Raw genomic sequence first — 288,358 nt, 5'->3', positions numbered from 1 at the left:
GACAGGGCGGAAACTGCTGGACTACGGTGGTAAATGTTGCGTGGCACTGAATGACAGGCGGAACTGCTGGGACTACGGTGGTAAATGTTGCGTGGCACTGAAATGACAGGGCGGAACTGCTGGGACTACGTGGTAAATGTTGCGTGGCACTGAATGACAGGGCGGAACTGCTGGGACTAACGGTGGTAAATGTTGCGTGGCACTGAATGACAGGGCGGAACTGCTGGGACTACGGTGGTAGAATGTTGCGTGGCACTGATGACAGGGCGGAAACTGCTGGGACTACGGTGTAAATGTTGCGTGGCACTGAATGACAGGGCGGAACTGCTGGGACTACGGTGGTAAATGTTGCGTGCACTGAATGACAGGGCGGAACTGCTGGGACTACGGTGGTAATGTTTGCGTGGCACTGAATGACAGGGCGGACACTGCTGTGACTACGGTGGTAAATGTTGCGTGGCCTGAATGACAGGGCGGAACTGCTGGGACTTACGGTGGTAAAATGTTGCGTGGCACTGAATGACAGGGCGGAACTGCTGGGACTACGGTGGGTAAATGTTGCGTGGCACTGAATGACAGGGCGGAACTTGCTGGGACTACGGTGGTAAATGTTTGCGTGCACTGAATGACAGGGCGGAACTGCTGGGACTAAACGGTGGTAAATGTTGCGTGGCACTGAATGACAGGGCGGAACTGCTGGGACTACGGTGGTAAATGTTGCGTGGCACTGAATGACAGGGGCGGAACTGCTGGGACTACGGTTGGAAAATGTTGCGTGCACTGAATGACAGGGCGGAACTGCTGGGACTACGGTGGTAAATGTTGCGTGGCAGCTGAATGACAGGGGCGGAACTGCTGGGACTACGGTGGTAAATGTTGCGTGGCACTGAATGACAGGGCGAACTGCTGGACTACGGTGGTAAATGTTGCGTGGGCACTGAATGACAGGGCGGGAACTGCTGGGACTACGGTGGTAAATGTTGCGTGGCACTGAATGACAGGGCGGAACTGCTGGGACTAACGGTGGTAATGTTGGCGGTGGCACTGAATGAACAGGGCCGTGAACTGCTGGGGACTTACGGTGGGTAAATGTTGCGTGGCACTGAATGAAAGGCGGAACGCTGGGACACGGTGGGTAAATGTTTGCGTGGCAACTGGATTGACGGGCGGAACTGCTGGACCTTTACGGTGTAAATGTTGCGTGGCACTGAATGAGACAGGGCGACTGCTGGGGACTAGTGGTAAATGTTGCGTGGCACTGATGACAATGGGCGAACTGCTTGGTACTATGTGGTAATGTTGCTGGCACTGAATGACAGGGCGGAAACTGCTTGGAGCCTACGTGGTAATTGTTGCGTGGCACTGAAAATGACAAGGGCTGAACTGCTGGACTACTGGTGGTAATGTTGCGTGCAACTGAATGACATGGCGGGAACTTTGGACCTACGGTGGTAATGTTTCGGTGGCACTGAATTGGAAAACAGGGCGAACTGCTGGGGAACTACGGTGGTAGAAATGTTTCGTGGCACTGAATGACAGGCGGAACGGCTGGGACTACGGTGGTAAACTGTTGGCGTGGCCACTGAAATGACAGGGCGGAACTGCTGGGTACTACGGTGGTAAATGTTGCGTGGGGCACTGAATGACGATGGCGGAACTGCTGGGACTACGGTGGTAAATGTTGGGTCGTGGCACTGAATGACAGGGCGGAACTTGCTGGGAACTTAAACGGTGGTAAATGTTGTGCGGGGCAGCTGAATGACAGGGCGGAACTGGCTGGGACTACGGTGGTAAATGTTGCGTGGCACTGAATAACAGGGCGGAACTCTGGGACTACTGTGTGTAAATGTTGCGTGGCAACTGAATGTTACAGGCGGAACTGCTGGGAATACGGTGGTAAATGTTGCGTGGACACTGAATGACAAGGGCGGAACTGCTTGGGACTGACTGGGTACGGTGGTAAATGTTGCGTGGGCACTGAATGACAGGGCGGAACTGCCTGGGACTACGGTGGGGTAAATGTTTGCGTGGCAACTGAATGACAGGGCGGAACTGCTTGGACTTACGGTGGTAAATGTTGCGTGGCACTGAATGACCAGGGCGGAACTGCTGGGATCTACGGTGGTAAATGTTTGCGTGGCACTGAATGACAGGCGGAACTGCTGGGACTACGGTGTTAAATGTTGCGTGGCACTGAATGACAGGGCGGAACTGCTGGGACTACGGTGGTAAATGTGGCGGGCACTGAATGACAAGGGCGGAACTGCTGGGACTACGGTGGTAAATGTTGCGTGGCACTGAATGACAGGGCGGAACTGCTGGGACTACGGTGGTAAATGTTTGCGTGGCACTGAATGACAGGGCGGAACTGCTGGACTACGGTGGTAAATGTTGCGTGGCACTGAATGACAGGGCGGAACTGCTGGGACTAACGGTGGTAAATGTTGCGTGGCACGTGAATGACAGGGCGGAACTGCTGGGACTACGGTGGTAAATGTTGCGTGGCACTGAATGACAGGGCGGAACTGCTGGGACTACGGTGGTAAATGTTGCGTGGCACTGAATGACAGGGTGGAACTGCTGGGACTACGGTGGTAAATGTTGCGTGGCACTGAATGACAGGGCGGAACTGCTGGGACTACGGTGGTAAATGTTGCGTGGCACTGAATGACAGGGCGGAACTGCTGGGTACTACGGTGGTAAAATGTTGCGTGGCACTGAATGACAGGGCGGAACTGCTGGGACTACGGTGGTAAATGTTGCGTGGCACTGAATGAGGCGGAACTTGCTGGCTAACGTGGTAAAATGTTGCGTGGCACTGAGACAGGGCGGAACTGCTGGGACTACGGTGGTAAATGTTGCGTGGCACTGAATGACAGGGCGGAACTGCTGGGACTTTACGGTGGTAAATGTTGCGTGGCACTGAATGACAGGGCGGAACTGCTGGGACTGACGGTGGTAAATTGTTGCGTGGCACTGAAATGACAGGGCGGAACTGCTGGGACTACGGTGGTAAATTTGCGTGGCACTGAATGAACAGGGCGGAACTGCTGGGACTACGGTGGTAAATGTTGCGTGGCACTGAAATGACAGGGCGGAACTGCTGGGACTACGGTGGTAAATGTTGCGTGGCACTGAATGACAGGGCGGAACTGCTGGGACTACGGTGGTAAATGTTGCGTGGCACTGAATGACAGGGCGGAACTGCTGGACTACGGTGGTAAATGTTGCGTGGCACTGAATGACAGGCGGAAACTGCTGGGACTACGGTGGTAAAATGTTGCGTGGCACTGAATGACAGGGCGGAAACTGCTGGGACTACGGTGGTAAATGTTGCGTGGCACTGAATGACAGGGGCGGAACTGCTGGGACTACGGTGTAAATGTTGCGTGGCACTGAATGACAGGGCGGAACTGCTGGGACTACGGTGGTAAATGTTGCGTGGCACTGAATGACAGGGCGGAACTGCTGGGACTTACGGTGGTAAATGTTGCGTGGCACTGAATGACAGGGCGGAACTGCTGGGGACTACGGTGGTAAATGTTGCGTGGCACTGAATGACAGGGCGGAACTGCTGGGACTACGGTGGGTAATGTTGCGTGGCACTGAATGACAGGGCGGAACTGCTGGGACTACGGTGGGTAAATGTTGCGTGGCACTGAATGACAGGGCGGAACTGCTGGGACTACTGTGGTAAATGTTGCGTGGCACTGAATGACAGGGCGGAACTGCTGGGACTACGGTGGTAAATGTTGCGTGGCACTGAAATGACAGGGCGGAACTGCTGGGACTACGGTGGTAAATGTTGCGTGGCACTGAATGACAGGGTGGAACTGCTGGGACTACGGTGGTAAGATGTTGCGTGGCACTGAATGACAGGGCGGAACTGCTGGGACTAACGGTGGGTAAATGTTGCGTGGCACTGATGACAGGGCGGAACTGCTGGGACTAACGGTGGTAAATGTTGCGTGGCACTGAATGACAGGGCGGAACTGCTGGGACTAACGGTGGTAAATGTTGCGTGGCAACTGAATGACAGGGGCGAACTGCTGGGACTAGAACGGTGGTAAATGTTGCGTGGCACTGAATGACAGGGCGGAACTGCTGGGACTACGGTGGTAAATGTTGCGTGGCACTGAATGACAGGGGCGGAACTGCTGGGATACGTGGTAAATTGCTGGCAACTGAATGAACAGGGCGGAACTGCTGGACACTAGGTGGTAAATGTGGGCCGTGGCACTGAAATGACAGGGCGGAACTGCTGGGACTACGGGTGTAAATGTTGCGTGGCACTGAATGACATGGCGGAACTGCTGGGACTACGGTGGTAAATGTTGCGTGGCACTGAATGACAGGGCGGAACTGCTGGGACTAACGGTGGTAAATGTGGCGTGGCACTGAATGACAGGGCGGGAACTGCTGGACTAACGGTGGTAAATGTTGCGTGCACTGAATGACAGGCGGAACTTGCTGGGACTACGGTGTAAATGTGGCGTGGCACTGAATGACAGGGCGGAACTTGCTGGGACTACGGTGGTAATGGTTGCGTGGCACTGAATGACAGGGCGGAACTGCTGGGGACTACGGTGGTAAATGTTTTGCGTGGCACTGAATGACAGGGCGGAACTGCTGGGACTTTACGGTGGTAAATGTTGCGTGGCACTGAATGACCAGGGCGGAACTGCCTGGGGACTACGGTGGTAATGTTGCGTGGCACTGATGACAGGGGCGGAACTGACCTGGGGACTACGGTGGTAAATGTTGCGTGGCACTGATGACAGGGGCGAACTGCTGGGACTACGGTGGTAAATGTTGCGTGGCACTGATGACAGGGCGGAACTGCTGGGACTACGGTGGTAAATGTTGCGTGCACTGAATGACAGGGCGGAACTGCTGGGACTGAACGGTGGTAAATGTTGCGTGGCACTGAATGACAGGGCGGAACTGCTGGGACTACGGTGTAATGTTGCGTGGCACTGAATGACAGGGCGGAACTGCTGGGACTACGGTGGTAATGTTGCGTGCACTGAATGACAGGGCGGAACTGCTGGGACTACGTGGTAAATGTTGCGTGGCACTTGAATGACAGGGCGGACTGCTGGGACTACGGTGGTAAATGTTGCGTGGCACTGAATGACAGGGCGGAACTGCTGGGACTACGGTGGTAAAATGTTGCGTGGCACTGAATGACAGGGCGGAACTGCTGGGACTTACGGTTTGGTAAATGTTGCGTGGCACTGAATGACAGGGCGGAACTGCTGGGACTACGGTGGTAAATGTTGCGTGGCACTGAATGACAGGCGGAACTGCTGGGACTACGGTGGTAAATGTTGCGTGGCACTGAATGACAGGGCGGAACTGCTGGGACTACGGTGGTAAATGTTGCGTGGCACTGAATGACAGGGCGGAACTGCTGGGACTACGGTGGTAAAATGTTGCGTGGCACTGAATGACAGGGGCGGAACTGCTGGGACTAACGGTGGTAAATGTTGCGTGGCACTGAATGACAGGGCGGAACTGCCTGGGACTACGGTGGTAAATGTTGCGTGGCACTGAATGACAGGGCGGAACTGCTGGGACTACGGTGGTAAATGTTGCGTGGCACTGAATGACAGGGCGGAACTGCTGGGACTACGGTGGTAAATGTTGCGTGGCACTGAATGACAGGCGGAACTGCTGGGACTACGGTGGTAAATGTTGCGTGGCACTGATGACAGGGGCGGAACTGCCTGGGACTACGGTGGTAAATGTTGCGTGGGCACTGAATGACAGGGCGGAACTGCTGGGACTACGGTGGTAAATGGGGCGTGGCACTGAATGACAGGGCGGAACTGCTGGGACTACGGTGGTAAATGGGGCGTGGCACTGAATGACAGGGCGGAACTGCTGGGACTACGGTGGTAAATGGGGCGTGGCACTGAATGACAGGGCGGAACTGCTGGGACTACGGTGGTAAATGTTGCGTGGCACTGGTAAATGTGCGTGGCACTTAATGACAGGCGGAAAACTGCTGGGACTACGGTGGTAAATGGTTGGCGTGGCACTGAATGACAGGGCGGAACTGCTGGGACTACGGTTGTAAATGTTGCGTGGCACTGAATGACAGGGCGGAACTGCTGGGGATACGGTGGTAAATGTTTCGTGGGCACTGAATGACAGGGCGGAACTGCTGTGACTACGGTGGTAAATGTTGCGTGGCACTGAATGACAGGGGCGGAACTGCTGGGACTACGGTGGTAAATGTTGCTGGCACTGAATGACAGGGCGGAACTGCTGCGGACTACGGTGGTAAATGTTGCGTGGCACTGAATGACAGGGCGGAACTGCTGGGGACTACGGTGGTAAATGTTGCGTGGCACTGAATGACAGGGCGGAACTGCTGGGACTAACGGTGGTAAATGTTGCGTTGCACTGAGGACAGGGCGGAACTGCTGGGACTACGGTGGTAAATGTGTGCGTGGCACTGAATGACAGGGCGGAACTGCTGGGACTACGGTGTAAATGGTTGCGTGGCACTGAATGACAGGGCGGAACTGCTGGGACTACGGTGGTAAATGTTGCGTGGCACTGAATGACAGGGCGGAACTGCCTGGACTACGGTGGGTAAATGTTGCGTGGCACTGAATGACAGGGCGGGAAACTCTGCTGGGACTACGGTGGTAAATGTTGCGTGGCACTGAATGACAGGGCGGAACTGCTGGGACTACGGTGGTAAATGTTGCGTGGCCTGAATGACAGTGGCGGAACTGCTGGACTACGGTGGTAAATGTTGCGTGGCAACTGAATGACAGGGCGGAACTGCTGGGACTACGGTGGTAAATGTTGCGTGGCACTGAATGACAGGGCGGAACTGCTGGGACTACGGTGGTAAATGTTGCGTGGCCACTGATGACAGGGGCGGAACTGCTGGGACTACGGTGGTAAATGGGGCGTGGCACTGAATGACAGGGCGGAACTGCTGGGACTACGGTGGTAAATGGGGCGTGGCACTGAATGACAGGGCGGAACTGCTGGACCTACGGTGGTAAATGGTGCGTGGCACTGAATGACAGGGTGGAACTGCTGGGACTACGGTGGTAAATGTTGCGTGGCACTGAATGACAGGGTGGAACTGCTGGGACTACGGTGGTAAATGTTGCGTGGCACTGAATGACAGGGTGGAACTGCTGGGACTACGGTGGTAAATGTTGCGTGGCACTGAATGACAGGGTGGAACTGCTGGGACTACGGTGGTAAATGTTGCGTGGCACTGAATGACAGGGCGGAACTGCTGGGGACTACGGTGGTAAATGTTGCGTGGCACTGAATGACAGGGCGGAACTGCTGGGACTACGGTGGTAAATGTTGCGTGGCACTGAATGACAGGGCGGAACTGCTGGGGACTACGGTGGTAAATGTTGCGTGGCACTGAATGGACAGGGCGGAACTGCTGGGACTACGGTGGTAAATGTTGCGTGGCACTGAATGACAGGGCGGGAACTGCTGGGACTACGGTGGTAAATGGGGCGTGGCACTGAATGACAGGGCGGAACTGCTGGGACTACGGTGGTAAATGGGGCGTGGCACTGAATGACAGGGCGGAACTGCTGGGACTACGGTGGTAAATGGGGCGTGGCACTGAATGACAGGGCGGAACTGCTGGGACTACGGTGGTAAATGGGGCGTGGCACTGAATGACAGGGCGGAACTGCTGGGACTACGGTGGTAAATGTTGCGTGGCACTGAATGACAGGGTGGAACTGCTGGGACTACGGTGGTAAATGTTGCGTGGCACTGAATGACAGGGCGGAACTGCTGGGACTACGGTGGTAAATGTTGCGTGGCACTGAATGACAGGGCGGAACCTGCTGGGACTACGGTGGTAAATGTTGCGTGGCACTGAATGACAGGGTGGAACTGCTGGGACTACGGTGGTAAAATGTTGCGTGGCACTGAATGACAGGGCGGAACTGCTGGGACTACGGTGGTAAATGGGGCGTGGCACTGAATGACAGGGCGGAACTGCTGGGGACTACGGTGGTAAATGGGGCGTGGCACTGAATGACAGGGCGGAAACTGCTGGGACTACGGTGGGTAAATGTTGCGTGGCACTGAATGACAGGGCGGAACTGCTGGGACTACGGTGGTAAATGTTGCGTGGCACTGAATGACAGGGCGGAACTGCTGGGACTACGGTGGTAAATGTTGCGTGGCACTGAATGACAGGGCGGAACTGCTGGGACTACGGTGGTAAATGGGGCGTGGCACTGAATGACAGGGCGGGAAACTGCTGGGACTACGGTGGTAAAATGTTGCGTGGCACTGAATGACAGGGCGGAACTGCTGGGACTTACGGTGTGGTAAATGTTGCGTGGCACTGAATGGACAGGGCGGACTGGCTGGACTACGGTGGGACTACGGTGGTTAATGTTGCGTGGCACGAATGACAGGGCTGGACTGGAACTGCTGGGACTACGGTGTAGGTAAATGTTGCGTGGCACTGAATGACAGGGTGGAACTGCTGGGACTACGGTGGTAAATGTTGCGTTGCACTGAATGACAGGGCTGGAACTGCTTGGGACTTACGGTGGTAACTGTTTGCGTGGGCACTGAATGACAGGCGTGTAGGAATCTGCTGGACTACGGTGGTAAATGTTGCGTGGGCACTAAGGACAGGGTGGGAAACTGCTGGGGACTACGTTGGTAGTAAATGTTGCGTGGCAACTGAATGACAGGATGAACTGCTGGGACTTACGGTGGTAAATGTTTGCGTTCGTTGGCACTGAATGACAGGGCTGGAAACTGCTGGGGACTACGGTGGTGGTAAATGTTTGCGTGGCACTGAATGACATGTGGCTGGAAATGCGGGACTACCGGTGGTGGGTAAATGTTGTGCGTTGGCACTTTGAATGACCGGGCTGGAATGGAACTGCTGGGACTACGGTGGTAAATGTTGCGTGGCACTGAATGACAGGGTGGAACTGCTGGGACTACGGTGGTAAATGTTGCGTGGCACTGAATGACAGGGCGGGGAACTGCTGGGACTACGGTGGTAAATGTTGCGTGGCACTGAATGACAGGGTGGAACTGCTGGGACTACGGTGGTAAATGTTGCGTGGCACTGAATGACAGGGTGGAACTGCTGGGACTACGGTGGTAAATGTTGCGTGGCACTGAATGACAGGGTGGAACTGCTGGGACTACGGTGGTAAATGTTGCGTGGCACTGAATGACAGGCGGAACTGCTGGGACTACGGTGGTAATATGTTGCGTGGCACTGAATGACAGGGCGGAACTGCTGGGACTACGGTGGTAAATGTTGCGTGGCACTGAATGAACAGGGCGGAACTGCTGGGACTACGGTGGTAAATGTTGCGTGGCACTGAATGACAGGCGACTGCTTGGACTAACGTGGTATGTTGCGTGGCACTGAATGACAGGGCGGAACCGGTGTAAATGTTGCGTGGCACTGAATGACAGGGCGGAACTGCTGGGACTAACGGTGGTAAAATGTTGCGTGGCACTGAATGACAGGGCGGAACTGCTGGGACTACGGTGGGTAAATGTTGCGTGGCACTGAATGACAGGGCGGAACTGCTGGGACTACGGTGGTAAATGTTGCGTGGCACTGAATGACAGGGCGGAACTGCTGGGACTTACGTGTGGTAAATGTTGCGTGGCACTGAATGACAGGGCGGAACTGCTGGGACTACGGTGGTAAATGTTGCGTGGCACTGAATGACAGGGCGGAACTGCTGGGACTACGGTGCGTAAATGTTGCGTGGCACTGAATGACAGGGCGGAACTGCTGGGACTACGGTGGTAAATGTTGCGTGGCACTGAATGACAGGGCGGGAACTGCTGGGACTACGGTGGTAAATGTTGCGTGGCACTGAATGACAGGCGGAACTGCTGGGACTACGGTGGTAATGTTGCGTGGCACTGAATGACAGGGGCGGAACTGCTGGGACTACGGTGGTAAATGTTGCGATGGCACTGAATGACAGGGCGGAACTGCTGGGACTACGGTGGTAAAGTTGCGTGGCACTGAATGGACAGGGCGGACCTGCTGGTGGACTACGGTGGGTAAATGTTCTGCGTTGGCACTGAATGGACAGGGCGGAACTGCTGGGACTACGGTGGTAAATGTTGCGTGGCAACTGAAATGACAGGCGGAACTGCTGGGACCTACGGGTGGTAAATGTTGCGTGGCACTGAATGACAGGGCGGAACTGCTGGGACTACGGTGGTAAATGTTGCGTGGCACTGAATGACAGGGCGGAACTGCTGGGACTACGGTGGTAAATGTTGCGTGGCACTGAATGACAGGGCGGAACTGCTGGGACTACGTAGTGGTAAATGTTGCCGTTGGCCACTGAATGACAGGCGCGGGGAACTGCTGGGATACGGTCGGTAATGTTGAGTGGCATGAATGACAGGGACGGAACTGCTGGGACTACGGTGGTAAATGTTGCGTGGCACTGAATGACAGGGCGGAACTGCTGGGACTACGGTGGTAAATGTTGCGTGGCACTGAATGGCAGGGCGGAACTGCTGGGACTACGGTGGTAAATGTTGCGTGGCACTGAATGACAGGGCGGAACTGCTGGGACTACGGTGGTAAATGTTGCGTGGCACTGAATGACAGGGCGGAACTGCTGGGACTACGGTGGTAAATGTTGCGTGGCACTGAATGACAGGGCGGAACTGCTGGGACTACGGTGGTAAATGTTGCGTGGCACTGAATGACAGGGCGGAACTGCTGGGACTACGGTGGTAAATGTTGCGTGGCACTGAATGACAGGGCGGAACTGCTGGGACTGCCGGTGGTAAATGTTGCGTGGCACTGAATGGACAGGGGCGGAACCTGCTTGGGACTAGCGTGGTAAATGTTGCGTTGGCACTGAATGGCAGGGGCGGAACTGCTGGGACCTGGCGGTGGTAAAATGTTGCGTGGCACTGGAAATGGCAGGGCGGAACTGCTGGGACTTAGCGGTGGTAACTGTTGCGTGCACTGAATGGCAGGGCGGAACTGCTTGGACTGCGGTGGTAAATGTTGCGTGGCAACTGAATGGCAGGGCGGGAACTGCGGGGACTGGCGGTGGTAAATGTTGGCGTGGCACTGAATGGCAGGGCGGAACTGCTGGGACTAGCGGTGGTAAATGTGGCGGTGGCACTGAATGGCAGGGCGGAACTGCTGGGACGGCGTTGGTAAATGTTGCGTGGCACTGAATGGTCAGGGCGGAACTGCTGGGAATGCGGTGGTAAATGGTGCGTGGCAATCTGAATGGGCAAGGGGCGGAACGTCTGGGACTAGCGGTGGGCAAATGTTGCGTGGCACTGAATGGCAGGGCGGAACTGCTTGGGACTGGCCGGTGGTAATGTTGCGTGGCACTGAATGGCAGGGCGGAAACTGCTGGGACTGCGGTGGTAAATGTGCGTGGCACTGAATGGGCAGGGCGGAACTGCTGGGACTGCGGTGGTAAATGTTGCGTGGCACTGAATGGCAGGGCGGAACTGCTGGGACTGCGGTGGTAAATGTTGCGTGGCACTGAATGGCAGGGCGGAACTGCTGGGACTGCGGTGGTAAATGTTGCGTGGCACTGAATGGCAGGGCGGAACTGCTGGGACTGCGGTGGTAAATGTTGCGTGGCACTGAAATGGCAAGGGCGGAACGGCTGGGACTGCGGTGGTAAATGTGCGTGGCACTGAATGGCAGGGCGGAACTGCTGGGACTGCGGTGGCAAATGTTGCGTGGCACTGAATGGCAGGGCGGAACTGCTGGGACTGCGGTGGTAAATGTTGCGTGGCACTGAATGGCAGGGCGGAACTGCTGGGACTGCGGTGGTAAATGTGCGTGGCACTGAATGGCAGGGCGGAACTGCTGGGACTGGCGGTGGCAAATGTGCGTGGCACTGAAGGGCAAGGGCGGAACTGCTGGGACTGCGGTGGCAATGTGCGTGGGCACGATGGAAGGGCGGAACTGCTGGGCTGCGGTGGGCAATGTGCGTGGCAACTGAATGGCAGGGGCGGAACTGCTGGGACTTACTGCGGTGGCAAATGTTCGTGGTCTACTGAATGGCAGGGCGGACTGCTGGGACTGCGGTGGCAAATGGTGCGTGGCACGGAATGGCAGGGGCGGAACTGCGGGGACTAGCGGTGGCAAAATGTGCGTGGCAACTGAATGGCAGGGCGGCAACTGCTGGGACTGCGGTGGCAAATGTGCGTGGCCACTGAAATGGCAGGGCGTAACTGCTGGGACTAGGCGGTGGGCAAATGTGCGTGGCACTGAATGGCAGGGCGGAACTGCTGGGACTGCGGTGGTGCAAATGTGCGTGGCACTGAATGGCAGGGCGGAAACTGCTGGGGACTGCGGTGGCAAATGTGCGTGCACTGAATGGCAGGGCGGAACTGCTGGGACTGCGGTGGCAATGTGCGTGGCACTGAATGGCAGGGCGGAACTGCTGGGACTGCGGTGGCCAAATGTGCGTGGCAACTGAATGGCAGGCGGAACTGCTTGGGACTGCGGTGGCAAATGTGCGTGGCACTGAATGGGCAGGGCGGAACTGCTGGGACTGCGGTAGGCAAATGTGCGTGGCACTGAATGGCAGGGCGGAACTGCTGGGACTGCGGTGGCAAATGTGCGTGGCACTGAATGGCAGGGCGGAACTGCTGGGACTGCGGTGGCAAATGTGCGTGGCACTGAATGTCAGGGCGACTGCTTGGGACTGCGGTGGCAAATGTGGCGTGGGCACTGAATGGCAGGGCGGAACTGCTGGGACTGCGGTGGCAAATGTGCGTGGCACTGAATGGCAGGGCGGAACTGCTGGGACTGCGGTGGCAAATTTGCGTGTGCACTGAATGGCAGGGACGGAACTGCTGGACCTGCGGTGGCAAAATGTGCGTGGCACTGAATGGCAGGGGCGGAACTGCTGGGACTGCGTGTGGCAAATGTGTCGTGGCACTGAATGGCAGGGCGAACTGCTGGGACTGCGGTGGCAAATGTGCGTGGCACTGAATGCAGGGGCGGAACTGCTTGGGACTGCGGGTGCAAATGTGCGTGGCACTGATGGCAGGGCGGAACTGCTGGGACTGCGGTGGCAAATGTGCGTGGCACTGAATGGCAGGGCGGAACTGCTGGGACTGCGGTGGCAAATGTGCGTGGCAACTGAATGGCAGGGCGGAACTGCTGGACTGCGGTGGCAAATGTGCGTGGCACTGAATGGCAGGGCGGAGGAACTGCTGGGACCTTGCCGGTGGCAAATGTGCGTGGGCACTGAATGGCAGGGCGGAACTGCTGGGACTGCGGTGGCAAATGTGCGTGGCACTGAATGGCAGGGCGGAACTGCTGGGACTGCGGTGTGCAAATGTGCGTGGGCACTGAATGGCAGGGCGGAACTGCTGGGACTGCGGTGGCAAATGTGCGTGGCACTGAATGGCAGGGCGGAACTGCTGGGACTGCGGTGGCAAATGTGCGTGGCACTGACTGGCAGGGCGGAACTGCTGGGACTTGCGTGGCAAATGTGCGTGGCACTGAATGGCAGGGCGGAAACTTGCTGGGACTGCGGTGGCCAAATGTGCGTGGCACTGAATGGCAGGGCGGAACTGCTGGGACTGCGGTGGCAAATGTGCGTGGCACTGAATGGCAGGGAGGAACTGCTGGGACTGCGGTGGCAAATGTGCGTGGCACTGAATGGCAGGGCGGAACTGCTGGGACTGCGGTGGCAAATGTGCGTGGCACTGAATGGCAGGGCGGAACCTGCTGGGACTGCGTGGGCAAATGTGCGTGGCACTGAATGGCAGGGCGGAAACTGCTGGGACTGCGGTGGCAAATGTGCGTGGCACTGAATGGCAGGGCGGAACTGCTGGGACTGCGGTGGCAAATGTGCGTGGCACTGAATGGCAGGGCGGAACTGCTGGGACTGCGGTGGCAAATGTGCGTGGCACTGAATGGCAGGGCGGAAGGAACTGCTGGGACTGCTGGTGGCAAATGTGCGTGGCACTGAATGGCAGGGCGGAACTGCTGGACTGCGGGTGGCAAAATGTGCGTGGCACTGAATGGCAGGGCGGAACTGCTGGGGACCTGCGGTGGCAAATGTGCGTGGCACTGAATGGCAGGGCGGAAACTGCTGGGACTGCGGTGGAAAATGTGCGTGGCACTGAATGGCAGGGCGGAACTGCTGGGACTGCGGTGGCAAATGTGCGTGGCACTGAATGGCAGGGCGGAACTGCTGGGACCTGCGGTGGCAAATGTGCGTGGCACTGAATGGCAGGGCGGAACTGCTGGGACCTGCGGTGGCAAATGTGCGTGGCAATGAATGGCAGGGCGGAACTGCTGGGACTGCGGGTGGCAAATGTGCGTGGCCATGAATGGCAGGGCGGAACTGCTTGGACTGCGGTGGCAAATGTGCGTGGCACTGAATGGCAGGGCGGAACTGCTGGGACTGCGGTGGCAAATGTGCGTGGCACTGAATGGCAGGGCGGAACTGCTGGGACTGCGGGTGGCAAATGGGCGTGGCACTGAATGGCAGGGCGGAACTGCTGGGACTGCGGTGGCAAATGTGCGTGGCACTGAATGGCAGGGCGGAACTGCTGGGACGCGGTGGCAAATGTGCGTGGCACTGAATGGCAGGGCGGAACTGCTGGGACTGCGGTGGCAAATGTGCGTGGCACTGAATGGCAGGGCGGAACTGCTGGGACTCGCGGTGGCAAATGTGCGTGGCACTGAATGGCAGGCGGAACTGCTGGGACTGCGGTGGCAAATGTGCGTGGCACTGAATGGCAGGGCGGAACTGCTGGGACTGCGGTGGCAAATGTGCGTGGCACTGAATGGCAGGGGGGGAACTGCTGGGACTGCGGTGGCAAATGTGCGTGGCACTGAATGGCAGGGCGGAACTGCTGGGACTGCGGTGGCAAATGTGCGTGGCACTGAATGCAGGGCGGAACTGCTGGGACTGCGGTGGCAACTGTGCGTGGCACTGAATGGCAGGGCGGACATGCTGGGACTGCGGTGGCAAATGTGCGTGGCACTGAATGGCAGGGCGGAACTGCTGGGACTGCGGTGGCAAATGTGCGTGGCACTGAATGGCAGGGCGGAACTGCTGGGACTGCGGTGGCAAATGTGCGTGGCACTGAATGGCAGGGCGGAACTGCTGGGACTGCGGTGGCAAATGTGCGTGGCACTGAATGGCAGGGCGGAACTGCTGGGACTGCGGTGGCAAATTGTGCGTGGCACTGAATGGCAGGGCGGGAACTGCTGGGACTGCGGTGCAAATGTGCGTGGCACTGAATGGCAGGGCGGAACTGCTGGGACTGCGGTGGCAAATGTGCGTGGCACTGAATGGCAGGGCGGAACTGCTGGGACTGCGGTGGCAAATGTGCGTGGCACTGAATGGCAGGGCGGAACTGCTGGGACTGCGGTGGCAAATGTGCGTGGCACTGAATGGCAGGGCGGAACTGCTGGGACTGCGGTGGCAAATGTGCGTGGCACTGAATGGCAGGGCGGAACTTGCTGGGACTGCGGTGGCAAATGTGCGTGGCACTGAATGGCAGGGCGGAACTGCTGGGACTGCGGTGGCAAATGTGCGTGGCACTGAATGGCAGGGCGGAACTGCTGGGACTGCGGTGGCAAATGTGCGTGGCACTGAATGGCAGGGCGGAACTGCTGGGACTGCGGTGGCAAATGTGCGTGGCACTGAATGGCCAGGGCGGAACTGCTGGGACTGCGGTGGCAAATGTGCGTGGCACTGAATGGCAGGGCGGAACTGCTGGGACTGCGGTGGCAAATGTGCGTGGCACTGAATGGCAGGGCGGAACTGCTGGGACTGCGGTGGCAAATGTGCGTGGCACTGAATGGCAGGGCGGAACTGCTGGGACTGCGGTGGTAAATGTGCGTGGCACTGAATAAAAATTTTGAAAATGCTGAGGTTATTGGAAAAATTAAACAGTCCTTTATTTTCCACATTGCATAATAAACATACCCTTTCATAAAGTCTTCATTTCCAATTCTTACCAATATCAATCAAAGTGAATACACCTTTCCACAAGGATTGCTTTTATTGTTGAAATCAAGACTGAAAGAACTCCATTAATTCTCCAGGTTTTTCCCAGTAAACAATCCATGTATTACCATAAAGCGGGCTGTATAAAACAAACTGGCTGATGAAATGGATGAAGCCAAAAACAGGACTATGAAAAACAATTTCTGCATGTAAGACTGTCAGGAAATTTAGAACCTCAAACCTGGCCTTTTTTTTCCAGCCTAAACGGCTCCACTAAGAGCTATGAAGGACATGCTGCAACAGTTAGTGATCAAAGTAGTTAATACTGGGAACTAAAACGGTTACATATTAAGTTATTTTTAAACAAGCTCAAATCATCTGCCGTATGTTTAAAGATTACATAAAAGTCTTGGTAGTCTTGTGATGGAAGTCGGCGTGTCTCAAAGCAGGTTGATGATCTGGTAGCCTTCCATCCAGCCCAGAACTTTGATGACTTTCACCTCATCAGTGGATGCTGGAAAACAGATATGTGTTATGGATATGTAAAGGATAATACTCCTCTTAAAGAAAAAAAAAATTACCAAGAGGAAAACAAACGTTTTAAGAAAATATCTGCCCATGTGGCCAATTCCAGCTGTGGTTTTTGCCATGGCCAAACCAATTTTATTAAGTGCACAACACATATTTGCAATTGGGCACAGATGACCTCATTTTTACTTTGAAGAAATTAAGGAGTTAGAAAGGTAGTGAGATATAATCTAGATCTGCTGCTATATGCTCATACCTCTCAACTTTTGACGACTGTTGAGAGTGAGATTGTTGACCGGGGGGGGGGGGGGGGGGGGGTGGGGGGGTGCTGTTGGTCGATTGAAGACGGTCCAACGGGGGGGGGGGGGGGGTGGGGGATTGGGGGGGGGGTGCTGTTGTTCGATTCAAGACTGTCACTATTTTAGACGGACTTTGCTTTCATGTTACAGTTTGTAATAACACATGCAGACTTACCATTTAATTCGCACGCAACACGGACCGTAGAAGTGTTTCACTTTGGATGAGGGAAACTTGTTTGCGCGGCGGCGGTCCTTGCAGCTGTGTTACCTCTACTACTGGACGTGTGGAAACCATTGTACCGCAAATTGGTTCCGCCATGACGCGAGGCGTCCGTACGCGTGCGTTTCAAGAGTGACATTTTCATTGTAAGATTGAGATTTTCAAAGTAATGCGTGTGAGCGTGTGCAATTGATGAAATGCGTGTGTCACACGGTCAATGCGTGAGAGTTGAGAGCTATGTATATGCTTTACTTGTAACATTCATATTTATGTTAGAAAACGCAATTTTTAATTAATTTCCTTACCAATTTTCAAATAATCAATATCCACTCGTTGCAATTATTTTAAATTGCTTAAGAATCCGTTTTGCACATAAGCATACATGCATTGGTTTAACAGTTTTAGGATAAATTATCATATCCAAACACCAATTTAGGTTTACACCAATAAGAACAACAGACAGTCAGTTGAAAACAACATAAAAACACATTATAATCTGTTAACAATGCATTTATCTGGGTATCCACTCAGGTACTATTTATTTGACAACAAAGTAAAGGGAGAAGCCAACCAGTGGGGTTACATTACAAAGCAAAAGTTGTTTTAGCATGGCGTTCAACCTAAGGCTAAGGCTAGCTTTCATGTAATTTGCTCTAAAACGTAACATGGTCCCTTACTGTAACACAGCAGTACCTTTAAAGGGGAAGTCCGGTCAACAAGGAAAAATCAGGGTATCATTAGCTATAACTAAAACTAATACGTTTGTGGTTATTTAATGAACTTATCTTTAATCAATAAGAAAATAAAAACATAAATTGTCGTCTGAATCACTGTGTATGGGGGCTGACATTACTGCCCATATTTGGGCAGTAAGGGGCGTTTGACATCACATCCTGGGGCGTGGAAAAGCGGAAGCAGCGACAGCATTTCTCTCCGCTTTCCATGCAAAGTCAATAGGAGCCGTTCTACATAGCTGCGATCATCAATAATTTTTTTCGGATTTCCAGAGGACTTCACTGCTGACATTCCCAAGAGCTTTTTGCTGAAGCAACAATGCCCACGTGCATGGCCATCGGATGTTCCAACACAACTGGTAAAAGTGGAAAAAACAATGCTTATTTCAACTTCCCAATTCATGAGCCACCGGGCTCGGTGCTGGATTACCAACTTGAACAGAACGGATTTGCCATCTAACTCCTGGCCAGAGAGAAAACACGTCATATGCAGCGACCATTTTGAAGAAGAATGTTTTGAACATGACATGAGAGCGAGGATTTTCGGTAAGTTATTTTTTATTTTAGAATTTTTTATTTAGAATTTGCGGGGATGGTCACCGAGCAGAGGGGCGGAGGGATACCGCATGTGATGTGGTATCCCTCCGCCCCAGCATGTGCTGGAACGCTCTTATATTTTAATATTTATACAATAATGACCACCTGCCCTATTTACTAGAGGGCAAATATATAACTTAAGTCACTTCAGCGATCTCTCCTCCGCTGTGTGTGTGTGTGTGTGTGTGTGTGTGTGTGTGTGTGTGTGTGTGTGTGTGTGTGCGCTCCGCTGCAGCGTGCAGCGCCGTGCTGCGGCGGAGCGCGCGCACACACACACACACACACACACGCGTGTATACATATATACTGTAGGACCCGACTGAGTTTGCACTGGAAATAGGTAGACTCAAAAGTCCGGTTTCTGTCAAGAAACTCTTCTAAAAAAATCCATATCGCTATCAGATGATGATAGCTCCACAGAACTCTCATCACTGTCACTAAGTACTTCATCACTCTCTGCTTCGTACAGAGCACCAGTCGTCGCCATGTTGGAAAATAGTGCGCTGTGACAAACAGAGCATTGAAACTTGCTCAACTGCGGGTCCGCCGAGTGACGTCAAATAATGGGAGGTGACAGTACTATTCTTGACCAAGATGGATTCCTCCACATAAACATGATTAAATGAAAATTATTCATAATTAAAAAAACGTATAATTTTTTGCACAGTATGTAGTAGTTTTGTATTTAAAGTACTTTCAGTGGTTTGAATTCTGATTTTGACCGGACTTCTCCTTTAACTGAAATCTTACATGTTCTATCTGCAAAGTGAGCTGTTACTTTTTCACCGGGAAAGCTTTGAAAGTTACCTGTGGGGTGCTGATGCTGTTAGCTGCACTGAGCTATGATATCACGTCTTTCTTCCTCAGCCAAACCGGCGCGTTTCAGTTTCTTTCGGGTGTGCCCCCTGCTGTCGGGAAGTCTGAACAACAACAACAACAACAACAACTCTTAATGCATCACGTGACTTTTGGCACAAATTTACCGCAGCGGTGGTGGGATTGTTTCGTACTCGAGCAGAGGCTGCTTTGTGCGAGCAGAGGCAGTTTTGTACGAGCACAGACCGTTTTGTACCCGAGGAAAACTTATAAATGATATTTTGAGTGCAAGGTTGGCGAACAGTTTGCAAAACAATTTTTTGTGTGTGAAACATATCTTTTTGTGTGCAAAACAAGTTTTATTTGTGTGCAACACATTTTTTTGCTTACAACGTTTTGTCAAGAAATTATCTCCATACACGTCGTACCACGACTGGATAAGGCTCCGGCGTCTTCCATCTGTCTGCGTCTTCCTTACGAAGCAAGTGATCTGAACTCTAAACGAGCCCCCCAGCGAACTAGAACCACCTGTGAAGCAGATTTAGCGCACCAACCAACAGAGAATCCTAACACTATCCGGACTAGAGACACCGAGGCGGTCTACAAAAAGGGCCAAAGCCGACTCTTCTTCCTGAGGAGGCTGAGGTCCTTTAACATCTGTGGGACGCTGCTGAGGATGTTTTATGAGTCTGTTGTTGCCAGCACGCTCTTCTTTGCTGTTACATGCTGGGGCAGCAGGCTGTGGGCTGCCAACAACAACAGACTAAACAAAGTGATCAGGAGGGCGGGGATGTTGTGGGAGAGGAGCTGGACACTCTGACAACCGTAGCAGAGAGGAGGATGCTGTCCAGGCTACAGTCCATCTTAGACAATGTCTCACACCCTCTCCATGACACACTGACCCAACAGATGAGTTCTTTTAGCAGAAGGCTCCTCTTACCCAGATGAACCACGGAACGCCACAGGAAATCATTCCTGCCTGTGGCCATCAATCTTTACAACGCCTCCCTCAGTTATTCTAACACCCCCCCCCCCTCTCTGTAACTGTCATCTATGCATTCTTTGCACTGTTCTTGCACCAGTCACAATTACTTCGCTTGGATCCTCAAGGTGAAGTGATATGACTATTGTGAGATGGTATTACCTGTGTGGAATGTTGTAAAAATGATATATATAACAATGTGTGTACTCTGGAGCATGTAACAAGAGGAATTTCCCCCTGGGATCATTAAAGTATGTCTGATTCTGATTCGACCCAAGGTCAAAAATTTATTCCAGTCAGACGGAGAGGATGAAGTGAGGCAGCGGAGAGTGGTTTCAAGTTGTTGATTTATTCTTTCTGTTTGGCCGTTAGTCTGTGGATGATAACCAGAAGTGAGTGTGTAGCGGGCACCGAGAGCAGAACAAAAGTGCCGCCAGACCTGGGAGACGAACCGAGGGCCCCGTTCAGAGAGGATGTCGCAAGGGGTTCCATGTAGTTTACCTTGAGACACCGGGAGACCCGTGACAAAGTCCAAAGCAATATGTGACCATGGGCGTCTGGGGACAGGTAAAGGGTTTAATAGTCCAGAGGGTGGCCGGTTAGAAGGCTTGTTCTGTGCACATACGGGACAAGCCAAAACGTACTCGCGGACGTCCTTAGTCCATGCAGGCCACCAGAAACGATGAGAAACCTGGGATCGTGTTCCGAAAAATGACTGGGTGGGCAGAAAACTTCGAGCCGTGGCTCCAGTGGAGGACGTCATGCCGCATAGCCTGGGGCACGTAAATTAGTCCCGCGGGACCGGTACCAGGGTCAGGATCTTTCTGTTTTTGGCCTTCCCCTTTGTTAATAAACCTTTTGAACGTTATTCCGTGTCTGGGTGAATATCGGGTTCAATCTAATCATTCATTACAGTTAGATTCTGTTCTCCTCCTGCCCCTGCCATTTCATTACCCTCACTCACCTTGCTCCACTTGCTGTTCTCCCAAACTCTTGCCAGCTCTATGGTCTATCAACAACCCTTACTCAACACTTGACAGTTTATTCCATGTGTCATGATATTTTTGTAGGATGAACCCGGACACAGCACGCACACACAGAGCTAGTTCTTAAGAGTGAGTTTATTGAATAGTGTGGAAGATGGATGATGATGGAACCCAGAGTTATTCAACAGACGGAGGTGTAGGGTGCAGAAGCTGGCCGGCAGGACGCTTGTTGATAGACTGACCAGGAGGAACTCTGGAGCCGAAGACTAGCGACCAGGACGGAGCATCTGAGCTGAGGACTTGGAGACCAGAACCTCAGAGCCGAGGACTTGAGACCAGAACCTCAGAGCCGAGGACTTGAGACCAGAACCTCAGAGCCGAGGACTTGAGACCAGAACCTCAGAGCCGAGGACTTGAGACCAAAACCTCAGAGCCGAGGACTTGAGACCAGAACCTCAGAGCCGAGGACTTGAGACCAGAACATCAGAGCCAAGGACTTGAGACTGGAACATCAGAGCCGAGGACTTGAGACCGGAACAGCTCACCAGGAGTTGAGAACAGGAGTAGGAACTTGAGAGCAGAACGGAACCCGGGAGTCGTGAACAGGAGTTGAGAACTTGAGTGGGAACAGAGCTGAGCTGGATCTAGGCAGAGACTGGAACAAAAACAAAGCTGACGGAAAGTCTATTGGCTGACTGGAACAAAAAACAAAGTTGAAGTAAGTCTTCTGGCTGACTGTAACAAAAACTGAGCTGACAAGGATTCTGGCAGAGACGGAGCGGGAGTGAACACTATAGACCGGCGACAAGAACACAACTGAGGTGAGTTTATAAAGGGAGCCTGACAGGTGACGGGAATAAAGACTAATTAGTGTCCAGACAGGTGTGACTAATAGCTGAGCGAAGGAGAGCTGTGTGAACTGTAAAATAACAAGAAAGAAACCAGACAAAACTTAAACCATGACACCATGCAGCTGTGATTCTTTCCCAGTAGCTCAGATAACTCTACCCCCTACACCTGTTCTTCTGCCTTTAAATATTATTGATTATTGAATGCCATAAAAGTGAGTAGATGACCAGAGTTCCTTGCCAAGTTTTTGATCTAGTTCTTGTTTTATGTATTTCCTCATGTCGCCTTGGTCTTGTCGGACACATCAGTGGCTCTCTGTTTTCTGGACACAAACCAGGACTGTTTTCACAACCACAATCCTTGAGAAGCTCCTAGAGCTCTGTCAGCCTTCATCTGCCTGTTTGCGTATGACCCAAAATATTAAGAATCTAATGTCTTAATGGTCGTTGGTTTAAATTTGGCAAATCATAGTGAGTGAACAAATATCAGTTGTTTTGAACTAGTTAAAACTAATTTGATCTGATCTCTCTCTCTCTCTCTCTCTCTCTCTCTCCCTTTCAGTTCCAAACCATCTATTTTCAACATATGCATTCAGCATGCCACCACATTTGTAAACAAACCGCTCGTTTGTAAATGCAATATAACAAGGACATGAGCAATACCTTTCCATCCGATGTTCATTACTTACGCTTTACATGTCATGCTGATCTTGCTGCCACATTTAGTTATTTATTTATCCATGCACATGTTGCCTGTTTACCCTTATTTGTTACTGTTCATAACTTTCTTACTAGTTCACTTTCTCACAACTTGTTTATAACTGTGCATTTAGTTCAGTTTGTTACCAATATTTGTACATTCACAAGCTCCATGAGAGTGTGCAGTATGCTATGCTCTTTAAGTTGAGACAAACTTTATCTAATGTTTAACCACTGATGGTTCAGTAATGGGAGCTTGCTCCCTTATATATTTTACAATTTTGTCTTCTAACTAAACTGTGCAAAATATTTATGCATTGTCCTTATAAACATGCTAATGTCATGCTTTTAGCTGAACCCGAACGAAACCACACACAGAGTTCAGTTTAGAGAGAGTTTATTGAAGAAGGCGAATAGTGGAGGATGATTACCAGAATCCAGACCAGGCTGGAGCAGGGGGCTGTTAATGGCTGGAGCTTACAGGCAGGATGGAGCAGGAGCATGGTGGTAGCAAGACCAGCAGCACGGCAGAGTGGAGACTTGGAGCCAGAACTTGCAGGACCGGAGTGAGAGCAGGACCAGTACCACAGCAGGCAGGCGGAGATGAAGGGAACTCGGGCTGGACGAGAACAGGTGAGGTGAGTAGCCACAGCAGAATGACCAGAATGACCAGAGATGAACCACAGTGAACTGAGACAAACAGAACTAAACAGACGAACCAATGAGGAAGGACTGAATGAAGGGAGCTTAAATAGGGAGGCTGACAGGTGTGCTGAGTGCTGGCTGATAAGTGGCTGACAGGTGTAAGTGATTACTGAACTGTGGGACCGGAGCTATATGGAAGATGAAAAATGTCCTGAATATGTCCATGGTGCAGAAGGTAAAGCTGCACCATGACAGCTAAATAATTTCATAATTTCCCCAGCCAGTGCTAAAGCTCCTATACTAAGACAGTAGCCACTGTTAGTCCAGCTATGTAAATACACAGCTTGTTGTGTATGCACAGCGATTGGCTGTAGCACACCGCCTATGCTCCCACACACAATTATATTTTAATTAATTATTTAAAAAGGTACATGTTGGATTTAAAGGGGTTGCTAAAAAAGCATCACTGCTAATATCTTTGTCATTTATTACGCCATCTGTCTATTCATTGGCCATCTTGTGCCCGTTAACTCCATTCAAAATAATTTACTGATGCTAATCAACACAACATCCAGAATCTGTTGTCCAAAAGGTTATTGATCTCTCATTCCGCTAATTTCTTTGATAATTGTCTTTACTACTTGTCAACAATTATTCATAGCCAAACCGAATATTGTTGCACAACAGACCTGGTTTTGTAAGGAAATTTGTTTAACTGGATTTTATATGGCCATATTCAATTAAGGCAGCTGAATATGGAACACATTTTAAAGAACATCCATTTGTTTTCACTCTATAATTGGGCAAATGTTATGTTGGTGTGTCACATATAATCTCAGTAAAACATAAATGTTGAAATGTTTAAAGGGTGTCGATTCTGTTGCAAAGCACTGTAAAACTAAAGCCTTAACCTAATCTGTTCCATGCTTTCTTTTGGCAAATGCTGTAACTAACGAGTAGTTTCACTTAATCAAAGCTAATCACTCACAAAATTAAACAACAATGATTCCCCAAGGCGAACAAGTGTCATTGAGCCCATTTAGCTCATTTTCCTTCCTATTTCACCTTTTCAAGCCAAATAGAGACATTTATTCCCTCTGTGGTAGTGGAAGGTTAATGGCACATTAGTGTCATTCAGTTTGAATCGAACCCCCATCTTTTTTGAGCCTCTGCTGCGGTGGCTGTGTTCTGTTTGAACAGCGGAGCGGCTGACGTTTAACGGTATTGCCGTGATGACTGTTGGAACACAATAATACTCCTTGTACAAACAAAAGCAATGAATGAGGGAGGGGAATGTTTGCTCAGACGTTGGGATATTCTGAGCGTCTGGTTGTGTGTGATATGTAGTGATCCAGGAGACTACCATATTTGTTTGTGAAGCCTCTAATTTGCATAGTGACTGGTGTGTTTTTCTCCCCAAAGAACATCCGAGGACATCTTTAGACCATGAAAGGCACAGCCATAAATAAAACAGTAGCAGTTCATGTTACTTCAGTTTGTATACTTTTGGAGAGATTTCTTATCATGGACTCATATCTTAATTACGCTCATGTACAAACCACACGGGTACATCTTTCTCTCTGAGGACTGAGTTTACGAAGACCTGGATGCAAATGTTTTGTCAGTACTCATTGCTTTCGGTACACAAGCTCCAAGGAACTAAAATAACATGTCATTAGATGGAAGAAAAAAAAGTTAGAGCTATAGAGTAGAGCTATATTAAATGTATTTATTTACATGAATGAAATAACTAAAAGTTACACTTTTATACCATCTTTCACCGTAACAAATTAGAAATAAGAATGTATGCTCTTTTCCAGAACATGCTATGAAAGATTTGCAACTGCTCTGTGTTCTTCACAGTGAGTGAACTGTGACTATCAATTAGCTGTCTTTACAAAATCTCAGCTAAAATAACTTCTGTAATTGTGATATTTTGAATTTATATCTCAACATGCAATATTCAGTCAGAAATTTGCACACACTCATCATGGACATGTACAATGTTGAAAAATAAAGTATTTGACCCCAACACGATTTTCTCTGTATTTGCTTTTTTGTCACACATAAGTGTTTCAGATCATACAATATTGTTTCAAGGAAAAGATGACCTGACTAAATACAAAACCATCCATCCATCCATCCATCCATTTTCCAAACCGCTTAATCCCTCATGGAGTCACGGGGTTGCTGGTGCCTATCTCCAGCATTCACTGGGCAAGAGGCTAAATACAAAACCAGTTTTCCAATTAAGATTTTATGTATCAGGGGGGAAAAAAAGCTATCTAAACTGACCAGACCCAATGTAAAAAAAAAAAAAAAAAAAAAGTTATTGCCCCCTAAACCTAGAAACTGGTCAGAGTCAAGGTGACAATAACTGCCATCATGTTTTTGTAATAACAAACATTTAGGTTTTTACATTGCTGTGGATGAATTTTCCCCTACTGATCTTTCCTGATTTGTATCAAACCAGCAACCCTGAAGTGTGTCTGAGGAGGAACATGCTCACAGCATACCAAATGGATTTACGTCTAAACTTTGAATAGTTCATTGCAATATGTTCTTTTTTAATTTTTTGAGGTGGTCAGAGGTGGGCTTGCAAGTGTCCTTTGGATTATTGTACTGCTGCATAACCCAAGAGTCTTTGAGTTTAAGGGCCCAAACTGATGGACATTGTCATGATTAGCAGTAGAGAGCAGAATTTACAATTTCATTAATAATGGCAAGTTATCCAGGTCATGAAGCAGCAAAGCTTCCCGAGACCATTGAACTACCACCATCATGTTCAACTATCATTAGCCCCTACTCCATCGTCACTCAAAAACCAGGGGCTTTTGAGCCGGGTAGCATTACCATACACATTTACCCAGCTAATTTTACATTCCTGGAGCTTTACTATCCTGGGCCTTTGGTCCCTCAAGCGACCCAGTACTTTGCTCTGCCTTCCCGGGGCTTAATGAGGGGGGCAGGGTTGTGTGCAGCAAGAAAAACTGTCCGCCACAAGGGGGGAGAAAGGAGCTGTACAGAGATGAGGAGTTTACAAATTATCAATTTTATAACCTTAATTTATCAGCAAAATTGGTTTCAATATGTTTTAGGCGAGAAAGTACACCTCTAAACTTCAACTGTACAGTCAGTTCATCAAGATTATGAGCCCATTTTAATTCTGCTAGGACTTGTTGGCAGCAGCAGAGACCTGCTGACAGGCTGGTCTCACCAGGGAGACTGCAGCGTTAAGCCCCACTGCTGCAGCGTTTAGTCGGCCGGACTAGAGCCACTGTCAGCGGCGGAGGAGCAAAGATCCAGGAGCCGAGAGTGACAGCCGCTGGGTCAAGGAGTGGAGCACGCTCCCCACGCAGTGGCTGCTAAGAGAGAAGCTGTCCTGCAGCAGCCCCCACACCGCCGGCACCGAGGCTTCATCCACACTGCCTCGCTCAAGTCTCTCTCCCGCAGAAGACTGCAGCAGCAGCTCTGCCCTCTTCCGCACACACACACACAACACTGGTTCCATCACCGGCCGTGAAGAACAACTTTTTGAACCACAAAGTCTTTATAGACAAAGCTTCACAGCTTTAACTGTATTGGACTCAGTGTCTCCCTCCCCATTTGTTTTTGTTTGTTCCCTTGCTCCACTGTCAGCAGAATGGCCCGCCACACCCATGGCCAATCACTGACAAGCTCACGTAAGAGCTCTACTCTACTTAACAGCCGTCATAATACCTGCTGAGTTGTTGTGTCTTTACTCCAACATAGTATAGAAAATAACGATTCAACTCGGAGGTGATAAAAGTACAGGACTTTACTTAGCTACGGTAGCGTTCAGAGTTACATATCAATGTGCTGGCAAACAACCAATGGGCAAAAATCAGTAGCTAGGGGAGTGCTTCCGCTGAAGTAAATAGAACCACCTTATATACTACATGAGTAGTGTTGAAAAAAATCCAGCCAGATAGAGTAAAAAAAATGCCTGTCCATACGGCCCAGATAAGATTTGTGGAAAAGTCCCATAAGACTAAGAAAGTAGAGAGCATCACCCCAGTTCTAAAGTCCTTCCACTGGCTCCCTGTATTTCAGAGAATAGACTTTAATATACTCCTGTTAGTCTATAAATCCCTAAATGGCTTAGCACTTAAATACATCACAGACTTGTTATCAGTAGATCAACCCCTGACTCTGCATACCCAGAAGCAATAACTATAGACGATAACTACAGTTTGTTTAAACATAACACGTGTTTTTCTTTCTCTCCTCTGTCGTCCAATAGTACCACGAGTGTTCGTATAGTATTATTAAAGAACATGAATGTTAATTAATGGTATTTTGTGTGATTTACGCAAATGCTTTCAAGCTTTAGCAAATCCCTCTTTAAAGATGTGACATGATCAGGGTTCAGACAACCATAAAAGACCCGTCTCATCCCCATCATGGACTCTGACAACTGGTCCAGCTGCTTCAAATGCAGAGCACCCAGATTTGATAACAGCTTCCTTCCACATAGTACGGAGCACAGTCACATGAGTGCTAAACTCCCCGTAATTCCCCCCTCCCGTCACTTTACATGGACACCGTGAACTCTATTGCACTAACTGTACTATCTGCATCATCACATGGTCTGTTTATTGTTGCAATACATCCTGCCTAACATACTGTCTAACATAACTTTGTGTACATATAAATGTATAAACACACATAGAAATGTATTTGTCTTGTTGCAAGAAATGTAGATGAATTGTTAAATGTAGTCCAATCATCCTGAGCTGGAATTTCTGTTCACATGCGCCAGAAGTCAGTAGCTGTTTCGTTTTAAATTATTTAGCTTTTTTTTTTTTCAGAAACTGAGTTTTGAACAGAGTGGTGTCATTGCTATCATATCTGCATAATGTTGTGACTGCAGTCTGAGAAGTATACTGAAGTGTATTTCTTAGATCGCAAATTATGAGCTAAAATAATAACAGAAAAAAAAAACCCTAGGGAGGTAACATTAACTCAGAGAAATTGAATTCCTTCTGGAAGCTCATTAGAATATAAATCAAAGGGAGGCAAGTTGATGTCTGACTCCTACGCATCATTTATTGTAGCTTGGCAGTCGTCCAACTAAATTTCAACAAGTCAATTTACTTTCTTAATGAGAATATATGGTCAAAGAGATAATGACCTTCGGCCCACAACTGCATGGATTTCTTAATCAGAACATTACGGGGAAGCCTTGAAAATGCAAACCAAATACACCTCCCACAAATGAGCTCTGCAGTTTCCTTTCTGAAAATGCCACTCAGGTTCAGTGTCAGCGACAGCTGAGATCGAGCCGAGGCAAAGACAGAGTGTGACAGTAACTCTGCAGCTCGCAGTGTTTCATTCACAGAGCTGTCCCGCCTATTAGCTGTGTGTCTGCTGCCATCCTGACGCTGTGAGGATTTGACAGGCTCGCTTCAAGACCTTAAAATAACTTAATTTGGCTTTGGATGTTATCCACCAAAAGCAGTTTCTTAGTCATAACCTCTGACTTTGACTCTTCTTGATGCCAGCTTTGTAAAGGAAGACTGCATTCCTTGAGCCACTCTGGACTTTTAATGAAGGAGACAACTGGCTCAGGCGATAGTTTAATTAACAGAAAGACAACGTGTCTCTCAGTAGTGTGATCCATTTCTGCAGACTAATTATTATTTACGGATGCTTTTGATCTTAAGCATGGTTGGTCATTACTGTTTGGATGACACAAATGACAGGGTGTGGTAATAGCATGAATTACCTGCAAAGGCTCAGGGAGTTATGCTGTGTTTGAGACAGCTGCTGCTGTCCTCCAATTTCCTCATATTTTGTAAAATGAAAGAAATGCCCTGTTTAATTTTATAACCCTAACTCATGACACCAAACATGACAAAAAGTAATTAATTCTACTAGGACTGTTTTTCAATCTGCAGTATATTTTTTGCCTTTTGTGGAAAAGTTTAAACTTGCATGTGTCAAAGGAACCTGTATCATGAAAGCTTGTTATTACACATTTACAAACCTGAGTTTGCCTATGCTTCTAATTCTGAAACTTGATACAAAAGTAGATCTGCTCCAAAACTGCTTTGGCCACATGAAAATCATGTATGCATAAAAGTAAAAACCCATATATGGTACTCATATTTTATATAAATCGCAACCAGAGCAAATAGTTCCTGATTCTTAAAGATCTAACAGTCATGATTTAGGTTTTTATTTTGGATGTTTCATTTTAAAGAAAATGTAACTCTGTGTCCAGCTGAATATTGGCTTCACCAGCATTATCCATTACAGTACGCTCTGGCTAAGATGAGTTGGCTGAAGCCGGTACATGAAGGCTGGTGAACAGGTGAGCAGAGTTGACAGTAATTATTGGCAGCAGGTGGAGTTGATGTGAGTTAATTGACTGGTGGCTGAGCTGATTGGACAGTGGCTGAGAGGTGACAGGCTGATAAGAAAAGTCCAGAAAAGTCCAAAGCAAAACAAAATCTTAAATCATGACACTAATTGTTTACATCATGCAGATTATTCCAAAGTAAAATAAGGGCGAGAGAAAGCTGGTGGTACTTTTGCTGCAACCAGAAAAAAAACAGAAAACCTGCACCACTGTCATTGCAAGAGAAAAAAATATAAGAGAAGTTATTTCTTTTAGTAAGCACTGCTTGCTACTTTTGCAAATACATGTCTGAACGCTTGTTTTATCTCCAAATGAAAAAATACTCTGAAAAATATAACATTTCAGCATCATTTTTTTTTTGTTTAATTTATTTCATTTAATAATTTAACTTCAGACCTAATCATACGGAACAATCCATCTGTTGTCTATACCTGCTTACCCTTCCATGGTCGAGGGTGGGCTTCTTCCGTATCTCCAGCCATCATTGGGCAAATAATATATATGAAAGATTTGCTGATCCCAGGGTATAATGGGTAATAAATGTGAAATGCATGCTGCTGGCAGCTCACTAACTGCTTTTAATGATCCAACAAAAATCAAACAGAAGCTCAAATTAAGTTGAAACAAACCACAGAAAACCTCTTTACAAGAGCAGAACATCTTCCTGGATCTGCGTTGGACCCTCATATTATGTCCTTTTAGTATTTATATTTCAGTCAATAATACTGTATAAATAAAATGTTATTTGTGTTTTATTTTGAATAAAACTGTGTCTTTGTTTTATTAGTTTATAAAAGGTTGTGTATTACACATATTGGTCAGAAAAATAAAGGAATTAATCAATGGTACATTTGTGATCAATTGCTATGGTTCATTTATTTTTATTACTGCTCCTTTAAAGAATCGTTACAGAAAATGTGGTAGAGAAGAGGGAGGTTCACTTTTGAATTTATTGTGTAGATACATTATATTTTCCCAGTTTATTGCACAAAACCTTTTTTCTGTCTGCAAAGAATTGGACCGACAACAGGAATGAAAACTTATTACGGTATTATGGTGATCTTACCTTAATAATTAATTATTTAATTAAATGTTGTTTAGCTAACCTCCAAATAATTTTTCCCATGGCGAGCGAATGTTCAGGCAACTGTGTGTGAACGTCATTCCTGAACATTAGACTTTCAGACGATGTTCGGTGAACGTCCTCTGAATTTTGTTTTGCTAGCAGGGAACTTCCTTTTACAATCAACCTCTGTCTGGTGTTAAAATCTGGTCCATTCAAGCTCTGAGATTTCAGACAAATTTTTATGTGCTCAGGTGTTCTTTATCTGATATTAAAATGTGTTTGATCTGCAACATGTGTCACCAACAGACATCTGCAAGCTGGTAAATGATTTTACTGTATTGTACATTTGTATCATACATGTTTCACAGGATGGGAAGTATGAAGAGTTTACCAAGCAAAGTGCATTTGATCTTGAAGTGATACTTCATGATCTGATCATGTTCTATGGCAATCTTTGGTGTGTTCGAAAATGAGACATCCCCAAGCCAAAATGCACTGGGTTGCTCACAGTAAGCATCCAAACCCATGGGAGCAAGCTCCTTTGAACATTTTTCATAATATATCTTATATTGATTTTGTTTTGAACTAGAAGGAAGCGTTTAAATTGGAAGCATTAATATTATACTCCCTTATTCTCAAGATGGAGAGACACACAAACAACCAGGACTAGGTCTTGTATGAGTGGAGAAGTTGAAAAAAGTACTTAGGAGGGAGAGAGGGAGAGAAAGTAAAAGAGCTCTCTTGGAGATAAGATGGTTTTATTGAATAGTGGAGTTATTCCTTGTCCTAAATTCTGGAAAAGTCTACCCGTGTTCTCTTGGCTGAGGCTGACAAGTGATCAATTGCTGCAGTAACAGTGATTTGTGGAGAAGACACTTCAACATATCACTTTTAATATAGTAAAAAATGACAGAGGGTTAGCAAACTTGATAATTTTTTTTTTTTTGTGAAGAGTGAATTATTCGACCTGTAACACACCGATTTGATTTGAAGTCATTTGGCTTTTTGTTCTTCATTTTATACCAGCAGCCTGAAACCGTGTCCTGCATTCAGAGTGAAAGGTATTCTTTTAAGAGCCACTCAGTCTGTAATGCATTCTGTTAGATTAGCCTGTCAGGTGTAATGTAATTGACTGTGGAGATTAAAAAGAAGATATCACAGAGCATTATTGATTCAAACATGTGGAAGGTCACATGTACCACAGTTTATCAGCATCTCAGCAGCCAGCTTGGGAAGGGAGACTTTTTACGAAAATCCTCTGGAAGTAAGGAGGGGGGGATTAAAAGGTTGCTTCTGGTGAATTGTGTTCAAGTTTTCAAGTTTGTGTCTCTACTTATTCTCCACCTCATTCTGATTCTAAACTGAACAAAGGGTGTCTTGAAAAATTCATGATCCACAATTCAGCTTAAAGTTCACTGATAAACTGCTAAAATCTATCCAATGAAATTGGTGTAAAAATGTGTTTGCATTTAATTAGAGTAGATATTTTTGTATTATTTCTGTACATGAAACCAGCTTATAGATGGTTAACACTTAAATCCCTAGGGATGAATTTATTTTTGCTTCATTCATTTTGCTTTTTGAAGCATTTGGATTTGTTACAAAATGAACAGTACTCTCTCAGCCTAATGCTATATTCTTGTGTAAAACCACCTTTGCTCAATTTGACTAATTATTTTGGAGCTCGATATGGGTTTGCTTAAGTGTTACCGATGCAGAAGTACTGGGAAATAAAATAAACAAAGCAGTAGATGAATGTAAATTAAAGGGAGAAAAAAGAACTTTAGTAACTCTGCTTACTGAGAAGATATTTGTCTTTTATTTTGCTGCCTCCAACATTGCATATGCAAATTATTCTCCATGTTTTCCTCTTTGGATAAATGTCCAAAAGGGTTGCCAAATTGTTTAGAATATTACCGCAGACCATTGAAGCGGGTATCTCCTCTTTTTAAGTTGCTTATGCCGCCTAACTTCTGTGATCCTCTTTTGAAATGCATGGTGAACAGGAGTCCTTCCACTGGAACAGTTTGAGTCTTCTACACATTAAAGTACAAAAGGCTACCACATAAGCAGACCTCTCAACTTTTATCAAAAGTTAAGAGTGAGATTATGCTAATTCTGGGGGCGGGGCTTGTTTGGGGGCGGGGCTAACTGGACCCTGGAACAGCCGGTGGAGTTATTCACCGAATCATTACACTGTTACACATTAATCTATGGGTTTGTTTATCATTGTAGATCTATAACCTGATTGGTGAATCAGGCTGAGTTTCATCAAGTCTTTATGGTCAACAATTTCCCCTCAGCAGCAACACTGAAGCACACAGAGGTTCCCGCTGCGTCTTTATGCACGATCCAGCTGCTGATGTCTCCCTCTTTTCAGCTCAATGCAATTCTAGACTGTTACAGTTTATAACCAGCCCGTTGCCAAAAAAACGCATCCCCTGCTGTTTCATAGAAATATACACTTGTAGTTGATGTAACATTTTCTACGTGTTTACAGATGTGTTCTGAACTACTAGTGTGAATTTCAGGTGTGTGGGACAATTTTTAGATTAAATACATAGGGGGATGCGTTTTTGGCAGCCCCATTGCCAAAAAACGCATCCCCTGCTATCTCAGAGGAGTTGACACTTGTATGACTGTATTCCTGTATATCCATCTGTAATTAAAGGACAAGGTTCAGCAAATGCAAATTCTGCCCTGGAAAACAATGCGCAATTGTCGCTCTATGATCTGAAGCCCCATTTGGAGCTTTTAAACAGGCTTTTGAAAAACTTTGATAATTTACTGCTGTAATATTATAGATTTTTCAGAATAAAAAGCTAGCAGATGTGCACAATCAAAACATAACAGAAATACAATTATAGAGCATTCAGTATTGTAAGAAAGCCCACACTGTTTCTGGGTAAATAGATTATTGTATGAGTTAAGTTCTATTCCATTTTATGCCTCTTTCCTTGTAAGTTTGAAATGTCCCATGCTCCTGAATGCACCATAGCTTTCTGACGCTCACAAATGCATCCCACTGGTCTATGAATGCTGTGTCTGCACGTTTGATCTTCCGCTTAAGAAAAAGCTTTTCAGTTTCAAAACTCACGTCGGCTCTCACGGTTTATTGTTGTGTGTGAATGACAGAGACCACAACAAATAAATCAGCCGTACCTCGGATAAAAACTTTGGATTTAATGTTGTTCATAACACCCGTACTTTTGTAAACGAATCTGCCAAATACACACAGTTTTTTTCACACTAGAAGTACATTTAAACGTTTTTATATAATTAATATAATAATAAGTCGCTCCATTGGTCGTATTTTAATTCGTTTTCCGTCGATATTCATTTGTACAGAGCGAGGCGCGCTCCCGCGACAGGGGACGCATATCTCGGCAGGCATGCACACCGGCTCACTTTCACCACTGGTTAAGACTAAAATTATTCATAACTCTGATTACTCTTCCTGCTGCTCTGTTAACACGAACTGCAGCAGGAATTACTGATGGCCATAAGTTGTGAAAGAAGCCGAAACAGCTCAGCAGAAGGCAAAGTTTTGTCGTCCACAGCCCAGATGGACTTTGTGATTTTTATGCGTGAGAAATGCCATGTTTGCGTGTGAAATGCCATGTGTTGCGTGTGAGCGTGTGAAGTTAGTGAAATGTGTGTGTCACACGGTCAATGCGTGAGAGTTGAGAGCTATGCACATAAGTCTTAAAGTCCCAGTGTGTAAAATTATCACACTGCCATACCATCTAGTGGTGTGCTAAATGAACAACAAATGACTTCACCTTAATAGCTACTACGGAAGCCTCTGAGTATAATAAGTTTGACAATGTAAACATGTCCTCCATGTACTAGCTACTGCTAATAGCTACGGCCTTGTTGTGAAATGGTTTGTGGCACCGTTGCAAAGTCCTCTTGTTTTTTTTTTTTTTCTAAAGTCACTTGTAAATTCCGTCAGTCGCAGTTGTTTGGGCTTGTTTCTAAATGTGCAGTCGCTTATTTAGAATCTAAAATAAGCGACTATAAACACCAGTAAAGAGACTTAGCCGGACTGCTGTACTACAGACAGTGAACAGGCCGGCCGATGTCCCTCCGCGTACTGTTCATATATACCCTTCATCCCTCTTTCGCTCTTTTTCCTCAGGTATTACTTTTTCTTGATTACTTTCACTTCCCTCTTGCTGGGCAAAGAGTATGGGTTGTCCTCCATTTCAACAGAAAACAGCAAATAGAATAATCTACGGTCGCCTTTCCTTATTTTATACATCTTCCACTGACAGAATGTATGGAAGTAAATATGTGCCATCAGAATTTGAATAAAAAATACCTCTGAAATTTGAATGTTGTATATTAGTGCTTACTTTTTCAGTATTAAAATAAATTCAGAATATATTTTTAACCTAAAAAAAAATTCAATGTCATTATTATTGCAGTAAAAAAAATTCGGTGTAATTTTTTTTACATGGTTGCAATTTTCAGTTATTAAAAAAAATTCACATTCCTATTTCAAAGTGATAAAATTTTCAATATACATATTTTTCAGAGTTTAAATTTTCAGTGTTAAAAATTTCAGCATATAAAAAAATTCAACTTTTCAAAATTCAAATGCAACATTTTCGTTGTCCTCCAATTCAACTTGCTCAAATTCGCCGTCTCAAATTCACCGTCTAAAAATTCGCTGTCTCAAATTCAGCGTCTAAAAATTCGCTGTAAAAATGGCCAAGGTTACTTCAGGTCACCTAATCACGTGACACAACCGTCACATTGAAGAAGTACCAGTATCACCCAGGCTGGCGACCATGGAGGCGAACTCAAACCCAACGGTGAGTTTAATACTTTCATATTTCTGTAGTATATTTTATTTTGCGCATGAAGTTTGATACATTATCTTAAAGCCTGATTTAAAATACTGGTTTGGGCCGTTGTTAATCTTACACCGTGTAGAACCGGCATATTACTTCTCGCTACCTCCTAGCACCCCCCCCCCCCCCCCCACCCAATTTCCCCCGTTTTATTTCAAAAAGAAATACCACTTGCGCCAAGTCTAGAATCTTTAAAGAGAACTGGGTGGTGACTTTCTGGGTTGTTTGTATGTTTTAGGTGAGACTGAGACAGGCAGTCTTAGTAAAGTCGTAATTTTTCAGGAGATGCTAACGCTAATGTAGTAAGCTAATATGGCTGCCTTGTGTGCTTCAAAGATACAGACGTGAGAAGGAAGACACACATCCCAGGCTGAACAGTGTCAGTGAGGATGAATGCTAGCATTTTTTTTTTAAATTAAGAGGGAAACTGAAGAAATTATACTGTCTCTTTATTCTTTAAAACTTATGTTGCTGTAGTTTTAGCTTATCTAGTGAAATAGAATGACACTTTCCATCTGCTAGATCAGGGATCTGCAACCTGTAGTTCTGGACTACAGGTTCCCACGGGGGCCATGGACTACTGGCCCCCGTGGTAAATTTGATCTGGAACCAGCATTCACATACATATTTGCACATAACTTTATTTCTTGCTGTCTGAGAAATTTTGAACATTATATCAGGTGTAATGATCAGTTAATCAGTATTTGAGTAGACTTTTTACCAAATACTTTCTATCACTACACCGGCCATCCCACCATTATGAAAGAAGGGTGACATGGGCCGTAGCATGCGTCCATATTTTAATTTCTGAAAGGTGGCAACCCAACCCACAGAGTTTTCCCAAGTAAAAGTGATCATTCTCATGAAGTGTAAATTTCTTTTTAACTAATCGTTTTTCAACTGCTACTTTGTCTTTCATATATTTTTCGTATATATTCTGCTTCTCTTATCTGACAAATGTTGATATACAATATTATTTTACATTCTTTTTACTTTGCGGTATAAAACCTCGTTCTGTTACCTAGCAACACTATAAACAAACCCCTTTGTTTATTTCAGTTGATTTTAACTTATTTTCAAGAAAATATATGCTTGTAAGTACATCTGTTAACTTATTTTAGATTAAATGTAATAATTGAATTTATATTACTGTGATTTCTCAATACTGACCAACTGATATCAAAATACTTTTTTATTTTACGGACATTTTTTTTTACATGTTTTTTTCTTTTTTCTCTATTCAAGGAACTTTTGCTGGATCATATTTTTGATAGGCTCCGTGATCGTTTGGAGCATGTTCTGGAACGGATGCCCCTGGATCTGGATTTCCTAGACTTTATCTGCACTCAAGAATTAGCATTTCAGGATATCTGAAACAGTTCATTGCAAATGGTAATGTTACCAGTGTCTGATTGGAGATTTTCAGATTACTTTTCAATGAAGCATCCCTGTAGAATTTTTTTCTTAGTTGCTTGCAGTGGTACCTCACAATTCAGTATTAATCTTAGCTCAAAATTCTAACAGTTGAATTGCATGCATGTTTGTGTGTTCTCTCTGTGTAGTCTAGCTCTATCCCAACATGTGGCTCCAGTTACTTTTGTCTTTGGAACATACAAAGTTATCCATATGTTGCAGATATATGGTAAATTGATTTGAAAGTGTGATTGTGGCTTTGCTCTCTTTCAAAGCCACACCACCTGAACTGAAAGAGTTGATGAAATTCTGGACCGGTTGGGAAAATCTTCCATCAAGTCTGTCGGTGGAGATTGTTCATGGGAACTACCCAACAGCTGCCACATGCTACGAAACACTAAAACTTCCCTGTCATTACAAGAATTACAAGTCATTCAGTGAGGACTTCTTAGCATGCATTTCCTCTACACAATCTGGATTTGGCTTGATCTGAGTGATCGACTTGTTAAAAAAAAAAAAAAAATCTACACTTAAGCTGTAGTAGTTCTTTGTGAAGCAGCTTTGTTTAAGCAGAACAGTTCTGTTGAAATATTTACTCAATTCAGTTTTCTGATTTTTGTCAGATCACAAGTTCAATACATATGTTTTAATGTAATAATTTAAACTCAGAGTGACAACATTGCTGTTACTCCACTTCCTGTAGTTATGTCAAGTTCAAATTCAAATGTTCAGAGTAGATATTTAATTTAAGTCTAAGTCAGTACTGTTTGTACAGGCAGTTTAAATATTAAAGTGAAATTGTTTTTTATGCAAAATTGAATGTCATTTATTGAATGTACTTAGTACTTGAATGTTCATATGCTTCAAGTATGAGAAAATAAATTATATAAGACAAACCTTTTTCTGATTCTTTTAATGCAAGAAATGTGAAGTCCTACAACAATGTACCTAATGGGTTTCTATAGAGTAACAAAAAAAAATACAAATTTAGAACATTTTAGTTCTTTAACATGTTTACCATAAGAGCACTAAAATTCACCTCTGTGGTAACATGATCAGCATTTTGCTTTACATTTCATAAATGGTGAATTTTTAAACTGGTATGGAAGCGATTAATAGCGTGCACACTCTGAGCAGGATCCTGCACAGAAGAAGACGTCAGTCTGATCCTGTAGCTGTGGCGGCGATCATAACTCTCTGGATCGAAGCTGAAGTTGGCTTACGATTGTAGCTTATGATTCGGGAAATGGCTAAAAGGCAATTATAACGGAGGCTCAGATGTATTTGCTGAACATTTTATTTTCAGATTTTTATTGAACAATACAATAGCTGAATAACGGCAAAGGGCTGTTTAGAACCGAGCAATCAAAATCAACAGAAGCCAAGATAGTGGCAAAAAGACAAAACTAGATCCTGTTAAGTATTCTTCAAAATAAATCATGCTTTGCATTTATTTTGTCATTTTTTGCAATTATGTACAAGTTAAACTTCAGTGAATAATAATAACCAAGTAAATTATGCTTACCATATTTAACATATGATTGTATATAAGTAACTAATCATAACCGTGATGTGTTTTTCCTGTAAGATAACTTTCACACAGTAAAAAACTGCTCACAAAACTGAACTGCAGCAATATAAATGTCACATCCAAAAGACAGTGATGTGGATTTTGGGTTTACTGCATTTCTTAAAGCTGCCATTTGTTCGTCAGTCAGTTGCAAATTAGAGTTTGGTACTGTGACATTTGACTCCTCGTGAAGAGGAAGCCCGCTGTCCTCCCATTCGATTTCGGGAATCTGTACACCCTGGAAAACACAAAGAAGGGATCAAGACAACTCAAAATTTACTTAAGATATTACAAATTAGGTGAATGGTAGTAGACATGCTACACATTAAATTGTCCAATTAAAACGTACCTCTGTCAAGGCACCATGAGGTTCAGGAATTGGATTATGTGTATGACCAAGAACCCAGAGCTGGTTAGGTGTCATGTTGCTTTCAGTCCGAAGTGGGTGATTGTCCCAGCCACTGCGGAAAGTATCCAAATCTTGCAGACGTGGCAGGAAGACATAGTGGCAACAGAAGAGTTGGGCTTCATTGGAAATGTCCAGGTATCCCTCTTCTTCTAGGTAGTGCAGCACATCATAATAGATGCACGTCACAGCCGTCCACAGATCTCTCCACAGTCGCTCAATCCTTCAATTATGGAGTAATAAACGGTTCAAATCTTGTCATATTGAAGACCACACAAAGCTAATGTTACTATAAACATTGCAAAGCATCACATTGAAACTTGTCATTTGTACAAACCTTTGATTGTGCACACTCTTCCCAGATATGAAACTGCTTCTTCCTGTTCCACGAATCATAAACACAAGTCGTGCCACGTCCACATTTTCCACCCCTTGATCGGCACGTACCCTAAAATAAGTGTGTAACGTATTTATAAGTTGCTTATAATTACAACATTTATGACAAATTTTGGCATAGCTCAAACAGTCTTTGTAACCAAAAATATACACAATAGCGGGGGATTTTCATTGTACCTGAGTTTTCAGAAGATGAACATTGAACCCAATATTGCATATAATAAAACAAAAACTTTGATCACTTTCCATGTAAATTTTGAAAATATTTCTCCTTACACAGGGACAATCTTTTTTTGTGTAGCACATTTCATTTTAATGTGCTTTGACAAAACAGATGCATTACAATGCAGTACCTAGTGGTAAGTTACTGAAATACAATACAACAGTACATAGGGTTTTAATTATTACTTAAAGTTTAAATTCATGGAATATATTCCACAGATTACAAGCATAATGAATGAAAGCTGTTCCCTTTTGGTTCTAACTCTTGATTACAGAGTCCTAGTGGATTCAGAAATGTATTTTTGCCCTATACATCTTAGAGATTTATAATCGAACAGCAACATTTCAAAATTGGCTCTATAACAGAAAGCAAGCCAGTGTACTAATCTTAAGTGTGAGAACCAACTGCAGCTACAGGGACTCTCACTGCAAAAAGTGAAAAATCTTAACGAGAATCTGGAATAGTTTTTTGCACAAATGTCTTAGGACATTTGACACAAGACAAAACTAACTTACAAGTAAATTTTCAGCAAGCTCCTTTTAAGTCTAAAAGTTCTTAATATTGATGAAAAAGTAATAGCTATAAGCGATATAATCTGACAGTGGAACTATATATTACTCCAAAATTCTAAGTTATAACATTGGAAAATGTCTTGTAGTCCATGGCCCCCGTGGGAACCTGTAGTCCAGAACTACAGGTTGCAGATCCCTGATCTAGCAGATGGAAAGTGTCATTCTATTTCACTAGATAAGCTAAAACTACAGCAACATAAGTTTTAAAGAATAAAGAGACAGTATAATTTCTTCAGTTTCCCTCTTAATTTAAAAAAAAAATGCTAGCATTCATCCTCACTGACACTGTTCAGCCTGGGATGTGTGTCTTCCTTCTCACGTCTGTATCTTTGAAGCACACAAGGCAGCCATATTAGCTTACTACATTAGCGTTAGCATCTCCTGAAAAATTACGACTTTACTAAGACTGCCTGTCTCAGTCTCACCTAAAACATACAAACAACCCAGAAAGTCACCACCCAGTTCTCTTTAAAGATTCTAGACTTGGCGCAAGTGGTATTTCTTTTGAAATAAAACGGGGGAAATTGGGTGGGGGAGGGGGGGGGGTGCTAGGAGGTAGCGAGAAGTAATATGCCGGTTCTACACGGTGTAAGATTAACAACGGCCCAAACCAGTATTTTAAATCAGGCTTTAAGATAATGTATCAAACTTCATGCGCAAAATAAAATATACTACAGAAATATGAAAGTATTAAACTCACCGTTGGGTTTGAGTTCGCCTCCATGGTCGCCAGCCTGGGTGATACTGGTACTTCTTCAATGTGACGGTTGTGTCACGTGATTAGGTGACCTGAAGTAACCTTGGCCATTTTTACAGCGAATTTTTAGACGCTGAATTTGAGACAGCGAATTTTTAGACGGTGAATTTGAGACGGCGAATTTGAGCAAGTTGAATTGGAGGACAACGAAAATGTTGCATTTGAATTTTGAAAAGTTGAATTTTTTTATATGCTGAATTTTTTAACACTGAAAATTTAAACTGTGAAAAATATGTATATTGAAAATTTGATCACTTTGAAATAGGAATGTGAATTTTTTTAATAACTGAAAATTGCAACCATGTAAAAAAAAATTACACCAATTTTTTTTTTACTGCAAAAATAATGACATTGAATTTTTTTTAGGTTAAAAATATATTCTGAATTTATTTTAATACTGAAAAAGTAAGCACTAATATACAACATTCAAATTTCAGAGGTATTTTTTATTCAAATTCTGATGGCACATATTTACTTCCATAAGAATGTCTTCATTTATAACACAGATAGGGAAATCGCATATGGCTGACAAGTTTGTCCCCTTTTGGCTTCTGAAATCAGAATAGTCACACAACATGGCGCCTCCCAGTAGGTGCACTGACACCTATGTATTTATAAACTACTATTTCTAAGTTATGAGAACGCTTTCATTTTTGATGTGTGTCATGGTTGGCCTATGTTTATACGTCATTGTGGGATTCCTTATACCTTCTTAGCGCCGGTAAGGGACATCACAAGGTTCCCATGCTAAATTAGCTGCGAGAGGAAGCATACAGGCTCCTTTTCCTACATCCTTCCTTACTGACTGCACTACTTGGACAGCACTTATCACAGTGATCCCTGGCACACTTCCAATTTGCCCAAAGAGTCCTTACCCAAAATAGGTATTCGGATGGAGCCAGATTTTTTTCTGACCCACATGCTCCCCTTTGACCTACAATTACTGCCAGAACCCTCAGATGAGTATTGTCTTTCAGCCTCCCTGTGAATGAAATTGCTGATTTCCTTTTTGGATATTGGTTAAAGGATCTGATTAAAAGAATTGTTTGTGTCTGGGTCACCATTGGCTTCGAGTTTCACAGACTAAAGAGGAGCACTTGTTGCATTCCCTGTCTAACTCTCACGCGTGACATGACCAGCTTGAGTTTGTGTGCTCCCTAGCCATCGCCTTCTGTGACATCACTGAAGCCAGCCACTGTAGACCAGCTCGTCTTCAAGTATTGCAGGTTGATTGCATTTGTCAAGAAACTCCAGTTACCATTCTGCTCTCTTCTCCCACAGAACCTCTAGTGATGAACCATTTCCTGAGTTTCTGTTTTGAAGGAGTTGCATTACGCGTATTTGCTTTCTTCAAATATTTGATGTGGCTAAATTTTTTGGCTCGTCCATGAAAATCCGTAAACAATTCTTAGAATTTTTATTTATGCAGTTGAGTATGCATAACATAAAAAAAGAAAAAAACTGGTTGTAATTTAAGTTCTTTATTTAATGCTATTATAGTTTGAAATAAAAAGTGTTTAATAATCAGAGGCATGAATGTATTTTAAATTTTTTATTCTTTGTTTTCTGTTTCCAAAAAACTGATGTGGTTTTTAAAATGGCTCATGAATTACAGGGAAGTAAAATATACATTAAGAGATTAATGGAGTTTTTAGCCCAGGAAGTCACTGCAAATATTTATTTTATGCATCAAACCTTGTTTTATACGGATTGTTCTTAAAAGCTAAGAAGCTAATCAGCTAACATCAAAGATCTGCAGGGAGGATCAATGCTTAAAAAATGAACAATGTGACCTTTTCCCTAGACGCAGTTATCACTCAGCGACAGCTACTGCTGGAGCTTGTATTTTCTGGTTTATCACTTGACGCAAGCATGTCTGCATCTACTGAAGAAATGTTGGATGAACCTAAACCCAGTTTTTCTTAATTTCCTTATGAATCCTGCTTGTTACAATTGAAACTATTAAAGCTGCAATTAGAAGCTGGACTGTGGCATAATAATTATGTTTGAGTTAAAATAATTTTGCCCTTCACCTTCTCGAGTTATCTGAAACCTTCAGGGAACAATTGGTAAAATATGAATGGATCTCTCCTTCGGTTTCCCCTTGAGATGTGTGCAAACTTTACACATATCGGAGCCTGTGTTTATCCAGGATATTCTGTTCTTGGCAAACAGGTGTTGTGCAATTATACACTGTTTAAAGTTATTTAATGTTTCATAAATAACTCTCTATCTGTTAAGTATTGTCTAGTGATAATCAGCTCTTAAGCTGATATCAGGGCAATGATTGAAAGGGATGAATTTGAGAATTTGAGCGATCTTTTAACATAAGACCCTGCACACACAGAAAAAAGGAGTGACGTCTTTCAAGTTCAAGAATTTAATAGCATGAATTGAACATCCAGAGAACATCACTATGTAATGCTGTTTATCTGAATTAACACTATATTTCGATCAATAAATCCTCTATACTAGGCTAGTGAAACTTGACTAAACTACTAAGCAAAATGAAGATAAAAAGATACTAAGCTAAGGAACTATTTACATGCAAAAGTAATCAAAAGACAAAACAAAAGTGGTTGATCGTAATCAGAATAATTCGGTGAATCCTGTTCACTGCAGATTTGATTCAAAAGCATGGAATGGTGTTAAATTAGCTTAACTAATTTAGAAAAACATTTGGCATGTATTTCAATCCACTCACCATACGAATCCTGAGTTAAACAAAACATTATTTGATGAAATAGTATTTTGTTTAAGTTAAAGAACCAAAGTTCAACTTAAAGAATGTGAATTGAGGTTAAATTAGCTTGACAAATTCAGAACAACATTTGACACGTGTTTCAACCCATTCACAATGCAAATCCTGAGTTACACAAAACATTATTTGAGGAAATAACATTTTGAGGAATGATTTGCTCAGTAAAACAATTACCTTTGGAGCGCTTGAATTTATCAATGCAATGATACCTCCGGAAGCTAGGGGGCGCTGTGGCGCTCGGTCACTAAAATCAGTTACTTTAAAGTTACCAAAATTGCCTTTAAACTAACATAAATATTGAATATTAATGCTGGAATAAGGCTCATAGCTCTATCTAACAACGGTGGAACGAAACAAACAAGCGTTATGTTTCAAAACAAGCTCCTTTTGAATGTCCGGAACCGGATGTTAACAGAAGCTACTAGCATTTTAGCTAGTGGACATTCGACGCTAACAAATAAAAGCTTCGGTTTTATTTTAGTCATAATGAATGGGCCGGATAACGTAAACATTAATGTCCCATCAATGTACGAAACCCTTGTGGAGATTAACTTTGTGATAACCATAAAAACACACTTGACAATGACATGGTACCGAATGCTTGCAATGAGCTATCTCCGTTAGCTCTTTCATTGTTTAAAATCCATGAAACGCATTACACAACATTTCCAAATGAACCATTTAACTTCTCCCTCTGGTTTCTCTGCCCAAACCTGTCGGTGCCTCATGTGAGATGTGAGTTCTGTCCACTTTGGTCATCCACGGAAGGCAGTAAAAAGCAGGAAAGTTGTTGGTTGTTCTTGGCAGGCTAACGCTTAGCTCTGCAGCAGCATGTGGTCGGGATTGGAGGCCTGGTCTCTGCCACATTCTCTGACCTGGATGCAGTCCGATTTAAGCAGGTTCTCCTCAGCATTCGAAAGCGGGCCCTTTGTTGGGTTTCCAGCTCCGTCTGGGGTTCGCTTTCCTGTAAAGGCTGACAAAAATAAACAAAGCGGTTTTTGGCATGGCAGGATTTCTTCCTCCTGCTCCTGACGCTGAGGTTAAGACAGCAGACTTAAGTCTGAGTTGCCCAGACATGTTCGAGAGATTTTCCCAGGTGCTGGATGGTGCGTCAGTCAGGCCTAGCCAGGGCCCATGGTTGTTCAGGCCTCTTCCTTTGTCTCAGCAGTGAGGAAGGTGTAGAAGGGGTGGCAGCCCTGGACTGCTCCAGGGAGAGGTGGTCTGAGAGTGAGAGTCTGGTCAGAAGAGAGATACCCCGTTTACACTACCCTTTTTTAACCAAGCCGAGCCGAGACCAGTCCGAGCTCAGTAACTGAGATAACTATCGAGTGTAAATGGAACGCAAACTGAACTGAACCGAGTCAGACACAACTGGACCGCACTAAATGCAGCCCAGTTACAGATGTATATTTCTGTAAACAGCAGATTATCTAATAAAATAAGAGGCATATGAGAATGAAGTATGAAGTTAAATTGACTTTTTTTGGTGTGTGTGTGTGTGTGTGTGTATGTGGGGGGGGGGGACAAAAAGACTGGGCAAAAAGACTGCGTTATACTGTGCCCTAGCAAAGCTGTCTGCTGGCCTGCCTGTGATAAAGAACAAACACGTGTTGAGCTGATGAGAACTTCACAAGAGGATTTATTCTTCCTTGGGTGGTGGGCAGCTCTACTCTTTATCAGTTCTGTATTTTGCGCCCTCTGGTGGCAAACATAGGTATAGCGGTTACCTATTTTGAGTTAATATGGTACCATATAAATATATATTTTATGTGAAGCAATTAGTAAAATAAAATTGTGTGGAGTGCCTGTTTTACATCTACAAAATACCAAGCCACTACACTAAGCTTTTTGTTTCTTTGTTATGTTCTACCACCCATGTGTTCAGTTTAGATCACTCTGCCCCTATTTAAGAAGCCTTTGTGCTTCGTCTGTAGGTCAGTTTTATTTGAGCTCAGTTAGTGTTCAGTTGACCTCGGTTCAGTTAGGCCCAAACTTCTGTTATTCATTATTTGATTTATTTTTGCATTGAGGTTTGAGCCTTTTGTTAACTATTTTTGACCTTAATAAATGTAAAATTTCTTTCTCATTTTTCAAACACTTGTTGTCCTGCCTATGTCTGGTCCATTACAATGGCTCCACAGAAGGCAACTGGAGGGACGGCTGTTGTTTGCGGCTCCTCATTTGCAGGTTCTCGCCAGGGCTTTTCCTCAGCTAAATGTCCCCTGGGACTGATTGGCAATTTCATTAGGATTGCCTAGATGTTGCACATAGCTGTGAAACAACTTGCCTTTACTGCTCACACTGTAGTACCGTTGGGGAACTGTGCGGCTGAGTGATGACTCCAGGGGTCCATCTCTAGTTGCCAGGATACAGTGCAATCCTGACTACGTTTTCAGGTTGTAGGTTCAAGCGGGGAGGACTTCCTCTTTTGTCGTAGTAGAACTTTTGGGTGTTTTTAGTCCTGTCCGGTAGGTACTTGACATTGAGGGGGTCAAAGGTCATGGGTCTAAATTGTGCACAAGCTGTAGGCAGTCTGTTGCGGGGTCTCCTGCCCATAAGCAGTTGGATGGTGACAGGCCAACTGATTCAAGAGGAGTTGTCCTGTAGAGCCAGATGTTTATTGGTTGCTTTGATCAAATGTCTCTTGACAGATTACTGCCCACTCTCCTTCAACATTGGAGTGTGACTGACTGATCTCTTTTCTGAAATGTTTTCAGAAATCTTTCCTGACCTTTTAACTAGTTCCACTTCTATATATTTTGAATACTAGTAGGAGTTATTGTTACACACTTAGAACAACTTCTGATCATGTTTTCAATTTCAGTGCTCCTACCTGGCCAGTGTCAATGCAGCACTTAATGTAATTGGTGAACTGAATTAGTATTTTCGATAATGGATAACTTACTTAGTTTAGTGTTTGTACGACTGTGAATGTATGCAGTGATGTATTGTATTGCCAGAAAGAGTGACAGGAATTTAAAAATACGTATTTCTATCCGGCGTCTCAGGAGGGGGAAGCAGTGCAGTACCAACACTGTTTACAGTGGGGGTGGTGTGCTGCTGACCTCGACTCGGGACGATGTGTTTCGGTGGGCGGAATACTTCGAAGACCTCCTTAATACCACCAACACGTCTTCTGTTGCGGAAGCAGAGCCTGAGGACTCTGGGTCGGGTTCTCCCATCTCTGGTGCTGAGGTTGCCGAGGTTGTTAAAAAGCTCCTCGGTGGCAAGGCCCCGGGGGTGGATGAGATTCACCCGGAGTACCTTAAGGCTCTGGATGTTGTGGGGCTGTGTTGGTTAACGCGGCTCTACAACATTGCGTGGACATCGGGGGCAGTTCCCCTGAACTGCCCCCGATGTCCACCACCCCCAGACTGGGGTGGTGGTCCCCCTATTTAAAAAGGGGGACCGGAGAGTGTGTTCCAACTACAGGGGAATCACACTCTTAAGCCTCCCTGGTCAGGTCTATTCAGGGGTTCTGGAAAGGAGGGTCCGTCGGATAGTCGAATCTCGGATTCAGGAAGAGCAGTGTGGTTTTCGTCCTGGCCGTGGAACACTGGACCAGCTCTATACCCTCAGCAGGATTATGGAGGGGGCATGGGAGTTTGCCCAACCAGTCTACATGTGCTTTGTGGACCTGGAGAAGGCATTTGACCGTGTCCCCCGAGGGATCCTGTGGTGGGTACTCCGGGAGTATGGAGTACCGGGCCCTTTAATAAGGGCTGTCAGGTCTCTGTACGACCGGTGTCAGAGTCTGGTCCGCATTGCCGGCAGTAAGTCGGACTCGTTTCCGGTGAGAGTTGGACTCCGCCAAGGTTGCCCTTTGTCACCGATTCTGTTCATAACTTTTATGGACAGAATTTCTAGGCGCAGCCAAGGTGTTGAGGGGATCCGTTTTGGTGGCCTTAGGATTGCGTCGCGGATGACGTGGTCCTATTGGCTTCATCAGGGCGTGATCTACAGCTCTCACTGGAGCGGTTCGCAGCCGAGTGCGAAGCGGCCGGGAGGAAAATCAGTGCCTCCAAATCCGAGACCATGGTCTTGAACCGGAAAAGGGTAGAGTGCCTTCTCCGGGTTGGGGAGGATGTCCTGCTCCTAGTGGAGGAGTTCAAGTATCTTGGGGTCTTGTTCACAAATGAGGGGAGGATGGAGCGGGAGATCGACAGGCGGATTGGTGCAGCGTCTGCTGTGAAGCGGGCGCTGTACCGATCCGTTGTGGTGAAGAGAGAGCTGAGCCAAAAGGCGAAGCTCTCGATTTACCGGTCGATCTACGTTCCTACCCTCATCTATGGTCACGAGCTTTGGGTCGTGACCGAAAGAAGTAGATCCCGGATACAAGCGGCTGAAATGAGTTTTCTCCGTAGTGTGTCTGGGCTCTCCCTTAGAGATAGGGTGAGGAGCTCAGTCATCCGGGGAGGACTCAGAGTAGAGCCGCTGCTCCTCCACGTCGAGAGGAGCCAATTGAGGTGGCTCGGGCATCTGGTCAGGATGCCTCCTGGACGCCTCCCTGGTGAGGTGTTCCGGGCACGTCCCACCGGGTGGAGGCCCAGGGGAAGACCCAGGACACGCTGGAGGGACTATGTCTCCCGGCTGGCCTGGGAACGCCTTGGGATTCCTCCTAAGGAGCTGGACCAAGTGGCCGGGGAGAGGGACGTCTGGGCCTCCCTACTGAAGCTGCTACCCCCGCGACCCGACCCCGGATAAGCGGAAGAAGGCGGACGGACGGACGGACGGTATTTCTATCATAACTTTCAATAAAAGGTATAGTGGACAATTTTCCCAGAAATGTAGTTAAGAAATTCCCAAGTCACTTTATGATTAACTGTGAATGTGTGAAAGACTATCCCAAATACAATCTGGTGTTATTTATTTTTCCTTACAACCTCCTCTTATTCTCATAAACTTGTAAGACAGTTTGCTTCTTTTGACTGTCTTCCATTTTACGTGAGCACGTCACCATGATTGACATGTGGAACAACCAATAGATAAGGTGATATAACCCGGAACTCGAAGCTGAAAGAAGAATGTCCACTATACCTTTAATATTGAAGTGCTACAGAGAAAGACTTAATTTTGCTCTACATTTTTTCAGAACTAGCTAATACCCAATTATTAATTTATAAAAACTGTTACTGTCTTTGTCTTTTGTCATATTTGGCTCATGTGGTTTTCCTACATCAAGATAATCAAGTTTTCCTGTTTGTTCTTGTCATTTTGTCGTGACATACAATTAGAAAAAAAAATGATTCAGTGTTTTACGGTGACAAAAATGTTTTTTTATAGGCTATACTAAATGCAGGTTGTTCTGAAGTAAACCCTCATCTTTTTTGCTTTGCGCTGCTTTGTAATCAATCATTGCTCAAGGGCTAACCAACACCTGTGGAAATGCTGAAGACATTTTAGTAACGTCTAGGATTTGATATGTGCCTGAAACATATAGCTGTCAGAGTTCTTATAGTTTGCATACTAAAATCTGTAGTCTCACTTTTCCTACACACCTGAGGTTTGTTAAAGAATATTTGTATGGAAAGGGAAACAGAGCAGAAAGGAAGAGGAGCTGACATCATTTCATTCAAGCGTGACCCGTAACACCCCAGGACATTGCTAATAAAGGACATACAACAGTGGAAGATTTCAAGGTATGTGGGAATAAAGCCGCTTTGATCATCTAGGTTATCCGGGGTGAAATATTTCACCAACCATTAATCCTCAAGGCTAACAGAAATCTGAAGGCCTCTGCAAGGTTTCTATTTGTTTCTAAATCAGGTTAAAGCCCACCCTTTTAGGCAAGTTACCACTTTGCTCTCTTTGATATCGCAGATATCTTCCAACCAAAAATGCTTAGATTAAAACCAGCCAGAATGTGTTGGAAAAGCCCCTTGCTAATGAACATCAGAAGGAGAATCTAATTATGGCCACTAGACGAATGCTATTATGCTTATGATGAAAGTGTTTCACCGGCCCTGCTAAAATCAACAAGGCTATGTTTTCTTCCCTTCTGCTTTCTCTTTCTTGTTTACTGACATTTAAATAGAATATTTTCAGCCCCGCAATCTTTCATTTGCATGTGATGAGACATCCACTGCTGGAACATTCGCAACTGTCTTTAATGTCTTTAATGTTTTCTAGTTGTGAAAAAAAAAGTTATGACTGTGGGACATGGGCTTCAAATTGGGGATTGTGTTTAAACATAAATGTAATCTCGAGACCAGCAAACAGCCAAAACTCCCAGAGGTGGGCATGCTTTCCGATGTTCAGTTAATCACATGCAAGTACGTTCCCTCAAACAGTCACCGTAAAAAGAAAGGAAGTGTCAGGTTTTATGCATTTCATATGAATTCAAGTGTTTTCTGTAATACTTAATTTTGCACAAAATATCCACTTTGGGCTTTATCCGTGTCTAATATGTCCTGAAGTAGGGGAATCTGTGGGTGTGAGGTTGTGCTTTTTAATATAGATTTAAATTATTTTAAAACCTGATGAAGACTTGATTATTTACAAAATACTTTATTTTTACCATGACTGTAAATTCTGTGGAAACACAAAAATAATCTTTATATTCTTTGTGAAATGTGTTGTGTAGGTTTCGATTGTGATTAATTCAGAAACTGGTAAAGAGGAGAACATTTTAATCCTTTTTTGTAGTGATTGTAGCTTTCAGGCGAGTTCTGGACTGGACTGCATTGTGAACAGAGGCTGAGGCAGGCCCATGATTCCCAAGCAAAGGCTCATTCTGCCCTCTAGTGGTAAACCAAATGAATAGATTACAATGACTTGCCTCATGCAAGATGCACTCGCTTACAGTTTGAAGCTGTTTTCAGTTTTATTACTTTGAATGACTGACCGATGTATTGTCATTGCAATTTTTGCACAATGAAAGTCCTTCAGTTGATACATTATCAATACAAATCAGATAAAAATCATAATAAATCACTGTCAATTAGAGGAAATACATAAAATGTTATCTTTCTTAACACGTTATGGTTCCCAAAACAGTAACACAAGATTTCCTTTTTGTTCATCAGACAAAATATATTTGTCCTGTTTTGGGGTTCTTTGGAGTTGGTTTTATTTTAGAAATTTTATTTACAGATCACAAAATATGAACCCTTCATACATCACATGGGTTAATAGGCTTGTCCTCGCTCCTGTTTAGTGTCAGAATTTGAAGCAGTTGTGGCTTGCTATGGGGGAACCCTACAGTACTACCCACATCAATATTGCAGGATAAATGGACAGAGCAAATATAAATTACAAAATAAAAAAGTAATTATCACATCTGTTCACTCATGAAATGTGTCTGACTTTAGGGTTTTTCAGTATTCCCGTTGCATTTTAGATTTATTTTAGTGTATGCCAAGTGGTAAATGGCTTATACTTGTACAGTGTATCATTCACCCATTCACACACACATTCACACCCTGACAGGTGAGCTATGTTTGTAGCCATAGATGCCCTGGGGCAGACTGAAAGAAGTGAGGCTGCCATACATCGGCTCCCAAGGACACCACAACTCACCGGTTACAGGACGAACTCCCTAACTTCTGCAAATTACATGTATTTAATTGACAGATATCGTTAATTGATCTGAATCAAATTGATCTGATTGGATGGCGAATTCCACAAATTGCTGATTGGCAATGGGCGCACAGAGCTGCGCCCAGAGGAGATCCTTTAAGTAACCACTTACAGACCAGTATGGAGTCAAATGGAAGCCAAAAAGTTCAAAACATTTACACACACTCATCAGCTTGGCACCTCTTACCATTGCAATGATGCATTGTAATGATGCAAATGAAAAGAGTCTCACAACAACAGTGGCAAGAGAGCATGGCAGCAAAAAAAAGAAAAGAAAAAATATATAATTTATTTACACAATGTCTATTTCACAAATCTTTTGCTGGAGGAAAAAAGTGGCTTAAGTACTTAGACCAGACCAGCCAGACCTAAACATTCAGTGGCATTAGAGTGACCTGTACTATACCAAACACAGTTGACTGCTGAGTGTAACATTAGAAAGGCTTTTCATTGTTTATCCTGCTCGCTTTTTCAAAATGTTGGCACTAAAGCTTTGTGGCCAACAGAGGGGGTCAGAGACCTCAAACATCTCTCCAAACTTGGTCAAGCTGCTGGAACACTGTAACTTTATGTTCTTTCTGGAACCTTTTCACCACATCATGACACATGTGGACTTCTTCTATGCCAAGCTCCGGAAGAAGAATCTAGACTCAGTCTACATCAAAGGGAGCATCCAGTAAGTCAAACAGTGCATACCAAACAGCCTGATCATTATGACTTCTCTTTATCCTTTCCCCGCACAAAGGTGTCAGTTCAGAGTATAGTCAAATTGTTGCAGAAGAGGTGAGTTTATTTTGTAGCAACTTGTTATTGTCATGTTTCATTGGACTTGTGATATTCTTAGAGATCTGTTTTGAAATACCATTTTAAATATCCTAGACGAGATGTTCCAATACAGCCTATCTCCTAATCACCATCATTTTTGTGGGGTTTTTAGTGACAGCGTGGCACTCCCGTGTTCAGTGGATACCTGGAGTAGTGCATGCGTTTATTTTTAGTCTAATTGATTACTGCAACAGTGTTTTCACAGGTCTGCCAAAAAAGTGGATCAGACAGCTGCAGTTGATCCAGAACGCTGCTGCCCGCGTCCTCACTAAGACTAAAAAAGTAGAGCACATCACCCCAGTTCTAAAGTCCTTACACTGGCTCCCTGTATCTCAGAGAAGAGAATTTAAAATACTTATTTTAGTCCATAGATCAATGAATGGCTTAGCACCCAAATACATTGCAGACTTTTTATCATCAACCCTCCAGACCACTCAGGTCTTCTAGTGCAAATTTCCTCTGCATACCCAGAACCAGAACCAAACACGGAGAAGCAGCATTTAAGTTGAGCGAGGAGTCTGGAAACAACCAGTCCAAGTTTGAGGAATCTGGGTCTTTGGTAGTGATGTTACGTGATGTGCCGAGGCTTCGAGGCGTGTGTCGAGTAATGGTGGGGGCGTTTCCGCAATGCGGGTATTGAGGCTTGCTTCATTTAGGGGAGGAGCCGAAAACGATGACGTCCAAAGCCTCGCTGCCCGGCTGTACCACGTGACTGCTTCGGGAAGTGGTTCAGATTTCGCTGCAGGGTTGTTGTAGGCGAGTTGCGGTCAGTTGAGAGAGTGGATAGAGTTTTGATAGTTTTGATAGCAGAGTTTGGATAGTGGTTATTTAGTTTGAGACAGTTAGTTTGGTGTTTGGAGAGTTTAGGAGAGAGATAGATAGATCAGTGCTCTCAACTATCACGCATTGACCGTGTGACACACGCCTTTCACTGACTTCACACGGTCACACGCAACACATGACATTTCTCACACATAAAAATCTCAACGCCCATCTGGGCAACGACGATAAAAACTCCGCCTTCTGCTGAGATGTTTCAGCTTCTTTCACAGCTTGTGGCCATCAGTAATTCTTGCTGCAGTTCATGTTAACAGAGCAGCAGGAAGAGCGATCAGAGTTATGAATAATTTTAGTCTTAACCAGTGGTGAAAGTGAGCCGGTAAGGTCCTGTACCGCGTATACAGGAGGGGGGGGGGGGGGGGGGGGGGGGGGAAGAGAGCTGCTGCCAGATAAAGCCTTCATTCAGAACCAGTCATGGCTGCACTCTGGATCATAAAACAGTTCTGCTCACCAGATGCAGTTTAAAACGCTACGTCTGGTTATAAGTTGTTTATTAATTCTGCATTTTTTAACTACATGCACCGTATTTCTGTGCCTCAGCGCTTGCTCCTCTCCCCCCTCCTTTCCCTCGAACCCAGGGGCTTTTATCACCGTTCACCATTCAAAACGTGAATCACTACGTTTAATGTTCTCACACCCGTAGCAAAGTGTGCCAATTAAAGTCACTAGGAGAGTTATGGCTGTGTTTCATGATCTTTTGTTTTAAACTAAACAGAACCGTGGCGCTTCGGTGCGCTGCTGCCTTGCGCTTTAATTCAGGTGCGCAAAATTACGTTACTTGTAATTTGGGTGGGCGCTTTCATTTTAAAGAACTTGTAACATCAGGAGGCTGATCTCAGACCGGTCAGCTCCTATGATCACTGTATAGGAGCCCTTTACCGTTTTTATTTATGCATTTCCCCCCTGTTTATCCCTCGCACGCAGCGCACCATCGGGTAACATCCTCCCACCTCACCGCCCAGAGCGCACTGAGGAGAGCAATAGAGATTTGTCTGGTCGACTGAGATGAGAAACCTGTTGCTGTGAAAGGTGATATAGGTTATAAACTGTTACTGTCTAGAATTGCATTGAGCTGAAAAGAGAGGACACATCAGCAGCTGGATCATGCGTAAAGACGCAGCGGGAACCTCTGTGTGCTTCAGTGTTGCTGCTGAGGGTAAAATGTGGGACCGTATAGTACTGGGCCCATGCCATTTTTCATTGGTCACAGTACCCCAATCTGTACATACTTGCACTTATTTATTTATGCACCCCGGCATCATCTGTGCCATGTGAGCGTGTCTTTTCAAAGGCTGGAGAAGTATTATCAAAAAAGAGAAATCATTTGAAAACAAAAACTGTGGGGAAATTGTTGTTTCTTAATAAAAATGCATGAAATCATCCAAGTTACACAAGCATTAGCCTATTCACTACCCCTTCCCTAGTTCCACAAGCACTTTCATTGTCCTCTGCCTGATTAAGCCCATGCCATTTTTCTAGAGTCACAGAAAAACATTATTACACACCATGCCATATCACATGTCACTACTATTTTGGGAATAATTACACACAGAGAACACATTCAAACAATATTTTATTATACACATGTGTATACAAAATTCATGTAGACAAATTATTTCGTCCTACACCTTTTGTGAAGTCATTCCCAAGAGCCAGAATAGACAAAAATTCAATGCATCACACGTGTTAAGATACAGCTGGCTGTGATTTTACACCTGGCCAGTAGGTGGTGTCGTGTGCACATGAAGCATCAAGAAATGAACCCTTTCTCGAACCAGTTGGCTCAAGTGGTTCAATGCCTCATGAGGCTTCATCTCACCATCACTAGTCTTTGGTCACAACAGTTGCAGGTGATTGAATCGACAGGAGATAGGACTGGAACGGGATCCGGTATGAGACAGGAAGTTACCTTGAAGCAAGGAAAAAAGAACACAGTGAGCCCAGGTTTAAAGGAGAGCGAAAAAAACATGAACTCCTGAACTTGGGGGGGGGGGGGGGGGGGCTAGACGTTACCACTAAAGGCAAACACTTTGGCATTGAAGGACAGGCTGCATGCTCCTTTTAAGATCCACTGATGATGGTCGGATGATTTGCAGGTGTGTGTAAACAGGGCTGCCAACCATGCTCTCTGCCGCCATCTAGTGGAGAACTGAAAACACTGACAAGAGGTCAAAAACAGATCCCAACAGAAACTTGTAGTCCAGCTTGTGTTATACTGTATCTGACCTGTTGCTACTATTCCAATACAATGTGCTTGCCTCTGTAATGTTTTCCCTCTGTCTCTGCTTTCTTTCCAGTTTTTTTATTTATTTTTTTTTTAGTTCATGTGCAGCACTTTGAATCGTCTTGTTACTGAAAAATGCTTTATAGATAAACTTGCCTAGTCTTACAGCTGCCTTTGGGTTACTGTTCGTCTGACTGTTGAATAAAGATTAGAGTTTCTCCGGGGCCTCGTTTAGCGTTAGCATCAGGCTGAATGTATGCTGCAATAATAATCATAGAGCTGAACTCTGTAACTAGTTTAAATGGTCTCCACTTGACTGCCAGATATTCCAGGTCTGTGGAGCAGAAAGTTCTGATCGCTTTTGCGGATATTGCTAGGCCTCCGCCTCTGCTCCGCTTTGCTGCTTCAGTCCGGTCGGAGCGGCCTGCTTCCTCGACTGCGATGTCGGGAATGTTTACATCTAGTCGGGTCTCCGTGACTATCACTACACAGCTGTCCATCTTACATGTGGCGATCCTCAGCCGGATCTCGTCCAATTTATTGGGCCAGGAGGAGTCTAGGCAGAGCTGATCTTTGTGGGTTAGCTTTTAGCCTGGTGCGAAGGCCAGTTATTCATTAAGAGCAATCTAAAAGAGGTCTTTTCAGAAGCTGTCACTCCTTTTAAGATCATCATCTTGAAAAGAGGTGCTTCTCAACCTTGAAAAGAGTGAAAACCCTTCTCAGAAACACCATTAGTGGCTAAATGTACTTGCCATGCTCTCTGTGGAAAAGAGAGTAAAGAATGATAGATTTCAATAAGAAATTCATTGAAATCTTGCTGTCATGAAGAAGAGAAACATTTATGTTCAACTAGAATTTAGTGTTGTGAATCCTGACCTTTATTCAGCACCATGATCCCGAGACACATTTACCTTTTAACACTCTGTTGAGCTGGTTGAACAGAGGCGCTGCTCCTCTGTCCAGTTTTTTTTATGCCTTTACTTTCCATTTTTTGTTGGTTCTTTTGTCAAGTACAACTGCTTTATTCAAGGAGGCAATCACAGCAAAAATGCTTACAGGTGGGTGCACATTAAAACCAAGTAGATGAACCAGTGGAATTACCAGTGTGGCAAGTAAATGTGAAAATAAGCAAAAACAAAATAATTACAAGGATATAGATAAAGTTCACTGTTGCAACTCCAACTTGCTACGGAGGACAGTATGAGATGGAGTTGCTTTTATACTTCACAGCAGCAGAACTACTGCTGTCAGTTTTTCTGGGTGACGTTACAATAGATTTTCAAGCAATAGTAATACTGATTTGAAATTCAATGCAAGACACTAAGTGACCAATTTGATTCTTAATAAGCAAAAATCAAGTGTTGCTTTCATAATTACAGATACTGCCAAAGTCTAATAGCATGACATCAAAAATTAAAGCGTTTTCATAACTTTGAATTAGTAGTTTATAAATACATAGGTGTTGGTGCATCCTATGGGACGTGCCATGTTGCCTTACTATTTCTGATTACAGTAGCAGAAAGGGGATAAACTTTTCACTATCCGCTTCTATATGAAGATGTGCTGTCAATGGAGGTTATAAAACAAGCAAAGATGACCGTAGATCATTCTACTTGCTGCTTGCTTTTGAAATGGAGGAGCATACATACTCTTTGCCGCAGTTAGAGGGAGGAAAAGTAACCAAGAAAAGAAAAACAAGTAATATCCGGGAGAAAACTAAAGTCTACATCGGCATAGCTTTTACAAGGTGGAGACAATTCATGAGGGGGCAGGGATTTAAAACATATGTGGAGGATGCAGGCTTTCTGCTTTCTGCAGGTAAGACACACTACACTGTCTTCCCAGTGTAGAACTCTCTCCTTGAGGGTCCACATGCAAAGAGATGAGCGTGTTCTCCCCAATGCTGCCCAAGCAGCGGGCAAAAAAGGGCGTTTGTCCGTGGCCAGGGGGTTCTATAGACCAGTTCATTGTTATTGTTTTGATGCGGGTTTTCCGCGCATGCGCGCCGGACTGGTAGGCAAAAGGCGAACACAATGGCGGACGCAAATAGAGAAACCAACGAGTTCTCCGCGTATTTTTCTTCTTTAGATAACGTATCACAAGATCGTTTTAAGAGTAAGTTGATGGTTGATGGTATCAGATTGCCAGATCCACACAGCAAAAGCCTGAAGGGACGGAGCGAGTCTGTGAAATGCTGGCCAAGTGCTCCGTACCGCGACATATGCAGCTGCCTTATAAACATGCAGGCCAGTACAGACGAGAGAGCATGGATGCCCCTGAAACCACTGGACGGCTACAATTATTTTATATCGGGACATAGGCACCAGCAACACCCAGAACCCTATGAGGGATTAATCGGGTCAGAAAATGGATGGATGGATGGATGGATTTTCAGACATGTTTGTGTAACAGCAGAAAGCGGAGTCGGACACAGACCGCGCCTAAGCAGAGAAAAAGACCCGCCCGGTAGGATAAAAAAAAACATTGTTCACTACGGATTATTTTGGTGTTTTTGTCTTGTTAAAATGGGTGGGGGTGTCGGCAACGTTGCAGTGTAAACACAGACGTACTAGCGCGCGTGAACAGGGGCGTAATGCAGCCGCTGTCTGGTGAACATTATTGTACACTGAACAATAATAACTGTACAAGAAAACTAAAATGATGCGGCGTGCTGCTGCTGCAGCGCATCGACTCCGCTTCTCCCGGCCCGTGTAGCGATCGCCACCTCCCCTCCGCCGCTATTTAAGTAGAACAATGACTAGAGCAGAATTAAGTTGTATTTACCGGAGATGAAGTGTAGACTGCAAATTCTGTCTTAGTATGATGGGTCCCCCAGTCCATTGGGAGTGTCTGCCTGCGCTCTTTTCATTGAAAATATCCATTTCTTTCTTCGTCCTTCCTCCTTCGGTAAACGACAGAAATGTACATCCAACGATTTGGAATGCCTCTCTGTGCAACCGGGAGCACAACAAGTCGTAGGCATTGTTTAGATTCCAAAAATAAAGTAACTAAAAGTACGTTCTAAATCACCCATTTTGTCATGGTAGTAGACGAGAACAGTACTGTTTTTTGCCTACCAGCGGGACCCGGATGTAGCGCTGACGTCACCCGTGAACTGGTCTATACAGTGGCCCCCTGCTGTGAGAACAGTCCCCACAAGGAACTGTAAAAGTCTCACATTTCAGTAGCTTTAAACTTTAGTCTGATTTTATTCCTCGTATCTTGATTTCACAGCAGCGCTCAATGGCGAGGTTGTTTGTAATTCATTTAGCGCACCACAAGATGCTGCGCCAGTGTGTAAACCTCAACACACTGGGGCTTTAAGGTTTAACGATTGTGGACAACACTGCAAAGGTGCGTTCATATTGCCGCCACAATGTCGCCACTTTTGCTTGCTGCAGCTCATTTGACATTATTGCCGGTTCGCACAGCAGGCGACAAGCCAGAAATACAGTAGTACAATGGTGACACTTTCACTTCCCTGCTACTCCAACCTCACCACTTACTCTTCTCAAGGCTTGCTACTTTCTGGACTTGTCTCTTTAGTGATAATTGGTTGAGTCATACAACTTAGGCCGACCACAGACCGACACTATTATGGGGTTAAATCGTGGCCAAAAGTTTTGTTAACTTGGGAAAAAAATATTTTAATTGAAAAACTAAAACTTCAATTGAAATTTCTTTTTTTAAACCAACAAAACTTTTGACCCCAATTTAGCTCCATAGATTAACCGTTTTAAGCATTATGGTGTAACATTAAAACTTAAAAGACATCTGTGAGAAACGGTAAAGTAAATAAATCACTATAGATGAAAAGATAGATAAAACCAAAAAAAACACAAATAATATTGTTGGATATGTAAAATAATTAATTAATCCATTGGAATAAATATCTGGATCACAGATTTGCCTGAACAAATAAATAATGCAAGCTTCTCTGTGCCTGCACAGGTAGGGGTGTGTGACAGAAGCGGAGAGGGGAGACTCAACTTTCTGATCTGCTCCAAAGTTTACCTCACGGAGTAAAGATTAAGGGCTTTATGAGGAAGTATTTGCCTCAGCCATGGCAAGAATAACAATAAATTTAAAGAGCAGAAGCAGTTAAATATTTTTATAGGTTGGATATTAACACTGCACTGATTCGGCGTGTTCTTTGGGTTAGATCCAGAGAGGAGATGCTCGCTCTGCTGCACCTGTCTGCGGCAATCTGCAGCAGAGCGGACATCTCCTTTCTGCCTTCTCCCTTTTCACGCACACAATGGTTTGGTCAAGGGCCGTGACAAAATTTTTAAACAAAACACTTTTAGATACAACTTATAATAGCTTTCAATGAATGAAAAATAAGAGAAACCCCGTCTGAAAACCTCTGATCAACTGAGCCCATCTTTAACATATTTAACTAAAGTCTCTAGAACTATGGGAAGTTCCCACCTGCATAAAACTCTTCACCATCATCCCTATCCTCAAGAAACGGACCATCATAGGAATAAATGACTACAGACTTATTGCTCTGACATCTGTGGTCATGAAATCCTTTGAGCACCTGGTGCTGAGGGTCAGCTAGTCTGTAGGAAACAATAAGCATGTTTGCAATAACTCAACAGTTTTTTTTTACCCCCTGTATGTACAGACACACATTTAAAAAGCCCTTGCATTTACATACTTTTCTTACCTTTTCCCTGACCTTTTTATTTTATTTTATAGATTGTAGTTGCTGTTCTATATGTCTGTCTGTTTTTTTCATGATGTGACGTTGGAAATCTGAAGACAAATTCCTGGTTTGTATCCACAAACTTGGTGAAAAAAAGTTCTTTCTGAAGCTTTCCAGACAATTGGGCAGAAACAAACTGCCAAATCTTGTGCTATTTCAGAGATGATCACACCGGCTGACAATCAGGTAGTCCTCCTATGCATTTAATTAACAACACCTTGCTGATTAGTTTCCTCTTAAATATGATGGAAGCATTGATCATGTGCATAGTTTTCTCTAGGACTGTTTTTAATTTAGTTTTTCTGATTATATGTGGGAACTGCATGTTTCCAAAATGTTAATTTTTGTGGTATTTTGTACTAACTAGGACAAATAACACATTCAATCTGAAAGGTAAATGTTAAATCAGAGCCAGAAGAAGAACATCTGGCCACAAGTAGTTGAATCACACAGAATTGGTTGACAAATCCTCCATCAACGATATACAAATCAAAATCTTCAGTTTGATTGTCATGTTAACAACATGGTAAATAATTGCTGCTAACTTGTTACCTCTTACCGTTTATGGTAAGAGGTAACATTACTGGATGACCTTACTGACGCAAACAGGGTTAAAACCCACGTTTGCTTAGCCTGCTACACCACATTCTAATTTATTGACTGTCAATATAAATAAAATAACTGAATAAGATAATATGATTTATTGGTAAAGTAAAGGGATATGTTTATCAGTTGCAAAGGTGGGTAGTATATGGTTACATGTACTCAGTTACATTTACTTGAATAACTTTTAGAACAAAATACTTTTATGAGTAGTTGTAGTTCACTGTACTTTTTACTTTTACTTGAGTAATTTTCTTGTGAGAGTAATGCTACTCTTACTTGAGTAAAATTTCTGGTTCTTCTCCCCACCACGAGTAACTTGAGCTATTAGGAGATCAGGTGAAAATAGAGTAGATATTGTAGCTATATGCTTTTTATCCTTTCCTGACATATGCATTACCTAAAGGTTTGTAAATATTTGATTTTGTGAGTTGAATTTTTCTTTTTAAATCCTATTATTTGTTGCCCTTTTATTTTATATAATAGTTTGAAATACTAGAATTTGCACTTACCTTTCTGTCATATAATGTCATTTTCAACATTAAATCAGATGTTATGAGTTCAACTAGTTGCAATTTTACCAAGTACTTTTCTACTTTTACTCGAGTAATTCCTATGGATGACTACTTTTTACTTTTACTTTAGTAATTTTTGGGTACTCTACCCCACCTCTGATCAGTTATGAGTTATTCTAGGTGGCTGAAATGATCCCAGTTTTATTAATAACTATTTGTCTCCTGTTGTGTATACTGTTCCTCCTGTTTCAATGTCCATTTTATTCTCCATCATTTTGTTAGGAAATGTATCATTCTTAACTAATTTTACATATTTAATCAATTCTATTACTCGTTTTATTTTTTAAATGTATTTATTTGTGTGTGCTCATTGTCAATCAGCTAAAGCTTCCAGTTGTCTTTGTGTCAAAAATCTGAGGTAACGGTAACGCCCTAAACACAATTCTTTAATGTGATTGGTCAGCGCTTACATAGCAACAAAATAAGTGACCAATACGAGCTGTGGTCTGGCTACCCCCATAAGGCTGTGAGCTCGTTTCTATCTAGCCAGCTAACGCAAACAAACCAGGCAGAGGTGCAGGGTCGAGGTGTCTGTTTTTTGAGGATATCTTTCGACTTTTACGCTCTCCTGGCATTCGGCTTCAAAACTCGCTTTTCTTGTAGAAGGTCTCTAATTTCTTCTTGGGTACGCGAACAACAAAACAAAACTGAAGTTGCTTTGGTGAAGGTAAGTGCAGATTTATGCCCCTTTGCAAAACCGCACCGGCTTATCCAAAATGGCTTCTGCTAGCTTTCAGGCACGGAGCATCCGCTCGAGTTAAGCTAACTAGCGCATATTAGCTCGGGAGCCGGCTGGCAGCCTAGCTTAGCCACGGCTCGGCTGCTCTATATTCTAGTAGAAAATGGCGTCGTAGCCTAGTTACAGCGAGTTTTATTTACGTGCGGTCGTACGTGCATGCACGACTTTTAAGAATTTGCATATCATACGTTTAGAAAAACAAATGTGCCATTCATTTTTCCTCTACGTTAATTCGCATCCCAACGGGATGACATAAAGCACCGGTTGAGTGAAAAGCATCCGCGGCAGTCCATCCTGCCCAGCCCCGAGGCTCTGCACCAGAACACAACGCTAACGTGGGCTCTGCTGCTCATGTTTTGCACCCGTAATGGCGAGCCATTACAGTTCAGACCGAGGCGCTGGACATGCCAACATTTTTCCTTCTCTGCTGTCGGACAACGTGCTAGCACGGCCGCCCGTGCACCTTAACTTCACAATGTCGCCGCTAGAGTCGTGACGGAGCTAATTTCATGATTGCACAGCATAGAGAGCTAGCTAATTATTTATGTTAGCCGCTAGCATTAGCCGGTTAGCTGACGCAGCTTCTTCTTTGTTGTAGACAAAAAGCCCTATTCACGTTCCTGCATGCTGGCTCCCGTTATTCTTTGAGTCCGTGTTAGACCAGTGATGGAGACGCGTTGTCCTTGCATAACATCCTATATTCTATAATCCTACATGTAAATCCTTTTTGTTTTGATAACACAGCCTGCTCAATTTAATTTTCATTCATGACGGTACTGATGCATTATTTTTTTTCTTCCTCCCCACCCTTGTCTTCCTCAGCCCCGTTTTCCCCACCCCCTCCTATTATTCTTATTCTTTTGAGTATTCTTCATTGTCAAGCCGCCAAAGTGGAGAGTGTGATTGCAGAAGGGGGTGCTTCTCGTTTCAGGTAATAAATCCCAGAGGCTTTGCCCACTAACTGGGAAATAACTCATTTGTCCCAGGGTCGGCCCTATAATAGCTTTTAGGGCCGGGACTTCCGGCATTTAAAACAAAACAGGATGTGGGAATGCTCAAAATGGCTGTGGGCACTTCTCATTGAGAAAACCTTTTTAAAAGGGGGGTTGGGTATATAGAGTGGTCCTTGGGAGGGATCGAGGCCTTTATATTTAAGGGAGCAGAAGGTTGAGGACATTTGTGAAAAGCTCTGTCACAAGTTTGCGTCGTAGGAAACTTTATTTAGTTGGTGTCAGCGATCCTAACACTGGAAATGTTGGTGAAACAGGCTAGGAACACCCATGTAAGCTTTAAGTTAATGACTATTATTATGTTGTTAAATCCATACTGTCCAGTCTCTTACTCGTGTTTTTTGTTTTGATATTTTTTTTTCGTCTTTGTGTGCATCTGGATGCCTCGGTTTCCCTTTGACTTTTGTGCTCTAGAATGTCCCCAATGTTAGACAATAAAGGACAATTTTACTGCATCTCTAGGGGGTGCCGTACGTTAAAAGTCAGCTAATTGGCTTTTATTCAAACATGAGGACAGTCGTTTCAAGTAAAAAAAAAAAAAAAAAAATGGTCCCAGGTTTCAAAACTAAATTACCATGCCATGGTGGCATATGTTGTGGCCGAATTTTCTAAATGCAGCCAAATGCAGTTCAGTTTGGGAAAGCCCACCTGTTTATGGAAATTAAAAAACTAAAATGGAATTGCTTGAATTTTAGCAAGACTGATACTGAGGAAAATGTGAAGTTTGTTGTTGTTTGTTTTGACTTAAAGCTCCTCAGTTGTTGTTGTTGTAGTTCAATAGTTCTACTTCCATCCCATATAACCCCTGGATCCCTTTATTTATTTATTTATTTATTTATTTATTTATTAACGAATAGATTCGCCTCAGATTGTCGAGGACATTAATAATTCTATTAATGTCTAAGAGAAAAATGTCCCCGAATATTCACGATTAAATTTATCAAGTAAAATCCCAATTAGACCAACTTCTAAATGTCTCTGTGTAATTCTTTGCTGACATGACATTCATCAATCAGGAGCTTTTCTACTGGTTAATGACTTGTCAACGTTTAGCAGCCCATTTACATGTTTTCAGTTCAGTCTGCAATGACTTTCAGTCAGTGTAGAGACTTGTGATAATCGTACTTGTACTTGATTAATGTTATCATTTACAGAACTAATTAAGTGTTGAGCCAAAGACAGCAGTGATAAGGGATAAATGAGCAGTGGGAAAGGATCTTGCTAGACATTTATTTTCTGCAGTTAAACACATGGTGTTGTTTCCTTGACTGATGTCACTAATTCACAGCAGTATTCCTTCCAGTTTAGTGTTCAGAGTTATGTCTCTGATTGAGACGGCATTACAAGTGTCCGGTGTAAGAGATGAGTCGTTGCTTTGGTTGTATATGTTTAAATCAGCTAGCTGGCATTTACTGTCGAACCTTTCTAGAAATGTTGCACCTTGTAGTTGCCAAATGATGCCAGTTTGTGGCGTGAACTTTAACGCGTTCCTCTGCCAATATTTGCCTCTGCAGTGCTTCTTCGGGGGGAGGAGGTGGTAGGGGTGCACCTCAGCACTATCCCAAGACTGTCGGCAACAGGTAGGGAGATTTTGGTTGGGTTTAGTCTCAATTCTTATTAGTAAAGGTTGATTTGGCAACATGGGTTTTTATTGTTGGCACTCTAACGAAGAGCTAAAGAGCAGGGAACCTTTGTTTTAATAGAAGCTATAATTCCAGGAAACTTTGATTTGAATTGCCAGAAGTCCTGTGATGTAACTTATGTTGACTGCTGATAAACACGAGGGCCGTCTAGGTAGCTTTGACTCGGTGTGGTGAGAGATTTTCCATGATGTCCGGTAAAAGTCAAGGCAACGGGAAGATACGAGTTATTGGCATTGTGCAGTTGCTTCAGGTTTTGTCTCAGAACAATTACTCTTTGAAAGGTCTTTGTGTTCAGTTCTGCACAGCCCATGTTGTACGATTGTGTTGAACTGGGCCGCTTTGTGTGTCTGCAGCGAGTTCCTGGGGAAAACCCCAGGGCAAAGCGTTCAGAGATGGGTTCCTTCACGAAGCACTAGACGAGATGCCAACTCCAGCAACGAGAAAGAGCGACATGATGCAATCTTCAGGAAAGTGAGGGGGTAAGGATTTCTTTTTTTTGTTCCACTCATCACCATAATACAGAGGATTTAGGGTCTGGTTTACGCTGGAATACCATAGGAAATAAATTAAAATATGAACAAATTGGATGATTTAAAGGCAGCCTGACTTTGTGTGGACTTACATCGGCAGGATAAAAATATCAGCGTTATCTGAGCGAGTCTTAATTCTAGCTTTTCCTGAAGCCATTTCAAACCACATTGGAGGGCGGAGAAGTGTTCCTGGTACTCCTACGTTGTTTAGACCGCAGTCATTGGGATGACATGTGCTTTGCCAAAAGCACCCTGTCCCTGCCTGCATCAGCTGCTCTTTCTGAGTACAAAAGATGAGAAGATGACTATTCTAGTCAGGAATCTAAACTCACCACAGGATGCTGTGTGTGGCCCTGTCTGAGACGAAGGCTAACCTATACAGCATGTTTGGCTCAGAACTGTTTGTATCGGTATGAAAATTGCTTCTGCTTATGGTACAATAAGCAGTTTTAACAGATTAAAAAGCATTTCATGTTCTTCTTACCAGGTTTAACTGCTTTTCTAGTCTTGCTGCTGTAGTTTTACCCACTTGTTTTTGTTTTTCCAGCATACTCAACAAACTCACGCCTGAGAAGTTTGACAAGCTATGCCTTGAGCTCCTGAATGTGGGCGTAGATTCAAAACTCGTCCTTAAAGGAATCATCTTGCTGGTAAGTGAATATTTTTATTCCGTTTAGCTGTGCTAAATGGGGATGTGCTCGTTCAGAGTTGGCAGGCTGCTCTTAGTGACTCACAGCCACACGTTCTCACTCTGCTTTGTTTCATCAGATTGTAGACAAAGCCCTAGAAGAGCCGAAATATAGCTCGCTCTATGCTCAGCTATGTCTGCGCTTGGCAGAGGACGCACCAAACTTTGATGGCCCTTCATCTGAGATCCAAACATCCCAAAAGCAGAGCACAGTAAGTGACTGTGGCATTAAATGGGACTCACTCACAAAAACTGGAAAACTTTAGATTTAATTTAATGGTCGAAATATGTGAAGAATAAGAAAGTATAATATAGGAGGAAGATTCCAGTTCTGATCCCTTTGCGCTTGTCACCTTGGTACATGTTATATTAAATGGTAAAATGCAGCCATCTGACGGCTGGATGATATAGAAAAAAAGCACATCTATTAAATAGAAATCAAAAAACACGAGCTATTAATTGCTGCCCTGGCCATTTTCTGCTGTTGCTTAGAGACACATTTTTAAATAAATAACACACAAAGACTGAATTAAAACTAAACCCTTTTATTCAACAAACTTTTTACCAAAAATGCAAATAAAAAAATAAAACGTGCTCTATGAACTCTTTGAAGGGGGCGGAGCTTGGGTCTGCGTTTGTGATTGGTTGGGAGGATTTAATGACTAATATATCATGTAATAAGCCTACATGATAGGCTAGAATGCAGAAGGGAGGAAGGAAAACCTGTTTTTCCTATTGCTCCAGTCATCGAATGATCGATGCATATTGTTATTGAATCATCGTCCGGCACTACTCATCTATTCTTCTACCAAGCTGTCCATCCATCCTACCATCTTTCTCACTAAGTCAGACATCTGTCCATCTTTCCCTGCAGTCGGAGATTTTCCTAGATTTTCCATTTAAAGCTTGACCAGTGGGGAAACTACAAGTTCCTGAAACATTTTAATTAATGACTGAAAGCGCTTAAGAAATGTTATGGTACGCTCCCACTAAACGCAAATGTGGCATCCAGATTGCTTGCTTTACGTGTTATCCTTTATATAGAGTCGTGTTCAGGAGTGAAACAATGCAAATGGATGTATTACTAGAGATGCAAACGACACGATTATGGTGAGTAGAGTGAGACAGAACCCACCGGGACTTTTGCAGGAATTAAAAATCTGAACTTTTCTGTCAAGTAGCATCAACCAATCAGGGACTGGTTGTTATATATATCGACATGGGATGAAGTAAGGAATGCTCTTTAGAGGTCTGTGGGTGGCTTTGAGAAAAGCAGTAATTTAGCCCTTAAAAGGACCGTTTAATCATCCAATCGTCCTCCTCGTTTTCTCCAGAGCTGGTCCCGGCCTTCCAGCCGCCGCCTCTGCTCGGTGCTTTCTATACCCGGCCTCTAGCTCTGCTCTCCTGCTGCTCCTGTCTGAGCTCTGGAGATAGTCACGGCCGTCTTTGGAAGATCTGGTGGATCCGCAGGGACGACTTTCCACATTAAATGCAGCACCGTGACTCGCCCGGTGAAATCCCGGTCCGCCTTATTCAGTCCGACAGTCAATCGCATAGAAGTTCCTCCTATTTGATGACGCGGTTAAAGCAAAGGTTGGCCATGCGAGTTGCTGGTCAGATGTCAAAGTATGGAATCGCGTTCAATGTGAGCGCACCTTTAGAACGGGACGGTGTGACGTTTTGACCTTTGGGAGCCAGCTGATAATATCTTCACATGGCAGGTTATGGACTAATCCTTTTTTCCCGTCAGACCTTCAGAAGACTGCTGATATCCAAGCTTCAAGATGAATTTGAAAACCGCACAAGAAATGTTGAAAGTAAGTATACATGATGGATTTGCTAAAGGCCGCTGACAATGTAGAGGCGTGGAAATTTGTAATCCTGCAGACATGAAAATATTTTGTATTGCTGTGCACAGCCGGTCAGCTGGCTTATAGGAAGACTGCTACATTTTTCTTTTTAACAAAAAAAAAACAAAAACGGAAGGACTGGCTACCAGAGCTGATGCTCTGACGCGGTCATCTTTCTGCTTAAAAGAGCAGCAGAGCATAAACACAATGGTCTGCACACTTTGCTCTTAGAGACACCTAAAGTTAACGACCGTTTAGTCAAATAAAAGTTACGGAAAACATTGCTGTAATCGCTTTATTTGGTGGCAGCAGGAATGAGTGTCTTATATAAAAGCAGTCTGTCGATGTTGCACATTTTAGTTTCAAGTGTTTGTGTAAATCCAGTGAAACTGATATAATGACCTGAAGTCTTTGGTACCGTGACTTTCCTGGTGTGGTCCGTGCCTCGACTGTGACTGGTTGTTTTGTGTCAGAGCCATTGTTGTGCCGCCCGGCTGCTGCTAACCTGTTCTTCCTTTCAGTCTATGACAAACATGACAACCCTCTTACTTCTGAGGAGGAGGAGCAGCGTGCCATCGCCAAGATCAAGATGCTTGGCAACATTAAATTCATCGGGGAACTTGGCAAACTTGACCTCATCCATGAATCTATCCTTCATAAGTGCATCAAAACAGTGAGAGCAGTTTCTGTTTAAGGAAGTCACATTTCATGGGCCTGACTATAACAGAACCTAGCCATGAGGCTCACTGTGACCTCTTGCCTTTTTCTCATAATTGTTTCCAAAGCTTCTGGAAAAGAAGAAGAGAGTCCAGCTCAAGGATATGGGAGAGGATCTGGAATGCCTCTGTCAGATAATGAGAACAGTGGGGCCGAGACTCGACCATGAGAAGGCCAAGGTAAGAGGCCTTTAATGAGCCGCGTCCGCTGCCGGCATGATTGGGTTTAAGTTAATCTGAACGGACAGCATTTCTACCTCCTCATATTCCCACGTTTAATTGGCCTTCAGGCTAGAACCGTAGGAGTAAAGCCTAGAATATGGTTGTAAGTGCTGCTTCTGCTGCGTTCCCTTGTTGTGTGTCAGCTGTCACTTTGTGTCAGGGCTTAGGTCACCATCTGCTCCCAGCTATGCTCGGCACTCACCGCCTCTCCTTGTGCTTTAAACAGTCTTTAATGGATCAGTACTTTGGCCGTATGCGATCCTTAATGAACAACAAGGAGTTGCCTGCTAGGATCCGCTTCCTGCTGCAAGACACAGTGGAGCTTCGTGAAAACAACTGGATCCCCCGCAAGGCCTTCATCGACAACGGACCAAAGACGATTAACCAGATCCGTCAGGATGCAGTGAAAGTATGTCACGAGATGCAGCAAATTCAGTTATTTAGCTCAAACCACATAGTTTCATAGTTTCCTTTAAAGGTGCAATCATTTATCAGACGGTGTCATGATGTTCTTCCCCAGGATTTGGGTGTTTTCATCCCAGCACCCATGTCTCAGGGGATGAGGATGGACTTCTTCCTGGAAAGCCCTTTCATGCCCAACAGAATGAAACTGGACAGGGAGACACTTGGGGGATTGGCCGACATGTTTGGACAGATGCCAGGTGTGGCTTTTTGTTCTTGGCTCGCTTCATGTTCTTCTTCTATCCAATCACTTTGAATTGGAGTTGTGTTCTAAATGATCACTTTTCTCCCTCCAAAGCGTTTGTGTAATCCGAGCCAATATCTCCTCTGCTTCTGTTTCTAAGGCAGTGGGATTGGAACTGGGCCGGGTGTTATTCAGGATAGGTACTCGCCCACTATGGGACGCCATCGCACCAACCCACTCTTCAACGGCCACAGCGGCCACATCGCGCCTCCTCAGCAGTCGCAGTTTGACATGGTGCCCAAGTCTTTTGTTAAGTCCAACCAGGTAAATCAGCTCAGAGCGAAGCGTTTCATTCAGCTGTTTACTGGTCACATTGTTAAAAAAAAGCAAATGGCAGTAAATGTACGACTCATTAAGCTGTCTTTACTGTTTGGCAGGTTCAGAACCAACATTTCCTCAACCAGAGCCAGAACCACCTGAGCCAGCAGCAGGCTCCGTCCAAGGACATGCCTCCACGTTTCAGCAAGAAAGGACAGCTCAATGCCGATGAGGTTTGTAGAACTGGCTGCTTTAAGGTCTCGTTTACAAATTGTCTGAATTTAAAGGGACGGCGGCGGTCTTTTGGAGTGAGGTTCTGTTCAAAGGTTAAAGCAGTTGATATCTTTGTTGCCATGTCCAGAGGCTTGAGCTGACTGTAAATCTCAAGGCAGATGAGCGTTCACACTGAGCCTGGTTCTGGTTCTGCTGGAGGTTTTCCTCTCCACTGTCGCTTCATGCATGCTCAGTATGAGGGATTGCTGCAAAGCCATCAACAATGCAGACGACTGTCACTGTGGCTCTACATTCTTTCAGGAGGAGTGAATGCTGCTTGGAGAGACTTGATGCAACCTGCTGGGTTTCCTTAGAGAGGAAACTTTCTCACCAATCTGGATGATTTGATTGAATTTGACTTTGTAAAATGCCTTAAGATGACACGTGTTGTGAGTTAGCGCTATATCAATACAATTGAATTGAAATCTGATGGGATAAAGTCCAAAGAAAACTTCTACCGTCTAAAATAAAATAAACTTCTCTCAAAGGGTGGATTATGCAGACGTTATTCTAAGAAACCTTTAAAACCACCGTCATGTTTGCATTTAGGACATTTTGGAGACTGAAGTTTTTTGATAGTCCATCCACCGACTTCAGCCTCCAGGTTGTGAACTAGTCACGACGCCAAGCGGTTTCTACTGGAGCTGTTTTGAATCTGAACAGAACCTCACTTTAAAACAACCAAAGCAATCCCTGCTTAAGCACGAGGCTGCTGATGCACTGATGCAGACACGGCCGTATTAAAACGGCAGTAATTACTGCACACGCCTCTTAATGCCCGGTGATTATAAAAAGACGCGTTATTCTGAGGAACACAACCTGCTATCAGTCTCTCCTCTGCTCTCTGCTCTGTCTACATCTCCACGCTCTCCTGTCCCTCCTCTCCTCCTCTCCTTCAATCTGGTAGCAGGTCCGCTGACTGCGATTATGAGATATGAGGGCATCGCTTATCATAAAACACACATTTAGATCTTTGTTCCCACCAAGACTGAGTCCTTTGTATGCTCTCTGCTGCTTGGTTCCCTAGATCAGCCTCAGGCCTGCTCAGTCATTCCTCCTCAACAAGAACCAGGTGCCCAAGCTTCAGCCTCAGATCCCAAACATGATGCCTCCCAGTGCCCAGCCCCCACGCACCCAAACCCCTCCACTAGGACAGGTAGGGCATGAGGAGGATTCAGGATTTGATTTCTCACATGTTGGTCTGCAGATGGACACTATGCCTTTTTGCTTCAAATGATGCCAAAGTGCTTAAAATAATCCCCGGATCTCTTCCCTAAGCCTCCACAGCTTGGCCTGAAGACCAACCCTCCACCTATCCAGGAGAAACCCCAGAAGACCAACAAGAAGCCGCCTCCTGCCAAAGAGGAACTTCTAAAAACCACAGTAAGAAAACCAGAGACGTTTGACTGTTAAATCTAATGATAGAAACCCCGAAACATTTAAAGAAGCGTTTAACATGTGTAAAGCTGCCAAAGTACTGTTCTGTGTGAGGCCCAGCAGGTGGTAAGAAATGGTCTACTGAGTCTATAAACAGAGGAACCAACATTCCTGTTGTCCTTTACTACCAACAGCGTCTCATTTTGCTGTTCTTTCACGTTCTCCTCAGGAGGCGATCATGACCGAGTACCTAAACACCAAGAACCTGACTGAAGCCGTGAACGGCGTGCGCGAGATGAGAGCACCGAAGCATTTCCTGCCAGAGATGCTCAGTAAGATCATCGTGTGTTCCCTGGACCGACCCGACGAAGACAAGGAGCACGCCAGCACTCTGATCCACACCCTCCGCACCGAGGGGCTCATCACTGGAGAAAATTTCATGCAGGTACAGAACGCCACCATTCAGCAAGTCAGTCTGTTGGAACGCAATAAAGCTGAAATATCCGGCCAGCAGAAAGGTTTAGAACCAGCTTACAGCCACAAGCTACGATGCACGATGATGGGATTCTGGCAAAAATATTTTTGATTAAAAATGCACATTATTATTATTATTATTATTATTATTATTATTATTATTATTATTATTATTATTATTATTATTAATGATGTAAGGTAATTCCTGTACTGACAAATGGAAATCAGCCTCTGCTTTAATTGGGTACATTGAGTTGTGTCGCACTTCAGCTGCTAATATCATTGAAAATAAGTTTCTGCTTTAACTTGATTCCCCTAAATAAAGTCCATAAAATGAAAAATGATTGCAAAAAATGTGGAAAAGCTCAGGTGGTCCAGGCTCTACGGCACTGTAAACAGAGTTGGCCATCATGATGAAGCCGCTCATCCCTTCTGATTAGGGTTTTTTGTTTTTTAACTCGTCTATTCAGGCTTTCCTCAACGTTCTGGACCAGTGCCCCAAGATTGAGCTGGACGTGCCCCTGGTGAAGTCCTACCTGGCCCAGTTTGCGGCTCGGGCCATCATAGCAGAGCTGGTGAGCGTGGCGGAGCTGGCTCACCCCCTGGAGAACGGCACCCACTTCCCGCTCTTCCTGCTCTGCCTGCAGCAGACGGCCAAGCTGAAGGACCGCGAGTGGCTCACAGAGCTCTTCCAGCAGAGCAAGGTCAACATGCAGAAGATGCTCCCAGGTACAGAGCGCCCGTCCTCGCCCCGTAGGGTAGAACCCGCCTCATTTGGCCGAGGCTGCGGCACCGGCATGGTCCATCGCCCACAACACGCAGACAGACAGCTGGTGTATAGAAACACTGCATGGATGTAGTTCTGTATGTGGAGAAAGGACAAAAAGAGGTTGGTTCACAGCAGTGTAGTTGGTGATCAGCTCATTGTGTTAGAGAGGCAGCCTAGGGGAAGAAACTAGACTTGTAGCCTCAGGTTAGTCAGTCTGTCTGCAGAGATGTTGGCCCCAGACCCACATAAGTCGTTTGATGCTGTTCAAGGCTTAGCTGAACGGGATCCTGGCGTATGTTCCTGGCTGGTGGAGTCCCAATGCTCTAGTCATTGTTCTACTTAAATAGCGGTGGAGGGGAGGTGGCGATCGCTACACGGGCCGGAGAGCCGCCGCTGTCTGGAGCAGCACCCGCTTCCTGCAGCTCCAGACAGCGGCAGCTCTCCGGCCCGTGTAACGATCGCCACCTCCCCTCCGCCCGTTCACGGGCGATAGTACTTCTGTTTACGCTGCAATGTCGGCGACACCGCCACCCATTTTAACAAGACAAAAACACCAAAATAATCCGTAGTGAGTGATGTTTTTTTAACCTACCGGGCGGGTCTTCCTCTCTGCTTTGTGCTGTTGCACAAACATGTCTGAACATCCATCCATCCATCCATTTTCTGACCCTCTTAATCCCTCATGGCGTCGCGGGCATTTGCTGGAGCCTTTTTTCTGATATAAAATATTTGCAGCCGTCCAGTGGTTTCAGGGGCTTTCGTGCTCTCTTGTCCGTACTGACCTGCGTGTTTATAAGGCAGCTGTATGTCGCGGTACGGTTGACTGCATCATCAGTGACGCCATACTGCAGTCGATTCAGCAGGGGACCCGTGATCTTCTTCAGATGCTTCAACTCCAGTCACTTCCTGCCTGCAGACGTCAGGACAACCAGTCTGTAGTCATTTAAGCCGGTGGCGGCGTGTGTTTGTTGGGGAGCCTTCAGAGCATGAGGGAAGCTCACACAGCTCAGATACTTGTTGGAGATGTGAGGGGTGATGGCGTCCAGTTGGTCAGCTGATTGGTCGCCTTTAACGTTGTACCGGATTCTGTAGCCTCCTATGTTCTGCTCTGTGCACCCAGCAGGCATTACTATGTAATAAGCTGTCACAGCCTAGAAGGAAGTCCACTAGCAGTAGATGAAGATGGAGGCCACCTTCAGACCGCCCAGCAGTCACCTCCTTTCCCTCCTCTTCCTTTGGACAGAAATCGATCAGAACAAGGACCGCATGCTGGAGATTCTGGAGGGGAAGGGCCTGAGCTTCCTGTTCCCGCTGCTAAAGCTGGAGAAGGAGCTGCTGAAGCAGATAAAGGCAGACCCATCTCCACAGTCCATCTACAAGTGGATTAAAGACAACATCTCGCCCAGGCTTCACACTGACAAAGGCTTTGTCAACATCCTCATGACGAGGTAGGCTCAGACTGTGTGAGCAACTCCAGATGCTTACACAATCATTCATTTATTCCTTTAACGATGTAAACAAAACGTCCCAAAAACAACCATAAACGTTCAGCTGATGGAAAGGAATCAAAATGTGAACTACTACCACTGACCCAGTAGTTAATGTTGTTATTATCAGAAGGCCCTGAGTTTAAGCGCACCGTGTTGGGATGGTCTTCCAGTTTCCTCCAGTACATCTCCCAGGAGCTGTGCATGACGGAGGGCGACGATCAGCTGGCTGCCCCCCCCAAGGAGCAGCTGGAGCAGGAGAAGCAGCTGCTGCTGGCATTCAAACCCGTCATGCAGAAGTTCCTGCACGACCACACCGAGCTGCAGGTCAGCGCCCTCTACGCTCTGCAGGTGCAATGCAACGCCAGCGGCTTCCCTAAAGGTGCGCCAGCCCCAAACAAATCCAGTCAATGTTACACGTTTCTGTGTCTCTAAACGCTCCCTCTCCTACAAGGTATGCTGCTGCGCTACTTTGTCAACTTTTACGACATGGAGATCATCGAAGAAGAAGCCTTCCTTGCATGGAAAGAAGACATCACCCAAGAATTCCCTGGAAAAGGAAAAGCTTTATTCCAGGTACGTCTGTCTGAACTAGAGCTGCAGCCGCTCAACAGAATTACCGGATTTTTTTGGACTGTAGGTCGCATTAGTCAGAAAATGTGTCATAAAGAGGAATAAAACATGTATGTCGTACCGGACTATACACTTGTTTTTTTTATTCATTTCACACAATCCAAAGACTAAAAACTGCCATTTAATCTGGTAGCACAATTCAATTTTACTGCTGCATCCACAACCGGCTGAATAATTTGGAAGATCCCTGGGAGGAAGAATGGGGAAATCGGCACAACAAGCCTTCAACTCCAACCAGGAGCATTTCAGCGTACCGGCCGTTACGCTGAAAGTTGTCAAAATTACGCTGAAATTAGACTGAGCGTAACGGTGCTACGTGCTAAGCTAACAGGACAACACGCATGTTTCAGAGTATCATAAAGCTCACAAACATCAGCGAAGTTATAACCCGCCCACACAACAGAGCTGTAAGCTAGCGCTAGCTGTTATTAGCTTCACAGACAGCCCAATAACAGCATTCTGTCACAGCCTGGGCCTTTCAAGCTGCAACACAACGCTCTGCTGCGTGAATGCAAACAGTTAAACAACGTACAAACATGTGGTCAGTCTTTGTCGTCTTTAAGGTTAATGGTTCAATAAATTTAAGTGATTCAGGAGCAGCGTAGTTTTCACAAGCCTATTTTTCCTTTCTTTTCAACCAGGCAGTCCAGTGGGGAAACTGACAAATCCAATTTTCCCATATAGCAAACGCACCATATTAAAGCACTACAACGCTGCAGTGGCCACAGTAGTCTTTAATGTAGAACTTGTTAGACTTGGCGTCAGAGGAGTTTAGAGAGGAGTGAGAGGAGGTTCAGGCTGGTGGAGCTGATGCTTTCAGCAGGAAAGACTGCAGCAAAGCTGCTCTGTTTTAGTCTGTGGAGCCTTCGCCCCATCATGCTTGATACTGAAATGTTAGCAGTGTTTTAGAAAAGCTTTCTTTAGAGCAGGTTCTCATCTGTTTTACAGCAGCTTATCTCAGACATGATGTGCAGTCCCCTCTACTCTGACAAAAAAAATCCCAATCACAGCAGAAGGGGAAAAAATGGTTTTATTTCCTACTGCGGCTCTTAAGAATGTGAATTGGCTAAAACTGGATCAGCGGTTCAGAACTTTACCAGAGCTGGAAACCAGCCACTTGTGCATGTCTCCAGTTCAGTGCCACCTATAGGATTATACCAGAAAAGCGACCGACTCATCCTGTTTCCGTTTTCCTCCTATCAGGTAAACCAGTGGCTCACTTGGCTGGAGACGGCAGAGGAAGAGGAGTCTGAGGAAGAAGCCGACTGAGAAACCATCATGACTTAGCTCCACCGTTTGTTGTTCTTAGACACACTTTTTTTTTTTGTCTTGTTTTGTTTTAAACACCACGCTTGATTTAACCACTACCACATGGCACCGAGCTGCTTCTGTGTATCTAAACTGAGAGCTTAACGTGTGGCGCTGACCTGTTGCCTAATGTGGAGGTTTTGGATCCCCCCCCAAGTTTAAAGTGACTTTACCCTGTTTCTGTTCTTGTTTTTGGTTGCTTTACTTTCTCACTTTCCATGGTTGTTTTTCCACTTATTTGAAACTTCTCACCTTTTTACTTTCCTTGAAGCGATAAAATAAAAAGCTCAACAGATTTAACTCCAGCTATGAAACGGTCTTGATAGTGAGCTGCTTTGTGATCGTCCACCTTGGGGTGAAACCCTGAACGACAACAGTGATGATTGGATGATCCTCAGAGCGAGAGAAGCAGGGCAGGGTGGCCAGATGTGGCCGGCTAAACATTTGTTGGCGTGTTAAATCAACCATGCTCACAAAACCCATTTTTGTTCCCCTCTCTGTTTCAGTTGAACAGTCCTCTGCATGATCAGGAGCCCCCCCCCCCCCCTTTATCTCCTACGTGTTGTGTATGACGAGTGGTTGCAATACTCCAGATGTTACGACAGTTTAATAAAGCTGTAATCATCGTTGTCACGCCGAAACGTTTCAAACTTGCCTGTTTCTACCTCTTAGTTAGATGGGCTTCTTGGTTTTGTTCCGGGATGATTATGAGAATAAAATTGAAGTGATATTGAGTCAAAACAAAATGGTTAAGCATTTCATTTAGTCCTGGCCTAACTGCACGCTGTACTCTTTAAAGTATACATTTCCAAGGAGGCTTCACATGGTTTACAAGTATTAATTGTTTTCAAGAAGGCGAAGTCATTTCTGCAGCTTAGTAACCCACTAGAAACCTACCCATAAAAATGCAGTTTTGTTGCAGAGTTGGGAATGATGGTGAGAAAGTGGCTTATTTTTATTTGACTTCAATATAAAAGTGGCTTTTTTTTTTTTTTTTTTTTTGGTGGAAAATAAGACTGAAAGGTAATACCTTGTGTTTTCTTACGTGTAACAGCTAAACAATTAAAATGTACCCAACATGCCCAGGAATTGCGCTGACAAGCCATGTGTATGTGTAGGGTGATGGATTTGATCTTATTGTAAGGTATTCATAATTATTGTGCACCTCTGTTGCTTTAATGTCAATAAAGTCCAGTACATGAGAACCAGTACTTGTTCCCTTTTTTTTGTCACAACTTCTCTTTATACATTTGAAGTGAGATGAAACACATTGTTGAATATGTCCTTGGAGGAGTGGATCGTTACTCCTGGTCTGTGGGGATCCAGAAGTATTCCACCTTCCTGCCTCTGCGGGTCGGAGCAGAACCTGGACGGTCCCCTTCGAAGGCGGGCAGTTCATCAAAATGACTGGGACCCAGGTCCCTCCCTGTGTGCGGGGCCGAGATCCTCAACATGGTCCTATGGAGGGAAGATTTAAGATGGTTAAACTTTTTACAGTGTGAACAGATCCGCTTTCAGCTAAGGTTTTCCCACATCTGACGAAGTTATAGTTGGTGTGAGGCCCCCTAGTGGCCACAGCTTCCACAACACCAACAGTTTCACTTAACGTTTTTATAATGTTTTTTTTTATTACAAATTTAGCGATTTACTGAATACACAAATAATTGAAGGTTCAGTATAACCATGAACTGGCTCAATATTTAGTTGTACTGTGCAACTTGTCTCTTGATCCCTGGTTTGGGATAAATGGGCCTGAGTCCATGTTTTCTTGTTTTAAGGGTAATGTGGCTTCAGCTGAGTGTTCTGGGTCTGCCTGATGAACTCTGCAGCCACTTGACCTAAAAGGAGTAATCATGCTTTCATGAATCCATAAAATGTGTCAGCATTTCTGATCAGGCCAGTTCAAGTGTTTTTTAAAAGGGCTTGAGATCCTTTTAGGTCAGCATCATTAAGTAAATGGCTTGTTGGTTGAGCCCCTCCTTTATTCTACTGGTACTCCCCATGGATGTGATCACCCCACCCCTTATTTCTTTATACACATATGAGATTGTTTTATACACTTCTAGTTATAAGCAAGACTTGTCTGCAGGGTATTGTAAACATATGCAGTAAAATTGCTGGTATATAACCCTGAATTAACTTTGTGAGCTCTACAACACCAGGGATCTTATTCATAAATCATTGCGTAGGATCAATATGAAAACATGAAAGCTGAAAATGGTGCACGCCATAAAGATCCTGATTTCGCACACACACACCATCACGCACTTTTCCTTTACAGATTGCAGCTGCACCTGAACGTTTGCGTAACTGGTTCTGCTTCATGTTCTGCCCTCTACACGCCAAGATTTGACCGGTCAATGCAATGTTAATGTGGATTTATGTGAGTCAGCTGATCATTGTTATTTTATGGTTAACTATGGCAACCATGGAGAAAAGAACAAAGAAACTGTGAAAAAAAAATCTCCCAGAAAGGCTTTTATTAAAAGTGTAAATATGGGGTAAAAGCACAGACGGCCACAATAAAAGAACTTAAGTAAACTTGATTGCTGTTTTAAACATTGGATGACAGCCGGCATATATATATATATATATATATATATATATATATATATATATATATATATATATATATATATATATATATGTATTTTTTTTCCCACCAAAATCAGTAGCTGTTCTGGTTAGTGATGTTGGACTGCAGTTATTTTCCACATGCCTCTACCTGGATGAACTTCTCTCAGGCTCTTCAGGACTGTCCTGTGGAGTGCTGATGTATACAGGATCTCCTTCCTGCGCAGAAATAGCACACGTAAAAAGAAGGGAAGTCAACTGAAGTTTTTCCGTTGTGTAGCAGAAGAGACCATTTTAGAATAAGCTCACTGTGAAATTTCTGGGCGTCCCATCTGGGTTTTTCAGGATTTTCACTCGCTGATTGCTCTCGGTCATACACAAAAAGTAGCTCTTGATGTTGGCCTGACACTGTGTTGGAAAGACAAATTTCAGATGTACCTGAAGGACAATTCAGCAAGCTAACCAAGTCATAAAAGAGTCAAATTTCAAAAGCCCATCCCCAAATTTCGAGGGTTCAGTCAGTGAGATTTGGTCGTTTTTCATTCAAACCGCACATTCCCAAAAACTCCAACTAATCTGTCAATTTTAGGCGGTCTCAAACTAGTCAAGAAACTGCAGAAAAGCTGAACTTTTTCCTCCATATTCATAAAGCGTCGTTACAGCTGTGCCATTGAAAGGCTACTAAAGGAATGCTGCTCCGCTTTAGTTGATATTATCTCCAATTAAATGTCAAGACACTGTCCAAATTCTTCTCTGTTGCTTTTCTACTTTTCACCTGGTTTCATACAAAACACAAATTCTTATTATCTACAGCAAAAGTCAGCTATAAAGAAAATCCAAAGACAGAATGTATTCAACAATTTTACAGAACGTTGCAAACATATACAGTTCATAGCAAAAGTATTCACACACCCCTTCACTTTTTCACATTTCCCATTGTGGCCTCAATATGACTTCAATGTTTTTTATTAAGATATTATGTAACAGAGTAACACAAAGTGGCACATGAATGGAAAATCCTACATGGTTTATTTGCGTATGCTTTTTTACAACTAAAAATCAGAAAAGTGAAGCGGGGATTTATATTCACCTTCCCTGAGTCAATCCTTTACAGAAGCAGTTGTCGCTGCGATTGTTTTGGTCCTTTCCGTGTATTTTTGGTCTCGTGTCTAGCAGCTTTGCACATCTGCAGACTGAAACGGGGTCAGATTGGATTAACGATGTCTGGGAACATCACTTTTCGAACAACGCCACAGATTCTTGTTTGGATTCAGGCAACTTCAACGTGTGAATAATGTCCAGCTGTGGCTGTCTGTTTGGGGTTGTTATTCAGCTGGAGGATGGACCCCCACCCCGATCTCAAATCTGTCACAGCTTTGGTTCCAGGATTTCCTCGAATTTGACCTCAGTTCATCACCAAATGGGACCAGCTTCCCAGCTTCCTGCTGGAGAAAAACCTCCTCACAGCATGAGAATGCTACTGCCACGATCAGCCCGGAATCCTTGTTCCGCACGTTTACCGTGTTCCCCACGTAACGTCTGGCAGACGGCAACAATGGCTTCCTTCATGCCACTCCATCCAGATATGCTAACTGTGTTGAACACACAACTAATAGTTGACCTAATAGATTCTCCCACCTGAGCCGTGTTACTCTGGATGATCTCATCATCCAGAGTAACAGTCAGACTCACTGCTCAGTGCTCTCCTTGCCTGGCCTGGAAGTTTGGGCGAACAGCCTTGCCTTAGTAGGTTTGCAGTAGGATGATGCGCTGAATCCTGCTTTCAACTTTTCTGCATTTTCCACCTGGCCCACTGCATACATTGGTCCTCTGGAAGCTGTTTTTATTTATACTGATCAAGAGAACAGCTGGATTGATATTGAGATTAAAATACACACCGCTGGACTCTTGTTAGGAATGAAGTCATATATTAAGGTAATTGATTACCCTGGATTGGATAGGAGTTTCAGAGTTATGGGGTTGAGGGAAGTGAATCTAATGCATTTTGAATATTATTCTGTCCATCCATCCATTTTCCGAACCGCTTTATCCCTCATGGGGTCGCAGGGTTGCTGGTGCCTATCTCCAGCGTTCACTGGGCGAGAGGCGGGGTACACCCTGGACAGGTCGCCAGTCTGTTTCAGGGCAACACAGAGAGACAAACAGGACAAACAACCATTCACACCTAAGGACAATTTGGAGAGGCCAATTAACCTAACAGTCATGTTTTTGGACTGTGGGAGGAAGCCAGAGTATCAGGAGAGAACCCACGCATGCACAGGGAGAACATGCAAACTCCATGCAGAAAGACCCAGGGGTGTACTCGAACCCAGGACCTTCTTGCTGCAAGGCAACAGCGCTACCCACTGCATCACCGTGCAGCCCAATATTATATAATATTATTCTGTAAAAAACTGAAAACCATGCCTGTTGTTTCACCCACTTCACGCTTATCTGCCACTTTATGCGTGCCTGTCACATAGAATCTAGTGAAGTTTGCGGTCATCACAACACAAAATGTGACCAAGTTCAGGGGTTCAGAATACCTCTGCACTATTTTAGCCGATGCCGCTGATGAGCAGTCCTTACTGCTTTGCTCCGCCTCTGGGCCGTCAGGTCCTCGTGAGCTTGGAGGACCTTGGCCAGCTCGTGGTGCTTCTCCCTCCAGCTCAGGCACTCTGCTGTCTTCTCCTGCCTCTCCTTGTCGGCCTGATGCTTCTCAGCTTCGGCCTCTCGCTGAGCCTGCTTGGCTCTTTTCGTCCCCTCCTCTGCCAACGTCACTTTACGTCTCAAAGTCATCTCGCTGCAAGCAGAATGCATAAAACTAACATGCCGAGACCGTAGTAGTTTGTTTCCAGTTTCAAGGTATCCTAAATGCAGCTGTATATACCCTTGCTGGCAAAGTCTAACCACCAGAAGGAGTAGTTTATTTTCAACGATGGGTCGTGTCAGTGATGCAAGAAAGTGGCACTGCTAGAACGGTACGAGAGAGGATGTGATGCCTTCAGGTGGTTTCCAGCCCATCCGACAGTGGTTGAAAACAGCGAGTGAGGTTCACCAGGCATAAAATGCCTCACAGATGCATTAGACCGCCTTTCCAGCACTTGATGCCATTTATTAGGGATCACATTGTGGGTTTGTGAGATGCTTTGAGGTGTGACCGTGCACCTACCCGGGATGGCATTTTACCAGATGGTGGAATCTGTGGATACAACAGGGCACTCACATACGTTCTAAAAGTTCTGTTCCTCCAAGGCAGATTACACAAAAGGGAGGATGATCAAGTTTTGCACCAAGCATTAGAGCCTCCCCCCATCAGCACCTACTGTCTGCATACAGTGCATACTTCTTTAAGACGACCTAAATCATCATCTCAAGGACATCCCACATCAGCAGCTACGGTCACTGCCCCATGTATACGATGTTACTGACACCAGAGTAGAGATATCTGCATCTATGGTGGTGCTGAGACAGGGAAGTACAGACCGATGAAGGCAGCTATGATTTCATGTTCTGCAATGCCATGTTTAGCAGAGCAGACTGGTGTGGTGAGCTAACCTCTTAGCCATTACACCACATACAACAGGAAAAAGTCTGTAGTATTTTTTTGTAATATTACAAGTTTATTTTTGTATCCCTTTAGCTTCATTCTCCTGAATTTATTCTCCTAAAGAATAAAAATATTTAAAATAATCTAACCTGGCCCTATTACTCCAGGAGTGAAATAATTCTGCAAACTGTGATTATTCTGGAAATGTTCCCCCTTAATTCTCATAATATGATGTTTTTCTCATAACATTATCACTTTTGTGTTTGTTTGTTTATTTTTACTTTATTGACCTAGGACTTTTTTTCTCATATTATTAATTTTACCTCTTTAATACTCCCCCAAAAAGTCTGTTCCTAAAGGTTCACATGTGACACGGTTTTACGAAATAATGAAGACCACAATGTTTAGATTTAACAAATTGATCCTTATATTCATAACACATACACACACAAATATATATATATATATATATATATATATATATATATATATATATATATATATATATATATATATATATATATATATATATATATATATATATATATATATATATATATAGCCTGTGTTACCACTCTGCAGCTTTAGTGTGTCCAGTTTTGCAACATGGTGCAGCCTCAGTTTATAGAAGGCAGATACAAGTAGTGAAATCAGCCAGAATACATTTCCATGCAGCACAGGAATGAGGCATCTTTTCTGATTCACGTTCACAATAACAGAACTCAACTTTTTTCTGCCGCATACAATATGGCGGTGACGTTGGCGTGCGAACCTGCGCCCTATGACGCGTCTACGTATACGATGTCTGTGCTGATTCCGGTTAGCTAATTTCTTTGGGTACAAATACTTTACAGTAATCCAACCGAGCAGTTGAATTATGCACTTCATAAAGTTATCAGTGACTCCTGTATCTCTCAGCTTCAGAGGGTAGAGAATGCTGCTGCACGTCTTTTAACTGCCACACAAACGCTTGACCACTTTTCACCTGTTTTATCCTCCCTGCGCTGGCTGTCATTAACATTCATTTTTACATCCTTTTATATGTTTTTAAAGCTCTAAATGGCCTTTCCTCACTTTATCTCCCTCCCCCTCCTCCACGTTTCTTCAGGTCAGCTGGCCAGCTGCTCCTGCGTGTGCCAAAGATGAAGCATAAGCTCAGGGCTAAGGTTTTTATCAGTGACTGAACATTTTCAAATTTGCTGTCTCACTCCCTTTCCATTTTTTATGCCAGTCTACCTAAAACCTCCCCGACATTTTGATCCTGCTCCCCCTCAGTTCTCTAAAGAGGCTTTCCCAAGCTTAGGATAGATCATCCTTGCTATTGTAGACAGCAGTTTGCTGTCAGGTGTTGCCTCCTGGAAGTTTTAAGCACGCTGTGGTGCAGCCTCTCCTCCAGACGCCTGGCCATGACAAAAACGGATGTAGCAAATTTTAGGCTTCTCTCCAAGATGCCTTTTATTTCAAAAAGCTTTAGAGATGGTTATCCTTTCTCAGGTCAAGTCTTTTTTAGATTAGCAAAAGATGGTGGATTGTGACCTAACCACTGCTTTTGATACAGTGGACCACAATATTTTATTGTTTCGTTTACAGACCAAACCTGGTTTTAGTGGTACCACATTAAAATGGTTTAGGCCTTATTTGTCAGACAGAACCATGTCTTTAAACTTAGCTGATTTTGAATCCTCATCCACTCCTCTACATTATGGGGTTCCACGGGGCTCAATCCCTGGTCCCCTGCTTTTTTCTCTTTATTTGCTTCCTTTGGGATAAATACTAAGAAAACATGGGATCTCCTTTCATTTTTATGCTGACGACAATCAGATATACATGCCATTAAAAAAGGAAGCTTTTCGATCAAGCCCCTAATATTGTTTCTTTAAGACATTAGAGTGTGGATGGCTTTAAAGCTTTTAACCTTAAATGACAAGAAAACAGAGGTGATGGCATTTTGTCCCAGAAGCTCCTGTGAACCATCTCCTGTTGATTTGGGCCCCTTGGCGCCTTATTTAATGCAGACCGTGTCTAACTTTACTTAATTAGACAATGATTTTAAACTAGATCACCAGGTTGGAGCAGTGGCTAAATCCAGTTTTGATCACCTTAGGCAGCTGGCAAAGATAAAACCCATTCTTTTAAAACAACATTTTTAAACAGTAATACGTGCCTTCATTACAACTGAACTAAATTACTGTAAGGCTCTCAACGTTGGACTCTACCAGTCCTCCCTCAATGATCTCCAGGTGGTCCAGAACGCTGCTGCTCGTATTTTAACCAGAGTTGGGAAGATGAAGCACATCCCCCCTATCCTGGCTTCTGTCCACTGGCTCCCTGTGCATTTTAAAATTCATTTTAAGATTGTTATATTTGTTTTTAAAAGTTTACATGGTCCTATCTCATCTTACCTCTCTGAGCTGCTTCACCTATACTCTCCTGCTGACTGCCTCAGGTCAGATGACCAGCTACTCCTGGAGGTACCCAGGTCTAAACTTAAGCTCAGAGGAGAAAGAGCTTTTAGTGTTGTTCCCAAATTATGGAACGATTTGCCGCTCCATATTCGAACTGTCCCTTTATTGTCCAATTTAAAAAAAAAAAACTTAAGACACATTTTTATTCTTTGTCTTTTAACACATGTTGAGATTTCTGCTTTTATTCCTTTTCATGTTTTTATTGTAATCTTCTGTTCTTTCAGTTTATTGTCTGTACAGCACTTTGTCACAGCTCCTGTTGCTTTAAAGTGCTTTAGAAATAAAGTCGTAGTAGCAGACGTCCACTCATTTAAAATTGTTCTAATGATCTAATTTCAGGCAGTATTACCTTTGTATAAAAACCTTGAAGACCAAAAGTGTTGTCGAGGTGTAAGACCTAAAAATGTATCCTTTCTACATGATCCTGTCAGATGGAATAAATTAAGATGTGTCTAAGCTTACTGTCCTCATCTGGTATTTTCTCCTATAATTCTCTCAAGAGTTATGGAAGTGCACAGAGACCACCTCCATGCCTGTCCAAACACAGACAAGCTGTGTGAATATGAAGCCTTTTGAAGTCTCCTGTACGACCAAAGAAATTCTCGGACTTCCATCTTAATTTCTGCACCTTTCCCCCAAACATTCCACTGAACGTTTAGGGGGGAGGCCAAAAGGCTTTTGTGACTCAAGCATAGCAGCTGAGAAAAGGCTTTTATGAGAAAAAACGTCAAGTACAGTACCTCACACAAACGTTCCTTCAACTTTAAACATCTTATACATTTTGTTCAATGTGCTTCAGTGGGATTTTATGTACCATCACAAAGTAGAACAAAAAATTATCAGAAAGGAAAATTATTTCCTAATTACTGACAAATGTGGCGTGCATAATCAGCCCTCTTTATTTTGATACCCCTAAAAAAAAACTTGTGAAGTCAATTGCCTGCAGTTTTATATTTTATGTAACGAAATCCTCATGAGTTGTGTGAAGGCTTCAGAGGATTGTTAGGGGTCATTAGCAAACAAACAGCATCATAAAGACCAATGATCACAGTAGATGTAGAGAAGTTTAACACAGGGCTCAGTTTTAAAACAATATCTCAAGCTTTGACCATTTCACACGGGGCTGTTGTTCATTCCATCGTCCAAATGTGGCAGACATGGCGATCCACCTAAACTGACAGGCAAGGAGAGCCTCAAGCACAGAAACAGCCAAGAGATCCATAGAAACTTTAGAGGTGGGAGAATCTGTTGAAAGGACAACTTTCAGTTGTGCTCTCCACAAATCTGGTGTTTTTTATAGAGTCAAATCAAAGTTCATTAGGTGGAGGAAAGATGAATGCCCCATTCTCGAGGAGAAACATGGTGAGGGGAACATCATGCGAGCTTCGACTTCCACCAACCCAACAACCCCAAACCTACAGCCATAACTAAAAAGGAAGGTTTGGATCCGAAGGTATTTATATTTAAGAATGGCTAAGTCAGGTCCTGCCCCAAAGCAGTGGGTCTGAACGACTGAGAATCTGCAGCATCATGAAGAATTCACAGAAGTTGGTGGCTGGAAAGTGTCAGAGTGAGAAATAATTAAAAGGAGTGTAAAGACATCTTAAGATATGTCCAAAGAGATTTCAAATTCCTCACCTGTTTATTTGGCAGACAGCATATAGTATAAGGGCAAAAGTATTAGCTCATCTAACTTGTTGTAACATCTTACATATTGCATTGCTTTCTCACATCGCTTTCTCACATTGTTCTGTAAACAGGCTGTTGTCTCTCTTCTGTTTAACTTGAATAATTGCATTTGTATCTGTCTATGCCGTATTATCAATAATTGTGTAATTTTGGCTTCAGAATTTAACTTTAAATGAGCTTGTTATTCATACTAATCCAGTGTGTAACTCTGCGAACAAACAGAGTTTTTGCCACTGTCATGCCCGAATTTCCCTATTATGGGACAATTAAAGTATTTCACATCTTATCTTTATTCACATTCCTAATTCCTAGGGTCTATTATGATGTTTTAGCACCGTTTGCCATTATAAGAATTTAATTTCTTCTGAGAAGGCTTTACACAAGCTTTTGCAGCTTATTAATAGGAATTCTTGACTATTCCTCCAGAAACATGTTTGTGAGGTCAACTCTGAAGTTAGATAAGAAGACTTGCCATGCATTCTCTACTCTAAGGCTCCATCCGAATACCCTTAATAATAGCTTCTAGCTCCTGCTCCCAGCTCGTGTTCTTTGACCTTTCATGGGATCAACGGTAAGAACTCTATTGTGGGGAGGAAAAGAACTTCGGAATGCTGTGGCATTTTCAGACAGCCTGTAACTCAGACATCATTACGTGACGGAAACGGACATGGATGATTCGAGTCAAATTCAGGCCCACAGCTTTCTGAAGACGAACTACAAAGTGAGCGATCTCTTCTCTCCGGATAGTTCCGTTGATGTCTGTGAGGGGGCAATGCTGGTACGTCATGTCATGTCAATGAATTGTGGGATACCTGAAGGGTCCTTAGCACTGGTAAGGGATGCTGCAGGGCTCCTAGGCAAAACTAGCTGAAAGAAGGAGCATACAGGCTACTTTTTCTACTTCTTTCCTCACTGACTGCACTATTCGGACAACACTTATCATGGCGACTTCCGCTTTGGCTAAAGAGTCCTTGCTCTATTAGGGTATTCGGATTGAGCCTAATTCATCCCAAATGTATTTTATCAGGTTGAGGTAATCTGCTGGCCAGTCATGTTTTCCCACAACAATCTCCCACCTCCCCAGAGACACAGAGGCATAGAGAACATAACTCTACTGCTCTAGAGTCCAATAGTTGCATATTTTGTACCATTGCTTCTGAGACTTTATATTGCACTTGGTGATGCAAGGCTTGGATGCAGCTGCTTGACAACCTAATCGATGAACACATGGAGTTTGAAGATGTGTTGCTGTTGGCTGTACAAACTTGGGGATGTCTGCTCATTCTGGACTTCAGCATCGTCTAACACCACTTTATGATTGTATGTGGCCTGCAGCTTTGTTCTATGATTAATAACAGCTTAATGTGTATTCATTAGTAGGTAGGTAATTTCATGACTAGACTTATTGCACGGGTTCCATTGTATCAAGGCCCTGACTGGAATTCAGTACCATTGAAATGGTTCTTTACCATGCTTTTTATCATCCTTCAAATATCAACTATATGCATATATATATATATATATATATGATGAAATATTATTGTGTCCTGGTGCTATTTTTCCAATCTGGAAGAAAGATTCTTGCCTTCACTGCAACGCCGCCTCTCCCCATGTGGGGTCGCACTAAAGTTGCTGCAGCGGGGTATCAAAAAAGAGAAGTTGCTGTCGCTGTGCAGATTAGGTGCTAAAAGAGCCACTTTGTCTCAACTTTGAGCGGGAATGATTGCACTCTGCTGACATTACTGCTCCTGGGCGTGTTGTTTACTGGGCAGGGCGGGCATGGTCAAGGTAGATACTTCCTGGAGGGGGCGGGTGATATGTAGACCAGTGATGAGCCACCCTTTTTCCAGGACAGGGATTGGCTGCTACTCAGCAGAATTCATGAAGGATTCCTCGGAAATGCACGAATCAAACAAAATACCACGTTGGGCGTGATTTTGATGAAGGAATAGCATCATAACATAGTTAAAAACTCAAATATTCTGCCTAACAATGCTGAAAAATGTCCCCGTCTAGAGCTATATCAATTTTTGAGGAGATGAGGTACTGATAAGACCACTCAGCCAGTGCCAGGTACCTTTCTTTAATTTGGACATTTTCCTGGGTGATTTGCCTCAGCTTGAGGCGCAGCTCGTCTCTTTCTGTCCCCAGGCTCCTGTTCTCCTGCAGCAGAGTGCTTTTCTCCCCAGTAACCCGCTCCAGCTTCAGTTTGGCTTCAAAGTAGTTCTTCTCAGTTTGTGCCAGTGTGAGCTGCAGATCAGCGTGCTGCAAAAACAAAGGTCAAAGTCAGAAGACTCATATCTCTTTGTGGAAAATACAATTTCCCCCGCCTCGATTTTGTTTTCTCAGTTTTGCTTAACTCTAGGCTTTGGGATGGAACCACATTACGCACTGTACGGTCAAGCTGGTCCCACGACAGCTCAGTAGGGTTGAGATCTGGTGACTGTGCTGGCCCCTCCATCGTACACAGAATGCCACATTGACAATATGGTATTTGGTAATTAAAGAAAATGTAGCTTTTTATTATTTTTTTTTAATCTAAGGACATTTCTAAGTGATCTCAAATCTTTGAGAGGTAGTGTACATTTTTGAAGAGGATACATAAAAATAGAACTATTGTGACAAAACTAACAATGCAATGGTGACTATTTGTCTCGCATGATTCATACAAAATGTTGGGGGGAAATATTTTAAGAGTAGCCTATGGAGAATTTTTTAGTCGTGTTCAGCCATGGATTATTTGGAGTATCTAGTGGTGATTGCTCTGAGGTAACTCTGCCCAAACTCCTTGTTCATTTGGGTTCTCATCAGTGGAAAAATCGTAATTTGAGAAATATTTATTTTTTGCGAAAGATGAATTGGTCTTCAGGATGTACAATGACCAGCATATCTCCATTAGTTACAAAGTGAGTCAAGGACAACAATGTCAGCTTTGGAGTGGAAGTTATAGCAAACCGGTGTGAGATGCTTGTTTAAAGCTATAGTTGGTAATCCTGTTCAGAAACACTTTTTGTTATACTGGATAAAATGGTCCTTCCATCCTGAAAGTAGTAAATACATTATGTATTCACAAAAAGGAGGTTAAAATCGTTTTCTGTGGGAGCAGCAGGCCTGTAAAAACTCTAACCAATCCATGACCCTCTGTCCTAAGAGCATGGATTTGTCACAGTTTTGTTCCTGCTTTCATCCCCTCTGTTCCTCAAGTTCCTGGGGTATCTCCATATCTACTGGTTGTCCCACATTCCAATCATTCTGACGCTTACTTATGCCAGTGCCCGTGCTCGTTCCTTCTGAGTTTCTGCTTGCTGGCTGCGCATGCTCATTTCTAGTGTTTGTGTATCCAGTTAGCTAAGCGGTTAGCTTAGCGATTAGCTGTTCAATGTAGCTCCGCTGCTCTCACCGTATACTTTGAACATAGCTGAGAGTGACATGAAGTGAACCGTGTTCATGTTTATGAGAAGAAGAGGAAGGACTCAGTAGAAAGTAATAAGACCAGAGTGGATTTGGGAGATTTTTAAGACGTGATCCCCCTGAAGAGCAGAAGAGCAAGGTAGGCCGGTCTTGCGCATGCCCAGTTATTTAAAAAACGTCTGGAAAAATTGCAGAGCATAGCTTTAAGCAGATCTAAAATATTTTACCCAACTAATACAATTTATGGCCAAATACTATTAAAATGTAAGGCACGTAAAATAAGCATTAAATATGTCATTCTTTTTTTTTTTGCTTGAATATTTTTAATAGGGCCATTTACTCAATTTACTACTAAAATACCCAATAATTGCCCAGTATACGCATTCAAGAACACATCACCAGATTTTTGTTTAAAATGTCCTGATAGTTTAAAGAGTTCATGTTACTATGCAGAAAAATTAGGTTCCCAGGGCCTTTGGTAGCGAAACAGGCCCAAAGCATCACACATCCTTCATCATACCTAACAATGGGGAAGAGGGGCTTTTCTACATATACATCATTTCATTTACACCAGATCCGCCTGGGCTGTTTGGTCCAAACAGCTGACTCTGACTTTTATTGGACCAGAACAGTCCAGTTAAAGTCACAGTAGAGTTTAGAAAATGATGAAAGGAGACAAAAAAGGCTTTTATGCCCCTTAAACAGCTGGCTGCCATGTAAATAACATGCAATGGAGACTTGGTGAACTCAAGATGTCCATCCCAGATGTAGTTCTCTAACACTGAGTTTCAGAGATTTTCTTTTACCTGCCTTAAAATCCCCCCCCCCCCCCCCCCCCCCCCCATCACTGTGTGTGTGAGGAAATAGATAAACTTGGGTCCTCGTTCAGCCTCGTTTGTACTTGAATCACACCATGTTCTCTTCTTTTTCTCATTTTGAAAAATGTCTAAGAGAAGTAGCCCTGTATGTCAGTCAGGTTTCTCCTTTACAATAAAGTAATTAACCGTTCCTTATAACTCATCAATAAGAATAATTAAAATACAGACGAATGCTTCAGATGCCTTAATTGCTTAACAAAAAAATGTGACGAAAAAAAAAGGTTTCTTGTTTTTTGATTGTGGGATGAATGCACTCAATATAAAGTTTGGTTCATATCTCTGAAATGTTCTGTGTAATATTATGTGAGGTTCAGCACCAGGGGCTTACCTCCTTCTTGAGCAGCTGCAGCTCCTCACTCAGCCGCCTCCGGTCGGCCTCAGCCGTGTCCCTGTCCCGCTGACACCCGAGGGCCCGAGCCTCAGCTGAGGCCCGGCTCTTCTCAGCCTCCACCCTGGACTCCTGGGCCTCGTCTGCCGCCCGCGAGCAAAATGTCACCCTCTGCTGGCTCTGATGCAACTTCTGCTTCAGCTTAAAGAGAACATAAGCGAGGAGTTGGGTGTGTGCTGACTCGATCTGGAAATTGTAGAAGCCTGATTCTGTTCCTGGATGTAACCAGACTCTCAGCTTTGGGAGTGAACATGAAATTCCTTTGAACAGTTCCTCTTAGCTGATGGTGACTGCACTATGCGGCACTCAGATTAATCAGATTAGTGTGTGGTGAAGGATCTATTGTGAAGAAGATTTATTCCTGCTTTGTCAGACAGAGCGAAACTGCTGAGTGTTTCCTCCTGAATGATATCCTGTTGATAACCCCGCTCCTTGTTTTAAAGCCCACCTCCTTGACTTGCATCTGCAACTCCTGGTTCATGTTCCTGAGGTTCCTCATGGTGAGCTCGTTCTCCGTGCGCATCATGATCCGCTCCATGTGGATCTCGTTCGATAAGAACTTGTTTTCCCTCTTGAGGTCCTCACATTCCTGAGAGGGATTGTACATTATCAGTGACGTGCAATGAGGAGGAAAAGCTGCAGAGTTTGTTTTGGAAACATAAGGACTTGCTGAAGGAAAATGATTAATTGTGTTATTACAGTACATTAAATGAGATGTGCTTTGGAGGGTTATTTTTTTGATATCCCCCATCCTAACTAATCAAAGAGTCTTGCTGGTCTTAGTGCAGACCATCTCCATTACTCTTTACGGAGTGGGATGATTGATGTTGCTCTTTTAGGCCAATTTAAACTCATAATTAATCTGTGGTGCATTCCTGACTCTGGCAGGTTAAGTAGCTGCTCAGATGGCTCCACAAGTCATCAGAAAGGCCTGCAGATTCTCCAACACAAAGGTTCACATGTGTTTTCATTTCTTGCAGTCATCTGAGAAGCCAGCATGATATACAGGTCCTCGCAAAAGAAAGATAAAAATAAATAAAAATAAAACAAATACATCTAACCCCTTAATCCTTTTTCCCATTTTGTCAAGTTACGACCACAAACCTGAAAGTATTTCATTTGCGCAGGACTAACTTAAGGAAGCAAAGAGAAAGGCAAATGACACACGCTAAAAAAAAGAAGCTTTTTACAAATTTGAATTTGAAAAGTGCATCATGGACTTGTGTTTTTTTACTCTGTGCCACTAGATTGCCTGAGACGACTTTACATAGAGTCCACCTGCGTGCTCAGAAGCCTTGCTGGCCTTCACAGAACAGCAGGGTCCTTTGAAGGCCTCAGAGGATTCTTAGAAAAACAGTGGGGAACAAACGGCACCAAGAAGACCAAGAACAGATCTCAGAGAAAATGAGGGAGAAGTTCAAAAGAAATCAAATCATTTCCCAGCATTTTGAAGCCAACATCTGAAAATGGAAGGAGTCTGGCAATATTTCAAGCTTATCAAGAGATGGCCAACCATCTAAACTGACAGGACATGCATGAGAAGCGGCCAAGAGTCTCATTGTAACTCTGGAGGAGCAACAGAGATCCACAACTCAGGTGGATCAGGCCAAAGATTGTGTACTTCAACAAATCTTGTCTTTATGGAATGAATTAGGCCGTTGTTGAAAGAAAACCAAAAAGAAGTCTCGTTTTCATTTTGCCATGAGCCATTTAGAGGACATGAAAGCAGGTTCTGCTCAAATTAGACCAAGATGGAAGATTTTGGCCCAAAGTACAACCCTGTGTGTGGAAGAACTTAAAGAGTTAAAGGTACACACCATTGCTACAGTGAACCAGGGTGTTGGCAGCAGCATACTGTGGGAATCCTTTCCTGGAAGCTGAATAGAGTTGATTCAAAGATGGATGCAGCTAAATCCACAGCATTCCTGGAGGAAAACCTGTTAGGGGCTTAAAACGGCTCCAGACTGGGTCGGACGTTCACTTTTGTTCTGAACAATGCCTCAGAACACACAGCTAGAGATCACTGGATGTGTGGTTCTCAGATGTTTTAAAACTAGTACAGTCTCAGTGAATAGGGAGGTTTTCATGTACCACCATGGCTCATTTGTGTGCTCTCTGCTTGTCAGGTGAAAACTTCAGCAACACTTGAAGTACTTGGGACCAACTTTATCGACAGACCAACAAGTCTCATCTTGTGGCCTTCACAGGGGTCATGACCCCTCTTTGGAGCAAAGAGCAATGAGCTTTGAACAACTCAGATTTCCATCTGTTGGTGCTCACCAGCTCCACAGCTAAATTGTCCTTTATTTCACGCACAACTGATACGGGGTTTCCCTCTGAGGACCAGCCCAACTACTTGTACCACAGTGTGAGAACCATGGACTTAGATGCAAAGAATGATGAGTAAAACTGTCTGTGGATGGGCAAAGCCGGTAGAGACTGACCCCCAAAAACCTGCAGCTGCCATTTCAGTGAAAAGAGGTTCTACAAAGTACGGTACTCACCCAGGAAAGCTGCATTTCTTTTACCTTTATGATTGTGCCCTGCTTTGTGCAGATCCACCACATACAATCCCAAGAAATTACTTTTAACTTTGTTACTTTAAAATGACAAACTGTGAAAAAGGTTTAAAGGGTATGAAGGCACTATAAATCCATGTATTTTGTGCAAATTTCTCGTTTTTCCGCCTCTTGGCTCTCTTATCCTGTTGCTCCACCATTAAAGACAGAGTTGTTTCTCTGTTTGTGCGTGTTTCAACAACCTGTCAACCAAAAGCCATTCGTTAAAACCTTTTCTTAACGACGAGCTGTAAAAAAGGGGGATGATTTAGATGGAGTTGGCGAAACCTAGGTGATTTTTGGAACATTTACAAGCTGGCCCTGTCGGGATGTGTCCTGGCAGAGAGGCGCACCGGGGCCAGAGAAAACAAACAACAAACAGGGGATGCTCCAAAATCAATTCATATCTTTTCAGATGATTAAAACATATCTGCAAAAGTCAGTATTAGTCCTGACCGTGTTTGACAGATCATTTTCCACCCTCGCCTTGCGTGCCTACCTTCCTCTTGCGAACCAGTTCCCCCTGTAGGTGATTAATCTGGAGAAAGGAGCCGCTGGAGCTGACGGCGCTGACCGGCCTGACCGCGCGTACAGGCCTCCTGGGCGCTCTGGAGAGAACTTTCACCTCTTCCGTCACCCCATACCCAAAGGGCCCAGCTCTGTTAACGCCACTGCTGCTCATGGAGAAGGATTTGTGGAGGCTGTCCTCCATTGACGACTTGCCAGCTGTCTGTAGGTCTGTGTGGGACTTGGCTCGAACAGACATCTCAGTGGCAGATGGTCGCTGTTCCTCCAGAGGGTCTTCTTGTCTAAGGTCGTTGCGATGACGGCCAACGAGAAGACCAGGGCCAGCTGTTAGAAGATGGGACGGCCAACTGAATGAAGTTCTCGGGTTCATGTCCATTTCACGAGGTGTATCCTATCACCGGCTAACCGTCATTCAGTATTCATTAGGTAATGTGAGCGGACCTAAACCTGTAAGGGAGGGAGGTAAACACCCCGCATGCTGCTTGCACCAGGGAGAGGGTGCTTTTCAAAGGCAGGGGCAACACTTCCTTACACTGTATGATTACAATACCTCCAGGCAGAAAAAGCACATGGGTAAAAATGTCAGCAGATCAAGAAAATCTTGAGGAAAAGCTTCTTTTTTTTCTTTCTTTTTTTACTTTAGGAGAAGTTCTACTCTTGAATTCTGGCCTTTGTCATGCAGCCTGCTTCCTGTCTGTTAGTTTTTGGGCTGACTGGCTGGTTTCCACCTTTTACTCTGCTCTACCCGCCTGATTTGTTAAGCAGTGCCACCTGCGCTGAGCTCATTTACTCATGATGAGCTTCACCTGCCACGCTGGCTCTTTATACCCGCCTCCCACAGCCAGTTAGTGCCAGGCTGTCTTCAAGCCTTTGTGCGAGGTGCTGTCCAGCGTTCTTGTCTGCATCGCCTGTTTATGACCCTGGGCTTGTTTTGTTGTATTTTTTTTCCTGTCACGCCTTGCCCTCGCTGGATACCTCATCGGCTTCCTGAATCTGGCCACAATCTGGACTGTTTCTGGTGTTTGATTCCCGCCTGCCTCACGGTCTGTTCAGCCCGTCATCCCTGCTGTGAGCAGCCTTTCGTCTGTCTCCCTCTCCCCTGCTCAGCCTGGACTCTTGCCTGCCATCATCATTCTTTTGTTTATTTATTTTTGGTTTCAATAAACTTTTTAAGAGCAACACCTTGTCTGGTGCTTCACAGCCTGTTTTTTGTTTCTGCAGAATTTGTTATTCTCTCTTTTGGCATAAGAAGTGTTGGTGTACTTGTACCTGCAGCTGAGTGAGATCATACATATTTTTTGTATTTTATCACCAAAGTGAGGACTCTGATGTAAAGTAAGGACCCGTATTGGTGGGGGTTTAGGGTTAGGCCATAAGAGTTGAGAATAAAGGGAAGTCAATGAAAGTCAACACCCTCAGTAAGTATTTATAACAAGGGTGTGTGTGTGTGTGTGTGTGTGTGTGTGTGTGTGTGTGTGTGTGTATCTTCTACTTGCAGCCTGTCATCTCTAGGCACTTTCCAAAGTCAAATTCAATCAGATTATACAGATTGGTCAAAGAAACATCCTATCTAAGGGAACCCTGTAGATTGCATCTGCATATTGCATATGCCAGATACCTTTGTAGAATGACGTCATTTTGAACTTTTGCAACATCTGTCAGCTAATTTTTTTAGCAGGGTTAATCAGATTTTCCGCAATGGATGGAAATTGTGTAACCAGGAAGACAGAACGCTGAAATCAGCTTTAACAAAGCATCAGTTTGAGGATTCTCATACTTGTTGTATTCAACCAGGGTACGGCAGCGCTTTTCATTTTCAACATTTTCCCCCTCGACATAGTTTGTTTGTCAGCAAAGCTCTATGGGGTATACATCACATTACAAGGTGGAACATTGTTCTGAAATGGTTTAAACAAACTGCCTCTTTAACAAGGGCGGTTCTTCTATTTTATCAAGAAGGGATGTGTGCATCGACATTAAGGAGCGTACATTTGGATTGACTGATTATCCGTGTGACTTTTCGTTTAACCTGTTAGTCCACTTCTTCATAACAAATTGCACTGAGGTGACATTAAGCTTGTCATGAAGCTCAGAGACAGGAAGACCCAGAATTCAACCAGACAAAGAGGTTTCAGATAAAGCAGGATTTAATTATTAGTTATCGGCAAAACAGTGGTCAAAATCATAATCCAAAAATGATACAAAAATGGCAGTCCAAAAACTCATACCAGGAGAAGGCAAACTTAAATGATCCAGAGGTAGATATAACAGGCAAAAGGAAAAACGTGGAACTTAAACTCACCAGAGGCTTGACATGGAAATACACTATAGACATGACAAGAACTGACGATGAACTGGCAGGGAAGTGGCAGAGGAGGGAGGCTTAAAAAGGCAGGAGAACAAAGGAGAGAGAGTGAGCCAATTAACCATAAACAGGTGGATGTAATCAGAGGGGGGAAAGAGGCTGCAGGAGGAACCAAGCTGACAGAAAACACGTGGAAAGGAACAGACACTAGACCAACCCTAGAACATAAATAACCACGAAGAACGAACCTAAGATAGAAGATAAACTAAGACTACACAGAGCACCGAAGGGAGATCAGAACTAAATACAAAGACCGGGTAAATTAAAACAGTACAGAAGCTGAAGAATCTAAAACCAGACAGAACAGAAACAAAACCTGAGGTGGAAGACAAGACTAGCTGATCAAATGATAAACATAAACCAAAACAAAACCCAAATCATGACAAAGCTGTTATAAACGAGAGAGCAAAAAAGAGGCAGCAACATTGTAAAGGAAGCACTTTTTCTTACTCCACTACTCGGATAAAAATGCTGGCAAAGCAGGAAATATCCATACCAGAAAACTAGACACCCAACAGGGTAACACTCTTCTTTCATTCATGCTTATTGAAAGGACAGGAGTTTGATTGAGGGCCTATATAACTCAGTAGCTCACATTTTCATAGCGCAGGACTATTATTGTCTTACTTTTTATTTTATTTGGAATCCTAAACCCTTTGTATCTACTTTAATATTTCCCGGACATCCTGTATGGCCTAAAAAATGCCGTATATGTGCAATCTGATGAGCCAAAACAATGTTTGAATAAAAGCGAGTGAGAGCTACCGTCATGTGGCTGTTTGCTCTATCTGGCTGAGAGGCCGTCAGGCAGAGCTGACCTCAGTTTCCTGTTTCCTCCACTTTTGTTCTGGGATGCCCTTCTTCCCTCCGGACGCTTCTTCACATTCACCCACTTCAGCCTCGTAGAAAAAACATGGCCAGACGGGGCTGTTTTTTCTCTGTTTTTCTGCTGTTCTTCGCAGCAACGTGGCAGCTTTCTGCCTCCAGTCTGAGTAAAGGTAAGAGTTCTGCTTTACTCTGTCCACACAAGACAACTACTAACAAATCTGTCCTTTCAGTGTTTGGTACGTTCAGACGCTTTATTACATAATGTCAAGTAGATATTGGCTGACAACAATCTTTAAAATCTATCGAAGATATAATATGTCTGCTTTGTACCTTGGATTAAAGATTTAAGTCACTTTCTCCTTCGTTATTCAGACATCATCAGCTTAACTGACATTGATTTTTATACAATGATTAGAGTTATGTTTTGATTGGTATTTACTTCACATCATTTTTACATATTTTTTTAGTTGCTGTTGTGTCTGTGGTGTATTAGACCAGTGTTCATTTTATGGCCTACATGAAAGATTATTTAGTGACAAGTGTCTTTATTGGGGCTTTAAACTACAGCTCAGTGTGTGCCACTTATTGACTTGGATGCAAATAATAAACCTATTTCAAAGCAGGTACATTTCACATGTTTTAAATACTTTTAAATGGTGACAAAAACCTGCTTATACAATCTGCTCACATGGCCACATCTGATAACATGTTAAACTGTGGTATCAGTGCCTGTGTGCTTTTAGGAGTGCTCACAAGGTACTAATTTTGTGTGGAAATGTGCTAAATACAAACAAATTACAGTAGAGCTTTTAAATATTAAGACCTAAAAACATGAGTTCTTTGAGCAGGTAGATCTTTGCTTCTTCAGAAACATCTCAAAAGCGAAGTGCAGTGGTGAAGATGTTAGAGAACATGGAGGGAAATCGCTTTAAAAGTTTCTACAAAGTGATTGTTTGAGAACCATTAATGTTTGGAGCCGTTTGAAGGAGACCCAGCTACCATCAGGACATTTAGTTGTGGACAGGATTGCAAGTTGAGCCTTGGACCGACGGGAGTTGACTCTCCGTTACTCCTTTAAGATTTCTTTATTACTCTTAATATGTCTTTTTTGATCATTAGGAAAGTTTTTTTTTTCTTCTTTTTAATTTACCAGGTAACACTGCAGAACCATATTTTAAACTTTAACACAACAAGACTTGGCTGTTTTGTTGTTTCTTTTTTTTCTTCTGGCACTGCGTTTCAATCATATAGTGGGTGATATTCACCAGCTCAGCGTTCTGAGTTTAGGGGTTAATAAGCAGCCATTAGCGCTGCGGTATGCTTCAATTCATACTGAGAGCTTTTGTGATTTTCTCTACAGCAATTGACTTGTTAGTAGTTTCTGTTTAAAGCAAAGATAAATGTGCTTAAACAACTCATCCTTCTGGCTGTTTATTAGATGAATCTCGTAGATTGCTCAGTGGTGATCTGGGCCCTGCCCAAGAAAGCCACAGACCCATCATTGGCAGCCTATTTACGCAATAGTTGGAAACCTTGGCCTTAAGCAAGCTACCACCGAGACATTTAAAGGATTTAACATTGCCCAGTGTTGCTAGCTGTTTCTTTTTCTTGATTCTGATGTCAAAATCAACCCAATTTAATGTGAAACAACGTGGAAGTGTTAACTACACGCATTCATCTTACGGCATTCCAGTCATGGCTCAGACGGAAAACCTCACGGGAATCTTCATGCTGATTGATGGAGGAACGTACACCTTAAACTTCACTGAAGCGAGCGCTGCGTGCGTATTTCTGAACGTCACCATAGCAACCAAAGCTCAGATGGAGGACGCACTGCAGCACGGACTGGAGATATGCAAGTAGGACGATCAACGAATGCATGAAATCACATGTGCCCAGCAGTCAGAGGTGGTGTTTTGTTAAAAAAAAAAACACTTTTCAAACATGCAACTGACAGTTTAGTTAAAGTCTTTTATTAGAACTGTGTGGCATACGAACTGGTAATTACACTAAAAGTCTCAGATGAATTAACCCAGTGGCAGAAGCAACAGGGGGCGAAAGGCAACACAAGTTATTTGTGGATTTACTGTATTCAGTCATTGAATATTTCCACATTTTGTCACAGATACACACACACACACATACATATATACATACACACACACACACACACACACACACACACACACACATATATATATATATATATATATATATATATATATATATATACATACACACACACATACATATATATATATATATATATATATATATATATATATATATATATATATATATATATATATATATATATATATATATAGATAGATAGATGCAGGACAATCATTAAAATATATAGAGTGTGAGCAATTTGAAAAGTAAAATGTGGGAGTTATTGTTACAGTAACAATATTAACTTTAAAACAGTAGCAATTTAAGATTTGCAATGTAGGCACTTTTTGAAGATCTGGGAGAGAAACAGGACTTGTTTGTTTGTGTAATAGAAACCGAGCTTCACCCTTAATTTGGAGATCAAATGTTCAAGATGAACTTCAACAGAAAGCTCTGCATTAATAATTCATCCCGGGCTTTTAACTGGTGGCTAGCTCGGGAGTTTGACCCTTGGGCACGTCATTTGTTGTTTATCTCACTCTTCACACGTTATATATAATGATCCTGGAGGTCTATCCTAGCTTTTGGTTTTGCAGTGCCAGCCATGGTTATCGGTGGCCCCATTGTGTCGGCCCTTTCTGACAGCACTCATGTGTTCATCATCACCATCTTTACAGTACACGACTGTAAACATTTCTACGTTGTGTTACACTTTAATTGTTTCCTACAGATATGGCTGGGTGGCTGAAAAGATAGCAGTCGTCCCGCGAATAAAAGCTGACAATAACTGTGGAGCAGGAAAAACTGGGCTGGTAACGTGGAATGCATCAGCCGACAGACCGTTTGCAGCGTTCTGCTTTAACGCTTCAGGTACTGAACAGCCGGCCCGCTGATCATGAAGCCCATGTCGTTTATTGGTGTGGCTGAAGCTTTGTTTTGTCGGTGGCTCTCAGTGATTCAGCCTAATTTGTTTGAGCGTGTTCAGAGTTGTGTGTTTTCTGTTTTTAGCACTTACAGATCAGAACCAAGCTTCCAAACCAACCACAGCCAGTCCACAATCTTCCAGATCTTCTACTTCACTGGAAGCCCTGAGCCCAACCTCAACGTCTGCTGGTCCTACGTTTAGATCACCCACCCAGTCCCCACCTTCAGGGGAAAAGCCAGCAACACCTGGGCTGGCCAAACAGGCCCCTTCAGCTTCACCCCCCCTTACAGGGACAACAGACTCGTCTTCCTCCTCCTCCTCCTCCTCTTCCTCCCTGCCCTCACATATTCCTGTTTCCCCTCATCTCCTTATCACCTCCATACCCATCGCTGTCACTTCTGGCTTTTCAACATCCACTCAATCCCCCGTTTCCCTTGAGCCAGGGCAGCAACCATCTGTTAGCTCTTCTCACCTCCTGCTAGATGGTAAACACTACTTTGTTTCTCTCGACTTTACTGGATTTACTGTAACTGGTATGCAAATAATATGTTGCATAAAAAAAACGACCACAGAAATGAAAAGGAAGAATACGGAGCCCGGGAGAGCTCACTTTAAGTGATATTTTTTTTCAGGTTGTGATAATTTGTGACCACGTTTTCATTTAATTGAGCACTCGGAATAATAAAACGTGCACACAATTTATTCGAGCACACGTTTTAATTATTCGTCGGTGCGTTTTGGTAGATCGAGATCTCGAATATACTATAACGTGCTCATGTTTACATGCGTCAAGACAATATTGAGTGCACGTTTTACATATTGTGGCCACGTTTAAGTAGATTGTGCGCTCGTTTGAGTAAATAGTGCAGTCGTTTAATAAATTGTGCCCTCGTTTTACTATGCTTAAAATGAAAGCTCAATTTTGTAAAAGGAGCTCACACTATAGTTAAACGAGCGCACATTCTCTCAACATGCAAAACATTTTGCGTTGACCCCTCTAGGGCTCCGTACAAGAACGATAAAAACCTGTACATAAACTTCTACATCGATGAGCAGTCTAAATTTATAAATAATTGTTTTCTGTCACAGTAATTTGCATCTGATAGATTGCTATAATTTAAACAACAATATGATTTCCTACATATTAGAATTTGATCTCAGAGCTTCTCAAAGATTTTCTGGCCACTGGGGGCAGCAAAACATCAAATTAACTTAATTGTGCCTTAGATGTCAACTTTAACTGAATTCTAACAACTTAAACTAAACATCAGAATTTAGAAAATAATGAATTCAGAAACCTAAGTAAAAGTAAACTATATTAACGACTACATGGACCTGTCTGAGCATAGAAATATTGGACAACTGGCATGTTTTTTATATTTCTTTTGCTTCTCTTCTCTTTTTAAATGTCCAACTTGGATTTCAGTCGATACATTTAGTCAGAATTCTTAACATGGCTAGTGTTCAAACTCATTTTACAGTAGTTTTTTTTTCTTCCTCAGCTGCTCACATCACACTCATCAGTCTCAGCATCATTCTCCTGCTTCTTACAGCCGTGACCGCTTGGTGGTGCTACAAATCGTGAGTCGGGCTCCTGATCCCTTGGGGTGGCTTTAAATTCTTCAAAATGGACACTTTTGCTAAATTGTATGCTTGTGGGGGAAAAAGAACGGAAGTATACCTTCTTTCAGTGCTAGAGTTTTATATTTCAGAACAATATAAAGATAATCTGATCTTTACCAAGTTGTACAATCTTCTACATCCAACCAGTAGAAAAAAGCACACAATGGATTCCAAATTGTCCACATTTATCAATAAATAATGAAGCTAAACCACCTTTAGGAGAAATACGTCTTATTAAGCACCTTTATTAGTTTTTCCACATTGCTGTGGGGAAATCTTTACAACATGGAGTCAGTTAATTGAGGTTTGCAGACATTTGTTTCTGCACAGCTCTCTTATGGTCTCACCCCGGTATTCAACCAGTCAGGTTGAGGTCTGCAGGTGACTTCAGTCTTTTTCTAATCAGAAAGTTTTGTTACTGGACATACAGATCGAGAGCTTAGCTTTGGGGGTTTCTGCAGTTTCTCAGGGAATTGCACAGGTCCACTCTGGACTATCGTTGGCGCCACGTGCACTCCTGGGAAGACAGGAAACGGCCTCAGCTATTTTCCACTTCTGAATCCCTGAACTCTAGAATGATGGGATGTGTTGTGGCCGTCCCAGCTGGATGAATATCTACAGGGGCTTCTCCACGGTAGTGCTGGTGCTACGCTCTGTTTTCCTCCTGCGAAAGCCTGACCCCCTCCCTCTGCACTTCCTCTTTGACCTTGGCTGCATCCGGCTGACCGATCTAAGGGTTACTCTGACAGTATGGAATCTGTTGCATGTTCTCGTACAGCTTCGCTTTTACTGTTAGTGTAGAGTCAAACTAAAGAACCTCACCTCAGAGAGTGAGCCATTCATTCCAGGGATTCACATATTTCGTGTCTAATCATCTGCATTTCCCGTCTCTTACGGTGTAGGAATAACGTCCGTCGGTGTGTCCGGCGCCACAAGGACGAGATGCAGACAGAGATGTGGAGGAACGGCCACGATGAGACGGACCTACACAGTGACGATGGAGCAGAAATGGAACTTGAAGAACCAAGCGTGAAGTCCTCCAGTGATGTCACGCTGTGTGTGAACCCGTGCGTTGAAGCGCGCTCTCTAGAGTAGCTGATGTCTCGATCCCGACATGTTGGCTGAAACACTGCGGACTGAATCCACCTGCGAACTGCAGGCCGACGGGAGCGAAGCGGCTCTGAGGCTGGAAAGAGACACATGATGTACCGCTTGTGGCAGGCGCTGACTTGTTATCTGATCTAAGCCGCTTATCACCCATGAAGTAGACCAGCCACTGTTTGTTTCCTCTTCACCAACATGATTTAACATTCATGGTGTTTTAAAAACGATGTTGCCTGATTCTAGAAGCAGACATGTTTATATTACCCTTTAATATCAAGCACAATGGTTGGTTTGCATTTAAGAGAGAAAAAAAGAAGTTTAAATATGCAGTCGCAGAGTTGATACTTTAACTTGATGCATGGAAAGCTGTGCTGATGGAAATCAGAAGTACCTCCTGTTCCGATGCTATGCACCTCAGGAGGATTTTTAAACACCTGGTTCCTCACAAGGCTGTGATATCAGTGCCCATAACAGGCATAGCCCCGTCCCACAGAAAAACAAATTCATGTTTTTAGCATGATTTAGTGCATCATTGTGAAGTGGTTACCACCCAGCTGCAGGTCTTTTGTGGCATGACTGCATCTAGAGCCTTTTAGTTCGTTTAACTCATTGTTTAGCCTGTGTTTTGCCTTAGTACACATTTAGACCAAAACTGGGTTGGATTTAAGTCTGAGCTTTGACTAGGCCATCAGATGACTACGTTTTAATTTAGAGCATTTGATTGCATTTCTGGCTGTACAAAATGTCACAAACCATCACCAGTATCATACCCACTGTGTGTGCATTACCGATATAGCAAAGAAACACTTGGTTAGCAATAAGAATTAGCAAATGATATTAATGCAATCCAGTCATGCACTGTATTCTAATATATTTTTATGCTTGTTCTTTAAAGCAGCGGGAAATGTTTTGAGGTTGTAAAGAATAAATAAAAGCACATATTTCTACACAGTTATGTGTTTTACTGCCAATACAGCAGCTTTAGCCACATGGAAGTTTTTCAACAAATTTCTGCCTCAAATGTTTTATTTTATTTTTCTCAATTACCTGGATAGATTACTCATGATTTCAAATATCTATTTAAATATACATTACAACCAAAATACATGTTACCTTGAAAGGATACGTTAACGCAAACTTTTTTTTTTTCACAAATACATTATAAAATCATTGTTGCAGTCAAAATCATACAGAGACGCACTGATGACGTGCAGATGGCTGGAATATCAGGATGATTTTCTTTTAAGGCACCTGGTTACCAGGACTGAGAGAGCTGCAAGACTGGGGCACAAGCTGCTGGAAGAAGAAGGAACCATGAGAAATTGTCAAAAGACAAATTCAATTCTTCAGATACCATAAGAGAATCTAAACTATTTAATCCAAACTGCTAGATTTGGTTTACTGCCATAATACACAAACTAGCAGCTGGTTGCCAACAAGTCAAACAGTTTAAAATCGGTCAGCACAACCAGTATTACATAAAGTTTCTCTATAATAAAGAGACATCTTCATGATAACTGTAGTATCCAAATATTTCAACCCTTTCAGGACTTGGTAGAGGACCTTTTGCAGCAACTGTGCTCCAAAGCAAGACACCAGCCTCAGGATGCGTTCCTGGGGAATTTCAGCCCTTCTTTTCATGCAAACGCCTCCATTTCATTAATATTGAAGAGTTTGCATGCAGCAACAATCAATTTCAAATCCAATCAAAGTTTTTCCAATAGAGTTCAAGTCAGGGAACTATTTCTGCTCTAGTCTAGTGGAGTTTGTGTTGTGTTCAGGAGTATTGGGACGTTTGAAGGTCCAACGGAACCAAAGTTCCAATCTTCTTACACGTGGCAAAACATTTTCTCCCCCAATTTCTTGACACTGGATAGAAGCCATTTTGCCCTCCACACACACAAAGTTCCCAGTGCCAGAGAAAGCACGGCAGCCTCAGGGCATCACTGAGCCACCACCATGCGTCACTACTGGCAAGGTGTTGTTTTTAGCTCATGCTTTATTCTTCATCTTTCAAATATATCACATATCCATGGATAAGAAACCCAAAAAAAACCTTAGGCCTATTTAAATAATGATAGGACAGCTATTTATGTGTGTTTGAGTTCAGGTTTGAGGTCCTCCAGCGTTTAGAATGTGACCCATCTGTCACCTTCAGCCTCAAGGTGGCTGTCATCAAGGCTTGCTGCAGGTCTTTGCAGTTAGAGCGTTTATGATCACCTCACCTGCCTCCTGAAGAATCTGGAGCCAGCTGTTGATAGCTTCTTCTTTCTGCCACATCCAGCCGATATAGGCACTAGTCCTTCAACTTTAAAGTTATCTGCCTGTACTGAGTGTTGAAATGAAGAGTCAGAGCTCACCTTAACTTGATGTGATATAAACATATCTGTAATGCTTTTAAATCTATGTAAATATAAGTATGATTAAAAAGGAGAGAGCGTTTTCCACTCACTTCCATCAATAAAAGTTTACAGTGAGAGGTAAACAATTTTAGGCCAGTCAGAAACCGTCAACTTATCCTAACATGTCTTCTCTCTGCATTCATGAAGATAGGGACTCAGAGATGTAAATGTCTGAGTTGAGGCGTTTGTTAATTTTCTCAATGGCGTTTGCTTTTTACGCAACGTCCCTCCGGGCCGCACGGTGGCGCTGACCGGACCTCCGTGACTAAATAAGCTCGAGGCTCACTCGGCCAATGAAGAGTCCCGTTACGTTGTAAACACACCGTCCACGCGTTGCGACCCTTTTCTGCTGTCGGGGTGAATTTCCAACACTGCCCGCTGGGGGAAACGCGGTCCAGTCAGCCGCCATGCGCCGCCTGGGCTCGGTTCAGCAGAAGGTACCGTGCGTTTTCCTCACCGACGTGAGAGAAGAAGCGTCCAGAAAGCGCGAGCGTCAGGTGAGCGGACAGCTGCCATCCGTTGATTCTGCTGCTCTCATGCTGCAGGCCGCAGCACCCCCTGCTAACCACACACACTGCTGTGTTGTTCCGCAGCCATGCCCTAAGTTGTGATGTGGCCTGCAGCAACCCCTCCGCTCGTTGCCTATCGGTGCATTTACACCTCTGAGTTCTAAACGTCATGAACGCAGGATGAGAGAAGAGAACCTAGCCGCTTGCTCTAAGGATCTAGATTGTTAGATTTTCCCGGACAGTACAGAGTTTACTACAAATCACGACTCCAGACCTCAAGATGTAGAGGATTGCCGTGTGTGTGTGTGTGTTTGTGTGAGAGTGTGTGTGAGAGAGAGAGACCAACACAGACTGGCATATTACCGTTGAGTGGAAGAACACATTAACCCTGGAAAGAATTAAAAAAAAAAAAAAAAAAAAAAAATCTGAAAAGTGTGGCGTGCCTTTGTGTTCAGCCTCCTTAAGTCGATGCGTTACCACAGATTCCCTGAGATTGTAGGTCTGGACTTTGACTAGGCCAGTCAGTCACGGATCTAAACCAGGTGTCTTCCTGGTTACTTTGAACCTAATGAGTGCTTAATTAGCAGACCTTGATGACAGTCATTTGCAGGGGGGCAAGAAAAGCCTTGCCTTTTCTTTTTGTCTACAGGCGTTCTAAATGTGACAACAGCACCCCCTGCTGTTTGGGCTGTACCTGCGGTCAGTATTATGATACTATCAATAAACTCCTGAAAAACGTACAAAACTCAATGTAACTGAAGTGTATTTTTAATATGAATGGCTTGATATTATTTTTGCCATATGAGGTTCACAGCTAGTTAGAGGTTGACTGCACGTACGAGTCGGGCTAAAAGCCATTTATATGGTTAAAACTATGTAGTTAAAAAGTGTGGCAATGTTGAAACATTCCAGTTGTTAGAAACCAGTGGTAGATGTTATAAATGAACCAATGTATGTGAGAATTTTTCCTTCATTAAAGGGGGGCACAGCTGAGAACATTTGAGAACCACTGCACTAGGTGGACGTGTTTCGGTAGGGTGCCTTATTTTTATTGTTTATTTTCAGACGACGGATTGCAGTTTTGTGTGAGACGTTCAAAGCTCGGCTTGAGGAATAGAGCTCAACTTCTCCACATCTGTCTCCCCGCCCTGTCTGCTGGGTTCCTCGGTCTGCGTCATGCCGCTTGTTCTCTACCAAACCCTCACAGACCTGCTGGGTTTCCACTAGGGCTGAACCATTTTGGAAAATAATCTAATTTAATTGAGATTTAATGTGATTTTTTTTTTTCACTTTAATTTATCATGTCTTTAAATGTATACAAACAACAAATCAATCTGTTTCATCGCTGTGCAGATTAGGTGCTAAAAGAGCCGCTGCGTCTCAACTTGGAGCAGAAATGATTGCGTTCTGCCTACGATATATTTCAACCAAAATTTGATTTGACTTTTCTCTGCATTAACCACAAGCAACAAAAATGGCGTGTAGATAAAGATGTCTGTAAACAAGCACTATTTAAAACAAGAACTTTTAATGTTTTTATCAATCAGAATATTATTCAAGAGAACAGCTTTTAATTGAGTTGGACATCAATCCTTGTTGAACATAAAGTTCAACAGACAAACAAGTCTATGTATTAAACAGTTTGACCACTACTTAATGCTATGGTGAGATTCCTGAAAGTTTTTGGTAAAAAAAGTATGATTATATAAACTCTAAAACAAGTAATAAAATTAGATTATCTCACTACTGCAACTGTCCTCCCTTCCATGTGGAGGCAAACCCACTTTAAACATTTTACTGACACCTAAAAGACGTGTGATTCACTAATTGTTACATAGCCAAAGATTGCAGACCTCTGCGATTTGGAAATTGCATTTTTTTAAATTGCGATTATATTGCAAATGCGATTAATTGTGCAGCCCTAGTTTCCACTGAGATTAAATTACACTCAGGGCAACTACATTTCTGAATTAAGCATCTTCTAAAGACGATCGTTTCCAAGGCGTTTACCCATTTTCAGTACTGGCTCGCCGTTAATTGAAATTGTCGTCTGGGAAATCCTGACTCCTGTGTGTCGTCATCCGCTGCCTAACTGGAGGCCCACCTTTTTACACGTCCTCCCCTTTCTGTCTGTCTGCAGCAGTTCCAGGTTGTTGCCACTGAAAAGGTGAACCCCGTCGCTCTAGCGGCTAACGTAGACTGTGCTTTGGCCACAGAAAAAGTGGACGGTACGTGCTGCTACGTCGCTCCGCATCACGGTGAGTGGATCTCAGGCTGATGGCTCCGTAGCAGTAGCTGCTTCTCGTCTGAGCTTTGTTCTCTGTGTATAAAAAACAGAGCAGGGACCATCTTGTTCAGTATCAACGTTTATGTGCTGTTTTCAGATCAGCTGCACCTCTGGGCCCGATTCGACAGGAAGCCCAACAAGCAGGCAGAGAAGAGGTTCAAGAAGCACCAACACACTCACAACAGCTGTAAAGGTATCAGCACTTTATCCAAGTGCACATTTCTACCTAAAGTTTGGACCAATTACCAGGAGCTCAAGAATGTGCCTGACAGGCAGCGTTGGCCGTTTCTTTCCAGGTTTCTCCTGGAACGTGGAGGAGGATTTTAAAAGCGTGCCTGAGGCGTGGATTCCTGCTCACAGAGTCAAACATCTGGACGGACGTCCCGTTCCTGACGAGCATGGACACATTCCCGGTTCTATGACATCTTCTACCTTCCAGTTATGCTCAGCTGGATTTAACTCGAGGGTTTTACCTAACAGAACATGAGGCAAACGATCTGGTCTTTATGGGGGTTCTATAAACCATGTTTACATGCACAAAATTTTGCGATCTGATTAAAATTGATTCAGATTAAGTAATCGGATTGTACCGTTTATATGGGCACACAATCAATGAATCTGATCATGATGTGCGTGTATATGCACCTGGCTTTATTCAGAATAGAACCACTCTGACATGCGCAGTTATCTAATTCCATCTTTGCAACCAACAACAACCACAAATAGTAAACAAAGCAGTATTAAAGTTTTGCTCAGTTTGCCACATTCGGAATAACGTGAGCCTGACAAACGTTTATATTCACGTTGATCGGATTCTCAATCATCATAATCCTCCCCTCTCATTCAGAATACATTTTCATTCTGATTCTCACATTGCTCCTAGGCCAGCTATGGCTCTGGTTGTAGAAACGGCCCTGGTGAGAACAGACGTTCATGTGGGCTTTCTGCTGCCATCCCTCATAAATGATTAAAAAACAGCCATGCTTTTCATTTTTTAGGGCAAAACTCGTTATCCATGCGCTTAAATGTCCTATTTCATCCTCCAAAAGCACGACTGTTTCCTCATATTTCTGTCGCCGTTTTGTTTACTCTAGTCAAGCTTCCTAAATTGGTGCAATGATTTTATTCTGAAATTCACTGGAACTTTATATTGTATAGCACCCAATATTTGCTGTTTAGCTCGTTAATTCAGGAGCTTGATCCGGTACCGGCTGCAGGCGTCCAGGCAAACTTCCTTGTTGTGGAACTTTTTGCAGCGCCTCACAGCCTTGGTAACCGGACCCACAACCACATTCAACTGCATCCACTTAGTAACAATTTATCTGCTAATCTCACCCTGGAGAGGAGTGTGATGGTAGAAAAGCGGATGAAATGTGGTGCTAACCTTTATTTCACATGGCTTGTGTGCTTTCTTAATTTATTTACTTTATGAAGGCATTAGGCGTTATGCATAGTTATGTCACCAGGGCATGCATGACTAACACTGTGGTTTTGAAAGCTTATAATGAAGGCGACCTATGATTAAAACTTGACATGGAGTAAAATTTTACATCTGAGAGGAAATCCTCACGCAGTCTGGCTGCAAATCACCACTTCACCATCTGCATCACCAGTTTCCCCGTCTCTAAAATGAGCGCACGCCTGGGTCAGAGTTGCTGTGACGATCGCACATTTTTGGCAATTTTTCTTTAAATATTTTTTAAAAAACCCTTTACCTTTTCTACATAATTTCTTTTTTTTTTTTTATTTACCACAGATACAAATAGGCGTATTATACTAGTTATAAAGCTGTTGTATTCTACGAAGCACCCAGGATCATCTCTTGTATGGAAAGCAGCCACCATGATGATTGGCAACTCTGATTGCTGTTGTTGTGGACCTGCAGGCTGGGTCCCGGTGGAGCGGAGCAACAAGCAGTACTGTTGGCACTCCTCTGTGGTGGACTACGAGGTCGGGGAGGCTCTTGTTCTGAAGCCCTGCTGCGACGACGACGACGACACGCTGGAAATCACAGCAGTGCCTTTGGCAGACCTTCAGGAGCAAACGCTGGAGCTCATCGGAACCAACGTCAACGGAAACCCTTACGGTGAAGCAACTCGCCGTTTACCTGTAGGGTTCAAAACCCGGGAGTCCTGTTTTTGTTCTGTTTTAATTTTATTTCCTTTAATGATCATACAGCATGCTCCCTAAACTCATCCGTTCCTTTACATTCGCGGGATAATAGCCTGCAACAAACTTGTTTTGGTACAGCCCCAAAAAACACTTTTTAGTCAAAGATCATGGGAAAAAAATACTACCTGACAAAGTTGGTCGCCTCAGGTAAGCCCAACAAATATTAGAGCCAGCAGGGATTGGCGTTGGCCATATCCATCCATCGTCTCTACCTCATTGTCGGTCCATCTTTTTTGCTGGGTGCAGGAGCAGTTTAAACCAATTTTTGGTTTGTTCTTCCACAATTCAAGAAACTTAGAACAGAGCATGTCCTGATGAAGCTTCAGCTGGACGGAGGAACTATTAGCAGACACACTTTTATTGCTACATTGTCAACATGGTGCCAGATGCATGGATAAAATAGAAATTAGAAACCTCACCCAGAAGTGGTGTACCAATTTAAGAACCGTTAACACTAATCAGAGCGATAATGAAGAAAATAGCTAAAATGTCTGAAAGAATCTCCATAAAATGTGGAGACGTGCCTGTGATTGCAATATGGTGCTGAGCAGCTAGTCTTAGATCTGACCTTCAAACCATCAGTCCAGCTGAGCAGAACCTACGGCTTGAAAGAACTTCACCATTTGGTACGTTTTAGTTTGGGCTCTAAGTTGAAGTGACTCTGGCCTTTTTCACTAGTTCAGCTCTTCTAAGGAGTCCGGGGCTAAGTCATCCCTGAAAAGCTGGTAGGACAGCTGTGAAAATGAGCTTTAGAATAAATGACTCTCTTTAAGGAAGTTACTGTAAATGAACAATCTCAGAGGTTTGGGACACTTTCTGTTATGGGTAATGTTTTTAAAAATGTCTTTTTAAGTCAATGTTGTTCATACAGGCGTAAGAAATTGTCATGGCAGGAGGCCGAGGGTCCTACTGGCTTTAAGTTGCACACATTTGGGGCACAGATTATTACAGAGTTACTATTAGGGAGGATAAAGTTCATATAAACGAGTCCAAAAGGTTTCCTCTACAATGCTGATGTCCCTACCTGTGTGTTCTTAGCGGTCGGTGTTCAATTTGGGAAGCGATCCAATGAGTCCACCCGAGCTGAAGACCACATCCTCTGATTTTTAAAATGATTTACTCTCTCATCCGCTCATCTTTGGTCTATAGTGGTGTTGTCCTCTCTGTACAGGACTGGGAAGTAAGCAGCAGCCCGTCCACTGCCTGGTACCCCACGGTAGGCTCCAGATCAGGAACCCTCCAGCTGTGAACTTCCAGCAGCTCTGCTCCTGGTTCCAGGAGAGCCCAGAAGGCCGAGTGGAAGGCATCGTGTGGCACTGCAACGACGGCACCCTAGTTAAGGTGAGATGGAGTCCATATTCTGTCATCGAGCTGAACTAAGGCGAGTCTCCGCTATATTCCAACACATTTTCTAACGCATCAAACTTGAAGCCTTCTCGTCACACTGGGAAACCCGCTAGAAGCACTTTGTGTCTGTTTGCAGATTCATCGCCACCACCTGGGGCTGAGGTGGCCTGACGGCGAACCGGGCCTGGCCAACAGACCCGTGGTCATCCGGCTGGACCGAACAGCGGACGCTTACAGCAGCAGCCAGGGCCTGTTGGCGTCTCTCCTCCCGCTGAACGGACGGCGCTTCGGTCGGCTTCGGGATGTGCAGTGTGAGCTGTGAACAGCGGAGACGACGAGGAAATCAGTGAAAGTCTTAAAAGGGTTTTCTGCGGGCCAAGCGTCGTCGTACTGGAGAGGAAGCTCTAATGTTTGGTGCCAAACGGGGTTGGAGTGGATTTATTTAAATATGTAACGTACTTTGAGAAGAGTCCACAGCTGTGATGTGATTCTTCACTTAATGACCTCATTCCTGTAAATACTGTATATACAAAGTCATGTGTGACGAATAAAAGAAAGAATTTTGACCATTTAAAAAGGAACCACATTTTATTGGCAAATACAGAGAAAGCTCATAAATAAAAATACAACTAACAGTTGAATAAAAAAAAAAAAAACAGTAAAAAAGTGCTGGTTTGCTGTTGCTACTCTGCTTTGACAGTAGTCTAAAAACACAGACCATAATTGCTCCAGTTCAGACTGATCAGATAAAAACAGAACTATGTTGGCACGGTAACCCTGAGTCAGCCCACGGACACGCTGGGCATTTCAGCCGAGGCACCAAACTGCTCGCACACCTTCTTCAGCTGCTCCTCCAGCAGAATGTTCTTCTTCACCTCCAGGTTGTAGTTGTATTTCAAGTCCTCCAGCTCTTCAAAGAAGGTCGGGTCAAAGTTCTCCAGCTCCTTCCTTAGCTTCCTCACCTCTGCCTGGAGTTGGGATTTCTCGCTTTCAGCCGACTGCAGGAGCCTCTTCAGGTTCCCGAAACCTTTGAAAACGGCATCGGAGGTCAGGGTTCCGGTTCCCGTCAACCTTCACCGTGTTGCCAGAAGTACTGGGTCACCCCTCTAAACCGCTGCATTCAGGTAATTGAATCACTTTTATGGTCACAGGCGCTCCCCACTGATGCAGACTGACCACAAACATCGGTGGGACGCTCAGGAGATCCCAGCATGGCACCGTGAGAGGATGCCACATGTGCAATAAGTCTAATGACGTTTCCTCTACTTGCAACAAAGTGAAAGTGGTTGGAAGTGACTGCAACTCGGCGCCAAAGTGAGTCGTCGCATCAAATCAGAGCAGGACCAGCAGATGCTGAGGCTGAATCATGTTCAGCACCAGCGAGCTGCATAAAGTCCATTCAGGTATGGATGTCTGTGTTTAGTGTGGAAGAAGGTACCAAGTCCTCAATAAGACGAAGCCTGTTTAAGATGAATTGGACCGCAGCCATTCTCATCCAGCATCAGCGTCTGACCTCACAAATGATCTAGAAGAATGGTCAACACTTTCTCCTAGAAACGCAGCTAAACCTTGTAGAAAGCCATCCCAGACTAGTTAAAGCTGGTATAGTTGTGGTGGGCCTAGCCCATAATAAAGCCTCTGTATAAAACAGAATGTCATTATGGTTCATGCATGGAAAGGGAAGTGATCCGGTACTTTTGGCAACATAGTACCTAGGGTAACTAGAACGTTGACAAGAAGCTTGAATGGATTAACGAATGAGCTGTTGCTCAACATGAGAAACACGATCAAAGTGACATCAGGGTAACTCATCCAGCCTTGAAATGTTTGGTTACAGAACAGCATTAGTCGGGGGAAACACTATAAAGTCTCACCGGGTTCTGGAGAAGCTTCACTATCCTGCTCAGCGTCCTCATTCAGCTTCTTTTTCAGCTGCGTGGTCCTTCTCTCTGGCTCAGCGTTTGCCCGTCTTCACACAAATAAATACATGTTAGTTGCATCAAACAAGACAGGAAGGAGAGTTAAGCCGTTTAATCCGACCGTCTCTCTGATCAAAGGTTTGTTCACGGATCAAAACGTTTTTGTGCAGCGCGTCACGTTAAAGGTTCAGAAAAAACGCACTTTAGATCTCTGAATGAGGTGGTCAGTAATAGGAAGATGGCTGGAGCTAAATCCTGGAAGGAAACTTCACGGAGGATCCAACATACTTAGAGTTTAGGCAGCCAGAGCTACGGTGTTTAAACCCAAGCACATCCACAACCTAGTTCTGCCCAGTCAAAGTCTAAAGACCTAAATCTGACTGAGAACATGTGCCAATCCAAAGAAGAATGGGTAGAAAACTGCAAAAGACATGAATCCCTGCCTGCAGTGAAGAAGCGTTCTAAGCATCGACGCCTGTGCCGAATACAAAAGCACTCCACTCCTTTTAGATTTAGAAAAACATTAAAATCATGTCTTTTTCCCCTTTCCACTTCACTCTTATGTGCTGCTTCGCGTTGGTCTATCAGATCACAGGATAGTACTCTGAGGTTTAGATAATGGGAAGATTAGTCAAAGGGTATGAATACTTTTGGAGTTGAAAAGAGTCACGCGGAACACAGGTCAGGAGAAGAGTGGATACCCAGCTTCTTCTGGATGTTCTCTTTTCCACTGGCTGTGGTTTCACGTCTTGATCTCTACGTGGGGCCACTGTGACGCGTTCAGGTACAAGCGTCCCAGCTTCTTGAGGCGGAAAATCGTAAACTGAAGTTATCCCACTGAGCCATAAGGGGTCCACTTTCCCCCACAGAGCTCCAAACAAGCGCTTGGCTACAAGGGGTCATCGCCATCGGCGTTCTCAGCGAGAGGCTTCATGCGAGAAGAAAACCTAACGATGGGAAGGACGTTCATACAATCCAACGCTCGCCCCGTTTCCTGTTAGACGTCGGATCTGAATGCATCTCTGCCCACGAAAATGAGGCCATGGCGTTCACTGAAGATGTGACCCGTTGCATAAATGCCACATTTTCACCACGTCACTTTTTCTAATGAACATACCTGGCAGCTTGGAGCTCCTTGGAGCGCCCTGCATTCGTCTGTGGAGCTGCTGGAAACTTCTGGAACATGTCAACCTGAGGAGCAACAAGCAGAGGAGTAAAATACCCACTGACTTTAGAGTGAAGGTTCATGAAGTTATCGTCCGTAAGTTGAGTCATTTGTGACACGCTGTGTTTAATGGTAAATCTAAATTTGTGATGTCAGCAACATCCAGTTAAAACCTTTTTTCTTTAAACTAGCACATGATGCAGAGGTTTGTTTTTTTCTCTGACATACCCTGGGTCAACATACCCATAAAGGCTCAAGGAACGCCCCATCTCTCCTTATTCAGTCCCCTTGGGGGGTGCGTCAGTACCGCTGTTAGGAAAACATCCTATCAGGCGCTACAACCATGCGTGACAGCTCTTTTGCTTTGAAAGCGTCACTTTGACCAAACTATTCAATGTGTCAATGGAGCATAAAACCTGCTTCAGGACATTCGGCTTGCCCACGGGGAACGCTGCAGGCCCTCCTGACTCGGTCAGGGCGCTCTCAGTCAGTGACAACGTAAAACTAACTACACTGGACAGTGACACTGGTCAGTTTTTCGTCCACAGCAGGACTGAGCCTTGCTGGGTCGCTCCTGAACCAACGATCCACGATTCAGCCGTTGTTTAGAAATGGCACCAGAACCTTCAACCAGCCAGAGTACATCTGCACTCCTCCATCCTCAGATCTTCCCTGAGTTCTTTGGACTTTCCCATTGTGCTGATTGTTGGTCAGTCTAATGGAATGCAGTCAAACAAATGCTTTTATCCCAGCAAAAAAAAAAAGAATCCAGCCAGAAGGCCTTCACTGCAAAAAGAGAACTAAAAGTAAGTAAAATGTTCTTGAAATGAGTGTATTTGTCCTTGATTTGAGCAGGTGAATAAGATTATTTGTCAATGGAATAAGGTTTTAGCACTTAAAAAAATAAAGAGCATCATAAACCATCATAATTACCTGCTCAAATCAAGGACAAATACACTCATTTCAAGAACATATGGCTTACATTTAGTTCTCTTTTGTGGTGTTGGTCTGGTCCACTTGAAGAAAAATCTTTAACACCACTTCTTAAGAGCGTGGATTGGAGAAAATCTATATCAATTTAAGTTAAAAAAATGACTTCTGTGCACAGTTCTTGCTTTGAAAAAAATAGTTGCAGCTGTAAGCCATATAATAAAAATAAAAAGAATCGCCTGTGTTTGAGAGAGAACAAGTTGGCTATAAACTTCAGAGGAACTCCTCTGAAACCTCCCAAAAATCAAGCCAGTAATAATCTGACCTGCCAGCTGGGTTTGCCTTTTTCACACAACCCCGCAATAGATGACCCGCCTAAATGAGACGAAAAGCCACTTCAGACTAATGTTTCAGGCGCCGTGTTATGCTCCAGGCTGTTAATCCTAATACTTGACCTCAAGCTGTAGCCAAATCCCAAAGCTGAAGGAGCATTCCAGGCCCTCTGGAGTCCTTAAACCCACCAGCAGTCAGTTCTGTTGCTTGATCAGAAGATTAAACCCTGAGCCAGCCTGTTCCCGACTCAGTTTGATTAGCCCCTACCTGATCCTGGAGTTGTTGCAGCCGCGCCTGAGCTCGTTCCTCGCGGTCCTTGGCCTCTCTGAGCTGCTGCTTGAGCTCAGACACGCCAGAGGTCTTCAGGGAGAGCTCCCTCTCCAACTCCTTCATCTTGTTCTCAAACATTCTGCACGTGGAGGTCAAACACAGACGCAGTTCATTTGGTGGTTTTTTCCATCTTGTGATATTACAGCCACAAATGTTGAGACTTTTTGTAACAGATACAAGGATTTCCTTTCTGAATCGTGGAAGCACGAGTCTGTATTTATTTTAGAACCTCCTTTTGTTACAAGCACAGCTGCAAGTCTCTTAGGTTTTGTCTCTTCTGGCTTTGGACATCTAGAGGTGTACATTTCTGTAGCTCCAGCTTAGTCAGACTGGATGGACAGTGTTTGTGAACATGAATGCTAATGATTCATCTGATGTGCTGTCTTATCTTTTTTTTGGAGGCACACAACATTCTGCATGTTGGTCCAAAGGTTCTGTAGTGCCATTGAGCCATGATGAGAAAATAAAATAAGATTGGATTGGAAGCTACAGGAGTTTGGGAGCCTCACAGGCACCAGAGACCTCCCCTCTCAGCAGGGTTCCATGCTATAAAACTTTGCTCCCACAGGACAAAGACCAGTCTTCACTTTACTTCTGCCCAGGACATCTGGAGGAGAGGAGGTGGCTGGGCCACCATGGGGCCTCACGGGGCCCCGAAACAGTATGTTTTATGGTTTAAACAAACGTTATCTCCACAAGGGTTTCATACATTGATGGGATATTAATGTTTACGATATCCGGCCCACTCATTATGACTAAAATAGAAGCCGAAGCTTTTAAAGTTAGCGCCGAAAATCCGCTAGCCAAAATGCTATTTAGCTTCTGGTAATTTTTGGTTCCGGGTATTCAAAAAAGGGCTTGTTTTAAGAACAAGGCTTTCCAAAAAAAGTAAAAAACAAAGCAACTGGACTCGTTTTCCGTAGTTCGAGACGTTTCACTTCCTCTCCAGGAAGCTTTCTCAATTCAAAAAGTCTGGAGTAATGTGGAGTAACAAGCTTTATACTACTGCCTAACAAAGGCCTGTAATGGCTTAGATAACATGCAAATTCAACTGAAACAGATCCACCCCTTAGTAATGGGCGGTTGTTAAAGACATTAAGCCAGCAGATTGGACCGAAACTGGTCCACTCCTCTGTAACGAGGAGTCATTAGGGTTGTTATTGGCCTGGCTTAAAGGAACAATGTTTTGATCACCCATATGAGGGGGAGAATTGAGGTGATGATTGGCCAGAATTAATCCTATAGCTGCATTATAGGTTTCTGAGAGTTGGAACCTAAGGCCTTCATGACCATGACCTGGATGACTGAGAATCTTCACCAGCATAAAGAACAAGGCTTGTTCGTTTCGCCATCGTTTAAATGTGCTATGAGCGTAATCACTGCATTAATATGGAATATTAATGTCAATTTAAAGCCGTTTTGTATAACTTTAGGAGTAACCGATTTTAGCGACTGATCGCTGCAGTGACCCCTACCTACTGGAGGTAAAATTGCATTAATAAAATCGAGCGTCCCTAAAGTCATGATTTTACTGAGCAAATTATTTTTTTAAATGTTATTTCCTCAAATAATGTTTGAGGAACTCAGGATTTGCATTGTGAATGGGTTGACACACATACCAAATCTTGTTCTGAATTAGTGAAGCTAATTTAACTTCATTCCATGTTATTTAAGTCAGATCTGCAGGGAACCAGGATTCACTGAATTATTCTGATGATGATCAACCATTTTGTTTTGTCTTTTGTGTTCTTTGCATGTACATATTCCTTAGCTTAGCTTCTTTTTATCACAATTTTGCTTAGTAGTTTAGTTAAGTTTTACTAGCCTTGTAGAGGATTTATTGATTGAAATGTTGTGTTAATTCAGATAAACAGCATTATATAGTGATGTTCTCTTGATGTTCATTTTATTTCTGTTAATAAATTCTTGAACTTCAAGAGAAGTTCTCACTCCTTTATTTTATGTGTGTGCAAGGGTTTGCTGTTAAAAGATCGCTAGTGCTCATATCATCCCTTTCAATCATTGTCCTGATATCAGCATAAGAGCTGATTATCACCGAACAATACTTAACAGACAGAGAGTTATTTATTAAACATTAAACAACTTTAAACAGTGTATAATTGCACAACAGTTCCATTTCGGGCCCATCTGACCAGAGCCTGTCTGGGTCACCTGACCTGGCCTGTGGCAAACTGAGAAGGAGACTTCCTATCAGGGTTTCTGCAGGTCACTTCAGTCAGTTAAGATTTTAGGCTTTTTATGATCTTTATGGAAAAAGATCATGAAACGTAAACAATGAAATACATCTAATCTATAACTTATATTTAATTTACTTCATCACATAATGCAGGGTAAACATAACTGTTTATCCGCGTTGCTATTTTGACTCTAGTGCTTTTACAACTATGTCTTACATATTTTCAACGCCTTCCTGTGGTATATTGCAAACCTCGTAACAGTTATTGACAGCGGGTGTTTAGCCAACGACGGAAATCCACGTTTCCAAGCCCAACTTCTCTGATAAAAGAGCTGAAGACCTAAACACGCAGCTTTTAGCCAGTAGGAGTCAGCTTCAGGAGAAGGGTGGTGGGGAAGGCAAATGTCTGGGAAGAAACTAACAAGGTTTATTAACTCAATGCATCATGGGGTTTGTAGTTTTGCTGCAGCATAATAACTCTCAGGTTCTTCGTGCGGAGCTCCAACACACAGAACAAACGGATCAACCGATGTGGGGAAAAGAGTCAATGGAGGAAGTAAATTACTGACCCAACTAAATTAAACCTCCTTGTCATATTTCAAATTGCCTAAGGCCTAAATCTGAGATTCAATTAGAGAATGTTTAATGACTTAAGAGCTTGCAAAACTCCTGCCCAATGGTTTTCTTCTGGCTACTCTTGTGATAGAGACTGATTTGTGGACGGCAAATGTTTGGTCCAGTCACATGTGGATCTCTGCAGCTCCTCCAGAGTAACAGCGGGTCCTTTTTGGCTGCTTCTGTAATTAATGCTCTCCTAGCCCGGCCTGTTGGTTTAGAGTTGTGCAGTGCTGTTTTGCGGGGCAGCGTTCTGACCAGAAGCTCAGACTTACTGACCTGGTGACCACAGCGGCTTTGGAGGTTCTGCTGTCGGATCCCCCCGCAGCAGCCGTGGACAGAGCTGCACGCAGTCTTTGTTTGGTTTCTTCCAGCTCTGACTCCAGCTTGTCGTTGGTCAGCTCCAGACTCGTCTTGGCCACTCTCAGCCTCTCTGCTGCCTCCATTTCCTGTTCACGTACAACAAGAACACCCAGACGAGATGTTAAACCGGAGCAGTTTGGCAGAAGTGAAGCTGGCACTCTCACACCTGTTCCAGTTTTTGGCCCGGAAACCTCAGAGCGTAAATAAAGCGCGGCTACCCTTTTAATCTCCTTGCGAAGGCGCTCGTTTTCCATCACTATCCTCTCCAGCCCTTTGGTCTTGGATTCCAGTTTTGCACTCAGCTCGGCTTCGCTTTGATGCTTCAGATTCTCATAGTCGGCCTGGGAGAAAACAAGGTTTTATGTCATCTGTAGAAATAAAACACAGATGCATGTGAGGCGGAAAATAAACAAGGCGACAACCTTCAGCTTTTCATTTTCCTTCTCCAAAGCGGCGACTCGGTCTTGATTAGCATGCACGCTAGATTTCTTCAGCCCCTCGTTTTCTCTCTGCACCCTCTCCACCACCTTCTTCATCAGCCCAATGGTCTTCTCGAGCTCAGGGACTGTTTTGCCACTATATCCAGCCTAATGAAGAAAACAGGTCGTCGGCTGGGAAGAACTGGTGGCCAACTTTAACGTGACTTCTTTATCTGTTTCACTTTCGTTTAATTATGACACACCGGGGGTCGTAGTGTTGGGAAAAATAACTTACTCCCCGCACTTGGGCCAGCCTTTTCTCCACCTCGGCCTTTTCCTGTTTCAGTGCCGTGCACATCTCCTTAAGGTCCGCGATCTGATTCTGTGGGAACACAAATAAAAAGATAAAATGGCTACAAGCTTTTAAAAATATTTGAGCTGTTGTTGATTTACACATCAGGACAACAAAGGATCTGGGGTTTCATTTATAAGACTGTAGGATCCGTAATAAAAGTGTGTGTACGCCAAAATGGTGTAAAGGCATAGGAACTGCATTCATAATATTGTGAAGGTGTGTTCTAAGTTTACTGGTCTTCCTGTTCGCCACCTGGACATTGTTTATGGGCAACAGTTAATCCCTGACCAACCTTCCCACGCTTTGATTTCAGCTTTCCAGCAGTTGCCATCTGGCTGCAGGCTCCAGTGTCCGTCCTGTAAGACCCAGAGAAGGAGAGCGACCTTCGTTCCCGTTGCTAATCTCCTAGCTAACTCTGAGGGGTTTAATTATCTCATTTCTAATGCGCTCTAACAGAAGTATTGCGCCTCATCACAATGCTGTCACCAGATATAGTATTCAAACCTTTTTCAACTTCTGTTTTTCTTGTTATCAATTTCTGCTATTACATTTCAGATCTCTAAATCTACCTATGTATGTCTGCTCTGAGCCCACTCAATTGCCCCGCAGGGATAAATAAAGGGATTCTATTTTATTCTGTCTAATTTGTTGAATAAAGATAAAGCCACCCAGACTGCTTCTGTAGGACGATGGAAAGTAACAGCCAGGTGCAGCTAAACAGATTCACTGATTATTAGCGAGCGTTAGCATTTTACAACAGCAGAGTTTTCTGCTAGGGGCATCCAGGTGAGGGTTAACACAACGTCAAGATGGAAAGACATCAGCAAGGGCCTTCAAGAAGCAACTGCTGCTGCTCCTCGACCTAGACAGGGTTATATGTGAAGACTTCTGCTACAAGGAGAAATACTGCTCATGAGAAGGAATCGTTTAAGACAGCTGCCGATCTTCCCAGGAACGGACCGCCCGATACATTTTCTTCAAAGTCAGATCTTGAAGTCCTTATCCCCCTTTTCCCTGGTGACCGATGCGATTTGGTACGGGTCGACTTGACTCCGTTTTACATGGGTGGTTTTCCATGACAACTGGGTGCAGTCAACATAGCAAGGCTCGTCCGCGTTGGACCACGGTAATGATTTGGGTGCTTCCATCTGTGTTCAGTGTCTAATCATGTATTCAGTAGCTACTGTGGCTGTTGTGTGCTTTCTTAAATATTGCGGGTCTGATTTTTGTTTTGGAGTCGTTCCAGTTACGCAAATAGAGAGTCCACCCCCCAGTGAATCGCTGGCTGACTGTATTCTGATGTCGTGTCTTTGGGCCGACTCACCGCGCTTGGAACGACATGGAGGCAGGTAGTAAAAATAGTAATAATAGTTCCACGTCACCGTTACTAATGGGAAAGCCAAAAAAGCGGGCCGACCCGTGACAAACCGCTCTGAATTGGTACAATAATAGAAAAACGGCATTAGAGAAAAAATCCCAAGAGCTCCATTTTTGATTCCGCCTGTTAAAAAATGTGTAGTTCATACCAGGAAAAAAAAACTAAACAAGCGAGGCTTGTTTGGAAGGACTGCCGGAAGAAAGTCTCATCAAAGTAGGTCCAACTGACACAGCTCTCGTGTTTGGCTGAAACCAAACAATGCCTGTTTACCAAAGTATTAAAATGGGAGGCCATCTGTCAGACAGCTGAGGTTTGGCCCACGCTGGGTCATGGAACAGTACAAGGATCCCAAACAGAGGAGCAAATCGACAACAGAACGGTCCTGTCCGGGTCCAGCTGTGCAGAAACAAATGTTTCCAGACCTGAAGCAAAGTTGTGAAGAAGAGAGTCGAAAATCCTTCACAGACCGAGAAGCCATACACAAAATGACTGTTTCAAGTTACTGCTGGTGGTTCTGCAAGCTTTTAAATCACGGGGTACATTTAGTTTTTTTACACATTTCCCCCCTCTTTTATAATTAATGACAGGACGGAATCTGTTATGTGTTTTAGTAAATCCGATGATAGATTTGGATAATTTTAGATCCTTCTAAAGACCAGACCACTTTAATTATATCTTAATGTGTAAAACCATAGAATCAAAAGTTCCCTTGAAAAGTTCTTTCTTTTCCCTTATGTCCGTTTGCATAAAGATCCAAGTCCTGATACGGTTTGTGCAAAGGGCTTCTCCGCTTTAATTCCTTCATCTGATGCAGTTCTGATTATTTTCATAGCGAACAGACTGTCCCTGCCATGGAGATCTTTAAGGTCTCCCTTTGACAGTCATAATTATGAGATACGGCTGGATGGATCTTTACAAGCATCTTGTTAGAGCTTTTTAAGAAAAATAAAGATTAAGATAGAATAAAATGATCCTTTGTTGTCCCGCAGAGAGGAAATGCAGGTGTATCAGCAACAAGTAAGGGAAAAGATCAAAACAGAAGAAAAAAATACTGTAGTTATTAAAAATGGCTCAGATGTCAGGAAAAACGCTGCAGAGTATGGTGGTTTAATTGGGCATAGAAACAGCAACAGACCATCTACCTGGGAGGAAGGATCTGCGATCCACTAAAGATCAGCCAAGATGGGCACACTGAAACAATTTCCCCGTAAAATCAGCCTGCTTGTACATGTGCTGGTGTAGCGGGGCGTTAGGGGCGTACCTTCAGCCTCGGTGAGTCTTTGCTGGCCTGCTCCAGCTGAAGGCGCAGCTCCAAGTTCTCTGAGGCCAGCCTGAGGTTTTCCTTTGAAAGGTCCTGATCTCTCTGTGACGGGGTGCCAGTGCCCCTTCCTGACGTCTGAACGAAAGCAGAAATCACAGAGTGAGCGCAGTGTGGCCGACAGCCCGGCATGCGGAGGTGCAGTGGAGGAAAAAGCTGCAGGGGGTAAAACACAGATTGGTAACGGCGTCTCATAAAGAGATTCACACCCCTTCAGCTAATTCACACGTTCTCCCGTTAAAACCAAAAAACCTCAGGGTTTTTCACTGGGATCTGATGTGACAGACCAACAAAAGTCGTAGAAGGAAAAAAGCGTACACGATTTAGCATTTATATCCATCCCCCCTTTCCCCTGACAACCTAAAATCAAATCTAGCGCTAGTTAAAACGTTTGCCACAAGCCAAGTAGAGGACACGGCCTCGTCAGGAAGAAGGTGCCCCCAGTCCATGATTTCAAAACGTTGTGTGGGAAGAAAAAACTAACACTGGCCTTCAGCCTGAACATACTCTGCCCACTATGATGCACGGCGGCGGCTCAGAGTTTGAGGGATGATTGATGAAGCTTCGTGTTGGTCTCTCACTTAAATCCTCAGTAAACTACGTCAAAGTCGCTGGTTGTGACGTGACACATTTGGAAAAAGTTCAAGGGGTATGAATGCAAACCTTACGACTGTAAAGGTCAGTGCAGGGGAGTTGAACACCAACTGGTCACTACTAGCAAGGCGGTTGGTTCACTGGGGATGCTTATCTCTGGTGCTGCCACGTCTACAGCTATCGCAGCACTACGGCCTTAGCGGCGGGTGGTGGGGGTGGAGTACACAAGCTGGAGTACCTTCTGCTGTTTCAGAGGTTCCCATTTTCCTGTTTGTTTGTCCCTTTTTACACAGACAAACCCTTCTGGGCGCTCGCTCAGTGCGACGACCGAATCGACATCCTGGACAGCTGAGAAGAAGTGCTCTTGATGGTCTGCTGTCGCCACGTCTTCCTCTCCTTTCGCTTCAAGCTCTTCCTCAGCCCCCTGAGGCACCTCTGGGGCAACTCCGAGATGGTCGTCCTGATCCGTAGCCTCGCCTCGTGGCTCACAAACATCCCCCAACCTCTCACTTTCACTAGTTCCCCCACCTGTCGCTGCCTGAGCTGCACACAGAGACGTGATGGATTCGGTCCTCCCCGACGGATCGCCGGGTACGCCGTCATTCCCTTTCATGTTGCGCGGCTCCTTCTGTTCGGCGGGCAGGGCGCCTTCAGAGCCAACCGGGATGTTTTCTGGATCCTCTTGAGCGTCAGCTGCTGTTTTTCTTTCCTCGTCTTCCACGTGATCGGCAGCGGTGCCTGCGTCTGTTTTGCCAGCTGCAGCGTTTCCATCACTGCTTGATCGCTCCTGCTCAGCATCTTCTCCAGAGAAGCAGCTCAGAGGTTCTCCATCCGCCCGGCCTTGCATGGGCTCCCCCTGTTGGCCAAAGGTGTCGCCAGCAGGCTCGGGGCTGTGTGAGTGGCCACAGCTCTCGGGACGCTGGGCTGTCGTGTTTTCGGCGCGCATCCCGTCCTCAACGTCGAAAGTGACAGAACAGATCCCGCTAAAGGCCCGGGAGAAGACGTCTCTCGCCTTCGCAGGCAGTAAATCAGATTAAACCCAGAAAGGAAGGAGGAAGACGGAAAAAAAGAAAGGAAGGCTGATGAATAGACTGTTAAACATCTCCAGATCTTCACACAGAGCATAGGCCAAGTAATACATCTTGCAATAAATGTGGGATCTTGCCATGCCTGTAAAATACAACGCTCATATTCTTCAAGGCGAGCTTTTAAACAGAAGATATGCAGTTAATACAACATAAATACGTTCCCTTCTGTTGACTTTCCTCCGTGATTCCAGCAATGTCTATTCAAGTAAGATATCAATCTTCCATGTAGTCGACCGCTTTGATGGTAAAATACCAGAGCATCGGGTCTATTGGACTGTTTCCTTTGACTAAAAAGGAGAAATGAGAATCTTCTTCCATTAGTGAGGCCAAAAGGGGGAAACAATTAGTTTTTTACGAAATCGTGAACTGTTTTTCTTTTGTTTATTGCTTTAACTTTACCTGCAATTGTGAGCTTTAACGATTAATTATTCAAATAGTAGCGACTGGAAGCAATAAATGTGTGGTTTAATCACTGACAGAGGGCCTTGACAGGGGCTCCTTGGATATCTGTCCCTCCATGGAGTGGAGCCTCTCCTCCAGAAGTCGGTTCCTCAACATCAGATTCTCCATGGCATCATCCCGCGGTAAGGCCTGGCGCTGCCTGCACATTCAAAAGGAAAGGAAAAGAACAGGTGTGTGGTGCATATCAGTACAGCTCCGCAAAGTGACGTCTGGGAGGATTTTCTAAAGCTTTAACAAACATAAATCTGAAAAAAAAAAGCAGCATACATTCCAACTTAGCCCCTTTTTTCCCCTCACACCCCTAAAGAAGATGAGAGGCCATGGATGCTTTTTTCAATGCTTCGTTGTAAGATGGTCAATTCTCAGTAAGGCTCCTGACATTTTATATGCATCAAGTTCTCGTACCACCTATAAAAATGTTGCATTCTCCAGACAAATAAATATCGGTTATTATTTGCGTTGGTAACGTCTCTCCATTACAAACCTGACCAATACATAAACCAAGCTGTTAGCCTAGCATGCATGCTAACATTTTCTAAGCTAAAAGCACATAATCATCTTGTTACTGAAAAGTGTTATATAAATAAACTTGCCTCGTCTTGCCTTGCCTTGCCTAAAACTAGTAAACCTGATCAGTTGTACAATTTCTATTGAAATGTACATATTTATTTGGTCGCACAGTTGTGAAATGGCTACTAGTTCCAGCGAGAGGATCGTGGTTTCAAAACCTGCCACGGGCCTTTCTGTTTGGAGTTTATATTCGAGTTTCCTCCCAAAAACCCAAGACATCCATATTTAGCACGTAGGAGACCATCCTCTTAGATGTGAGTGTACATGTACGCGGTTGACTGTCTTGTGTGTCTACACCCATAGGCCACTATTGCCTATGGGTGTACAGCTTTTTAATTACTTATTTACAGAAAAGGCAAATTAGCCAGTCACATGGCAGCCTAATGAATTTAGGCAAACAGACATGATGAAAGACGACTTGCTGCAATGGGGAAGAAAGGCGATATAAGTGACTTTGAATGGGGTATAGCTGATGGTGCCAGAGAGGCTGGTCTGAGTATTTCAGAAACTTCTGATCTACCGCTGAGTCTTGATTTCAGTTGTCGTCAGAATTAAGCATAGCAATGCAATGCATGAAATCCAGGTCACTCTGGTGGTGTAATGTTAGGTATATTTTCGTGGCACACTCTGGGCTCCTTACTACAAATTGAGCATTGTTTGTAATCCACTGTCTATCTGACTATTGAGGATGACCATGTCACTCATTTCATGACCACAGTGGACCCATCTTATGATGGCTGCTTCCAGCAGGAAAATGCTTAAATCATCTCTACTGGGGCATGACAACAGGTTCACTGCACTCTAGTGTACACAGTCCACAGTCACCAGATCTTTCTCCAATAGAAGGCCTTTGGTACATGGAAGAGTAGCCAATAAACAACTGCGCTATCATGTCAATATAAACCAAAATCTCTGAGGAATGTTTCTGACACTTTGTTGAATGTGAGCCACAAAGAATCAAGGCCGTTCTGAAGGCTAAAGGGACATACTGATATGCCTGGGGAGGCATGTGGAATATACTCCAGAACCCCCATCCATTCATCCTTTATATACAAATGAATGGACTATTAGCTCACCAATCCCAAAAACTGGCAAACTATTTTTAAGATCACGTATACAAAATAAGCGTTCACATTTCACTTAGGTTTTAGCAGATTAATCATTTGAGAAACATACATTCCAAATATTAAAAGAAGCAAAAACAGTGATTGCTATAGTGCCCCTTCATCTTGTAGTATAGGCTAATGGGACACTAGAGCAACGACATATTAGCTGGATCCTAGTATAGAGAAACACAATTAATTCATATTCACTTCGTTTTTTTCTTCATTTACTTTAAAATAAAAGAGACATACAGCCTTTTGGATAAAATCCTATTCTTTGTTATTGTTGCTGTTGTCATGGCGATTCTAAGAACATTTTCTGCAGTGACAAACGTTACCTTGTCTGAATATTTCTATAACCAGTACTTCTAGTGGCACACAGGCACATCTCAATAAATTAGCATTTCACTGAAAAGGTTGTGGCTATTGTTATATGTAAAACTTTATTCTCCACATTTTTTCCTTCCCCTCAACTTTCCATAACTGTGCTTGAACACAACACTCTAAACAGCTAGCTAAGCAATTCAGTTATTGTGACTTATCTTCTTTGTGGAGGATGAATAACACGCATGCTGCAGTTATCAGATTTGTATTTGTTTAAATATTTTATACATTCCCCACCAGACATTTCTAGAAAACCTAGAGGGCTTTGCAGCATTGTAGCATCCATCATGCCCTGAAACCCATTTCTAAGCAATGGAAGTTCAATTAAACCAACAGGGAGAATGAATCGCTGCAGTGGAATAACTAGTTTGTTTAATCACCAAGTCCACTTTTAGCTGAGATCTTTTAGAGAAAAATTGAATGCACAAGATAAGAAAAGGCAAGTCTTTAACATACCAGGATACTTAAATTCAGGTAAAACATATTGTGAAACGGTCCAACACACCACTAACAGTTAGGGGATTTTGAAAAGAAGACCTACGTAGGCTCAAACATACTTTATGGTTACAATCTGGGTTTCCAGCTCTGAATTCTTCTTCTTCAACTCCTCTATCTCTCTTTCCATTTCGTTGGCTCGAACCCCCACCACCTGGTCAGCAGTCACACCCCGAGCTTTCAGTTTTTTCTGCAACGCGGCCTTCTCCTGCTCCAGTCTGCGAGCAAAACGAAAACACACAAGGCCAATAAATGTTGAGGACAGACCGACTGCGCGAGTGTTGTTCATTCATCAACGTCGCTGCAGCAAATCTAGAAGCTGTGCATACCAGATGCATTCACTGACCTGGCATAAAGATCTTTAAGAGTGCTGAGCTGCTTTGACAAGGATTCATTATCACGTTCCTTCTCCTTTAGGGAATTCTTCACCTTTTCCATCCTGGCCTGCCATTTTTTGCTCTCCTCCCACCGCAAAATTTCATCTTTATGCTGTCAAACAAGAACGTTTTACATTAGCTAAAGAGGTAACTACTCATCTATAATTGTGTAGTGCAACGCATTAGTTGGTTGGATGTGTTTGGGGGGGGAGTGGGTGGGAGGTGTGCACCTGCCTGTGGTTTGATTTGGTCCCGATACCCCAAGAGGTTCAAAAAACGACAAATGGTCTGTTTTTGTGTAGTAATACTCCAACAATAACCTTTAAGACATTGGAAAACATTCAGCTGCTCTCTTCTTAAAATTAAACGAGGAAGATTCTTTTCTTTTCTACAACAAAATTTCTAACATGCTCCTAAACACATCACTCACATTCCCCTAACCCATCTGAAATGACCCCTGAGCCAAAAGAGGTGATGCTTCATCGAGCTACTTAAGCCCTCTAAATGTGGGAAAATCAAAGTTTGCAAGTCTATTCCTCAAACTGCAATCTAATTAAATTCAACTCTAATCACAAAGAGCTTAACACAAGCATAAAGGACAAGTGAGGAGTCGAGGGGCGGAAACATGAATAAAGACACAAAGATGAATATATGGAGCTGAGAGCCTCGGGCACTTGGAGGCATCAAAGAGCTGTGGAGATAAACCAAAATATAGATAACACCAATAGAACCCATCAAATTTCAAAAGTAGTAAAACAACAAAAAATTGACGTAAAACTGACACAAACCTACATAAAATCAACAAGTATTTATAGCATAGCGTATTTCGATGAACCATCGAAATACGCTCAAAGCTGTGTGGGTTAGTTAAATTTATTAGACAGGCTGCGGCACTTTGCACCACATCAGATGCCGTGAAACAAACTGGATGGAAAGGAAGTTCAAATCAGCCCTTATTTATGAATATTTATGTAAATAGTGTCAGATTCTCTAAGGCCAGTGCTGTTTGCGATATGCACCTAGTGTAAAATAAACACTGCCTGAGGAAAGCTGGTGGTAAATATGATGGATAAGATGCTACAAAATAAAAATTGAAGAAATGGGCCAAATCAATATTGGTATTGGGGCCAATCTTTTGATTTCATGATGAAAGTATGGGCCTAAAAAGCATGACATGACTGAAAAATCATTTGTTCAACTTTGTAGTCCACCTGTTTTTAATATTTGCTTTTAATTTCTATTTTTCCATGTTTTATTTTGTTTTTATTCTAACTTTCTTTTATTCTGTTTTATTTTCCTATGTTATAATCATGTAAAGCACTTTGCATTGTCTTTGTACTGAAATGTGCTATACAAATAAATTTGCCTTGCCTTACCAGACTCAATATCTCCTTTTCCATTGCAGGGGGGATTTCTGCCCTTACCTGAGACCCTGAAAGGCCTTTGTGCGTTTCAACACAGCTTTACCAAAGTCATTTCTATTTTCCATGTCAACACCTTTCCAGGATAAAGGTGCTGGTCTGGGGGTAGGACTTTCAGATTACCCTGCCGTTGTTGAGGGGTGGGGTTATGTGCTGAGCCACCATGATTGTTCTGACCTCTGCTCGTCCGGCATATTTAACACCTGCGTGTTTTTGTTGTCGTTTTCAACCTTATATGAGAGTCATACTTAAGTGTACTTTCTGCGATCGAGAATGGACCAAAGGAAAAGGACATACGGCAGTTGTGCCTTCTCCATCTTGATTTTTGAACGAATGGCGGGATACAGGCTCGTCGGTGGAGCTTTGCTTGGTTGGTCTTTGGTTTCTCATTGCCACCACCCACTGGACCGGAGGTGCAGTGCAGTTTTCTTCACAACTTCCACATATGTCATTGGGCCGATTTGAAGAAATATTAAGCAGTCTAAATACAGAATTGCTGTACTTAGGCTATTCTTTATTGTGTTTCAGACTAGCATCAGCAATGTTGCAATGACTCAGGAAAGGTAGAGAAACGAAAACAGCAGCATCATTTTGTGTATAAACTTGTCAGAATCATACATTGCAGTTTGCTGATGGAGTAATATAAACATTCAGGGCCTATTTGGTGTTTGTACTGGGAGGAATGTAGTAGTTTGAGGAAAATAGTAAGTTCCCTGTGGTAAATAAAAAGGACCAGCATTTAACGTTCATTAAATCCACATCAGCAGAGCGGTGACTTGATATAATCTTTCCCATTTCGCACCAGTTATTGTTTGTATATAAGCAGATGCCATCACTGTTGGATTTACCATAGTCACAATGTGGTAATATGGTGATGATATAGTGATATCTGTATACACTGCAAAAATAGAACTAAAAACAAGTAAAATGTTCTTGTAATGAATGTATTTATCCTTGATTTGAGCAGGCAAATAAGACTATTTGCCAATGGAATAAGATTTTAGCACTTAAAATAGGAAGATTTCATCTCCATCATCTTATTTCAAGTGCAGTATGTCTAATTATCTTATTTTAGGGGTAAAAATACTCATTCCATTGGCAAATAATCTTATTTACCTGCTCAAATCAAGGGTAAAAACATTCATTTCAAGAAAATTTTACTTATTTTTAGTTCTCTTTTTGCAGTGTAACAGAGGATTTTTCTGCTGTCAAAAACATGTATCTGCAAAAATTAAAATGTTCAAGAAATTAAACAAAAAAAAAAGTCTCTATTCTAAATGCAAATTCCCAATGTTAGGTCAAACTTACAGGCTCGTTGTGATACTTTTTTGCTTCTAATTTATACAGAAAAACCCAGATGGATGTGAAGGGTGATAGATAGAGTTGACTTCAACTAAATAACACAAAAGACTAGAAACGGTGATACGAGATTTGTGCCCAGCGGCGACGTTTTATTGCTGAAATGGTGTACACACCTTTCCATGATCATCTTTGATGGTTTTCCCTTCGTTTCTTTTCTCCAGGTCAGACTCCAGCCTCCTGATCTTCTTCTGCAGATTCTCTACGGTGGGCCCTTTCCCAGCTGCCTCCGTCTGATTCTAAGCAACAGCGGGAAAACGAAGCATCTCTTTGTCATGTTCATCTCATTATTTTTTACAGATGGGTAACGAGGATTTCCTGTCGCATCTAAATCGGTTCTGGAGTGGATAAAGCAGGCTATCGTTAAGCTTCCTCTAAAACTCCAGACCTTAACCCATGTGGAAATGTTCAGACTATACTTCTTTTTTTTTTTTTGTCAGAAAACAAACTAGTTTAAATCAATTCCGCCCAGCAGGGTGATCAAATATCCAGTCAGAATGATACCAGCAGCATGCTGATGGCTGCAGTAGCATGTGGACAACTTATTCCCATTTTATTGGGAAGTTATATATTCATTCCAGCCTAGAACATTTGAAATGATAAAAGTGATCATTCCTTTTCTGACATTCCTCTCTTTTTTTTTTTAGTTTGGCTGTAGACGAGCCTAACAAGCATGGCGTGTCTCCCATATCAATGTATTATCATATTTCAACATCTGAATGTTGAACGAAAGTCAGAGAATTTGAATCGCTTTCCCCTCATGACGCTAGTGGCTGTCATGTGGCTGTTGTCCAACAGATCCCTCTGCAGCCGGTTCCTCCAATGTGCCCGACTACAGAGTGCCTTGAGAAAAGGATTTTTCATCATAGATGTCTTCTCTTTTCCCTTTTTTGCCATGCTAAACTGTTTCAAGTGGTCAAACTAATTTTAATATCAGCCGACAATAAACTGAGTAAATTCAAAAGGCCGTTTTCAATGGATTTTTTTCTCCCTTCTCAAATGCTGTTTGTCTTTTGCCAAATGTAATAGCGTGCACAACTTCCAAAAAGCTCCACTTTTCCACACAGAAGGGGTCTTTGTCTTCCTCTCAGACTGCAGCGGTCTTCGCCTTGGAACGCTCCCATTTATGCCTTTTTTAATAATAATCTTTATTATTGTACATCCCAATGAAATTTGCTCCCTGCATTTAACCCATGCCCTTGGGGAGCAGTGGGCTGCCACTCTGCGGTGCCAGTGCATCAATTTGGGGTTAAGGGTCCTGCTCAGGGACCCAGGGCGGCAGTCTGTGGGAGTCGAACCCAGAACCTTCGGGAAGCAACGCTTTGCTCTAACCACTAGGTCACCCCTCCCCCTTGATAAATAGAACCATCACCTGAAAACTGTCTTTTTATCTACTCAGGTTATTTCTGTCTGATATCAACATTAGTTTAATGATGTGAAAGATAATAAGTTGGAAAGAAAAAGCAAAAAGAAGAAAATATGTTAATTCTTTTTTCTCTGAGCCATTGTGGCTACAGTAAATCCTTCCTCAGGAATGGGTCAGCGAGGGAAGGATCTCATGCTTACAGTAACAAACCTGCATGGTGCTGGTGAGCCTCTTTACTTGCTGCTTGAGCTCCTCCACTTCTTGCTCTCGTTCCTCTTTTTCAGCCTGCAGACGTCTCAGAGATTTTTGATTCTTTTGGAAATCTTGGTTTAGCCCTTCGACCTCCTCTTTCAAATTATTCTCTCTGCTCCTGGCTGCTCTGGCAGACTCCTTGGAGGCTTGAAGCTCTTCGTTCAGTTCCTGCAGCCGTTCCTACAAAAAGAGTTGCATGGGATCTTAAATCCTAGGATCTATAATTTTTTTTCCTTATGTTATGCTTTGATTTGCAAAATCGTGCAATCATCTGGGAGCTGTGAATGACAAATCACAGATCAGGGTACAATGCAGCAACGAGGCTTGTATTGACGACAGTCACCACTAGCAAATCTTCTTCGTCCAGTTGAGGATGAGCATTTATTAATATTTCTATCATATCATTTGTCTCAGTGTTTCCGTATTTGTAGAAAATCATCTGGCATCTCATTTATGAAGCTTGTGTACATAAAAACGGAGACTTAATCTGTCAAAGGACAGACAGAAATGTAAAAACGAGAAACAGAAATGTAAAAACGAGAAACAGAAATGTAAAAACGAGAAACAGAAATGTAAAAACGAGAAACAGAAATGTAAAAATGAGAAACAGAAATGTAAAAAGGACAGACAGAAATATAAAAACAACAAACAGAAATGTAAAAAGGACAGGCAGAAATAAATAGCATCGGAGAAATAAATAGGGCAAAAAAATACAAAGAAAGAATAAAACAGACAAAAATATAATAACATGCACATAAATAAATACTTAAAAAATAAGTAATTAATAAATAAAGTGGCTAATTAAAGGAGATATATACATTTTGTCTCACTGTATAATTTATTTTCTATCTACATTTATTTGTTTATTGTTTTTTTTGGTGGCACATAATTGTATGCATATTTATTTATTGAGCATTTATTTATTTCTGTATTTATTTTTAAATATGAAAGACTTGGTCCTCCATATACCACAGATGAACAACTAAATTGTGACAAGGTATGAGCTAATCACACTGAAATAGCTCGGTGACACTTGTGCGTAATGCTGCGTGGTGGATCCACTGGCACTGCTGGACGACCCTGTGAAGGAGATTTAGAGAGGTCCGCGGTGTCAGGGATCAGGTTTCCTGGCTCATGATGATGATGGTGGGTAATATGTCCATTTAGAAAGAAACTCTTTTCAGTTTCTTCTTCATTATTGTCAATGTTAAAATAACGATTGTCTGACTCATTTAAATCCACATTAACATGCATGAGGTGCTTTGCATTGAGCGTTTACAGCTGAATCCAGGCGTGTAGAGGGCAGAACCCGGTACGGAAACACTGAGGTGCAGCTGGGATCTATAAACGGAAATTTCTTTCTGGTGTGTGTGCACATGATTTTAGAAATCAGGATTATTTTTTTTTTGTGTATGCAAACGTTTGGTATAGATCCCACACATTGTTTTTTTTTAAATGAGACCAGAAACAGCTGATTTTATGCCTGACCATCACTGATTGCTGATCAGAGATGATGATCTTTTAAGGATCACCGCTTACAAGAGGATTGATGACATTCCACAGGTTTAAGTTTCTGTTGCATGCCCATGGGTCACTGGCAGCAAAACAGCCCCACAGCATGATGCTGCCACCTCCATACTTGGAGGTTGGTACACAATTCCCAAGTTTAAAAAAGTCACAAAAGATACTTTTTGTCGTTGTGGCCAAACAGCTCAATCTTTATCTCATTTTGGAGCAGGGGCTTCTTTCTTGGTTGGCGCCCTCAGCGATCTAACAGTTTCACGTTCACGGCAGGCTTCAGCTTACATGGCTGCTGTTTTTTCCCCTTCCTGAAAGCAGGATTTGATTTCCTGTCATCTAAAGGCCGGTTTGGGTCATGCGGTTAAACCTTGGACACCGCAGAACGATCCGGGTAGACACGTTCCCAAACACAGATCGAAATATAAATCCCTTTCCAAACAGACATCTGAGTATGACTCGGGGTGTATGCTTATTTTTGAGTCTGTGTGGATCCAGTTGTTGTTTTAGGTTGTAGAACAATTCCACTGCGGGAAAAGAATAATTCATATAATCTAAAAAACTAAAAACTAATTAGTCCAGCCGTGCCCATGATGATCGGAACTGTATGACCAGTAACAGATGAAAGAAACAACAACCGTCTAAAGTTGAACACATGCTTGTATACACTGCAAAAAGGGAACTAAAATAAGTGGAAATTTCTTGAAATGTGTGTATTTGATCTTGATTTGAGCAGGGAAATAAGATGATCTGCCAATGGAATGAGTATTTTGACCCCTAAAATAGGATAATTTGATAAACTGCACTTGAAATAAGATGACGGAGATGAGTTGTTCCTATTTTAAGTGCAAAAATCTTATTCCATTGGCAGATAGTTTTATTTACCAGCTCAAATCAAGGACAAACACACTGATTTGAAGAAAATCTTGCTTATTTTTAGTTCAGTTTTTGCAGTGTATGCAGGTGGTCATCTGACGGGTGTTCACTGAGGTCACCTTCCTGCTCGCTAGGATTGATGTAGGTGCTCCTTTAAATCCAGAAACATTGGAAACATCATTTCATATTAGCCAGAGGTATCTAATGCAGCCTGTCAGCAGCACTATGATTCAATTACAGCTGCTTTGTAGAAGCCCTGCTTTCTAACCATTATGCCAATTTGTAGGACCTCAAACATCCAACAAAGCCTCAATGGAGCTGATTACATCAACAGGGAACGAACCATGACCAGTGAGTAAAAAAAAAAAGGCGGTGCCGTGCGGACACTTTGATCCTACCTTCAGCTCTTTGGTGTGTTTGTCAACCAGCATCTGTACATTAAGGCTCTCCTCCTTTTGAGCAGCCCTGGCTATGACCTGCTGCTCTGCGGCAGACGTCATCTCCGCCCGCAGCTCCAGCAGCGCCTTACTGAGAGCCTGAGAAGAGACGAAACAGACAGGCCCTGGCTCTTATAAACGCAATTACAGAAGGCCGTCAGAGCTCATTTCAAATCTACGACCTCAAGCAGAAACATGGACTCGTCGCTTATGGATGATTTTCATTCAGTTGCTTTGGTTTGTAGCGCAAACAAATCGCAGAACATGCCCCGACGTCAATAAATGACATTGTTGTAATTAGCGTTTTCCACACATCATGCAAAAGACATGGCTATTTGTTTTTCTTTAAATACCTGTAAAAGTCTAATTCTGAAAATGAGTCCACAGCTAAAAGAGATGCTTTGATGAGCTGGCTGATAGAAAACATGGCCCCGACATGTTTTTCGCAGAAATAATAGAAAGAAGTATAAAAACTCAAAAGATGATCAATGTTGGTCCCATTAGGCCGAGTCTAAAATGCGATATTTAAAGTGCTAGCAAAATTATAAGAAATCGAGCTAGCGATTCAGACATCAGGGCCGAAAACCGAAAATAAATCTGCCTTTGAAAGAGATAATGGACAACAGAAAATGCAGAAAAAGGGGAGAAACACACTTTTCTAGTGTAGATGAAGAAAATCCGTCTCTTTTTAAAGTTATGATAAAAAAAAGCAGACAGTGGAAGTGAGGAAACTAAAACGCAACACCCGTCAAACTTACTAAGTTAACCCAGTTTTAAAACTACAGTTCTTTAACATTTTGTGACAATTCTATGATATTTATCCTCGTAGATGCAGAGTCTGTCTGCTGCTATGGAAGAATGCTGGAACCTGACTGATAAAGAATAATTCTTCTCATTAGAGGAAGCCATGTCTCAAAGAATTACAATTTGAATGTATAATTGTCCGAAGGCTGTATTACTGATTAGATGTAACTTCCTATTTTTTTTGCTAAACTAGGCGTGCTGTTCTCAGTCACACATCTACAGATAATAAGCTAATAAGTTAATAAGTGAGTTACTCAGTCGATACACAGACAAGACTTTGTTTTAGTTTAGACCAAGAAAAAGCGATTCTGGGAACTAACAAATACCAAGTAAGAAAAAAAAAAGGACCTTAAGCTGTTTCTCCTTCTGAGCGAGTTGTGCTTTGAGTCGTTCGACCAGGTTTTTCATGGTGTTGCTCGGGGAGCGGACGTTGGCCTCCTTCTGAGCCTCCAGCTCCGTGCGGAGGAAGTTCATCTCCTTCTCCATCTGAGCCAGCTGACTGCTCCGGTCCTCCGTCTCATCGCTCAGAGCTTTCACCTGGGCAACATAGCTTTCCTCCAGCCTGCAACAAACCCCCATGTTAATACTGTAAATAACAAGTACAAGCCAGGTCAACATTCTTATAGGCCTAAAAAAAAGTTGGCGTTTTCTAAAGGTCAAGTTTAGACCAAATGTTTTCTTGGCCTAGGAGATTAAATGCTAGAGAAATACTTTGATATAAATGGTGGCAGTATTAGAAAACACACCAAAAAACAAAAAGGGGAAGATAACGCTTTTAAAGGAACTGTTCATAAACACCAACATCATTCTTACTATAGTAGAGTCAAAATGTTGCAGAAATGTATCATTAATAATGCTAACAATGTTAAATCAATGTACTCAGCTAAATAGCTTAATCTGAGCCTTTTTATTCGATTAGTCGATGTGACTATGAAGCCCACAGCCCGTCTGGGTGATTACTTTGCCATCTCCTCGGCGTGTTTCTTAGCCTGTGTTTCCATGGTGATCCTCTGTCGCTCCAGCTCAGCCGTGGTCCGCTTCAGCTTCTCTGTGACGGAGCTGAGGGACGCGTCCTGCTCTGCCACGCTCTGCTCTAACTCAGCCAGACGCTCCAGGTGTTTAGATGATGGCACTCTGATAGCGGGCTTCTTCAGCAGCTCCTGGACATCAAGAAGGCCGTTTTTAAATCAAATACGCCAATACAGGCGCGTGGAGAACGGGCACCTGGTTGTTTTTAACATGTCAAGGATTTTAAGGCCCCGTTGGCAATTGCATTTAAAAATGTAGCACTTCTACATGTAAGTATTCAAAAGAGATTTGGAGCCAGAACTTCAGGTTTTAAAACAGAAAGACTAAAAGTACCATCGCCGTCTGTTTGAACTGGTCCAGAGTCGTGTCCGTGTGCAAGTCCAGCTTCTGATGTAATATTTTCAACTCTTCCTGATGTCTTTTTATCATCTCTTCTTGATCCTAGGACCGACGGAGAAAAACAAGGAAAAACACGATTAAAACACGTCTATGGAAACCTTTCTGAAATGCATTGAAGAGCATAGCTTCACCTGTCTGGCCTGAGCCAGCTGGCTTTGGTATTTCTTCAGCACGTCTTCCTTCCTGTCGAGGCGACTTTGGAGATCTCTGATAGTCTGGTGGGCCAGCTTGAGTCCGGGCTGGCTGCCGGTCTGGTCCTCTTCGTTCTGTCTAAGCTCTGCCAGCAGACGCTCTCTGTCGGCGGCTGCTGGAAGCCGGAGACGCAGCTCGTTGATGACCCTGTCCCTGGACACGACGTTGTGTTCTGCTTTCAGTAGAGCCACTTCATTCTCCTTCAGCTTCTGTACGTCAGAGTTTTACAATAAGGATTCAGATATGAACCAAACTGGCTGTGCAATACATTTAACTAACCCTTAAAGGGGACATCTGCAAAAAGAAAAAAGAAAAAAAGTTGGCCCTTAAATACATTTTGTTTTTTACTTGGGAGTCTCTAGTTGTGCAGAAAGTTTGAATGTAGTCTCTCCAGGTGTGGCGTGGATCTCTCCGTTTTGTTTTTGGGTCAAATTTTTCCAGTCATTCAGTTTTCTTTGTTTTCCATTAGGTTTTTTGAACAACTGCATCAAAGTATTTGCCACAGAGCTGCTAAACAAGGTCATGGACCTCCACCATTTTTATTTCTCGGAGTGATTTTATAGTCCAAGCTGAAGCTACAAGTGTATAAAGTTAAAACACTTGGTTGCTCATTACACCGCCGAACGGGGAGGAGTAGAACGCTCTGCGACTTGTCTGAAGCGCCTCCTTTAGATTTAAAGAGACAGCGACACAACCGGTTGCTCTCAGGTGCACCTCAAACCCGGTTAAAAGGGAAGGTGGGGGTAAATGAATAAGGAATTCAGACCAAAGCATTGCAGTTCCATCTTATATACAGGACTGTCTCAGAAAATTAGAATATTGTGATAAAGTTTTTTATTGTCTGTAATGCAATTAAAAAACATGAAATGTCATACATTCTGGATTCATTACCAATCAACTGAAATATTGCAAGCCTTTTATTGTTTTAATATCGCTGATTATGGCGTACAGCTTAAGAAACCCAAATATCCTATCTCAAAATATTAGAATATTTCCTCAGACCAAGTAAAAAAAAAAATTATAACAGCAAAACAAAATCAAACATCTGAAAATGTCCATTAATGCACTCAGTACTTGGTTGGGAATCCTTTTGCACAGATTACTGCATCAATGCGGCGTGGCATGGAGGCAATCAGCCTGTGGCATTGCTGAGGTGTTATGGATGCCCAGGATGCTTCAATAGCGGCCTTTAGCTCATTTGTATTGTTGGCTCTGGTGAATAGCCTACTAGTATACTTTTTCACGATATTCTAATATTTTGAGATAGGATATTTGGGTTTCTTAAGCTGTAAGCCATAATCAGCGATATTAAAACAATAAAAGGCTTGCAATATTTCAGTTGATTTGTAATGAATCCAGAATGTATGACATTTCATGTTTTTTAATTGCATTACAGAAAATAAAGAACTTTATCACAATATTCTAATTTTCTGAGACAGTCCTGTAGACCACAACTGAAGGATTTCAATGTGAAAAGGAAGAACTGAAACACATAAGAGAACCAAAAGGTTCTGAATATAACACAAATCCGCGGGAGCCTGTTTATATATAAATAGAAAAACATTGTCTCAGTTGTTTAAATATGCCTTAAATGTCTAAGTTACACAAAACCTGACAAAAATGTTGTTAAAGACACAAAACATATATAACTGAATACCATTGCCAATGCATTTGTCCATGTTGAGATTTTGCCCTTGGGGCAATTTAGAACAACCAAACAAGTCACTTTATCGCACTCTGAGGGAAAGCTGGAGTACCCAGAAAGAACCCAGGCATGCATGTGGAGAACATCTAAACTCCAAGCAGAAAGAGCCGTGGCTGGGACTTGAACCCGAGTCCTACTTGTTGCCTACTTGTTGCCAGGCAACAGTGCGGCGAATGCTCCAGCATGCAGCACTGCTACTACTACCACTGCTTTTTCAGACTGAACATACTGTATATGCAGCAAAATGGTAACCTTTGTACCGTTTTTGGCAAGGGTTCATTTAAACCCTGAAAACTAAAAAGTGTATCAGCAATAATGTTGGATAACGATTTGCGTTCGAGCAAACAAACTGTGCGTAACGCATTTTATTCATACTTTTTTCCTTTTTTGATTAAAAAAGTATGTTTTTTAAGTTTTTATTAAGTATGCTGGTATGTTTCCCACCATTAAAGGTGGGAAACATACCAGCATACTATTTTTTACTGCAGCTTTTAGGAAGCGGACACGGTTTTGACCCCGACAGTCCGACTTTTTTTCTTAAAAAATAACAATGATGCATTACAGTCCATGTTGCTGCCTGAACAGCTGCCGCACATAATGAACATTGGGGAACCAACACTTTTTTGTCATCAAGGAGAAATGAACCAGGATTCTAAAATGACCTTTTACGGGTTACGGATGTGCGAGCTGCGACTGAATCCTTTACCTTGTCCAAACTTTTGCACGTTCCCTGCAGGTCCATAATGGTGTGAACGTGCTCCTTGATTTTACCCAAGGCGAACTCTAACTGATGAGCAAGAGGCAGCGCTGGGTCTGGGAGGGATTCTGCACCTTCGTTAAACTGAAAGGAACAAAACGGTGAAGAGACGGCGGTTTAGTGGGTGGCGAAACGTTTGAGGAATCAGCCCAGCTTGTCTCATTGTAACAATAAAGCGTTGCGGTACCTTCTCAGCACTGTTGAGGACGTCTTTCTGCTGCTTCTCGTAGCGGTCCAGCTGGCGCTCCAGCTCCACCTCCCGCTGATCCCACGCCAGCAGCCGTTCCTCTTGAAGCTTATTAGAGTAAAGACCTTTCTCAAACACTTGGAACCACCATGCTGGCTAATGAGTAAGGGTCAACATGTGACATCACTAGATACGCCCAACTCCATTTTTGCACAATGATGGCTTTATTTACGATATTTATAAAACAAGCTAACTTAACACAGTTTGGGGAGACTTGGCAGGTTGGTGCTCGGAGACGTCTAGGTCTGCTCTTACAGCGTTCAGCTGAACGATATCCTCCTCCAGCGAGCAGATTGTCCGGTCCTGCTCCTCCACCAGCTTCTTCAGGTAGGTGATTTCCTCCTTCTGGACCACCAGCTCCCTGCCCTTCCTCAGCTCTTGGAGGCGAGCCTCCTCCATCCTCTTGTGCCACTCGGTGACCTGTTTCATGTAATTAACAGTTTAGTTACGTGTGCAATGCACGAAATGCTCCAGGACGCTTTGTTCCCCCCACTGACCTTCTGGGCTCCCTTCACGTCCTTCAGGGTTGAGATGAGCTCCTCCAGACCTCGCAGTCTCACTTCCAGCTCCTGAGCTCTCCCCTCTGCTCTCCGCCTCTCCTCCTCCGCCCCCCTCCTCTCCGCCTGGGCTTTAGCTCTGTCCTCCTGGAGTTTCAACATCGTGGACGAGAACTTCTCCTGCTGCTGGAGGGGCAGCGCTCCAGCAAACTGCCTCCGCAGGGACTGGACGGTCTGGCGAAGGTGCGCGGCGCGGCTACGGCCCTCCTGGCGGGCGAGGAAGAGCGCTCGCTCGCCGGCGTCCAGCCGCTGCTCGGCGCGCAGCTTGTAGGCCTCCAGCTGCTGGAGGTGCGAGGCGGCGGCCTGGAGTTTCCCCAGAGCCGCCGACTCGCTGAGCTGCAGGGCTACGATGTGCTGGTGGAGCTTAGCGATCAGGGCCTTCTCATCCGACTGTGACTGAGAAAACAGAGCCAGAGCGTGAGAGTGCTGCAAACTAACCTTCTCTATGGTTTACTAGAATCTAATTAAATGAAAAAAAAAAAAAAAAAAAACACCACATGAAGTGCCTTACAAAAAAAAAAAAAAGAATTTAATTGCTTTTATTTGATTTTTTTAATCAAGCACGTCTCTCCTTAAAAAGGGAAAATGGATCTTAATGAGAATACCTGCATAAAGCTTAAATAAACCCTTTTTAAACAAAATACAGGTCCTTGCTGAGCTAATCGTACATTTGATCTCTTTGATACGATGTCACGCCACAGGCACAAACTTCACTCGCTTTGAATGTGTTTATTGCGAATGGACGACGTAACGTAGCCCATGATCATAAAATCGAAGCTAAATAAAGGAAAATATTAAGACATATTTTACAAATGGTAATCTGAAAAGTGTGGGTTGCTTTTGATTCAAACCAATGCAAGACAGGGAACCTCCTCCTTGCGTTGGCTCAACAACATCACAGTAACTGACATATTTTCCCCTTTTTAATTTCTTTCCTCTGCTTCTGGTCGGAAGCATGGCTTTTTTTTTTTTTTTTTTTGGAAGGGTTTTCTGATGGGTTTACATTACTGCGTCCTCTTATGATGCGTAAAGATAGCGATGGGGCAAGCCTGAGCAAATTTTGGATGAGTTAAAGAAGAGACGTTGTGAGGGTAGCGCAGGAAGTTTAAATAATCCCCTCCTTTGATCATAATGGGGAACATGAGATATCTTGTAAACGGGAGTCTGGGGAATGCTGCATCATGTGTTTCACCGAGACGTGGCGGCAGGATCAGATCCCTGACTCCGACAAGTCTCAGACGATACAGGCAGACGGGCCTGCCCCCCCACGCTGTTGGTGTGCTTTTCTCCAGAACGTACAGGGAAGCTGGTCAGAGCTGTTGGGGAGGCCGTGGAGCTAAACGCAAGCAATCTAGGTAGAAAACAGGTCGTATTAACTTTATTTATATAGCACCTTCCAACAATGTCTAGCACTGACCAAAGTGGTTTACAAAATAAAACCAATAAATATGGAGCACAAAAGAATAGTGCAAGTTAAGATGCAACCACAATAAAAAGATAAAAGCACTAAAGGTTAAATATCAAAAGCCTTTTTAAATAAATGGGTGTAAGACTGGCTTGAAGAAGAAGGTCAGGAAAGCGACAGGGAAAAAGGGAAGAGAGGAAACCAAAACAAAAACCACAAACACCACCCCCACACCAACAAAACAAAAAAACAAAAAAAAAACCACAAAAAAAAAAACAAAACAATACCCCCCCACCCCCCCCCCCCCCCCCCCCCCCCCCCCCCCCCCCCAATTGTTGCACTTAGAGCGCGGCACCTCCAGAAGATCTGCTGGGTTGGTGGATTTTCAAAAGTTCATAAATATAGACAGGCGCAAGGCCATCTAAAGCTTTAAAAACAAACAACAACAGTATGAACCGAATCCTAAACGGAACTGGGAGCCAGCGCTGAGAAGAAAGAGGAGTGGGCTTGAGCTCGAGGTGGCTGTCCACCTTCCTGTAGAGCAGGGGTCACCAACATGGTGCCCGCGGTACGAGGCATCTGAAACCTTATTTTATTGCCTGTTTATTCACATTTGCATTTATACTATACCAACTGCCTCTCCAAATACTAACGACAGATAAAGACACCTCTGATTTAGCTATTTCTTTAAACACAAGCCCTCATAGTTACCTGGTAGTCCAGTATTTGTCTCCTTAAAGCCTCTACTTCCTTATCTTTGGACTTCTGTCGGGCCTGGAGAGCAGACACCTGAGACACGGCCACATCAGACACCTCTTGAAGCCTGTAGAAGAAAAGCGCACATATATCACTGGCCACCTGGTGTTAATCTTCGCCCATAAATAAAAGCCTGGAACGACTTTACTATCAACGCGATCATTAGTGCAAAGGTGAGAACTAAAGCTGACGTTTTTAAGCTGGATGCAGATGTCTCCAGCAGGCACCGCCGCTCATATCTTCACATTTTACAGTTTTACCAACAATCTAATGAGAGACTGGTACTGTCATGATATCAGTGAATGTATTGACGTTGATTCCTGCCCAAGTTAAATCTTCGGCGTGCGTTCAGCAGAAAGCCATCTTATCTTTGCTGGGATTGCAAAAAACATGTTTGCTTCGGCAATTAATTACCAAAGATCTAGCACGATTGTGAGGGCAGTCTCCAACAACAGCTATTTTTCATGATAGTGGCGATCAAAGGAAAACAACCGGACGCTGTCAGACGCACTTGGAGACCTCGACGCGCAGCTCGGCCTCCGCCTTCTCCAGCTCTGCGATCCTGGCTCGGTCTGCGTCGCTAACGGCTTTGCTGGTGCTTCCCGCCAGCTCGTCTCTCAGCTCCCGCTCCATCCTTTGGGCCTCCGTGTTCATCCTGGTCAACTAAAGGACAACAAAGTGTTTGATAAAAAAAAAAAAAAAGAAAAGTTATTTGCCAGATGAGGATTAGCACATAAGGTGTGGAGTGATGAAATCGTGAAGCATCTGAGTTCATCTGCGGTTTCAGAGAGAAGTAAGCCTCAATGGTGACAGGGGGAACCAAACGTCTTTCCACACCAGCTCTGCAGAGCCTAAAACGCCATTCTATACAAAACCTACATGTTAGATAAGAACCTGTGCCTGCCCGGCGAGCCACAGACCATTTAGAACCGCAAACAGATTGTTATGACTTGACCCGGCTAATCATCTGTCTTGAGTGCCTGACAGAAAAAAAAAAAAACTAATCTGTGATGTTTTCCTTGGTCTCTCACCTCGGCAAACTTGGATTCCAGCTCGGAGTTGCGTTCCTCCACTTGTCTGAGGGAGTTCCTCATGTGTTCATACATTCGGTGGGCGTGCTCAGCCCTCTGCCTCTCGTTCAGCTCCTTCATCTCTAGAGCGGTGATCCGTCTCGCCGCGGAGATCATCTCGTTGTTGATCGATGCCTTGTCCGCCTTGGCCAGGCCAGTGTCAGGGCCTAAAAGACAGGAAACCGGAACCACCAATGGACAGACCGTATGAATGCTAAAGCTGGAAGACATGAACCACCGTGATCCCAAACCCCTTTAGGGGGCATTAATGTAAAAAAGGCTTCTAGATTTCACCCCTGGTACCTTTCTATGTTTGGTCATGTTACAACCACAAACTCTAATGTTTTTCATTGGGGTCTTATGGGATGAGGTAATATTATGGGATGTGTCTCTACCGGCTTAGCACATCTAAAGGCAGAAATTGAGCCTCTTCGTCTTTGCATAATGTCTCAAGCCCAGTGTGTTTGGATCCAGAACATCTGGCTCTCTCAGTTTTCAAGCGTTGCTACAGATTCTCAGTCAGCTTTAGGTCTGGGATTTGACTAGACCGTTCGAACACATGAACATTGATATAAATCACTGCATTGCTACTTTGGCTGCATGTCTGACCCAGGGATACTGGTTTTCTTTTTTTTTGCCCTCATTCCCAGCTGAATTCTGAAGGCCTGCGATTCCTCCCGGGTCACTGTGGGCCCCTAGGTTCTTTCTCCAATTATTGGTCAACTTGCCTGGCCTGTCAAGTTTAAGTGGGCCGCCATGCAACGTTTCCTAACCTTGAAGGCCCTCACAGACCACCTTAATTGATGCTGAGATTACATTACACACAGGAGCATTCAGCTTTCCAATTGTTGGCCCCAAATTGTTGGTCCCTTATTCTTATCACGACTCTTAACCTCACGTTCTCACTGTTGTGACAAATTTGTCATAACAACCCCGAGCCACAGCTCAAACCCAATTAATTAAAACAATGCAGCTAAATGTACATAAGAGCCGAAGAGAGGGAGGCAGAGAAATGGGAATTTAGCAGATGTAAACACAGTCATCTTCCCTGGTGGGAACCCTCGGCTGTGGCCACGTTGTGTGGCATCACAAAAACCCCGCGACGCTTTGTTTAGAGCACTGACGACCTCAAATTTAGCCCCTAAAGGACTTCTGAGAGGCGGCGTGTTGAAACTCTTGGTTTCCTCGCGACTGAATTCCTCGGCTGTTAGGTGTCACAAATACTTTTGTAACACGTTTTCAGATTCTTAGCGAACAAAGCACACACCATGCTCTTTTTTTTTCATAGATGGAAATCACCAGAGGGAGCACCGTGTGCCGTTTACCGGCTGAGCCGACGTTATCCCATGCTTGCTCCAAGGTGTTGAGTTTCTCCTTCGTGATCTCCAGCTCTTTGTTGATGGCGGCGAGTTGTTCTCGAAGAGACTCGTTTTCACCCTGAGATTTAAGACAGAATTACAGATGTGCACAGGGAGAGTTCAGCGGGCAGCTAAAAGTAACAATATTTCTAATACTGTGCAAAATATGTCACCAAGCACAGCAGCCACTTGTAATCTTTTAAAGCGGGCTTGATCAACCGTTCTCTGGGTTTTCCAAAGGTGTTTCAGACTTTCTTCCGTCATTAGCAGCTTTTTCACAAACTTTCTGGCAATATATTGACCTTGCCTGCATCTGGTGCACTTGAGTTTCATGTGGCGGTTTAAAAAATAAGCAGGGTAATCGGACAACAGTGAACGAAGCAGAAGAAGTTTTAGGTTTGACCGATAATACAAAATACAGCTTGGACGAGTTCTAAAAACTAGGACTTGCATGCACCCGTTTACATTTATTTAGAGTTTCTACATATCCTTCCCTCCATTTTTGGATAGTTACTGCTTAGCAAGTTGCATCTCGACCACATGATTGTGTAGACATCACACTGCAAAAACAGAACTAAAAATAAGTAAAAATTTTTTGAAATGAGTGTATTTTTCCTTGATTAGAGCAGGTAAATAAGACTATTTGCCAATGGACTAAGACTTTTCCACTTATAATAGGAACAATTCATCTTCATCGTCTTATTTCAAGTGCAGGATGTCTAATTATGTTATTTTAGAGATGAATTGTTCCTGTTTTAAGTGCAAAAATCTCATTCTATTGGCAAATAGTCTTATCTACCTGCTCAAATCAAGGAAAAATACACTCATTTGAAGAAATTTTTTACTTATTTTTAGTTCCCTTTTTGCTTCTAAGCTAAGTCCACACATTGTAGACAGGGTCGAGGTCGGGGCCATTAAAGAAGCTTAACATTAAACTGCTTTATCCATTTCAGAACCAGTTTTTGAAATCATTATCCAACAGGAACACCCAATTGTGGCCAAGTTTCAACTGTCTAGCTGCTGGTTTTATAATCATCCCAGCCTGCTTCTTGGTTTTCTTACTGTAAGACTGTTATGTCAAGGTTTTAAAAAGCAGCCAAAATCCAATGAAAAAAATAAAAAAAAACTTCAGAAAACTCTCGGTGGCGTTCAAAACTACTTTAAAATATTGCGAGAAAATCTGACTCCTAAGAATCAAAGTTTGTGGAATGGGGAGATGAATCAGGACTTTTAAAACAGAACCACTTTTATTTAAGAAGTAACAGCGGATCACGGAGTAAATAGTTGGGTTGGTAATGTGTCTTTCTACCTGTAAATGTTCCATGTTGGTGGTTCTCTGGATGAGGAGGCTGTCCTTCTGGAGCACATCTCTGTATTTGACTGTTAGCTCTGTGTACTGCTTGTTGGCCCTCTCAAGTTCAGATGCAGGCACGCTGTCGTCCAAGGCCCGCTGCAGGGCCGTTATCTTATAGGCTGCCATTTCCTTTAGAATAAAAACAAAGGGTGAGACATTAAAATGGCTCTACTAAATGGTAAATGTGTTTTCATTGTGAACAGGTGAAACAGAGACAAATTTCTCTTCAGTGGGATTGTAAAGAGAAATATTTACTTATTGATTTAATTTCCATGATTCACAAATTTGACTATTATTTAATTATCTGAGTTTGGAACTCAATCGTAATGGCCAGAATATAGCAGAAAATATGAGTATATAACATTTAGACCGTTTAACATATTTAAAGACTGCCCCATGCATTTCTGTAGTGTATTAAATTGGGATCTTATTTGAAGTTCATTCCTCATCAATCCTCATAATTTCGAACACAAAAGAGCGAGATTAAGCCAAAACATTCAGGGTCGACTGAATCACACATCTTGATTTCATTTCCCTCTGGGATTATTAAAGTATGTCTGATTGATACCCTACTTCCACTCAATGTCTCAATACAGTTGCACTGACTTTTTTTTCAATTTTGAAACACATAAATAAAAGGAGGCAAATTAACTTTGCCGGGACAGTAATTATCAGTTAGATGTTTAAAGAAGCAACACACACACAGACACAACAGATTTCTAGTACATGTCGACACGTCTGCACTTCATTCAGGCTGGAAGGGAGCGAGAAAGAGCAAGATTTTCAGTGGATAACAGGAAGGCTGAACAAAGTACACCCAACTGGGCTTATGTTATCCTTCTGAGCTTTCAGCCTCAGTTGTTTAGTGAACATGTTAGATTTGAAAATGCCAGTAGATTTTTGGAAATCTAAAGGTCAAGGCACCGAATGGCATTGTCTGTTTGCTCATGATTCTAATTGCTTTTTCTGTAATGCTAGCCAAGCTAACCGCTAGTATAAGAAGGTTAATGTTGAACTGCTTCATTTGCGGTTTGTTTTAAAACAAGAGTAAAAACGCTAGCCTTGCCAGGCATACTGACTTACACGGGGCTCACGTCTGACTGAGAAGACTCCATACTCTCCGGTCTACCGCACCAATCACAGCGCTGGAAGCGGGACTTTATAATGCGTCAATCTCAGCAGCAGAATTACCCATAATGCAGCAGCGCTTTTCTGTAACCAATTATCTGCCGTTTAAGTACAAGATATATACGGAAATTTTTGTTCAAGGTTCAAGGAATCTTTATTGTCCATAGGGCAATTTGTTTTACAGCTCGCAGCAGCAGGCAAACAATTAAACAACAATCAGACGACAACAAAAAAGCAGATTAATCACTTATTCAGGGGAGCAAAACCTGCATGGACAAATTAATATTTTAGTCTGTTAGTCCTACGTTTTGGCAGAGCATACCTACGGCCCAAAGATAGAAGCAGGAATTTACCAGCCAAGGGGTGGCTCTGATCCCAAAGGATGGAGCGTGCCTTGCTAAGAGTTCTGAGCTGGCAAAGGGCAGTGAGGCCATTCAGGGGAATACCTGCAATTTTGCTACACACTCTTACAATAAATACCCTTCAGTTTATTTTTGTTTCTGAGGGAGATGGAGCCAACCAACAAATAAAAGGGAAGGTGAGGATGGATTCTATAAAACATCCACATGAAAGTGTTATCAACATTAAAATTGCGTAGCTTCCTGTAAAAATACATGCGCTGGTGGGACTTTTTACACACAGCATCAACTTGGGTCTCAAAGGTTAGTTTGTTGTCTATATAAGTCCCAAGGTACTTGCAGTTGTTGACAAGCTCCAATGCTTCATTCTCAATCCTAACAGGGGGGATGAAAGTTTCTGAAAGTCAATCAACATCCCTTTAGTTTTTTTTCCACATTGATTTGTAATAAGGAAGAGATGCACCAATCCATAAATTTCTTCACTACGGGACCATGCTCCAGGTCGTCACTGGTCAGTAGGGACACAATGACAGAATCATCTGCAAATTTAACAATGTGTCGCCCTGCATGTTGACGCTGGCATTCATTGGTGTATAAAACAAACAATAAATGTGAGAGAAGGCAGACCTGTGGTGATCAAGTGGAGGAGAAAAGAACCTAACACCATTAACCCTCAGACGTTGTTAGAGTCAACAACCCAGGCAATAAGGATCAAAGTCTCTCCACTAAAATGTGTGGCTGAATGCAATTAAAAGCGGATGAGAAAACTATAAATAAAAGACAGGCAAATAACTTAGCTGCCTCAAGATAAGTTAAAACAAGTCGCGCTCGGTCCCTTGGAAGATTGAGAAAGTACATGTGAGTACACCATGTATCCTCAGAGTTTTTTGACAAAAGCAGCAAAAATAGTTCACTGGAGAATTCTCTTGATGGGAATGACATTTTTCACGGACTACAAAAAACAAAAACAGGCTGCGTCACATCCTTAGTTATCTGATTGGTTCTAACCTGTTGGTTCTAACCTGTTGAGTCCTGCCTTTGAAACCGGGCTTTACCAGCTCTTTTCCAGGCTGATACACCGTGTATACGGCGAATCAGTCTGGCTGGCCATGCTAGTAAAACCCTGCTTTTACCGTGACTGCTCTCTCAAACAGTGACCTCTGCTCTGCCGCGCTAAATAGGAAGATTAGTATTTTCCTTCCTATATTTTAGGTTTGAAAGAGAAGTCGTAGCTGCTGTAAATCAGCATCAGTTGGTTAAAGCCTGCAGGTGGTCCTTCTCAACTCATTGCATGATGACTCAATCATCTCTTCTTCTCACAACCAGGCTGGAACCATTTAACCACAGAAGGCTGTCTCCCCTCTCTTTGTCCATCAAAGCTGAGCGTACTCCCAGTGACCTCGACTGTGTTCTTCAGTAGCATTGATGAATGGGTTTCTCCTTGTTAAGATTTGTATAGTTTCAAGTTCCAGTTGTGGCTCCACTCGTGGATTGTGTTGAATGTTTTCAAAGACACTCCTGAGACTGTGCAATGATCCTGGGTGATATGTAAGTTTCACATGAAGTGTCACCAAAGGCCTCCCCAAGCTTTCCCCACACTGACAGATTCTTTTCACAGTATTCTCCATCGCAGGCGTTGAAAGAAGGCTGGATGTTTTCAACAGGTATGATGACTGTGCGCTATCCAAACCTGTCTTTGGTGTACAGGGAGGGACCACTTGGACAATTAAAGAAAAGCACTCCAGGTTCTAAAAGTAAGACTTTTTTTCTCCACAGGACACTTTGAAACAACTAATATCTCTGCTAAGGTTAGCCCACTCTCCAGTGTAAACTATAATGTTAGTAGGGGTCAACCCATACCAACTCATCGCAGAGCATCTCAATGAGACACAGACCTGGGTCTGACTCAGACCAGGACTTTCTATTTCTTCATTCCCAGAGAGTTTTCGTTGGATTTACTGCTATGTTGCGGTTCCGGTTCTGCTTTAACGAATGCTTTCAGCCCCCTCTGGTACACGGTTGACTTCATAGTGAATTCTACGTGAGCTCACCAGGTCCTGCTGCAGCAAAGCATCCCCATTAATGGCACTTCCAGCACAAAGCTGGAACACTGGCTTCGGTTTATAACACACATGTCCTCTGTTCTCGTTTCAAAATAATTTAATTGGGAACAAAGAAACAAAGGGGTAACAAAGTCCTTTTTTGAAGATATTCTCATAAATTAATTCCCCTTAATCCTTAACTGACGTTTATAATTATGTTGTTCTTCTTAATAAGCTTAAAATGAACATTGATGCTGGGCTAGCTTTATACACGGCTGGTAACATCTCTTGCCATCCTTTATTGCATCTCAGACTAAGATATGTAGAGAAATACAGCTTTTAATTCAAATACATTTATTCAGTCAGAAAAACACTTTAGGAAATAAACGTTTTTGACAAAATTGCTGGTGGCAATTAATTGTAAACAATCCTTTTAAAGTAAACTTTTGTGTGTACTTCACTTTCTTCTGTAGTTTGTAGTGTCTGAGATTTATATTTAATTTTTTTCTTAGGACGATTTTTTCTCTGATGGACATCTGTGACCGAAACGCTGCATATCTAAATTTTTCAAGTTTACAAGTGTATAATAGTTTCCTTTTTCTGGCTATTTGGTTTGGCCCACTCTTTTCCAATACAGCTGTTCCAGTTATGTGCAGAGCTTGCTTAATTATTATTATATTTTTGATCTCTCTAAATGCCCACTGGTTGTTTTTGGAGTGATTTCAAGAGTGAAGCCTTTTCTGTTCTACTATTACAAATGTAAATTGGAGGTTTACTGAACACCACTTCGACTTTGAGAGCTGTGCTTTGGTCCGATGAGACCAGAGATGTTCACAAGTCATTTTTTTCAAGTCCAAGTCCTAGTCTGAAGTTATTTTCTCATTAAATCCACATCATCTGGTGCCCATCTTAGGCTGCATCGCTTTGGAATCCAAGCCTGTCTTGTTTGTCCTTAGGTCTTTTAACATTTAACTAACTAATTTACCTGCTAAACGCTGATTTGTTTTATTCTGAAAACTGATCAAACTGAATATTTATCCCGAACAATAATAGAAAGAGATTATAACCTGTTGATGTTGAATTTCTGCATGAATCAAACAAATAACCTTTTGTCTAAGCTGAGACCTATTCACCGCTGTCCTCCCTCTCCTTCCCTCCATATGGCACTAAACAAGGTTTTCTTCTCTTCGCTGGAGAAGGATAAAAATGATTGGGAAACCTTTTTCTAAATCCAGAAATAAAACCTCTTCTTGAGCTTAAATACTAAATATATACAGGTTAAATTACAACACAATGGCCAAGGCAAAGTGTAGTGAGTAAATGAATGAGTATTAAACTTCTGAATGAACGGAACAGGAAGTGCTTTTAAATATGCACAGTGACTTCTGTCTGTAGCTCACATACCCGCTTCCTTTCACTTTTCATTCCATGAAATAAAAACTATGAATAACGCTTGAATCTTAGACCAGGAGTCCAAGTCAAAGTCTTTAGAGCACAAGACCAAGTCAAGTCTGAAGTGTTTTTTTTTTGCAACTTGAAAGCGACACGAGTTGGAGTCTCAAACTCGAGTCACATCCCTGAATGAGACTCAGATGAACCTTTTCAACAACAAACACCTCAGCTGCATCTGACGTCAAAAACAAAGGCTGGACATGTGGGACAGCACCTCATGCCCACTGGGAGCGATTACCTGCAGGTGGCTTCTTTCTCTTCTAAAGGCACTGTTGCAGCGCATGGCATCAAGAACATGCTAAAATATCAGACCACTCGAAATGGAAATGTGGTGCACTCACAAGAGAAAAAGGAAAATCGGTCCCCATTGGTTCTTTGATCAAGATAATGCTCCAGAGTGTTCCACTAAACCAAAACAGACACAGTATCAACCCTGTACCAGGGTTTCTTCTTCTGACCTAAATCCTATAGAAAATATGTAGGATGAACTAAGGACAAGGGAGCATTAGAGAAGGCCCAGGACTAGACTAGCTGGAGAAATATAAATAGTATGTATGACGCGGAATAATCAAAAACTATCTCTCTGAGCGCTTCCAACTTTTCAAATAAGGTTTTAGAAAACCCAATCATCCCTACAAACACATGTGGAAAAAAGACGAGATAAGATGCAGAAATGTGCCAATGATGGTTTCTTCCCTGATGGGGAGGAAAATGAAGGAGGACGCAGAAAACCCTGAATGCCGTGGTGCCTGACGTGTATTCACTTGTGTTGTTTACTGTGAGCCTCAAATGTTTTTCACCAGCATTGCTTAAAGCTGTTTAAAGCCACGGTTTGGATTTAAGGCACAACATACAGACTTCCTCCCACTCCACACTTGAACGTTAAACGGATGAAACGAGGACGTGGCTACCTTGTACCTCTGCAGGTAACCCATCCTCTGGATGACGGAGGCCTGCATCTGGCTGCTCTCGTCCCTCAGCTTGCCGTTTTCCTTCCGGAGAAGCTGCTCTTGTTCCAGCAGAGTGGAGTAGCGCCGCGTCAGTCTCTTCTCATTAACCGCGAAGACGGTCAGCTTACGGAACGCTTCGCTCAGCTGTCTCCTCACTTCCTCCGGCTCTCTGTGAAGTGTGTCCAGCAGATCCTGCAGGAGGAAACACGAGAGACATAAACCACCCTGGCCCACACGCTTCTAACCTCTCCGCTCGCGTGTCCCGTCTTGGTTTCGCTGCACACTTGTCTTCTGTTCCTATGGGGGGGGTAAACGGGGAGATTTAGTTGCAACACATGTTGGAATCTGTGCTGTCCAGGATGCGCAGTAGTCTTGGGTGACTGGTTTGTTTTTTTCCCTGGTGGATGTTTCAAATTAGCTGAGATGAAAAGAAAAGGATTCTAATGAGATTCCTCAGCGGTAGCTCAGTACTGAATGTCCTTAGCATGCATCAAAGTATGAGTAAAAAACACAGATGTACCGATTAATTGGCTGAACAACAAAATGAAAAATGTAAATTATTGGCTGGTGACTGGAGTTGGCCGATTGTTTTTTTTTTTTGTTCGTTTCTGACAGTTACCAGACAGGGAATGGGTGAAGAGAGAAGGGGAACGACAAGCGACAAAGCTCTCTGGGTCAGGACTTGAACCCGTGACCCCTGTTGAGGCCTCCGTCCGCTGGTCGCGCATTTCAAGTCAAGTTTATTTGTGTAGCACATTTCAGCAGCAAGGCAGTTCAAAGTGCCGTACATCATGAAAACATCAAAACATCCTAAACACATGGAAACAGTCACTGGTTGTGAGACCAGTAACAAACATTAAATTGTGTCAAGTGAAAACATCGATACGCATCAAATATGTTGGTCAATGGTTCTGTTATTATGGGCCGAAAGCAACTCTGCACAGGTGGGTTTTCAGTCTAGATTTAAAGGAACTGGCTGATTTGCAGTTTTCTGGAAGTTTGTTCTAGATTTGTGGAGCATAAGAACCAAATGCTGCTTCTTTATATTTAGTTCTGGTTATGCAGAGTAGACCAGCACCAGAAGTTCTGAGTGGTCTGGGGAGTTGATAACGCAACAACAGGTCTTTAATGTATTTTGGTGCTAAGCCGTTCAGTGATTTCTAAACTAACAGAAGTATTTTAAAGTCTATTCTCTAAGCTACAAGGAGCCAGTGTAAGGACTTCAGAACTGGGGTGACCCAGTTAGGTAATACCGACCAGCACCACCCCCGCGCCCCAGGATCGGCTGCTTTTTATGGAACTCTCCCTGCTGTGATAGTCGTTACGGCGCAAAGAAGACACGCCGTTCGCCATTTGGAGCATCAGTGAGGGGTTACAATATAAAGCGAGAGAAAGCACGAAAGGTTCAGGGCAGTCAAACTTTTTTACAGTAGCAGGCCACACACTATCAGGTAGAAGGGTGCACTTATGCCGGTGCCCGAGCCCCGAAGGGGAGAATTTCAAAAAATAGAGTCTCCCTGATGTAAGCTTTGAAGACAGGTGATTATCTAAAGAATAGAGTCAGAGTGCATGTTTTAAATTGAATAAAAAGCAAAAAAAAAAAGTGAATGATCAATTCTTCAAAACCAACCTTTGTTTTTTTTTATTATTATTCTTAAAAAAAAATTCATGTTATCATCAAATTTTTGAACAAATTTGCATAAAATTAGTTGAATTTGAATTACTAGCACCATATAAAACAGATCAGATTAGGTGAATATATGACAATTTACTAACTTCCGAGCGCGCAGTGACACTTCTCTGCTTGCGCGCTCGACCTGCTCATTCCATGCTCAACACCAGCTGTGCTGTGCGCTCGCTTGGCTGTTTCTCCGCGAGCGTCGCGCGAGAAGAGTTTTTCAGAGTTGAGCTCGGATTGGTTCCTGCACGCTCAACCAGAAGGCACAAATATCGCTCCATTATATAATCGGGGAAATGTAGGCGGCGGCAAGAGCTGCTATAGACGGCAATTTGCCGCCGTTGACCGGCTACTTTTGACTGCCCTGAAGGTTTAAACGAGGACGGAAACTGTTTTTTTCTCTGAATGGATGTTGGCAGCTCATTCAGGCTTCCTCTTAAAGAGCGAGCAAGACTTAAGCTGGTAACAGGAAGCTGCGACTGTCTTTTTTTAATTTATTTTGAGGCGTCCAGTTCTATGTGAAACAGAACATGCTGGTTCAGGAGGTGTACTCCCTAGTAGAACGACAATAAAGGCTATTCTATTCTATTCTGAGGCGAAGGTAACCATATTTTACTGGGAATGAACACTGTGACTGATGTTTATCAGCAGTGCATGCCGTGCTAATCATGCTAAATGCTAAGATGAATGCTTAAGATGTCAGCTTTGTAGTCACGTTGTGCTTGTTCTGACATTTTAGAGCCGTGCGTTCAGATTGCCTCTCATGGAGACATTGCTCCTGTTCCATTAAAAACAATTCAACTATACAAAAGATGAATGTTTTAACAGTCCACCGCAACAATTGATCAGACTCTTCACCTTTCACCTCTTAGGTTGGTCGCAGCTGTCGTTTATTTTGAAACTTCTTCAGCTGTCCAATAAAACGAAAGCTACATTTAGTCTCGCTGAGGAGTATGTGAGCTACACTGTTGATCTTTTTGGTTGAGTTCTACCTTCAAACACGGCTATCCCACAGCCTTTACTAGGGTTCTAGATTTTCTGTGTGTAAAACACCTGTGGGATTGTGGGTTGTTTGAGAAAGTTATTGTTTTACTTTAATATGAGCATTTGTTGTCAGAACAGCTCAACTTTTAATTTATTGGGGAATTGGAAAAAGTATTCTGCTATTATTCATGGTTCTAAAACAAAATTTAAGAAATTCGTCTCGGCTGAAACCTGGATTGGCAGGTCAGATATTTACAGAGCTGGTGATCAGACTCTGGACACAAAATCTGTTTCTGATTGGAGCATCTCTAGTTCGTCAGAGCCGGGTTCTACAGCCAAGGGAACGAGCTCACTGAATAATGCCATGTGGCTAGAAGGATTGAATTTCTTTTCATCTTTTAGCAATTTTCTCTGTCTGACTTACATTAAACTGTTGAATTTTCACATCGTCCACCTGCTTTTGCTCCTCCAGCTTGTTTTTCGTGTCTGTGAATGTCTGCTTCTCTTTCTGCCACTCTGCCTTTTCACTAGGAAACAAAGAATAAAGACATTTTTTTACCAGTTCACTACAACAGCTTGTATTATTTATTTATTTATTACAGGTAACCCACCTTAAATATTCCTTATAGAGAAGTCCCTGTTGATGGCTTATGACAGCAAACTTCTCTTTGTATTCTTCCAGAGTCTCTGAAAGTTTCTTGCTTTTTTCCTCCTTGTTCTTCAGCTCCTAAAAGTGTTACAGGATTTTTTTTTTTTCAATTTTACTCCCATTTTGATGTACAGTCATTTAAGCCCGAGCCCTCAAAAAAAAGTCTGACCTGAAGCAGTCGGACAGCATACTCATTCAAGGAGCTGATGACCTCCGTGCTGCTGGGCCCTAGGCCCTCGGGGAGGGTCAGAGGTCGATGGAGGACTCCCCCGCTGCCTGACTTCCGGAGCAGCTCCAGCTCAATTTGGAGCTGGCTCACCTGACAGGAGAAGGCGATGAAAAAGCCAAACACAGATCATTAGTGAAGCTTTTCGATTGACTTAAAACATTATTAGTTCCAAGTGTTTATTTCAGTGGGGTCCTGTGTACGTCCCTAGGGAAAGGCAGTTTAGAGGAAGCAATGTCGAATGAGATATACAGAGTTGTAGTGAGACAGAAAAACTAATATTTTACAAGCTTTGTTTTGAGGCGGGCTCTTTACTAAAGTTTATTTGCTGCAGAACACTGGTTGTAGAACAACTGCGAACACGTTTGCTAACCCAAAAAGCTTTGGATAACACCGTCTCTTCATCTTTATCTCCTTGAGTTTATTTATTGCCAAATGTTAAATTTTCGTTGTATGTAATAAACCATATTCCAAAAATATTGGTCCAGTTTGAACACCCTTTGGTTGCTTTGCTTTCTCGGCTATGAAGAAGGCAAAAAACAGTCTTGTCAGTCCCAGTTTTCCCCCATCTTGCCATACCTTTTCCTTGGCTCTGACGAGGAGACTGAGGCTGCTGTTCGCCTCCTCGCGAGCTGATTTTAATTCCTGCCTCAGTTCTTCATTTCGCCCCACCAGCTGATGGATTTGGGACCTAGGGTCAGCCTCGGGCTGCCCTCCTAGGCTGCTCACACCTGCAGCCTGTGGTAAGAGAGAGGACAGCTGAAAAGACGCACAGAAACAAGAGCTCAGGCAGGTCCAGATGAATTGATCGCACTGGCAGCAGAACAGTGCATGACGCTACCACCACGTTATTTATTGGACTCCGTTTTGGGAAACCTATCAGGGGGCCAGATATTCTTTAAAATATCGGCCAATACTACAACAGACCCAAGAGCAGCATCAGTGGAACACCAGTGCTTGTGTGCGGCTGGAAGACTAGCAAACCTTTGGTGAGCCGTAGCTTTGTGAACAACGAGCTCCGGCCATCAATTGGAAGCGGATCTGTGAAAATGATGCCAGATCTTTGTTCCACCCCTGATGAGCTCGCTTCTAAATATAATACCTGTTTAAATCCCATTCTTAGTGAAAACTCGACCTGTTACCTTTCTTCCACGCCGCCCCCTGGTTCACCCCTGAACTCTGGTTCACTAGAGCTAAATGTCGTTGACTTGAATGACTCCATAAGAAAACTGGCCTCACAATCTACGAAGAAATATACAAAACTAACGTAGAACTGTATAAGGAATCAGACAAATCCAGTTATTATTCCAACTTGATCTTTTCTAACGAAGGTAACTGCAGGACCTTGTTTTTACTGTTGAATAACATTGTCCAACCCCTGCATGCATTTCCACCCAACTTGTTCTCTACAATGCTTTATTCAGCTGGAACTATTTCTGACAAAATGTCCCATTTCAGCGAAATAAACCACAAAAGCTTAGAGCAGATCATTCAGCAGTTAAGTTCCTCCTCCAGCTGCCTTGATGTTCTACCCACAGCTTTCTTTAAAAAAGTTTTACCTGTAATAGCGTCTGATTTGACTCAGATAATAAACGCGTCCCTTCTGTCAGGTGTTTTCCCCCAGTCCCTAAAAACAGCAATTATCAAACCACTGCTGAAAAAGAACAATTTAGACAAACTTCTACTCCAGAACTACAGGCCCATCTCAAACCTCCCCTTTATCAGTAAGATTATTGAAAAAGTTGTATTTCAACAATTAAACACCTTCTTAACAACGACCAGCCGCTTTGATGGTTTCCAGTCAGGTTTCCGTGCTCACCACAGTACAGAGACCGCCCTTATCAAGGTTTTTAATGACATCCATATAAATACAGACTGTGGAAGAACCACAGTGGTGGTTCTATTGGACCTCAGTGCAGCATTTGATACTGTCGATCACTCCATCCTGTTAGAACGCCTGGAGAACTGGGTCGGCCTCTCTGCTACAGCTCTCCACTGGTTTAAATCTTACTTAAAGGACAGGGACTTTTTTGTATCAGTAGGTAACTTTACATCGAAGATTACAAAAATCACATGTGGGGTTCCCCAAGGGTCCATCCTGGGTCCCCTCCTCTTCAATATCTACATGCTCCCTCTAGCCCAGATAATAAAAAATAACAACATCAGCTACCATAACTATGCAGACGACACACAGCTCTACATCACCATGTCACCAGGTGACTATGAACCAATTCAAGCACTGAGTAAATGCCTAGAAGAAATCAATGCATGGATGTGTCAAAATTTTCTTCAGTTGAACAAAAACAAAACAGAAGTAATAATATTTGGACCAATAGAGGAGAGATCAAAAGTTAGCACACAGCTTCAGTCGCTTCAGCTAAAAACCACTGATCAGGCCCGAAATCTGGGAGTAGTGATGGACTCAGACCTGAACCTCCAAAAGCATCTAAAGACAATTACAAGGTCAGCTTTCTACCACCTGAAGAACATTTCTAGGATTAAAGGACTGATGTCTCAGCAGGATCTGGAAAAACTAATCCATGCGTTTATTTTTAGTAGAATTGATTACTGCAACGGTGTTTTTACAGGTCTGCCTAAAAAGTGGATCAGACAGCTGCAGCTGATCCAGAACGCTGCTGCCCGCGTTCTCACTAAGACTAAGAAAGTAGAGCACATAACCCCAGTTCTAAAGTCCTTACACTGGCTCCCTGTATCTCAGAGAATAGACTTTAAAATACTTCTGTTAGTCTATAAATCTCTAAATGGCTTAGCACCTAAATACATCACAGACTTGTTATCAGCGTATAAACCCTCCAGACCACTCAGGTCTTCTGGCTCCAGCCTACTCTGCATACCTAGAACCAGAACTAAACAAGGAGAAGCAGCATTTAGTTCCTATGCTCCACTTATCTGGAACAAACTTCCAGAAAACTGTAAAAGTGCAGAAAGCCTGAGTTCCTTTAAATCAAGATTAAAAACACATTTGTTTAGAATTGCCTTTGAATGTTCAAGTTAAAATGTTTTACTGTTTTCAAATGTTCTTTTTTTGTTTCTACACTATCCCTACTTGCTTTTATTCTGTTTTATTTTCCAATATTTTAATCATGTAAAGCACTTTGCATTGTCTCTGTACTGAATTGTGCTATATAAATAAATTTGCCTTGCCTTGCCTTACAGACTGCTGCAACTCTATGATCTTGTTTTTATCTGAGAAAATCTGAGGGATTTACCAGTGTCTGCCTCCTACTATGTCACCTCCGTTCTTTTTTGAAATCCTGCCTCTCTGTCAGTCATTTTCCAGTTTTCTACTTACGAGCTTGTCCGATATCTCTGAAACCATTATCGCATTATTACCAAAACCCCCCCATTTCATCACATCTCCCCAGTCCTCCACTGGCTCCTGGTTAGATTCAGAATAGAATTCAAACTTCTTCTGTACACATTCAAGGCTATCCAGAACCTCACGCCCCCCCTCCCTCTTCTTTTCTTATCTCCTTCACATCGCTACTCCCTCCTGCATCACTCTTCCTCCTTCCCGCCTCAGCACCATGGGGAGCAGAGCTTTGTACCACTGTGCTCTCAAACTCTGGAACACTCTCGCCACGGACATCTGCAATACCGGCACATTTTCTAACTTCACGTCTAAGCTCAAAACACACCTGTTCAAGAATGCCTACTCACTGTAATTGACTGTTCTTTGTAACTTTTTGTTGTGTTGTTTTTACAATGACTATTGTTGTTATTGCTGTTGTGACACTGCTTGATTTGTACAATGTCCTTGAGTGCTCTGAAAGGTGCTCTTGAATAAAATGTATTATTATCATTAATATATACACGTCTATAGAGGTGCGACTGCTTCAGCCAGCTCTGACGGGCCATGGAGAGCCCACAATGTTTGACTCCCAGTTGTTAGGTTGAAAAGAGCACATTGACACTGAGCCTTGATGATGTCTGTGGTTTCCTAGTAGATTCCCTTTTACTGGAGTTTTATTGACTGTGCTGATGATCCTGGAATCTGCGGTTGTTAGTAGAAATAACTTTCCAATCTTTGTGAATCCACATTTCTCTCTTGCTAATATCTTGACAGAGTTCCTTGGACTTCCACAACATGCTGCGTATTGGTCAACCCAGTGAGGGGGGTTGCTATTGTGTCCACAACAGCAAGCTCTGGCAGTGGGACTGATAATTCAGGATTCAGGTTAGGAATAACGGCAGCTCTGTTTGTCCCTACTACTGATTTTGATATCGTTCGTCCTACTTTCAGTAGGTCGATATGTTGGATAGAGCTCTGCTCAAGCCCACTGTTTTATACTGAATCTACAAACACCATTTCTGACGCCGTTCTAATTCACAATCAGGACTTTAATGTCATCATGTAATGTTATTCGTTCTGTATGCACTCTGTACATACAAAATGACAATAAAGTTGTCTAAGTTATTAAATCTCAAGCCATGCTCTGTATTTAACTTCTGGTTTGCTGCGAGGCTGGGAGCGCTCACAAATCAGCCGGTCAGCTGGTACTACCAGGGCTTCTGTTTGTACTGATAGGGAGATAAATTAGTTAGCTGTACCGCCTCCCAGCGGGACAATTATCGCCAACAATTCAGAATCGCTCCATCAGTTGGAGGACGAAAGATTTACGGTAGGAGACATTGTGATGAGGCTCTGGGTTCTAATACAGAACCGGATTAGAAATGGTTGGGTAAGCTGTGCAACAGATTTGGTAGAAATACCCGGAGAATGCAGTAAATCAAAGTTATGCGTAGAAGAAACTGATAGGCCTCTACCTTATCAACTCAAAACACATCCCAGAACCACCGGCAGCACTTATTAAAGGATTTAAATGAACATATGAGCCTATATGAATAATTCTGGCCCTTGTTGGATCAGATAAAATACAAAATAAATTCAAACTAGTGACAGAATTCTGGTTTTAGAAAAATTCTGCGGTTGTTTTGTTGCTGAAATCTTTTCACCCTGAAACAATGAACAAATCATTAAAAAGGCCATAACTACTTTTCATTCAGGTGTTAAATGTTCGTCAGACTGACATCTATTAGGATCATATTTATACACAAGACATGCTAACAATCTATGAATTTCAAAGCAAGGGCAGATTTTCTTCTCTGGTAAACATCTGTCAGCAATGCGGCCTCTATCCGATACTTGCGATACTTCCTGCTGGACGCGCTTGTTGCTGTAAAGCCACTCAAGCATCCTGCTCCACCGCGCCTCAATAAAGATATCACCTCACAGTTTGGCTTTCTTTTTATGTCCTGCTGCTTTTGTCAGGTGTTGAGTTACCAAGTGACAGAAATAACAAAAAGGCACAACGTGAGTCGTGAGCCGCGAGCCGCGATTGTTTGTTTCTATGGGAATTTAAACAGCGAAAACTTACAATAACAGAATGGCATCACCAGAAGTGTTTAAATGTACTCAGAGTTGGACTGAAGAATCAAGAATAATTTAAACAGAACCTGTCTCATAACATGAAAAATATGACATCGTAAACCCCATTTTCACATGCATCGACTCTCTAAACGGCAGAAGCTTTGAACATCTTCCTCAGCCAGAGGTGCACCAAGTGACCTCCACCTTAAAGAATGTCAGTACCAACAAGGTTGCAGGTCCAGACATGGTGTCAGGTCGGACACTCTAATCATGTACTAACCATCTTGCAAGGGTTAGCTCTTACCCCTGTCATCATGAAGAGCTTCGAGAGGATACAGCCTACAGGGAGAATCGCTCTACAGAGGACGCTGTGTCGTTAGCACTTCACACGGCTCTGACTCACCTCCAGCACCCCAACACCTGTGTTAGGATGCTACCTGTGGACTTCAGCTCAGCCTTTAACACCATGCTCCCAGACATGCTGGCTCTGAAAACTGCCTATGGACAAGCTACATGCTGGCTATGAAAACACTTCAATCTCTCAGGGGCCGTCTGTTTAGACATCGATGCAAATTGCACAATCCTGCAACTAAATTGCAGTATTACAGTGGGCTGTCTGACTTTGACTCCAAATTGAGTCAATTTGCTGCTAAGGACTATACGCACGCTTAAGGCCCTGAGGGAGTGTTGATGTTGGGCAGTGCAGTCAACAGTTTGTTTGAAAAAAAAGGAAAGATTGTATGTCTTTGTGTTATGTGTATTTATGTGCATCCTGAGCTGGTGTCTGCCTCACCAAAAATGTCATTATGGTAACACATAATGACAATGAATTGTACAATGAGACATAAATGTGTATATATCTTTTAATAAGCTTATTTATTTATTCACTTTTATAATAATTAACTTATTTATTATCCGTTGTCATTTTAAACTTCATTTATTAACTAATTATTTGTTAAATGCCTTAATTTCTGTGTATATTTGACCTGGACATGTCACATTACATAACGTACACTAAAGTCCCTTAAATGAAAGTTGCGTCATGGGCGTTCCATTTTTTTTGGGTCACGTGATCTCCTGGGGCCATTTTGGGTCTAGGCTCAGCTAAGCTCAGCGCGTTTACAACACTGCGAGCGACCGATTTCTTTTATTTTTATTTTATTTTTTCTGATTATTTCGAGTATTTCTTTATTTCGAAAATAAGCCACCATGCCAGGGTGTTGTGCCCACGGCTGCAGCAACAGCACTGATAAAGGGACGCGTATGTTCCGTTTTCCAAGCGATGAAGAGCGGCGTTTATTGTGGATCAACGAGTCAGTCGCTTGGACCAAGAGACGAACAAAACTTGGAGACCTACAACATACTCTGGCTTGTGTGAGGTATGTGGGCTTTTTTTTCCCTGAAGTCAGGGTTTCCCGCAGCGCTAAGTTTGGCGGCCGCCTCGCCAATATAAAAACAAAAAAAAAAAAAAAAAAAAACGCACAAAGCTTGTCTCTCCCCGCCAGTCCCCAACCGCTAAGCCGGGCATACCCTGTACGAGTTTTTCAGAGGTGGTACTTATATACATCTCAAACTGTACGATGGAACCGCGGGGTTTAAAAAGTTCACCGCTCACGATCTGTGCGGCGCGACGCTCGGACGCGACCGGACTGCGTGTCCCCTCTGGGACCGCTCGCTGTGGTGGCAGAGGCAGGCGAGCGACGGTGGGTGACAGTAAAGTCCCTTAAATGATTTAAAATTTTAAAATCATTTAAGGGACTTTAGGTGACAGGGACCCAGAGCAGGGGGTCGAGCCCAGCTCACGCACCGCACCGGCGGCCGCGCGGCACGGCAGGTCGCCCGGCCCGCCCCGCGAGCGGAGGCGTGCCGAAACAGGTGGCCAGCGCATCGCGCGGACCGGAGCGCTTGCCCGCCCCCCCCCGCCCCGCGAGCCGACGTCCGGGCCCCGCGGGTCCCGGGCCGGGCGAAGGTCGCTTTGGGGATGCCTGCTCCCCTCCCTCCCTTGGCGGGGACGGAGAGGAGGGGAGGGCGCTCCCTCGTAGCTCTGCTTGAACAGCAGGATGCGCTCACGAAAACCTCACGACGGCCGACTGAATTTCAAACATGTTTGATTTTCACCGACCGTCCGATTTTTTATGTGAAATTTTCTTCTGGACTTCTTGCTTTATTTCAATGTGCTGTAGCATAATGTGTGTCTGATTTTTGTCCTATGGGACCAATTCTGGACTTCAAGACAGTAAAAGAGAAGTATACAGTTCACTTAAAAATGTCTCTTTAAAAGTCTTATTAAAATGTAATATCAGCTTTTCTGGATGCCTAGTAGGTGATCATCAACACTCAGTTGTGTTTTATTCAGAACACCTGCCTGAAGGGTATTAGAAGGTGTGAAACGCGCATAACATAACAGTGTTAAAGCGCCTGCCTGTGACAAGTTTAGACCCAAAATGGCGCCACTCGCTGAGTTGGCGCAACTTTCATTTAAGGGACTTTAACGTACACCAGCTCCATGGATTCATCATGCTGGTTCTCCGGTCACATAAATGGATCAAACGCGAGGAAGAAACTCGCTGGTTCGGCGGGGATAAGTTACATCAAATTTAATGGAAGCAACATATTATTACAGGACCTGTGGCGTCTCTGCGTTTGGAGTCAGGCCCCACCAGATGTCGCTGGTGGGGCCATGTTCGCAATAATCAGTGGGACTTGATCGTAATACTGTAAAAAAAGACAGATTCCCTTACCAATAAAATTCTGTTAGAAACATTTGTGTCTATATATCTCAGTCTGCCAGAATACTGACAAGCTCAGTAAGCTAAGTCCTTATGAGGCGCCTTGATAATAGAGCCGGCCTACCAAAGTTTGTTTAAATAATGAACATGTGAAATAACAGTGCGCATGCCCAACACACTCTCAGTAGACAACCGTGAGGCACAAATACTCTGGCCCCAAGCTCGGATCGTCCAATCAAAATTCTTGAATTGCACACGTTACGTTTACATTCTGCCGGATCGTGTGCGACCATCTAGGCAGGGCAAATCTGTTTAGCACATTTCAGTACAAGGACAAAGCAAAGTGCTTTGCAGTTATGATTAGATCAGTGGGAGTAAAATAACAAAAAAGCTAGAATAAAATGCAGGAACATTTAAATAAAATAAAACATAGGAAAACAGAAACTAAAAGCAAACATTAATCTAGGGTTGGTTGTCCTTGCTGGCTCATTGAAGGATTGTTGTAAAGCTTTTCTGTTCAATAAATGAACAATACGAGTGAGCGTTTATCTGTAATTTTATCTGTAAATTACATTTAGCTTATATAAAATGGATTTTCTAGTGTGTTGGTTTATGCCAATTTATCTGTTTAATTTACCATTGATCAAAGTCAGGTCCCAAGTATGCACAAAAAGAAATGAGTTGCTGCTAATAGGTGTTGAGCTTATGTGCCCCACTTAACTTATGCCAGAGACACCACTGTACAGGACTATGTTTGAATTTATTTATTTTAATTATTTATTATTTATATACTCACATCTAAGTGCCAGTGGCCTACTGAGGTAGACATTGTCTGAATAACCTGTGTTGCAGTGTGGGGCGTGGTTACGATTACGAGGAGGAGGGAAGTGTGGATTGACTTGTTTTCACTCCGCTGAGAAAAAGCTAAATAAACACACCTGCACAGACGTTGCAGTCGCTGGTATTGGGTCTGGATATTCCGCTGCTGGCCCCTTACCACCAACGAAATGTAGCAAACACATATAGGTGTGTTTGGTCCCATTTTCAACTGTGAAGCCCTCCCCCTAACACGCTCGTATCAAACGTTGGAATTCCTCGGCATTTGTTCGGGGTTTAGGAAAAAGTAATGAGAATAAATCCCTTTGTAGGGACAGGATGACAATATTGAGAGTCGCTCCGGCAGACGCCGCAGCAGCAGTGTTTCATTGTTACCATTATATTTGCTGATGTACTGTTCGGGACAGAGCCGTTCACGATTCACCACTCTACAAAGTTTGTCCGACTGAAAGACGGACGCAACGCAGGCACACTGCGATGATCTAAATTTATATATCTGACGTCATCTGAGAAACGCCCTATTAGTTGGTTAGACTTCATAGCTGGAATCTATGCTGCTGCCACTGGTATCAGTGGCTGCCACTAATATCTCACTAGCATCATCTTGGTGGGGATTTTATGTGGATTGGCAAAAGAAAAGTGGAATTTGGGAAAGAAAAGTTTCAGGGTTCCAAAGCTTGAGGTAATTTCTGTGAAACATTGGGTAAAAAAATCAGTCTCTAGGTGTACAGAACACTTTAAAGTCAAAGGTGGGTTCTGCAAGGCTTGACTGAGGGTACCTGAAAAATCCTGCATGCCACACTTTAGATGTTTTGGGTTATTGTGAAAACCATCCAACCCTACGTTTCTGTTAATCACATACAATCTAAATACAATACACTGAAGTATGTGGCTGTCACAGGACAAAATACACTACAAAAAAAAAGAAGTGGGAACATTTTTCCAAGGTCTAGCATCTCAACATGCAGCAAAAAATTGTTCAGTCCTTTGTGTGTGGCAGATACTCACATTAGGCAAGTGTTTCAGACTGCTAATAGTGACAGCATCAGCACCGCTCCCTGGATTATTCCTCATAGCTTGAAGAACATCCTTTAGCGTAGCCTCTAAATCTCTCTTTGCTTTCGACAGGTCTTCCACTGGAGATTAAAAGACAGCAAGGACACGAAAAAATGTTTCTTTGAAGAGAAACATTGGCTTTTTAGTCTTCCAGTAACAAACAAGCTTGTAAAACAACAATCACCGAATGGTTAAATGTATGCCAAATTAACTCCACCACCACCAGCTCAGGATGTTGGAGGGAATTTTCTTGGAAGAACATAGTTAGATTTTTCACTACCCCCAAAAGAACATTTACCCAGTCCGGTAGAGCTGAGGCTGGGCTTTGTTGGAGACGATGTAATAATGTAATGGCTGACCACTTTCATATTTTTTGGGATTGCCCATTGATCCATTCCTATTGGTCAAAGATATCTAAAGAGATAAGTGTAATTCTTGGTTTCGAAATTGAACACAATTTTAAAACTATATATTTAAGTAATATACCAAAAGAACTCAGCACTCAGGATAAGTACTTGTTGAAAATTTTATTGATTGCAGGGAAAAAATCAATTACAAGAAAGTGGCTTAGTAGGACCCCACCGACATTGAGGGATTGGACTGCGATCGTTGAAGAAATTTGGGAGTTGGAAAGGCTCACCTTCTCCATCAGACTTCAGGAAAACAAAATTAAAAAATTTTGGTCGAAATGGTTAACTTATAGGAACTCTAGAATAAATTGAGTTCCATTATTACTTCATCAGGTGCGGTATGAGGAGCCAGGTGTTGAGTAGCCTGGCAGGTCTTGGTAAATATGGAAACAAACCCCCATCCGCCTGACTCCTCACAGAACTTTACATACACTGTAACCCGCTTATCAGTTATTTGTCAGTTAAGTTTTATCTTATCGTATGATATAACTGTTCCCCTCCCTTGGTGACCTCTCTGTTTTTATTTTTTTTTATTTTTTATTTTTTATTATTTTTTTTTTTTTTAGTGTCGACTACGGTCCTGGTTGTGACATTCAATTTTATCTATTTGTATGTTTATTTACTTTATTTTTATTTCATTGTATACTGTTATGGCTTGATTTGTATAAAATCCTTTTCAAAAATAAAGTATAAAAAAAAAAAACAACAATCACTTCGTTCAACCCTGTCCTTGCGCTCAGAGCAAACTTACACTGAGCCTGAAACTCCATCTTGTGCAGTTCCAGCTCCTTCTTCTTGCTGCTCAGTTCTTTCTCCAAGTATTCATTCTACAATGCAAAGGCAATGTGTTAAGAAGGTGAACATTATTCAATGAGACAAAATAAATTCATTTAATAAGGATTAATTAAATATCCAGTGTATTTCCCCTCACTTTAGTCTTTTTTGAGTGAATCTGAACAAAAAGCTGGATAAGCCTGTCTGTAGAGCATTTTCAGGTTTTCACCCGCATCATCTTCAAAGCACTGAACTAGATCCAAACAATTATTATAAATCTACCATGTTGAACACAAGGGATGCGCTTATATCTCTGATTTAAGATATAAACGTCATTTTACCAACAACGTCCCGGTTTGCCCACATGATTTTTAGTGTTGTTTTAAAGCTGAATGTTTATTTATGTTTAGGAATGGAGACAGTGTTCAACCTCCATGTCTCTCTCTTCTGAGATAAATCTTTAATCTTTCTTAAATCTTAAAGCTTTTGTGCCTTTAAGGAGATCCAAACAATACCCCCCCCCACCCCCAGCAGTTTAGAGGGCAAACCCAAAATGCCAAATCCCTTCTGTGCTGATGTCTACGGGACGGTTAAAAGTGACCGCTTTTCAGATGAAAAGTCACGCTTATTCTGTTTTCTGATGACAAAAGCAGAAAAATGTGTGAATGAGAGCAGCTGTTCCAGAAGTCCAGTGATTTATAGAAGAGAACAGGAGAAAATTAAGCATATTCAAAGCATTTTGACACTGCCAGGGACTGACAGATTCTATATGCTAATAAACAAACCATGTCATAAGCTACATAAATGTTTTTAAACTTCACTTTAGGCAGAACATGACAACTAAATGAGAACTAGGTCAGGTGGGAACTTATTTCTGACTGTAAAACATGAATTCATTTTAAACAGCCTGAAATGAGGTCCAAACTAGGTCTTATGTCGGTGAACATTCTCATGATCATGATCAATCCAAAAAAACAGGTTAAAAAAATATAACAACTTCTATTCTGAAGCTTCAGAGTAGAAGTCCAGTTGTTTCATCTTTCAAACTAGCTCTTGTTAAAGATGAACTGGGCTGATACCGATAGTAGATCAGATCAGTCCCAACTGTTTTTGTAAACCGTTTTTGTTGCTGTGGAGGACAGAAAAAGCGGTGTACTGCTCATGGGCTCACCCTGCGCCTGATCTCATCATCAGTGCGGATGCTTCCTTGTCTGAGCAGCCCCTGTTCTTTTCCTCTGGACCGGACCTCATCCTCCAGATGCACACTCGACGGTGGGATTCCTGCAGACACAGCTGGTCAGTTTTCCTGTTAGACTTTATTCAACATTTAAGTATTTTTTACTTAAAAGGCAAGTAGGTCACTTAAGTAAATAAATCAATATGTAATATATATATTTAAAAAAAAAGAATAGCAAATCAAAACTAATAACCTTTCTACACTGGATTCAGTGCAGGGTCACCCTGAACTGATATTAATGCAGTGGAACATGGAGCGTCTACATCATAACCAGAGACTCAGGATTTAGGGCTGTAACTGCACACACAATCTTTTGGATTTTTGCTAGCAAAGCATTTTGAAAGCTATGTATTCTTCCCTTTCCACTTCCTGATTATGCATGGCTTTGTGTTCTCACACATCAAATCCCAATAAAGCAATAGGTCACTTTTTAATCTGTGTATTTTCCTGCATTTTGGAGCACTGTATCAGAAAGCTACAGTGATGATGAGACACTCATAATTTCAAACCCTGGCCAAGAAAATTTCCAGATCCCTATTCAGAATGTGTAGTCGGTTCTCAAAATCACTCCGGTTCACAAACTGGGATCATCTCCAAGCACTAACAAGACGAGACTGGGCCACCATCAGTCAGGATTTGGCTAAGACGTTCGTATCCACCGTGTCAGAGAGAACAGAAGTTCTGAAGAAAAAGGGGTCGATCCTTTACATATCGGCTCTTTGTCTAAATGAGATGAATTTCTTATAAAAGCCTTGTTTTTATGTTCCTGCTGAGTGTGTAATAGAAACATGCAATTAAAAGTCTAGAAACGTTGAAGCCACAAAACACAACACTGGTATCATCGGTGAAACGTATTCTTGCAAAAACATAAAAAACGGACATTATGGCAATGACGAATGAAGGGAAATAAATAATGAATTCAGTTGGGCTAATGTGAGAAACCAGCTTTTCCCAAGTGCTTAAACATGCATGGATGGATGGATGGATGGATGGATGGATGGATGGATGGATGGATGGATGGATGGATGGATGGATGCATGGATGGATGCATGGATGGATGGATACCTAAGTTTAAAGAGTACAGGATAAATAATGTGAATCTTTCTTTATATCTGAACGAGACGAGGCTGTTATTACACTGCTATAAAACATGACATTACAACTATCTGTTACACAGGAAATGTGTTAAAGAAGACATACTGGGACCTGCATGTTAACATGCTCTGTACTATTTATATTTGCCTCTTCACCTCTTTCTTTCACCATGTGCCTGATTTGTTTCTTCAGCTCCAGGCGCTCTTCTTCCAGTCGCTCAATCTACAAAGAAGTCAAGCAAAGTGCTGAAATAGGTCCCTTCAGCAGTCATAAAAGCAACAGTCTGATCTGCTTTGATCCCATTACCTCTTTCGCAAGAACCTGGTTTTCGGCTTTGTACTGCCGCTGCCTGAGATCCCTGGCACGCCTAAATTCTGTCAGATCCACTTCCTGCTTCGGCTCCAGACCTGCTCATGACCGGAAAAATCCAAAAGCGCTCATTTAAATTTCACTGCTACAGATGAGCCAGTGTTGTCTAAACAGACTGAGAACAGTGGTGTTTTTAAAAACTCTGACCCAGTTTTTCCCGGAACTCCTCGTTTTCGTCCATGAGGTCATTGATTCTCAGCTCGAGCTGGTTGATCTCTTTGGTCATGGCCTCTGCCTCACGATCTCTCATTCTAATTTGATTGTTACACTCTTTGATCTCAGCAATGGCTGCTTCCAGGCCATAAGTGCCCTGCCACACACAAACAGTTCTGTGATTAGCGAACCATCAAAAAGCATGTCTTGTCTCACTTTTGTTTGTTTCCTTGTTTTTTTCGTCTCATATGCTTTTTTTGGGGACGTCAGGGTGCGATTCGCTTTGGTGAAAGACAGACCCCATGCCTGTGGACCCAAAGAGCGTGTTATCACACCACCGTCACATTATCTTTAAAACACCCCTATTAAAAGCAGGGATGGATGGCGAAAAAGGAAAATCACAAGCCTTAATTCGGGGAAATTGGGAGTCACTTAAATTCAATTTGGATAAAAAAAACCAGTCTTGGAAGATACAGCCAAAACACGAAGGAGAAAAAGAGCGTTTTTGTGCACTTACAGCCTCATACTGGCTCAAGCGATTTGAAGCCTCAATGAAGGCTTTGTCCTTTTCCTCGGCGTGGGCTTCAGCCTGTCGCAAAGCTCGCTCCGCTTCCATCGCCCTGGTCTCTGCAGCTTCTAGTTTGGACCTCAGCTCCTCCATCCTTCTCTGCTGTGATGCTGAAGGTCCACCTTGGGGGGAAAAAAAAAAAAAAAACATGTTATAATCACTTTGACAGCAGGCAAAAAAGAAAAAAGAAAAAAAGGTTTACGATAACAAATATTTGTCTGTTAAAAATCTGAATGAACTCTGGTTCAGGTTCCTTTACTATTAATCAAAGGTAGATTCGCTCCACAGTGAGATAAGATAAGAACAACGTCCACCGAGCAGACCCAAAAATACAGATTTTTAAAATGTACTTAAGATTCCACTAATATAAATTTACAGCAAGGTAAAAACAAGTTCAGGCCAAGCCAAGTTAAATACATAATTTTTAAATGCATAACAAACAGATTAAAATTCAAATTTAAATAGTCCTATACCATAGAGTGCTTTTAAATGTGCAAAGTGTCTCTACATCTTCAATTTGATAACAGCCGCAGGAACAAAGCTGTTTTTATAACGCTGTTTTCTGCATTTTGGGACTAAGAATCTCGGTCCGGAGGGTAGAAGATAAAGCTCGCTGTGTGAAGGATGGGGGAGCTTTTCTGGTGCACACGGATAGGAGAGACTGTTGAGGCTCACCAATCCGTCTAGATGACCAATGAACTATTTAAGGCATTTATCTCCTTTGTGGCCGAACATGGTCGTTATGGTTCGGTCAATTAGAAAGTTTCTTTAAACAGAACAGACTCTGATGAGCCTTTCTTCACACAGGTTCACGGTTGGCTTCAAAGGTCCCTATGCAACAATGACAGTCCCCGAATATCCATAAAAAAGGACAAATTCAGTGGCTTCCTCCTAAAAATCTATGAACATGTCTTTGTTTGTTTTCCTGGGTTAAGCTGGAGGTAAGACTCCTCACACCAATTAATGAACTGATTGACCGCTGGACAATGGTGGCTTTGGTTCTCCCAAAGCAGACTAACAACAGAATCATCAGCATATTTTAGAACAAGTCTGTTTTCATGTCTGCTTTTGACCTCTGTTTGTGTGAAGAATAAAAAAGTGACGGTGCTGAGGCGACCCAGTGGGCGTGTGTTTTAGGCCTGAGAGGATGCCATTTACTCTCCCTCTCTGGGTCCTGCCAGTTAACAACAAATCCAGAAGCCAACTGTTCTAGGAGCCTTTTGGTCAAAAAATCAGGTTTGATTGGATTAGACGGCGATAAAAAAATCCATAAATAAAAGCCTGGCACGTGTCGCTTTAAAGCAGCACCGTGTAACTTTTAGCCACTAGTGCCGCTAGACCTGTAACTTCCAGGTTTAGCGCCCCTCAAAACCATTAGTAACACGGCACTGTCGCAAAATTAAAATGTCTCCCTTCATGGTTTGGGTTCTGATAGCGGGCCACTTTGGACCAGCAGATTGAGAGTCACACAGTCACAGAGCTGACATGTAGCTTTGTGAACTGTATTTACTTTATTTTGTAATAACCATGGCCATGACAAACTTTGACTCGAGGATGAGAAAAGTAGAAGCACTTAAGGTTAGCCAATAAACTTACACAGTGTCGCTTAAAGATCTAAATGTTTAAAATATAAATTTAACTGAGTGAGGGTCGCATGCTCCACTCCTCTGTGAGGCCTTAATGCGAACTGCATGGGTGCCAGAGTATGCTCAGTCAGTTTTAAACATTGCATGTCTGCTTATTTTTATTCCAAAATGAGGTCGGAGCTACTGGTCGGAAATTGTTGGAGGGCGGGTGGCTTTAGAGACAGCAACAACTCCAGCGTCTTTTCAGATGACGGGTTTATGTTGTGTCTGTAGGGACTTTTTATAGATGTACTGAAAGACAGGACTGAGCTCGTCAGTACAAGATTTCGCAAAACAACCGCAGATATAATCATCATCATCTTTATTTGTCATTGCAACTTGGTACATTCCAATGAAATGTGTCCTCTGCATTAAAGCCATCCCTTAGGGAGCAGTGGGTTGCCACTGTGCGCGGCTTAGGGGGCGTTCTGGGCCTGAGGGTCTTAGGCTTCAGGGACCAAGAGTGGCAGTCTGAGGGATTCAAACCAGGGAACTTGCGGCCTTCCCAAGACTCAAGAGCCCTGCTCTCTAACCACTAGGACAGGACACCGGTCACTAAGTTAAAAGCTTTTTAAACTTCCTTAAGGGCTATTTATAAGTGTTTAGTCTTTACTTAGCCTCCGGATTTCCTTCCTAAAATCACAGATATCAAAACAACACTAAATGAATAAATGAAAAGCAATAGTCCGAATTAAAACCATCAAAAAAATAACTGGTGAAACTTTGTGACTTCCCTCAGGAACATTCGGATGCCAGACTGGAAATGTTGCAAAAGCTTTCAAGATCAAATGTGACATCAGAGTAAATAAACGTGGCCAACGAGGAAGTACAACAGTACTTGTTAGCGGTTAATAGTTGGTAGACTAATTTTAACAGAGAGAAAACATCACAAAAGGAAAAGGCGTCGGTTAGAGGACTGGAGACACCCTGAGCGGGGGCTCTACATCTGCTACATTGTTATGGAGGTGGGTTGTTGTGTTTTTTTTTTTTTTTCAGGGTTTCTGTCACCCCGCTTTCTGATTGGCTTCACGTCACCTTCAACAGGCAGCATGCGCGTTTGTCCTGGGGGAACGCCACACTCGCAAGGATATGGAGCCAAGACATTTCTGAATAACCCCGATTCGAGGTCACAGGTAAAGTGTACTACAACTGTACGCTTTAATTGTGTTAGAGGCTGCCCTGGTGCTCCCCTGGGTTTCATTTTTACACTAAAACCCATCTTATGGGGGCAGAGTCTTATTTTATTTTTTACCATTCGCCAATGAAAACATTATCAGAACCGTGAGCGATGTTCTCCCTTTGCAAAGTGGACATTTTTGCCAGTTGTTCCAACATATACATCATGCATGTACAGGGCCATTAGCATTAATTTGGGCCCCCTCCTCCGCTAAGCGTCTTGACCCATACCCTGCCTTGTCGGCTGTGTTTTGGTTCATACCACTTTCAGAGGAAACATCTGGCTCTTTCGTCGTTTTCTTTTTGTCTTTTTGGCTGAAGGCAGCTCACTTCTGTGAGGGACAACAACACCAACCAGGGCGCCGAGGCTAAACCAGAGGAGTGCACCATGAAACCACACCACTGGCCTGTAACGTATCCCATTTATCGCCGTCATGTCTAATACAAAGTTAAACGGTTTGTGTGGATCTATTTACTCATGTTTAGAGTGGAAAAACCTTTTTAGAACTAAAAAAAAACTTGGAGCCTACTACTGAAATGAAGCACTGACACCAAAACGTGAGATCAGTCGGTTTAAACACGAGTCCACGCACCTTTGTCCTTGTTTGTAGACATCTTTAGCTCCTCTATGAGCTGGGCGTGCTTTTCCATCTCTCTGGTGTACTGCTCCACCTGCTCGCTCAGCATCTTGATCTGATTATCTCGCTCCTGGACAGCCTGTGGGGCATTCACAGACAGTTGAAAAATAATAGGAATTCATGCGCAGCACTAAACAGGGTTGTAACATGCTTCATCACGGGGAGGGAGGCTTTAGAGGGGACTTCACAAGCAGACGCTATGAATGAGAGACACGTGACAGATGAAACTTACACCGCAGAGCTCATATATGACCTGGGCCAGAGCAGCGATAGAGGAGGAAGGGAGGACAGGTTGATGAGAAGTTTAAAAGAAGGTAATGGCGTAGACAAGGCAGGAAAACAAGTCAAAACGTGAAAAATGGCATGTGGCCTCCCTCAAGGAACACAAATAATGCTTTTCACAGTATATTAACCCCACATTTTACTACTACCTAATACAACATATTCACTTTTTAGTGCTTTTATGATGTACTTTTTTTTGAAGGTGGTGACTTTACTACATATAAAAGATGTAAAAGATCCCATAAAAAACAAGACTTAAAAAAGCAATAAGCAATAATTCATTATTTTAGATAGAACTATAAAAATAGTGATGTGAAGAACTAAAGGTATCTTTTTAGATAGTATATTGTATGACATCATACACCTTCTCTCTATGTTGTTCTCCAGTCCCTTGTTTACAAGCCGGGCCGGCCGCGTGGCCGCGTACGCCCAGTTATTACCACAAAAAAAACCCCAAAAAAACAACAAAAACAACGGTCTTTGGAAAAGAAGTTGTCAGATAAGGAAAGAGGCAAAATGAGGATTAACACTAGCCCCGCGTTTCCCAGGATAGCATTTTGAGAGCAGAAGCAGCTCCAGTTTGACTCGGAGCTAGCTTCTTTCCTCCAGAGAGGTGAGTAACAGCATGAAGTCAAATGTTTGTTTTTGTTGCTGTTACATACTTATTAGACTTGTGTCCACTCTGGGCTAACACGGAAGCTAACCGCTAAGCTAACTGCTAAGCCAGGGGGGTCACCAACCTTTTTGAAACTGAGCTACTTCATTGGTACTGTATAATACAAAGGGCTACCTGTACTAACTTTTGAACTACTAGAGTCCAAGCTCACCTTAACTTTACGTAATATTAATATATTTTAAATCCTTTTGTCATTTTTAAATCTATGTAAATACAAGGATTAAAAAGTAGAGCAACTGAATAAAATAGCATTTTAAATGCAGCTCACTGGAGGGTTGTGTAATTTCTTTGAACAGGCTTGAGGGCACCACGTATGGTCCTGGGGGGCTACCTGGTTCCCGCGGGCACCATGTTGGTGGACCCTGCGCTAAGCTAACCTTATCCATAAACACTAGAAGTGTGCATGTGCAGCCAGCAAGTGGAAACTAACAAGGAACGTACACACGCACACTGGCATTAAGTGAGCGCCTCAGAATGATTGACATGAGGGACAACCAATAGATAGAGCGATTCCCCTAGAACATGAGGGACAGAGGGGGGGAAAAGACGGACCTAAACTCTGACAAATCCCTGCCCTTCGGACCGAACCGGCAGCTTCCACAGAGATCGATTTTTTAACCTCCTTTTTCTGAATACATAGTGTATTTACTACTGCCAGGATGGAAGGACTATTTTACCCATTATAACAAAATGTGTTTCTGAACAGGATTAGCAACTATAGCTTTAATTGTTGGAGTTTGACCAGCAATGGGCTAGGCATTACTGTTATGTGAGGTGAGTAGCTGGTAGCCCAGCTAACACAGTTAGCATTGTTTATTGCAGCCCTATGGGCTTCTGAGCAGCCCACTGTTATCCTAGTGTACATTCAAGACATTCTTTTTTTGACAAAAGTTGTAAAATTGAAACAGGTGCTTAGATTTTGGAGGTAGAGAGCGGCTTGGCTGGTTGCACATCTTGTTTTGGTCTACAGACAGTGCTCAACAGCCTACCTAATGGTGAAATATCGCTTATCGCTCCTTTAACAACAGTCTATGCTAGGGTGACCATATTTTCATTTGGGAAAATCAGGACACCTCGGAGCGGGGGGGGGAGAGGTGTTGTAAGGCAAACGCGGCCGACAAGCGCGAGGGAGGACTTGATCATCAAAAGTAGGTAGGGCCGCGGTAATTTAAGGTAACTTAAAAAACAGGACATTTCCTCACTTTCTAAAAAAAACCCGGGACGCCCGGGACAGGACGTAAAATACGGACATGTCCCGGGAAATACGGACGTTTGGTCACCCTAGTCTATGCAAGACCATTTTCAAAGCAGATTCTAATAGGATTAAAAGAATTTCAGCTTGTATTTAGACATTACTAAAGAAGAATAGAGAAATTACCGTATTTTTCAGACTATAAGTCGCTCCGGAATATAAATTGCATCAGCAAAAAAGGCGTCATAAACAGGAAAAAAACATATATAAGTCACACTGGACTATGCGTATTTATCTAGACATGTATTTCACACAATCCATGACTAAAAACTGATATTTAATCTGGCAAGCCATTTTATTAAATTACACAGCTGCATCCTCAACCGACTGAATACATGGAACATACCTGGGAGGATGAATGGGGTAACTCAGCAAGGTTTTATCCAGTGTATTTCAGCGTAACGGCCTGTTACGCTGAAAGTTGTCAAAATTACGCCTAAATTAGACTGTGAGCGTAACAGTGGTACGTGCTAAGCTAACAGTACGACACGGATGTTTCAGAGCAACATAAAGCTCACGTGCATTAGCGAAGTCATAACCCGCACTGACAACAGACCTGTAAGCTAGCGCTAGCTGTTATTAGCTTCACAGACAGCCCAATAACAGCATTCTGTCACGGTCTGGGCCCTTCGAGCTGCAACGGGGAACACTCCCCTGAATGAATGCATACTGACACAGTGAAACAACGTACAAACATGTGTTCAGTCTTTGATGTTTATAAGTTAATGTTTCAATTCATTTTTAAATGGTACAGGTGCAGGATAGTTTTCACAAGCCTAGCAAGCCCTTTTGTGGCTATAGACGGTGATGTTTACTCCTTGGTTTATACTGGTCAATATGAATTTAAATTTGATATGCAAGTCACACCTGAACCTAAGTCACAGGATTGGCCAAACTATGAAGGAAAGTGCAACGTATAGTCCGAAAAATCCAATCGTTGGCACTGCAATCAGCAGAATTTCAGCTTGATTAGCCTGACTGGTTCGCGACTGGACGGAAACTCAAAGTCAAATTTTCCCTTTTTTTGGCACCATAATAAGTGCTACCAGGGCTATCAGACGTCACTCTTTGGTTTTGATATTGGTACAGCAGAAATATCACAGTTAGCTATCTTCAGTATTGATGAGGTGTTTGAAATGAAGTCAGAGCTCGCAGACTAACGTCTATGAATCTCAGATTCTTTAAAAAGAAACTCGATTTTCTACCACGTGTCGGACATGTCCGAGATTCATTCAGCCTGTGGGAGAACACGAGAGAGCACAGTTTTGTGTAGCTAACAGGAAGGCTTAATGGAAGCAAGCAGCCCCGTTTTATCAAGTTGAGCTTTTAAACTCCGTTATGGAAGATGCTTATCGTGGAAATGTTGGCAGCCTTTTGGAAATAGCAGAGTTAAAATAAGGGTCTGCATTCATCAGGATATTCAAACAAGGTAGTTTGAGAAAGCTGGAACATGTTCACACTTATCAGTGCACATGCTTTTAAAAGGCATTTCTCTCCATTTTGGGGCCACAGCAACCAGGCCCTTTGACGGCAGCCCTTTGTGGTACTTCAAAGAAATCCTTTTACTTCAGGACTTTTTACAGAAATGTACAGTGAGTAATTTTTTGGGGTAGTATTCTGGATTTTTTAAATTTATATATTAAGAATTATGTAAATATAATTATATATGTTTTTGCCATTTCTCAGCAGCTCTAACAAAACATGAACTGTTAAACTACTATCTCATGGGACCTCGACTGTTCTGATAACATGGCACACTTTTCAAGCACCAGAGTGTGAGGCATAAACATATACATGAAGAGGTTTGACTCCTCTGCTATTTTGGGACAGACCTGCTGCAGGGCAATGATGTTGCTTTTGTCCAAGTCCAGCTGGGCAGAGCGCAGCTTGTCCCTCAGCTCGCGGATCATCTGCTGGTACACCAAAATTTCATCATCCTTCCCAGAGAGCACTCTCTGTGTGAGGAAAGTGTCTTGTCAGCAATGCAGTAGACTAATGTTTGCTCAAGTGAGAACAAAAAAAAAAAGAAAAGAAAAAAAAAATCCCAAAAGACATTAGAGAAGCATTGTTATTAAACAAGAGAGTTTTTTCTGCACATTTTTTCACTTGGGTACTTAAAATCTCTGAATTAAAGCATGATTCCTCTGAAAACAAATAATTACGGCAGCCAATGGCTGCCATTCCACTGCTGATTTTATTTTTCATTTTGTTTGACTTTTTCTGTCAGAATTTTTCCCATTTCATTTTGGCCGTCCACGTGCTAGAACGCTGAAACGATCTGGCTGAAGCACAAGCTCCTTCCTCCTTCTGTGCTTCTATAGATCTGGAGGTGGAGCCATTTCAAGACTCAAATTCTCAGCATTTACATATCTGTACCTGCTTACGCAGCACCAAAGGAGAGAGATTGCTGCTAAAGAAGATAATGTATCTCATAATCACATGTTGCTGTGTTATGGGCTACAGGTGAAGCAAGGCACATATTGGTCTAAGAAATCCTACACTTCTAGGCTTTTCTGTTCTGATATAAAAGTGTTCATGCTGTACAAAAACCTCGGGAACAGATACCTGTACTGTGTTGTGAAAGAAAATTCACCCCTTTTATAGATTTTTTCAATTTATGTTTATATATCTCAGTTGAGTTGTTGAAATCATCAAATAAATTGTAATATCAGACAGACATAACCAGAATACAAAAAAAATGTCAAATCAATGTTCCACTTATTCAAGTTAAAAACTGAACATGTTGGAGACCACATGGACAGGTCAAAGAAAGAAAGAAATGTTTTATAGTGAGACCAGAAACAAAAGATTGAGCTACTCAGTCACAATGAGAAGAAGGATGTTTGGAAGACTTAAAGTGAAGCTTGTAAAGTGAAGACTGCTCTGCCAACCGTCAAGCATGGTGGTGGCAGCATCATACTGTGGGTGGGGCTGTTTCACAGTGCTTCTTGGACATAAAGTGGATGGAATAATGAAGGAAGAGGTTTGATGGTTGAAACCTGGGATCCCAACACACTTCAAAACAGTTTTTTTAAATGGATAAAACAGAATCAGCGAGCTTCTTAAATGGCGTTCCCAAAGCTACGATCTCAACCCAATTGAAAAAGTATGGTAAAAAGGCAGTGGCTGAGGGGCTACCTGATAAGGGGCATTTAGCCAGATATTAGGGAGATGTACAGTGTCTAAAGTAAAGCCCATAACTATTCATACTACTGTGAGAATTTTTTCATTTTGCTAACATTGTTCTCCAGACAGGAAGTTATATTAATGTTTTGACTTGAGTCTATCTGTGGAGCTAAAAATTAGGGTGATGGAAATGATGCTCTTCAACATCAAATACTTGGAGCTCATCACCAAAGGCAAATCCCCCAAATAGCACTGGAAACATGCAAACAGCTGGTCAGCAATTATAAGCAGGGCTTGATTCATATAATGCCGGGAATGTTTTTTCCATTAATTTTCAAGACAGGTATAATTTTTGATGTACCTTTTTTTTTTTTTTACTGCAAATAAAAATCTAAATTGATACTACATTTACATTGTTTCATTATATTTTGACATATCTGCCTCTTTCCCTATAAGAAACAAACTTCTTGGTTCAATGAAAATTGTTTTACATCTAAATCAGCTAGAGGTATAAACAATGATGGGCTTATCTGGATGTCTTTAGACCCGTACTTTTAATCTGGCCCCTCTGTGCAAGAGAGAAAATCCACGACGAAGGAAAAAGTTTGCACCCAGCGGTATTATCATATTAGTCTGGGAAATAAAAGAATGGCTCAAATAAAACATCGCTACGACCGCGACTGTCAATGCGGTCAAAATGTTTTTCCAAATGTAAGGGTCTCCGTAGCGCCGGTTCTTTTAGGGATATCTGCCCAAAGAAAAAGCAGCCCTTATATTATTGCCTACATTTAACACTCACCTTCCACTCCTCCACTTTGGTGTTGACAGCTGCCATAATTGGGTCGTTCTCTGCGGTCATGCTGCTGATCTTGTCTGTCAACTCTCTAACCTGCGCATAAAACAACACGTAGATCACTGCCTCAGGTTGGTGAACCAAAAACACCTCTTTGATAATATTACTCTCACTCTGCTGAAATGACCTTTACACAGGAATGATAAATAACACCGCATGTCTCAACTCAGCATGGACACATATTTCAACAAACCACCCACTGTTCATGGTGGGATCAGAACTCGGATACTTAAAAGAAAGAAAACAACAACACCACCACCACCAGGGAGGAGCAGGCTTTACTTGAAGCTTCGCGTGATCTCTTTCCTTCCTGAGCTGGTCCATAATTGAGTCAGTCTGCTGCACGACGATCTTCATCTTGTTGTACTCATCTGTCATCTTCTCCATCTCCTTCACAGACTCCTCCAGGCTCGCCTGCAGCTGCTCGCTCTGTGTCTTCAGGTGTGCGTTTTCATCCTCTGCTCTCTGTTGGACACAAAATAATACAATAAATCAGACGAGTGAGCGAATACCTCGAACTTTAACACATGCTGCACGTATAAGGGCTGGCGGCCATAAAACGGAGTTGGGGGAAAAAAATATAGTTATGAATTTAAAAAACAAAAAAACCCCCAATGAAATATGTTTTTTGGCATCTGCAAATGCTAATTTATCTCAATTAACAAAAAAAAGATCTCCATAAAACCTGAAGGTCTTCCAAGCACTGGTACAGCTGGCGGTTGGCCAAGCTCAGCTTCCTCTGGGTCTCTGCGTTCTCGTCTCTGGACGGGAGCGGTTCCTTCTGCTCCAGCTCTCCGCGGTAGAACTCGACATCCTGCTGGAGCTGCTCGTTCTGGGAAGACACGGGACGGGCAGGAATCAGTTCGGGCAGGACGAGTGTCCAAGCTACCTATTTGTCTTTAGAAAGTTTCCCGTCAATCTGTCATGCTGGAGTTGGAAATGTTGGCAACCTTCCGGGAATTTCAGTGTGGCCCTTGCTGTGATTGTGTGCAGCCCCTGAAACCACAGGCGGCTGGTGCAAAGACACGGTTCTTTCAAAAAGAATTTTGAGGATCAGATTCTTACAGACAGATTCAAATCTTATTGAAAAAATATTAGGTAGACCAACAAGTATTTGTCTTTTCTCAACATCTTTTGGTTTTCATTTTCATTTCATAGAAAGTAGGGCCGCAAACATTCAGCGACTGTTACAATAAAGCAGATTCGGGTGCATCTATTTCTTAACCTTAGGGCCCTTTGGAAAGGCCAGGGTCCAATATTTGGTTCTTGTTCCTGGGAAAGGACTGAAGCAAAATTTCAGACCAGAAAAAGAGAACAGAAAAGATCGAGAAAAAGCAGGAAATTCTATGATAGGCAAACATGCAAGACCCTTTTTATGTTTAGCATCTATGATGACTTGCATGTCCCTTTTCTTCAAAAACTGGACTACTTTGTTTCAATAAAACATTCTATGTTTAATTGTTCATAATTAAAGACATTTTGTGTTCTTAATCACTCGACTTGACAATTTTAGCCTCTGTGACAAAACGTTTGGACACCACACAGACGCCGCTGCTTTGCTAATGCTAGTTGTGCTAATGCTAGTTGTGCTAAGTGCTAACAAAAGATACTAAAGTCCGTTTACTCAACTCTGCAGTAATTTAGGCTTTGCTTTGGAATAGCAGTGAATTCCTGAAGGTGTCGCTCACACAGCAGCACAGCAACGCCTCATGTCCTAATAAATAAATTGATGACCGCTTAGGGAAAGATTTTGAGTTCCGTTCTAACAGCAAAGCTTGTAAAGAGGATGTTTATCAAAGCTCCATTGGTTTACAAAAGATTGGGCATTGACCGCTGTAGGGAAAACTTTAATAATATTTCAGCAGCATTAACAGACCCAAAGTGGACTACTTTTTTCTTTTTTGTAAGTTGCGTAATGGAATTGAAGCCTCCATTCCTACTGGAAATCTAATTTTACTTCACTACAATTGCTACATTTCTTACCTTCCTCTTAGATTTTTTCAACTATCCAATAGAAGGGAAACGAGCAAAAGAAAGAACAGAACAAACCAAGAACATATGAAATCAGGCAGAATTGGAGGGAGGTAAGAACAGATGAGGAGAGGGGAGAAGGGTAGGGGGTGATGCGTCTGACGTCTTCCCAGCGGCTGCGTACCTCTCGTTTCAACTTCTTCACCTCGTCCTCAGCCTCCTCCAACCGTCCAGTCAACTAGGACAACCAGACGCGGCACAGTTAACTTTTGTTTCGATTCCAAAGCGGACATAGCAAACAAGGATTTGTCTGATGTGAGAATTATTCAGTGACGGGTGCCTCGGAGCTTAAAGCAAACGGTGACTAATCTGATTAGCCCAGATTCAGTTTATTAGAGAAGAAATTAGGATGTGTGATACATAGTTTTGTTTCTAAACATTCCTTCCTTTATTTTTGCAATTTATCAAACTATATTTCATGCGTGGTTCACTATAAACCAGAGGAATGTTTTTCATAAGACAAACCAAAAAATTAGCTTTAACGGTATGTGTTTAAATGAGGGGGGGGGGGGGACTGAACAGAACCCGGACCTGCAGGCGACAGTTGTGTAAAACGTGAAGGCGCTGTGGGCGACACGCTCATACCTCTTCGTTGGTTTTCTTTTCCTTGCCCATGTCTTTCTTTAACTGGGTCAATTCCTTCTCCCGTTGCTCCAGCTGAGCTTCGAGCTGCCGAATCTCATCCCTAAGAAAGCGGCTGTCTGGCCCGGTGCCGAGCTGCTGAGCCGTATGGATCGGAAATGAGACAGAACAAAAAAAGAAAGAAGAAATCAGCCCCCGCCTTAGTCTTTCATCACCTTCTTCTGTTTCTGTGATTGTTAGGTTCTCAAACCAGGATTAAATTCTTTGTTAAGTAAACAATGGGATTACAAATTCTCCTAAAAGCCCCCAAAATATTAATAAATCAGTTCCAATCCAGTCGAAACAAGAAGTAAATGCTAAGAGCGTGTGTGGAATTAGCCGTAATCTTCTTAGTTGCTCCCCGCAGTGGTCCCTACAGCCAATCCTGACAGAGCCAAGGTTCCACTCAGGGATTGGCTGAAATGTTTGGCCTTCCTGGCGGAGGTGATCTCACGTCGTTGGGACGACAGGGTGGTCTCCTGGTCCTTCAGCGTTTCACACATGGCCCTATGTATTTTACCGACCAGAGCAACTGGTTCATTCTTTATTGCAAACGGAACGAAAATGAGATTTGGTTTGAGGTATGACAACGGTTCAGAAACACAAATCTGAAAAGTGTGTTGTGCATCTGTATACAACTCCACTGAGTCAGTGGTTGGTAGAACCACCTTTTGGTAGAAACCAACGTTGCACGTGGAGACTGAAATCTCTCTCCACTCCCCTTGACAACATAGCTTAAGCAGAGTTAGATTGGAGGAAGAGTGTTGTCAGTATCAGGGTTCAAGTCTTGCCACAGATTCTGGATGGGATTTAGCTGGGCCACTCTAACCAATGGCGGATTCAGGCAGGGGCGCGGGTGGCGCGCGCACCCCCTTTTGGAGACGAAAATGATTTTTTTAGAGCGGACGGGCATTGGGCGGAAGCTGTACTTTTTTTTTTTTTTACCTCAGAGTGGCCATCGCTCTGGTCGTACTATCTTTGATGTGTCAATCAAACAATTCAACCAATCAAATCAACGACTGAAGACAAAATGCTAGCCAATTACAGCTGGAGAGGGGCGGGTCACTTGGTCATACAAATAGCTTTCAGAGCGAAGCCGGCGGCGTGGCTCGGCTGTGGTCACCGTCGGTGTAGGTAGAGCGGGATGGATATTCGGTGTGATTACCAAACAATTAGAAGAAGAGACAAAGAAGCAAGCGAGAACGAGCTGGAAGCAGCGCTATTAATTTCTGTTTGAAACGTCTGTTTGAAGTCAACACTGGAGTAAACATTGATGCTAGGAGGGTTAGCTAGACAGCTAGGAGGGTTAGCTAGACAGAGGAGCACAAGGAGCAAAACTCAGGAGTAAAACTGCTAAACTGAAGAAACTTGGGTTACTTCAGGTAGAAGGGAACTCTGCTTTGTTCTTATTCTTGTGCTCCTAGCTGCTGTAATTACAGAACCTCTTCTAGTATGAATTTTTATTTCAGTCAGTGTTCAGCCTGACACCATTGCTCATGTTTATGTATGCTAATGCTTGACTTTTGAGTCAAGACAGCTCTACAGGTTGCTGTATCTCACTGTTAGGTTCCATCTCAAACCAGCATAAAACCTGCCCAATTAAAAAGAAAAAAACAAGCCCAAATCTCAAGCTCTCTTATGTTAAAAGCGCAGAAGTATGAAACACATGAGAACATGCCACTATGTACACAAAATGTACAATCAGTCAACCAAATAACACACAAAATCACTTTAACAACCATGATATATCAACCGGGAAAAAAAACCTTACCTTAATATAAACTTAATTTGTCTTATAGAGCTCAATAAAACATTTTTCTTTTAGTAGAACTCAACCCCTCTAGGGGGATTTACAGAGACCAATACAATTTCATAGTGACACTTGATTAACCATTATTATTTTCTTGTTTTATTATAACAATCAATATTATTCATAATATCTATTATTCATTGATGATGTCAGATTCGACTCATTTAAAAAATAAATTGACCAGTAAAATGAGTTCAATGAGATGGCATTTTATTAAAATGGTTTTAGTTTTTTTCCAGACATGGACAACCATTGTGATATATATTTTGTTAGTAATTCTTTCTAAAAGCCCAACAAATCTAAAAAGCTTCCCAAATTTTTACAACCAGCCCATAACCTATTTTAGCTCATTGTGTTCAAAAGAAGCCTAATTGGGTGGAAAGCTGCCTAATTTGGTAACACTGAATAAACTATATCTTTTTGTTTGATTTTTTTAGATTTTGGGATTTTATTGAGAGTTTGTTTCTTAACACTGTAGGAGATGTCACAGAGCCACTGTTCAGCCTAAAGCATGTAAAATGCTTTTTTTTTTTTTTTTTTAAGGTGTGCCTGTCAGGATTCTCTGTGCTGCTCTACTCTAACTCTATTCCACAGGTGTGTCTGGTTGGCTGAGGAGGCGTGGCCCACACCTGCAGCTCGTTGCAGGCGGCTTCCTCTGGCTTCTTAAGCAGAGCGCTGACAGATGGAAGACGCCAGAGCCTTAACCAGTCGTGGTACGACGTGGCCTCTGTCCCTACGCTCGGACACCAGCTTGTGAGTTTTTGCTCTTCGTTTTTTGACTAATTTTTGGATCTCTGTTTGCCTCAGATTTTTGTGCTTGGATGCACTCACCCGTCTTGACGTCTCGTTCCGAAGAAACAGACCAGCAGAACCGCCTGCTCAGATTTTGCTCTGGCGCTCCCCTCATACTTCCTGGATGTTACCCAGCGAGGCCTGAGTTCCCCTCTCCCGGTTCCTGCTGGTTCTGCATTCACTCTGGTCAATCCATCTGTCAACCGTTGCCGACGAGGTTCGCTCAGGATCCCTCGCCAGTTACATCAGCCGTCCTCAGCCACCAGCCGCCTAACTCCAGCTGAGTAGAATCATAGAGTATTCCCGACGCTACTTCTTCCCGGTTAGGTCCGCCCGGCTAAATGGTAAGCAGCACACTTCTAGCAATTCCCCTGGTTCAACTTTCAGAGTTTCTGACTTCCTCTTTCTTACAGACTCGCCAGCCTTGACGTTCTGACCCAGCCGACTCACCCGTAGTCCCGTCCTTAGATCTGCCTGTTTCTTAAAATAAACATCTTAAAACTGTGCTTTGCCTCCCGATCGTATCTGCATGTGGGCTCGTCACCTGAAAACCATGACAGAAGAAGGCTCTGGCCACCAAAGTCCAGCGGATACGTTCGGGCGGCAGTTAGCCGCACAGCAAGAGCAGATGCAGTCGCTAGGTTTAGCCGTAAATTCAACACAGGAGCAGCTTCATAGATTAGCCGCTCAGTTTAGCCAGCTCATGGACACAGTTACTTCCGCGATGACGTCGCCTGTCACTCAAAACATTAGCACCCCGCCTCCCGTCGCTCCGAGCACTGATAATCAGCTTTGGGCTCCGCCACTTGAGGGCGCGTCACCTAGTCCGGAGAAATTCTCTGGTGACCATGGGAGTTGCGGAGGTTTCCTTTTTCAGTGTAAACTGGTGTTTAACCGATCCCCCCAGACTTTCGCCTCAGATGAGGTTAAGATATCTTATGTATTACGACTCCTAACAGGTAAGGCACTTAGTTGGGCTGAGGCTCGATTCCCTGATTGTCAGTCATTCGGGGTTACATTTCAGGAATTCGTTACCGAGTTTAAGACTATTTTTTCGCCCGAGTTAGATTCGGCTCACCAGTCTCGTCATCTCCTCTCGTTAAGACAGCGCGGTCGACGCGTATCTGACTTCTCAGTGGAGTTTCGTACGGTTGCCGCAGCGGCGGATTGGCAACCAAGACCGTTAAAGGCAGTATTTTTTCAGGCACTTGATGAATCCCTTAAGGATGAATTAGCCCGGGTGGAGGAACCCGGGGATTTTGAGGATTTTGTGGCGCTAGCCATCCGGTTGGATACCCGGCTACGTAGTCGGAGCCGAGTTAGACCGAACCAAGTCATGCGATCATCCACCTCTTCCACGCTCACCCATAGGGAACCGCGGTCCGCTCCATCACCTCCCGAACCCATGCAGTTGGGCCAGGTTGGTTTAACCAATAAGGAGCGTCAACAGCGCTTCGCGGGCAACTTATGTTTATACTGTGGAGGGGAAGGTCATTTCCTTAAGGATTGTCCGGTTCGGCCAAAAGATCCAGTCCACCGTTCGTAACGGGGAGAACGGTGGACGTTAATAGTTCTAGCCCCCGAGTAGTTACTAAGGCGCCATCTCTTTCTCGCTTACATTTACCAGTGACGTTAATGTTTGATCAGGATACTTTCGATGTCTCGGCTCTAGTTGATTCCGGTTCGGACTTCAACCTAATTGACCAAACCGTAGTGGATCAGCTTCGTGTGCCGGTCGAACCTCTACCCGAGCCTCTCCGGGTGTCGTCCTTGGATGGGCAGAGTTTAACCTTAATCACCCATCGCACTCGACCTCTAGTAGTGATAGTTTCGGGTAACCACCGGGAACAACTTTCGTTTTTCGTGTTCCCTGTAAAGCGTTCACCCGTTGTTTTGGGTTTAGCCTGGTTAAGTGTCCACAGCCCGCAGTTTAACTGGGCCGAGTCCCGATTAGAATCTTGGTCTCCAGCTTGTCATTCTCGTTGCTTACAGTCCGCTCGCCCTGTATCTGTTACCCCTTCCCCTGAGACAGAATCTGGGGACGTTATTGACCTATCGCTAGTTCCGGAGGAATACCACGATCTTCAGAGAGTATTCAGTAAGACTCAGGCTTGTTCACTTCCCCCACATCGCCCTTACGATTGCGCTATTGACCTTTTGCCTGGGGCTCCACTACCGGTGAGTCGGCTCTACAACATCTCCAGGTCAGAACGTCAAGCGCTCGAGAAGTATATAGGGGAATCTCTAGCTACGGGGTTAATCCGTCCTTCATCCTCCCCATTGGGCGCCGGGTTTTTTTTCGTTGGTAAGAAGGATGGAACCCTTCGACCCTGTATCGATTATCGAGGGCTTAACCAAATAACCGTTAAGAACAAGTACCCGCTCCCTCTATTATCCTCAGCCCTCGAACCAGTCCAGAATGCTAAGATCTTCACTAAACTTGATCTGCGCAACGCTTATCATTTGGTTCGGGTGAGACAGGGGGATGAGTGGAAGACGGCCTTTAAGACCCCGCTAGGTCACTTTGAATACTTAGTCATGCCTTTTGGTTTGTGCAATGCCCCGGCAGTTTTTCAAGCATTAGTGAACGATGTCCTTCGGGATTTTCTGAATGTTTTTGTTTTCGTCTATCTTGACGATATCCTGATTTACTCTCGTGACCTAGAACAACATAAACAACACGTCCGTCTTGTTCTCCAGCGATTATTAGAGAATCGCTTATTTGTTAAGGCCGAGAAGTGTGATTTTCACCAGTCTTCTGTTTCCTTTCTTGGTCTGATTTTAGAGGGCGGACAGGTGAAGTCTGATCCGGAAAAGATAAGGGCAGTGGTGGAATGGCCTGTTCCTGAGTCGCGCAAACAGCTCCAACGCTTTCTTGGTTTCGCTAACTTCTATCGGCGCTTTATCAGGAACTATAGTCAGGTAGCATCTCCTTTACATGCTCTCACTTCCCCCAAAGTACCTTATGTCTGGAGTCCAGAGGCCGAGGAGGCTTTCAGTAAACTTAAGGCCCGTTTTTCCCAGGCTCCCATACTAGTTCACCCCGACCCAGCCAAACAGTTTATCTTAGAGATCGATGCCTCTAATACCGGGGTGGGAGCGATTTTGTCCCAACAGTCGGAGGTAGACTGTAAGTTGCACCCTTGTGCGTTCTTCTCCCGTCGTTTATCACCAGCAGAGCAGAACTATGATGTAGGTGATCGTGAGCTACTAGCTATTAAACTAGCGTTGGAGGAGTGGCGGCACTGGTTAGAGGGATCCGAGCAGCCCATCATAATATGGACAGATCACAAGAACCTCTCCTATCTGCAGTCAGCCCGTCGACTCAACTCTAGACAGGCCCGTTGGTCTTTGTTTTTCTCTCGATTCAACCTCACCATCACCTACAGACCCGGCTCCAGAAATGTCAAGCCTGATGCACTGTCCCGTCTGTTTACATCTTCTGAACAAGAGAGGGAGCCGGAACCGATTCTTCCTCCCACCTGTACGGTTGGAGCGCTGCATTGGGATCTGGAGGACAGAATCAGACAGGCCCAACTCTTAGACCCGGACCCAGGTACAGGGCCACCTGGGCTTAAGTACGTTCCCCAGTCTGTTCGTCCTGAGGTTCTACGTTGGAGTCATGACACGAAGTTTTCCGCCCATCCGGGCATTTTTAGAACCCAGTCCCAGGTCTCCCGGCGGTTCTGGTGGCCTTCATGGACTAAGGATGTTCGAGAATATGTTCTCGCCTGCCCCGTTTGCGCCCAGAATAAGTCTTCTACACAGCCACCTTCCGGTTTGTTAAATCCTCTTCCCATCCCCAGACGTCCATGGTCCCACATAGCGATTGATTTCGTTACCGGTCTCCCCTTGTCCCAAGGTATGTCAACTATCTTGACGGTAGTTGATCGGTTTTCTAAGTCCTGTCATCTTATTCCCATCCGCAAATTACCCAACGCACTCCAGACAGCTCAGCTTCTTATCAGACATGTGTTCAGACTTCACGGCATCCCTGTTGATATCCTCTCTGACCGGGGTCCTCAGTTTATCTCCCAGGTCTGGCGGCACTTTTGCTCTGCTCTGGGTGCCCGTTATACACTCACCTCTGGATATCATCCTCAGACTAATGGCCAAACTGAACGCATGAACCAGCAACTAGAGACTACTCTCCGCTGCCTTACGTCATCTTCACCCTCCGACTGGAACAAGTTTTTGCCCTGGGTGGAGTATGCCCTTAATTCACACATCACCTCAGCTACTGGACGTTCACCTTTTGAGGTTGCTTTGGGATATCAGCCTCCACTTCTACCCACAGAGGAACTCAGGATTCCCTTCACCTCCGTAAACGACTACATTGCTCGCTGCCAGGACATCTGGAGATCAACCATCACTGCCCTCACTCGCACCGCAGAGCGGAGCAAGAGGTTTGCCGACCAGCACCGCCGACCAGCTCCTCAGTATCGCCCCGGTCAGAAGGTTTGGTTATCTTCCAGAGACGTTTTGTCCAATCCATCCGCTAAGAAGCTTGCTCCCCGGTTCACTGGTCCCTATGAGATAGAGACAGTGATTAACCCGAGCACTGTCCGTTTACGTTTGCCCCCTCACTCCCGAGTACACCCTACTTTTCATGTGTCCCAGATCAAGCCCGTTTTGGACAGCAACTTGTGAACTTGAAATTTTGTCTTAAAAATTCTTTTTCAATTAAAATAATATAATCATGCTAATTCCACTTATGTTCATCCATTAAAATGATTATCAATTCAAAAACCCATAGATGAATAATTAGGGTAGTGTGGAAGAGTAAAGATGGCATTCTATGGTCATTTAGCCTCACATTGTCTTGACATGACCCTTACGTGCGCACCCCCCTTTGAAAAATCCTGGATCCGCCCCTGCTAACCCATGAACATATTTGCATTTAGCTCCATTCCGTTGTAGCTCTGGCTGTATACTCAAGGTCACAGTCCTTCTTTGCAACCTTTAGTATGTTTGTGTTTAAGGTTGCCCTGTGTTTAGCTTTATCAAAAGCCTCTTTAGCTCTGCCTAGTGCGTTCAGGGTGATATTCAATATTACTTTTCTGCAACACATGTTGGCTATAATGTTCAGCTTTGGTCTCACCTGACCAGAGCGCCTTCCTCGTCAAGTTTTGGCTTCGGGCAAACTTAGGATAGGCCTTTGTATGACTCTGTTCCCCAACAATGACTTTCTTCTTGCTACTCTTCTATCAAGGCCCAATTGTTGTTGATTCTCCCTCCTGAGTAGCGGGACTCTGGAGCTCCCCCAGAGTTACTTACTCGCCTCTTGGCTGCTGCTCTGATTAATCTTTCCTTCAGTGTAGGCGGACGGCCACGCCTTGGTGGATTTGCAGTTACTGTAGGCCATAGCCTTTCTGTTTCGGGACAATGGACCGACCCCTTAGCCTCGTGAGACCATCCTGATCTCGCGAGCTTTCAAGGTTTCACTCGCAGATCAGTCTGGCTACTCTCCGTTAAAGAAAATTTGGAGCCGTTCACCAAACGAACGTCCAATCAGCGTTGGCTTTGAGGCGGGTTGAGGTGTGACGCAACGAGAAGCGCGACAGTTCAGTCTAAAGAACATGGCGGCTTCAGCCGATGAAACTAGTGTTAGCGTGGCTATCGAGCAAGTTTTATCGGAATTACAGAGTATTTCTTTGCTGAGCTAACGAGCCTTTACCTGCAGTAGCTTGGCTTGTGGTTGTGTTTTCGTCGTCGCTCGTAACAGAGCGACAACGAAGCATGTTGACGATTACGTCATATGCTTCGTTGATTTGATTGGTTTATTTGGCCTGTCTATCACCAACATAGGCCAATCAGCTAACCAGTATTTTCGCCCCTTCCCAAAATGACTTCAACGGAAGGTTTCCAGATGGATATGCGGAGCAAATCTATCTGGCGGCGTCAGGTTACCGACCCCTCAGATCCACAACCAACAGTGGAAGAGTCTTGTGACTTTGACTTTTGCTCCAATATGCAAGCATTTTTACTTAGGTCAATTATGCATTGGGTACGACAACACAAAACAACTCTGGCCACCAATATACTTGCCAATACTGTACATCTAACTATTTGTAAAAAACAGTCTTCATCTCTTTAAACATTTATAGCATAAATAACCAGTATTCTTTTTTTAATTAGTTTAATTTATAAAGAATATCTCAAGACTTCCTGACTCCAACTTTGGGAACCACTGTACTATGAGCTGTTAATAGCATAGGGTATTGTTTTATTACCTAACCCTGTATTAAAGCCCTCTAAATTTCTTCTCTCTCCCTGACCTGTCTGCTGTGCTCCTTGTTCTTCACCACTCTGTTAGCCTACTAATGTTCTCTGACAAACCTCTGAGGCCTTCACAAGACTGCTGGTATTTACGCCGAGCTTATACTGCGCGCAGTGGGACTCTATTTAGTGTTCAGGGGACTTCTTGGGGCAACAGGTTGCTCTGATTCTTGTTTAGGGATAACATTAGGGGGTGGGGAGGTCCATTGTTATCCTTTTACTTCATAACTGTGAGCTACTTTTGTTGGTCTGCCACATAAACACCAAGAGAGCACACTGAACTTTGACTAATTGGCTGTGTTAACGCTGCTCATTCACATCAGTTTACACACTGACATAAATTCTAAGAGTCCAGATTTCAGTATGTAATACATAAAAATTCCTATGAGCCACTGAATCAAAGGATCCATCCATCCATCCATTTTCCGAACCGCTTTATCCCTCATGGGGTCGCGGGGGGTGCTGGTGCCTATTTCCAGCATTCTGAATCAAAGGATGAGTTTCCTTTTTCACATGAGGAAAAAAACCTAACTGCTGTTGCCTTCACAGCCTGGACAAATAAATATACCTAAACAAGATGTTATGTGTGAAAACCTTGGAATTAAAGGGGCTGAACAGTGAATAACTGAAATGTACCTTGCGCTCTTGCTCCAGCTTGGACACTTTTGCTTGAAGTTCATTTTCTAGAAAGCAAGAAGATAAAAATAAAATAAAATAAACCTGTGGTTTAAAGTCCAAAGGTTTCTTGCTCGTAATAAACAGGCCCTGCTTCCTCACCGGTTTTGACATGTTGTATACAAATTTCATCGATGAAGGCTTCGTGGAGTTTGACAACCCGTTCTTTAGTCTGACAGGGGGAGAAAGAGAAGAGACCAGAGAGCTCAGACCGACAACATCAGAGGCCATTTCTCTTCCTTCCTAACATAAATCACGGCCGTGGTGGGCCAGCGAGCAGATGTGCACAGGAGAGAGCGGAATGTAGAAATAACAAAGCCTGACACCTTTAACAGGGCCTGACCCACTCGGAGGACCTGAATAATGTTCTCCGCGGCTTTATCCTTCACCTCCCATTCCTTTGTCTGCGTGGAAAACATGGAATTAGAGGAAAACAAAACGTTGTAGTCATTCACCCTAATAACAGAAGTAAAAGAACATTAAAAGAAAGAATAACAAAAGAGAAATTTGATATTTATACACCATCTTCCACCCAGGCTCAATCAAACATATCCACCAACCAGGCATAACATTATGACCGTCTACCTAATGCATTAGGACGGTGGTGAGTGGTAAAGTAACTTTCGGATCAGTTAGAGCTTCAGTCAGCCATGACTGTCGGTCCACCAAAATCCATCCAACATGCCAAATATGTAATTGAAAGTTATATCAAAGCACTCCTTTGCTATGACATGATGACAATTTGAAAAGCCACGCAACTCCAAAGGTTCTGGAGCGGCTCGGACCCAGGCGTCTAAGTGATCGGATTTTGGCTACAATTAAATGCTGAGGTAATTACACTTGCCCATTTTTCCACTTTGTAACACAAAGTGTGAATAAAAAGATGTTCCTCTGACTGCCAACTTTATCCCACGGGTTCTGTGGTGAAGAGAGAGCTGGTCTCACGCTTTGCCTGTCAGTTGTCACAATGTCCTGCCTGGTCGGTGCGTATATCCAATTCAGTTCAAATTATATAGATTTGTCCATCCACATATTTCCTCAGATTTTGCTTTTTATTACACTTAAATGTTGCAGATCACCAAACAAAATTGAACACCAGCCAGAAAAGAGCCAGAGTAAATGCAAAATGTATTAAGGGCAAAATTTTGGCCTTATGTGGTAAAAAAAACAAACATATTTCCCTTGTTAAGTCATGAATTTAATGTGAATAACTAAATTTTTGGGTAGCTGAGTTCAAGTTCCCCAAACACAACAATTGAAATCAATATGTCACATCCAGAGAACCTATTTGACAACATGAAGTAGGCTAAAATAGGTCAGAACGCAACACATGGTGCCCCAATCTGAGCGCACCAAAGAACCAACGACACCTAAATCACTGCAAGACTCACTTGCCTGATTCAAGGTTAGCGTTCATAATACATTAACCATTAACTATCTATACCTGTGGGGGAAGGGGTCTGATCTCCAGGTCGCTCATACTACAGCAGTATGAAAGAGAATGGTTGAACGTGTTGTCCATGACTTTCAAGGTGGAAAAAAACCCAACGTTCACCGAAACTGACATGCATCCCAGAAAATGTATACAAACCCCAAAACCTCTGGCGAAAACATTCCAGGAACGGAGGAGAAAATGTTGGAATTTTTTGAAGGAGTGCATCTCGTTATCTTTGGTGTAAAACTAGCACGTGTCAGAAAAAGAACATTATAATTGCATGTATGATTCTGGTGGAGTGCTTCGCTGCCCAGAGGTCTTGCCAAAAACTAAATTAATTAAAGAAAATCCATAAGAATAATATCAAATAGTCAGTTTGTGACCTTCAGCTCAAGCACACTTAGTTTATGTAGCAGGACAGTAATTTAAAACATAGCTACAAGACCATGGGACAAAGGAATGATCTGGAGTAGCCCCAATCAAAGTCTGGACTAAAATCCGTTCATGCTCACAAACTCTCCAACGGGACTGAATATAATTCTGCAAAGAGCAGGCCAACATTTGTCCATGGCCATGCAAACAACTCATTGCAGAGTCCACAAACACCTGATGGCAGATGTTGTTGCCAAGGGCGGAAAATCCAGTTATGAGGATTGGGGGGAAATGGCTTTTTAATAATTTTTATTATTAATTGATTTAGTTTTTACATAGGATCATCTTGGATGAAATAGCTTTCGCCCTTAATAATCAGAATCATCACGTGAAAGCTGAGTTTTGTATTTACTCAAGTTATTTTTGGCTGTAATGCATCTGATGATCTGGATCATTTAGTGACAAAAGGGAGAAAAAGAAAAAAAAACAGAAGAAAAAAGTCTGCAGGAAATCAGGGCTTCAGAGATTCTTCAGTCATGCCCTTTTTCACTGAAAAGTCAGAAGTCATTGAGCAGCGATCTGTGACGCCAAATGCAATATAAACAATGAGAAATTACCGCGACAAAAAGGCGGAAGACTTCGTCCAGCTCGTCTTTTTTACGTTCGTCAAGGGTCTCTGGATCAATTTTCGACACCTTGTCCCATATGAGACCGGCGGGCGGTGGCATTTTGAACAAATAATGTTTCTAAAAGATTCCGCTAATTAATCCAGTTAGTCAGTTTACTGCGACGGCCGGCTCTTCCTGAGCGCCTCCTCTTAATTAGAACGTAAATAACACATTATTATGATGTTCGGCGGCCAGAAATAACTCCGGTCTGTTGTGAACGAAGCGCCCAGAATCTGTATTTCGACACCTCGATTTAAAGACGTAGGCTACTCGACACATTTAGGGGAACTTAGCAGGACATGTTGGACTCGGTGGAGGCAAACCTTGGGGAAACTGAAAAGGTAAGGTGACAGCAAACGTTCATCCTGACACGTCCATGTTGCGAAGCTCTGGCTGCTGCTAGGTAACGGCTCACGCAACAACAGTTAACGCGGAAAGAAAACAAACGCTGGGCCGCCGGGCTGCGAGAGAAAGAGAAGCGAACTCGACCGCGCGCGCAAACCTTAATCAAATACGACGCGTCGTAGCATTTATATTCAAACTGTTCTGGTCGCGCGAACGCTTTTAGAACTTCAAACAAGCCGCGGACTGTCCCGTGTGCGCCGCTTGTTTGGCTAACGTTTAACTCGCGCGCTGCTGACCTCCGCACCGGAAGGGATAGCCGCGGTGCGTTCGGGCTAGTTGGTACAAATGAAATGCCGTGGAACTCCGATCCTCCTGCGCCGTCTTGACTTTTTTATGCTAAGCTTTATTGAAGCTTCTCGTCTCTGCTCTTGCGTGTCCTCGGTAAGGCAGAACTAAACTATTCTACTTCCACCATGTCCGGTCTCTTTTTTTAAAGACTCCTTTAGCAGCCCTGGTTAGCATTCGGCTGCTAAAGTTGCTAACGCTAAAGGGACATTAGCGGACCTGGCATTTTCAGATAACGATTAGTAGCTCACACTGGCTGGTGTCATATCTTCCGAAAATGACGGCAGTGTCGTGTTTCATTTAATTAAGCAGCGTCTGCTGTTACCGAGTCGCCTAAAGTCTCTGTTATTTTCTGACGAGCTTTGACAGCACAAGGGTGGCTCGATTACTATTTGTATTTGAGCACGAAAGGCCAATTTTCCCCTAAGTTCTTCCCACTCTGTGATCCAGAGGGAGTGTTCTCATTTACAACGTTACAATAAACTAGAGCAGAACACATAGCAAGGGTAGTAAGGTAAAGGAACGCGCTACAACTGCTATGTGGAAACTCTCCCACTGGAAGACGTTCAGTTACTGGTTCTACTGTGTAGAAAAACACCAAGAGACCAAACACTTCTAATTAAGAGATGAACTTTCTGCCTGTCTAAAACAAATCAGATTTTTTTTGATTAATTAATTAGTCACCCCGAGGTAGGGGGAAACTATGGTTAATAAATCACAGGACAGTGTTGCATCTCTTTTCCTGTCTGACAGCTCTGATTAATAAAAGCTCAGGTTTGAGTAATCCAGCTCCATCACCGGGTTCCAACACGCCCAGCAGTTCACTGATCAGCTTTTCACAATGGAGCGCTATCTTTCCCAACACTAAGTTTTCTGGCCATAAGTGTCTCGGTGGATCTGATGTTCCCGAAGAAAGGTTTCATATTCCCTAACTGCAGACTCATTTGCATGGTTATACGGTTATACGGTTACACGTGTTTGTGTAAGAAAAGCAAATTGTGAAGTGCATCCACTTGTTTTCTATTCAGTAAAATGTTTGTGTCATCCTTTACATCCATTGTCATTTAGTTTGTTGTTTTCTTTTTGCAAGGGATTGTGTTGAGTAGGGCTGGGCAATATATTGAGATTTAAAAAGATATATAGGATGAGACTATGTTGAGATGTTGCATTATAATTATACTTTTATTTGTTTCAGTAGGCTACTTTTCAGCTGCTTCACATATTTATCGATAGCTGGTTGTTAAAAAAAATGCCTTTGAAACATTTGAGATAAATCTTGGATTCATGGATGCCTTTTTATGAATACTGTATGAAAAGAAAAAAAATATTGATATCATATTTTGGCATTCAGCTTTAAAATATCGAGATATTATATTTGGTCCATATCGCCAAGCCCTATTGTGGAGTTGTTAAAAAATGTTGTCTCTAATCTGAAACAGTTTTGCTGTTTTTCCTACCAACCCAAACCTACCTTCTCAGCATGTGACCCCCAAAATAACAGTGCCAGAGACCTACAACCCCCTTTTAGTGTTTTTTTCTTTCTTTCTGTTTTGGAAATTATAAAAATATAGTCATAAAATTGCAAGAATATAGTATTCATTTTCTGAAAAAGCTTCCCCCTGTGTTAAAACAAGGAATGCTGAGCGTCTTGTAAAGTTATCCTTTGGTATCGGTTTAACAATGAAGGAAATCCTAATTCTTTTTAGCAAATCGGCTACAAATAATCAAATTATTAATGTCAGAACTTTAAAACGATTATGCAAACAAGTGTATGACTTTATGCTTGTAATTTTCTTTATTCTTGTACACCTAATATTTATGACTTTATTTTTTTAATTTCCAAGCAATATTAAACATTTGTATCACGGTCATTGTAGGTTAAAGAAAACAAATTATTGGCCAAAGAGAGGTACATTTTTACATAAAAAAACTTAGAAAGTTTAAAAATAATGTCACTTATTTGCAAGAAACAACTTTATAAATCCATTTGTTTTCTATTAAATCCGCCCGTTTAAAGTCAGAAATTCTGAATCATCACTTTGGGAACCACTGCTCCAAAAGGAGTGACTGCTTGTTTTTTTGCCAGAGGTTAGGCCGTAGAAAGAGTATTACAGAGAAGAGTCGGCTTCCCACCATAGGACAACTCTATTATCGTCTTAAAACAAAGACTTCCTTTGAAGGTTTTACTTTTAAAACATATCAGCAGGTTTGTTGTCTTGGAATCTTACGTCAGTCGGCGTTATTCTAAAAAAAAAGAGGCTTGCTGGTCTGCCAAAGTTTGACAGCCTGTTTTCCTTTTCCCGCACAGTGATCCATGACGGCTTGGGTCAGCCATGGCTGTCGTGTCGTGGAAGGAGATTTTGCTCGTGACTGGGCTGGTGGTGGGATGCTACTGGAACAGTCTGTCGTGCGGCTTCGTGTTTGACGACGTCTCGGCTATCCTCGACAACAAGGACCTCCGGCCCTCAACCCCTCTGGGCAACCTGTTCCTCAATGACTTTTGGGGAACGCCGATGGCCGAGGCAAGTAACTTTTTGAAAGGTCTACTTCTCTTATTCCTGATTGCAGGCTTGCTTGTTGAATGTGGCACCTCTTCAGCCGCTGGTCTGCAGCTGACAGCTTGACTATGTGTCCGGCTACAGGAGCGGAGCCACAAGTCCTACAGGCCGCTGACGGTGCTCACGTTCCGACTGAACTACGTCTTCAGCGAGCTCAGCGCGGCTTCCTATCACCTGCTGAACGTCATGCTGCACGCCGTCGTCTGCGTGCTTTTCCTGCGGGTTTGCCGGCTCTTCCTGGACAGGACCTTCAGCTTGCTGGCGGCGCTGCTGTTCGCCGTGCACCCCGTCCACACCGAGGCCGTGAGTTTGGGTTCGGGTTTTTGATCAAGGGGGAAAGTGTTCCGCAAACGCGTATGATTATAGAAGAGAACGGATTGGGGTCTTGTGGATTCAAAGGTCAGCTTCCCTGGAAGGCCCGGGTGAAAATGTTCGCGTGGAGCAGATTGTTTTCATAAGTTCCGCATTGTGCGGCCCTTCCTGTTCAAACCGTAAGATGTCGTTTTTGAAATGTTGTAAAGAAGGCTGCAGGCTCTCCCTCACAGATTGCCACGTCGACCTCCACACCAAAGTCCTGGTGAGAATCTGTGGTAGAACTTGGAATAAAACTGTGTGTCGACACTCTCCATCCAACCTGATGGAGCTTGAGCTTATCTGTTAACTAGAATTGGCGAACATTTTGACTTCTAGAAACAGCCCAAAAGACCCGTAATGGCAGCAGATTGGTTCAGGGGACTGAATATAGATGCAGGCTCTTCAGGATTTCATTACATCACTTGCCTTCCACCTAACAATTATCCACAACTTAGTGTCTCTTAGTCTCAATTCAATTTTATTTATATAGCGCCAAATTCATGAAACATGTCATCTCAAAGCACTTTCCAAAGTCAAATTCAATCAGATTATACAGATTGGTATAAAAAAAAATCCTATATAAGGAAACCCAGTTGATTGCATCAAAGTCCCGACAAGCAGCATTCACTCCTGTAGAAGCGTAGAGCTACAGGGAGAGTCGTCTGCATTGTCCATGGCTTTGCAGCAATCCCTCATACTGAGCAAGCATGAAGCGACAGTGGGAAGAAAAGAACAAACATTAGCGGGAAGGAAAAACCTCCAACAGAACCAGGCTCAGTATGAACGGTCATCTGCCTCGACCGACTGGGGTTACAGAAGACAGAGCAGAGACACAACAAGACAGACAAAAAAGCACAGAAGCACACATTGATCTAGTAATCTGTTCTACATTAGATGGTAAGTAGCGGGTGATCTGTCTTCCCTGGATGATGCCACAGTTAACAGAACGTCAGACCAGGTGTAACTACTATGAAGAAAAAAAAGAGAGAGCAAAAAGTTAAAAGCTGAAATGACAACAAGCAATGCAAAACTGGAGAACAGTAGAAATCAGTAGAGTGAGACAAATAGACCCTGATGTCCTCCAGCAGCCTAAGCCTGTAGCAGCATAACTATAGAGATAGCTCAGGGTATGAGCCACTCTAACTATAAGCTTTGTCAAAAAGAAAAGTTTTAAGCCTAGTCTTAAAAGTAGACAGGGTGTCTGCCTCACGGACCAAAACTGGGAGTTGGTTCCACAGGAGAGGAGCCTGATAGCTAAAGGATCTGCCTCCCATTCTACTTTTAGAGACTCTAGGAACCACCAGCAGACCTGCAGTCTGAGAGCGAAGTGCTCTGTTAGGAACATACGGGGTAATCAGAGCTCTGATATATGATGGAGCTTGATTATGAAGGGCTTTATACGTTAGAAGAAGAATTTTAAATTCTATTCTTGATTTAACAGGAAGCCAATGAAGGGAAGCTAAAATTGGAGAAATATGATCCCTCTTGTTGATTTTCATCAGAACTCTCGCTGCAGCAAGACCCATTGTAGTGAAACCCATTGTGTCTGTGGACGGTACAGGACAGATTGGGAGAATGTTCAAGGGGTACGTGAGTAGTTTTGGGCGGCCGCCACATCGCATTTACTGAACGAGCCCCTTCAACATGACATTGGCCGCGTTGAATTCATGGAAGGACGTGACAACAAGCCGACGGTGTGAGAGCTGTTCAGTTATTAAATCCTGACGGGATCTACTCCTCACATCATTCAAGTGGCAGCTTATGTCCTTCAGATTCCTGTAGCGCGCACAGCCCACCGACGGTCCGCCTGTTTCTCTGGACCGTTAAGTGCTTGTTCTCCGCTATCCTGAGATCTTTAAAAACATTTTTTTTTTTTGACTCGCACTTTCTAAAATAACACTAGTTGATTGAGTTTATCTTGGGTGCTAAAAGTAGCACATCAGCTGTGGAGGCTGAATAGGAACTCGGCGTTCACTCGTCTGTCTGGGAGGCTTTTGTCACCAGTTCCATCTTGTGACTCGTCCTAATCGCCGCAGCCGAGGCGACGAGCCGGCTAACTCCGAGGGAAGCGGGGGAAACAAAGGAGAGCCTTCTGCCCGTGGGGAGGGGGGGGTGTTGCGCTGCCGCTGCGTATCTCTTAGCTCGGCTCGCGTCTTCCTCCCGGTTTGCTCTAATCTGCGCGGGGCCCCTCAGACATCTTGAATGGAAACAATTTGCCTCACAAAATGAGCCCTCAGAGTTGGCCCAACGGATGCCCTTCACGTTATCGCCGCCCGGGATCTCCTTCTGAACGACGCGTTTGTTTTGCTCCTACGTTCCAAGCACTGAAGGTCCCTTCACGATAAGTGTGCACAAAGAGGCCTTGTCTACCCCCCCCCCTTCAAACACGTCTTTCTCACTGTTTTCTGACGATGACTTTTTCAATGGAAGTGTTTTTTTTTTCTTTCTCCCTCCTTTTCTTTTCTGAATCTCCAAGAATCTTCAAATACAAATTGTTTAGTGTGCTCCATATCAGTATCCCAGGGCGAAAATCGGTTTGCAGATGCTCAGAAGGGGGCGGGGGGGACCAATCTGGGTAATTCTGTGGAATTGAGCTAACTACGTTCAACTTGTCCTCTGTTCAGTTCAATTAGCTTTGATGAGCTGATTAGATAGTCGAGAGGTCCCTTCGCCAGTCGACAAATAGGTCAGCTTGTGAGCGGAGCACGTGCCCGGTTGGAACGTTTCGACGTTAATCCTTTTGGCCAAGCCCCCCCACCCCCCCGCTCCCCCCGTCTAATGCCTGTGTGTGTCTGAAGGGTCCACAAACCACCAAAACAATGGGCTCCCTAATTTGTAAAAGCTCTTTTTGGCACCACGTGTGAGGCCTTAGGAGAGGTTTGAGGGTTGGGCGATTCCTACTGAAATAGGGCTCTGAGCAGAGCAGAGACTGTTGATCCTTCCACACGAGGGCAGTCATCATTTACCTAAAGTGACAGGCGTTGCTGTCAGAGAGGCTCGTTTAAAGGGATGCTCCATCTGCCGAGGTGATTTACCCGAGCAGGCTTGTTTTCACAGCTGAGTCGGAGGGCCGTGATCAGTGGATCCGGCTTCCCGCCCTTTTCACCACTCCCAAAGACGCGCTGCTGTTCGGTGTATCATCCCCCCCCCCCTTCTGTCAATGAGTTTGATTATTTTTAATGGGCGTTTCGACACCTGAGATATGCCGTGTGTTGTTTTGTTCCCGCCAGACGTTTTCTTGGCTCTGCAGCCGGTCTGAAACGAAGAAGTTCAGCAAGATGGTGGAGAAAAAAAAAAAAAAAAACACTTCCCTAAGTAAAACAAGTTGTTTCTGTTGAGTGGGGTGACATTTGACGACACAAAGCGTCTGGTGTAGACGGTTCTGTGCGGCTCGTTTTGGGCAGGGAGTTGCGCAATGCCTCCTGCGGCTCCTTTGTTTGCTAATTAGTGCGGTTTCCCGAATTTGTCGTGTTTTTGGTGTTCAGGAAAGTCCTTGATTCCGCTCTTATCGGAGCGTTCCCAAGCTCAGAGCCAGCTTCTGAGTCTCTTTCAGTCACCGGCTGCGGCCCTCGCGGATGCCTCTAAATAACATTTACGTCCGTGTGTCACTTCACACCTGGCTTCAACTAGAAGAAACTAGTCGGGTCTCATGAAGCCGCGTCCTCTGAGCAGCGCTGCGTTTGCCCGTCGTCTTCCAGAGGCGGTATCCCGACACTGAAGGCGACGGTCCCGCACGCAGCCGGACAGCTGGCCTCAGCTCCCGGGTATTACTCGTCATGTTAAAACCACAAACTCTTAAAATAAAAATAAAAAAGCACAAAATCAAAAATGATGAAGAGGATGGCTATTGATGTGTTTTACTGTGTGTGTGTTTCTGTTCTGTTTCACAAATAAAAATCTGAAAACTTTACACTTACCACCCTAGTCCCGGGTTTGTGTTCCTCTCACTGCGTTTCTTCCAGGTCGGTTTAGTTTTATTCGTCTTCCCGACAACTCTGACTGCCTCCCCCGGTCTCCGCTGAATAAAAGCATTTCCCCGCAGGACGATGCGGCTAGCAGGTACCTGCGTGTGGGCGGTGGTGGGTTCAGGGTGATGTGCAGTGTAGGGTTTCCACCACATTTAGCAATTTGGGTGACGTTTAGTCCCACCTGACACCCCATGTGCGCCGTGTCCCCTACATTCAGCTGTAAACACTGCTCACAATGCTTGGCCTGGACTCGATTTAGTCATTACAGCATTTGCACTCGATTTTATTTAGTGATCAAAACAAAGTATTAAAAAAACTGTGAGTTATTGTACCTGACCTGTCTGCGGAATGAGTCTGATCGTTGCTGTCACTAAATCCAGCTCCCCCCCCGTAAACTGTAAATGTCTGCAGGTCTTTAGCGCTGACGTGTGTTGTAACAACATGTCCGGATAAGTCGCTGATGGCTGCGACTCCAAGCGTGCACCGGCTGGTTTGGCGTTTGTCTACAAGGGGGTCGAGGATGGGGCTCCAGACAGATTTGTGTAAATTGATATCTTATCAGCCTTTAATGTGATCCAACCCTACCGTTTATCAGGAGGGTTTCTGGAACAGCTTCAGTCTCGGATACAATGGCGGCTCCGACTTTTTAATTTTACCAAAGAGGAGGAAGTAAGTGGAAAGTGAAATGCTGTCCCGTCTGATGAAATGGGCTCGCCCTCAGGCTGCCAACAAAAATTCCTGGTTGTCACTTTTTTGTATTCTTTATGCAAACACGTGCCAAAGCAAATATGGAAGCGGAGTTTTGTTATTGAGCAGCAAGCTGCAAGCGCTTTCTGGTGGCGGAACAACTTCACCCTTTTGTTAGAACATAAAGTAACCCCACCCTATGTCACGTACAGACATTGGGGTTTTGAGCACTTACAGGAAGCCCAAATTAGCAGTTCAATCCCCTTCCTTGCTACTGTGCTGCTTGCCTAAACATTAAGCTATAGAAAACAAAGAATTTACTCCTTACTGTGCCGTCAGGGAGTGAATTCTGGCATCTTTAACCTCATCTGAGACTGATCCTAAAATGACTCCTAAGATGTGCTTATGATGGCTTGTTATAGCTGCAATTAATGCCAAATTCATTTATACCCCTGGCAGATTTAGATTTAACATTTTCATTCCACCAAATATTTTGTTTCTGACAGGAAATAAGACAGAACCCTCTCAAAATATATATAAGAAAGCAGTCCAAAAGGAATATCTATCTTGGGGAAAAAAAGGAAATCCGTTCTCTACATTTTACAGAAAAAAAGTTCACGTCAAAAAGGATTTATTTCCTTTTCCCTGGTATATTGGCGATCTATCTTTGCTTACGAGTTCCATGTCTTTGAGGGTAGTAGACCTCTTAACCATCATTCCAATCTTTAGCTCCTGCCACTGATTCTCCATCAGATTCCTGTTGGGCCACTTCAAAGTGTTAATTTTACATGAGGTCAGACGAAAGCTGTTTTCCAGGGCAAATGAAGAAGGAAAGACGTCTTCCTTAGTGCTGGAGCTTTTCTCCTGCGATCTGTAGAACACCGTAAACTAGAGTTGCTTCGCTGTGGCCTTCAGAACCCCAGAGCTTACGTTATCTGGACCTCCAGCGCTGATCTGAATCGGCGTCTTCACCCGCACCGACACGGCGTATAAAACATAAAAGGTACAGAGAGTAAAAATGAAAACCAATTCTTTCCAGTGGAAACCAAAACCAGACAGTGAAAACCAAAAGCTACCATTCAGATGCATCAAAGAAGGGCCAACATGGCAGACTCAGTCAGGGGTCAAAGGTTGACCGTTACCTGTGAGTTTTAGATTTCTACTCAAGCCTGTTACCTGGCAGCAAAACACTGCCAGCCGATTGGCATGAAGCCCTCGCACATGTCCCGTTATTTAACCCCCCCCCCCCCCCCCCCCCCAAAAAAAGGCTCGCTGAAGAGCTTACAGTTGGTCCATGAACACGCTGGCACAACATTTTCTGAACCGATGAAGGCAAGATTATTCTTTCTATGCTGTTGAAGCAGCGAAGCTTAGGTATGAGCTGTAGGGAAGTTTCTGATAGTATGTTGTCTTACCTATTTATCGCCTGTCAGAGGATCATAGGTCAATTTTTGCATTAAAATGCTTGAAGAAATTATGCTGGGTAATCTAGAAGAGGAAAAACCCTTGAAATTGTTGTTTCAAGGAAAAAACAGCCCCAAACACTTCAGTAAGTGAGCAGCATCTTGGTTCTAGACTGTCAAGATTAATGTTTAGGGGGGGGGGGGCATCTCAATAACTAATAGGCAGCTGGTGGGGTGACATCAAACAGGCTGGTTCTGAGGCACAGTCAAGAGTTATCACTGTATGCGACATGCGTATAGCAAAGACCTGCCTGGACTGCAACAAATGTGAAATGCTAATTATTTCAATGGAATGCATTCAGATGTTCTATGGCAGTAATATATTATCACTAGTTGTTTACTGCAGCAGAGGAAGTTCTGGGAAGGCTAGCATGAGGTAAGGTGGTCAAGTCATGAGAAAGCACAACTAAGTTGTTTAAATTTTCCTGTAAAACCTTGACCGCGTTTCCTAAGATTGCACAACGGTGCATGTCAGTGGGCTCAAAGCCCCAGTCCTGTGACCGTAGATCCCAGGTTGTTGCTGAACTAAGGATGTCAGGGTGGATTATGAGAACTACCGGGTAGTCAAGATTTTATTCCAAACACAAACAAACCAAATGTCCTTGTGGAACTGATAAGAATGGAACAGGCTGACTTCACCTTTTTTCTTTGTATTCAGGTCACCGGTGTGGTTGGCAGAGCTGAGCTACTTTCTTCTATTTTCCTTTTGGCTGCCTTCCTGGCATACACAAAGTCAACCAGTGCCGACCACGCCATCGGTAAGTCGGTAACCACAAAGAATATTTGATATTATTATTTTTTTTCTTCTCTTTTTGCTTTTATTCGTCACACTTAAATGCTTTTGATCCTCAACAGATGTCACTATCCAACAAGGAGTAAAGACAGATTTGGAGTGATGATTTCATTTTTTAAATGATCATAACTGGTCATCTAAATAAGAAGCTATCAACATCAACCCTATGTTCAAAAGTTAGATATTATTTCGTAACGAGGATAATAAATACCAATGGATACATTATTTTATCTGTTCTGGCGTATCTATAGATTGGTGTGTGATATGATGTTTTTTGAGCTCTTATGGCCCACTTCATGTAGTCAGGTTCTGTTTTGCAACTTTGTGATTTATCAAGTCTGGCAGTAATTGGGCAGGGGCGCGGCTTTTCGAAGTTGAATTCAGTTTATCTAAAAATGCCCTTTATTTATAAAACTATCATTTTAAAAATGCTTTTTACGTTTACTCAGGTTATCCTAGTGTGATTATAAAAACGTTGTTTGATAGGAAAAATTTAAATGTAACAAAACGGGAAATATACCTGTAAGCGGTCAAGTCCGTTTTCACACCACTGTATTTCCTTGTGAATATTAAAAGAAATGTGCAAGGGTTAGAACTTTGCTGCACTTGTTTTTAAGGGTTTAAATTACCAAGCTTAATCATTTATTAAACTTGTAAAGCATAAAAATCTTGATTGAGTTACACTGTGTCAGAGACTAACCAAACTAACCAAAAGTCCCACTGGCTATGGTCTTGACATTCCTGACTCCAAACATAGTGAAGTTATCAGAGTTTCATGGCGGATTCCTCAATACGTATGGAAAAGCCTTCACCCATTTTCAGCTGTTTTCCAGAGAACAAAAAAGTATATGGGGGAAAAAAAAGAGGTCAGACCAACAGTTGTTGCCGTCATTATGTCAAGGTTTGCTTTAACTAAGATTTTAATATCCTGCGTGTAAATTCTTGGCATTGGCATATTGAGGTCACATGTTTCCTGTTTCCGAGGACCCACAAACGCTTCATGGGTGAAATGGATGGATGCAGCCAAAGGGCATGATAAGTTGACTACTCATCACAGTGTTTGTGGTTTCTACCACAGGTTCTCCATCTCCTATTGAATCTTTCTACATTACAGTAAAATTCCTCCCATAGCACGTGCCTTTAGGGGAAGTAACATGCTTGGCAGCATGGGGGAATACATTTTACGGAGCGTTTTATACATTGGCAAGAATTTCCTTACGGGTCATAAACTTTCCAGTCAAACGTTATTTATTCCTTAAGATAGCTTAAATCTGGAGCAAACTATAGTTCGACATGTTGCATTTAAGATTGAACCAAACCAAGTGAAATTACTGATTACTGTAACCTCATTACTAATATATACATTTCATGGAAAGTGAGGAGAAATGTATATATACATTATTTATTTATTTATATTTTCCATTGACTACAGTCTTTGTCCTTTTTAAAAACTAAGTAGGTTAAAGGTTAATGTTTTTTCCATTGTTCAGATCTGGCAGCTACATCAGCATTCTGTTATAGCTGGGCTAATCGATTAAATTTACTCAATAACCAGGATTCTCTATGCAGGCAGTGCAGAGGATACTTGCTCGTACATTCTGGTATTTGACCAAGAATCCAAGGAAAATCTAGGAATGAATTAAAACCAAGTTATTGAACTCTTGCTGCAGCATTTTGGATCAGCTGAAGGCTTTGAACTGCATTTTGTAGACTTCCTGATAGTAAAGAATTACAATACTCCAGCCTTGAAGTAACAAATGCATGGACTAGTTTTTCAGCATCACTCCTGGACAGAATGTTTCTAATTTTGGCGATATTCCGGAGGTGAAAAAAAGAAAACCCTGGAAACCTGTTTAATATGGGATTTAAATGACATGTCTTGGTCGAAAACAACACCAAGATTTTTTACTTTAGTACCAGAGGCCAAGTTAATGCCATCCAGATTAAGTGATTGATTAAGAACTTTATTTTTTGAAGACTCTGGCCCAAAGATTAAAACTTCTGTCTTGTCAGAATGTAAGTGCAGGAAATTTAAAGTCATCCAGCTTTTGATGTCATCAAGACATGACTGCAGTCGAAGTAACTGATTGCATTCATCAGGATTTATGGATAAATATAGCTGAGTGTCATCAGCATAACAGTGGAAATGAATCCCATGCTGTCTGATAATTTTGCCGATGCCTCCCCTCACATCCTCAGCAACAGTGTGTCTACTGTCGACCACTTCCGGTTCCTAGCAGACACGCTTTCTCTGGACTTGAGCGGGTCATCACTCATAGACAATGTTTGGAAGAAGGCCCAGCACAGACTGGATTTCCTCAAGAAGTACAACCCTTCACAGGAGCTGCTAGTCATCATCTACACTGCCCTCATTCAGTCTGTTTGTGCGCATCTACAAAACAGGACAGGTCCAAACTACAACAATTAGGTCTACAGAAAAGTTCATGCTTGTGTTATCTTTGTCCTATAAATTTGTTTGATGATCTGAAACATTTATGTTTGGCAAACATACAAGACATCTGAAACGAAGCGCTTTTTCTCACTACTGCATGTAAATCTCTGACTGGTTATCAGGCGCAGATATGAAACGGTTATCTTAAAAGCCACGACTTTCCAGAAAACTCGTAAGAAAACTACTCGGTCTTTGGGTTAATTAAAGAAAAGAAGTTTCAAATGGCAGAATTCATACACAATGAAATGATCTGAACGTCATATGTTTGTCGTCTTTGTTCCAGTTTGGCCCCCCATTGCGCTGACTGTCGTTCTGGTGGCTTCAGCGACGCTGTGCAAGGAGCAGGGAATCACCGTGGTCGGCATCTGTTGCGTCTATGAAGTGTTTGTTGCACAAGGGGTAGGGTTCTGAAGCCTTCTTCGTCTGGTTGATTGTAGCAAATCGAACTTTAGCAATCAGATATTACAATGCACAGATTTCTTAGATAAACATGAGTGAATTGGCTGAGTGAATGGAAAAAATAACAGGTTTGCTGGCTCAAACCAACATATCCTTTCTTGATGTTCCACTTCCATTAAGATAGTTTACGACGTTCCTTCAGGGTAGTGTGTAAGAGATGAACGAAGGTATTCATTGTGGCTCGCTTTTCTAAATTACTACTTTGCATCCTAGTTATTGTTGAAGGATTGTAAAACAAGAAAGGAGTTTGGGCAGCTTCTGAACTTGAGAAGAATTATACCTGCAGATATTTTATTGCATTTAATAAACGCTGTTGTGCAACAATATGACGAGACAGTTGGCCGGGACTATAAAGATATATACAATGATTGTATTTGAAAAAGGGTAACATCTGTTATAAAGCGGGGCTTTCTAAAGTTTTGGGTCTGCTGAGCTTGGCTCAAGCACATCTTGAGAGGTAGTCTTAAATTAAAGATGTTTAGTACTACCAACATGAAACCAGTAGGATAAAGTGGTATTTAAATCTTATTTTAAAAGGTAAGATCAAACTCTTCTTCCTTTGCCTTTCATAGTTCACCCTGCCCATGCTGCTGGATACTTTGCGGCAAATCCTGCAGGGTAAAGATGGTTTCCCGTACGCCGTCCTGCAAACTCTGCTGAAGCTCATTGTCCTTGTCATCAGCACCCTGCTGCTGGTCATCATCAGGGTTCAGGTCATCCAGTCCCAGCTGCCGGTCTTCACCAGGTAGGCGGGGCCTCACAATCAAACGTACAGAGTCAGGAACTGGTTGTATAAATTACAATTCCATGAAAAATAACTTTGGTCCTGTTTTAAAGCCTCTACATTTTTAGCCGTGTTATGTAATGCATGAATAACTGACGATGTGTTCCGTGAGTGATGCGTGCTTAGCTTACCAAAGATATTCAGACATTGAATGTCAGTGTAATAAAATTTAAGCCATTATTTGCATGTTAATGGGTTTCAGGATTATATAAACACATTATACTGCTGTGGTCCGTGATTTAATTCCGACTGCATTATGGTTTACAGAAGCTCTCTGTTCATTTCACTAAAGTAAAGGGTCCTTCTGCGGTTTTGGAGTATTTCACTTAATGGATGTGGCTAATGGGCCTGTATTGTATTGTCATTTTAATTTATTACTCTTTCCATCCACCCATCCTTTTTTTTTTTTTTGTGCCTCAGTGGTTGTAGTCAGGGTTGCGGGGTAGGCCAGTCTGTTTCTCATAAAATATCCCATTTAACAAATTTCTTACATTTAATTTGATAATTAATTCTTTTTGACCCCTTTTAATGACAATAGTTTAAATAAAGGAATTATGCTTCGAAGTCCATGGTACCTAAAGTTTATTCTATGGATGGAGGTGAAGGTGAGCTATTGTGAGACATTTTAACGATGAGCATGTCAAGTTTAATAAATTTATAGGGGATAACTCTTAACAAAAATAAATACACCTAAATTTTTCCCATCCTAGGAAATTTTAAGGTGTTTTCATCTAACACCTTAAAATTTCTTACTGGCATTATCTAAACATTGTAAGAGATTTAATGTTAACATTTTTTTATTTTTCCTTGAATGGGTTCAAGAAATTTCTTTTAGTACTTCAGACGATGGGTTGGGAATTTTATTTATTTATTTATTTTCTTACCTGGCAGCAATCATGGTGATATTGTTAGATTCATGACAGCTGTTTTTGTAACCTTAACCTTCTTGGTATTTGCATATTTTCTTTATAGAACCCTGTTAAATCACTGGCTAGAATACTGAAAACTGTTTTTCAGTATATATGTATATATATTTAGTATTTAGTGGCCTTTAAGCCAAGCTAACTGTGCGCAGCAACAAATGGGGAGGGGCGATACTGTTCTACTCATTGCTCTGTACAGCCACTATGGTCACTGTAGCACTTTCTTTTTCCTCTAATTAAAAAGGATTTGAAACTGTAGGAGGGGTATGATGGAAAACGTTATAAGACTATCACTCGTTTGGGAAACATTGATGCCGGTAACCAAACAATGCCTCATAGGCTGGCACAAAATCAACTATAGGAACCCGGGTTCTCTTCAGTATACGGACAGCCATCCAACATACTGAGGGCTGCGTTTCAACTTTGGATTTGAAAGATATAGCAGTCATCAGACGGAGATGACACGGTCTCCGACTGGCCAGTTTCAAGTTCTGACGTAAATAGAACGCAGTATTAGGCTGCCGTGTTTTAGATGTTTCACTAATCGGACACTCCTGAATCAAATGAGTGGTTCACTCTCAGGCTCATCCCCTGCATACCAGAAGGAATGCAGGGGATGTAATTCAGCTATTTGGATCTCTGTGTTGGAACAGACACGACTCTAGAACATGCAGGACACAGGCTCTTAAACACTGCAGTGGCCAATCCTTATCTAGGCTCTTGCTTCAGACATCAGTAAATGCACCAAAACCCCAAATCAGGCATCAGCTTAAGATCGCTTTAGTAAAGGTCTCATGCAGGAAGACGTATAACATCAGCTGATGTTTCTGCGTCTGAGACCCTATTGACTGTTTCTTTTTTTCTTTCTTTTAATACAGTCCTGTTGCTGTTTCTGTATAAGTGTAAATCTGCCCTTAAGTTTGTTTCAAACAGAATGTGAGAAAGCACTGACCCAGAAATATAATAAAAGCGCAGCTTGCTGGGTATCACACAATTTACAGAAATAATTTTGAGTGATGGTTTAGGAATAAAGATGATGCACTCTGTGACCCCTCAAAACACTGAGTGTAAACGTTAATAGTTCTGCTGGCTGAAGTATTTATTGATGGGTATCTGCTCCTAAATAGTCTGCACAAGATTCTACCTAATGACATTTGAGCATGAAGATAAAATTCCAGACAATTAGCTTGGTTAGACTAATCCTCTAGCTGTAATCCTAAAGATGACTCCAGATTGTCTGCAAGAATTTCTGCTGCAGAGCCATAACAATTTATCCGGCATACATAGCTTATTGTCTCCCCAGTGGTGATCAGAGTTTACAGCAGGGGTTCCAATAAACAAGGTTGTACTTCAACCCATAATAGAGCAGTTCAAATACAAATGCAGGCTTGGGATACTTTACTGGGACAACAACCCGAGATTGATCATGAGTTATGAATGTGGAGATATTACAGGCAGCTGTAAAGGCAAAACTGATTTGTCACGACAAGATTAACTCAATTTTAAGTGAAATAAGTGAATTTTAGGACAAATATATCTGTAGAAGCTGCTTTGTCTTGATGGCCTTTATAATTCATTGAATATACTGGCCTTAGCTCTTTGTTTCTAATTTGCTTTCATGCTGTTCTTTAAGCAAAATCACGATCAAAGCTCAAGGCTTTCTAAAAGGTCTTTAAAAGAGTTCTTTGGACTATTTTCACTTATTTTCACTTTTTGTTCAGTCGTTAAATGACATAACATGCTGTGTTTGGGGGTTCAATGACAGGAAAAAAGATCTGATTCTCGAGTTTCAATTCAATGGTCAGGGCTGATAAAGCTGAAAATCATCCAGTTCCACTCATCGTTCACCCTCTTTATGTATCGCTACTGAACATTTTCTACAACAGTTCAAGAGCATATAAAAGTCATGTCTTTTGGTTTATATATTGGTTTAAAAAAAATCCAGAAAGACCCCACTCGCAAATCAAACATATTTATCACACATCAGTTTATTATCTCTTGTATTTACTGTATGTATCTAGGTTTTAACTAATGATCATCAGGGGTGTCCAACTCTATTCATCCAGCAATGGTGGACCTCCATGTTTTAGATGTAATCATAACCCAAAACAGCCTGACTCAAATGGCTGACAGATAGCTCTTCTTGTCCTGTGAAAGCCTGTGAATTAAATATTTATTTGATTCGCGTATGTTGGATCAGAGAAATCCTAACAAAAAATGCAGGACTCTGGGCCTTAACGAACAATCATTGGACACCACCAATCTAGTCACCGCTGAAGGTCACAAGGAACGCCAAGGTCCAATTTAAACATGTTTCTTTGTGAAGTTATATGTTGATGCAACACTGGTGGGTTCCTTTGAGTTTCCAAACCGTTTGTGCCTGCATGACTTATAAATAAGAGCTAATCAGTTTACCAGACAGAAAGCCTTTGTCTGGAAATGGTCATGGTTAAAGAGCATGAAGAACCATTCAATTATATTGAGCATCTAGAAAAAGATTTGGCTGGTTGGAGGACCTAAATAAACAAGGAACAACAACACCTTTTATATTGAAGTTTTGATAACAGACATTATCCAGTCACACCAGTTTGGAAGTTTTTTTTTTCTTTGAAGGACTTACAGTAAGACCTTATCTCTGTGAGAACTTTGTTGGGATTAAAGGTGTTTTGGGGAGCTTTTTGGACTTATTGGGAAGACAAGAAAGATGGCTTGTGTCAGATTTAAAGGGAAAAATGTAAACAGAAAGATGAGAGCATCTCTTTCCTCATATTCTGACAAGAAAACATTTTTCATTTTTGTCGTCAGGTCATGGTCATATGCTTAAAAACACAAAGAAGGGAACAAAATCTTATCTTTAAATCCATAGAAACGTTGATTTTTCTATTGTTGATTCAACCTCCATTTTTTTTTTCTATAGGATTATGTGGTCTCGGTATTCCCAAATCATTTATTTCAAAGTTTAAAGAGAGCGAATTAAAAAACATCATCAAGTTAAAGGTGAATATCTTTTAAAAACAACTAAAAGTAGTTTACTCTCCTACTGATAGACTTTTTGTGTTTGACTTTAATCTCAAACAAATTTCGTCTAAAAGCAGATTGTTGATCTTACTAGAGCTTTCCAGAAAGCCCTAAATTGCAACACTCTTTTTGAGCCTGTAGGTTTTTCATGATATCAATGTCAAAGTGTGTGTGTTTGAAATCAAACACTAATTGTACAAATTTGACCCGAATCAGAGCCATGCAGGGGAAGCGAATATGCTGTCCAAAAACAACATCAGACCAACCGTTTGATTTAACATTAAATAGACGAGGAAGGAACAGCACTGTGCTCCGGGAGCCCTTTTTCACGGCAAAGCAAAGACAAGACCCCATTATGCTGCTGGGGCTCTCATTCGCTCCTCCAATGTCAATACATTTCAAAGAAGCCACGAAAGAATTTGCTGCGCAAAATATTATCGAACGTTTTTCAGGAAGTCGGGGTGTCGGGTAATCTCAGTAAAGGCCAAAGCCTGAAATAATTGGGTGGGATTTTTATAACCTGAAAGATAAGATTAGTCTTTGTCATTTTACCAACCTAAAATGTATAGCAGTACAATAAAAATGGTTCATTCACCCACGTAAGGTGCAAATAGAAACAAAAAACTATGGATAGAAAAACAAAAGTGCATAACTAGTGCTGTCATAAATCGGGAAAAGAAAAATTGCATTTGTATATTGCACACGACTCACTTTAAAGAAGTGATTAAAGTCCGATCACTGTTCTAAAGAAACCCCTCTCCCTGAGTCTATTATAGCGTGACCTCAGCATTCAGTATCAGCGACCAGAGGGCAGCACCTATACAGTCTCCCAGAATGCTACGTGCCCCTGAGACACCAAATCCTGAAAAGGTCCTTCAGGAAGGGATTAGGATGGACAATGAACTTCTAGGCAGTCCTTCTAACCCTCTGTAGTGCCTTCTTGTGCACCATGGTGCAGTTTTTGAACCATGCCCTAGGGTGAGGCTCTTTAGTTTATTAATTTACTTATTTTTAAGCTGGTGTGAAGTAACATAAGTGAAGTGAGGCCTGTTCTTAGATGTGTAATACAACTAGCAGCAAAGATTTTGGTTATATTTTCATTATTTACTACGGCGGGGCCTACCATCTTGTTTTATAAGCATGTTTTAAAGCTCGTAATAAGTTGCTCTTTGAATTCAGGTCAACTCCCAGATGAGATTATTCAAGTTAAAGTAAGTTTTTAAAAATATATTTAGCAATTTGTTTTTATGAAACAAAAGGGAAGAAAATCGATTTATTGGATTTGGTTAAAAAAAATAAATTGGATATTTTATTTTTAAGCCATATCGCCCAGCCCCACTGAATACAAACTGCTTAGTCTTAGAATTCAAAAGGATGTTAGTGTTAAACCTGTGTGAGGTAACTTTTGTAAAAATTATTTATTTATTTACATATATGTTAAATCTGTCACTATGTCCTTACAGTAAAATACGAGACAGATAATCTTTGAAAAAAAATCAAGCTCTTCTGGCTCTTTCCAGTGGTCCTGTTGCCATTTGCAGAAATCCAACGCTGGTCAGAAACAACCAATAAGATCCAGGAGGAATGTCTGTCTCTGATTGGTTATTAGTAGTCTCAATCATTCTTCTGTACATGCTGCTCACACCCACACCCCCCTGCAACTTTACTCTTACAACTGTGTCTTGTAAAATAAACATTAAACAACATCCAACAATCAGCCTTAAAAATCCGTTCCTTTTTCCAAAGGGGAAAGTCCGACTCTAGCGGCCGTTACAGCAAATTCTTCTGATCGGAAGCTGGGGTTTCCGAGTTTCCACTTCAAATGGAATGCAACAGAAGTCCATGGTCCCAAAACGCCTCACTGCAGATTTAAGAGCCACTTTTTTGCCCTTTTGCCTTTCTAGTCTGGCAAATATTTCTGGATTATATACTATGATATAGGACTGCAAAAGTTTATTAAAACATGCAATATATGAGAATATCGGTGAATGATAAATAAGCAAGTAATTAAAGAGTGTCTTTCTGTTTTGGGCTCATAACAAACTTTGACTGCAGATCGTGAATGTTCTTTCTAGTTATGGGGGGGGGGGGGGGGGGGTCATTAACTTTTATTATTGTTGTTGAAACAACTAAGTTGTAATTTCTTGATTACTTGTCTGTCTTTCCTCATAATCACATTTAAAAACATTTTATGGTGCATTAAACATCAAGAAATAACGAATATATTTCAGGAGAACCTGAATTATGGTACTTAATTACAATAATATTTAATAAATTAAAATATGCATTTCTAAGAGGCTTGTTTGTCAGATTAAAAGTGCCTTTTGAAAAAAAACTTAAGCCAGTATTAAACATATTTTTCATTAAGCCCTGATTTCTTCATGAAAATATTGTTTTGTATTGGTCTGATGCTATATTCTAATCTTAAATGCCGTTTTTATTAGCTGGAGGCAAAGATTGATTTTAAATAACAGAAATAAAGCCTTTAAAACATCCGTCTTGGTCGGTTGGGGCGCGCTTGTGGCGCAGCGGTTAGCGCGACCCTTAGTCCTCGACGCGGTCAGCCCGGGTTCGACTCCGACCCGCGGCCCTTTGCCGCATGTCTCTCCCCCTTCCGGTCAGCCTACTGTGTTAAAAAGCGAGCCACTAGAGCCGCGAAAAATCTCCCAAAAAAAGCCCAAACATCCGTCTTGGTAAATTTATATAATGTGGTTCCCTTAGCAAATTGAGGTACTGAAATAAATTAACTTTTCAATAATATTGAAATATTTCAAATATGACTGTAGATAGCTAACATTTATTGCAGTCTTGGCAGTTCTTAATGAGAGGCATATTGCACACACATTGCGAGAATAATAAATGTGGACTGTATTGATCAGCTCTACTATGATGTATCTAAACAATAATCGCTAAATGAATCTCTTCTGTTGCCTTTTTGTAGATTTGATAACCCGGCAGCAGTCAGTCCCACTCCCACCAGGCAGCTCACCTTCAACTACTTGCTCCCTGTGAACGCATGGCTCCTGCTAAATCCCTCCGAGCTGTGCTGCGACTGGACCATGGGGACCATTCCGCTGGTGGAGTCCGTTCTAGACCTCCGTAACCTGGTCACCGTCTCGTTTTACACGTTTCTGTGCCTGCTTGCCCACTACAGCCTGCGCTACAGACACAGCTCAGCCAAGACTGTGATCATGGTGAGACTTGATTTCTATTTTTCTTTCAATATTTTAAACGCTAATTGTTTAATGCAGAGTCCTTCTCCACAATAATTCAAACCTTAAGCTGTTATTATCACATTATTTTATATCATCCCACTGCTTTTATATGGGGATTAACATAAAAAAGATGAAATATATTTTGTAAAACATGAAGTTCATTCATGCCAGGGGAGTATCTCTTGTTTTTGATCCACCCACATTATGAATAGTGCATTTGTACACTGCTAAAGAGTGTAAAATGGTGTAAAATGTACAGTTTGCAAGCGACTTTTGTCCCAGGTCACCTTCTCTTTGTCCTTCCATACCTGGGGTGTATTCACAGCAGGAAAGTCCTTTGGTCCGCGTGTTTGCTCCAGGCCAAAAGCAGACTTTACATTTTTCATTTAGTACAGTTCGCTTTCACTTTGTGCTTTTTGCAAGTGACCTATAGCTGGTAAACAAAGCCACGCGTGTGACGACTGTTGCTTCCATTGGACAGAAATGGGAGATTAGGGTCAGACAGGGGAGGCGAGATTCTGATCTGCTCCAGTTTGCCTTTAGGGACTAAAACTTGGGACTTTATGAGGACGTCTACTCCTCAGCCATGGTGAGAATGATGATAAGGACAGTAAACGGCAAACCTCTAGTTTTATAGAATGGATATTACACTGATTCAGCAAACTTTTCTGTGGGCGGCAGTGTGTTCCACGGAGGCTCCTCTGCCTTCTCCTTCCTCCCACTCACGGTGGTTTGATCAGGCGCCGTGAACAACTTTTTCAACCAAACAGCTACAGCGCGCCCGTCTGCGTACAGAAAGCTGAAGTGTCTTTTTTTCCCTTCCTTTGTTTCATTCAAGCGTGGTTTATTGTTTATAAATAGTAAAATTATATTTCGGTTTGACCCTCTCCGTTCCTGGTGGTCCTTAATAATAATGTCGTCACTCTTCAGCTTAGCGATTGCCTACGGGTCCTCAGAGAAAACCCCGTACTACCTTCTCAGGAGGGTGGAAGAATGTCAGCCATGTAGGAAAAAAATTGTAAGTGGGGGGAGCAGAGTAGTTCAGTTCAGTTGAATTTTATTTACTTAGCAGCAATTCACAGCAGGTCATCTCATGGCACTTTGAAAAAGTCAGTTGAATCAATTTACACAGACAGATTAGTCAGATTCTATCCAAAGAAAGCCAGCGGGTTGCACGGAGTCTTTGACAAGCAGCACCCAGCCTGTTGCCACAGTAGACGGTCGCCTGCACTGTCGTTGACTAATGCCGGGTTCCCGCTGCAGGAGAATTAGCTTGATGTTTGCCCTGATCTCCCTCTCCAACATGTCCTGATTGTCAGGATGGTTGTGAAGATAATCTTAAGAGATATTCCTGCTGTGTGTGATGCGTTAACAGTGATCTAGTCTGCTCCAAAGGACGTCAGCAACGCTACGACTTTAAATCGTATATATTCAACATGTTGGATTGTCTTGGCCCAATATCCTCTTCTGCACAACCCAACATGACTTCTTTAAGTGTCCTGATACACTGAAACTGGGGCAGGGACTTTAACGCACTAATTTTAATTAGATTAAATTAAATAAGATTAGATTCAACTTTATTGTCATTACACAGGTACAGGTACAAGGCAATGAAATGCAGTTTAGGTCTAACCAGAAGTGCAATAGCAGCAAGTGCAGGATAGACAATGGTTCCATATGTACAGGACATGGGTTATTACTGAATAAATATAGAGATGTATACTATTATAAACAGAATTTTACTGATCAATTTGTCCTATGAGAATAATATATAGATAACTAGTATCGTGAACTACATTTACAGCTAGATATGTACCGAATATAATATACAGGTGGATATTACTATGATATTAATCAATTAATTACAAACAAATGTAAGCATTTACTCATACTATGGAGCTTAAGCCTATGTCCCGTCTGAATTAGTGTTTAAATGAGTAAATAATAGCTATCTGGATGATCTGCGAACCTTGCATCTATCTCCTTGTTTGGCCGGTGTCTCTGAGCAGCTGAGGAGAGCAGAGGGTAGCACTGTTGCGCAACTTGCAACACAGATTGACATGTCATCACCTTGTAATGATGTCTGTATATGAATAAACAGCGCTAGATAACAGGAGTGTGAGTAAGGTTGAAGACTGCTTTTAAGACTCAGTGATACAGAAGACTATTGCTATAGAGTCCCACCGTTCCAAAATCTAAAGCCAGAGTTTCTACAGTTCAATGAGACATAATTACAAACATGTTACTGTTGCTATGTCAACATCCTTTTAATCTAGAAAGTTTCTCTGTTTTTAACTTTGTCTTTCGGTCAATTATGCAGCATTCAGACTGGGGGTTGAAACATTAAGAAAAGTACTTTTCCTGTAGAGGATGTAAAACTCATATTTCCACTAAAATGCAGTGACTGTAAAGAGTGACAGCGAGAGGTTGAGTATAGAAGTAAAAGACAGAAATGTTGGTCTGTAAAATACAGAAAGAATGAACTTTTCCTTCAACGTAGTTCATGATTTAGTCGGTATAGTAAAGTATGAGGTGTAAAACCGGGACTTTGACCGTAACTGTAAATGTAATTTATCGGAATTGAAAAAAACTGCTTAAAGATGCTTATTTCTGTCAGATTTCGTTATTTGATTAAAAAAAAATGGGATCAATCACGATTTAATGAATTACAAAGCCTCTTATTTATTAGTTTATTTTCTTTAATCACATCCGAAAACAACTTTAAACTTCCTGTATGTAATAAACAGGTCTAACAACGTAGTACCAGAAGCGTCCTCATGGCATAATGAGTTCAAATTCGTCAAGGTTTATGAATTCACTTCCCTTAGGGATTCATAGTATTTTTGTGTTTTCTTGACACGGTACTGTGACTTGAATTCAGGGCTTCGGGCCGTCTGTCAAAATGTCTGTGGCCTCTGGACAAAGAAAGAATAATCTTGCCTTCGTCAGTCCATAAAATGTGGCGCCGTTTCTTTTTAGGCCAATCAGTGTGTAAGCTCTCGGCACATTTTATTTTTTGAAATCCCTCGGACGTTGCGAGGGATTGACGCTGATTGCCTGGCTTTACATAGGTATTTTGAAAGTGGTGTTGATATTGTTATTTGAGTGATGGTTTTTGGTTTTCCTCCACCTCTCTCTGATTGTAGTTTGCTTTTTAAAGTATTGAGATCATTTTAGCTGACCACCCTGTCTGTTTCTGCACTTTCTATGATTCCCTCTCTAATCGTTTTATTAGGTTTTTTTATCAAGCGCGCTGTTCTTGTGAATAATGTCCGGAACGGCCCATTGTCCTGTAACTTTCAGAGGAATTCACTCTAACCAGTGTTTACAAAATAAGGGCCAATTTGCTTTTGCCTCGCGATGACTCCTTCATCTTCATTGACTCCTCACCGCTGTCGTTTTGAACAGTGTTTCAAAGATTTTAGATTTTAGGATGTAATTTGAATGAGCAGCATTCATGTCTTGACTGTTGTCTGTTGTTTTTTTTTAATAATCCATCCAAGTGTTTATTGTCTGTACCCGCTTATCTTTACAGCGGTGCGGGGTGGGGGGGGTGGGGGATGGGGGGGGGGTGGGGGATGGGGGGGGGGGGGGGGGGGGCTGGTTCCTTTCTCCAGCGGTCATTGGGTGCAAAATAGAATTTGTAGATTACATGTAAGTAACGAGACTGATCTGGTTAGTGATCTATGTTTGCCAAAGAAATACTTCTACAATTGAATCATGTATTTTCTGCCCAATCCAGTGTTAGATCTATTCCAGTTGATCCTTAGTTAAACTTTGATGTGGAGCTAGTCCCTCAGGATCCTCTGACTACTAGAGAGCTAGATTGCTAGACTGTTGCCTGGAGGACACAAAGAAAAAAAGACTTCAGATAAAGACCGATTCATACAGCTAATTGAAAAAGATCAAAGAAAACTCTATATTTCTATCTCAACAACAAGGTTTGGTTGAAAAAGAAGCTTGTGGCTAACCTGATGTATTCAGAATAAAAACCTACTAAATGGTTCCTCAATGACTTGACCGCCCCCTTTGTTGCCAATCTTTACTTTTTATACTCCATTAAACAAAGAAATGTCCCCCGATATAATTCAGGAATTAAAAGCCCGTGTGCACAGTAATTAAATAATTAGCCCACATCTTTTGCAGGCAGTTTTTTCATGATATGCATTCTGGGCACAGGGATCTAGCGATAATGATCAGTTTGCGATAAATTGGCCGGCCCTGGCTGGAATGTTAAGGAACGCGACAGATTAACCATGCCGGCATGTTAGCGCCGAAGTCTCTGCACCGAATAAATCCTGAATTACATGTTATCGCAGTGTGTTGGAGGGCTGAACTTCAGAGACCCCAGGAGTGGAGATAAAAAGCTTAGTTTAACATACAGGCAACACCAGACGTGCTGTTTTGACACGGTGCTGACTATCCAACAGTTTGAGGGTCAGAGACATGAAAGAGGTGGATGTTTGGTTTAGCACAGAAACACTTTAAGCCCCACGCCCCCTTTTTATTTCTTTTTTTTTACTGGAATGGAGTAATCCTTGGAATTAAACAGTTAAGTAAGGAAGGATAAAACTATCAACTTGCTGTTGGAGGGTAAGAAACACCAAATAAATCAGTGAAAGTGCTTCTAGGTGTCCAACAGGCACGTCCACAGCTTAAAGGAGATAATTGTGCTTTTTCCTACTAAACTCTACTGGATCAACAGCCCAACTAAGGCCTAAAGCTGCCATAATTTGCCAAATACAATTGTTTATTACCCTACTGTGTTCTGTTGTCTGACTTATCCTCTGTAGAAATTCTGGTTTTAATTCCTTTTGGCTGCTGCCTTCTGCTCTAAAACGTTGCATCAGAAAATGAGATGAAAACAAGAGGGGGGAAAAAGGAGAGAGAAAAAAGCTAAATGCCAGCAATAAAAGATGGTCTTTTGCTTGAATTTAAAAGGAAAACATGGGTGGTGCTTGTTCACTGCTGGATACGGAGAAGGGGGGAGAAAAAAATAGCATTTGTTGTGCAACAGGCTTATTGCTCTCATAGTTGAAGGTCAGTAAACTTCCTTACAGTCTCTCATTTTTAGAAAGAGCAACACAAATCAACACTGAATGAACTCAATTATGACTTGCGCAGTGTTTACTCAGGTTCGCTGGGAGCATTTTGGAATATGTTGTGTAACCATGTCATACCACATCAACCTATTTAGCATCTTTGCAAGGTTGCCAGCTGCCTCACATGGAGCATGAGACACCACTCAAGAACCGTTCTCTGGGAAAGCCTGCTTTGTGGTGTTGTTTCTCACATACAGTGGCTGCGCAGTTTGCCTGAAGTCTAGACTTCACAAAATCCTCTGCTTTTTTATGTCTTTAGTTGGGAAAGGCAATTTAATTTGTGACATTTTTCAGTTTGTCTGGAATAAGTCGAAAGCTGAAAACACATGTTGATTATCTAATAGGATAAGGAAGAAGCTACAGAAATTTAAAAACATCCTGAGTCTAAGACTTGGAACTTGATTCAGAAGTTTTCTGAAACCCCTCAATTTCCTCAGCTGCCATTCCTTAAGAGAATAGATTCCTAAAAAGGAAAAACAGCGCCAGGGAAATGATAAAAATGCTTTGGGCTAGTTAATTTTTTTTCGCCAGAATTGAAAAGCTGAAATATATGCGTACACTCCCATGAGTATTTGAATGTCTTTTACCGAACTGCCAAGAAACTGAACACTTGCTGTATTGATCAGCTCTGTCCTTGCCTTAAATCGAACTGAATATTTGACAGCTACTCTAATTAGAAATGACAGAATTAAATTGTTGGGATTACCGCCGCCGCCATGGCTTTTAAGCGTACTCATTACATTTTTCAATAGATGTGAAATCAGGGCCCTTCCAGATCGCTGATTTATTTAAAACCATGGTTGATGCATGATTTAGCCAATTGTCCTTTAGAAACAGCCAGTTGTGTTCAATTGCCAACTATCTGACCGAAGCTGTTGTCCTCTGATGACCCTATTAAATTTATTAAAATGATTAGTAGCAACCCAAGAGAAAGGGAAAATGGCAGCTAACATCTCTGCAGAACCCATTCACCTGCACAAAAGCTGTTTAGGTTTTTATCTTCAGGTAAGCACTACAGAGTGCCGTTTGCTAAAAGCAGCCGCCACAGGAACAGGTTCTGTCCTACGATGGACACCCCACAGCCTGAGTTGTCAGCTACTCTGCTTATGACCAAAACAAAAATCTTTGCACTTTCAAAACCTAATTTTTTACCCCATTAAATAAAAAAAACCCACAAACATACTGCTGCTTATGCATTTATACCTAATGTCTGTATGCTTTGCACACTGTTAAGTCAAATTACTTGGTTGTGCACACAATCTTGGCCAATAAAGCCGGTTCTGATTCAGTTGTCATCTATTGCGTTGCTTATTTCCTCAGAGAGCATTCAAGTGATATACTTGCCCTGCCATATCGCATCATAATAAATATTAATCATATTACAATCTTAACAGAACATTGTCGGGTTTGGAAGCAGTTCTGTATCTGAACTAAGTTTATTGGAGATTGAACCTTCGTTTAGTACTTGTATGTTTTTTTTTTTTTTGTTTTTTTTAGGCAAAATGTCTGATCAATTGCATTTTTTCCCCCTGTCAGGCCTTGTCTTTGATCGTCCTGCCCTTCATTCCAGCATCCAACCTCTTCTTTCCTGTGGGTTTTGTTGTTGCAGAGAGGGTGCTATATGTTCCCAGTATGGGATTCTGTGTTCTTGTAGCACATGGATTCAAGATTGTCTCAAATAAAGGGTAAGTAACTGTCCAAAATGACTACAAAAGTTGCTAAAACGCAAAAAAAGACTTAAGCAGGTCATTGTACTCAGCGATAAAAGCTTTAAACAGGCTGGCCATGCAACAATTAAAATAAATTAAATATATGGAAGATAAATTTCACCTTGTATAAATGAAATTCCTTACATGCATGAAAAAAACTTTCCATTTCACATATGAGGCAATGTTTACTGTATTTTCACTGTTTGTATGTATGCCATTATCATGCAGTCAGAGTGTGTTGTATATTTGTTTTCAACAATCCTAAATCGATACTTAACAGAAGCACCTTTTACTACAGTTACATTTACTGGTTTCAGCTTTACACATCAAGAAAAAAATGAAGAAAAAAGTGCAAATTCTTTGCAAAATAGCTAAATGTCAGTCAGACCGGATTTACATTAAGAAAATCTGTGAAAATCCGTCTCGCGTCTGATTCTCTATTGAATGTAGGTCAGGGCTTTGACTGAGCTGTTCTGACTTTAATAGATTTTCTTCCAGAATTACCCTGTATTCTGGAAGGAATAAAGGATTCTAGTGAGAGAAAAAAACGTGGTTAATAGCAATCCATCCATCAGTCCATTGTCCTTCGCTTGTCTGAGATTGAGTTGTGGGGGCAACAGGTCCAGGAGGAAACCCCAGATATCCCTCTCCCCAACTACACCATCCAGCTCATTCTGGACAAACAGGTTATATAGTCCTTCCAGAGAGTTCTGGGTCTTCCATTGGGTCTCCTCCCAGTGGGACGTGGCTGAAAAACTACCAAAGCGAGATACATAGGGGGCATCCTGATCAGATGTCCAAACCTCCTCAACTTACCCCTTTTCCATGCAGAAAAGCAGGGGCTCTACTTTAAGCTCCCTCTGATGGCAGAGCTCCTAACCTCCACCCTTGGCCGCCCTCCAGAGGAAGCTCATTTTGGCTGCTAGTATCTGGGTTCTTATTCTTTTGGTCATCATCCTTTTTGCAGACAGACTGGTAAACTGAAAGCTCTGATTGAACAGACTCATTGAGTCATGCTACATTTTATGGATTTGTTTCAACAATAATTCCATAAAGGCCTGATTTCTGGAGTATGCGATCATTCCTCCAGAGTGTCTTGGTCATTTCTCTGATTGAAAAGTCTTTGTAGGTGTTAAAGCCATATGAGTGCCATTAGCACATGCAAACCGTGACAGGTGAACACGCCGCATTGGAACTTGCATAGTAGGTATGTTGATGTGGGCGTGTGTGTACTTGTACTTGTAGCTGAGTGAGAACATATTTTTCAAATTTTACCACCAAAGTGAGGACTTTGATGTAAATCGAGGACTTTTTTTTTTTTTTTTTGGTCCTCGTCTTTTTTCAGCTAGGGGTTAGGTTCAGGTCTAAGGTGTCAATTAGGTTTAGGGTTAAGGTAAGGCCATAGAAAGATAAATGGAAGTCAAAGGTAAGTCAAGACAAGATCCTCAGTAAGTATTTAAAATAAAGATGTGCGTCTCAGTGAACTTCGTTTCGTCCATGCATCACGTTAGTTGTCTGGACCTGGTCAGTCTTTATTCTTTATTGATCTGTCCATCAATGCTCGATATAGAAATAGGTTGTTAAGGACATTAAGATGAAGTAATGTCTGTCGGAAATGTATTGAGTTACCAGAGTGATAATTTTAGTCCTTACATCAGTCTTGGTCTCATCTGACCTGAGCACCTTCCACCACATGTTGTGCTCTTCCCTGCCTTATTTTCCATAGAATTATTACACACTTGAGCATGAAGATATCAACTTCATGTGTCTTATCGGTAAGATGGTGTGACTGATTTCATTGTCAAAAACAAGGAAGCTTTAAAGTCATCCAAAACTGTCATTTGCAGGCAATTAAAGAAGCTTTCCAAGGTGATGATTGGAGTGCTGTTAACCACACATGCAGCGAAAACCTTCAACAGGAACTGGGACTGGGAATCAGAGTATACGCTGTTTACCTCTGCCCTAAAGGTAAAAGTTTAGACATAGTATTTTGGCAGTTTTCCAGTGTTGGAATAAATGTTTGACTCTCCTGTGATGAAGGTCTCTGTTAAGTAATCTAATAAAAACACAGCTTTGAACTTGCATGCCGTTTCAGGTCAACAAGAACAATGCCAAGTTATGGAACAATGTTGGCCATGCCTTAGAGAACCAGAACAATTATGCAATGGCTCTACGGTACTTTCTGCAGGCCACTCGCGTCCAGCCAGGTGAGATACTTCAGTCAGACATCCATCAATCAGTTTGACTTTTTTTTTTTAAATAAACTCATTCATATGTTGGAAACTCTGTTGCAGTTTGCCAGACCTTGCAGAATATTTTGTTGGTTTTGTTGGTTTGCTTTTGCGTTGAGTCTTTCGGAAAGATAATTTTTAACAAACCTTGAAGCTGGGACTTGGACAGCTTCTAACTTGGGATGTTCAGATTAACCGACAGGCATGGATACAGAGATGCACACGTGCAAGTTGGAGATGCAACGACAGAGCTGCTGTGAAAAGATGTAGCTTTTGGAATACAATCTAGAGGTAGATCATCTTTATTGTCATTGAAACATACATTACAACGAAATGTGTTCTCTGCTTTTAACCCATCACCCTTGGGGAGTAGTGGGCTGCCATGTGTGGCGCCCGGGGAGCAATCAGGGGTTAAGGGTCTTGCTCAGTGCTGGGGATCGAACCGGGTACTTGCATCCTTCTCTGAGTGCAAGTGCACTGCTCTAACCACTAGGCCACGACCCCCCCCCCCCCCCCTTAAACATAAAGCCAAAATAAACGTAACTTTTGTATTGAATTAACTTACTTGGTTTATTGTTGTTAGCACGTACTCAGGGTGCGGGCTGAATGCACTTCTAGTTTCCACATTACAGTCAGGCAGTCTTGTAGACAGCTCAGGGGTCCAGTTAGTGACACAGTTTACCGTAATTCTCAGAATATCCACTGAGCGGAGCGGCTTTGTTGCTTAACAAAGTCGTTCTTACAGATTTTAACAGATTTTTGAGCTCATTTTACCACATAAAATCATTCAGTAAGCACAACTTTACTCATATAAAAGGTGCACCATTAATTTTTCAGAAGATATATATATATAAGGATTTTAAGTGAGGCTTATAGTCTGAAAAACACAGTAATAAATAATGTCAGGTTATTCTAGGAATAGCTGGTTTTCAGATTGGAATAACAGCAATTGGATTTTTCTACATTGCTGTCAAAGACTTTTGGGCGAATGCTGTGATTTGATATTTTTACACAAGATTGTCACACTGCCAGAACATCCCACCGGCCCAACACCATAACCAAGGCACCCCAAACCCTCTCCACTGAGCTCTGTTCCACAGCACCTGTGGTTCCACAATCCCAGCTACATTTAGGGACGCTCATGTCTGAGCAGAACGAGTTTGTCTCAGTTTGACATAAATTAATTCTCACGACTTTCATCAGAGGCTGCACATTTAACGCAAACTTTACCCAGAAAAAATGACCTGTTTGGTTTTTACTGAAACACGATGCATAAAGAGCCTCATAGGAGCCTTGTTGCTGCAGCTTTAAAAAAAAAAAGTTTACGCAGAGACAAAGTATGTTAACTCTAAAGTATATATAATTTCATTTAGGTTGAACACTCTCAGGATAATCAAAGCTATAGTTTATGTTTCATGCCATCAAACACAGATTCTGTTAGTTTTAGGGACTTCCTGTTGCTCTAAAAATGACAGATTACAAAAAAATGACACTGAGGATAATATCCCAGGAAAACACAGGCAAGTTTGTTATTTCAAACCCCGGAGAAATTCAAACCATCGAGGACAGATTAAATATAAACTGTGAATAATGTCGTTCAAGTTGTGTTTTGTCTGAGGAGGAGAAAAGTGAATGCGTCCACTTTGATGAGGGGTTGAAAGAGATGACTGTTAGCGCTTGATCTGGTTTCTCCTCACATGGTTAAGAGCTAGCCTGTTCTGTTAGTCTATCCAGTGTGTTTCCTGATCAAACAAAGCTACGCTGCACTTTTCTGCAGAAAATGTGCATTTGTACATTTTATGACCGTTTTATGGAGGCAAGGGGGGAAGCTAGAGATTCTCATTCCTCAGTTTTCAGGAAGCCAGTCATCAGGTGGGACATCGTCCCTATAGTTTGTTCACCGCCCATGAGTGTTTCCCCAAGATTAACAATGTAAACACATTAACCCAGTGAGGATTTCCTGCTGTAATTACCAGGAATGGGTTCTTTTGTTTGGCCACTCATTGTAGTTGTCAGCACAATTCATTTTGCTGTCTGAATCCTACAGAGAAGGTTGGAGTCATCCTCTGAACTGCTTGACACATCCATCCACGTTTAGGCTTCAGATTACTTTAGAAGGCAGTGACATTTTGCATAGAATGTTTTTTAATCTGTCAGATATCTCCATTTGTTTCTTGCCGTAGATGACATTGGCGCTCACATGAACGTTGGAAGAACTTACAAGAACTTGAACAAGTCCAAAGAGGCAGAGGAAGCTTATCTGGTTGCTAAATCGCTCATGCCACAGGTATGTCCGGATTTCAAGTGCACTTCATTGCTTGATAGCTACATACATTTCTTCGGAAATCTGCTTCCATTGTTCGGCACCCGAAGCTTCTGTGAGTCGGGACCTCTGTCAGGGATTGGCCCGTGCTACTATTCAAAGGAAGTGAACCGCAGGATTCTGCACTGCACCAATGAAAAATTGACCCCACCTACTTGGCACAAAGACAATGAATACAAAAGATTCCTAAGAAACTCCCTTTTGGTTTACTAGCTATGGTTGCCACACCCACCTAACTGCTATGTTTTCTAAGGTAACAGATAACACTAACTTTATCATCCATCGCTCACTAAATGCCACAGCTATCACCCTGCCAGCGGGAATTCAAGCAACAGTAGAGAAATGATTGACTTTTTACACTTGAATCCAGAATTACCAGTCTGTCCCCATAACGATACATCTTCTTTGGGTTACTGAGATTAATTGCATTGCTCCTATTTGAGTGTGATAATATTTGCTCCATTGCTGTACATTAATCAGGTTATCCCCGGTAAGAAGTACGCGACACGTGTGGCCCCCAATCACCTCAACGTTTACATCAACCTGGCAAATCTGATCCGGGCCAACGACTCCCGGCTGGAGGAAGCGGATCAGCTCTACAGACAAGCAATCAGCATGAGGCCAGACTTCAAACAAGCCTACATCAGCAGGCAAGATTTTCTGAGTGTGGTTCCAGTTTGAATGAGAGACACAGCAGATAGCTTGTGAAAGTATTCACACCCCTTAAAACCACCAACTTGAGTGCGTTATATGGATTTTATGTGCTAAACTCACACAGAGTTCCTTTGCATTAGCCCAAGCTGATTAAGCACAGAGCAATGGGGTACCGCGCGCGAGCTATTTTTAGAAACACAACGTCACGATGACGTCACATCACGTGGTACGCAGTGGGGCAAACTCCGGAAAGCCGCCGTTGTTTTGCTGTAAAAGAGACGTGCGTTAGCCTAGGTTTTACTCGGTAAACGACTGCTTTTTCCAAATCTAAGACCATGGTTTTTAAACATTGTTGCTATGGAACGTGCAACAGCGACTCGAGTTACGCTGATCGGCCGCATATGAAGGATGTTTTCTTCAAGACTGCCAAGGAGAAATGTGTGTGCTTGGAACACCGGGGCGGTCGGCCTACACAACAGTTCAACCCGGAAAAAGTTACCAAATTCAAGTACATATGTAGCAAGCATTTTGTCGGAGGAAAGGGCACAACCGAAGAACATCCTGACCCAATTCCAGCGACATCAAGTCAAGGTAAGAGTATTTTGGTGGCCTAATGTTAATAAAGTAGCGCCTGCTACCATGACAGCATATAGGCTATCATGGTAGCAGGCGCTAACATGATAGCCTGCTACCAGGCTTACTCAAAAACATTTCAAATGAGACAAACACATATACCCATTCCTGGACGGTGATTGCAAACAACAAAAAAAAAAAAACGGCCGACGCTGCCATGATCGCCGCGCAGGAAAAAAAAACAAAGCTTACCGTTCATCAAGTCGGCCAGTTTTCCAGTCTTTTTAAGCCCTCGAACCTCAAGCCATCGTTTGAGCTGAAGGTTGGTGTGTTCTTCGACAGTTCGACCAGTAATCCGTGTGCCTGGGACATCGTCTTGGGAAAGTTTAACGGCTGTAAAGTCGGTCATATCGCTGGTTCTGTTGCGCTTGTAATAGCTGGGTTATCCATGCTTTCTCTCCTGTATGCCCTACCTAAGCGGCAAAAGGGGCGTTGCTCTTGAGACGGTGATGTCACGTGCGCGGTACCGCATTGTCAAAATCTTGCTTCAGATTCTCCATTGGATTTAGGGCTAGATTTTGACTAGACCATTCTAACACAGGGATATGTTTTTATCTAAATCACTCCACTGCACCTTACCTCTGGTATCAATGAGCAGATGGTGTGTTCAGGGCAATGCTCAGAGTCTGTTGTGTTTTTGAAGACGACGCATTGAACAGTGGAACGTTCAAAGCTTGGGAACCTTAGCCAACTTTAAAGTACTTCACAGTGTTACCCTTCACCTGTCTGGTGGCTTCCTGGGACATCATGATGCTTCTTTGTTTACTAATGCCTTTCAGCAAACTTATGAGGCCTTCATGGTACATCTGTATTTATACTTCATTTACTTAATAGGTGACACCTAAAGGAATTTGGTTTAACAGGATTTTTAGGGGGGCATAACAGTATGGTAGACAAATAAAATATACAACACACTTTTAAAATATTTGTTGCTTCGCCTGACTGTGCTGGTCTGTCTCTTGTCTCTTGACTGTTTCTTGTCTTAAATTTCAGTTTTCAGCATGTAATTTGTTTTTGACAGAGGAGAGCTGTTGCTGAAGATGAACAAGCCAACAGAAGCCCGTGATGCCTACCTCCGAGCCTTGGAGCTTGACGCCACCAACGCCGACCTGTGGTACAACCTTGCCATAGTCAATATCGAAATGAAAGACCCATCTGAAGCCCTGAAAAATTTTAACCACGCCCTGGAGCTCAACCCACGCCACAAACTGGCGCTTTTCAATTCAGCTCTTCTCATGCAGGAGTCTGGTGAGTTACGAGAAAGGGAAAAGTCCCGTTTTAAGCTTTCTGACGAAGTCATTTGTGAATGATTGGGACTCGTTAATAGAAAAAGTGGGACAAGTCCACACATGTAGAACCTGCAAATTGACTATAACAGATTGTCTGAGTGGATTAAAGCAGGACTCCACTTGTCTGCTTAATGCTTTACTTGTAACTTATATGTGGCATCACCCTGCACACCAGAATGAATGAATGAAGGAAGTAACCTCAAATTACCTTCAGGGTGTAACCGGGTTCTTAAGAACTGCCCCGTGTGCTGTACACTGGGCCAAGTTCCTGTCAGTCCCTTTTTTTGACATGGTGACAAGAAAAACATTTTAATGATCAGTTTTACTTGCAGCAGGTTTTACTGGAAGGTTAGGCCGTTTTTGCTGGCTTTCACCACCAACAGAAACCCGTTGGCAAGCACAAGGAATCAGTATAAAGTAAAACTGAATGACTAGGCTTCTACAATCTGGATCAAAATCTTAAGACCAGCTGAAGAATTGCAAGAATTTGCATTTTGCACTATTAGACGTTCTAAGTAAAGCTTCACGATGCTAAAAGAAAAATGTGGCACAAAGAAAGCTCCCCGACTTTAAATGTGGTAGGATTGTTGATTGTTGTTACTTTTTTAGAAGTAACAAGCTTAAAAGACACAAATCTGTTACATTGGTAAAGAAAGTCAAATATACACATATTTCTGACATTAGTATTCAACTCATTTCAGTTTTTTTTTATATATGGCCTCAAGTCACCACATATCATCTCAAGGCAATTTACAAAGTCAAATTCAATCAAATCATCCAGACAAATTAGTGAAAAACGTTTCCTATCTATGAACCCAGCAGATTACATCAAGTCTTGACAAGCAGGATTCACTCCTTCTGAAGGAGCGTAGAGCCACAGCGACAGTCGTCTGCATTGCCGATGGCTTTGCAGCAATCCCTCATACTGAGCATGTAGGAAGCGACAGCAGACATACATGTGGCGACATTAGGATTCACTGTGCCAGTGACATAGGTACATAGACACATCATGGGCCTGAAAATAATTTGTGATTTGTTTTTGATCCACTTCATCAAAAGCTGGCTTTCCCCTTTCCAAAAGCAATTTTCATGTAGTTTTAGCATTATTTTCCTGTTCAAACAGCAAACTGTCTAAATTGCAACAATTCTGCTGTTAACTTTGTGTAATGAATCGGTATCGGTGGCAGATCAACAGGCCCTCAGCATGATGCTGCCACCTGTATGCTGAACAGTTGGCACAGTGTTCTTAGGGCGGAAAGCCTCATCTTGAGTCCCAGAAAAACAGGTTTTCTTTTATTTAGAGTTAATGGCTCATTTGTTGTCTCCCCTGGCCATTAAACCTTTCTCCAGAAGGCATCTGGTTTGTTCGTTTGGGCAGCTGCAGTTTTGGAGACGGCACGTTTTTCTCGATCGAAAGCCCACAGCTGTCTAATTGCCTTTAGTGTAGAGAGCAACACTCGCGTTTCAGCACTTTCCTGTTCATCCAAATGTATTTCCTTTCCTGAGAGGAGGAATTCATGCCTCACGGTCTGCTCCACTGTTTGCTCGACCACAGATTTTGTCATCTTGTGCCTGCCTACTAAGGGCCGCTGGATCTGTGTGCTGCTCAGATTTTTGACTTTGCATGCCAACAGTGAAAGTTCTACTTTCATTTCAAGAGTGTCGCCGAACACACAAGTTAAATAAATGTGTCAGATCAGCAGCCTAAGAAGAAAAACAACAGCAGAAACACTTCTTTTAACAAATATCTAGTGTTTTTATTCCTATTTGGGTATTGTTCTTCTCAGGCAGCACAAGGACACAAACTGGAACCTGGTGAAAACGTACTTATTTTTTCTTTTATGTTTTTCTTTTGATTAGAAAATGCAGAATCCAGCACATTATCATCTCCTATGAGGATGTAGTAAACACTGTATCCTCTTAGTGGAATACTTAGCTAAGCCAAAAATAATAGAATTAAGGGTGCATGTTTGTCACCATAACACACACACACACACACACACACACACACAAATAAGTATGTCAGTGCCTTAACATCTTACATACAATTGCTTGAACTGGTGATCTTGAAATTTAGTATTGTCCATCATCTAAATGTGTTTTCACATCTTTCGATCGTCATCAAACATTGAATGGGTGTGTGAAAATGACCTACCAGCATTACACCCATGATGAACCATTTTCACAAACCCCCTGCATTGTCTGCAAGTTTGCACAAAGCAGAGACACCAGATGGTCCTCAGTTGTCTTTCTGAGATATCCACTATATTGCCAAAAGTATTCACTCACCCATCCAAATAATGGAAATCAGGTGTTCGAATCACTTCCACGGCCACAGGTGTATAAAACTAAGCACCGGGCGTGCAAACTGTTTCTTTAAACATTTATGAAAGAAGGGGTCGCTCTCAGGAGCTCAGTGAAGTCCAACATGGTTCTTTCTGTGATAGGATGCCACATGTGCAACAAGTCCAGTGGTGAAATGTCCTCACAAATATTCCAGAGTCAACTCAACTGTCAGTGGTATTATAACAAAGTGAAAGCGATTAGGAAGGACAGCAACTCAACCAGGAAGTGGTTGGCCACATAAACTGATGGAGGGGTGGAGGCTGATACACACAGTGCACAGAGGTCATCAACTTTCTGGAGAGCCAATTACTACATACCTCCAAACTTCATGTGGCCTTCAAATTAGCTCAAAAACAAAGCTCCATTGAATGAGTTTCCACGGCCGAGCAGCTACATTCTAGCCATCCATCGCCAAGGCAAGTTTATCTATATAGCACATTTCAGTAACAGGACAATTCAAAGTGCTGTACATGAACAGAACAAAGAAAAGAAACCATTACAGAGGAACGCACATTGCAGTTGAACAGTAGGAGCACGTCAAGATATAAGACAAGCTGGACTTCAAACTTCAACATTGATATTCAAAGGCAACTCTAAACAAATAGGTGATTTAGACTTAGACAAACTTTATTGTCAATGTGTATTGTCATTGCGCGCTAACCACTGCGCCACCAAAGCATGCCCCGTCTGATCAACTTTTTAGGCAGACCTGTGAAAACGCTGTTGCAGTAATTGATAATAACAAATCTAAATGCATGGATTAGTTTTTCGATATCTCGCTGAGACATTAGTCCTTTAATTGTGGAAATTTTCTTCAGGTGATAGAAGGCCGACTATGTAATTGTCTTTTGGAAATGCCTTTGAAGGTTCAGGACTGAGTCCGTCACTACACCCGTGTGGTAACTTTTGATCGCTCTTCCATTGGTCCAAAAATTATTACTTCCAGTGTGTTTGTATTCAACTGTAGAAAATTGCATTGATTTCTTCCTGAAAAACAACTTCCACCACAAGTTTTTCAGGAGCTGGGCTAGACCCCTTTGTTCCAGTGAACACTTCAGCAGACCAATAGATTTTGGACAAGTGCATGCTCCCAACTTTGTGAGAATAGTTTTGAAACGGTCCCTTCCTCTTCCAACATGACTGTTCACCAGTGCACAAAGCAAGGTCCATGAACACATGGATGAGATGGTGTGGTGTGGATGACCTTCACTGGCCTGCACAGAGTCCAGACCATACCCCAATAGAACACCTTTAAGATGAATTAGAGCAGAGACTGAGACCCAGGCCTTCTCGTCCAACATCAGTGTCTGACCTCACAAATGGACTTGTGGAAGAATGGTTAGAAATGACCACAAACACTCCAGAGCCTTATGGACAGCTTTCCAAGAACAAGACTCCATATTGAACCCTATGTATTAAGAATGGGATGTCACTTAAGTTCATATGTTAGTCAAGCGAGGTTACCAATACTTTTGGCAATACAGTGTATGTTAATCAGAACCGCCTGATGACAATGAACAACATTGTTAAGATGAAAACTAACACGTTTTGCCATTAAAGAGCTGAATGCTGTAGGGCTCAGCCAGACATGGGGGAAATCTCTCGCATTCTACACACGTCACTCAGGTGAATGCTACACCTGCGATTGCGCAATCCCTGCCGCAGGATCTGAATGTACATGTGTGCCGTGATCATTTGATCAATGTTCAAAATGTGAAAGGACAAAGTGATCTTTAATGTGGCGTTTGGGGTTGGTTGATTATTGCAGATTTGTGATCTAAACAGATTCTCTAAATTGTTTCCTGGGATTAAAGCAGACGTGCTCCAAAATCTTTCTACAGGTCAATCATTTTTGCATAATTACCCATGTTGCACAGTAGAGTTGGAAACACAAACTGCTCCAAACATACATGTTCTTGTCTTGTCACGCCATCCCTTCCCGTTATGAGTTTCTGTCATCACTCTTAAAACAGGTTTTATTCTTGATATTTGTTTTTAGGGTGGGGAGCATTTCAAGGATTGAAGACAATCAATGTCGTTAGATGTCTTTAGTGAAGACAATCAATGTCTTTAGAAAAAGAACAAAACAAAAACAAAACGTATTTACTTGGACTTTGTGTGCTCAAAGTGAAAATGCATATGTTGTAGAGCCAGACCTTGATTTTAAACTGCTTCCTTCCAGGGGAACCGAGGTTCTGGCCTGAAGCCAACCGTCGTTTCCTCACTTACGTGGAAGAGGAGCCAGACGACGCCAACGGCTACTTCAACCTGGGCATGCTGGCCATGGACGCTAATGAGAACGCCGCGGCCGAGCGCTGGATGCGAAAGGCCATCGGTCTGCAGGCCGGGTTCCGCAGCGCCCTGTTCAACCTGGCTCTGCTTTACTCTCAGTCGAAACGCGAGGTGGACGCACTGCCCGTGCTGGACGAGCTGCTGCGCCATCACCCCGAGCACGTAAAGGGCCTGATCCTGAAAGGCGACATCCTCATGAACCACAAGAAGGACACCCGCGGCGCTAAAGCTTGCTTCGAGCGCATTCTGCACATGGACCCCACCAACGTCCAAGGCAAACACAACTTGTGCGTGGTCTACTTTGAAGAGCGGGACTTGCCGCGGGCCGAGCGCTGCCTGGAGGAGACGCTGGCACTGGCACCCAACGAGGAGTACGTGCGTCGTCACCTGACCATCGTGCGCAATAAAATGGCTGCAATGAGCGCGGCAGGGGAGCCGCTTTCAAGAGAGGGAGCCGGCGGGTCGGCCAAGGAGGAGAAGCCGCAGGAAGCGGAGGAAGAGATTGCTGCGAGTGAGAAGGAAGGGAGGGCGGTTGGTGCTGTTGGAACGGGCGCTGGGGATGAGAAGAATGCGCGGAAATCCTCAGCAGAAGGCCTCAGGGGTGGGGGGGCAGACCAAACAGAACCTTTAGACAGTACCCAGGCTGGCAAACGGACTAAGGGCAAGTCCACTAAAGAAATTAACGACATAGAGGAAAAAAGGGCGGCAGCCTTGAAGAGACTGGAGGAGATAGAGCGCATATTGAGCGGTGATTGATAGCGGCGCGGCTGGGCGCCGGACCTTTTTCAGAGCTCTGCACTCTCCTTCAAAATGGGTCTTTTCCATCAGCTGGGATTTTACGACTGATTTTCTTTTTGATGTTTTCCAAACTGCTCAGTTAATTATTATTTTTTTTTTTGTTTTCTCTTGTCAAAATCACAGGTCGTAGAAGAAAACGAAACACTCTCCACATAAAGTTTAACGGAACAGACGAGCGCTCTTAAATCCGTCGCAGATGTAGATGTGAGCTGCAACCCCAATGTGAATTTCACACATGGCTTGTTTCGTTGCTCCCCGTGTGTAGTCATTGTTTATCACTGGATTTGTGTTTTTATTAAGATGTGACTCACTTTTCTGTTGTTTAAAAAAAAAAAGAGAGGGAATGATTGTATGGCGGACAATTAACGGAAGTGACACGCTCCCCAGGCTTGTCCGAGGCCCGGCCGGTGGGAGAGCAGCTCACAGCTCAAAATAAACCCCGCAGCGAGCAATAGATCCCCCCACCACACCTCTACCAGCTACCGCTCCGCCGCAGTAGCTAATATCTATTGATCTCACTCAGCACTTCCTGCTATGACATCATCTTTTTGTATTTCCAGCTGCCTTCACCTCTCTCCAGACTGTTAGCCCTGATCTATTAGTCCCTTTTTCACTCCTGCGCTGCTGTCCTGTAACAGCTTTGTCACAGGTGGATGTCTGGGATGTTTTTTCTTAGCGAACTCTTGCTTCTGCATGGGCTACACACCCATTTTTATACGGCGGTTAACGATGACGCACCCCGCTCCCTAGCAGCACCATGTGTTTTCATTTTCCGAAGCTCCTTCCACCAGGGGGAATTTTTCTTAGCACATTTGCAAAACATGGGTTTCCTACATCCTCTCTGCACAATAAGGATGATGTAACACCTCACTGCAAAGACATCGTTTGGATGTTAAACGTTTTCTAATGGTTTTGGCAGACTTTAGATAGAGTTTCTTTAATGTTTACAAGCCGCATTTTGGCAACGCCAATAGGTTGTTTTATCACGAAGACACTAAATGAGCCCCAAACTGGCTGTCTGTGAGGAAAATCATTTTAATGATCATATTCAACCAGTTCTTCAAGCAAGGCAACCAAAGACATTTCTGCACCTTAGTCATTAAGAGGACTGCCTCAGCGGGAGCACTAAACCCAGGCAGCCATGTAGCTGCCCCAAGGCCACATGCTCTTACACTCTTTACGGTACATTTTGCAGAACTGCATTTTTGTTCTCGCAAGCTAATCAAGATTTTTCGCAGCTTCCGTGATGTTCTTGCTTTCTCTCATGACTGAGATCTGTTGTTTGTGACGTTAATCGTGGAGGCGGCAGAGAAGAGGACCGATTCCTGTAAGAATTAGCGAGGCGGTGCTACACTAAGGCATTGCCACACGTTTATCTGTTCCGGCCCTAAACGTATTCTAGATTTATATTCAGGGTTTCATATCCAGTGTTATTTATTAGTGTTATGTTGAGGCAGTGGGCGTGTTTGTGGCCGTTATTCTTGTTTTCCTTTTTACCGTGACAAGTGTCGGATCAACGTCGTTTGGTCAAAGCCCGAGTCAGTGTTAAACGCTAACCGAGTCACAGTGCGTCCCATAAAGAAGGTACGGCTTTGGAGCGTGAAGCATCCAGTGTGCTCTGTTTTCAGTTTTACCTCATTTCATGAGTTTCTGTTGTTTTTCCATTTTTCACAGTTTAAGGTTTTTATAAGACCCCTGGTGGTGGAGGTGGTGGGTATTCAATAAAGTGGGATTAAAAATCACGCTTCTGTCTGGACGTCTTTCACTTTCACACAACTCCGACTCTACAACTGCAGTTGATTTAGGTTCTTCATGCATCGGCATGCATGTAATGATTACAAAAATGGATATCTTAAATTACAATCAAATATATACTTGCACTAAAATTGATTTTGATACGTGAGTTGAGTAGTCTTCAATGCCTTATTAGGCCTATTGATTTCTTTATTCATGATGACTGAATCCACCTACAAAAAGAGCATTTGTTAGAAAACACTCACGACTGATCAACTGTAAGGAAATAGACTCAAAGAGCTCAGAGATCTAAGAAATGTGCATTGAAGCATACAATTCTTTTAGATCCATCTCTCAAGGTTTCATAATTAGATCATTAGCTTACCCACCTATCCATTGTCTACGCCTGCTTATCTATCCAGGGTCTCAGAGGGAGCTGGTGCCCATGCCCAGCAGTCATTGGGCAAGATGGGGTGGGGGGGGCGGGGGGGTCCACCCTGAACAGGTCGACAGTCCATCACAGGGCGTCACAAAGACATGCAGGACAAATTGCACACACACATTTGAGAGCTATTTGGAGAGACCAGTTAATCTAACATGTTTTTGGACTGTGGGAGGAAGCCACCGTACCCGGAGAGAACCCCCGCATGCACGGAGAGAACATGCAGGGAGAACCCGGGAACTTCCTGCTGCTAGAACATCCGTGTCACTGTCCATGAAGAGTGTTCACGTTGATCTGAGAAGGGCGCTGAGCAAAGGGCAACACGCATTGGGTCAGACATGCAGCAAGACGAACAGCTTTTATTGCTTTTGATTCAACAACCCGGTGTCTGGCAGGTGGCCGATGCTCAAAGGCGCATCCCCCAGAAATTCTTTCCAGACCCCCATCCATTAAGATGAGTGAACACCTCTGATAAAATAATCTGCAGCTGAAATCCATCAAGTGTCCAATGTGTGCTGAAGGCACTGATTAATACTTTAAAGTTGTCAATATAAACGAAAAGGAAGCGCCTACCTGGCACCTTCAAGCCGGACTGAAACGATGCTGTCGACCCGCACGGATAAGCCAAGTGCCTTCCAGAGAAATGTTTTATGGTGCGATAAGAGAGCTACATATTTGGCTAAAGGATTTTGGAGGAGTCGATGTTAGGCTTTGAAGCCTGACCAGTTGCAATGGATGGTGGTGATACCATCGTGCCATGAGGCCGCTTCACTGTAAATAGTACTGGTGCATTGCACAATATGGAGGGATATATGGGGACGTCCTCTAAATTACTAAAAGATTCCACACAAATCAAAAGTGCTCCTCGCATCAGGATCTGGAACATCATTTCAAGGTTCGGACTATGCTTAACAGTCCAGGTGTCCATCTTTTTTTTTTTTTTTTTTTTTTACGCTCAAGAAGAGATACGCTCTCACAACAACCTGCATCTTCTTCCCCTGAAGTGCTGCAGGAAGCAGGAGACTGTATTCAGTATACTGACCCAGTGTGGACTAGGGAACATTTACATTTCACATTGGTGCACCCAGTTTTTATTTTAGAAATCACTGCAGATGCATGGTGTATTATCGTTCCCTCTAATAAATAAATAAATTATGTAAATCGTACAAAAACATCCAAAACGATTTAATATGCCCATGCACTGTAAATAGGGAATTAAAAGTAAGTAAACATTTTCTTAAAACAAGTGTATTTGAGTATTTTGACCCCAAAAATAAGACGTACTGCACTTGAAATAAGATAGTGAAGATGAGTTGTTCCTATTTTAAGTGCAAAAATCACGTTCCATTAGCAGATCATTTAAGCTTGCCTGCTCAAATCAAGAACATATACACTCATTTAAAGAAAATTTTGCTTTACTTTGTTTTTTTGCAGTGTGTTGTGTGAGTGTGTGTAAGGATCTGAAGGTTGTTCAGCTGTGCTTTGGCTAACCGACAGAGTGCATCATCCTAGTGCCAAACCAATTTGAAGTCCCCACTAGAAGATCACATTGAGCTAAAACAGTGAGAAACCCGGCCTCTGTGACCAATTAAAGTAATGTCATTTCCAAACTGCATGATGTCCCTTCCAACTCTACGCTGAAACGGTTAACATCTCCTCGTACAATGAAGCAGTGTCCAGGAGGAAATTAGCCAAAACAAGAGTTCATTTGCAACAGGGAGCGACTTTGTTCGGTGTAATCAAACTTTGCAGACGTTTTGTGATAAATTGCGATTGGCCCTATTCAGTAAAAGCACATGGAAGCGTTCTGTGTCACAAGGCATAGATTCAATTAAAAGCAAGAAAAATAAAGAAATAAAATCTGTTATAGGCATGTCGCGTCTCATATGACAAGGAATGTAAAACGTGCAATTTTATTATCAAAACCAATTCTTGTTTTTAAACTCTTGTCTGAGACCAGCATTACTTTTGAAATGCGGTATTTCAAGGACAGGATCTCTAATACATGAGAAAAAATTGCAGAGATCCCACTGAGTCGTTTTTACGGACCGTAGCCTTAATGTTTTATGTACATCTTCAAATCGAATGTGATATTCAACAGAAAAAACACAAGCCTAATTGATTGATTTATCCCTGTTGATTTTTTTATTAGGAGAAGCTTGTCATGAAAGAATCTCCTGTGATGGCTCTGTAGTCATATTCAATAAAGTAGAATATTATTGAAAGCATTTGAGTAACTGGGTTCACCAGATGAAACAGGTTATATGGCTTAATTGTGCTCAGAATGACATTTTCAAGCCTTTATTTCTGTAAATTAGGATGATTTTCCACTTGTAGCTAATGGAAACGCCACATTTCTGACTAGGAAGTTGCTTCTGGCCAATAAAAAAAAACATTTTAACACAGAAATGTGGGCTTAATGAAAAGCATTTTTAATACCTGCTTTAACTACTTAAAGGTTATTATCCTAAACTGAACTTTTAATCTGTCAAATGGACCTCATAGGAACACATTCTAATTCCCTAAATACGACTGAATGCAGCTGAATGCACAGCTCAAAACTGAAACATCTGGCAAACTCTCTGCCGATCCATTAAGAGGCTCAAACAAATTGGAGCCCGGTTCTCCAGTCATTCACCGGTCCAGATCCCAGGTATACCGCAGGGACATATTCTCCAACTCCTTTGTTTATTGCTACTCTGGTATTGTAACCTTTACAAAACACACAACCAATTTAGATCGTGTCGAAGATGATGAGTTACCGTAATATTGACACAGCGAAGAGACTTACCAGCTGGTGGCCTGGCCAAAAACCTCTCTGGACGTCGGAGAGCCTTTCCCTGACCATGGTGATGCTGTAGTAGACGTTTCTCAAACAGAGCGGGTGGCCCCCAGTTTTAGGCATGCTGGCATTAAATGAAGTGCTGGTCAGGAGTAGGGTAAGGCAAGGCAAGGCAAATTTATTTATATAGCACAATTCAGTACAAGGACAATACAAAGTGCTTTACATGATTAAGATATAGCAAAATAAAACAGAATAAAAGCAAGCAGGAATAAAATGTAGATAGAAAATAGAACAAAAAAGTGGTGATTCAGTTAACTAGAACAGTTGAAGGCAATCCTAAACAGATGTGTTTTTAATCTTGATTTAAAGGAACTCAGGCTTTCCGCACCTTTACAATTTTCTGGAAGTTTGTTCCAGATAAGTGGAGCATAGGAACTAAATGCTGCTTCTCCATGTTTGGTTCTGGTTCTGCAGAGCAGGATGGAGCCAGAAGACCTTAGTGGTCTGGATGGTTGATACACTGATAACAAGTCTGTGATGTATTTAGGTGCTAAGCCATTCAGGGATTTATAGACTAACAGAAGGATTTTAAAGTCTATTCTCTGATATACAGGGAGCCAGTGTAAGGACTTTCGAACTGGTGTGATGTGCTCTACTTTCTTAGTATTAGTGAGGATACGAGCAGCAGCGTTCTGGATCAGCTGCAGCTGTCTGGTCCACTTTTTAGGCAGGCCTGTGAAAACATCATTGCAGTAATCTATTCTATTAAATATAAACGCATGGATTAGTTTTTCCAGATCCTGCTGAGACATCAGTCCTTTAATCCTAAGGGATGCTTACATCGTTTCCTGCACACATTCCCGAGCTCCCCAACACCACCTAGAAAGCCTGTCAGCAACTGCGTTTCCTGAGAGACTGGCAAAGTTCACCAGCCTCACAATCTTCCCCAGGAGCGTCGGTTGAAGGTTACTGCCGCTCTGAAGCAAATCCCATTTGGAGGGGGGTGTTAACAGCCAGGCACACAGCTGCACTTAGGACAGTGCTGCATTTAGGTAATTGCTTTTTCCACTAGAGGAACCTGGAATAGGACACCTACAATTAAGATCCAAACATTAGTATGCAGCAGAAAAGATCGAGTATCTGTTTGATCTTTTTCAATCATATCTACTGTTCGCTGCTTTGCTCAAAGAAAAAAACCACAAATCCGCTGACTGGGAACCAGGGCCGTTACACACTCAACACTTCCCTCATATCATTCCTTATAGTCTCGTTTCTAAAATGGATTTTATTTCCGCGCATCATTTCCTGTGTCAACTTTTTCGCCCTGTTTCTTAGTTGGCTAAAGTTCTCACGAAGCACGTCGATCCTGCACCCTGCTGTAAATAAAATGTCTAATAAAGCTGAGCTGGACCGAGAGAATAAAAAACTCGTCACAAGGAGGCAGAGGGAGAGCTTTTCAACACTTTGAGCCGAGGCAGAGGCCGATCTGTCAGCTCGCTGGGAACAGAGTGTAGCTGCCGCGCTGTTCAAGCCGACTGCTGTGTTGTTGGCTTCAGTGCTTTGCTTTTACAGCCTCATGCTGCTGTCAATGCCCTTTAATCAGTTTGGAACACTTGTCTGTCTGATATACATGTAACTGATTCCAGATCTGGCATTCGCACCAGACTGTGTCAATATCGGGAATATATTGTATTCACGTCAACAGCGAGTTGAGTCATCAAAAGTGTAGAAATGAATGCCGTAGTGGAGTAAATGATAGTTATGATATTAAATAACACTAACCTGACCTAAGCAGACTATATGTTTTACATTTTTGGCCAGAATTTCCAGCGGTTTCCGTATTACAGCTCTAGAGTTGGTCAAACGTTAGTTCTATATAGGCCATCTAAGATGCTGAGGGTCATTTTTTTTTTAATCAATTCCATATCTTTTGATTGTTATAACATCCAACCTATGAGAGATGCATATCTTTCACATTTCATTAAAATCATGCAACCTACAGTTGGCATGAAGACTTTGTGATAACATGTTTGATTTTCACCCATCATGGTGCAGCGCGTGAGCCAAAAGGCAGAATATGACCTCATGTTCCACCAGGCTTGCGTGGCTTTAACCCACACTGCAAAAAGGGAACTAAAAGTAGGTCAAATATTCTTGAAATGAGTGTATTTGTCCTTGATTCGAGAAGTCAAGTTTAATTGATCTGCTTATGGAATAAAATTTTTGCATTTAAAGTAGGAACACCTCATTTTCATCATCTTACTTCAAGTCCAGTATATCTAATTATCTTATTTAGGGGTCAAAATACTCATTCCATTGGCAGATAATCTTATTTACCTACTCAAATCAAGGACAAATACACTCATTTCAAGAACATTTTAGTTACTTTTAGTTCCCTTTTTGCAGTGTAAACATTCTTATCTACAGGTAATGGGCCCATGTGAAGAACCAAGGAGCCAAGGCTTTGCAAACAGGCACTCACCGACACGTTATCCCCGGTGTCCTGGTATCCCTAGTCTGGGCAAGGTTTACTAATGCACAGATCATCACACTGTCCGTCTAAACTCGCTCCTACGTTCTTGACAATGGCCCATAGGATCCTAGGGGTACTCACATCCCATCAGGTTAGGACTTTAACTCAAGCACAGCAGTTCAAGTATCTTAATTTCTGGTTTAGGAGTGATAATAGACTAAGAAATCAACAGACATGACTCGGGCCTTGCCCCGATTTCCAATAAGCAAAAGAGACATGATAGATGCTTTGGACTCATCTGTTTCAAACGACATTGAAGCTCTAGAAGTCTAGTGGCTCATTCAAATGAAACTTTGCAAACCCAAGTCATGGTACCCTTGTGGATTGAAGATTCTTTGTCTTGTAAACCCCTTCCTAAGAAGAAATGCTTGTTCAATGTTTCTAGTTCTACTCTCACCAGCAATTCCCCCAGTCTGTCCTGGACTGAATCTGCTGGGTCATCCACTCTTGCGAAGATTGACAACTTTTCTGAAGTAAAAAAACATTTAAGTCCGCTTCAGAAGTCTGCATTTAAAGGGACAAAAGATAGGAAAATGATGGCGTTCAAATGGTTTACAAACGGTCCTCTGACTCTCTCCAGATTGATGGGAAGGAAGCTGCTTCTCCAAAGTCATCACTTCTGCGGCGTGTCAAATGGAGCAAACTCCTGCATTTATTCAGATGATGAAACGTGCTGATGAACAATCAACAACATTCAGTAGCTCTGCAGCACCGGGCTGTTACTTTCATCTTTAATCCCTTTGAAGCAAGGAATTACTTCGTTTTTCCCATGATTTCATTGGCCGTCATGACTCATCTTATTTTACCTTCTGACAAAATTCTACATAAACTAATATAAGAGCAAATGTTACCTGCTAAAACCTTTATATATATATATATATATATATATATATATATATATATATATATATATATATATATATATATATATATATACATTTTATTATTCTTATTTTTTTATCATTACTACTACATTACTATGTTATTACTGTCATTATTTTACTTCTTTCATTTCATTTTACTTTCATCGATGTCGCTGCTCTACCTGCACTTTTTTTTTCCCTTTTTCTTTTTTTCTTAGAATAATTTCCATTTTTGCTCTCATGACTGTATTGTGGTTTTGTTTCAGTTGGAGAGGTTAGATGAAGGTGAGAGTGAGATGATGGCTGATGATTTATTTACCGCTACATGCGACAGAACTCACTGAACTTACATCGCAGATCAAATCTGCGGCTGGGCATCGCAGCTCTCGGATCTCAACGTGTGAGCGTACGGCGGGAATCACTGAGGAAAACAAAACCTGAGTAACTGGTGGAGTAATGGTGGGCTGGGTGTTTTTCTAAGACATTATGTGCAACTGGTGGTTGTGGGGCTCCTAAGTGCATGCCTGTCTAATGAGGAGGCTGAAGTGATTTAAAGACCGAAGGCGGCGGATGGAAAACTAACGTCCAAGCGGGAAGGAGCAGCTGTAGGTTGGTATGTTGATAGTAGATTGAATGAATATATAAACCCCTGAGGAACAATCTGTTGACATCTAAAATGTGACGTGATTGCTCGCACAGCCTCTTCCCTTGTTTTGTCCCATAACAATCCCTTCTGCCAAAGAATTCAGTGTTAGAATAAGTTCAGCTCTGCCTCAGCTTCAATCTGTTATGCTAAGCAATCTAAGCAAGTAATGGCGGAGCTTAAATATTAGATCTTCTTTTATGAGTTTTGTGTCCTTAATAAACTCCTTTTGTTTTTTGTATTTTTGTTTTTTTTTCTCCCCCAGGATTGATACCAGGGTCTCCCTAGATCAAATTCGTCAAACTGGACCAAATCAACTCGTTTTTGTGTGCCTCCATGCGATGTTAGAACTAAATCATGTTTACTGCTATTGGAGTGTTTTTGCCTGTCACAAACAAATAAAAAAACAAACAACAGGCTGTCCTGTCACCCACTGTTTTTATGAGAAATCCCATCCCGAGATTCGGCATCCGGTTCCACGAATTTGCCCCTTCTCAGCCACAGACACATTTTTGGGGGGGGGTAGCTGTCGGGACAGAGGGCCTGCGCAACAGATAACGCTCTGTTTCATCTCAACGGTGCTGGATGGCTTTGAGGTCAGAGCTCAGCCAAGTTTTTGTTGCATGGAAGCTTTGTTGTGTTTAAAGAGGAAACTACACCAGCAGCGCACGATAAGCAGCTCACTGCTAGTGAAGGACTCCAAGATGACAGAAACAGTGTTTGCCAGGATAATAGATAAAAAAAAAAAAACTGGAAAACGAATCCAGCAGTAGACGAGGAGCAGCCAGGTTGGGGCTTCATCTGCAGTACTGAGGGTGCTGCGCTGGTCTGTTGTGTTGGAGAAATAACTGCGCCTGAAAGCAAAGCTCACAGTTTACTGGTCCATTCCTCACCTTGGGTCAGGAGGTGTGGATCACGACCGGAGGAACAAGGTCCCAGGTCAAAGCAGCCGAAATGAGCTTCTTCCCGGTTTCCCCAGGCTCAGCCTCAGAGATAGGGAGAGGAGCTCCGTTATCGGGAGTCAGTTGAGGTGGTTTGGACATCTGATCAGGAAGCCTCCTGGGAGTCTCACTTTGCCGGTTTTCCGGGCACGTCCCACTAGGAGGAGACCCCGGGGAAGACCCAGAACTCACTAGGGGGAGACTGAATATCCCGGACTGGCCTGGGAACGCCAGGAGCAGTGGAAGACGGTGGAGGGATGGATGGAGTGTGCTTTTGTATTAAGCTGCTTTTACTGTTTACCACTATACAAAATCCAGGGGCCTTTAACTGCCTTCAGAAGTCCACCAGTGTGTAACCTCAGTGTACCTTTAGGTCCCCTGCGAAGGCCTCAGAGGACATCACGAAGACCAAGGAACACAGCAGACAGGTCAGAGACAAAGTTGTGGAGACATTTAAAGCAGGGATTAAATTGTGAAATAAGATCCCGAATATTTACATTTCACCAAAAAATGTTCTGTAATTGATAGATCTGCGAGAACCCGATATTCAAACCGGACACAGAGGTTTGGTTTCAAAGTGTTTATTTTAAAAGGGAGAAGGTGATATGGAAGGATGGCAGGCAGGACCGGTGTACCAGGGCAGGAACAGACAGAAGCAGGCTGACCAGGAGCTGTAGGTGAGTTTCCAGTGAGGCAGATCGAGGCACGAAGAATCCAGAAGAGACCTTTACCAGGCGGCGCACACAAGCACTAACAAGATAGAGAGGGCAGGGCGTGAGCAGGTCCAGGAAACAAACAGGCGAAGTGACGAGAAAACACTGGGGAACGATACATGCATGCAGGCAGCGGGACAAGACGAGACGTTCTGGCAGGGAGTGGTTGGATGAGGCCGGTATAAGTAGGCAGAGTGACAGGTGAGCAGAGTGACGCTGATTAGTTGCAGCAGGTGGAGCTGATTATGGTGCTTAGTGGCGGCTGGGAGGTGACTGGGCTGATTGGGTGGTGACTGGTGGCTGAGAGGAGTGGAGAAAGGAGTGGAATAATCCAACCAAAAACAAAAGCCCAAAATCATTTCATGTTCCGTCTATCATCCAATTGTGTAAAGATGATGAAACAACCCCAAATTAAACCGACAAGTGGGCAACGTAAATCAGAGAAGTGGGCGAGAGGCCCGCGGCAACGCTACAGGAGATGCGGAGATGCGAAGCTCTCCTGTTAACGGGACAGCCATTAGTTGCACGATACACATATCTAGTGTTGATGGAAGAGTAGAAAGGAGAAAGCATTTGTCAAAAGAAAGCCATAAGAAGGTCTAATTTGTAATTTCCAAACACAGCAGGGGACACAGAAGGTGCTCCGCTCTGATGCAACCAAAACCTAGCTTTTTGTCTACCTCCTAAAGGGCAAGGCATGTTACATGGAAAACACAATCCAAAGTTCTGCGTGTGTGTGTGTACGAAAACAATACCTTTAAAAACTGAAAAACAGAAATCCATTTGCAACGATAGTGTGCCTAAACAAATCAGTCTCAGCGAAAAACATGTAGCATTGTCACAATTTAGCTCCTTACTACAATAGAATATAATAATAGTAATAATAATAATAATAATAATAATAATAATAATAATAATAGAATAATTACTGTGTTTCAGTCCTACATTTTAGTTGGCCTATTCATTTACATTGGCTTGCAAGCAGGTCACGTGACCATCGAGTGTCTTCTGTTTCTGCACATCCGCTAACAGAATGGCTAATTCCAAGACCAAACCTCAGGCCCAACAACATCTTTGATGACAGACTGGCACCTTATTCGTTTAATTCTGGTGTCTAACAAGCTGTGTTAAACAACTAGCAAGGAGCTCAAGAGTTTGAACACAGACCAAGATCTGGAGAAAAGCAACCATCCAGGATGGATGTCTAAGTTTGGTCGCAGTCCTGAATGGAATCACTGTCTTTGTTTTAAGGGTTTATTTAGAGATGTGGAAACAAGTTACCACTACAGAGGTGTTGAAGTATTAAAAGTTCACCTACTCAACTACTTCAACATGACATGTTGAAGGTGGATGAGCTTAAGTACTTGGGGTCAACCATCCAAACCAACAAGCAGCCTCCCATAAACAGGAAGAAGACGGTACCAGCAGGGTGAGGTGGAACTTAGGGAAGGTCTAAATGACTGTCTATAGCTGTCCTCTGAGAGTTTGAGCAGAGGTTGGCCTCGTTTGGGGACGCGTAGAGCAGGGACAGAGGGTACATTTGACAAAGGATGCTGAATATGGAGCCGCCAAGGAGGACGACATAAGGAGGATCCCCAAAGAGGTTCATGGATGTAAGAAAAGGAGGATTTGCAGAGAGTTAGAGTTGGAGAGGACCATGGTGGGGATCAGATGACACAGAGGCAGATGACCCACCGTGGGGACCCAGCTGGAAAAGGTTCACTCACGCAGAGATGAAACGTGTTCCTGCGATGTGTGTCCCGAGGGGTGGCACTTCAGTACTGCCCAAGTCCCACAGCCCCACAAACCTGAAGATATTTCTCTGAATCACCGCCTGGTTCTGATCCTTTATTTTATAAACCACAATAAATACTACAGCTCCCCTCTAACAACAGCATTCTCTCTACCTCGGGTATCGTTCACAGCCCCCCTGAGACCAAACCTTTCCACAGGGTGGGGAGTTATTGTCTTTAAAGCAGGAGTTGTTTTTTTTTTTAAGTGTGCAAAATTCAGTGGCAGTAAATATCCTGCTCCAGTGGACAGCAGTCTGAAGTTCTCAGATCAGAGTATTAGAAGGAGTTTTTTTTTTATAAGGCCTACCCTAAAGATTTATTGTCACTTCAATAAAGCACACACGTTCAACTGCTATCAGTGACAGAGGGGGACATCAGCCACCCGTGGGGCAATACCTCATTTACGCACCTCGGGATCAAGTCTAGCATCCAAATGGCATGGCATAAGGGGATTAAAGCGACCAGGAAGGCTGGTCCGAGTATCCAAGAAACTGCGTCTCCACTGAGGTTTTCAGATGCGTCCCTCTCTCTGGATTCGCACAGACCGCTCTGGAACCGGCTCTGCGTCCCGAGCTTTTCCAGGAGCCCAGGTTCCCGCCGAACTGTTCGCAGAGTCAGTTCCATGAAAGCTTTTGCATAGCAGTTCGGGCCGCAATTTGGTGTGTAAGTGTGTGTGAAATGGTGAATGAGGAACAGATTGTAAAGTGCTTTGTGCTGACTGAAGTTAAGAAAGCGCTAAATTAGAGGAAGCCAAACATCCACAGGATTTACAACTAGCGAGCTCAAGACATCTTTTTTCCATCAATGGGATTTCTTTGTCTTCTGGTTTTGTTTGTCTGCTGTTAGCAATTTATCCTGACATGTTTTAATATTTTAACCCTGTTGCCTCCGTGTGCCATAAAGAGTTTATTGTTGAGAAAGAAAAAATGAAATAAAATCATCTGTGGCTTTTTATGTTAATACTAAATATGTCTAATTAAAGTTCAGCAGCAAGTGACGGCTCATTATTTGGATCCAAAGTTGCTCGGGTCACTCCGGATGAGTGGATCAGATTTAAAGCAGTCGACAGGTTCTCTGCTTGGGGCTCGGTGTCCGGTTTCCCCAGCAACCATCAAACATCCACTTTGTTTGAACAGTGAAAGGCTGCTCCTGTGAGCTGGGTTTATTTGCTCACACCATTCCCTTTGACCCCTGTGCGTTTGAGGCCCTCAGCAAACAAGAAAATATTTAAGTGTCAGGGCTTCCTGCAGACCAAAGGAACCTTTAAGTCCTCAGGCAAACATGATCCCTCTCCGCAGGCCGGCCGGCAGCCGGTCCTGGGCCCGGGACGAGATGACCTACAACGGGCCCCCAGACATATATTCTGGAACCAGCAGAGAATATACAAACATTTACCTTTTCAAGACATGCTTGATGCTGTATCAAATGTCCTTCCATCTCCTTCCACACTCTCCTCTTTTCTTCGTTTCCCTCCTGTCTTTCTCCATACTCTGAATTTTGTTGTAGTTGTTGTTGTTGTATTGCCAGTTTTGCCAGTTCAACTTCATATCGCTGCTGTTCAAAGCTTTGTCATTCTACATTGACAGGGAAACATACAGTTATGTTGCTATAAGTGAACCCCCCCCCACCCACCCCCCCGTGCCTCTTCACGTGCTATTCAAAGCTTTCTTTGCCACCTGGGTGCTTGACTCCATTGGACCCCAGGTGGTAAACTTCTCACTGTGACGCAGAGATTTCCTCATGAAAGAGGGGAGCAGGCACGGCCAGAACCGTGGTTTGAATTCAAAGATGAACAGTTGCTGTGCGGATAAGGAAGAGGAACTAAGGTTTGATTTCAACAAATCCGTGGTCTTTGTCCACTGAATATGTTTAAACAGGAATTGTTTTAGGCCTCTTTTAGAACCTTGTTGCCCTTTATTGAGTTACAAATGAGCAGTTTCTGATAGACGACAGCAGATTAATAGCCAAAGCCTTTTTTGGCTTATTATGTTGACTCACCGAAAACAAACTTTTTCCAGTCGTAAAATATTGTGTGAAAAAAAATTTCTTCGTTTTGGGAACCTGCAAGTTTTGAGCAGAAAAGAGTTGGGATGAACACGTATGAAAGGAGTTGAAGCAGCAGACACTAGAGGTGGTAATCTTGGCTTATTTCATGGATTCGAGTTGATTCCAATCAAATAACCGACGTGAGCCGGTCCGCTAGTGTCGCACACGCAAAACCCATTACTGTGAATCCAGTGGTTGACGATGCGAAGAAAGAATGAGCAGTGAGGCGAATCAAATGCAAATACATGTGATTTTTGTTTTCTTGTGGTCCTGGAGAGATATGCAAACACAGCAGATCCTCCGCCCTTTGCTTCCAAATAAAACTCTGGTGATATTTCTCTTCTTCTTGTGCTCCTGAACTGAACCGGAGTTTTTCTTATCTGTTGTATGTATGAGAAATTCTACCCCAATAAAGTGCATCGGTGCCCCCCCTCAACATGCCTTCCGTATGTCAGGAAGTGAGGACAGGGTCTCTGACCTCGGAGCTTAAGGGGGGTGATGGGTGGTGGATATGGTTAAGAAAACAAAGCAGAACATGGCAGCAGCAAAAAAAAAAGAAAAAAGGCAGGAAAAGCAGATTGTCACTTAGGTTTGATGCTAAAATAGGTCGGCCAAATCATTAGGGCATGTTTGATATATTGTGAAAGTGTATGAACGATTCCGTGCGATGCAGCAGCTCAGCTTGAGTCGACGAGAACAGTATCCACTGAAGCCTCTCTAGGATCACCCTTTTGTTCCGTGATCAACATGTGTTTTTTTATGGCTCATGATTAACTGAAAGGTCCTGACATAGAATTAGGGGGTCAGAAATCCCCCCACCAATATCACAACCCTGATCCCACTGGGAAAGTAGTAATAAACCCGTAACCACTGTGAACTGTAAGGATTTGTTTCAACGACCGTGGCTCTTTGGAGCAAACACAACAGCCGCCTGCAGACAGGACGGAGACATCGTATCATCTTTCAGTCTCCATCTGAGCTAAGAAATGATTATTATCTTGACCAGCAGAATCGGATCAAGATAATGACATCATAAAGGCCGGTTCACAGCAGCCCTGCGTGTGAGTATGAAGACGACATGCATGAGGATTTGGACACCGAGCCGCGCCTTAGGGGAATCCCCCCGTAGGTGAAGGCTGCGGGTCGGGATCAGGTTAAGCCGGGTGTTTGTGGTTGCATCTGTGTTGTGGAACTATGATGCAAAGTGGATTTTATTAAAAAAAGTGTCCCTCCTTTAGTTTTCACACTTTTTTTTTTGCTGTTCCTCATTTAACTAAATGCCCAGCAGTGTGCAGCAACAGGTTGTGGAGGGGCAGGGCTGTGCAACTCTGTGCTCCATACAGATACGGTTGGAAAAAGTTAATCTAATTTTTCGAGCTGGTTTATTTTGATACCATTAAATTGGCTCCTTCATTTCTGTCATTGTTTCTTGATCGCATGTGAGACGAGAAAGAAAAATATGCCTGTTGTTCCTTCAGGAAACAGTGCGATACCCTGCTTGTGCCTTCAATATGTCTCAGAGGACTGAGCTTCAACAATCTCTTACTTTCCTGAAATCTGCTGGTGTACATGTCAGAGTTTTTTTGTAAAAGGAACAAACTCACTACCAGACTTGAGGTCTTTGAAGAGAAATGTGTATTAAAACTTATTAAAGACAAAAAAAAAAAAATTGTTTATTTGAATTTCACTCCCTTTTTTACTCGCTTTCCAATAATACGTATCAGTTGGAGACATTTTCACGCTAATTTTATCTTCTCTGCCACAGTGAAGAGGATGTCCTTTCCATGGAGTGTGTGTGAGTTCTACGTTGGAAACAAAACAAAACCATGGAACATCCCCCCTGATAACGTGATTTGTCTTCCAGTGGCTTTCTCAAGGCCCTGGAATGCCGGTCAATACACTTGGTGCCCAATAGTCTGACTCACTGGATCACATGCAACTGTAACCAATGCAGCTGACATACTCTCAATTTTAGCCATAATTATTTTTACACAAAGACCATTATGGCTCCCTCCACGAACAGATTCAACAGAGATTCATAAAGGTTATACAGATCAGACAAGTAACTGAAAGTGATTGTCTTCTTACAGAGTTCTTTTATTGGAGGGGGTTGCCATTTTAGATCGTACTAATTTTAATAACAGGCACACAAAAAAAAAAAAAAACTGAGTATATACAGAAAAATGTTTTCTAATTACTTCCTTTTCCTTTACAAACTTCATTTATGTGAGAAAAAAAAAGCAATTTAAACCAGCTTGGCCCTGTCTGAAAAATAAATGTTTCCTCATTATTAAGTCACTTTCAGGACCATTTTACCCCTTATTACAAAAAGTGTTTCTGAACAGGATTACCGACAATAGCTTTAATTAACTCTTATTAAAAGCAGTTTCCCTAGCCACGCCCACGCCTCGTTACAGCTGTAAAGTGGTGAAATCACTGAAACCAATACAGCTTGACAACAAGATGGAGGCTAAAAGATCTAAAAAAGCAACGCATCAGCCTCGGATCAAAAGTATTTAAGAACAAATAACAAAGTCATTGAAGTCTGTCATTCTGGGATGGGTTACAGAGCCATTATCTACTTTATGTATGAGAACAGGCTTTGGGAGCACAGCATGCCACGATGATAACCATTACCCAAAAATGGAGAAAATATCCACAGTCACTGTCAGTGCCAGATTATCAACAGCTTTTGCCTGTAGATGGCCAGCATTATTTCCATGTCCACATTATGACATGGATTCTGTCTCCTGGATTTTCCCCGCTTTGCACCACGACCTTGTTTCTGTGCCACGACCTATGAGCCTCCGTCTGATCGTCTGTCCACGACACTCGCCTGTCCCTCGCATTCCAGTCCCTGACATTCTGCCCAGCACAATCTCAGCACTTTCTTCATTGCTAAGTTACAGCCTGTTGTGATGTCACTGCCTACACAGAGGCTGCTGGCTGGTTTCCCAACAAGAACAACAACAACTGAACAGAACCAAGTGTCCTGTCTGGATTCTTAAAAGTTAATGGTTTTTATTTTGGGTCTTTTTTGCCATCCTCAATTCTTCCTCAGCCTCTAACTTAGGGGTCTTCAACCCCGGTCCTCCACTGTCCTGCAAGTTTTAGATGTGTCCTTGCCTCCACACAACTGAATCAAATGATGGCATGACCTGCTCTACAGCCACCAAGGGCTGCAGACCCTGTTAATCACTCGCTAATTTCGGTCAGATGTGTGGAGGGAAACACCTAAAACATGCAGGACAGTGGGGACCAGGGTCGAAGACCCCTGCTCTCCCCTGTGTCCTCCCTTTTCAGTGGTTCCCGCTCATGGCTCCATAGGTATCCTGTATCCCACCACTTTATTTATTGAAATAAATCTGCTAAACTTCTCTCTGTGTGTGGCTGAGTTTTCAGGTCTCTCATCTCATTACACTGAGTGCTGATCTGAAGGTCGAATCCAAACAGTTTGTGAGCAGAATGTGTCGGGTCTCCGGAGATGCCAGCTGTCCTTTTCCTCACCCTAGACCAGTACAAGTCAGGTTGGGTTTATTTGTACGGCGCATTTCAGCAACAAGGTGCTTCAAAGTGCTTTACATCATGAAAACATAAAAACATCAAGACGGTCTGTGGTTGTGAGACCAGTAATAGATATTAAATTGTATCAAATAAAAACATCAATACATAATCCAATAAGATCCACTGATCTTTTCTGAAAACCTACTTGTTCTTTGCAGTTGTGGACCCGTCCTATTTTGTGAAGGAGCCAAACCCACAGTGACGGAAGAAAACAGCACAGACTGAATGACGGCAGCGTAGACGATGACCAGCAGCTCTTGAGGAAGGTCGTACTTCTGGAGTTGCCACAGGAAGTCCAGTCTCTGCCGGGCCTTATTCTGAACAGTATCTTTGTGTGAGGACTAGCTCAGGTCTCCTTAGAACCGGAAGTGATCCTCAGTAACCTGTTGTTCAGGATGGTGAACCTTTCTGAAGGTGCTCCATCATCATCTACAGGGCTTGAGTCAGTGGTTCTGACTGCAATGGCCTTAAACAGCTCATTCATACTCAAAAGCTGTCTAGTGGGGTTGAATTAATTTTTTTTTATAAAAAAAGATTACATCAAAATCTCACCTCAAGGATGAATAACATTCAGTACCAGTGATCTGGAACACTTGATGGCCGTTGCTGCCATTAAGGCAGGTACAACCAGTTATTAAGTTTAGGAGTTTTTTTATTTTCCCCACAGGGTCTGGTTGGTTTGAATAGCTTTAAAAAAAAAAGCAAAGTTAATGCAGAGAGATGTGAACTCTGGAGAGTTTTCACCTTCAACTCATTCCGGGTGAAGTTCATCTTCTGATGGATTTTCACCATTCTGAACAATCCAAGAAGCTGAGGTCTTCGGACCGAGCAATGGTTTCAGATTATGGCTTCTGACAGAACCTGCTCTGCGTAAACATCCTCAGGTTGTGGAGGTGTCAGTTATGCTCAGTTTCCCTATTTGTCTTTTTGTGGCCCTTCTTTGATCTGGCATGTGGGTGACTGTTTGAAGCAGAGGGCTTTGGAGGCATTTCATTGTTTGAGAGGGCAGGTTTGAATGCCTTCATAACGGCATTGGAAGTGACAAGAGTTTCCCCGATTGTCGGTGTAGACTTCCTGATCTCATGCACAGAAATATTACTTTCACTGACATTTAACATAACATCTGAACCGATGCATAGATGCCAGTAGAGCAAGAAGAAAGATTTGAAGGCTGGATTGTTCTTCTAAGCCTGATGCATTCTTACTTTGGACCTATGCGTGTGTCAAACATGATCAATCCGTGCTGGGATGTTTGGTGACAGGAATGTTTAACTTCAAAGGCAGCAACCGTACCTGACATGTTTTCAGCAGGAGGAGAGGATTCGCCGATCAGTTTGGCAGAGCTTTGTGTAGTTGTTTCTGACACTGGGATATGTAATAAATGGATAAACTGGTTTTACACACAGAGCAGCTTTAGTGCTGTTAACCAAAGGAATTGGTCAGCAGCATGTATGGATAAATGCCTAAAGACACTTAGCAATTGATAATAAATTATTAACGTACAATTTATCAGTGCCCCATTTGGAAACCAGGACCTAATAATTAACAGGAAATGTATAAGTCTCAGATCCCTGTTGGCCCGTATGTGTCTGCCTGTAATTGTATGAGGCCTACAGAGCGCACTACAGAGTGTGCACTAAACAACCTACTAGTTTCTCATGGCGTGTATTTGGGCCGATGATTTCACAGTAGATTGTGAGAATCAAGCAATGCGGTGTTTTTCTTTCTTCTTCCCAGCAACGTTGACTGGAATTACAGCTCTGGCACGCCGCACACAACCGGCTCACTGGCAGAACCGGTCTCGCTGTGAGTCTTGCTTGCCAGGCAGTCGTTCTCGGTGGTAGAAGTGGACCTGGTTGAAACGACTGCTGCAGCTCTTCCTGGATAAAATCTGTCCATTTGTCTGTCTCCCATAGTCCTCCTCACAAACCACTTCAAAACATTCATATATTAAATGTGTGGTAATATCATGTATGGCTCAGATGTTTTGCAGCAACTCCACAGAATCCAAGTGAATATCAGTGTAGAAAAAAAGTCTTTATTGACAATTTAATAAAGAGCTATGCAGCACAAAAAAATACAGATGCATAAAGTCAATGAAACGACTGATCTTTAGCTGTTTGACGACACCAGAAGAGCTGGTCCGCTCTTTGGAAACATGCTTTTCCAAAGTTGGAATTTTGACACAATTTATGAACCCTTTACACCAAAAAAAGCGAAGTGAATAGACAAAGTGACTGTGACATGCTGTTGTATAGTTGATAAACTATGCATTGGTCCCTTTATGGGGTACAACTTGCTAGTATCCACCCCATTCCAACGGTGCTCGATTGGATTTAGCTTTAATGAATGCCATTGGAGAACAGTTAGCTCCCTGCCTGAAAACACCACATGCTGAAAACCGCTTATATTTATCATATAAATTAAGCTTGTAAATGTACACAATCACATGCATTCCCATTTGTAACAACCATGGCCAACAAGGGGAAAATTTCAGCATCTGAAACCCACAAAAAATGTACCCGAAAACATTTTGGTCGTGGGGAGCAGAGCGTGTAAATTCTTGTCTGGCCCGTTCAAACCGCTGGGGACAGGTCGTCTTTGAGAGGGGCCATAACCTAAAAGAGATTCATGTCTACCTCGGTGTGTCTGCGGAAACATTTATGAGGAACCCTTCTGAGAGAGACTTTCCAACAAGGAAATAGCCTGCTGATGTTATTTTATCTACAGTGTTAACACTCCTGCAACACTGACACTTATGATGCTGAGTTGCTTTGTTGTGTTAGAGGACCACGACGATCAGATAAAATGTAGCTGGACACATTATTTGCTACCTTTTGATGACTCTAAATCAGAAAACAATTTAAATGTGCTCCAGGTAGATTTTAATATTTTATTTTTTTAATTTTTTACTGTTAAGGGGATCTAAATTAAGCAATAAATGGTGGCTTTAGAGTAGGGGTCGACTGAATGCAATTTCTTTCTCACACTGGCGAAGACTAGGAAGCTGTCTGAAAGCATCAGAAATGCTAATGTCAAAACCCAAAACAAGTCCAAAAGATACAAAACATTTGCCAAGGAACTTCGAAATATCTGTTTCAAAGCCATGGAAAGATATCAAGAAGTTTTCAGAGACATAAAACTGCTTTAAGAAATATTGAGCCTGTGGTAGAACGAGGGAAGTCAATGAAAAAATTCCGTGAAGATTCATGGAGATTCTAAAACAAAACCCCAACAGGGGCCTTTAGGTGGGATTGGGGCCATAGGAGTGGTGGTTTAGTCTGCGCCCCACCCAGAACACTGCAGACCCTCTAGAAGTCAACATCTGGACAGAGGGCACGATTTCATGAGAAACATTGGTACTTTAAGTACAAAATGCTTGATTAGAACAATTACAAAAGAACCCTGGAGGTGAACGTGTTAGCCCATCTAAGAAAATAAGATTTGAGGCTAAGTTTAAAGTCCTTTTAATTACATAAGCACTCAAAGCCAAAAGCACAAGAGTTTAAATGTTTTAAATCTGCCAGCAATTACCCCGGACCTAAACTTTATTTAGAATGCCTAAAATAAGCACTAAATCAGCCGCAACACTAAATAAGTTCTGCAAATTAAAAGTACCTTTTGTGCATATTGAAAGAAACTTAAAAAAAAGAATTCTACACCCTTATTGGTAGCAATTCTCTTACCTGCAGCAGAAATATATAGCTACACCATCTGTTGTAGCAGAGTTTTGCCAATTAAAAAAACCCTCAAAATTCATATTAAGGACTGTCATGGACAGAGTGGGTCAAGCCGAAATATAATTTTAGTATTTACAAAACATGAGCCAGGCCTGAAGGAAACATAATAAAAGGTAAAGGACACTTCAGTTATCTATATGCAGACATGTGTGCTGTATTTAATAACCTAAATCAGATCAATAGATTTAGCGTCATCTTTTCTCATTTTACACATACTAAAAGCTATTAAGCTTTGTCTCTAAATGGCGTTTGGTTGAAAAAGTTGTTCACGGTTGACTGTGTGCTGCATGAAGGAGAAGGCAGAGAGCAGCTGCCCGTTCTGCGACAGTGTGCTGCACTTGTCTCTGGATCTAACTTTAAAGGACACCCCCGGCAATACTCATTGTGGTCAAAAGCCGAGATTTTGCTTTTTAATGTCCTCATCGTCGTTTTTACCATGGCTGAGTTACAAACTTCCTCATAAAGCCCTAAATTTTAACTCCTTAAGGCAAACTTTGGAGCAGGAAAGACAGTAAAGGCTAAATAAATTTGACCACAGAGGATATAAAACTCCATTTAATTTGCAATGGCCATAAGGAGATGCTACAAAGCTAAAGGATTTTGACTCAACGCTATTAACTAAAACCGTCCACCGAAACAATTTTATGTTTGCGGTATGAAGTTAAAACTGGCCCACATGTTTCCTTTTTTCTCTGTTGATATCTAGCACAATAATTTTGTTGCCATGACCAGATTCAGTCCCACCATGATACTGCATGCCATTATCTGGTCCACCCATTATCTGGGATTTATTATTTAACTGAAGCTTAACTGTTGATCATGTGACAATGACAAATTACATGTTTCTCACATTTACCATGGTGCTGATCTGTCTGCAACACTCATCTCTCCAGGTTACAGTTCACGTTTGAAAAACACTATTCAGCTGTAATCACTCCCCGTCTTGCAATTGCTTCGCCCCTCTCCTTTTGTTCTTTCACTGGATTAAACTATGAGTCTTGGACATGTACAATCTCCGTCTGTCATGCTCTGGAAAAAGATCAAAGCCTGCAGTTCTGTGATGACAAACATCTGATCACTGCCTTGTGTGTGATCGTGTCTCTGCTGTTCACTGTTAATAGTGAATGAAAACTGCTTGCTTCAAACTTTCTTGAGCATAAAAACTCTGAAGAGAGCAGCATGTATTTATATCCCTGTGCAAAAATTGCATGAAGAATGTTTATAAAAGAGTTAGCAAGACGATATAACTGGCTTCTCTTATGTGTAAGCGTGTGTCTGCACTGTTCTCTGTCCAGTGTGTCCCTGTCTTGTCCTCTGACATCTAATACTACTATAAATACCCTAGTATTATTTTGTGAAATTACCAAAACCAACTACAACGTATGTAAAGTATATTAGTCCAAAGGTACTCTTTAGCCTCTTAAACCCGAGGGTCTATTTTCCAAAAATGCACACTCATACTTTATAAGTATGAGTGTCTCAACTTGTACAATTCCTAATCTGCTAATCATATTATGAGGTTCTGGAGGATGCTACCCCCCCCCCCCCCACCCCCCACCCAAATGTTTACATACAAAACGTCTTACTTTTGCTATAAATTAGGAATTAAAAACAATGACTTGTAACTTCAACATCTTGGTTATATCTGTAGCCAGTTTGGTGTCCACACAACAAGCAGTTGGGAAGGTATACCTGTTTAGATAAAAATGAAAAATCCAGGTGAACCCCGTATTGTTTTCGTGCCATTTTGGCACAATTTTTGAAATTGGGAATTTATTATTGAAATTGAAAAGGTGGTATGCTATTATATATTTGGTGGATACTATTGTAGAAGAGTCTCAGGTGAAAATCTGGACACATGATAAGTGTGTATCGGTCTCAGTTAGCCAGCTACAAGCATGTTGGACATTGTTGCTAAAGAGTTCAAGCTCCTTGAAAGGGGGCTTGTGGGCTTAAGCGGTTAGGCAGTACATAGTCTTCTGCTGGTTAGTTAGCCACAGAGAGTGTGTCGCAGTTTAACAAGCGGCCAAAGCGGAGGACAGCCCAACAGAGAGTGCTGCTGACACTGGTACACACACACCAACCAGCTGACCACGGTAACTACCCCGTAACAGTTTTTTTACAGGGAAAAAGTTAAACTGGATTCATGTGAAAAAAGCCAAAGCTCTCAGCTGTTTAGGAAAGAAAGAAGAAAAGAAGAGGAGGCAGCACAGGACAGACACAGAGGTAATTAGGTGTTTGCTGAAAATCAGTACCTACCTTTAGTTGCTAGCTAGCTTAGTTAGAGCAGAAAGTGGAGATAGCGCTACAGTTATATGCAGCAAGTGGACTACTAGCTAAAACTAGTTTACTTTGGAGGATAACAGAATAAACATTACTAATTAAATTAAAAAAGAGTTACCCTCAGTAACTTCCACCTTGGTTTCAAGATGGTGGCGCAGAAACCTGCAGGCACTGGAAGCACCTGTCTTTTTATTCTATTTTTTTGTCTGTTTTATCACAACTATCCAATACGGGACAGAAAAGCTACCTGATCTGGGGCCAAACTCCGAAGCCTATGGATTGTACCAATCTCCAAAACTGGACTTTATTCCTCCCAAAATAAAACGGACAACAGGGCCTCCGTTCTCCCGCCTCTAAGGTCTAGGTTTGTGACGAAACGTAAAAGAAGACGCGACTCCCTTGGCGGCCTCCGCGGCGGACTAAAGGCTAATCCATGCAGGCCAGCCTTGCCCAGTCTCACTCCTGACCTTCACCAATAAAATGGATGAGATCCGGCTGAGGATCGCCTCACATAAGTTTGACAGCCCTGTGGGGATCCTCACGGAGACCTGGCTTACCTACAAGGTGCCTGACATGGCAGTCTAGCTTGCGGTCCACTTTTTGTTCAGAGCAGACCAGAATGGGAGAGGGAGAGAGAAGCATAGGTGGAGGCCTAATAATGTACATCCACAAAACCTGGTGCCCAGCTGCAAAAGCGATCGGAAGCTTCTGCTCCCCTGATCTGGAGTATCCGGAGTATTAAGTGCAGACCATTCAAACTGGTTAGAGAGTTCAGCTCTGTGATTACCATAGCAAAATACATCCAGCCTAAAGCTAATGGTATTAGCCTTGGAAGAGATATACCGCTTTGCCAGTAGCCTAATGAACAGCAATCCAGAGGCAGCTATGATTGTAGCAAGAGACTTTGACCATGGTGAATTAAAAGCTGTGCTCTGATTCACAAGATTCCGGACCAGAGACAATAATATATTAGATCAAGGTTATTGCAATATCCCAGGAGCATATAAAGCTGCTGAGGCTCCTCCCTTTGACTCATAACATCAGATCATATCTCTGTGGACCTGATCGCTGCCTACAAACCACCGATCTGCAGAACCAGACTTGTGATCAAAACTGTTCAGGTTTGGACGGAGGAGGCCTGCTCAGCTTTACAGGACCGCTTAGAACACACCAACTGGGACGTATTTAAAGATGGCGCTGATCTGGAGAATTACACATAATCTGTGCTGTCCTATTTTCACTTCTGCACTGATGCTGTCCTACCAACAAAGACGATCACAGTGTTTCCAAACCAGAAACCATTGGTAGACACAGTATGGTTCCTGCTGAAGGCATTTAGATCGTTTAAATCATATGTATATGAAATCTGTTGATTGAACTGACCAAACAACACTTAGAAGCTTAAAGAAGCTTAAAGATTTGTATCATAGTCCAAGCATAATCAAAATAATCTTCAATAATCAGGGTTTCCTTTTGCAACATATTTAGATATTTTTGAAAAGTATTTATCAGTAATTTAGATACAATTGTGGATAAGGTAAATATTAATGAAACTGCTAGATCAGTCTGGCAAGTTCACAAAATGACCACTTCACTGCAGTCTAATGTTGCTTTTAAAACCAGGAAAAGACAACATTTAGGCCAATGCCATACCACAATATTATCACAAACTAGTCTTAAATCAAATTATCAGTATAATACTGGCCAGTCATACTTGTAACAGTCAATGTGAATACGTACATTTAAAATTTATATTGCAACTTGAGTTGTTTCAATTTACCTCAGTCTACTCTTGCTGTTTGTGTTCAGAGTGAAACAGGGCACGCTTAATGTGGCTTATTATCATTAATACTACTGTGTTAATTAATCCTGTTTTTATTTTCTGGCCTTTTGTTGCATCTATCATGCGTCTGTATTTATCCATGTGTGCTGTAGTACATGTAGTAAATTTGCCTATGGTGCCAAAATGGCTAGGGCCGGCTCTGTCCCCTGAGGGACTGGTGACTTGTCCTCGGTGTACTTCATCATTTAACTGCTGCAGACCAGCCTTCTGCAACCCTACAAGGACTTACCGGGTAAATGGAAAAATGGACGGACAAATAACTGGACATACCCCACAAGAACAAAAGTACAGAAATCCAAAATACCAAAAGAATAAAAATGTTTTCAAAATAAACTCTGTTTAAAAAAACAGAAGAACAACATGAAAAGACAGCTCAACAGACTAAAGCATGCAGGGTCATCTCTGAAAAAACACGTTATACTATTGGACTATGGTCTTATTTTGCTTCTTCGCATATGCAAAAATAATCTACAAAGAGCTGAGAACATTCTGTTTCCCATGAAAATAAGCATCGTATTAAACGGTTTTTATTGGAACTATTTCCTCGGAAGAAAACAGTTCCAATTAAAACTTCCCACAGTATTTGTCTGTGACTATCATAGTTGCATGACGACCATTAACAAACATTAAATTCATATCCCACTTAAACAAAGGGACACATAGGTTTTTTTAAAACACAAAATGTTTCATAAAGGATTTGCATCTGTCTAGTTTAGTTTAATTTTCAGTCTAAGTATACCATCACCTGCTTGGTGCTTTTTATCTTAGCTGGTCTCGTGGGAAAAAATCTAAAGGTTAGCCTTGTTTGGACTCATTCTCAGTCAAACAGTCTGCAGAAAATGTGCACAGCCTTTTCTGCAGGAAGAATTTTTGAACATGCTGGGGTTTTTCATTGGGTCCATATAACTTTAAAAAAAAAAAAGAAGCATTACGCAATACTTATGGCTCTGACAGACCAATTGCAATTTGATCCATACTGCTGTCATGCTGCCGCATTAATCTTGTTGTAAAATCTTATTTCACTGCAGAGATGCATGCTTCATGCTGAGTGCTTCCGGAGAACATGGTTTTATGTGCTTTCCGAGGCTTTATGGGGAATGAGGAGTTCTCAGAATGACAACATTTCTTCACAGACCTTTTTCCTTGCTTGCATTCACACAACAGATTTGCACAACAGTGAAGTTATATAACAGCCAGCCAACTATTGGTAGAGTAATCAGCATGATGTTATAAATCCCTCCAGCAGATGCAGCTGGGATAAAGCTTGGGTGTCACTGTCAATCCACCCCTGTTTTTCATTTTAGTCTTTGAGACTAACTTTCAACGCTGTTGTTTACTCGAGTAACACACAATGCATCCTCCTTCTCAACAACCACCCAGCCTGAAACCCTGCACAGTGCCCTGCTGGAATATTCAAAATGTAAACTTTGTTTTTAATTTGGTGACGTAGTCACCATGAACTCCAATGTATCGTATTGGGTTTTCATGAGAAAGAGCAACAAAAAGAAGAATGAGAATCATCTTTGTTTGCCTATGATTTGCATTTGGTATACAATATACAACCAGTAGGATTTTTTTAATGTAGAGAAATTAAAAGAAAGGGGGTGAGTGACTTGTTAAAGTGGAGCTGAGTACACAAGCTGTAGTGGCGACCTGAGGGTAAAAGTTGAAATGGGCTGTGTGCAGGATGTGTGGGGTCTGCAGAAATGTTAGCAGCTCTTCTCACGACCCTAGACCTGTACAAGTCCTGGATGGAGGGAATGTCAGCTCCAATTAATGTCAGACTGTTGACCTTCTCTGCAGATCAAATTGTCCGTTACATATGCACTACTATATGCAACAAACATATGCCATATCCCCTCAAAATAGATTGAAGTTTGTGTTTTTACCAGGACTAAAGATGAAGGAAAAAGTATGGGTTTTGGACTTTATGAATTGCTGTTATGGTCCATAAATGTCTCCTTGTTTTTCCAGGGGATTGCTGATCATCATTTAGTTCCTTTCCATTTTTATTTTTAACTGTTCCTGTTGTAGCATTCCGGGTGTGTCACTTATCTTCTTTGTAGATTTTGATTCTATTTCATCCCTCTTGACTGCCACAGGACAGTGCTGAAAGCACCGAATGTTTCCTTTGCGCCGTTCCAGTAATAATGCCAACGGTGTCACACCTGTGACAGATCGGATGACCAATCAGAACCTATATAGTCCAACGTCATACGAGGCTCTATTCCTTTTTTTCTCATGTATGGTTCACTGCATGGCTTTGGCTTGCAGAAATACCATAAACCTTGTTTTGGTTCAACATCCTACACATCAGGTTGAAAGGAAATAGAAGGTAACCCTGTGGGGGTATTCCAATAATGGCTCTCCTGGCTGATAGTAAACTCAAGAGTGAGCTGACAGTTTCAGAAGACCCCTTACTATACTGTCTATTTTACCCCTTAAAAAGGGCAATTACAATGTGTAATGCTGAGATGGTGTGGCTATGATTCTTTTTAAATAAACAAAAATGATGACAGATTTAAAAGCACAAGTGCCTCACATGGTATAATTAATTTCTCCACAAGGGGTAATTTAGAGGTTTTGAGGCTTTACAACATGAGCATGGTTTAGAAAAAAAGCTACAGATACCTTCAAGTAAGACATCCTTTTAACCAAAATCTAAAAAATGCCTTGAGTGGTTGCAGTGTTGGATTTTTGGAGGTCTTCTTATCATTAATGGAACCGGGACAAAGTAATAAAGTGATTTCCAGATTGTACAATGGAATTCAGCTCTCAAAACAAGGGAATACAAACTACATCAAGATGAAGTGGGAGCTTGATCTCAACTGAAATCTGGGAAAACATATGGCAACTTCAGTGGACCTTCACAGTATCAAATGCATGGCGGGAGTTCTGCTGGAAGAACATTGTGAGGTTTTTAATCACATCGATCCAATAAAGACATTTAGGCTGAGGAGATTTATGCTGGAGACTGCGGGACAGGGGGAGCCACGCATGAACACATCTTTTGGGGATGCAATGTTATTAGACGCTGCTGGGAAGAAGTACACAGTCACATAGAATACGTTTTTGGAGTTAAGATTCCTTTTAAATGCACTACTATGCAAATGGTTGATGTACAACAGAAGTTGAATAGAGAGGATAGAAAATTGTTTGGTCTACTTTTGGGAGCCAGTAAATAGGCTATCACACGAACATAGCTGAATGTGGAACCACCTGCCATTAGAGAATGGCTGGTCATTGTGCATGAAATGTATATACTGGAAAAGATTATATTTTCTCTCATGATACAAAAGATAAATTTTATAGAATCTACTTCTCCATTAGAGGAGTACCTGAGGGAGTTGCACACTTGTTGGTGGAACTCAAGATTCTTTTCACACCTCTCCATAGTTGACTCTGCTGTTACCTCCCTAATTGTATCACCAGATGAAGCTCTGTGTCATGATGTCTGATGCCCACACACTGATGTTTGCCCTATCTGCATCCCTTCAGGAAGCTAGTGGTGTAACTGCAGCAGTGGGGTTTAGTGATGCAGCTCGTCGACGGGTCTGGTGGGTGGAGTCCACTCTGATTCACACATGTTGGAGGACTCTCCGTGGAGTTCCTGTGGTGCCAGGAGAGTTGTTTGGTTCAGCTTCCTTGCAAGAGCTGGAACAGACCCTTCTGGCAAAGCAGACCAGACAACAGCTTTCAGGCCTCAGCAGAGTTTTTCCTAAAACTCAGTGTTCAAAGTGTCCATGTTTTGGCCCCAGTGTTCGGCTGCCGCCTCAGGGTTTTGGTAGGTCTTGTGTTGTCTATCATCTGGATGTACTTTTGTCAGTCAGTCCGCCACCCAACCAGGCAGACCTGGCAGCAGACTCTGGTTGCCCCCTTCCTGTTCGGTCTCTCCCTTTCCTCAAGAGTTTTTAATTGGTGCATGAAAGCAGCCCTCTCTCCTCTGCAGGCGTCCGGTGTCAGGTGTTTTTCCCTATCTCGACTAGTAGCTTTTTTGCAACCCTTTTCAGGCATGTGCCTCTCGAGATACAGGTCGCCTAGATGCTTTTCTTTTCTCTCCTCTCTTTCTCTCCTTTTGTGTCCCCCACCCCCCCCACCCGATTCCCTGTCTGCTTCTATCAATCTTTTTTGAAGCCTATTTTTACATATCTTCCAAACTAATTACAGACTCAACACAATTGATCAAATTTTCTCAATGAGAAGGCTGGGCGAAGGAGAGCTCATGTGCCCGACGGGACATGTGCAGCTGGACATACGGTGGGAGGAGGATCATGTGTCTGTCCATTTAGTCAGTCGAGGATGTTGAAAATGTGCTCAAATTTGGATTCATGATAACAGGACTTCTGCTGTTTGGAGCTGGCGGTTACCTGGAGTATTGAGAAATTCTAAAAATGTCGGCAGGGATATGTCCGCTATCAACACACAGACTGAAATGCTGTGTAAGCAGAACTGCAGGCCAGCTGGCAGGATGGGAACAATCTTGGAGAAAGCTGGAATCTGGACTGTGGCAGAATGACCACAATTTTGGCTTTTTTTGGAATTGCCATTGAGATGTACCAGTGAGACTTTAAGGCAGAGAAAAAAACAAGCGTCTGCCTGCCTAAAAGAAATGCTGCTATCCAAAATGGCTCCCCTGCAATCCTAATTTCTTCTGGATATTATGTAAACAAGACACTCTGTGACATTAAATGTTGCAGCAATTTCTTGTCAACATGCTGCTGCTGATGGCAGTTCTTTGGGGAGCTATAATCTGGTTTCTCTTTTTCTGCGCGGCACTCGTAGGTTGCATACGCCATTAGTTCCACGGGCACGAATTTGGCATCTGCCCTTGGCTCACGAGGTTCTGTGCCATTCTTCATTAGAGCCTTTGGAGCAAGCAGAACTCAAGTGGCTGTCATGCAAGATGGCTTTTTATTGGCTATTTCTTCACCTAAGAGGTTTTGTGAACTACATGCTCCATCCGTCAGTCCTTCGTGTCTCGAATGGAATCCGGATGGCTTTGCTGTTACCTTGTTGCTGAACAATGCGTTGTGCTGTTCCTATTGTAACCAGCCTTTGAGGTTGGCTTGGTTTCAGCCTCCGTCAGGTGTGACTGGAAATAGTTAGAGTTATTGTGCCCAGTGAGGGAACTGGAGGCATACATCGTTGCTACTGCAGATGTGAGATGCTCAGACCAGCTTTTCATCTGTTATGTAGGTCCTAGGTTGGGTTGTCTTCTTTCCAAACAGCGTCTCTCCCATTGGATCATGGAAGTCATCAGACAGGCCTAGAGTCCAAAATGCTGCCCCCTGCTTGTCGGTGTCAAGGTCCACTCTACCAGGAGTGTGTCACTCAGTGAGGTTTGTGTTCAGGATTCATTGCGACACAGTTGGTATTAGTCATTCAGTGCTTTCAGCATTCTCCTCTGGCAGTCAGGAGGGATGAAATAAAATGAAAGTTGCATATGTAACTATGTAACTATGTTTTTATGAATCCCAGATGACCACTAGAGCTTCTCTGTTACTCAGAATCCTTGCTTTCATGAGAATTTGCTGTAGGAACAAAACCTCAGATAACGTTCGACTATATAGGTTCTGATTGGTCATCTGATCTATCACAGATATTACTCCAACGGGGCATTTACAAAGGGAACATTCAGGGCTTTCAGCATCGCCCAGGCTGAAAGCCCTGAGCGGTGCACTTCATAGAACTGTAGTTACATAACTTTTATTTTATTCAGTTCAGTGACTTTCTGCTCCATTTGATTTTGGTTTTGTCTACAATGAAGAAGGTAATATTTTTGCATCACCTGACCAACTAGAAGATTGTATTCACGTCCTCCTCCATAACTCCACAATACATATGTGAGTCTCTCTACAAACACACACTTCCTCTCCGTAGAGGAAGAAGTATGGCTGTCCTTTCTACGTAGAATCACTGCTCCCAAATTAGAAACATTGGGACAAGTGTTTGCTGTTTTTAGCAGGGACCAGACATATTTAGGAAAAACCCAACATGCTCCATTTCTCAAATAAAGCCAACAGGCCTTTCTCACCACAAAAAAAAAAGAAAAAAAAGAAAAAAATTGCAGATATTCGGAATCTCTGAATGTCAACAAGCCTTTGAAAAATGTTCCCAGGATGTACTGAAAACATTCTGCTGTTGTGTGTTCAACACCAGCAAATTAAGCTTGTGTTTCTTGGATCACAAGAAACGGCCTTTCCACAAACACTCTTCTGACAGCAGGGACCATAAAGAGAAGTACTTGTCTCTCAGCAGTTTTACATTCAGCCCTGTTTAATCAAAAGTTTAAACAAATTGCATGTGTGTTTTTCCTCAAACTAGATGGACATTATTTTAAAATAAATGAATTAATCAAGGAATTAATTAATTAATTTGAATTAAAAAGACAATTCAGGGGCACAGGAGCTAGGGAGTTTGTCCTGTAACCGATGAGTTGCCAGTTCGAACCGTCTTAGTCATTGTGTCTTTGGGCAATAAAGTTTACCTGCTTTTCCTACAGCCGGAGGTCTTTCTGTCTGGTAGAGTGATTGTACGGCAGCCTTGCTTCTCTCAGTCAGCCCCAGGACAGCCAGGATGTCAGTGTGTGAATGACTGAATGTAGTGTGAAGCGCTACATTCAGACTTGGTAAAGTGCCATACATGCACAGGCCAAAAACAGGTACTGCTTTCACAAAAAGTAAATAGAAATAGTAGCAAATAGGTATCAAAAATAAATGTAATTCATGGCTAAACCTATTTTAGATTAACTGTGTGGGGGGGGCTACAGCTGAAATGCTCTAAGTAGTGTAAAGCAGCACCAAAATGCAGACAACAGCTCAGGAGCAGCACAGTAATGCAGAATTTAATGGTAATAAAACACACATTTACAGGCTAGACCTGAAGAGAACAGCAGACGTAACTGGGCAAAATGCAACGGACACCATCAGGTGGGACCAATAAAAGCAAGGAGCTTAAACACTGAGTCAGAATTCCTACTTCTGGAGCATTCTTGCTGTTTTGATTTAGAAGATCCAACTTCGAGTTTAAAGAGAACACACTGTAGGTTGGCATGCCCTCTGGTTACTTTCTGATCATTACTGTGGTCTTAAACTGGACACATCTGCTTCAAGACAACATTTTATTTAAACTGTTGAAATGTTCAATGCCTAACGTGGTGCTCAATATTACAAGTTTTCTTACAGGGTCCCTACATATCAAAATTCCAGGAGCAAAAGTTACAAGGAAAGTAGCGTGGAAGGGAGGTAGGACACCTGGAAGGACAAAAAGAATGTAGGAAGGTAATGTTACATCCACAAAGCTGCCTATAGGTCAGTGTATGTATGTATCTTCTTTTTTCCAGGGTACGACTGGCAGGTTGAGATGGAGTTCATCAAGGAAGAGCAAAAAGAGGAGCTGGCTCACTAAGGCAGACAGCAGATTTTTTGGCTCACATCAGTGAAACCGGACTCCATGTTGATGTCCTGGCCCTGGGCTCTTGCTGTCTGTCTCCTCACATCCAGTATCTGTTTGGAGGACTACTTCCTGGATTCCCCCACTTGGTGCTCTTCTCCGTTCCTCTGGCAGCCCTTCTGGAAACTGCTGCCTGGATAACCTACCATCTTCCACTGCTGCCTTACCTGCCTGTCCATCCTCCAGTTTACCAGCACTCTGTCGCTACAACCTGGAAGGAAGAATCCAAAAACTCAACCACACAACAAATTTCCTGCCGAATTTGGTGAACAAACTCGCCTCCTCCTGAATCTCCTACCTTATTGCTGCCAATAAGATCTCTGCTTTGTCATCATTTGGAGGTATCTGGTTATGGTTTTGATTTAGATTCATGTTTTTCTTGTTATTTATTTATGTTCTATAGATTTTGTGATATTCAGTTATATGTTTTTCCATTTGGGTTTTGCCATAAGGTTAATTTCCTTATGTTTAAATTTGTCAGATTTTCTTTCCTTGTTACTGCATTTGTTTACTTTTTGACTTCTTGTTGATTCTTGTATTCATTTTTACTTGGGGTCTTGTGTTTTCAGTCTGATTATATTCTTGTATTATTGTCCAGCTCCACTCATCTTTATTTCAGCCTGTCACCCTCTACCATAGCCCCAGCCAATTTATCTTATTTAATCCGCCTGTTGTAGTGTTATCTAATTCATACCAGTCACCTGTTTCTTCCGCTTTATATACCAGTCATTTCATTCATTCCTTGCGGGTTTTTACTGTTTGCCATGCCAAGTCTGTTTTGTCCATGCCACGCCAAGACAAGACAAGACAAGCCAAACCAAGCCTATTTGTTTTCATGTTGTTTTTGTTTCACTGCTGTCATAAGTTTTTGCTTTTTGTTTTTCATTAAATTATTCCATTCATTTTGCTGCTTCCGCCTGCCTGTCTGCACCTCAGTCCGTCTTTAGGACCGTTCTTGACACGCTTCCTCTAATCTTCTAACCTTGTCTGCCAGCTGAATTCTTGTGGTATTTGTGCGTTCTCAAACACTTGAGAGTCCATCTTGTACTGCTCCCGCTTCAACCTTTTTGTGTTAGAACCAAAAATGGTTCAGGCCAATCACGTTGCAGTATTGTGGTTTAAGGCGGGACAAACCGATGCGATGAAAGCAAGAGCTGCCGAGACCACAGCTGAACCAAAATAAACATGGCAGCAAGGAGGAAGCACGTGTAACTGCTGCTATCGCATCTGTTTGGTAAGATTCCACGATTTCATTTTTGAAAGAAGAACAGCAAGAAGTGCCTTGACTAGCGTAACTTGTGGTTTCTCATGGCGCCTGCTGCTTACGCTTTAATTTGATACCAGGACTGGCTAAAACCAACCATTGGTAGGCAGACAGTAGGTGTCGCTTTGCCCAATCAGTTCAGAAAGTTCTGCTGCATGACCCTCCTTTGCCCAAATAGATTTGATACGAGCAGTGCCAGATTGATGATATACAGAATGTAAAAAGCTACATATTAGCAATCTGGCTGGCCAGGTTACTCATCTTCAACCAATCTCCAAATATTGCTATATCAACCACTTACCTTTCCTCCAATGCTGTCCCTGAATCCAACCCCGACTCCCAAAAGAAAAATCTCCTTGTACACATTGTTAGATTAACCCTTTCAAACCTGTCTAATTTACCTGTAATTGTTGCTTTAGAATCCAATGGCAAAACAAACATAAGGGTGCATGGGTCTTTCTGGAAGAGAGCAAAGGAAAAGTTGCCAGTAATTAAACAAATGCCAATGAACCATCCAACATGTTTAATACTTTGCTATTGTAGATAAAGGAACTTTACTGGCCTTTTTAAATTTGTCTCAAACCTCAAAGAGTCAATCTATAGGTTGCTTTGTCAAGTTGTTCACCAATGCTCTAATAATCTGCCTTGCCGCTACCCCTATCCAGCACAGCTAACATAGGGGCTCATCTCAATTGGCCCTTTTAATTCCACAAAATGTCCTGACCCTCTCGTCATTCACACAAAAAAAACTGAAGCTATTAGATAGTGGAACAAGGATGTAAACTTGGCAGCAGTTCTTTAATCTCAGGATGTTTAAAACTGTACAAGAATAAAACAACAACAAATAATAAAACAAAGAATGTAGGAGAGTTCACAAGATCTTTGGACCAATATGAGGGCTAATCAAGAGTTTTCAGCATGTCACGCAGTTTGCTTTCAACAAGTATATTAATTCTTCAGTTTCGCGTCCAAGTCTCACTCTCATACTTAATTCAGGTCATGGGAAACTTTGGGAGCATTGGTTTGATCTATTATTGAACTTAGACAGCTCAATTTGCAACTGATAACAGTGTTGTTAAAAAGGCAGAGGGAGTCTTCAGGTCTGATAATTGACTGAAATAAATTTTGCATGAGCAAAGTCACTTAAAAAACAAATTTCATAGCCATAAATTTTTCAAATATCTATCTCTTCTATATATGACTTCCAAAGTTTATAAGGCATTGCTTCATGTGAGCTGATTAAATACTTTAATATGGTCTTAAAGAGATAAAACTTTAAATCTTTCTGTAACTGGTAATTGTATCTGAGAAACTGAACTCTCGAAGGGCAAATGTTTTAGATATGTTGTGTTATCTAGAATATTGGAAAGAAGAGGACTTTACAAGACTATACATGTTTATTTTAGTTGTTAGGACAGATTTGCTGGATGGAGACAAATTCAGAATTACAGAACCTCTTTTATTACCATTTGCAAATGTTTCTCTGAAAGTCTGTCCAGATAGCGCTGTGCAAAGGTCGCTTGGTAACAAGTGGAACATTCCTAACTCGAGAAAAGATTAAATTACCAAATAAGACGAGTTAAAATATCTTGTTTGCTCTGTCCTTTCATTTCAATGGCCAGTTTAAATGTCTACAATGGCACCCAAACTCTAGCCTTGCCTTAATTTTAAGGCACAGTTTTTAAATTAGTCCCCCTCTTTTTCTGTCGGGTCAATCTGAGAGGGATGTTTGTATATTTCATGCCAACAAGTCAAAACTGCCAAAGTTTGCATGGTAACATTTTACAAGGTTTTAAAAATATCTATAAACCCATGAAACAAAACAACAGGAACTGTCAGAGACAAGCGGGTCAAGACCGCTCCATCAAGAACTATCAGACACTATCTACAGTTAAGAACAAAATTATTCATATCCCCGATTCATATGATTCATATCCCTGGCAGATTTTAATTCAACCAAGAAATTAAACTGATATCTCCAAAGTTAACAAGAAAAACAAAACATAAACGGAATAGGAATTGAGGAATTAAGGTTGTCAGGATTTGTTCTGATGAACCCGAACACCACCACACACAGAGCTGCGTTTTAAGGAGTTTTATTGAAGGCTTTGAGTAATGGAGATGGAGACCAGAGACTGTACCAGACAGGAGCAGACGAGTGATGGAGGAGATGGCTGACGGTAGAGACACGGTGAAGCTGGAGCAGGCAGTTGGCTGAGCAAGGCGTCAGAGGTAGGGCTCTCAGGCTAGAAGGCGTGAGACTCAGGCAGGCAACAAGGAGTGAATGCAGATGACCCAGCGACGAGGAGCAGACTGAAGAGTGCTTATATAGGAGAGCTGGCAGGTGTATTGAGTCCGGACTTGATTATTGCAGCAGGTGAAACTGATCCAGCATGGAGTGAAGCAGGGCAGAGTGGATGGTGGAAGGATCTGGAACTGTCCATGGTGCAGAAGGGGGACCTGCACCCTGACAAAGGTTTTATTGACATTTTAAAATGGGTATAGATCAGAATGACAAACCTATGGCCAAATAAAACTCTGCAATACAAAACCTGTGGAAAAAGTTGAAATGAAAAAGTCATAAATGGACCTAGGTCTCTGAATGATCTGCAGTAGGGTGCCAAACTCTAGTCCTAATGGGCCTGTGCCCTGCAACTTCTAGATGTGTAACTGGTCCAATACCTCTGAATAAATGATAGAATTACCCAGTCACTATGTTTTACAGAGTCCTGCTCAGAGACTTTGTTGTCATTCAACTGCACATTCACAAAGTACATTTGAATGAGGCTATGAGTAAAAACAGAATGCAAAGGAGAAACATTATAAATATAAGTATTTGTCATTCGTCAGGAATGTAGCAGTAAGCTAAAAACAACCTTTTATATGTACAGAACAGTTATGTGTAAGGTAATATGAATAGTGAAAGTATATGTAGCAGCAGGATCTATTGAAACAATGAGTAGCTTTAAGATGATGCAGATATAATATAAACAGAAACAAATACAAATATTGTGACATTTGTCAGGAACATAGCCGCAACCAAAAAAACAACAACATTTTATATGTACAGAAACGTTATGTGTAAGACAATATGAATAGTTGCAAGTATTTGTAGCTGCAGGATGTATTGCAACAATGAATGAACCATATGATAGTGTCAGTAGCATATTTAGCGGCATAAAGTTCACAATATCCATGTAAAGGTACTAGTTTTGTATGTATGGGATTATTGGGAGTTTAGCAGCAGGGTGAACAGTCCATGATGGGGGTGGTTAGACTGCCTGGTCATGCAGTGTCATGTGCAAACAGTGCCATGGATGGAGGGAAGCGTTGTGTTGATGATTATCTCCACGTTCCTCACTCTCTCTACATATTTCTGAGGTACTGCAGGCCCCAAACCAGACAGGGATGCAGCTGGTCTTTATAAGAACGTCCCTTACTGACCAGCCATGCTTCTTTTTCATGGCAATCTCCCAGCCAGGGACAACCTTCCTTGACATTACCAAGGATGAACTGTTTGAAAAAGTACTGACTGTACATGGCAGTATTTACCAAAATACTGCCATGTACATCATGTACACGTACTTTATCAAAACAGAGTCATACCCTTTGTGAAGTTATCTGAAAAATTAGTTTTTATGCTTACTTAGTCAAGACATCTTTTCATAGACAATGAAAGAAATTTTTAGATTTTCTAACATGACTCTCGCCAGATAGATGTAGTTCCACTGAGCTCCACAAGGTGTCAACATATCCATCTGGAATCGCTGCCATTGGGAGGGATTTCAATACCACAAAAAACAGACAAGCCAATCAGGATCGCCGGGTGGGATTTTTGTATATGTGATGTATCAGAGAAGAGACTGTTTTGATTAAGACAATTTGAAATACATCTCCATTGGAGCAATCAGATGTATGTGTGGAGCCGTGTGGAACTCAGCGGAACTACATCCATCTGGTGGGAGTCAGGTTACTGGATTTCCTCCTTTGGCCAACCTATTACCCCAGCAAGGTATCTGATTACTGGCAAGGCACAGCTTTTGATTGACCAGACCTTGTTCTTGCCATTGAGCTGACTTTTCAGAACTTGCCTTACTTGCTGCAGGTATTTTGTTGTTGCCGCTTTCCTTGTGGCTTATTCTTAGATGTTGCAGTCTAGGGCGACTATTTTGTCAATTTTTGCTGGTGTTTGGCTCCTCTTGTGTTTTACATATGCCTGTCTGGGGCTCTGTCATGTGTTGGTCCATGTGCCCACTTAGTTTAGGCACCAAGATGCCTGACAGGAGTTTCCATGTTGTAGAGAAACTGGTTATTGACTGATAGTTGGTAGGGGCCGTCCCCATTGGGGCTTGGTACCCAATCTGTAGGGGGTTGATGTTAACTCTCCCTGTCTGACTGTGTCTTGGTTTCTCCTTGCTCTAGTTGTGAAACAATCTCTTGGATCTCTAGTTATGAAAGCAGCTGTCGTTGGTGGATGTTGGATCACTGAGTTACTAAATGTTTCACTGTTAGTCTAGACTCTAGACTGTGGGTATCAAAGTATCCATGTTTCCCCCAGTCTTATCATGTAGCCCCATTGAGTATGGTTATTGGAGTAGTAGCATTCCAATAGTGCTTTATTGTCTTCTCGAGTCCATTGCCCTCGTGTTTCAGTAGCCCATTTGTCATCAAAGTGCCCTGGTTCCTCAACACTTGAAGCAGACACTTGAGACTGAAACAAACAACAAGCTCAAAGGACGATTACCAGTCTGCAAACAATGTCTAAACTTAGCTTGAATGTTAATGCGATAAAACGTTAGCCCTGCAATGATCTATTTTCTTATTATCACGACTGCACCCACCACTGCCTCCCACAATCTAAAAACATGGCATTAGGTCAGTTGGTTACTTTAAATGGCCCTCAGGTATGATGAGTATGATGAGTTTGTGGCTGTTTTTTTTTTATTATTTTTTTTTTACCTACATGTCTCTGTGTTGCCCTGTGATGGACTGGTGACCTGGCCTTATAAAGTAATGCAGTGAACTGATATTTATGTTGTGATTTCCAGCTCAAATTGTTGTTATTGATGACACCTATAAATCTATGTGATTTATCCTGAACTAAAGCAGCTATCCCTCAAACAAGCTGCACTGCACATGTTCGTCATGCGCCGTGTGTGTGCAGCATCTTTTGTCTGAAGATGTGTGACACAGACATAGTGACAGCTGTTTGTTAGCGATTAGCTGATAGGGTTAGCTTCCTCAAATTTCCTTATTTATCTTCAATTTAATGGCTGCAAAGGTAATATTTAGTGTGTGGAATATAAGTTTGCAAAGCTAAATTTTGGTTAGTGGTGACCACCACTTGTGGGAGGAAACTGTAGTAAACAGAGAGAACCCTCACATGCACTAAAAGGACATGCAAACTCCATGCAGAAATATCCCAGCATGGGAAAAAAAACACGGTAGTGTTCCCTCCCCATTGAATATTGAGTTCATCACAACATTTTCTGGGTATAAGATTTGCCCAAAATTTTAACTTTACAGTTATTCAACATACTCTTGAACTTTGCCATTATATAGTTGTTTAAACTGCCAGCTTACTGGCACTGTGCTCTCACTTTGAGGAGTCAAATGAAAGTGTATTAGAAAAGCTGTTGGGAAAGGTGTCTTTCACTTTCCTGCCTTGAGGCAATTCAACTTTTTTGGAAGTCGGTTATTCTGTGTGAGTCAGGCGGTGAGTCAGGTATTACAAATATGACACACAAATTCTTTGACACCCAAGAGCAGGGTGTAAACAGAAAGCTTTGCGTCAATCAATAGGAAGTAATATACCCTTTAATCTACTGTGGATGGGTGAACTGCTTCAGCAGGTACTCCTTGTAAACTTGCTGGTTTTGTAGAATATGACTCATCCGAAAACACTCCATCTCGTTTATTACAACGAGCAGATACTCTCAAAAGCTAAAGCTGGTTTAGAGGTGTTAAATCCCACACACATTGGTATCAGATTCTGTCAGCTGATCAGCTAAAATGTGACTGCATGTCCTTACAACAACCTGCTTGGAGCAGCTCAGTGTCAAATTTAAAACAGTTTGATGTGAAGACTTCTTCCTGCCGAGCAGTTTAATGACACTGTGTACGCCGTCGTGAAAATTGAGCTTTACACGGAAACATCTGGTGAATGTTCGTTTTGAGTTCGCCTCGAGTCATCTATGGACTCAAGTACACATAAATATGTGGGAGCTTTTTATTTTAACAACAAAAATGATACACCTGTGCTTATATGACTACACTTAAATTAGGTTAGCCTACTATTTACAGTTTTTTTGTATTTAGGTAAATGTAGAATAGCAAAAAGGTTTTTTGAAATATGTTAAACTTTTGTTTAATCTCTTTTAAATCAATTATTATGCACCGATCTCAGTGCACAGCCCTCTAAAATTCATAAAAAGAGCAAATTTTGGGAAACAGCATTTGTGTCCCTTGATAAGACATTTGAACATAACTATTTATTGTATGTGACTCATCACGTTTCCGTTGCCATTAGCATTTAATTCACCTGCACTACCTGGCACAGCCTAAAGTCTCGAGACAATGCTTTTAACCGTCCTTATTTACAGAAAGATGACTGGCATTGACACCCAGCCAAGTGTTCTTCTTCTTCTCCTATATTCTTTATTTATCAAATGTAATCAAGCAACTTTTGCACCAATCAAAATGAGTTAATTATTGAAAAAAATGGCAGATACAGAATTCAAAAAAGCGCTAGAATTAAATCCTAGAAAAAAAAATGGAGTCATAGCCTAGTGGTTAGAGTAGGGTGCTTGCATCAAGGGAAGGCTGAAGCTCTGGTTCAAATCCCACAGACTTCCACACTTCCACTCTGGGTCAATTAGCAAGACCCTTAGCACCCCAAGTGCCGCAGTAAGTACAATCCCTTGCTTTATCCAGGTCCCTGTGACATTCTACTGTTCCCTAAGGGATGGGCCAAATGTAGAGGATGCATTTCATAGGAATGTACAATGAAGTTGCTATGAAAAATATTTATTCATTATGAGAAAAGTACAGAAACAGCTTTTCTCATAAGTCAAAAACTTTAAGCTTACTTCACATTGTACAGGCATAACCCCAAAAATATTAGATGGCGCAGTCAAAGGGGCGATGAGGAGGAAGGCTCGTGGCTTTGGCCTTGTTAAAAACCTCCTTCAAATCATGGTAACAGGAAGGAACCTTGGACAAATCAGGGTAGTAATCAGCATCCTTACCCTCAGGAGAAATGGGTGGCTGAGCAGAAAGCAAACACGATTCAGAACAGGAGCCCGCCCAGCCCGTAACTTCTACCCTTCGCCAGTCAATCTGAGGGTTGTGTCTTCGGAGCCATGTCGCGCCCAAAATCACTGGGACCTGTGGGGAGTTGATAATCATAAAAACCAACTTTTCTCTGTGATTACCTCCCATAGTCAGTTCCACAGGTTCAGTGATGAGGCGGGAGTGGTTCAGTTCGTGGCCATCCAGGGCAAGCACGCTGCGGGGGGAGGAGCCTTGAAGCAGAGGGATGTTCAATTTCCTGGCCAACGCCTCATCCATGAACTCAGTGTCCGCTCCAGAATCGATGAAAACAGATACCCTGTGGGACTTAGTAGGAGTGGTTAGGGTGGCCGGAAGTAACCGGTCGGAGGGGACAGAGAGTCTGGTGTAGCTCAGCAGGGACCCCTTACCCCCTACTGAGCTTGGTCTTTTACCGGACAGGAACGGGCTCGGTGACCAGTTCCTCCACAGTAAAGGCAGAGGCCCAACTGTTGTCTGCGCTGGTGCTCCTCCTTGGACAGCCCCGCCTTTCCAATCTGCATCGGCTCTGGTTCTGGGAGCTTAGGAGGAGCAGATGATGAACCAGAGGGAGTAGCAGAAAAACGAGGGTGAGTAGTTGAGACTGAGCGACGCTCCCTCCTTCGCTCAAGGAGACGGAGATCCACCCGTGTGACCAGCTCCTCGAGCTGTTTTAAAGATCTGGGATACTCCCGGGTGGCTAGTTCATCCTTGATCTTCTCATCAAGACCGTGAATAAAAACATCCATGAGGGCGAACTCATTCCATAAACTCTCTGCTGCCAGTAAATGAAAATCAATAATGTAGTCTGAGACGGACCTGTCCCCCTGTCTCAAGGATAAGAGCCCCCTAGAGGACTCCCTGCAGGGCAGCACGGGGCTGAAAACTCGAGTCAGTTCTCTAGAGAAGTCATGATACGAGTGGCAAATACGTGCATCATTCTGCCACTCGGAGGTGCCCCATAATCTGGCTTTACCGGCCAACAGAGAGATTACATAGGCCACCTTTGACCGTTCAGAAGGGAAGGAGGACGGTTGCAGCTCGAAGTGAATTTCACATTGTGTCAAAAAAGCCCTGCAGTGCTCCGGATCGCCGCTAAAAGAGCCTGGCGGGGTGAGACGCGGCTCAGGTACGGACGACGTAACCGGAAGTGACGGGCCGCTCGGAGGAGCTGTTTGCGGAAGTGGCGGGGACGGGTTGCGGAGATGATTGAGAATCTCCGACACACCGGATTCTAGCTCTGAAATCGATTTTTCAACCCCCGCGCGCCACTGAGCCTCGGGTGAAGGATCCATTTTACTTTGGCCAGAACGTACTGTTATGAATTTGGATGGACCCAAAAGACAACCCGAAAACAGGTCAGTGACGCTTTGATATTTTATTAAAAGAAGGGGTTGCACGGCCCTTGCTGCGTGCGGCTCACGCTCTGCGGCTGGCAGCTCCTGGAGACGAGACGTCAGGTTAGTGATCAGCGGAGCCAGATAGAAAGGTGAACTAGAAGCTGGATCACTAACCTGGTGGAGGGTGGGCTTGTCGGTGTTTCTTCTGGCCCCTGAGGGCGGCAGAGTCCGTGCGGGATTATCCAAGGTCGTTTGTCCGAGTCCAGTCCGGGTCCGATATCGTGAGGGCGATTGACTAGGCAGAGGTTTCCAAGGGCAAATCCGAAAGGGGTTTCCAGGTCCAGGTCCGCGTCAGAATCCAGAGAACAGACAGTTTAGGGGGACAGGCAATCTCAGGTACTCACAGGCTGATAAGGTCGGTACACGGGTGAGCAATCCAAATCCAGAGACTGACAGGCAGAACTCAGGGCGGGCAAACAGGATCCGAAAAGGGCAGAGCTGGCTCAAAAAACAGGGCAAAAACAGGTCGGGCTTCAGACTGACAGACAGGTTAATTCAGAAGGCTGGAAGTTCTCACCGGGTTGGCTCGAGACGTTCTGGCACTGGAGGCTGAAAGGCAGGAGACCTTTATACTGGAGAGGTGGAGCCGGAACAGGTGACAGCAATTAACAGCCCCAGTGCCAGGAACGTTACATGTAGTGAGAATTAGTGAGCAGCATAAAATTTCCTCAGTCTTAGGAATTAAAATAATTAACGACTTAACTGTGGTCTACAGTTTATAAAAGGCCTTTTGTTACTAATTTGTCTGGAATGCCTTCCTGACCGATGTCAGCCTGCCTGGACATGTTTTGCATAAAGCTGTTTTGGTGGCTGAAGGTGTTCAGATGTTGTTTCTGATCAGTGACACCACAACATGTTTTCATGATGCTGTATGTGCCATTCTCATGCGTTAACATTTGCTTCAACAAGGATTTTGAAAATAATTTTTTTTGCCAGATTTTGGAGGCATTACATTATTTAATGCAGATGTTTATGTACTGTTGTGCCGAATATATGAAGAAAAAGTGTGGTCAGAAGTATACACACAGTCATAAGCATCAGTGATTTCTAAATAAATTATTATAAAGTTAGATTTTTCTTTGTCTATTTTCTCTAACCTAGAACAGGTTTTGTAGCCATTATCGATAGTCCAGATTTTTCACCGTTGTTCTTACCAAAGTTAGTGTTCATTTAAATTGATCGCTTTCTTGAGATAGACTGCTTTTCAGCAGAGTTCACAAATTTACAACAATTTTTTTAGGTTTTGGCTTTGGGAAGAGGTTAGCTTGCTTTATCTATTTGTCCAGGCATTGTTCTTCCTGTGTCCTTAGTCTGTGTGTGAAGAGTTCCACCTCATTCCTTAGTCAGATGTTCAGACTGACGTGGTTTCCAGGTGATAACCTTTTTTCACCAGCAAGATTAAAAACTACAGCATTTCTCATAAATCCAAAATATGAAACAGAACAGGTTTTAAGTATTGCATAAAGAAATATTCTTACAATCATCTTGTGTACATCTTCCAAGAATTGTCAAAACCTTGGCCAGAAACAATCTGGCAACAGTCTCATGGTGTCTGTTCCTTATATGCTCCTCCTCATTGATCCAAGCAAGCTGCAGCTGTGGAGCCACGACTTTCAGTAACATCCAGACATCCGGCAAGGCAGTAGCCTGGTCCGCCAGACTGACTTACGTCATAAACACGGCATATCCGCCTAGAACACCGCCGGTTTGAGGCGGGACTAACAGGGTGGAACCAATCAGATAACTACAGATGTGATGCAAACTGCAAGTAACACACTCTGCTTCTGTTCACACAAAATGCGTTTTGAACATAAAAACTTCGTCCAACGTCTCCACTTGGATGGTCTGAGCAAAGTGTGGACAGACTGGTCTGAAGCACATTGGGAAGAGATTCCCTGTTCTTTTCTTCAATTGTGGAGAAATATTTATTGTGCAAAAGAGTTTGATAACTTACCCGAGATCCAACTTCCTCCAGGCAAGGTCCTTTACTGTCGCTTTGGATGCTCAGATGCTTGAAAACTCAAAACGCGCTGCTCTCGATGGTTGAAATACGCAGCAGGACCTCTCAACGTTCTGAGATACTTTTCCTCGAGAGACTTTGCATGTAAAACAGATGCCTCTGTGCTCTAAATGAGTTTGGTATGAACACACCATTAGTTTTTAAAGATATATCCAGCTCATTCAGGACATAATAAAGGGCATCATTTAAACATCACTTCCACTGCAGCCATAATCTTGGCTGCTATGGTTACAGAAAAGCGCTGCTGCTCTTTTTATGGTTAAAAAGTGACGCATTGTAAACTACAGCCTCCTGCGCTGTGAATCGTCCGATAAGTTTTAGATCGGAGAGTCTGAGCCTGTCCAGACCGACAACATGTGGATTGAATACACATGGCGCAAATCAGTCTGGTTGACCAGGTTTGCAAGAAAGTGCTTTAGAGTAGAGACACGCACAAATCCACACACTAACCTGCACACAGTTCCTTGGCTCTGACACCTATAGGGCAGTTTTATCTTTGTCAGAGTTTACTTTGCCTTTTTTTCTTCAGCTTCTTAAATTATGTTTTATTAATTATGGAACACATCGTAGGTGGTTTGAAACCATTGCAGTATATTCATATAATCAGCATACCTGCCATGATTTCTGGCACAACCAATCTACGTGGGTTGACTAACTGGAGCTGAGGAAGAGCAGGACTTAACTTATTGACGTAGAGTTGGAAAAGACAAAACCTTTTTGTTTCTTTTCTTTGGCTCTTTTACAAATCTGGTTATCGATGCAGATGGCTAGGGAAATTAACTCTTGAAGATCACACTGCTCATCTCTTCAAGCGGGTTTGTCCTTTCAGCTGCTCCTTAAAATCCTGGAAAGAATCTCATGTAAGAGCTTGAGATTTCCAGAGAGGCCCCTACGTTGTGGAAAGCAATGGCAAACTTGGACACACTGGCTGTAGGAGGAGGCTACACTGGCTGAGTTATTTTGGAGTTGAGATATTGTAGGACACAGAATAATTGATCTAGACCAGTGGTTCCCAACCCTGGTCCTCAGAGACCCCTGTCCCGGATGTTTTAGGTGTCTCCTTACTGTCACACACATGACTTAAATGAATGGTTGATTAAGAGGCTTCTGCAGGTGAATCAGATGAGCTGGAACAAAGACACGCAGGTCATGGATCCCTGAGGTCTAGGGTTGGGAACTGCTGATCTAGACAATGTAAGGTATAGTTATGTTGTTTGCATTATATTTCCATGTTTAACAAGGGGGGTTGTTTGCTATGGCGAAGAGTTTCTTATTGATTATGCTGAGTCATGCTGACCGGAAGCTTCTGTCACGATTTCACAAAGTTTTCTGACCGACATGCGGAAATCAAACCAAAATTTAGAATATTAGATGGAGCATTTATTTATAAAGCAAAGCCAAAATTACTGTGTGGATGGAAGCTTCTGTTAGGTGGTTCTGTAGTGCCTGGAGAGGGAGGAAGACAAGGAGTTGAGACACTGATGAAGAGTTTCCTGAATGAATGATAGAAGGGCATTGCTTACTGTGTAGGAGGTAATGGCGGAAAAGTGGAGGAGAAGGTAGCTCTGTAATGCAACTTTCTCTGAGTTGAGTTTCTAGGAGGATGGCCAGGGTGAACAGAGGCGATAGAGGTTTGAGACCCAGGTAGAAACTGAATGGAGGGAGCCGGAGCGTGGGGAGGCAGGGAACGGCTGGAACTGCAGGGACTGAGCTTGGATCAGGTTTAGAAGGGTTTCCTAAAGGGGACTGTCATGGAGATTGCTCATGAAGATCCAAGATATGATTGAGCCAACAGGAGGCATGCAACCAGGCAGGTGGAGCATAAGACAAAGACAGGTCGTCTCAGGTCGGCATATCTCCAGCAGAGATGGAGGATTGATGAGAAGATTCCAGCCAGGTGTGTCTTCTGCTACTGGCAGCCACCAGGAAAAACATCCCCTGCTCAGAGAAGATCTCATGCATGCACACAAACAGACGCTCTCACACCAGGATTGCAACAATACCGGTTTGAAAGGGAAATCAAAGATTCTATCAGAACCAAATTTAGTTACTTTACTATTTACAACTGCTCCACTGTGTCGATCATCTTTGGAACAAATAAAAGTATTTTTTGTTTGGGCAAACAGCTTAAGACAGTGTATTTCAAGTCTTGCCAATGTAATTGGACAAGCTGTCAGAGCTGTACAAACAGCATTATATCAATTAGCATGATGGTTTATGCGTCATCCTTTTCTTAACCTGACTTTACTGTCATAATAATGGTGCAGTGATGGTAACTGCCAATCCCTTCCAACCAGTTGTGAAAAAATGCCTTGTTCTTGCCAAGTTCAAAGATTTCTAACTTAAAAAAATATTCCTTGTGAATAGACATCTATATTAAAAGCATGCTAGTATGAATTTGATGAATGAATAGTGCGATTGGAGAACATATTCTGTAAATTTAAACGAGTGCTCTCAATTCTTTAGTGAAAAAAAATCCTTAGCCAAGTGTTACAGCCCAGCTTTGAGTTAAGGGAGAGCAAAATGCTCAGCTTTTTCCTTAACTGAAACTATAGATCAATCTTTTTCATTGATTGACTAAGTCCAGACTTCCATTATCTAAACCTCTTTCTTCCCTCTCAACCTAAAAGTATAATTAAGTATGCATCTGAATCAATGACCTGTGCAGGGCAGATTTGCTCCATTCCTGAACTGTGGATAACCATTTCTCTTCTAGTAATTAAGAACTTAAGCTGAACACTGGAACTCTAAACTTGAGAAGTGCTCCTCTGTCAATATGAGAAACATATCAGTTTGCCTCAAGGAGGATTCACTTTATGGAAATAAGCACAAACAACTGTTCTTTATATTTGTGTGACTGCTAACAAAAACAGTTCAGCTTTACAGTCAATGTGAACAGCGGCAAACAACAATTTTTGGGGCCCCAGGTAAACTTTTGTGAAGGGGCCTTCCTCCAAGTATGCTTTGGGTGTGAACGGCTCTGTAGGGCATCATGCTGCAATACTGTGAACCAGACAGTAAAGCAACATTTTCCTGTAGTCCCTCCACTGGCCTCTACAGCTAAAGAATCAGAGATGTGGGTTTACAGTGTTAGGTTGTTATTTTTCCATTGACAGTCAGCAACATGGCTGCACTATATAGGAGGGGAGACAAAATTATTCATATATCCCTCTATCCCTCCTCATTTAAAAAAGTATATGGACTACACCTTTAATAGAAAAAGAATTCATAACTCTACATTTTGTCTCGCCCATAAACCCTTGCTGTAAGTTATTGTGAATAAGACAAAAAAGTTTACAATAAGTTCACTTGGTTTGTATTTATAAAAGTAGTTGAATTGGAGGATGAAGAGACACAAAGCTTAGGATTGATGAAAAAAACGTTTCGCTTAAAGGGATAATGACAGCTTTTAACATATTTAGAAAAACGTTCCTTCATTCCACCTGGCAAAAGTTGTTCTGAAACTCAGACCACCCTACCCAACCCCAACATAAACTGCAATAAAGTTTATTACCTAAATCAAATAGGAAGATTCGAAAAACACATGTTTTTATTTGAATTATGATGAGTCTTCCAAACATCTGATTAAAATTGATTCTCTAAATCTCTTCCTTTTTTTTATGAACTTGTTCTGTTTGACTGCATCTTTCCAGCCGTTCATTCCACTTATGAAGAAACTTTTCATTTGGTGTGGCCAAAAATAATAAATAAAACATTTTCCAGTCTGTTCCTCTCCACTGAGCATGTGAACCATTAGTGCAGTTTTTACTATTAAACACTTTCTGTGGAGAACAAAAGGTTTTAACATTATGGGGTTTAAAATATTACATTGAGCCTCATCATAGAGCTATGTTGGACTCTCATCTTTTGTTCTGTTATCAGTATTAATATTTTAGTTATTAAGAACTTCATAAATAAAATGTACGTATGTATTACAACTAGAAGCTCACAGTGAGGATTACTACTGTATCCTTGTTTGGTTTATATATTACATATTACATGTGTTACTCAGAAGAAATAAGACGGCTAAGAAATTAATAGTACATTTCTGATAAATTTTGATGATGTCTTTATTAATGCTTCATCTTTAAACAACCCAGACCTGTATGTTTGGAGTCAGCACAGAAAATTTGGAAGATAAGAGGTAGGCTTACTTTTACACTCACTACTATGTCCTGCTGGCACCAGTAGATTTGTTATATTTTCCTGGTTTGTTGAGCAGCATGTTTTTATGTCTACATGTAGAATTGGACCTGCTGCAGGAATGAGAAGCAATGTGATTTTTTTGTTGTTGCGTGTCTTGACTGACAGTGTAGCATTAAGAATTGTGAGAAAGACCCCGAGTCTGCCTCCATCTGCTCCAATGTCGTGTTGTTGCATGTTGTTCTCAAGTGCACTTAAAGGTCTACCCCCCGGTCCATTCTGACCTGCAGTTCTGGCGTTGGGATGGACCAGTGGGAAGAAAGAGAGATTAAAAAAACACTTCAGTCCCCCCTACCCAACCCCAACATTAGCCGGACACGGTTCCATCCAAGCACAAACCCATGAGATGTTAATGTCCATACACCCCTCCAGCTTGACAGGCCCCAAGGCCTGCCAGCACATCAGAGGCCCCGGCTAGGGCCAGACCCCCGGGCATGTACCTGCCCAACCCCCCAGCGATAAACTCAACAGGACCGAAGCCCCCGAGTCCTTGCCAGGACATCCACCCAAGGACGACACACCCCAGGAACCCCGAGCCCAGACCCACCCAAGTGCAGCACAGCTAGCAGGCCAATAACTCATGTCCGCTAGCACAGAATCCCCCAAAAGTATCGCAAGTAGCTGCTGGAGGCCACCCCAAGACCCCAAAGCCCTTCATGATTATGCTGGGGCCACAGACCCTGCTGCCGGATGCACCAGACACCCCTCTCCAGGCACCCCCCAGACCCCCAAGACCCAGGCAACCCCCAAATCACCCACTACACCCTACAGAACACATCCCACAGCCCCCCACTCCCACTAAGTGATGGGGCTGATCAAAGGAGCCCAGAGAGATCGATCTGATGTAGGGGTAGATACTGTCTCAAGACTAATATGATCCAACAAAAAATCTCTTTGTTAAATCCGGGAATTTGGGCGACACTGTAATACTCAAATATTTAATACATCCGACTTAGAATGCACCATGGAGGAAGGGCCTCCAACAATAGTCCTGTTTGCAAATCCAAGAACACTCTTTATTGGTCTGAAAGAAAAAAAGTAATGGTAAAATAGCTCAATTAGTCAACTGACTGACAAATTAAAAATATTTAGAAAACTGAAGATTAGAGTGCATATGAAGTACCCCAGAACCTTTAACCCCCTAAGCCCGCCCATACCAGTACCGGTATATGCCACTAGGGGTGTTCTTCTTTTCCCCCCCAGTTTTAAGGTTATGTCAAAAATGGTCACTTTTTTAAAAATCCTTGTATAAATGAGGCCTTAAAGTTTTTAAAGCAAGTCACCATTTTTTTCATACATATTTTTGGTTCTACAGCACTTTAAACACATGAGATGCCATTTAAATGTCTATCAAAAATTGCTGACTCTATCAGAAAAAAGCTTCACTGCGCATGGCACACTTCCCACTGAAACCTTTATGGAACAAATGCGCTTCAACTGATTCAATACAAGTTATAGCCTAGATGTGGCTCTATAAAGTCTGAGTCTTCAAATGCATTTTCATGGTGTTTTGGAGAAAATTTAGGCAAGCTCAAATTCTTTGAGTTTTTAATCTCCTATAAATCAGACATGGTGACATTTGCAATAGTGGTTCCACCTGAAAAATGTCCTTTGATGCCTTTCTGTCACACAAATACTGACTTTTACATTTACACTCTATAACTTTGGAGCCTTGCTTGATTTATTCCAGATATGTAATTTCAGGCAGAACTCGATCCTAAAACACTCTTGGCTTCAGGGGTTAATATTTGAAGAAAGGGTCAAAATCACACCTAAGAAAAGGAGACACCTTAAAATTGTCAGTAGTAAGCAATGCTTTTTCCCTCAAAAGTCTTTGGGGAGATGGTAGCACAAGAGTCATGGAGGTTGTCCTGTAACCACTGGCTTGCCAGTTCAATCCTGTGCCCTGACTTTCTCAGTTGTTGTGTCCTTGACCAAGATACTCCACCTGCATTACCTGCTGGTGGTGGTCACAGGCGGCACTAGAAATGTTATGTGTTCAAAACTTATTTTACTCTCTGTACTTCAATCATGAAATCAAGAATACTAACAGAACCCATCCAAAGCTTGTCTCCAGAACCTTGTCCTAAATGCAAAATGAGCCCATGGAAGAAAAAACAAAAGCCATATAATATGTAACCAGAACCACATGTCAAGTCATGGTTTGTGAAGATTCTACAGTGGAAAATGACAGGTAGTGTTTGGCAGAAAGCTGCAAATGATAAAATAAGTGATAGAAGTTTACAAAGCCATTTGACATGCCAGGTACATAAACATAACACAAATTCAATTTCAACACACTTTAGGTTTTGCATTTCCTTTTATATGTTTGAAGATAATATTGTACTCGCAAGATATAAGTACTGTTTTAAAACAGACTTGATGTATTATGCCTCAAAATTAACTTTTGGAAACTGATACATTTTTGACAGGCTTCCATTAAAAGTCCTTTATGTCCTTGGACTGAAACTAGAAGAAGCACAGATGTAGCCAGATTGATTTTACAATTTAGAATTGCCTCTGTCAAGTTCAATGTTCCTTTCTGTGCTTCACAGGCCATTCAGGAAAGGTCTTTAATAACTCACCTTATATTGTGTTTGGAGACTGTTTTGTTCTTTTGGTTGATTTGAAAAGTTTTGCTGCTCAATCAGGTAAATTCATATGCAATAGCATTTTTTTTTATTTTGAAGCAAAAATGTGGAGTGGGTACTGAAGTGACCAGCTGGATTCATAAACATAACACAATACATCATTCAGGAGAAGGAAAGCAAACATGTGTGATCCCCTCAAAGGATAAAACAACAAAGGTAGGTCAAGAAAAATGAAAACTATACTATATATGCCACAAGAATTGCTTAAATGGAGAAAAGACTGAAGTCCTGTTATTGTCCG

General features: G+C 42.9%; 6 protein-coding genes, 2 long non-coding RNA genes and 1 other non-coding gene across 17 annotated transcripts; 6 read left to right on the top strand and 3 right to left on the bottom strand.

Annotated features, from left to right (window-relative positions):
* Window positions 1–35,365: 35,365 nt before the first annotated feature.
* LOC118565643 lies at window positions 35,366–37,866 on the top strand. Its single transcript, XR_004932493.1, has 3 exons — window positions 35,366–35,605; window positions 36,890–37,036; window positions 37,333–37,866. It is a non-coding gene; the product is annotated as an uncharacterized LOC118565643 (long non-coding RNA).
* A 470-nt stretch (window positions 37,867–38,336) lies between these two features.
* On the bottom strand, window positions 38,337–39,694 carry LOC118565036. The gene is made up of 3 exons (XR_004932130.1): window positions 39,371–39,694; window positions 38,977–39,256; window positions 38,337–38,865 (listed from the first exon to the last, which is right to left on the bottom strand). It is a non-coding gene; the product is annotated as an uncharacterized LOC118565036 (long non-coding RNA).
* A 22,965-nt stretch (window positions 39,695–62,659) lies between these two features.
* On the top strand, window positions 62,660–76,986 carry eif4g2b (eukaryotic translation initiation factor 4, gamma 2b). The gene is made up of 19 exons (XM_012863645.3): window positions 62,660–62,768; window positions 64,844–64,969; window positions 65,568–65,670; window positions 65,789–65,920; window positions 67,459–67,525; window positions 68,080–68,231; window positions 68,344–68,454; window positions 68,723–68,905; window positions 69,017–69,158; window positions 69,303–69,466; window positions 69,580–69,693; window positions 70,761–70,889; window positions 71,012–71,116; window positions 71,340–71,555; window positions 72,055–72,313; window positions 73,597–73,801; window positions 74,014–74,222; window positions 74,295–74,416; window positions 75,677–76,986. Exons 6-19 carry the CDS (start codon window positions 68,148–68,150, stop codon window positions 75,740–75,742), a joined length of 2,109 nt encoding a protein of 702 aa, XP_012719099.3. The 5' UTR covers window positions 62,660–62,768; window positions 64,844–64,969; window positions 65,568–65,670; window positions 65,789–65,920; window positions 67,459–67,525; window positions 68,080–68,147; the 3' UTR covers window positions 75,743–76,986.
* Window positions 70,508–70,677, top strand: LOC118557353. The gene has a single exon (XR_004927826.1). It is a non-coding gene; the product is annotated as a small nucleolar RNA SNORD97 (small nucleolar RNA).
* Window positions 76,763–105,458, bottom strand: LOC105927020 (trichohyalin). Of its 3 annotated transcripts, none has more exons than XM_036146103.1 (8): window positions 105,301–105,458; window positions 91,185–91,325; window positions 90,677–90,877; window positions 88,137–88,324; window positions 80,945–81,158; window positions 78,665–78,763; window positions 78,507–78,574; window positions 76,763–77,239 (listed from the first exon to the last, which is right to left on the bottom strand). In XM_036146103.1, exons 1-8 carry the CDS (start codon window positions 105,325–105,327, stop codon window positions 77,083–77,085), a joined length of 1,095 nt encoding a protein of 364 aa, XP_036001996.1. In that variant the 5' UTR covers window positions 105,328–105,458; the 3' UTR covers window positions 76,763–77,082. The 3 variants fall into 3 exon arrangements, with proteins under 3 accessions (XP_036001996.1, XP_036001982.1, XP_036001991.1); XM_036146089.1 differs by lacking the exon at window positions 105,301–105,458 and adding an exon at window positions 93,794–94,999; XM_036146098.1 differs by lacking the exons at window positions 78,665–78,763; window positions 105,301–105,458 and adding an exon at window positions 93,794–94,999.
* On the top strand, window positions 97,096–103,733 carry lyve1b (lymphatic vessel endothelial hyaluronic receptor 1b). Its single transcript, XM_012863604.3, has 6 exons — window positions 97,096–97,185; window positions 98,709–98,874; window positions 99,861–100,000; window positions 100,139–100,540; window positions 101,558–101,636; window positions 102,581–103,733. Exons 1-6 carry the CDS (start codon window positions 97,101–97,103, stop codon window positions 102,771–102,773), a joined length of 1,065 nt encoding a protein of 354 aa, XP_012719058.3. The 5' UTR covers window positions 97,096–97,100; the 3' UTR covers window positions 102,774–103,733.
* Window positions 105,459–105,475: 17 nt separating the features above from the next.
* On the top strand, window positions 105,476–112,076 carry c2h12orf29 (chromosome 2 C12orf29 homolog). 2 transcript variants are annotated; one of them, XM_012863626.3, is made up of 7 exons: window positions 105,476–105,681; window positions 107,837–107,951; window positions 108,078–108,173; window positions 108,277–108,393; window positions 109,866–110,066; window positions 111,324–111,493; window positions 111,636–112,076. In XM_012863626.3, exons 1-7 carry the CDS (start codon window positions 105,592–105,594, stop codon window positions 111,819–111,821), a joined length of 975 nt encoding a protein of 324 aa, XP_012719080.2. In that variant the 5' UTR covers window positions 105,476–105,591; the 3' UTR covers window positions 111,822–112,076. The 2 variants fall into 2 exon arrangements, with proteins under 2 accessions (XP_012719080.2, XP_012719079.2); XM_012863625.3 differs by having other exon boundaries at window positions 107,834–107,951.
* Window positions 112,069–195,691, bottom strand: cep290 (centrosomal protein 290). 6 transcript variants are annotated; one of them, XM_021317057.2, is made up of 54 exons: window positions 195,105–195,691; window positions 193,007–193,084; window positions 192,783–192,852; window positions 192,642–192,688; window positions 183,089–183,220; window positions 182,628–182,681; window positions 182,456–182,476; window positions 181,158–181,304; window positions 180,755–180,937; window positions 180,419–180,508; window positions 178,326–178,448; window positions 174,516–174,536; window positions 174,239–174,362; window positions 170,794–170,966; window positions 170,271–170,433; window positions 170,061–170,161; window positions 169,910–169,976; window positions 168,594–168,703; window positions 167,400–167,475; window positions 166,191–166,318; window positions 156,804–156,962; window positions 156,168–156,317; window positions 155,961–156,076; window positions 155,774–155,876; window positions 152,649–152,879; window positions 146,712–146,885; window positions 145,370–145,481; window positions 144,006–144,211; window positions 143,486–143,637; window positions 142,930–143,041; window positions 140,754–141,209; window positions 140,512–140,676; window positions 140,197–140,304; window positions 139,959–140,093; window positions 137,487–137,756; window positions 137,290–137,397; window positions 136,888–137,087; window positions 136,276–136,489; window positions 135,085–135,222; window positions 132,251–132,472; window positions 130,791–130,913; window positions 127,864–128,006; window positions 127,580–127,735; window positions 124,981–125,104; window positions 123,654–124,427; window positions 122,765–122,899; window positions 120,066–120,152; window positions 119,774–119,938; window positions 119,570–119,692; window positions 119,268–119,437; window positions 116,114–116,255; window positions 114,536–114,609; window positions 113,374–113,468; window positions 112,069–112,526 (listed from the first exon to the last, which is right to left on the bottom strand). In XM_021317057.2, exons 1-54 carry the CDS (start codon window positions 195,213–195,215, stop codon window positions 112,282–112,284), a joined length of 8,106 nt encoding a protein of 2,701 aa, XP_021172732.2. In that variant the 5' UTR covers window positions 195,216–195,691; the 3' UTR covers window positions 112,069–112,281. The 6 variants fall into 6 exon arrangements, with proteins under 6 accessions (XP_021172732.2, XP_036001945.1, XP_036001966.1 ...); XM_036146052.1 differs by having other exon boundaries at window positions 183,089–183,230; window positions 192,643–192,688; XM_036146073.1 differs by lacking the exon at window positions 123,654–124,427 and having other exon boundaries at window positions 183,089–183,230; window positions 192,643–192,688.
* Window positions 195,692–195,794: 103 nt separating this feature from the next.
* tmtc3 (transmembrane O-mannosyltransferase targeting cadherins 3) lies at window positions 195,795–237,638 on the top strand. Its single transcript, XM_021317062.2, has 14 exons — window positions 195,795–195,941; window positions 198,154–198,367; window positions 198,488–198,706; window positions 205,534–205,633; window positions 208,404–208,519; window positions 209,152–209,324; window positions 216,246–216,498; window positions 223,158–223,306; window positions 225,178–225,298; window positions 225,426–225,537; window positions 227,745–227,848; window positions 228,365–228,534; window positions 230,193–230,419; window positions 234,989–237,638. Exons 2-14 carry the CDS (start codon window positions 198,179–198,181, stop codon window positions 235,852–235,854), a joined length of 2,799 nt encoding a protein of 932 aa, XP_021172737.2. The 5' UTR covers window positions 195,795–195,941; window positions 198,154–198,178; the 3' UTR covers window positions 235,855–237,638.
* Window positions 237,639–288,358: the final 50,720 nt, after the last annotated feature.

This window comes from Fundulus heteroclitus, chromosome 2 (assembly GCF_011125445.2).
Source record: "Fundulus heteroclitus isolate FHET01 chromosome 2, MU-UCD_Fhet_4.1, whole genome shotgun sequence".
Classification (NCBI taxonomy): domain Eukaryota; kingdom Metazoa; phylum Chordata; class Actinopteri; order Cyprinodontiformes; family Fundulidae; genus Fundulus; species Fundulus heteroclitus.
This window is presented reverse-complemented; position numbering and strand designations above follow the sequence as displayed.

What these genes read in the sequence shown, in the direction of transcription:
- LOC105927020 (XM_036146089.1), bottom strand. Translation starts at nt 94,198, where the DNA reads ATGGACATGAACCCGAGAACTTCATTCAGTTGGCCGTCCCATCTTCTA. An exon ending in TGCAGATGCAAGTCAAGGAG is followed by an intron (nt 90,878 to 91,184) that starts GTGGGCTTTAAA and finishes GTTCTCTTTAAG; the next exon opens with CTGAAGCAGAAGTTGCATCA. An exon ending in CCCAGAGGCGGAGCAAAGCA is followed by an intron (nt 78,764 to 80,944) that starts GTAAGGACTGCT and finishes TTTCCAACACAG; the next exon opens with TGTCAGGCCAACATCAAGAG.
- lyve1b (XM_012863604.3), top strand. Translation starts at nt 97,101, where the DNA reads ATGGCCAGACGGGGCTGTTTTTTCTCTGTTTTTCTGCTGTTCTTCGCA. An exon ending in CACGGACTGGAGATATGCAA is followed by an intron (nt 98,875 to 99,860) that starts GTAGGACGATCA and finishes TGTTTCCTACAG; the next exon opens with ATATGGCTGGGTGGCTGAAA. An exon ending in GCTTGGTGGTGCTACAAATC is followed by an intron (nt 101,637 to 102,580) that starts GTGAGTCGGGCT and finishes CTTACGGTGTAG; the next exon opens with GAATAACGTCCGTCGGTGTG.
- cep290 (XM_036146052.1), bottom strand. Translation starts at nt 195,215, where the DNA reads ATGCCACCGCCCGCCGGTCTCATATGGGACAAGGTGTCGAAAATTGAT. An exon ending in ATGCTGTCCGACTGCTTCAG is followed by an intron (nt 156,077 to 156,167) that starts GTCAGACTTTTT and finishes TAACACTTTTAG; the next exon opens with GAGCTGAAGAACAAGGAGGA. An exon ending in GGCTCACCAGCACCATGCAG is followed by an intron (nt 130,914 to 132,250) that starts GTTTGTTACTGT and finishes GCTGTTGCTTAG; the next exon opens with AATCAGACGGAGGCAGCTGG.
- c2h12orf29 (XM_012863625.3), top strand. Translation starts at nt 105,592, where the DNA reads ATGCGCCGCCTGGGCTCGGTTCAGCAGAAGGTACCGTGCGTTTTCCTC. An exon ending in CGTCAACGGAAACCCTTACG is followed by an intron (nt 110,067 to 111,323) that starts GTGAAGCAACTC and finishes CTCTCTGTACAG; the next exon opens with GACTGGGAAGTAAGCAGCAG. An exon ending in ACGACGGCACCCTAGTTAAG is followed by an intron (nt 111,494 to 111,635) that starts GTGAGATGGAGT and finishes GTCTGTTTGCAG; the next exon opens with ATTCATCGCCACCACCTGGG.
- tmtc3 (XM_021317062.2), top strand. Translation starts at nt 198,179, where the DNA reads ATGGCTGTCGTGTCGTGGAAGGAGATTTTGCTCGTGACTGGGCTGGTG. An exon ending in GGGGAACGCCGATGGCCGAG is followed by an intron (nt 198,368 to 198,487) that starts GCAAGTAACTTT and finishes GTCCGGCTACAG; the next exon opens with GAGCGGAGCCACAAGTCCTA. An exon ending in AAGTGTTTGTTGCACAAGGG is followed by an intron (nt 208,520 to 209,151) that starts GTAGGGTTCTGA and finishes TGCCTTTCATAG; the next exon opens with TTCACCCTGCCCATGCTGCT.
- eif4g2b (XM_012863645.3), top strand. Translation starts at nt 68,148, where the DNA reads ATGCTTGGCAACATTAAATTCATCGGGGAACTTGGCAAACTTGACCTC. An exon ending in CATGTTTGGACAGATGCCAG is followed by an intron (nt 69,159 to 69,302) that starts GTGTGGCTTTTT and finishes TCTGTTTCTAAG; the next exon opens with GCAGTGGGATTGGAACTGGG. An exon ending in GACAGCTCAATGCCGATGAG is followed by an intron (nt 69,694 to 70,760) that starts GTTTGTAGAACT and finishes TTGGTTCCCTAG; the next exon opens with ATCAGCCTCAGGCCTGCTCA.